Source organism: Thalassophryne amazonica, chromosome 2 (assembly GCF_902500255.1).
Source record: "Thalassophryne amazonica chromosome 2, fThaAma1.1, whole genome shotgun sequence".
Classification (NCBI taxonomy): domain Eukaryota; kingdom Metazoa; phylum Chordata; class Actinopteri; order Batrachoidiformes; family Batrachoididae; genus Thalassophryne; species Thalassophryne amazonica.
This window is the reverse complement of record NC_047104.1, coordinates 81,331,976-81,620,333: the sequence shown is the minus strand read 5'-3', so window position 1 is coordinate 81,620,333 and position 288,358 is coordinate 81,331,976. Positions and strand designations below refer to the sequence as shown.

The following is a 288,358-nucleotide window of genomic DNA, read 5'->3' as shown; positions in this document are numbered from 1 at the left end:
TCTACAAGTCACACTCTTCCAAATCTGATAAAGTTGTATAGCTTTCGCAGTAAAGCCGCGTTCACACCGGGCGCGACGCGAGCGACTGCAGCCACAGGTTGCCATGTAATCCCTATGTAAGGACGCATTTTTGTGCCAAACGGCGCAGCGCAACGCGAGTGAAACGATTTTGAGCATTTTGTGCGTTTGTGGCACGATATTGTGTCGCGTCACGTCGCGTTGCCCTCCTCCCCAAGTTGAAAAATCTGAACTTTGTCGTTTCGTCGCGCCGTGATGACCAATCAGGGACTGAATATGTAGTGACATGGAGATGTCTGGAGTTTGACTGAAGATGTGAACATGTCCTGTCTCTGGTAGCAGCCTGTGAGCAAGACTTATGTCTCTTTTGTCCTTTATTTCACAATCATGACAGAGTTTTTGGAGCGAGCAGCAGCCCCACAGCAGCGGGGAGCTGAGTTTCTTTCTCCTTTCATTTTACGTGCGCGTGCGAGTGAATCGTCTGTGGAGATTATTTTACTTATTAACTACACAGATGTATAATAAAACAAATGGTGACTGGTTTCTAAATACAATTATGACAGAGTTTTTTTGGGGGGTAGAGCCAGCAACACCAAGCAGCGGAGTTTCTTTTTTTTTTTTTTACGTCCGCGCGCGAGCGAATAGTCTGTGATTATTTTACTTATTAACTACACAGATGTATAATAAAACAAATGGTGACTGGTTTCTAAATACAATTATGACAGAGTTTTTTTGGGGAAGAGCGAGCTGCAGTCCACAGCAGGCAGCAGAGTTTCTTTTTTTTTTTAATTATTTACATGTGCACGTGTGAACGAGACAGGAGGTCCTCAAATGGGGTCCCGCAGAGGCGGAAAGACCGCTGAAAGGAGCCGTCATCCAGACGCAGCTCCTGCAGCAAATACTCCCTGTATTGGGAGCTTTCCACAACAACTCGCTCCATGTGATCAAGGTCCGTCATGTTAACTTGACTGAAAACCGGAGCCGGCGAGCGGAATGGAAGCTCCTCCTATATGATGACACACCGGGGCGAATTTTCACAGCAAAACCAGAGCGACACACCAGGTGAAGGAAGCGCATCCGTCACCTGGTGACCAACGTGAATTTGTAGCGTCTGATCGCGCCCGGTGTGAACGCGGCAGACTCACCAGTTTTCCACTGCAAGGAGCACCCCTTTCAGCTAGACATTTTTTCAGTTGTGGCACTGTCATTTTCCTGAAACTGCCAATAACAGTATTACAATTGTATGGTAAAATGCAGAAATGTCTCATGCAGAAAAGTGTAATTGCCAGATGCTGCGAAGTGAACACATTCATTGTATGAAAGTGATCGGACGATCATCTGATTGCAAAGTCCCAGACATTTGAAGGAATGCATATGGGTCGACTTTTACCGACATGCACTAGTAAGTCCCTTCGGCTGCTCCCTTCTTTTGCACTTGGGGTTGCCACAGCAAATCCAAGGTGGATCTGCATGTTGAATTGGCACAAGTTTTACGCTGGATGCCCTTCCTGACACAACTCCACATTAGATGGAGAAATGTGGCAGGGGTGGGATTTGAACCCGGAACCTTCTGAACTGAAACCAAGCGCATTAACCACTTGGCCACCACCCCTGCTCTTTGCCGACATGCACTATTGAGAATTATTTTTTTAATTGATGCTTCAAAAAAAACCCAGAACAACCATTTCACACAGTGGTTCATGCTTCTTCTCCTAATTACCGTATTCGCACATCTGAGGGCCCAGGGCTGAGCATGCGCCCACCCCCTTTTTTGAAGAAAGTTGGTTCAATGCCCACCCGAAATTAATAATTTTTTCATTTCAAGTTTATTAAACACTTACCTAGAATAAATTAATTCCAAAATAGCATATTGTAAAAATATGTTTTACATCATATTGTAAAAAGCAAAAAAAGAGGAGTTTTCACAATATTTTTCTCCTCTTCTGTCTCCGACTTGATGTCATTCGTGTATCCTGTGCTCTTATTGTGAAAGATTGTAGTGCAAGAAACGGGAAGTGTTCTTTGACAATGTGGCTGGCTTTGTACAATCCATAGTCACACAGTGAAGGAGCTACTATCATTTTTTCATTTTTGTCTGACAAAATTCCTTTTTCCATTCAACAAAATGAGTTACTTGTCAGCTCATGTCCGCAAAGTTTGTCAGAAAGGTTTGTGCACATTCAGAACTTTGAGGGGAGTTCAGGCGGAGGACATTCTTGCTGCCGTTTTGAGTGTGAGAGAATGGGACACAGAGACCAAACATGGAGAAAACTAACTTCAAGTGACAGCAACAGACTGGATGTTCCACTGTTTTCAGTGAGAGGCTGATGGGAAAATTCAGGATTTTTTCTTTTATCTTATAAAGAGCAGGAACCACGGACAGCAGCAACCTGATTATTTAACTGCAGTTGCCTGGATTTAAACATGTAGTTGTTTTTGTTTTAATCTTGCATGAGTGCCAAAGTTTCCATTTTAATATAATGCTGTGCAAAATGTCTCAGTGAAGTAAATTATTGTCTGCGTGGTTAATATTAAAAACTGACCGTGTGCCTCAATTTTTTTGTGACAAATGTCAGTTTCAGTTTGTACGGGGTTCAAAAGTTGCTCCACTTTTCGTAAGAAGTGATGCATTGGTTGAGTAAAGAGGGTTTTAAAAAGAAATAGTTTTCACAATTTGCCATGCTTAGTTATCATGCTACAGTGTAACATATGTCATAGAATCCAATGTACGTCGATATTATTTTTATTATAATAGACAAATGGCCTCGGTGTACATGTGCGTGTTTGGCTTTGACCACGGAGAAACGGGGGAGTGCTGACATGTGCCATTTAGTATGCTTATGTATTTTGGGTCAAGGAAGAATGCTGCAAAAACCAGAAAGTTGATAGACATAATATTTTTTGGAGGAATTAGCGGTATTAGCTAACAACAGTAAACAATGGACATTGTGCTGCAATGTACCATGGGAGTTTGGGGTTTTAAATGTTGTTATTGTGGTTCATGTTAGTTTAACAGTGTTGTTAGTGTTATTGATTTATTGTGTTTTTGTAGTGGTTTAGTCACTTTAATTAAGTATCATGTTGCTGTTACCATAAATGAAAATGAGTGTGCTTGATGTCTTCTGCCACTGTCTCCACTTGTAGGTGTGTAAAATTAAAAGCATCTACTTGCAGAAAAGACAAAAAGCTCTGCGTGCATGTGAATAACTTCGAACTTCGATTGTTTGCAACCTTTAACGGAGCCTGGGAAAATTCCGATGGTGCTTGTGAAAGCCAGGTCACCATCAAATAAAACTTTTGTATTGCAGGATTTTTATAACTCCTGTGGACTAGATTTCCTGTTGTTAACAGAGACCTGACTCAGCTCAGGTGAGTCTGTTCCATTAACTGAATGTACTCCCTCCGATTCCAGGTTTTTAAAAACATCTGGGATAAATGGCAGGGGAGGGTGTTTGGCTTCACTTTTTAGAGACTGTTTTTTAAATGTCAGCAGATTTTATCTGACTCACCTTCTAGTTTTGAATGATAGCTGTTCGAGTTAAATCATCTTTTTAAACTGCTGTGTGCTTTGATCTGTCGCCCACCAAAATACAATAAGAATTTCAGTCGCTCCAAAAATAACCTCTCAGGTCCTGTGTATCTGCCAGGTGCTGGGATAATGGGCTTTTAGCAGCCTCGTAAGCACCACGCACATGCCTCTAAGTAGCCATAGTAACTTGTACACAAATTGCCCCACGCTGTTGTTGCTAAATTTTGAATATCTTGAAATTAGCACCACGCACAAAGATGAGCTTCTTTAACAGAAGATAATGCCTCTAAGAGCCACTCAGAGCCACTATTCTCCCACGATAGTTGAATAAACCCTCTTGTAGCAGCAAAGAAAACATGCTATGTGGCTCATTATTCATCCTTCATTATTTGGTGGGACCAGGGCTTAAGCGGTTGGAGTGTGTGTGTGTGTAGTGCCACCTTCAAATGGACATTCAAGTTAGAGGTGGGCGGATGGATCCTAATATCGATACGATCGATACCAATGCTGGTATTGATCTTGAACAATCCTCGTAAGAGCAGCGCTGCGCTTTGGCACACAACACGGAGCAGCACACCCCCCCCCCCCCGGTCTTTTGTTGTTGCGCCATCATGTGTCTCAGTGGTGCCAGCCAACAGCCATGCAGGTAGGCTCAGCCTGGCCCGCCCACTCAGTGCTCTCCTCGAGTCAGCCCTCTGCCTCAGGAGATTTTGTTTTAAGTTGTGTTGGGTGATATTTTTTAAACAAAAATGTTGATTGTGATAATAAAGCATTTTGTTTTTGTTTGTTGTTTGGCGAAATTCTATCCTAGATCTTTTGGATCCTTTGGATCTATGAAGCTTAAATATGAAAAAAGTACCAGTATCAGTATCGATATCAGTGATACTGGGCCTGTATTTACTTGGTATAGGATCAATACCAAAATTCCCTGTATCGCCCACCTCTAATTCAAATAAGGGCAGGATTTGGCACTTCTACACTGGCTTCCTTTTTCAGCACCGGAGGTTGGAGCTGAAGGCCGTCACGCTGCTGGTTTCCTTGAAGGGAAGCAATTCTGAGTCAACAGAAAGGTAAAATAAATACATATGCAAATCAAGACCAGGAACTGATGCAGAGGCTGATTCTAAGTGAGAAATGTTCAGAGTAAACCGCTGTGAGTCATCTTGTTAGTCACACACGCCGCGTGAGATTTCATCTTTGACTTCGTTCTAAAATCACTAATTCTTATCTAACTTCCCTCTTTGTCTCTCTGGAGCCTCTCCGCCCCCGAACTCAACACCGGTGTTCCTCCTTCTCGCCTCCTTCATCGCTGCATCCCAGGGTGTCAAAATACAAGCCAATCCTATGTCAGGGGGCGTGGCTGCTGCCTGCTGACACAGACGGATGCCGGCGGCCCCCGTCCAATGAGCGCTCACAGAGTGGGCGGGGTTGTAGCTCAGCCCCGCCCTTTCAATCCCGCTGTCTCGCTCGTGCTTCCTGGCTTCACTCATATGCGCAGACAGACAGACAGACAGGGACGGAGACACGAAGACCTGCATCACAGAGATCTGACTATTTTGGGGCGGAGGATATTTTACACCACAGATTACAAGTTTAAAAGAGATTTGGAACACAGTTTGTGGATATTTTTTTTAAACTGTTGTATTTTGGATTTTCTTTTTCCTCCATCTGCCTGTTTGTGTGTTTGGGTGCACGTGTGTTAGGAGAGACACAGGAGCAGGATGATTGCAGCCCAGTTGTTAGCTTATTTCTTCACCGAACTCAAGGATGACCATCTTAAAAAGGTGAGTGATCTGTGCTTCGTTTTGACACATCCAAGTGTGTGAAGGACAGAGGTCAGGGGTCAGACAGCACGTGGGTGTTTCCTACTATTCTCCTTTTGGAAGCTTTGCTGAAAAACTATACACGCTGCAGTCGATACTGAAGAGTATTTTCAATGTGCCGAATATTTCAAATCATGGTGTCGAAGGGTATTTGGTGTAGAGTTATATGAAGGTCACTGAGCTCTGTTCTCACACTTGTGACTGAAAGGATCAGTGGAACGTGACAAACTGCACAGAAGTTTGTGTTGCCATGGTGTGTATTCGCCATGTGCATGAGGCAGTGTGTCTGTGTGGTGCTGTGATGTAAGTTTTGAGAGCTGTGGCAAAGAGGACAGCAGATGAAAGGATGGCAGAGCAGCAGGATTATAAAAGTCAACCCAGACATATTTTGCTGGTTGTTAAGTTTCTTTATTTCTGTGTTACACTGAGACATAAACTTTCAGTTCCTTTAGCAGAGGTCTAAAGAGAGGCCAAGGGACCTTGAATAACACACCTTATTTATTTGAAATCAACTCGGTTTGAGGCTTTCAGCACTTTGTAGAAGTCCCCTGTCATGAACATACTGACACCGGCATCATTACTGTGGTAAAACAGCAGTGTTTTTGGTCTGTTTAAAAAAAAAAAAAAAAGGTCTTCATGTTGTACTATCAGGTGCCAAACATTTAACACCAATTTCAGCAAGATGTTGTCATGTGATCATCAGATGTCTGATACATACAGGATATACAGATACACATTTGTGCTTTGAGACAATCCTGTCTCAGAGGTCTACAGACAATTCCTTTGAATTCATGCTTGGTTTATGCTCTGACATGCACTGTCAGCTGTGGGTCCTTACATGTAGACAGTTGTGTGCTTTTCCAAATCGTGTCCAATCAACTGAATTTACTCCAGGTGGACCCCAATTAAGCTGTAGAAACATCTCAAGTGGAAACAGGATTCACCTGAACTCAATTTTGAGCTTCATGGCAAAGGCTGTGAATACTTATGTACGCATGGTTTGTTAGTTTTTCTGTTATTTTTTTTTATTTTTATAAAATTTGCAAAAATCTCCAAAAAAATCAGAACTTTTTAACATCATCATTATGGGGTATTGTGTGTAGAATTTTGAAGAAAAATGAATTTTATCCATTTTGGAATAAGGCTGTAAATTAAAGAAATGTAGAATAAGTGAAGCGCTGTGAATACTTTCCGGATGTACTGTATATAGAGGATATGGCCATTGATGTGTTTTAGGTGATGACCTTTGATTTGACCTTAGACTACTGACCTTGATGCCACTTGTGAAAGGATGGCCCAGTGAGATTGTCCGCCAAGGTTGGTTGTTTGAAACTGCTCTTTGAATTTTAAAGACATCACCATGGACAGACATGAACTTTACAATAGCTGCTTTCTGCTTTACAGCCAGGATAATTAGTCTATGAGGTCAAACTTAGCAAGGTTAGCATGTGCTGTCACACTAACTGTAGTTAGCATAAGCGGTCACACCTAACCCGCTGAGCATGAGGTTATGTTAAACCCACCTATCATGTATGGTTACACTATGCCAGGTTAGCATAGGCGGCTTGATAGCATATGCTTCACGGAGATTGGTGTTGTTTTTTTTTTTTTTTGTCTGATGGTCAGGAATTATGCCATGTGCCTGGGATACATAATGCTTTTCCCCAAACTATGAAATCCAGTTATCTTATTTTCCTCTTACATTTGCTTCAGGTTTCATGTTAAATATCAGCCAAAATCCCATAGCTTTGTATATGTAGTTGGTTCCTTGCTTTCAGCAATATCTATAGGCTTTTTGAGACTTCAGCATGGGCTTTCTGAATGATTTTGAGGTAGAGGGGGCGAGACAAACAGCGGCATCTTTTCAGTTAAAGCAACAGGCACAGAAACTGGTTATTTATTAGACACCTGGGAATATTTTTCTTCCAAGAAGCATCACCTAGGATTCTTTGGGGTATTTTCAGCTAAAAATGTTAATGTTTGTTTTTTTTAAAAGACACTTCGTTGGTTATGTTAATTTGCGTAACATGTATAGTATGACCCCTTTAAGATGAAATACTCATAAAGGAGACAGACTGCTGTAGTTAAAGGTCACAGGCGGGGGACGTACGTGTCTGTCGTAACTTTTCAGCAGAGCAGCTCTTACAGTTAAAAATAACCTGTGCAGTTCACAGGTCAGTGTTTCTTTGTGACAAATGTTGTTTAACTATTTATGATGGGATTCCATAAAAAAAAAAACAAAAAAAACAATTACTGCAGAATGAAATAAATAAATAATAAAATTAAAATAAAAAAACAAGTCGACTTACACATTTCTGGTTTCTTAGCCCAGAATATTTGGCTCAGTTTCTATATCAAAATGACTCAAAAGCCATTTCTGAACATGTGGAGCAGGGCTCCTTTAAGGTCGCTCACTGATGATGTCACAGAGCATCACCATCTGCTGATTTTGCATCAGTCACTACGCTTTTTCCTTCCTTAACACACAACTCTCACACTCAACCTCATCCATCATCCTGCCTTTAACCCTCGTCCACTTAAAGCCGAGCAGTCTTCATTTGTGCGGGTTGAAACACAAGTCTGTCACTCTGAGGTGTGAACTAGTCACAACCTGTAACAGGTCAAACCTACTCATCAGCACCGGGAAGCTGATGTAATCCGCCACATCGCCCTCCCCCCTGTACTCCTGCTTTCTCCGTCCCCCGCCTCCTTAAAGTAGGGCAGCTTTGAACCATGTGACATAGGCATCAGTAGGAGAAAGCTCACACACACACACACACACACACACACACACACACACACACACACACACACACACACACACACACACACACACACACACACACACACACACCACAAAGCTATTGTGTGGCTTCTCAATGAACGGCAGCAGTTTGCTGAGATACTTGATTACGATAAAGTTGAGGATTTGAACGACTGTAACTTTGGATTTTGATGTAAACATCATCATAGTAGCTCAAACTCAAACTACTTCTCCGTTTTAGCTTTTCTTTGTCGTCACGCCATTGAGTGGTATTCAAAGTGTGCAGGAGAGGGCGATGTAGAGGATAGTACTTTTCCACATAGGGACGCTGTGTGTGTGTGCACATCACGCAGCACGTGTGCAGACACAGTGGAATCAGGTGTCAGTCCCCCCCCCCCCCACACACACACACACACACTGTGAGGGGAGGAGCCTAAAAGAGGAAGAATGCAAGTGAAAAGGAGGTGAGAGCTAAACACGACCTCAGATCCTCATACTGCATTGCAGAGGAGCTGCTCAGTATTTGTAGAAAATCTGGAAAATCTTGTTTTGGTTTTCTCAGTCCCAGTAGTAAACAAAGCTAATGAAGGTGAAGATGCATCAGCCTTTTCTGTATTTGTCTACGCAGCATGATGGAGGATGAAAGCTATGCCATTACTCTGTGTTGGCTCTCTTTGTATAAGATTTAAAAACCCCATGTATTTCATGGATTTTGTGAGGACATGGTCCTCGAGTCAGGAATAGGATAGTTGGATAGTCTAAATTTAGGATTTTAAGAACCTGCAATATTTCTCGTGTTCTAAAATCTTGGTAGGAAGGAAAGAGTTCAATTCAATGTATTTCATTTATATAGCGCCAAATCACAACAAAGCTGCCTCAAGGCACTTCACACAAGTAAGGTCGAACCTTACCAACCCTTAGAGCAAGCACACAGGTAATGATGATTTGAGGAAGAAACCTCAAGCAGACCAAACTCATAGGGGTGACCCTCTTCTTGGGACATGCTACTGAAACAATAGATAATACAAATATACCAGAAATTTTTGGGAGTCCACTCTGGTGTACAGGACAGGAGGCCTGCAGATGCAGACACCCACCCCCACCTCTGGGGGTGGGTGTGGGCATGACTGAGCATTTGGGATGATTACAATATCCTGTTCCAAAAGGGAAGTAGAGCTTGAGAATAGTTTCCTGATTCTTAAGTCTTGGTGATAATGGCAGTGCTACGTAGGTGTGACAGCCCACACTACTCTTATTTTTTTTTTTTTTTTTAGTATTGAGTCATCTGCTCTACACACTGTACACCTATGATTGTGTCAGCACCCACCCAGATAACAGCCATTAAATTCACTGATGACACCACCTTAGTGGGGCTCATCTCTGGAGGTGATGACACAGTCTACAGGGAGGGGGTCTAGAGGCTGGTGGAATGGTGCACAGACAACAACCTGGTCCTTAACACCTCAAAGTCAAAGGAGCTGATTATGGACTTCAGGAAGAGGAAGACCGATCTGCAGCCCATCTACATGGACGGGGAGCGTGTGGAAAGGGTGTCCAGCTTCATGTTCCTGGGCGTGCACATGGATGCAGAGTTCCAGTGGTGCTCCAACACCTCAGTGATTGTAAAGAGGGCCTAACATTGGGTCCACTTACTGGGGAACCTCAGGAGGATCAACTTGAAGAGGGGAACTGCTGACCATCTTCTACCACTGCTCCACTGATAGAGTGCTAACGTACTGCATCCCTGTTTGCTTCACTAGCTGTACCATGGCACACAAAAAGGCACTGCAGAGGATCATTAAGACAGCACAAAAAAAAAAAAAATCAGTGGCCACCCTCTCCCCTCCCAAGAGGACTTCTACAGCACCCGCTGTCTCAGGAGGGCAGGCAGCATTATGACAGACAGCACTCCGGACATTGAGTGTTTGAGCTGCTGCCCTCTGGCAGACGTTTCAGGATGCTAAGAGCCAGGACAAATAGACTGAGAGACAGTATTTACAACACGGCCAGTGCCATGATAAATGCAAACAGCTGACACAAGTGCAAATACACACGTGTACAACTTTTTTTTTTTTTTTTTTTTTTACCACATATGTATGTGCAATATTTTTTTAAATACAATACTCTTTAAAAAAAAAAAATATATATATATATATATATATGTATGTGTATATGTATGTATGTGTGTGTGTATTTTAAATACAATGAACATGTGCAATAATCGTTCGTTAACATCACAGATCTCTCTTTTAGCCCTTCAATTTGCCTTCTTTTTTTATTTATTACTTATCTGATTTTTGTCTTTTCTTTTGCATTGAGGAGGAGGACTGTGCCCCCATTTTATTGTGCTAATATACACTTTACAACTGTGCAATGACAATGACGAATCTTGAATCTACTCCGATGTCCTGCCATCATAAAATGCCCAGGCTTGGTCCCGTGCTGCTGTGCCATGAACATGTGATACTACCAACCTCTGCCAAGTGACAGAGGATGCTGGAGGTCACATCAACACCCAACTCTGCCTGCATGCCGGATGTATTCATGAGAAGGGGATTGATTTTTATGTGTTTATTTTTTGTTTGTTGATTTTTTTGGAGAGATGGTCCATGAGTCCAGTGTTGCCAATGTACAGAATGCCGACCAAATTAAATTTCAACATGGCCTCATACAGCTGAAAATACTATTCTGGAAGCATGTTTGTATTTGAATGCTTAATATTGTCACTGCTTACCTTGATGCCTGTAGCCCAATTTGGCCTGTCAATGTTTTCTCAAGTATGTCCTATTCATCATAGGCAAAGAACCAAACTGAGGATCCTCTGGTGTTAAGCTCTAACCATTAGACCATCACCTTCATCAGTAGTTTCACTAATATAAAAACTTTGTAGTCTTTGCACAATCATTTTCTGGTATATAAATTTTAGTTTTGATCTTAATATGCTCCAAAATTACCCTGAGCCACTTTTTTTTAGGCTTTCCTTTTGTTTTTAACATTCTTACCTTATGATGCCACAAAGCTTTAATTGATGAGGGTTTGGACTGCCCCCTCAGGGAGTTCACAGAGATAATGGCATTGTTACTCCAGCATAGGTGTGCTATCGGTTTGTACAACTCGAATTCCTTCCTGGTTATGCATTTGCATTTATTGTGGGGTCAGTTAACATTCATTGTCCTGTGAAAGAAAAGAGTGGGTGTTGCCTCTTTTAAATTCTCCTTCTTCTGTCTGAAATCTGGTCATTCAACTTACAACCCCGTAACACGTACACAATTTTGATCTGCGCACTTGCACGCACTCTGCTGTGCAGGAGAGTAAACTCGTCTGAAACTCGTTGTAAACTGGTGTGAACTGTGCGCAGCTTCGTGCACGTGTACAAAAGAACTTTGAAATGTTCAAAATCTCCATCATGCATTAATTATGTGAACTTCAAGTGAACAATGCGCAAACAATTCAACAACACTGCGTGTAAGTGCGAGTGATTGCGCTAGCGCACCGCATCAGAGTGCAGCTCATCTGAACGATTATAACGAGATGTTAAATCTATCATAAATGTAATTTTACAGCTACTCATAAGAAGGAAAGAATATGCAACTGTTTTACAGAGCTATTACAATATAAACATTACAAATAGTTACCTTTTTGGACGGCTCCAATGCATTCTCCGCCTCATTAAGCGTGCGCTTGCGAGAGAAAAGTGGCACTTGGAATAGTCCTCTGTGATTAGAGGCATTTTCAACAGCCAACTCAGAGACAAAATGATTTATCTGCTACAAAATAATTATTTTATATACACAGCATCCAGTGGAACAAAGCACAGCATCCAGCTGGGAACACAGCGGGTGGGATCATCACAACGAAGTGCGTGCAAGTGCGCGGATGAAAGTTGTGCAAGTGTCAGGGCACCTTTACTCAGCTAAGGAGGAGTCTCTTAAAAGGTGCTTCAACATACACTAACACAAGGGAGTCAAAACTTATTCTCATCCCAGCCCCCCTTATACTAATGCCTTGTCCACACGGGAACAGAACTTTCCCTCTTTGAACTTTTTAGCCTGGTTTCCACCGAGCGGTCCGGGTCAGTACTAGGGTTGGGTATCGAGAACCAGTTCTTTTCTAGAATAGCTAAGAAATGATTCGATCCACAGACATCAATAGCCTTTTTGCCTAACGATTCCCTTATCGGTCCTTCAGGGCAGCCGTTGTTTTTGAGGGTGTTTATTGGGAAAACAATAATTTCTTTATGTTGATTACAGACCCTGCAGTGGCTCTGTAATCAACCGCTTCTGCAGCGGATCTGCTTGAAGCAACGAAGCAGTGCCCCGACCCCCTGCTTCGTTGGTTCTCTGCTTCGCTGCTTTTCAGAAGCGGCAAGTCGCTTCTTAACCCCTCTCAAAGCCATTTAAAGATGTCAATCATGAGTCACTTTTGTGCGGATTAAAGTCACTAACTGGGACTCTTGTCTTGTTGCGAGCAAGAAATGAGAATAGTCCTCCATTCCGTTTGCACAGCTCCAAACGCTGCGCCGCTCTCTGCTGAGTCAAGTTAGAGTCCGGTCAGAATTAATAACTTCAAAGCGAATCACCATTTTAAATCAAATGACACATTTCCAAACGTTGTAACACAGACAACAAACTACAACAGACTAAAACATTTTTTTCTTTCCAAAATGAGACGTCCTGCATTCTTTATGAACTACATTGATGTTGACATGCAGCACTGCTGGCTGCAAGAGCTCAGCTCAGAGGTATGGAGTGAGATTCATTCCATTAATGTCTGAAAGGAAATGCTTTTGACAAAAAGTACAGATTTTGTTTATGTCCAGAGATCAATGATCCAGTGACCAATTTCATATTTATTTACTTTAAGACTCAAAATGTTGTGGACATAGAAAACCTGTAAAGCCTACTTTTAGTACACAGAAAATTCACGGGAGGTACTGATAAGGGAATTGATAAGGAATCGGATAGATAAGTGGAATCGATAATGGCATCTATAGATAAAATCTTATCAATATCCATCTCTAGTTGGTACGATATGCTATTCTGTGGATTTCCCCATCCAGATTTAGGAACTGGTGCCAAAATAACCGACCTGTACCTTACCATTTTTTCAGCACCCTTAGGCTGGGGTCCCAGAATAATGGACCTGTTTCCATAATATTAAACTATAATATTAATATTAAATATTAAATGAATCCTTTTTCCGCGTTTATGTACATGCACATTCAATTTGGTTTATATGTGTGTGTGTGCGTGCGCTCCCCCTCTGACCTGGGTCTGAGCAACTGCATAAAAACACCTTGTGTGGAACATTTTAATATATAAGTAGGTACATTAAGTTCATTATGGACTTTTTTCAATGAATTGTATAATCCAGATTTTGACTCACAGAGCGTCGTTCAAAAGAAGACAAAGTGAGTTTTCTGAAGAGGACAACAGTCATGTGACTTTTTTTCGGTCCCCGCAATGTTTTTTTTTTTTTTTTAAATCTGTTTTTATTTTTCATGGCTGTCTGTTGTTTTCCAGCCGTAGAAAGTCCGGTGAGAGGTGTTAATTGTCCAGTGATGTAACTTCTCTGCAGATTTAGCTGACGCCCATGAATGACGGAGTGGCGGAATGACGCACACATGACAAATCCAAACTGTCGAGCGTGAAATCTTAACCATTGAATATCAAAAAAAAAAAAAACTTGGAAAAATCAGCAAACCTGATTTTTGGTGTAGCTTTCCCAAAGTGTAATTTAAAGCACTCTAACAATGTGTTTAATGTACGAACATTCACATCAGAGACATTCACAGCTGATTTTCTCATTCAAAATCTGTCAAAGGTTATTCAAGGTGACTGCAGATATTTGTGATGTAGAGGTTCTTGCGTAACTCTGCTTTCATTGTCCCAGGCTGATATACTGTAGCTGAACTGAGTTCTGAGAACAAATACAATGATAAGAACAAGGCTTTTGTATTGTGTAGCTTTAGCACAACCACAGTTTGACATTTGTCATATGTGAATTTGGTAATACTGTTCATGCAGGATATTGCTTCCATTTCTTATTGTGTCCCTGGTGTGAAGGTTATTCTGGTTGAGTTTGACGTTTGTACCATTACATTTCAAGTACGTAATAAATGCGACCTTTGTGATACCTTAAACTAAAATTGGAGACCTTCAGCTGTTATGTGTGTGTGCTTGGCTTTGATCACTTATTTTTATGCCCTTATTTGCTGACTTTGTGATATAAAATGTCTGAAATTGATTATATCGAGGAAACTCTAGTGATGAAAGGCATTAGAAAGAGTGTGTGTGTGTGTATATATATATGTATGTATGTATGTGTAATATATATACAGTAGTGTTCAGAATAATAGTAGTGCTATGTGACTAAAAAGATTAATCCAGGTTTTGAGTATATTTGTTATTGTTACATGGGAAACAAGGTACCAGTAGATTCTCACAAATCCAACAAGACTAAGCATTCATGATATGCACACTCTTAAGGCTATGAAATTGGGCTATTAGTAAAAAAAAAAAGTAGAAAAGGGGGTGTTCACAATAATAATAGTGTGGCATTGTCACCTGTTGAACATGCTTTTCTCTTTGAAAGCCTGAGGAAAATGGGACGTTCAGACATTGTTCAGAAGAACAGCGTAGTTTGATTAAAAAGTTGATTGGAGAGGGGAAAACTTATACGCAGGTGCAAAAAATTATAGGCTGTTCATCTACAATGATCTCCAATGCTTTAAAATGGACAAAAAAAAAAAAGGATAGAAGAATAACCAGAATGGCAAAGGCTCACCCATTGATCAGCTCCAGGATGATCAAAGACAGTCTGGAGTTACCTGTAAATGCTGTGACAGTTAGAAGACGCCTGTGTGAAGCTAATTTATTTGCAAGAATCCCCCGCAAAGTCCCTCTGTTAAATAAAAGATGTGCAGAAGAGGTTACAATTTGTCAAAGAACACATCAACTGGCCTAAAGAGAAATGGAGGAATATTTTGTGGACTGATGAGAGTAAAATTGTTCTTTTTGGGTCCAGGGGCCGCAGACAGTTTGTGAGACGACCCCCAAACTCTGAATTCAAGCCACAGTTCACAGTGAAGACAGTGAAGCATGGTGGTGCAAGCATCATGATCAAATCAATTTTATTTATATAGCGCCAAATCACAAACAGTTGCCCCAAGGCGCTTTATATTGTAAGGCAAAGCCATACAATAATTACGGAAAAACACCAACGGTCAAAACGACCCCCTGTGAGCAAGCACTTGGTGACAGTGGGAAGGAAAAACTCCCTTTTAACAGGAAGAAACCCAGTTTTCTGCTGGGACTGGTTGGGGCTGAGGGGAGAGAATCAGGAATGATGATATGGGCATGTTTCTCCTACTATGGTGTTGGGCCTATATATCGCATACCAGGTATCATGGATCAGTTTGGATATAAATACTTGAAGAGGTCATGTTGCCTTATGCTGAAGAGGACACGCCCTTGAAATGGGTGTTTCAACAAGACAATGACCCCAAGCACACTAGTAAATTAGCAAAATCTTGGTTCCAAACTAACAAAATTAATGCCTCCCAGATGTGAAGAAATCATGAAAAACTGTGGTTATACAACTAAATACTAGTTTAGTGATTCACAGGATTGCTAAAAAAGCAGTTTGAACATAATAGTTTTGAGTTTGTAGTGTCAACAGCAGATGCTACTATTATTGTGAACACCCCCTTTTCTACTTTTTTTTACTAATAGCCCAATTTCATAGCCTTAAGAGTGTGCGTATCATGAATATTTGGTCTTGTTGGATTTGTGAGAATCTACTGGTACCTTGTTTCCCATGTAACAATAAGAAATATACGCAAAACCTGGATTAATCTTTTTAGTCACATAGCACTACTATTATTCTGAACACTATTGTGTGTGTGTGTGTGTGTGTGTGTGTGTGTGTATGTATGTATATATACGTATGTATATATAATATGCAGGGGTGCACATAACTGGTACTCATTGTACTTGTGTGTGCTAAACATTGATGCACAGCAGAGGGAAACACTTTTCCAACAATCTGGCATTGCTTTGTGTTTTCTGCTGTGCATCATTTGTCTTTAGCATGCACAAGCACCATGAGTACCAGTTATGTGCATGCCTGTATATGTATATCCTGCCCATGTACGTAATACTGTGCTGTAAGTGTATGATAGTTATTTCAAGATGCAGGTGGAGTGGTAGCAGTGAGACCAATAAGACAGGCATTGTTCATGTAACCCTATTTGTTACAGACATCCAGGAAATGTCCCCCCCCCCCCCCCCCCCCACACACACACACACACACATAGCTCTGGTTACCACTCAGTACCCAAGGCAGTTGTGTATTGTGGTGAATGCAGTGCCAGCACATAATCCCAGACCTGATCTCATATGATCTTCACACTGACCTTTCTTTGACTGGGCCAAATATTTGTCAGCAAATGAACATATCTGTGCATAATGTGGACCTTATCAACATGGACTTATTATCTAAATATACACACAGCTCTGACCAGGTATGTACAGCATCTACTGTTCAAGCAGAAATAATGCAGGAGGATGCAACCTCATCCATAAACATTTATTATTTCCTCGAATTAATAAGTACACAAATTAGTATAATTATGTCAAGTTAGGAACAGATGTGTAGCTTCATTGGTGACAAATCCTACAAAACACACATCTGTGAACTAAATGGCAGCTTTGGACCATCACCGTGTTTATCATACACACGGTAAAGGTTGAATTTCTTGAGCTCTGAGCTTCAGAACGTTGCCCTTTGCCGATATTAAGGAGGACAATTTCCAGCAAAACCTTTTAATGCGTAAGGAACATTTCTTTTCTTTCATCTTCATTATCATGTATCCCTCAGCCATAAAATGTGGTCAAACACAAATACCACACATGCACACACCCAAAGTGGTAACTTCCTGCACTGGGTACAGGACAAACTGTTAATGTGTCATACAGCAGGAAGAAACCACATTCCAGTCTGACGTCTTTTTTTTTTTTTTTTTTTTGTTAAACAATGACTAAAACTTGTAAATTTTTACGAGATAATAGTGCACGTCAGAGTGTGTACAAGCAGTGCCTGCGTCTCTGTGTGAATGAGTTTGACCCGGTGCGATGGGGTGGTCTATTGATATTCTGTGTTCTATCAAACAAGTAGAAGATAATTTTAAGTAAAGCCTCTTCATTTTACACAGTGTGATGTGTCATGTTCACTTGCTTGAATGAATCGGGTTGACGTAACAGCGTGACGCAACACTGGATTTCACCAGGATTGTTTAACATCCTGTTCCTTCAAGGCCACACAGTTAATGCTGTTGCACAGTTCTGGGAGTTTACACTGTGAGCTATTTCAACACGATAAAGGTCCTGAAGGTGTGCTGTTAATTCACACCCATTCAGATTATTAGTTGAACACTATTCTAATCACTCCGTTTGCTTGTCCTGACAAATATTTCAGGAACCACTTGGTCAATTTACTTCAATAATTGTGTGTCAATAATTGTGTCCAGCATCCATTTTATGTCAGGATTTTTTGTTTCACTTTATAAAAGCATTTTGTTTTGTTCTTGTTGCCAAATAACTTCAGACACTTTTTAAAAAATATTTTGATGAAACAAAATTGGTTTCTTTGAATTTATTTCTGATCATATATTAAAGTGTGTACATAAAATATAGAGGTACCGACAGTTTTGTCCACGTGTGTAGGTTCAGTAGTGCTGTGTGTTTATGTGTATGTCTGCAGTGGTGTATATCTGTTAATCCATACTTTTTCTTCTGATGCTGTTTAATTTCAGATTGATAAGTACCTGTACTCTATGCGTTTCTCTGATGAGACGTTGCTGGACATCATGCAGAGGTTTCAAATGGAGCTGGTCAGTGGACTGGGTCAGGACACAAACCCCACTGCTGCACTGAAGATGTTACCAACGTTTGTGCGCTCAATCCCTGATGGCTCTGGTTGGTATCAGTCACTGGAACTGGATTGACCACCTTCAATAAGTCACATAATTTTATTGCTTTATGACATCAAATCAAAATCCAAAGAAGTATTTTTTTTTTTTAAGTTTGTTATACCATAATTTAAAAATACTTGCTCTTTAATCTCGTGATCAGATCCAATTCCACATACACTTCCACCTGTGCAGTACCACCACTGATCTGTATATAACACCGGATAGCTGATTGGCCCACACACGCCGTACAAACCACTAACACAGACTGGCGGCCATCTGACCACTCACAGGTTATGCAGACTGCATATAGACGGCTTATTAGAACGTCAACAGTTTTGAGTAATAACCAAGCTGATTCTCTCATTTCCTTCTTTTTGTTCTGTGCTCTGCGCCTCCGTCCCGACGCGCGGATATCTCCGCACGTCTTTTCATGACAAAAAAACTCCTGTAACAGTGGAATGCGCCGTTCATTTCCAAAGTAAACGCTTTGTTGATCCAGGACATCGTCTGACTACCACAGAAATGGCAGAAGAGTTTGACATCAGCACTTCTTCGGCATGAAAAGACGTGCGGAGGGATTCGCGCATCGGGTCGGAGGCGCAGGACAGAGAACAAAAAGCAACACCGTGATGAAGCCCCACAGGACATGTTGTGGCATGTCCAGCTTGTCCACAATTTCTCAGATAGTCACACGACTGAAAAGCCACCGAAAGCCGTCTGAATTTTCCGAATGGTGCAAGAGCTGGGCATGTTAGAGCTTGTCCTGTGAGACCAACACGGAGGTGCTTTCGTCCCGCGCCATGAGCGGCTCCGTGGCGAATTTCTCCGCTCCTCTTTCCATTACAAAAACTCCTGTAATGGTGGAATGTGCCAAAAAAGTGCTATGTCCAGCTGTCTTGCCATTTCTCTGGTAGTCAGACGACGTCCCACATCAACAAAGCGATCACAAATGATCTGGTTGTTTGAGCCTGTCGATCGTCGCTCCGTGCGTGGCGCACCATCCGCCGCTGTTGGCCGTCTTTAATCCAGTTGTAATTGTCCTTAATCTGTGTGATCCCCATAAGATCTTCACCGAAAGCCGTCTGAATTTTCCAAATGATTTCCACATGGCTGTCTCTCACACTTTCTGAAAAAATTTTGATGAAGCAAAGCGGCAGTCGATCAGCCAATTTCCTGACAATGAAAATCCGACGAGGTGGCTGGACCACTCCTCCCACAAGGCGTGCTCACAGGCGAATGACGCAACCGACCTGCGCGAAAAAACTCACGCATGCGCACGAAGGTTCAAGCTTGGCTGATGCAGTCACACGATTAAAATCCATATAGTTTTTGCAAAAAATAAAAAGGTCCGTTACTTTTCTAACAGACCTCGTGTGTACATACGAGGTCTATTAGAAAAGTATCCGACCTTATTATTTTTTCAAAAAACATATGGATTTGAATCACGTGTGATTACATCAGACATGCTTGAACCCTTGTGGGCATGCAAGAGTTTTTTCACGCCTGTCGGTTACGTCATTCGCCTGTGGGCAGTCTTTGAGTGAGGAGTCGCCCACCCTCTCGTCGATTTTTTTTTTTTTTTTTTTTTTTTTCTCATTGTTTAGGAATGGCTCAGAGACTGCTGCTTTGTTTGATCAAAATTTTTTCAAAACTGTAAGGCACAACTGAGTGGACACCATTCGATAAATTCAGCTGGTTTTTGGCAAAAATTTTAACGGCTGAGAGATTTTGGTCTGGTAGTGTCACCGTAAGGACGGCCCAAGGCGCCTGACGGCGATCTGCGCTTGGAGGTGGCAGCGTCTCGCCGTTTCAAGTTGAAAACTTCCACATTTCAGGCTCTGTTGACCCAGGAAGTCGTCAGAGAACTTTCAGAAGAAGTCGGCATGAGGAGTTTATTCGGACATTCCATTGTTAACGGACATTTTGTAATGAAAGAACATGCGGGCAGAGTCGCATGTCGGGCCGGACCCGACCGCAGGGGGTCGCGACAGGAAAAACACCTCCGTTGGAAACCTTAACGGGCAAGTTGGAACATGCCCAAGCTGTTAAACAATTTCTCATTTACTCACTTGTTGAAAGCCATCAAAAGCCGCCTGAATTTTACAAATGGTTTTCAACACGGAGGTGTTTTTCCTGTCGCGGCGCACACAGATTTGCCGAGTCATCACGGAAATGACTTGGCGAATTTGCGCGCACATCTTTCATTAAAAAATGTCCTTAAACAGTGGAATGTCTGCATAAAGTCCTCATGCCGGCCTCTTCTGAATCTTCTCTGTTCTCTCACGACGTCCTGGGTGAATTAAGCCTTAAATTAGGATGTTTTCAGGTCGAAACAGGCCGACGACGGCGCCTGGAAGCGCTGCAGGACGTCCCGCTCTGTGGGAAGTCCTTACACCGACAGAAACACCCCATAATCTCTCATCAGCCGTTAAACTTTTCACCGAAAACCAGCTGAATTTCTCGAATAGTGTCCACTCGGATATTCCTCACAGGTCCAGAAAAATTTTGATAAAGCAACGAAACAAAGGAATTCAGCCGAGAGGGCGGGACCACATCTCACTCAAGGCCTGCCCACAGGGAAATGACGTCACCGACACGCGTGAAAAAACTCACGCATGCGCACGAGGGTTCAAGCATGATTGGTGTAATCGGACGTCATTCAAATCCATATAGTTAAAAAAAAATAATAAAAGGGTCGGTTTATTATCTAAGAGACCTCATATATGTATATGTGTGTGTGTGTATGTATATATATATATATATATATATATATATATATATATATATATATATATATATATATATATATATATATATATATATATATATATATAAAATGTGTGTGTGTGTATACCATATCGTGAACAAGAAAGGTTAACACATTAGCTGACTAGCTACAGTAGAGCTGGTTTCCCCTTGCAGTGATAGTATTTATTACACACAGCTCTATGAGCTTCAGCTTAATATTAGTAATAAAGCTCATAGCAACAACGTCTAAAGCACCAAAACGTATGCACAAGTAGACCTAATAAATGTCTTAAAATAGTTTGTCCAACACAAAACTCAACACGTGGCTACGTACAAGCCACGCCACCTATTATTATTATTATTATTATTATTATTATTATTAGAATAGAAACTTTCTTGTCATTGAACATATATACATACAATGAAACTTGTCCTCTGCATTTATTCCGTTCTAATTACAGTTAGACACAATTTAACCACCATGAGCAGTGGGCAACCACAGTCCAGCGCCCGGGGACCAACTCCAGATGTAGACTCTGCCTTGGTCAGGGGCAGGGAAAGGAGCAGATCCTAAATAAGCATGTTTTTGATTGATTGTCTGGAGGAGGAAACCCACGCAGACACGGGGAGAACATGCAAACACCACAAAGAAAGGCCAGGAATCGATCCCACAACCTTCTTGCTGTGAGGCAACCAGTGCTAATCACTAAGCCACCGTGCCACCCCACGGTATTATTATTATCTATGCCTATATGCTGGAATAAGGGATAAAACTCCTCCAATTATTGTTCATTACTTTCCAGTCATACTAACAGGTGAAATGGTCATCCACAGACTTTGACCTGGTGATTTGTGCAGTTTATAGCTGCACATGAAGGCATTTTTTGTCAAAATCACAAAGAATAAAATTGCGTGCGCCTGGTTAAAGATCAGTAGAAAAGACCGTTCAGGAGCGGAACATGCGAGTGGTAATATGGTGGCCGATTTGCTTCAAAAATATTGGCCAGTGAGTGATCCAGTGTTAAATAGAGATCAGTGATTACCACATGCTGATGAGGATAACACTTTAGCACTCCACCAGTCTTCACCCTCATACATTTAGAACTGGGTGAATGTTTTTACATTGACTGCTTCCAGCACCTGCTGAGAACCCTAATGTGCATTTTGCATTATCTTGTGGGGATAACAAGATAATGTCTCACATAATAGAACAACATCAGTGCCATAATTGCACCTCTCAGGTGGCAGAATACATATTCACCAACATACTGTTAGCGGCCAGGCCCAATGCACCAAGGCAAGCAAACCAATCAATTGCCTGTGGCCTCGGCCTGAGCTCCCGAAACAACAACTGGTTATGATTTTTATGCGGCGACAAACTGTGTGAGCACCCCTTTAAATTCTTTGAAAGTCAATGCAGGAAAGTGCAGCCACACTGTTATCGTAATCCCCCCCAAGGGGGCCCCTCCCACAGTAGCCACCCACGAGACGTAGCTCAACTTGACGGGTGAGGTGTCAAGTCGGGGTAGACAGATGTTCATGCGCAGGCTATTTGCGCGGTGGAGCTCATCTAGACAGGTACTAGTTCAAAATATAAAACTTAAGCAATTATGAAGCGGAGTTAGGGGCAGTGATGGTCTCGTGGTTAAGCTTTGGGCTTGAGACCAGAGGATCCTCAGTTCAAATCCCAGCCTGACCGGAAAACCACTAAGGGACCTTGGGCAAGGTTCTTAATCCCCTAGTTTCTCCCGGTGTGTAGTGAGTACCTTGTATGGCTGCACCTTGACATCGAGGTGAATGTGAGGCATTATTGTAAAGCGGTTTGAGTGACTGATGCAATAAATATTATATTAAATATTACTTTTGTTAATAACACTTTTAAAGTATGTTTGATTTAGTGACTGTGCACATTTTTTTTAAGTATTTAGAGTTTTGTAGTTACTACACAATTTGCACTTATATGTTGGTTATTATGGGATGGTGGTGGGGTTTTTGCAAATGTTCAAATGCACTGTCAAAAAAATATTTTATTGATATAAAGTGTGGGTCTATGCTGTGTTTCGTGTCGGCTTTGGGCAGACGGGGTGAGGTGGTGACGCGTAGGGGCGGGCTCCAAGTCCATTTTGCTTATGGCCCTCAAATGACTTGAAATGGTCCTGAATAGCAACACTTTAATAGGTACATGTTTCAGGCTTGTAAAGTGGCTGCTGAGTGTAATGACTTCTGACATTTCTTTGTTTTCTTTCTGTTTCTCTGTTTTTGTTCTACTTTTCCTACCTTGACAGAAAAGGGAGACTTCATTGCACTGGATTTGGGTGGCAGCCACTTTAGAATTCTCCGCGTGAAAGTGAGCCATCAGAAGAAACAGACTGTTGAGATGGAGAGTCACATATATGAAACCCCCGAGGATATAATACATGGCACTGGAGCAAGAGTAGGTTTCACACTCTCGTACACTAGTGCTGCCCCCAGTGGCTTACAGAAAGTGAGGAGCTGCAGTGATGGCATGCTTCAGAAAAGTCAGAATGTCTTTAGTGTGAATGTCTGTAAAAACAAATACAGATATATCACTATACAACTGGCTGTTTGTATTATACAGCAATGTGGATTTTTGACCATATCACCTACTACTAATGTCCACAAACTGTACATGCTATGTGAACGGTCTCTCTGACTTCATTAACACATAAGAAAATGTTTCTGTCTTAATCTCTGTGCAGCTTTTTGATCATGTGGCAGAGTGTTTGGGTGACTTCATGGAAAAACACAACATCAAAGACAAGAAACTACCAGTTGGATTTACGTTCTCCTTCCCCTGCCAGCAGTCTAAACTCAATGAGGTACAGCATAATTAAAGATTAGTTAATAACCCAGCCATTCTAAATAGTCACACAGTAGTGGCACACAGTTGTACTTTGCCTGCTGGTAATAAATAGTTTTTCTCATGGTTTGTATATAACTATGTTTATATGTTTACTTTATCCAATTTTGATCCAACTTGGTAGGTACAAATGGGCCTATAGGTCAGAAGACCCAACTGAATTTTAGATAGGATTAAATAGTGACAAGGTCAGAGATCAAGGACAAATTCCTGGCCCTCATGGTAATACATTGAAAAATGGCTAATTTTATGGAAATGTGTTCAGATATTTTATTGCTAGTGTACTTCACTATATTTAGAATCCCTTGTAACATTTTTGATACATCCCTGATATGTTAAAATGTGCTCTCTTTTGATCGAGTATGTAGTGGTCATTTATTGTCTTTTTTTTGTCAATTTTGGGAAGTTCAGTAATCCTGCTACCCTGCAGCCTATTTATTGTGTGGGTCGAAGTCTAATCTAATCATGTCTTGTTGTCATCAGGAGCAATAATTACACCAACCTTCCCCTTTTTCCATTTCCTTCTGTTGTCATTGTCTCTCTGCAGGGCTACCTGTTAACATGGACCAAACATTTTAAAGCTAGTGGAGTGGAGGGGATGGACGTTGTATCGCTGCTGAACAAAGCCATTAAGAAACGAGGAGTGAGTTGTATAATTTTTACATTAATTATGCGACGGCAACATTTCTGTAGCAGTTTATTAGTTGAAAAGAATTTTAATTGAGAGTTGGATGCAGAACCCTTCAGATGGCACCACGTTTTTGTGTGTGTGTTTGCACCTGCAGGACTACGAAGCTGATATTATGGCAGTTGTAAACGATACCGTGGGGACGATGATGACTTGTGGTTTTGATGACCAACGTTGTGAAGTCGGCATTATCATTGGTAGTGTAGCAGTACTTATGTGCATACTTATTGGATCAAAGTCAAGGTTATGTATATAACTATGATAAATAAATGATGTGCCAACATGGCATCAGGGGATGAATGCAGTCTGTAAGAGCGTCTCCTGAGGACATAATTGAAGGATGTGTGTATTTGTTGTTTTAGGTACAGGTACTAATGCGTGCTACATGGAAGAGCTGCGTCACATTGACCTGGTGGAAGGAGATGAGGGCAGGATGTGTGTGAACACTGAGTGGGGAGCCTTCGGCGATGATGGCAGACTGGAAGATATCAGGACAGAGTTTGACAGAGAGCTGGACCGTGGCTCTCTCAACTCCGGCAAACGACTGTATGTCCATGCAAAACGCTTTTACTTATCCCTGACTTGGTGAATGTGGACATGTTTAAACCCTGACAATGTACTAAATCCATAAAATCCGAGCAGATATTACATTTTCCCCCATTCCCACAGGTTACTAAATCCATAAAATCTGAGCAGATATTACATTTTCCCCCATTCCCACAGGTTTCTCTTTCAATCGGTGTAACTCAGAGTTTAAGGACAGATGATTTTGAATGTTAGTTGCTAAAATAGTCTGCAGATGAGTGCCAAGTCTGTGTTTATTTGAATACACAGAAGAGGATTTACTCAAAATGCTATGTGACTGTTTTATCTTGTGTTGTTTTGCTCCTCTGAAAATATATATTAAAAAAGACACAAGATTGAATCAGCAGATTAAAAATTTTTTCATTCATACCAAAATAACAAAAAACTTAAGGTAACTCTCATGTGACCAGTGCTAAAGGCAAATTTAACATCTTTAGCATAGGACTTTTGGAAGAATAATTGACTTTGGTTGGATGGCACAAATGATTTTCATCAGTACAGCAACCTGTAACTGCAATGAATGCCACGGAGTTGGAACAAATGGAAATAAAAGCCCTGTTAAACAAAATAAGAACAATTTATCCAAGTAGTGCTATCTAAAAAGTGAACAGCAAAGGTCTCGGGACACATCTCTATGGCGTCCCACAGTGAGCATTCCGAAGCAACAATGTTCTTTTTTTTCCCCCCTTTAACACTTTTCCTGTCAAAAATTTTCCAAAACACAAATTCAGAAAAGTGTTAGAACAAGAAAACAAACAAACAACCTTAATAACAAAACATTATAAACAAAAGACTGAATGCACAATCTACAGCTCTCTGAATGGGACACCAGTCCATCACAGGTTACATGAGTACAGTGGAGGATATTTATTACCACATTACGCGTGATCTCACCAAATGGCACTACGTAAAGGGATAAACTCCAAATGTCCAAGGACAGATCTCTGTTCCCCACAGATCACACCAGCCAGTTCAGAGATGGTGGTTTCTTCCTGAAAAAAACTGAACAATGAAGTAAAGATGAATAAAACCATGAGTATCTATGTTCCACATATATTCTGTGACTCAACAGGTTTGAGAAGATGATCAGTGGTATGTACTTGGGTGAGTTAGTTCGACTCATTCTTGTAAGGATGGCCAGAGAAGGCATGCTGTTTGAAGGGAGGCTCACCCCTGAACTGCTGACCACAGGGACGTTTGATACAAAACATGTCTCTGCTATAGAGAAGTAAGTGACGCTGCAGGACTGCACACATTTCATGCACCTGATGAACTGAGGTGTTGCGTAAAACATCCATTTGAAGCAAAATGACTTCAAGTCTCTCTTTCTCTCTCAACGTGTCTCTCCATTAGGAGTAAAGAGGGGTTGACCAGAGCCAAAGAGATCTTATCCAAACTTCACGTGGAGCCTTCTGCTGATGACTGCATCGCTGTGCAGCATGTGTGTATCTCTGCTTCAAAAATCAGCTCAATAATGTGAATTATATTCAAACATTAACATAATGGTATTGTTGTACATATTCCAGCATTTGTTGATACTATAAATTGTCAAGGAAAATATAAACATCTGTTATAGTTTAGTAACTAGTAAGTCTTCAATACTGCCACATGTTTTGACATGTAAACCTCACACAGCTGTTGTAGCTAATGTTTTATTTTATTCTGGATATGTTGCTTGACTAAAAAACATTTTTCTTCTCCTTTAGATTTGTTCTATTGTGTCCCACCGCTCCGCCAACCTAGTAGCTGCTGCTTTGGGTGGCATCCTTATGAGGCTAAAGGAGAATAAAGGCGTGGGTCGACTCCGGACCACTGTAGGCATTGACGGATCTCTCTACAAGATGCACCCACAGTGAGTGACGATGGCATACAGTACATATGGAGCAGCATTTGTTTTGTGTGTGTGTGTTTTTTTTTTTTTTTTCTTTTGTTGTTTTGTAAGGACTGTTGTGAAGTGTCTATTAGAAAAGTATCCGACCTTATTATTTTTTTCAAAAACCATATGGATTTGAATCACGTGTGATTACATCAGACATGCTTGAACCCTCGTGGGCATGTGAGAGTTTTTTCACGCCTGTCGGTTACGTCATTCGCCTGTGGGCAGTCTTTGAGTGAGGAGTCGCCCACCCTCTCGTCGATTTTTGTATTTTTTTTTCATTGTTTAGGAATGGCTCAGAGACTGCTGCTTTGTTTGATCAAAATTTTTTCAAAACTGTAAGGCACAACTGAGTGGACATCATTCGATAAATTCAGCTGGTTTTCGGTAAAAATTTTAACGGCTGATGAGAGATTTTGGTCTGGTAGTGTCGCTTTAAGGACGGCCCACGGCGCCTGACGGCGATCTGTGCTTCGAGGTGGCAGCGTCTCGCCGTTTCAAGTTGAAAACTTCCACATTTCAGGCTCTGTTGACCCAGGAAGTCGTCAGAGAACAGAGAACTTTCAGAAGAAGTCGGCATGAGGAGTTTATTCGGACATTCCATTGTTAACGGACATTTTGTAATGAAAGAACGTGCGGGCAGAGTCGCATGTCGGGCCGGACCCGACCGCGAGGGGTCGCAACAGGAAAAACACCTCCGTTGGAAACCTTAACGGGCAAGTTGGAACCTGCCCAAGCTGTTAAATAATTTCTCAGTTACTCACTTGTTGAAAGCCATCAAAAGCCACCTGAATTTTACAAATGGTTTTCAACACGGAGGTGTTTTTCCTGTCGCTGCGCACACAGATTCGCCGAGTCGTCACGGAAACGACTCGGGTGAATTTGCGCGCACGTCTTTCATTAAAAAATGTCCTTAAACAGTGGAATGTCCGCATAAAGTCCTCATGCTGGGCTCTTCTGAATTTTCTCTGTTCTCTCATGACATCCTGGGTGAATTAAGGCTTAAATTAGGATGTTTTCAGGTCGAAACAGGCCGACGACAGCGCCTGGAAGCTCTACACGACGTCCCGCTCCGTGGGAAGTCCTTACACCAATAGAAACACCCCATAATCGCTCATCAGCCGTTAAACGTTTCACCGAAAACCAGCTTAATTTCTCGAAGTGTCCACTCGGATATTCCTCACAGGTCCAGAAAAAAATTTGATAAAGCAACGCATGCCGTCTCGAGCAGCGTGTGAAACAAAGGAATTCAGCCGAGAAGGTGGGACCACATCTCACTCAAGGCCTGCCCACAGGGAAATGACGTCACCGACGCGTGAAGAAACTCACGCATGCGCATGAGGGTTCAAGCATGATTGGTGTAATCGCACGTCATTCAAATCCATATAGTTAAAAAAAATAAATAAAAGGGTCGGTTTATTATCTAATAGACCTCGTATTGCTTCTGTCAAATCAATTTATTTAATTTATATAGTGCCAAATCACAAAACAGCTGCCTCAAGGTGCTTTACACAAGTAACGTCTAACCTGAGCAAGCACACAGGCAACAGTGTGGCTCTCTCTTATTTCACAAAATTTATTGTTCAGAGGTTCAACGTTGATTTCTAAGCTATCTCACACAACCGGTCAAATTCAACTGTAGGACAAAGTGAAAGAAATTAATTAAAAAATGCCAAGAAAGGGAACTCGGAGAGTACAATGCCTGCATCTTGCATGTTGGAAACAAAAACATACAAATTAATTCTTTGTAATTCAGTGTTACCTTAATATTTGGTTCTGTGTGGCCTTGACATTTTATAAATTCTGTCCAAAACTGTAAAATTGGATCCCTTTATCCTTGTGAACAAACAGTCTTTCTGCCATATTTGACCAATATTTGCTCTTAAGTGTTTTCATACAGTAGTGTTCAGAATAATAGTAGTGCTATGTGACTAAAAAGATTAATCCAGGTTTTGAGTATATTTCTTATTGTCACATGGGAAACAAGGTACCAGTAGATTCAGTAGATTCTCACAAATCCAACAAGACCAAGCATTCATGATACGCACACTCTTAAGGTTATGAAATTGGGCTATTAGTAAAAAGAAGTAGAAAAGGGGGTGTTCACAATAATAGTAGTGTGGCATTCAGTCAGTGAGTTCGTCAGTTTTGTGGAACAGACAGGTGTGAATCAGGTGTCCCCTATTTAAGGATGAAGCCAGCACCTGTTGAACATGCTTTTCTCTTTGAAGGCCTGAGGAAAATGGGATGTTCAAGAGATTGTTCAGAAGAACAGCGTAGTTTGATTAAAAAGTTGATTGGAGAGGGGAAAACTTATACGCAGGTGCAAAAAATTATAGGCTGTTCATCTACAATGATCTCCAATCTCAAAACCAGAGACACGTGGAAGAAAACAGAAAACAACCATCAAAATGGATAGAAGAATAACCAGAATGGCAAAGGCTCACCCATTGATCAGCTCCAGGATGATCAAAGACAGTCTGGAGTTACCTGTAAGTGCTGTGGCAGTTAGAAGACGCCTGTGTGAAGCTAATTTATTTGCAAGAATCCCCCGCAAAGTCCCTCTGTTAAATAAAAGATGTGCAGAAGAGGTTACAATTTGTCAAAGAACACTGGCCTAAAGAGAAATGGAGGAATATTTTGTGGACTGATGAGAGTAAAATTGTTCTTTTTGGGTCCAAGGGCCGCAGACAGTTTGTGAGATGACCCCCAAACTCTGAATTCAAGCCACAGTTCACAGTGAAGACAGTGAAGCATGGTGGTGCAAGCATCATGATACGGGCATGTTTCGCCTACTATGGTGTTGGGCTTATACGAGGTCTGTCAATAAAGTATAGGTCCTTTTTATTTTTTTCAAAAACTATATGGATTTCATTCATATGTTTTTACGTCAGACATGCTTGAACCCTTGTGCGCATGCGTGAGTTTTTTCCACGCCTGTCGGTGACGTCATTCGCCTGTGAGCACTCCTTGTGGGAGGAGTCGTCCAGCCCCTTGTCGGAATTCCTTTGTCTGAGAAGTTGCTGAGAGACTGGCGCCTTGTTTGATCAAAATTTTTTCTAAACCTGTGAGACACATCGAAGTGGACACGGTTCAAAAAAATTAAGCTGGTTTTCAGTGAAAATTTTAACGGCTGATGAGAGATTTTGAGGTGATACTGTCGCTTTAAGGACTTCCCACGGTGCGAGACGTCGTGCAGCGGTCCCAGGCGCCGTCGTCGGCCTGTTTCGAGCTGAAAACCTCTACATTTCAGGCTCTATTTATCCAGGACGTCGTGAGAGAACAGAGAAGTTTCAGAAGAAGTCGGTTTCAGCATTTTATCTGGATATTCCACTGTTAAAGATTTTTTTAATGAAAGACGTGCGGACGGATTGCAGCGTCGGCTCGCAGCCGCCGCGACGCTCCGCCACAGGAAAAACACCTCCGTTGGAAGCCTTAAGGACAAGTTGGAACATGTCCAGCTGTTAAACAATTTCTCATATACTCACTCCACTGAAAGCCATCAAAAGCCGCCTGGATTTTACAAATGGTTATCAACACGGAGGTGTTTTTCCTGTGCTGCCGCACCGCGTCGGCTGCGTCCCGATGCGCGGACCCGTCCGCACGTCTTTCATTAAAAAAATCTCCTTTAACAGTGGAATATCCGGATAAAATGCTGAAACCGACTTCTTCTGAAACTTCTCTGTTCTCTCACGACGTCCTGGATCAATAGAGCCTGAAATCTGAATGAAATCCATATAGTTTTTGAAAAAAATAAAAAGGACCTATACTTTATGGACATCCCTCGTATATGTTTGTGTGTGTATGTATGTGTATGTGTGTATTGGTAACACATCATGAACAAAAGTGGATGGATTACAAAAGTCATGATGGATAATATAGAAATAGTGGCTTTTTTAAATAGTTGCACTAAAAGAATAAAACACCACTTAACTATCAACAGGACAGTTAGTTTTCCCTGCAAATTACACACAGCTTTGAGCTTTAGCCTAATATAAGTAATAAAGCTTGTAGCAATAACACCCAAAGCTCCAAAACTATGCACAAGTAGACCTAAAAAAAAGTCTTAAAATAGTTTGTCCAACACAAAACATAACATGTGGCTACACATGTTGAGTTAATAAGCCACTTATTATTATTATTATATTTGCCTATATGCTGGAATAAAGAATCAGCGGGACATCAGAGTGGTACTATGGCGGCTGGTTTGCTTCAAAAATATTGGCCAATGACCTATCCAGTAATATATAGAGATCAGTGGGATTGTGCCCGTATGTCCCGTTTTTCACGATCGTCAGTCATGGCTGCAGTGGGTCTGAAGGAGACCAAGCAGGTGTAGATTTGTGCAGTCTTCACCCTGTGGTTTATTGATTGCAACTGTTAACGGAGCCTGGGACAATTTGAATGGTGCTTTTGAACGCCAGGTCTCTAACAAATAAAACTTTTGTATTGTGGAATTTTTATAACTCCTGTGGACTAGATTTCCTGTTGTTAACAGGAAATCTAGTGACTCAGCTGATGTGAGTCTGTTCCATTAACTGAACGTACTCCCTCTGATTCAAGGCTTTTAAATACACCTATAATTACTGGCAGGGGAGGGTGTTTGGCTTCACTTTTTAGAGACAGTTTAAAATGTCAACAGATTTTATCTGACTCACCTTCTACTTGTGAAGGATAGCTTTTTGAGTTAAATTATCCTTTTAAAATGCTGTGTGCTTTGATCAGTCACACACCAAAATATAATAAAAAATTTTATTTCAGAATTTACTGACTTTTCAAGTACCTTTTTGTACCTTACTTTGGACGTTGTGTTATCACATGGTTTAAACATTTGAGTGAACGATGTCTGTTTTTACCACTGTTAGGTCATTCACTCGTTTTATTTGATTTAATTGTTCCTGGACTTTATTGCTCGTTGAACACAGAGAAGACAAAAGGCACCTTGACACTTGGATGAATTTGATTCCCGCACTGGCACTCAATCTTGCGTGTCAATGAGTAAACTTGTCGTAAACTGTGGGTGAAGTGTGCATGGCTGCATGCCAGTAAACTGTGGGTGAAGTGTGCACGGCTGTATGTTTGAAATTTCCGGCACACAAACTAGTCACGAACATTATGCAACCTATTTGAAAACACTACGTGTCAATGCGCATCATCACACGCATGGCATCTGAATCTGAAATTGGATTATGAAGAGATGTTACATCTATAATAAACACAACTTTATTTGTGAACAATATTTGAGAAAAATACAACTCCTGGCAAAAATTATGGAATCATGGGCCTCGGAGGATGTTCATTCAGTTGTTTAATTTTGTAGGAAAAAAGCAGATCACAGACATGACACAAAACTAAAGTCATTTCAAATGGCAACTTTCTGGCTTTAAGAAACACTATAAGAAATCAGGAAAAAAAATTGTGGCAGTCAGTAATGGTTACTTTTTTAGACCAAGCAGAGGGAAAAAAATATGGACTCACTCAATTCCGAGGAAAAAATTATGGAATCATCCTGTAAGTTTTCATCCCCAAAACTAACACCTGCATCAAATCAGATCTGCTCATTAGTCTGCATCTAAAAAGGAGTGATCACACCTTGGAGAGCTGTTGCACCAAGTGGACTGACATGAATCATGGCTCCAACACGAGAGATGTCAATTGAAACAAAGGAGAGGATTATCAAACTCTTAAAAGGGTAAATCATCACGCAATGTGGCAAAAGATGTTGGTTGTTCACAGTCAGCTGTGTCTAAACTCTGGACCAAATACAAACAACATGGGAAGGTTGTTAAAGGCAAACATACTGGTAGACCAAGGAAGACATCAAAGCGTCAAGACAGAAACCTTAAAGCAGTATGTCTCAAAAATCGAAAATGCACAACAAAACAAATGAGGAACGAATGGGAGGAAACTGGAGTCAACGTCTGTGACCGAACTGTAAGAAACCGCCTAAAGGAAATGGGATTTACATATAGAAAAGCTAAATGAAAGCCATCATTAACACCTAAACAGAAAAAAACAAGGTTACAATGGGCTAAGGAAAAGCAATCGTGGACTGTGGACGACTGGATGAAAGTCATATTCAGTGATGAATCGCGAATCTGCATTGGGCAAGGTGATGATGCTGGAACTTTTGTTTGGTGCCGTTCCAATGAGATTTATAAAGATGACTGCCTGAAGAGAACATGTAAATTTCCACAGTCATTGATGATATGGGGCTGTATGTCAGGTAAGGCACTGGGGAGATGGCTGTCATTACATCATCAATAAATGCACAAGTTTACGTTGATATTTTGGACACTTTTCTTATCCCATCAGTTGAAAGGATGTTTGGGGATGATGAAATCATTTTTCAAGATGATAATGCATCTTGCCATAGAGCAAAAACTATGAAAACATTCCTTGCAAAAAGACACATAGGGTCAATGTCATGGCCTGCTAATAGTCCGGATCTTAATCCAATTGAAAATCTTTGGTGGAAGTTGAAGAAAATGGTCCATGACAAGGCTCCAACCTGCAAAGCTGATCTGGCAACAGCAATCAGAGAAAGTTGGAGCCAGATTGATGAAGAGTACTGTTTGTCACTCATTAAGTCCATGCCTCAGACACTGCAAGCTGTTATAAAAGCCAGAGGTGGTGCAACAAAATACTAGTGATGTGTTGGAGCGTTCTTTTGTTTTTCATGATTCCATAATTTTTTCCTCACTCCTCCTGAGTGATTCCATATTTTTTTCCCCTCTGCTTGGTCTAAAAAAGTAACCGTTACTGACTGCCACAACTTTTTTCATGATTTCTTATAGTGTTTCTTAAAGCCAGAAAGTTGCCATTTGAAATGACTTTAGTTTTGTGTCATGTCTGTGATCTGCCTTTTTTTCTACAAAATTAAACAACTGAATCAACATCCTCCGAGGCCGGTGATTCCATAATTTTTGCCAGGGGTTGTAGATCTTTTGTGTATATAGAAAATGTTTTATATCTTTGAGTTCACCTCATGAAAAATGGGAGGAAAAACAAAAGTGTTGTGTTTATATTTTTGTTCAGTATATATTATCTAACTCATAAGAAGGAATGAAAATGCAGCTGTTTTATCAATCTGTTACAATATATTTTGTAAATAATTACCTTTTAAACAAGATTCCAAATGGGTTCTCCACCACAACAGACAACCTGTAGCTTTAGATAATTTCTCTGTGAGTTTGGGAACGATAAGACAATGGTTTCATCAGCCAGGTTCTGAGAGTAAATGCGTTATCAGCTATGAAACAATATGGCACAAGCTTTATTTTATATAGCGTGGCATCAAGCAGAACAAAGTGGGAGGCATTGGCACGATGAATTGCGCGGCAGTACGGGGATCAAATTCATGCAAGTGTCAAGGTGGCTAAAGTCTCTGACTTGGTGCATCAGTCCCTGTGCTGTAAGGGACTTTGGATCAAAGTTGCCAGGGGAGCTTGAGCTGGTGCAGAAGTAGGGTATCTCAGCAGATACTCTAGTCGATAAGCTCAACTTTGTTCTGCGCAACTTGTTGGACTTGGTTGTACCAGCCAAATTCCGAATGTGCTAACCGAGGGGGGAAAAGTCTCCATGTATTTACTGAAGATCTGCAAGTCCTCAGGAGAGACTTTAGGATGCTTGAATGCATATGCGATGTTGAATAATGGAGTTTTGACACATTTTGGGGCCTGTTTTCTTAAAGGACATGTCGCACATTTTTTATCATCCCAGTTAGCAAGGCAGCATAAGAGTGCTCATGATTGTCTCTTCACACACATGCGCTAATAATTAGTGATCGCTGATGTATTTTATTCCTCTCACTCTGAGCATTAGCAGGAGTATTTCTGTAAAACGGCTCACTCGGCAATTCTCAGCATTTTTCAGCATGTGACGTACATTTTAGAATAAGCAGAAACATCCCGATGACTGACAGAGTGAAACGTACCTGCTCCGTCCAAAAACAAAGGTTCTGAGCTTTCGTTCGAAAGTGATGGCTCTGATTTACAGACAGGAGACAACACACTTCACCCCGAAACTCTCAACTTTTTCAAAGTCTGTCGTATTTTGGAACCGAATTGTGGTGATGGGCTGTTTGTGTCACAGGATGCTGGTTTACTGCCACTGTGTACATGGATGTGGGCTGTCTCTGTGCCCTTCCCTAGATTTGTGCCTTGAGACAATCCTGTCTCAGAGGTCTACAGACAATTGTTTTGACTTCATGCTTGGTTTGTGCTCTGACATGCACTGTCAACTGTGGGACCTTATATGTAGACAGGTGTGTGCCTTTCCAAAACCCTCCATCTGTGATTTACCCTTTTGTGGCTTACTGAATAAAAATTAAAGTGTGTTCCAGTAGTTGACACGATGCTGTTTTGAGTTTCTGAGGGTTTATTACACACACACACACACACACACACTGGAAGCTTTGATCGTGTGACTTTCTCCGTCCTCCAGGCTTGGCTGTGAGTCAGGGATAGTCTACATCAAGATGCTCACTTTTGTTGAGAACTTGTATGACTTCATATTAATGTTTAATAGTAACAGTAGGGGTACAGTGGGTTAGTGGTTAGCACTGTTGCCTCACAATGAGAAGGTCATAGGATCAAGTTCCATCTGTGGCCTTTTTGTGTGGAGTTTGCATGTTCTCCCCATGTTTGTGTGGGTTCTCTCTGGCTGATTGTGTGCGGATTCCTCACACTTCCAATTACATGAAAGTTAGGTGAATTGGAAACTTCACATAGGTGCGCATGCGGGTGTGAATTTTTTTTTTTAGTTTGTCTAGGTGTGGCCCTACGACAGACTGACATCCTGTGTAGAGTGTACCTCGGCTCATGCCGTATGACTGCTGGCATAGGCTCCAGGCCCCTGTGACTTGATCTTAGATAAGCGGTTGAAGGTGTGCGTGAGTGTGAGAAACAGTAGGTATATATAGCAGCTATACACAAGCACTAGGCATTGTCTTTTAACTTATTTCTCCCCCCATCCCAATATCAAATCACTTCATCCTTTGACCCTTAATCATTCCATTGAGTTTGGTCCAAATCAAAGTGAAACGCTTGAGTTCAGGCATGGATAGACTTGCTGGAATGAAAACAATGCCTCCTCATGGTAAAGTATGGTAACAGGCAAACATGACAAAATTCATATGGAGAGGAGATTATGGACTTAAATTGCTTCTCTCCCAAATTTCTATTTGCTCCCATTAAACACTTTTCTGAAAATGATTACACATGTCCATGTTGACCCTTGACCCAATAGAAATGAGCCCACAGGGTTTCTTGGTAACTTCTGAGGCAAGCAGAGCTTTATCCTCATTCAGATACTCCAGAATTTTTCCCAAAGGTATAAATTCCTGTTTTGGCCTTTGATGTTGATGATATGTAGTAACTTTAACAGCTCTGCAAATCAGTACATTTATTTTTTTTATTTTTATGTTTTAAAGCTATGCCCGTCGTCTTCATAAGACAGTTCGTCGTTTGGTCCCAGACACTGATGTCCGATTCCTCCTCTCAGAGAGTGGCAGTGGAAAGGGTGCCGCCATGGTAACAGCTGTGGCCTACCGACTGGCTGAACAATCACAACAAATTCACCAGATACTGTCAGAGTTTGACCTATCAACTGAACAACTGCTGGAGGTGGGGAAAGAGAGACCTAGACACTGCGGCCTGACTGTGTGTTTTGATAACTGTGTTAACACATTCTGTATTTGTGCAGGTGAAGAAGAGAATGAGGATGGAGATCCAAAATGGGTTGTCGAAGAAAACTCACAACTCATCTTCTGTCAAAATGTTGCCAACCTTTGTCCGAAGTACTCCTGATGGCACAGGTGACTCACATGCACATGCATGAGTTATTCAGTGAGGTGAAGTGACTGTACATGTCATTATTCAGCAGCTAAATACATCTGGTTTATAACATCACACCTTACTGAATGACTTGGACCTCAACCACTCGCAGTTGATTTCTGGAACTTCTACTGTGATCATAGTCATTTGGAGACAGCTGATGTAGGACAGCAGTTTAAGAAACCGTTTAAAATATGACCACCAGAAACAACAGTATCACTAATTTATGGTACATCTGATAAATCAGAAGGAAAATGGTGGAAAAATCCAAAGCATCAACTGCTGTTCTAGATTTGACCTGTCTGCCATGTTGCTAAAAAGGGTTTTAAAAACCTAATACTTAAAGGATTCTGACAGAAACCCAATAAAAATTAAGCAGAGACTGGCAGTTATCACATGGAATCTGTGTGCCAGATTTCAAGTAATTGTAACATACATGAGAAAAATGGAAAAATTGAAACCTCTACATCCAAGAAGGAAAGGGTTTGAACCCCATTAATATTTTAGATCCTGGCAAGATTCCAGTGATGCTAATGAAAGCTTTATCATGGATGACACCAAGATAAAGCTGTATACAAGATTTCAAGGAGATAAATCATGCAACAGTAAAGTGGTAAACCTGTACTGTACCTGCGGTCTTTCATTTCCTCACTATGTTCCTCGCAGTGGAATCTGACAGCTGAAATCTCTGAGACAGCTTTTTGTATCCTTCCCCTAAACCGTGATGTTGAACAGTCTTTGTTTTCAGGTCATTTGAGAGTTGTTTAGAGGCTCCCATGTTGCTACTCATTAGAAGAGATGCAAAGAGGGGAAACATTTTCAAATGGCCAGCTTAAATACGCTTTCTCATGATTGGATTCACTTGTGTAAGGAGGTCAAGGGTCAGTGAGCTTACCAAACCAATTTTGTGTTCCAATAATTAGTGCTAAATGTATTAAAATCAATACAATGACAAGGGTGCCCATATTTATGCACCTGCCTAATTTTGTTTAAATAATTTTTGCACACTTTCTGTAAATACTAGAAACTTCATTTCACTTTTCAAATATCAGTGTGTTCATCTGCTATATGATATATTTAACTGAAATTTCTGATCCAGAAAACCAATGATTTATAAAGGAAAATCATGAAAATTATCAGGGGTGCCCAAACTTTTGCATACAACTGTATGTCTACGAGGTCTGTCAAAAAAGTATCAGACCTTTTTATTTTTTTCAAAAACCATATGGATTTGAATCATGTATGCTTGCATGAGCCAACCTTGAACCTTCATGCGCATGCGTGATTTTTTTCACGCCTGTCGGTTGCATCATTGATTGATTGATTCGCCTGTGAGCAGGCTTTGTGTGAGCACTGGTCCACCCCCCTCATTGGATTTTCATTGCGAGGTGGAACCATTTGGAGCTTTGTTGCATCAAATTCTCAGGAAACTGTGAGAAACAGCCAGGTGGAAACCATTCGGAAGATTCAGACGGCTTTCGGTGACGATAGTATGTCCTGATTGTGTTTGTATGAAAGTGTCCTTGTAAAACAATACTTTATGCTTGAAAGTACCTCAAAATGCATCTAAAACACATCTAATTTTTAAAAATTTCTCAGGCAAGGCCCTACTCCCTGTCTCCCCTCAGGTGCTCCACCTTTAGTAGGTGCTTCACCTCTGTGTTCATCCACCCCAAACCATCCACTCAAATGTTCAGTCAAAAAATTTTTCCACTGGCACATATGTAAATATGTCATTTACCACAGCTGTAAGGTGCTGAAGAAGCTTGAAAATGGACCTTGAAAGTGCTTGAATTTCAATCAATCAATCAATCAATTTTATTTATATAGCGCCAAATCACAACAAACAGTTGCCCCAAGGCGCTTTATATTGTAAGGCAAGGCCATAAAAACCCCAACGGTCAAAACGACCCCCTGTGAGCAAGCACTTGGCGACAGTGGGAAGGAAAAACTCCCTTTTAACAGGAAGAAACCTCCAGCAGAACCAGGCTCAGGGAGGGGCAGTCTTTTGCTGGGACTGGTTGGGGCTGAGGGAGAGAACCAGGAAAAAGACATGCTGTGGAGGGGAGCAGAGATCAATCACTAATGATTAAATGCAGAGTGGTGCATACAGAGCAAAAAGAGAAAGAAACACTCAGTGCATCATGGGAACCCCCAGCAGTCTAAGTCTATAGCAGCATAACTAAGGGATGGTTCAGGGTCACCTGATCCAGCCCTAACTATAAGCTTTAGCAAAAAGGAAAGTTTTAAGCCTAATCTTAAAAGTAGAGAGGGTGTCTGTCTCCCTGATCTGAATTGGGAGCCTCCCATTCTACTCTTACAAACCCTAGGAACTACAAGTAAGCCTGCAGTCTGAGAGCGAAGCGCTCTATTGGGGTGATATAGTACTATGAGGTCCCTAAGATAAGATGGGACCTGATTATTCAAAATCTTATAAGAAGAAGAATTTTAAATTCTATTCTAGAATTAACAGGAAGCCAATGAAAAGAGGCCAATATGGGTGAGATATTCTCTCTCCTTCTAGTCCCCGTTAGTACTCTAGCTGCAGCATTTTGAATTAACTGAAGGCTTTTCAGGGAACTTTTAGGACAACCTGATAATAATGAATTACAATAGTCCAGCCTAGAGGAAATAAATGCATGAATTAGTTTTTCAGCATCACTCTGAGACAAGACCTTTCTAATTTTAGAGATATTGCGTAAATGCAAAAAAGCAGTCCTACATATTTGTTTAATATGCGCATTGAATGACATATCCTGATCAAAAATGACTCCAAGATTTCTCACAGTATTACTAGAGGTCAGGGTAATGCCATCCAGAGTAAGGATCTGGTTAGACACCATGTTTCTAAGATTTGTGGGGCCAAGTACAATAACTTCAGTTTTATCTGAGTTTAAAAGCAGGAAATTAGAGGTCATCCATGTCTTTATGTCTGTAAGACAATCCTGCAGTTTAGCTAATTGGTGTGTGTCCTCTGGCTTCATGGATAGATAAAGCTGGGTATCATCTGCGTAACAATGAAAATTTAAGCAATGCCGTCTAATAATACTGCCTAAGAGAAGCATGTATAAAGTGAATAAAATTGGTCCTAGCACAGAACCTTGTGGAACTCCATAATTAACCTTAGTCTGTGAAGAAGATTCCCCATTTACATGAACAAATTGTAATCTATTAGATAAATATGATTCAAACCACTGCAGCGCAGTGCCTTTAATACCTATGGCATGCTCTAATCTCTGTAATAAAATTATATGGTCAACAGTATCAAAAGCTGCATTGAGGTCTAACAGGACGAGCACAGAGATGAGTCCACTGTCTGAGGCCATAAGAAGATCATTTGTAACCTTCACTAATGCTGTTTCTGTACTATGATGAATTCTAAAACCTGACTGAAACTCTTCAAATAGACCATTCCTCTGCAGATGATCAGTTAGCTGTTTTACAACTACCCTTTCAAGAATTTTTGAGAGAAAAGGAAGGTTGGAGATTGGCCTATAATTAGCTAAGATAGCTGGGTCAAGTGATGGCTTTTTAAGTAATGGATTAATTACTGCCACTTTAAAAGCCTGTGGTACATAGCCAACTAATAAAGATAGATTGATCATATTTAAGATGGAAACATTAAATAATAGTAGGGCTTCCTTGAGCAGCCTGGTAGGAATGGGGTCTAATAGACATGTTGATGGTTTGGATGAAGTAACTAATGAAAATAACTCAGACAGAACAATCGGAGAGAAAGAGTCTAACCAAATACCGGCATCACTGAAAGCAGCCAAAGATAACGATACGTCTTTGGGATGGTTATGAGTAATTTTTTCTCTAATAGTTAAAATTTTATTAGCAAAGAAAGTCATGAAGTCATTACTAGTTAAAGTTAAAGGAATACTCGGCTCAATAGAGCTCTGACTCTTTGTCAGCCTGGCTACAGTGCTGAAAAGAAACCTGGGGTTGTTCTTATTTTCTTCAATTAGTGATGAGTAGTAAGATGTCCTAGCTTTACGGAGGGCTTTTTTATAGAGCAACAGACTCTTTTTCCAGGCTAAGTGAAGATCTTCTAAATTAGTGAGACGCCATTTCCTCTCCAACGTACGGGTTATCTGCTTTAAGGTGCGAGTTTGTGAGTTATACCACAGAGTCAGGCACTTCTGATTTAAAGCTCTGTTTTTCAGAGGAGCTACAGCATCCAAAGTTGTCTTCAATGAGGATGTAAAACTATTGACGAGATACTCTATCTCACTTACAGAGTTTAGGTAGCTACTCTGCACTGTGTTGGTATATGGCATTAGAGAACATAAAGAAGGAATCATATCCTTAAACCTAGTTACAGCGCTTTCTGAAAGACTTCTAGTGTAATGAAACTTATTCCCCACTGCTGGGTAGTCCATCAGAGTAAATGTTATTAAGAAATGATCAGACAGAAGTGAGTTTTCAGGGAATACTGTTAAGTCTTCAATTTCCATACCATAAGTCAGAACAAGATCTAAGATATGATTAAAGTGGTGGGTGGACTCATTTACATTTTGAGCAAAGCCAATTGAGTCTAATAATAGATTAAATGCAGTGTTGAGGCTGTCATTCTCAGCATCTGTGTGGATGTTAAAATCGCCCACTATAATTATCTTATCTGAGCTAAGCACTAAGTCAGACAAAAGGTCTGAAAATTCACAGAGAAACTCACAGTAACGACCAGGTGGACGATAGATAATAACAAATAAAACTGGTTTTTGGGACTTCCAATTTGGATGGACAAGACTAAGAGTCAAGCTTTCAAATGAATTAAAGCTCTGTCTGGGTTTTTGATTAATTAATAAGCTGGAATGGAAGATTACTGCTAATCCTCCACCTCGGCCCGTGCTATGAGCATTCTGGCAGTTAGTGTGACTCGGGGGTGTTGACTCATTTAAACTAACATATTCATCCTGCTGTAACCAGGTTTCTGTAAGGCAGAATAAATCAATATGTTGATCAATTATTATATCATTTACTAACAGGGACTTAGAAGAGAGAGACCTAATGTTTAATAGACCACATTTAACTGTTTTAGTCTGTGGTGCAGTTGAAGGTGCTATATTATTTTTTCTTTTTGAATTTTTATGCTTAAATAGATTTTTGCTGGTTATTGGTGGTCTGGGAGCAGGCACCGTCTCTACGGGGATGGGGTAATGAGGGGATGGCAGGGGGAGAGAAGCTGCAGAGAGGTGTGTAAGACTACAACTCTGCTTCCTAGTCCCAACCCTGGATAGTCACGGTTTGGAGGATTTAAGAAAATTGGCCAGATTTCTAGAAATGAGAGCTGCTCCATCCAAAGTGGGATGGATGCCGTCTCTCCTAACAAGACCAGGTTTTCCCCAGAAGCTTTGCCAATTATTTATGAAGCCCACCTCATTTTTTGGACACCACTCAGACAGCCAGCAATTCAAGGAGAACATGCGGCTAAACATGTCACTCCCGGTCCGATTGGGGAGGGGCCCAGAGAAAACTACAGAGTCTGACATTGTTTTTGCAAAGTTACACACCGATTCAATGTTAATTTTAGTGACCTCCGATTGGCGTAACGGGGTGTCATTGCTGCCGACGTGAATTACAATCTTACCAAATTTACGCTTAGCCTTAGCCAGCAGTTTCAAATTTCCTTCAATGTCGCCTGCTCTGGCCCCCGGAAGACAATTGACTATGGTTGCTGGTGTCGCTAACTTCACATTTCTCAAAACAGAGTCGCCAATAACCAGAGTTTGATCCTCGGCGGGTGTGTCGTCGAGTGGGGAAAAATGGTTAGAAATGTGAACGGGTTGGCGGTGTACACGGGGCTTCTGTTTAGGACTACGCTTCCTCCTCACAGTCACCCAGTCGGCCTGCTTTCCCGGCTGCTCGGGATCTGCCAGAGGGAAACTAACGGCGGCTAATCTACCTTAGTCCGCACCGACTACAGGGGCCTGGCTAGCTGTAGAATTTTCCACGGTGCGGAGCCGAGTCTCCAATTTGCCCAGCCTGGCCTCCAAAGCTACGAATAAGCTACACTTATTACACGTACCATTACTGCTAAAGGAGGCCGAGGAATAACTAAACATTTCACACCCAGAGCAGAAAAGTGCAGGAGAGACAGGAGAAGCCGCCATGCTAAACCGGCTAAGAGCTAGTAGCTGCGCTAAGCTAGCGGATTCCTAAAAACACACAAAGTGAATAATGTGTAAATAATTTAGAGGTGATTCAGCAGAGGGAGTGCTTTAGTTAAGGTACGTGAAGATTACACTGTGAAACAAATCGTTATCTAGTTAACTAGATCAATCTAACTGCGCAGATTAAACAGCTAACAGATACAACAAAACACCGCTGTGCTCCGGAACAGGAAGTGATACAATACCGCAGTGAGAGCCAACCACCAATAACAGATGAATTTATCGTTTGAAAAGGTGCACGCACCCTGTTTTTGGCAAATTCTTACACATGCTTTTGGAACATTGTGCAACACATATTTCATATGAATGTATTTGACATTTATCTGTGTTTTCAGAACATGGAGACTTCCTGGCGCTGGATTTAGGAGGAACCAACTTCAGAGTTCTAATGGTGAAGATTCGTTCAGGAAAGAGGAGATCAGTGGAGATGCACAACAAAATCTACTCCATTCCTCTAGAAGTGATGCAGGGCACAGGAGAGGAGGTACAGACCTGTCACACTTTTGTTCCACTAATGTGCTTTGAGTGAACTGATGCAGGCAGAGGTCATGAGGTTTTATCTGATATGGTACTGTAAAGATTAGGGCAGTTAGGTAAGAACTTGTTTGGGGACAGCAGACAGCACTGAGTGAGTATTCTGTTTTAGAAAACACACCTGTGCACTGACTGAAGCTAATCCTGACTGACCTCCTCACTTTCACTTCCACACAGCCTCATGAGTTTCACAGGATAAAACGTTCATTGTTAAAATTACATTATCAAACTGTGCAGTGAGTGTAGTACCCACATTCACTTCTTTGCTTATTTTGCTTAACCAGTTAGTCTTTAATGTGCCTTGCCTTAAGCCATGGTCGCAAGGCACTAACGAAGGACTCCAAAGCCAAAACAAAACAAGAAATCTGGACTTACGTTGACTTTCGGAGACGGCGTTTAACCGTCGTAGGTTTGAAGACAAACTTGTTGTCAAGACAACCAGTTCTCACAGCTGCAGGTGCTGTGACGAGCGCAGGCGGGCGCTCATTCTGATACCCGCTGTCAAGTCACGTCATCTTGAACGTTTCATTTTGATTTTGTTTAAAGCATCAAGGTTGCCGTTTCGTTCTTTTATGCGCTCTAGACTCGCAGGCTTTTCGCTGATGGGAGAAGTGCCGGCTCATTCGTCCACTTTTTCTCGACAATTTATGACTTTGTGACTTCGTTCAGCGATCGCCGTGTGACCGGGCCCTTAGGAAAAAAACTTGAGAAAGCCTATCTTCTTCAGAACAAAGTGAGCCCAAGCATGTCATTTTATGACTCCCACAATACCAAAATAAATTTTAGAAATCACCAGATATTCTCCAAAGTAAAGCTTAGATTCATTGCTTTTTTAATACCTCATTGGTTCAAAGGCTTTAAAATTTAAAGTTCTTCTCTATAATTCAACAGAAAGGTACCAGAGGATATGATTGATGGGTTGGTGGCCCTAGCAACAGCTGCATTTTTTTCCATTATAAAAAGTGACTGACTGACCAAAATCTGACACCATTCTTGGCTGTTGTTAGACATGTGAGGTGTAGGTCATATATTACAGAAGTCTAAACTGAGCTGTGTCAAGCCTAATTCTGCTTTATAACAGTCACTAATAAATGCTCAGTCACAGAATTTTGGTAAGGTTAGTCCTTACTCGTGTGAAGCACCTTGAGGCAGCTTTATTGTGATTTGGTGCTATATAAATAAAATACACTGAATTAAACTGAATCATTAAATAGCTGCTGTTACACTGGGAAACACTTTTTGTCTCAGCACCCCTTCACTGTACAATGACTCATCATGCACATGACGCTGCACATGACAGAATTTCCTGTAAATGGGAATTCTGTCCTGATGAAGAGAGTTGCGCTCATGAACAGAAGACACAACAAAGAAGGCGGAGCTCATTCCATTACATAGATGGGCACCGCCTCCAGACCAACAGTGTTGTATAGTAATGAAGTAAAAATACTTCACTACTGTACTTAAGTACGTTTTGGGAGACTTTGTACTTTACTTGAGTTTTTTTAATTCAGCTTACTTTCACTTTTACTTCACTACATTTCCGACCTTAATTGCATACTTCTACTCCGATACATTTTCTTTGCGCCATGCCGTTACTCGTTACAAAAAAAAAAAAAACACACACACACACACACGAAAGAAGTCGTGTTTTCAGCCAGAGACACCACTGATTACTAGTGACTGCAACGAAGTCAGGCTGATTTGTCATGAGGCATGTCCGGTAGGATTTTTTGCAGTTGTGCACTTGGGGGGTGTTTGTCAGGAAAATGATTATTTCTCTGCATTGATTACAGACCTGCAGCGGGTCTGTAATCAACTTTTCTGCAGCGCGGCTTTGCTTTGAACCTTGAACTAATCGAAGCAGTGATTCGCAGGTCGAAGCAGTGCTTCGATCAACGATTTGTGGATTTTATTTCACTTTATCCTGATTTTTTTCCCGCTAAAACCCAGAAGAGCATATGTCTGAGTAATATTTAATATTTTTATGTTAAACCAACCTGTTATGGTCTTCTGAAACAGTTGATAGATGTATTTGATAACTTAAAAATGGGACCGATGTGTTAGCACGTCTATGGCGTTTTCAATGTTAAAGTTAGCATCAGCACGTTTGTGTTGATTTTTCTGTATAATTAATGGCTCAGCGTTCGTTGTCGTAAGAGTCAAATTGTCATTTTTTAAATTTATTTTTGTTGATATATTATAGCAATAACAATAATAGTCTACATAATAGACAGTAATAGTCAATAATAATACAATTTTAGAGAAAGAGACAAAAAGAACTTAATGAAACAAAACACAACAGAAAAGATAAAACCATGTAACAATGAAAATAAAGAAATACATATAGAAATAAATAACTGTTTCCTGTGAACACCTAGTGAGTAGCCTATATCTCATTTAGGTTTTGAAACCTTGTTTCTGAAGTGTTTTTGTGTGATGTGCACAATTTTCAGTATTTTGACTAATACTACCAGTCATTTACAAGCCTAGATAAACTTTTATTTAAAAAGTCAGTCTGTTTTTGATTATTAACATTTACTTGTACTTTTACTTTCTATACATGAGTACATTTAGTTGTACATTACTTGTCATACTTAAGTACAATAAATACTAGATACTTTAAGACTTTTACTTGAGTAGAATTTCAATCAGTGACTTGAACTTCTACCAAAGTCATTTTTTTTTAATGGGTATCTGTACTTTTACTTAAGTGTGATTTTCCGGTACTTTATACAACACTGCAGACCAAATACAAAAAAAAAAACAGTTTGAACTGCTCACAGAGTCACTTCACACTGTGTCATATAGCACTTTCCAAAATGAAAGTTGTGAGCTTTTAAAAATCAACACAAGTTCACATGCTTTATTTATAAAGTTCCTGCTAAATGCATATTATAGAATGTAATAATTTTGCAACAGGATGCATCAAATGTAGTCACAAGTATGATTTATTTATCAAGTGAAACAAAAAAGAGCAAAGGGTATGATTTAGTTCCTGATAGCTTTACCATTTTTGTCTCCACCCCAGCTATTTGACCATATTGTGCACTGTATCAGTGACTTCTTGGACTACATGGGGATGAAGAATGTTTGTCTTCCTCTGGGCTTCACCTTCTCCTTCCCCTGCAAACAGACTAACCTGGATGCTGTGAGTGCACGTTGTCCTGCTCTCTAAATGATGTCATCTTACAACAGTTTTATTTGCTATTCGTGCTGTGCAAGTAAAACTGAAACCGTGTGTGCAGGGTATCCTACTGACATGGACTAAAGGCTTCAAGGCAACGGACTGTGAAGGAGAAGATGTTGTGGGCTTGCTGAGGGAGGCTATAAAGAGGAGAGAGGTATTACATGAAAACTGGAAGCACGTTAGTCTGCTTATGTATGAATTTGTGGAAACATAATTTTATTCTATTTCTGTCTATTTGATTTCATCTTTAGGAGTTTGACTTGGATGTAGTTGCCATTGTGAATGATACTGTTGGAACCATGATGACCTGTGCCTATGAAGAACCCACCTGTGAGGTTGGACTAATCGCCGGTAAGCTAACATCACATTTCCTGCTTCTGTTTTCACTCCTGTTTTCGCTGTAAGTCTTCAGTGTGTCTGTTTTTAGGTACCGGCAGCAATGCGTGTTACATGGAGGAGATGAGGAACATTGAGGTGATCGACTGCGATGAGGGACGGATGTGTGTCAACATGGAGTGGGGAGCGTTTGGAGACAACGGGTGTCTTGACGATATGAGGACAGAGTATGACTGTGTTGTGGATGACCTCTCCCTCAATCCAGGAAAACAAAGGTTCTCTCTCTCTCTCTCTCTCTCTCTTCAAGTCAGAAACACCTGTCTGTAATTAGCAGGGTATGCATAGCATGAATGGAGGGAGTCAGTAAGTGGGCTGCAAAATTTTTGTCAGTAACTCCTTAAAAAAAAACTACTAAATATTCAACTCTAAAATTTTGAAATTCTGAAAGATATAGATGAAGACACGTGAATCTCTAATTTTGGGCCATGTCTAACATGCGGGTGGTGTGGTGATCAGTGCAGTTACTTCTAAAATGGAAGGTTCCTGGTTCAAGACCACCCAGGGGCATCCTGTATAAAATGTTTTTCTGAGGGGGCGTGTCCCCGGAGCCCCCTAGAGGACTTTGGGCCTTTGGTGCTCACATTGTTCCGCTTCGCCGCTCAATCTGTCCCATGCCAAAAAAAGTTTCAACCAAAAAAAGTTTTTTTTAACAGTACCCATGTGACCATAACATAAAATTATGAAATAAAGATATCCAGGTCTTGACTGACTGATTGCATGGTGATAAAATGCTGCCATCTAGTGGTGCGTCTGTAGCACTAGTCACTGGTTCTTGGTGGCTACAGGAGGCCAATGTTGCTTGTACATTACAAGAACAAGAAGTTCTGTCAGCTTCTCCCTTTTTCAGTTAGGTTCACCACATCAGATCTAATGTAACTCTGCATGTTGATTTGGTGCAGGTTTTATGCCAGATGCCCTTCCTGATGCAACTCCACATTACATGGAGAACGGACAGGGGTGGTCTTGAACCAGAAACCATCTGCTCTGGAAACAAGTGCACTAATCTCTTGCTTGTACTGTAATCCTTATATATCTGTAATATTTTCAGTGTGTGTGGTTGTTTACGTGTGTATCTGTCTTTGAACTTGTTTGTTACAGATACGAGAAAATGTGCAGTGGCATGTATCTTGGTGAAATTGTACGGAACATCCTGATTGATATGACCAAGAGAGGTTTCTTATTCAGAGGTCAGATTTCTGAAACGCTAAAGACCAGAGGCATCTTTGAAACAAAGTTCCTCTCACATATAGAAAGGTAAGGAATGAGTTACTCATACAGGGACACAGTTTACAAGTATCCTGCTCAGACATGGCTAACGGCTTCAGTGAATAAAAACCTACCACCACTTACCATGGGGAGGTGATGGTCTAGCATTGAGCTTCAGACCAGAGGCTCCTTGGTTCAAAACCCTTGTAGACCTACAGTCATTTTAGTTTCCCTTTGCATGTCTTGGAAGTGGGAGGAAGCCGGAGCATCCAAAGGGAACCCATACAAACATGGGAGAACATGCAAACTTCACACACAAAGGCCCCAGGTGGGAAGCGATCCCATGACCATCTTGTTTCGAGACAACAGCGCTAACCACTAAGCCACCATGCTGCACTTTTCTTATCTATTAGGCCTCTAATATCTGTACATTTATGCTCTTAATATTGCTTATACACAGTTTAATGAAATGCATTCATAAATTGTAGTGTGCGGTGTTGGTGTGTAACCCAGATTTTTACTACTTTATGCGTAGTGTAATAGGGCAGTGCAGTCTCATTTGAACCCTATGTGATATTGCGGGATTTGACCACTTATGGGGACAGCCCCTCCCGTTGCGCAATATATACACAGCATAACTTCACATGGAAAAATCAATCAATCAACTTTTTTTTTATATAGCGCCAGATCACAACAGACAGTTGCCCCAAGGCGCTCTATATTGTAAGGCAAGGCCACACAATAATTATGAAAAACCCCAACGGTCAAAATGACCCCCTGTGAGCAAGCACTTGGCTACAGTGGGAAGGAAAAACTCCCCTTTCACAGGAAGAAACCTCCAGCAGAACCAGGCTCAGGGAGGGGCAGTCTTCTGCTGAGACTGGTTGGGGCTGAGGGAGAGAACCAGGAAAAAGACATGCTGTAGAGGGGGGCAGAGATCGATCACTAATGATTAAATGCAGAGTGATGCATACAAAGCAAAAAGAGAAAGAAACAGTGCATCATGGGAACCCCCCCACAGTCTACGTCTAAAGCAGCATAACCAAGGGATGGTCCAGGGTCACCTGATCCAGCCCTAACTATAAGCCTTAGCAAAAAGGAAAGTTTTAAGCCTAATCTTAAAAGTAGAGAGGGTATCTGTCTCCCTGATCTGAATTGGGAGCTGGTTCCACAGGAGAGGAGCCTGAAAGCTGAAGGCTCTGCCTCCCATTCTACTCTTACAAACCCTAGGAACTACGAGTAAGCCTGCAGTCTGAGAGCGAAGCGCTCTAATGGGGTAATATGGTACTACGAGGTCCCTAAGATAAGATGGGACCTGATTATTCAAAACCTTATAAGTAAGAAGAAGAATTTTAAATTCTATTCTAGAATTAACAGGAAGCCAATGAAGAGAGGCCAACACGGGTGAGATATGCTCTCTCCTGCTAGTCCCCGTCAGTACTCTAGCTGCAGCATTTTGAATTAACTGAAGGCTTTTTAGGGAACTTTTAGGACAACCTGATAATAATGAATTACAATAGTCCAGCCTAGAGGAAATAAATGCATGAATTAGTTTTTCAGCATCACTCTGAGACAAGACCTTTCTGATTTTAGAGGTATTGCGTAAATGCAAAAAGGCAGTCCTACATATTTGTTTAATATGCGCCTTGAATGACATATCCTGATCAAAAATGACTCCAAGATTTCTCACAGTATTACTAGAGGTCAGGGTAATGCCATCCAGAGTAAGGATCTGGTTAGACACCATGTTTCTAAGATTTGTGGGGCCAAGTACAATAACTTCAGTTTTATCTGAGTTTAAAAGCAGGAAATTAGAGGTCATCCATGTCTTTATGTCTGTAAGACAATCCTGCAGTTTAGCTAATTGGTGTGTGTCCTCTGGCTTCATGGATAGATAAAGCTGGGTATCATCTGCGTAACAATGAAAACTTAAGCAATACCGTCTAATAATACTGCCTAAGGGAAGCATGTATAAAGTGAATAAAATTGGTCCTAGCACAGAACCTTGTGGAACTCCATAATTAACTTTAGTCTGTGAAGAAGATTCCCCATTTACATGAACAAACTGTAATCTATTAGACAAATATGATTCAAACCACCGCAGCGCAGTGCCTTTAATACCTATGACATGCTCTAATCTCTGTAATAAAATTTTATGGTCAACAGTATCAAAAGCAGCACTGAGGTCCAACAGAACAAGCACAGAGATGAGTCCACTGTCCGAGGCCATAAGAAGATCATTTGTAACCTTCACTAATGCTGTTCTGTACTATGATGAATTCTAAAACCTGACTGAAACTCTTCAAATAGACCATTCCTCTGCAGATGATCAGTTAGCTGTTTTACAACTACCCTTTCAAGAATCTTTGAGAGAAACGGAAGGTTGGAGATTGGCCTATAATTAGCTAAGATAGCTGGGTCAAGTGATGGCTTTTTAAGTAATGGTTTAATTACTGCCACCTTTAAAAGCCTGTGGTACATAGCCAACTAACAAAGATAGATTGATCATATTTAAGATTGAAGCATTAAATAATGGTAGGGCTTCCTTGAGCAGCCTGGCAGGAATGGGGTCTAATAAACATGTTGATGGTTTGGATGAAGTAACTAATGAAAATAACTCAGACAGAACAATCGGAGAGAAAGAGTCTAACCAAATACCGGCATCACTGAGAGCAGCCAAAGATAACGATACATCTTTGGGATGGTTATGAGTAATTTTTTCTCTAATAGTCAAAATTTTGTTAGCAAAGAAAGTCATGAAGTCATTACTAGTTAAAGATAATGGAATACTCAGCTCAATAGAGCTCTGACTCTTTGTCAGCCTGGCTACAGTGCTGAAAAGAAACCTGGGGTTGTTCTTATTTTCTTCAATTAGTGATGAGTAAAAAGATGTCCTAGCTTTACGGAGGGCTTTTTTATAGAGCAACAAACTCTTTTTCCAGGCTAAGTGAAGATCTTCTAAATTAGTGAGACGCCATTTCCTCTCCAACTTACGGGTTATCTGCTTTAAGCTACGAGTTTGTGAGTTATACCACGGAGTCAGACACTTCTGATTTAAAGCTCTCTTTTTCAGAGGAGCTACAGCATCCAAAGTTGTCTTCAATGAGGATGTAAAACTACTGACGAGATACTCTAACTCCCTTACAGAGTTTAGGTAGCTACTCTGCTCTGTGTTGGTATATGACATTAGCGAACATAAAGAAGGAATCATATCCTTAAACCTAGTTACAGCGCTTTCTGAAAGACTTCTAGTGTAATGAAACTTATTCCCCACTGCAGGGTAGTCCATCAGGGTAAATGTAAATGTTATTAAAAAATGATCAGACAGAAGGGAGTTTTCAGGGAATACTGTTAAGTCTTCTATTTCCATACCATAAGTCAGAACAAGATCTAAGATATGATTAAAGTGGTGGGTGGACTCATTTACTTTTTGAGCAAAGCCAATAGAGTCTAATAATAGATTAAATGCAGTGTTGAGGCTGTCATTCTCAGCATCTGTGTGGATGTTAAAATCGCCCACTATAATTATCTTATCTGAGCTAAGCACTAAGTCAGACAAAAGGTCTGAAAATTCACAGAGAAACTCACAGTAACGACCAGGCGGACGATAGATAATAACAAATAAAACTGGTTTTTGGGACTTCCAATTTGGATGGACAAGACTAAGAGACAAGCTTTCAAATGAATTAAAGCTCTGTCTAGGTTTTTGATTAATTAATAAGCTGGAATGGAAGATTGCTGCTAATCCTCCGCCCCGGCCCGTGCTACGAGCATTCTGACAGTTAGTGTGACTCGGGGGTGTTGACTCATTTAAACTAACATATTCATCCTGCTGTAACGAGGTTTCTGTTAGGCAGAATAAATCAATACGTTGATCAATTGTTATATCATTTACCAACAGGGACTTAGAAGAGAGAGACCTAATGTTTAATAGACCACATTTAACTGTTTTAGGCTGTGGTGCAATTGAAGGTGCTATATTATTTTTTCTTTTTGAATTTTTATGCTTAAATAGATTTTTGCTGGTTATTGGTGGTCTGGGAGCAGGCACCGTCTCTACGGGGATGGGGTAATGAGGGGATGGCAGGGGGAGAGAAGCTGCAGAGAGGTGTATAAGACCACAGCTGTTGGGTATTTTCTCCTCCAAACATTTTTAAAACCTTTAACAAGACAAACAGAGTCAAGAAACACCAGTGAGACAGAAAGTCAAATATTACGCGCGGAGTGCGGCCAGGCTGTACACCAAGGCTACACTAAAGTCTGGCCTGCTTTTCCGCTCTTTTTATTAAGAGACGCCCTCATCACATAAACAAGAAACTTGTCCTAAGGGTGGGGGTAATGACGCAAGACAAGTTTCTTCCCATAACATAAACGCATACGTCAATAAGTGCAGCTGTAAGGAAGAACACTTCAGGTCAGCACATCTCGTTCGTCTGTTGCAGGTATCAGCTGTTCTGCATCTGCCTGAAGTGTCCTGTCTTCCACACTCCTTCACACTAAACACCACATCACAAACGTCAAAACAAAATTGAATTCTCAGGATTGCATTAAGACAGGTGCAAAACAGCACATCTCCGTTCTCATGAGAAAGAAGACAAATGTACAAACGTTTAACAGTGATAACATATATACAAAATCTTTAACATTCCCCTCCTGTTTATCGCCTGTTAAAACATACAGTAGGCATCACTCAGCTTAGCACTTCTTTTTGAGATTTTCACTAAGAGGTTCATCATGGTATGTTTTCTCTAGGCTCACACCCCAGAGGTGATGTCATCATTGTCACCATCATCGGTGTCTGGGTCATCATACTTCCATTGGTCTGGGTACAGGTCAGGAGAGCCATCGTCCTCCTTGTCGTCATCTGTCCCCAGAAGTGGATATGATGCTGGACCCCCTCCTGGTCCTGGACTTATTGCTGTGGTTATCATTCTATTTACAAGGCCTCGGAGACATGGAATACAACAACATCCACACAATGTTAGAATTGCAGCAAATACTGCTATAGACACTAATAGTGAAGAAATCAAAGACCTCCATTTTCCCATCCCTTCCAGCCACCAATCCCAGCCTTCGGTGTTTACTCCACTGTGCTCTTTCATCTTCCTGTTCAACGTCCTCAGCCCGTCAATGGCTTGAGTGAGACTGCCGTCTGCAGCTGTGTTGTTGGGAATGAATGTGCAGCATTGTTCTCCGAACATGGCACAAACACCTCCTTTCTCTGCCAACAACATATCCAGAGCAATGCGATTCTGGAAGGCCATAAGGGACGTGGCTTCTAACTGTGAATGGACAGCCTTAAATCCTTCCTCAGTCCAATTTCCTAATTTCTGTACATTGTAGTGGATGTAGTTTATTCTGTCCACGTTTTTATTAATTGAGCACCACCAACAGATGGAAGATTCGAATCCAGCTGCTATTTGATTAACCAGTTTATACTCGTCAGGCACTCCCCTGGGGACTCCTATTGCGTCAATATATGTTGGATTTCCCACTCCTTTCCAATCTCTTTTCACTCTATGTCTGGCTACGCCTTTCTGCCAATCTTCAGGAATAAGAGAGGCTGCATATGTCGTAACGTCTTCAGGGGTCATGGGTATGGCTTCAACTGGTAACAATAATGATATTAATGCACAATAACCTGACACATTTCGTGGCAGTCTGTCAAAGATTCTGTTATCCCCACACCACCACCATACGTCACTCCTCCCGACAGGTTTGAATGTGGGAGTACTATGGACCACATTCTTACACCAGGCGGTGTGGTTTAAGCTACCCAAAGTCTTACTTGTCCCTGTCAAGTGTACACATGTATGGTTAGCATGCCCAACTTTGCTTGAGAATAAAGGTTTAATCTTAGTCAATTTGGTCACTGGATAGATCTTGTCCCACTTAGAACATTTGTTGTTTGCCGCAATGTATGTCTGTGTCATAGCAGTCAGTAGACAGTCTTTGGGTAATGCTGCCGGTATTACCTGTAATATAGGTCTGGGTCCCATACATACAACACAGTCCTTCTTTGCTGCTAGTCCTGCTTGTTCTGCCATTAAAAGCCAATTGTTATTTTGTCCACTAATTCCAGTAGTTACTAGGAACCAGTCATCTGCCTTCATGTCTTTTGTGCCTTGTACAGACACCCCCTTTGCTTGTATGGACACCCCCTTTGCTTGTATGGACACCCCCTTTGACGTACTTAATTCGGTCAATATTGGTTGCTGTACTCTATCTGTTTCACAGAGGAAGAAATGGAAATACGGATCTTTTCCTTGTTTGTATACCCAAAGGAGGAACAACCAACAGTCTCCCTCTATATCAGGTGGGAATATGGTTCCTTTTTCTGTGGTATTCACCACTATAGACAGCTTATCATCTGTTTGATACATTTTGAGACTTTGACTCTGGTACTTAGCCCACTCGGTTTGTGCCCATCTTGGTGTCCATCTACTCCATTCATCGGCTACCAACGTTTCCCATCTCCTATCTTGTTGATCGTTGGTCATATACCATGAGAAACTATTTCCGTAATTAGTCCCTCTGTCACCATCCGGCATTCCATGGGTAAGAGCACTATATGGTACAGAGATGATCACAGAAGTATTTCTAGGAATGCAGGCCTGTACACCAAATCGGTATGCATTATTCCCATCACAGCTATGTACTGTGGCATTAATTATCGGACTGGGGTCTTTGTTACTTCTTTTTGGTCTCTGCAATCTGCGGATGTGATCCTTATTATCATGTCCCGTGCTCATGGCTTTTAATAATACTCCCAATTCAAAAAAGAAAAGTAGCATAACAAGGACTGTCCGTGGGGTCCAGAAACCCCCGTTCTTTTTATTTTTTCTTTCGCCATATCTGCACACTACAGCACACCTATGTTCAGAACAGTGGCTTCTTAATGTCTTCTGCTAGCTTTCGTGTCTAACCTGGATCTCAACACCAAGCTCACACACTATTACTAGTCTTGTCCTACTGTTCTTACTGTTTGTCTGTGTCTGCAGAAATGACTTTCTTACAGTGAGTTAAATGAATCCATGTACTTCTTTCCCCAATTTTCAAAGCTGTGGGTGTTGTGAGTAGTACTTGATAGGGCCCTTCCCATTTAGGTGAATGCCAGTGTTTTCTCTTGATGCTTCTTATCAACACCCAGTCTCCAGGTACCACTTTAGGGTCCTCCTGTGGAGAAATGGGATCATCAGTGTTTGGAACTCTCCCTCGTTGTCCTTCTAACATTTTTCTCATGTAATCCGCCAAATTGGCTTCCTCAGGTACATCCCAAATTTGTCCATAATATGGCAATCGATATTTTCTGCCAAACAATGTTTCATACGGTGTCAACCCCATGGTACTAGTTATGTTTATATACATTTTTACCAAATCTACACAATGTGTCCATGGTCTGCCTGTTTCCTCCATTGTCTTTCTAAGTCTGTTTTTTACTGTTCCATTCATCCTTTCCACTAATCCGGCACTTTGTGGATGATAAGAACAATGATTTTTGAGATTAACCTGTAGTGCTTCTCCTACGTATTGCACTATTGCATTAACAAAATGCGCTCCATTATCTGAATAGACTGTTTCTGGTATTCCAAATCGTGGGATGATGTCTTTGCATAATGCTTTAGCCACTGTAAGTGAATCTGCATGTTTTGTAGGGAACAATTCTACCCATTTTGAGAAGGCATCAATTATGACTAAACAAAATTCCTTCCCTTCATGTTTACTCAGCTGTATATAATCCATATGAATCACTTGAAAGGGATATTGTGGTGTTGGAAATTTACCTCTTTGGGGTCTCAAATTGCCTTGTGAGTTGTGTTTTGCACATATCATGCATGCTCTACAATGCTGTTTTGCATATGCTTCGAACCCATAAAGACAAAAAATAGATTGCAATTGCGATATCATACCCCCTGATGAGAAATGCGTCACGCCATGGCTCATAATAGCTGCCCATTTAAACATATTTTTTGGCAATATGGGTTTCTTTTGTGGTCATACGCACAAGCCATTCGCATACGTAGCTCCTTTAGCTATCCACATTTGTTTCTCTCTGTCAGTTGCCTGCTGTTGCATGTCAGCAAGCAGTGTATGACCTAAATGCAACTCTGGGGTAGTTTCCTGTACAACAAAAATAGAAGGAGCTGCTGCTGCCTCTTTTGCTGCTCTGTCAGCAAAATCATTTCCTTTTGAAACACTGTCAGAGCCATTGGTGTGAGCCGCACATTTGCATATAGCAATTTGTTGAGGCAACTTCACAGCTTGCAGTAGGGCAGTTAGGAGAGTGGCATGAGTCACTGGCTTTCCAGACGACGTCACCATTCCACGCTCCTCCCACAGTTTTGCAAACACATGCACTGTGCTAAAAGCGTACTGGCTGTCTGTATAAATTGTTACAGCCGTACCTTCAAACAGATAGCAAGCTGCAGTTAAAGCAACTAATTCAGCTGCTTGTGCTGAAAATGACGATGGCAATGAAGCAGAATCTAATACTTCTGAATTTGTGACGACAGCATATCCAGATTGCGTTTGTCCATAAGCATTTTTGGTGGAAGAACCATCCACATACACGATTGTACTGTTTGGGATGGGTGTGTCCCGGAGGTCTGGGCGTGCTTTTGTACAAACTGTTGCTACATCAAGACAATTGTGCGGCTCACCATCCTCAGGTAAAGGTATCAATGTGGAGGGATTCAATGTTGTACATCGCTCTATCGTAAGGTGTGGCTGTGATAATAGCAAGGACATGCACGAAAGATGTCTTGCTGGGGACAAAAGGCTCATGTTTGTCTGCAACAAAAGTGCAGAGACTGCATGTGGAACTTTCAATGTCAACTGATGGAATAGAACAACATTACTGCTACTTTGAACAGCCATAGAGGCCGCAACAACAGCCTGTACGCATGGTGGTAAAGCACTTGCTACTGCATCCAATTTAGATGAGTAGTAGGCAACTGGCCTCAATTTTGAGCCATACACTTGAACCAAAACACTACCACCTTGTCTATTTTGCCATGGCTTTTTGGGGCGTTTGCACTGCTTCTGCTGTCTTAAGTTGCCCTGCTGGTACACTAACAGTTGGCTATCTGCCGGTGGAACGAAATTGGCTAAACATGCTGACATGACTTGAGAATAAATAGTTGGGCTCTCTGCGTAACCCTGCGGTAATCTGGTGAATGTATATCGTTGTCCTTTAAAGGTAAAAGCAAACCAGAATTGACTATCTGGATGCACTGGCACAGAGAAAAATGCATTACTTATGTCAATTACTGAGAAACTATTAGAATTTGGTCTCAGCGAATTTAACAAGGTATGTGGATCTGGGACACATGGTGCTCTTTTAATCACAGCAGCATTTACTGCCTGCAGATCTTGAATCATTCTCCACCCCACTGAGGGCGGAGCCTTTTTCACAGGAAATATGGGTGTGTTACATGGTGAATCTGGACATGGCACTATTACTCCTGCTGTTAATAAATCCTCTATTACTGGCCTGATTCCGTCAATTGCATCAGGTTTCAATGGATACTGTCTTACACATGGTCTGTATTCTGTTTTTGGCCTTATAACTACAGGTTGTGCATTTTTAATCAGTCCTACGTCTGAAGGACCTGTTGTCCACAATCCTGACGGTACTGAAGAGAGAAGAGCATCCTCTTCAGGACTCAACTGAAACACTCAGGATTGTGAAGTGGACGCATCAATGTGTGTTCCAGCTGTCAGCACCAATGAGACATTAACTGGCACTTTATACAACTTGGTTGATGGACTGAACTCCGTTCGTGGGCCAACTCTACTCCAATCAGAGGCTGACAAAGCTGTTATGACTGTCAGTCCCAATTCTTGCCATTCTGTCAAATATGGCTTACAAAGTGACATATGTAATGGCATACCTGTGAATTTCAATTTTGATACATCTTCAGTGGCGCCTGTTACTGTTATGACGGCTATTGAGTTGCCATCATGAATCAAATCGGTCATTGTCAGTTTCACAGGTGAAACATTTTTCAATTTAGTTTCATAGTCACCATCCGGACCTGGAGGATCTTTATGCCACATTGTGACATGCAGGTCAGGTGGTGACATCTGTTGTTCAGGATTTTTTAGTAGGGCTGTCGCTTGCAAGACGACATCTTTACCCCATCCTGCAGCATCTTCTTCTGAGATGTCAAATGTATAGTAATAGTGGAATGTAGGGTCAGCGCTTTCTTCTCTTACCATGTTAACGCCTCCTGTGCGTTCAACAACTAATTTCCCTTGTTCCACAATTATGGACAAGCCCAATGCAGTCAATCCGTCTCGTCCTAGGAGGTTAACTGGACATTGTGGCATGCTCAACACTGACATAGTACACGTCAGGCCAAATGGATCTGTCAACGTTATGGGTTTGGTGATAGGGACGTCTGATGTTTGTCCATTTGCAGAGCGAACCCTAAAGAGTTCGTTGCTTAATTGATGGACAGGTATGTTGTCATTACATGTGGTTCTACATGCTCCTGTATCACAAAGGAATGTCACTGGTCGTCCATTTACCAACAAAGTCACTTCTGGTTTTGGTACCGGATTTCCCAGCAAGGCACACAGATCCATACATACAGATTCAGACTGCCTATCTGATATGGAATCATGGATTATGGATTCTAGTCATTGTGGATACTGTGGCTGCGGAGGATTATTCCGTTGTGGAATTCTCCCTGCTGCTCCCTCAGTAGGTGGATTTGGACAATTTCTATACATATGTCCCTCTCTTCCACAGTTCCAACAAATCAGGGGACCACGTGGTGGCCCTCCCTGCTGTTGTGGTTGCCATGGTCCTTGACGTTGTGGCTGTCCACCTTGTCTATTTTGCCATGGCTTTTTGGGGCGTTTGCACTGCTTCTGCTGTCTTAAGTTGCGCTGCTGGTAATATATTTCATCATCTCCATGTGCTACATACACTCCTTTGTCGCTGTTTCTTGTCTTTTTCTGTTTTAAGACTTCTTCTGCATGACAGCAGTGTGTATGTGTGTCTTCCAATGTGCCTGTAGGCAATCCAATCCAATGTTTCTGTATCCAAGCTTTTATATCCTTATTGGAATGTTGGATCAGAGCGTTTTTCAATTGTTGTTCATACACAGGTGTTTCTGGCAATATGCCACTATGGACCCTAAACACATTCTCAAATCTGCACCTAAACTCTGTCCATGGCTCTCCTTCTTTCTGAGTTGTCCTGGTAATTTCAGTATAATTTATCTTTGGTCCTAACACTCCTTTTGCACGTGTAATCATAGCTTCCCTTCTTGTTTTCAAGACTAGATCATCATGTGTCAGTGGTACGCCTTGTTGATCTGCAGGATTCCAGTCTCCGCGTACCTGACTCCATTTAGGGCCACATGCTTTCATCCACACCTGTTGGACTTCAGGTCCATTAAGGTGGTAAGATGTTCTAATGTTTTCTATATCCTGCATAAATCCCTCAATATCGACATGTGGCGATGGTATCATGTCGACTGCTGCTTTGATATCATCAGCATTCCATGTCCGATAAACGAGCATGGTTGGTAGCTGTCCTGCTGTTCCTGCACGAGGATTTGGTACTTCTATCATAGGATAGGCACCTCCCTGATCACTATGTTCCACCATGGGAGGGGCTGTAGGCACTTTCGCTTGACTGCGTGTTTGTGGTTTTTCTGGTTTTTCTCTTTTTACCTTAGGTTTTACTGCCAAATCATACTGTGGTGGCGGTACATCGTCATCCTCTGGTAGAGGAGATAAAGGTCTCTTTGTCACCGACGATCCAGCCGGCGGTGATTGTTGAGGCTGTTCTGGCTCTCTGTGCTGAATTATCACATCTTCTTCTGCCTTACCTACAGCTTTCTTTTTCCTCGCTTTCTCTAATCGTCGCTTCTCTGCTCCTTTCTGTCTGTTCTCTGCTTCCTCCTCCCAAAATGCCACTAAATCTGCCCCTACTTTCTGCATCTTTTCCTCATCACCTTTATGTTCCCGTTCTAACTCCTTCTTCAGCTTTTGTATGCTGATCAGGTTCAGTCGTCCGTCAAAGTCATGTTTATTTATCCAGGTCTCCAATTTCTTTGTTGCTTTTGGATTTTTTGCCTCCATAAATTTCCAGTCGTCAGTTGATAAATTTTCCTTATTTTTAGACGTCTTACCCCCCATTTTTATTATATTTTTTTATCCCTTGTTATAATTTGGACTTCAGACGGGGGCACACCTAGGGTGTTCTAAATCTGAAGTTTTCACACTTTCTTTGGACGTGACAGTTAATTTGCCGTCGTGTGGTTGATTCCTTTCACCTCCCCGTAGGAAGCGGAATCACTTGCCTGCTGCTTCCACACGCACGGTTGTCACTAACGTTGTCCAAAGTATTACACTTTCACACAGTTATTTACACTTGCGCAAAACACTATTTACACATAGAAACACTCCTAATAATCGTACGCGTATTCTTATGTCAGGGGAGCTCGCCCTCCCGTGAAATTTAACTAATGTCCTGCCTTAGGGGACTCCGCCGTCCCTGCCAAATTTAACTGCCTTTTTACAGTGCACATATTTCTACCCGGGATTTCCTGTACGTATTAAAACAGAGGAGTCCGTATCCTCCTTCCGGAATTTAACTACTTGCGTCCCTCGCAACCGTAGAGGAGTCCGCACCCTCCTTACAGAGTTTAACTGCTTTGCATTAACAGGCGATTCTGTATCATCGCTTGCGGAATTTAACTGTTTATGTGATCTGATCACCACTCACAGTACTGTTTACAAAGAAATTTTACTCACTGACTCGACTTCCTGTCTGTCTTCTTCGGGAAAATCTCGTCAACCAGACGATGCCAACGGTGGTCGACAATTGCAGACACGATCAATCGATCGATCAGACCTTGGCCAAGGATTTACGTCTGGACTTGACGACCTCCGCCGGACACCTCCGGTGTTGTTGAGATCCCGGACGAGCCCCCAGTCAATGTTGGGTATTTTCTCCTCCAAACATTTTTAAAACCTTTAACAAGACAAACAGAGTCAAGAAACACCAGTGAGACAGAAAGTCAAATATTACGCGCGGAGTGCGGCCAGGCTGTACACCAAGGCTACACTAAAGTCTGGCCTGCTTTTCCGCTCTTTTTATTAAGAGACGCCCTCATCACATAAACAAGAAACTTGTCCTAAGGGTGGGGGTAATGACGCAAGACAAGTTTCTTCCCATAACATAAACGCATACGTCAATAAGTGCAGCTGTAAGGAAGAACACTTCAGGTCAGCACATCTCGTTCGTCTGTTGCAGGTATCAGCTGTTCTGCATCTGCCTGAAGTGTCCTGTCTTCCACACTCCTTCACACTAAACACCACATCACAAACGTCAAAACAAAATTGAATTCTCAGGATTGCATTAAGACAGGTGCAAAACAGCACATCTCCGTTCTCATGAGAAAGAAGACAAAGCTAAACAAGGTTGAATAACACGTACGTTCTTAGGGTGAAGTGCAAAACAGCACAACACCGTTCTCATGAGAAAGAAGACAAATGTACAAACGTTTAACAGTGATAACATATATACAAAATCTTTAACAACAGCTCTGCCTCCTGGTCCCAACGCTGGACAGTCACAGTTTGGAGGATCCAAGAAAATTGGCCAGATTTCTAGAGATGAGAGCTGCTCCATCCAAAGTGGGATGGATGCCGTCTCTCCTAACAAGACCAGGTTTTCCCCAGAAGCTTTGCCAATTATCTATGAAGCCCACCTCATTTTTTGGACACCACTCAGACAGCCAGCAATTCAAGGAGAACATGCGGCTAAACATGTCACTCCCGGTCTGATTGGGGAGGGGCCCAGAGACAACAACAGAGTCTGACATTGTTTTTGCAAAGTTACACACCGATTTAATGTTAATTTTAGTGACCTCTGATTGGCGTAACCGAGTGTCATTACTGCCGACGTGAATTACAATCTTACCAAATTTACGCTTAGCCTTAGCCAGCAATTTCAAATGTCCTTCGATGTCGCCTGCTCTGGCCCCCGGAAGACAATTGACAATGGTTGCTGGTGTCGCTAACTTCACATTTCTCAAAACAGAGTCGCCAATAACCAGAGTTTGATCCTCGGCGAGTGTATCGTCGAGTGGGGAAAAACGGTTAGAGATGTGAACGGGTTGGCGGTGTACACGGGGCTTCTGTTTAGGGCTACGCTTCCTCCTCACAGTCACTCAGTCAGCCTGCTTTCCCGACTGCCCGGGATCTGCCAGGGGGGAACTAACGGCGGCTAAGCTACCTTGGTCCGCACCGACTACAGGGGCCTGGCTAGCTGTAGAATTTTCCACGGTGCGGAGCCGAGTCTCCAATTCGCCCAGCCTGGCCTCCAAAGCTACGAATAAGCTGCACTTATTACAAGTACCGTTACTGCTAAAGGAGGCCGAGGAATAACTAAACATTTCACACCCAGAGCAGAAAAGTACGGGAGAGACAGGAGAAGCCGCCATGCTAAATCGGCTAAGAGCTAGTAGCTACGCAACCTAGCGGATTCCTAAAAACACACAAAGTGAATAATGTGTAAATAATTTAGAGGTAATTCAGCAGAAGGAGTGTCTTAATTAAGGCACCAGACAGGCCATGAAGCAGCACAGGTAACGCACGGCAACAGCGAACGCACGACAACGGTGCTAAAATAAAATAAAAATCGACTAAACACGCTGTGGAGCAGCACAGGTAACGCACGACAACAATGCCAAAAAAAAATAAAAACGAAAGCGTTAGCAAGCTAGTTAGCTTGCCAACGCTGATGAAAGTTAGCTGATAAAAGTGCTCCGTCGCGATGTTTCGACCGTTAGAGGTCTTCCTTAGGCGTTGGAGCACAGTGAAAAAGTAAAAAAAAGTAAAAAAGTCTTGAAAAAGACTTAGTTCAAAGTCCAAAGCAGCAGGTAGCAGTCTCTGTGTAAACAGTCCCAACAGAGAGCCAAAATTCTGATGCAACGTCTTCCTCCTTCCTCCGCCTAGGAGATCAATAATATTACAATTATATTATATTATTTCTTGTATTTCTTGCTCTTGTATACCTTGTAAATGTTAGAATGGCCTAAGCAGTGGGTCACCTCTTTGAGTCTGGTCTGTTTGAGGTTTTTTCCTCAATATCATCTGAGGGAAGTTTTGAAGTGCGAAATGTATTCAAATCAATAAAATGACAAGGGTGCCAAAATTTATGCATCTGCCTAATTTTGTTTAAATAATTATTGCACACTTTCTGTAAATACTAGAAACTTAATTTTCACTTCTCAAATATCACTGTGTTTGTCGGCTATATGATATATTTAAGTGAAATTTCTGATGCAGGCCACCAATGATTTATAAAGGAAAATCATGGAAATCATCAGGGGTGCCCAAACCTTTGCATACAACTGTATATATAAATTTGAGAAAAAAAAAAATCAAATTGTCATTATGGGGTGCTGTGAGTAGAATTTTGAGGGGGGAAAAAATATATTTCATCCATTTTGAAATAAAGCTGTAAGATAACAAAATGTGGAAAAAGTGAAGCACTGTGAATACTTTCCAGGTGTATGGTATTACCCGTTTATCTGGATTTTAATTAGTTTGTGGCTAAATGAACAAACATTTTGTGTTGTGACTATTTTTTTTTTTCTGTTTTGTGACTTTTGTGACTGTACTATTAAATGATTTTACATATGTCTTTACATATGCACTTTAAATAATTAATATTATGAGTAATATTTGTGTAATTGGTCAGTCTTATTTTCTGCTCTGCTGATGTTTTGTCTTTGGGTTTTTCTTCAGTGACAGATTGGCTTTGCTGCAGGTCAGATCCATCTTGCAACACTTAGGCCTGGACAGCACCTGTGATGACAGTATTATTGTCAAAGAGGTAATGTGGAACTACACATGCAATTCTTGTGCACGATAATTATTTTTAAGATACTAATTTCAATAGACTTAATGTAACTGTCAGAAACTAAAGTGCTACCATGGTAACTGACAAAATTCACCCCATAATCAGATCTCTACAGTCTGAGGCACAGGAACAGGTTTTAGGTTTGAATTACTCAGAGAGCCCAAGGCTCAGTTTGCACAAGTTAAATATCTTTCATGGAAATCTCCATAAATGCTGGTTTTCATCAATTAACACCAAAGAAATGGCCCTCGCTGCATGTGATCACTTAGATGAGACAGCTGAGCATTTTGTGCAGTTACGACACACAAACTCTTAACCCGTATTGCAGTTCAGCTTTTGTTTCAACAAAACAACCAGAGAATCGGTGGAGATTGTGTAAGATCTGGAGAACCACAGTATGTTTTTTTTTTTTTTGTCATGTTTCTCTGATGAAAACACCCAGATTGTGACATTAGATCAGTTCTGAGTGTTAAGTTGTATTTAGTTTCCAAGGTTGTGGAATTGTGGAGGTGATATACTATCTGTTTCTTCAAACTGTGGCTGGAACAGTCAGCAAGCTGTTGCATTCATAAGTGTTTGTGGTTGAGCAGGTCTGTGGGGTGGTGTCACGTCGTGCAGCTCAGCTGTGTGGAGCAGGAATGGCTGCTGTGGTTGATAAGATCAGAGAGAATCGTGGACTGGACCATCTGAATATCACCGTCGGGGTGGACGGGACACTGTACAAACTGCATCCACAGTGAGTTTAAGTCATCCATAATCTCTCAGTCAACATTAACTGTCCACTGAGCGCTTACGAAAGCTCAGTGATATCAGTGCTTCTTTGGTCAATTGATGACAACTTTTATCTTAATAGCAGAAAACGTCATCGGTTAGAATGTGTAATGCAAAAGAGAAATAAATAATAAAAGCAGTGATGATGATAGTCAGAATGAATTGCTGGAAAAAGACTAAATACTGGCCATGGGTGGTGGTGTTTTTTCCGGGAAAACACTGTAATTCTGCTAACGGTGTTGGCGTTTTTAGCAGCGTAGTTTGAAGATGTGCAGTTGAGTTAATCCATGATAACTGATTTAAGCGGGTCATAATTTTTAATGGCCACATTAAAACAAAACCATTATGAGAACCACCGCGCAGCCCCCAAAAGTAAGGTTTAATAAACACCTGAACTGAAGTAAGCTTGTTCTGGCTTAATTTTTCTCTGTCTCTCTCTCATTGGACAGGACACTTTATATAGGGAACATGGCTAGACACCTACGTCTTTTCACAGGAAATTAGTTTTGTATGGTCAAACTGAAAAAAGAAGTGTTATGTAGCTTGAGGAAATAACAAGTGACATCTGCGTTGTTCACCACTAAGAACAAATTTGATATTTAGTCACAGCCCAGTGACTTCATGATTGCAACCCAAAAACCTTGGTGTTTTCTCTTCTATATGACAGCTCTGGTTGAGTAGCATTAATCAGCCACAACACCTGAGACACAAGACTGAAGTGGAAGAAAAACACCACTGCAACTGATGTGCTAACAAAATCCGTTCTTGCTTCTGCTGGTTAACATTGTGTATACACTCTAAAAGTAATGTACCACCACTATACTAAGCCCATAATATAATATAATATATATATAATTGATAAACTCAAATTTCTTTGTTAATGTAGAACAAAAGTCAAGTTGTAATAAGTTAAAGAATCCAACTGCTGGATTTTTCAGATTGTAAATTGCATATTTTCTTGCACAAAATGCCCCTTGAAGAGGAAGTCGCACCGGACTACAAGTTGAGCTCTTTAATTAGGGATTTTTCTTGTATTGTTGTGTATTTTTTATTACTAGCATTTATACTTTTATTTTTGGGGTTTATTTTGTTTAGTGCTTTGATTCTTGGGAAAGTTTTATATAAATAGCCATTATAACTACTATTATTAAAAACAAACTTGTGAAAAGTCACAGGGCCTCACAAACTAGCAAAAAAAAAAAAAAGCGACTTATGCTCCAGAAAACACAGTATATAAATTTGGACAAACTACTTAAAATAAAATTCTTCATCCAATGGTATGAATGGTTTGTGAACTCTCAAGCTACTAAAGTCTTAATATTGAAATGACATCAAATTAAAAAAAAATTCTGTGGCTTCGATTGGAGAAATTGTGCAGAATGCTAGTTTTGTATTTTGCGTCAACACTCCCATACAGCAGGTAAAATAAGTGTTGAACATGTCACCATTTTTGCTAGTAAATATATTTCTAAAAGTGCTATAGGGAACCGCAGTCTCGTTTGAACCCCTGTGTGATATTGTAAGATTTGACCACTTCCAGGGACAGTCTACAACCAGAAACAGTTTTGTTTCCGGCTGCAATCACAGAAGCAGTCACAAAAAGGGCAGGTTTTTTTGGTTCCCAGTGGAGAAGGGAAGACGAGGCAAATCGGAGAGGTTTCGATAGGTTTTAGCCTACATACCTTGACAGAGTAGCTGGGGTCTCTCATCTGTACAACCGCCTCAACATTTTGAGCTCCGGGTCATAAACAAACCGCAACACATGTCCGCTTTCCTCCACATCATCGCATTGTCTTTACATTTTCACTTTGCTGTTTAATTTGCCCAAAAATGCCACGTTTCTGATAGGGACACCAGATGTCAGTAGCAACCAAAGTAATCCACACATAAAAAGAGATCAAATCATAGATGTACATAAGTTAAGTTCTGTGTAAATATGTGAAACGACATAGAGAAAAGTATTGAGCACCTGAAGAAAGGGAAGTGCAAAAACACATGGAAAACCAAGATAAGAGCAGAAATCTATAAGTAATGAGAAATTAATCCTGCCACTTTCCAGTGCAAATTAATATCAGCTGGTGCAGCTCCAGCTGATGGCCTATAAAAAGGTGTCTCATTACCAAGGTGTCACACACGAAACTTCTTGTGATGGGAAAAACAAAGGGCTCTCTCAAGATCTTCACAACCTTATTGTTGCAAAACATACTGATGGCATTGGTTACAGAAGTATTTCTAAACTTCCAAATGTTCCAGTGAGCATTGTGGGGCGATAACCAAACCATAACCAAACTACTCATTTCTGGGTGCTTCCGTGAATAACAATGTCACCTCTATAGGCTTATCTAAATGAAAGGAACTAACAAAGGAGTTGTTAATTGAAACAATGTAAATTATAAAGCTGACAAGAACACCAATTGTGGCAAAAGATGTTGCTTGTTCCCAGCTGTCTGACTTTTGTTTCAAGTGTAAACAACACAGAAAAGTCATAAAAGGAAAATATATGGGCAGTCAAGGACGGGATCAATGTGTCAAAAAAAAAAAAACAGGAGTGAATGGTTTGATGACACAGTTGGAAGAAATCAACAGAATGAAATGGGACTTACATATGAATGAATGAGTTTTATTCAGCACGCACATAAACAAAATACCAACATAAAAATCTCTTACTAACATAACAAATAAAAAAAAAAAGAAGAAAAAAGAAAATACAACAATAACTCAAACGATTTCCCAATTGAGTGCGGCCGAAAGAGCATGGGCTGAAGCAAAAGCTTATAAATGCCCACCCCGTACACTCAAAACAAGGTAACAATCACAAAATCACAAAAAGAGCTGAAGTAACATGTGAATTTCTCCTTTGTGAGATCAATAAAGTTTATCTTTATCTTTAAAATAACGTAACAGAACAGGACAATTGCACCACAGTGCTCACTGGAACATTTGGAAGTTTAGAAATACTTCTGTAACCAATGCCATCAGTATGTTTTGCAACATTGTTTTTATAAAGCCTTTTAACACCTACCAATGTACCACATAATTGAATACTATCAGAACAATTATTCCAAATTCTAACACCTCTTACAGACACACAATGACTTTTAACAGTAGTTCGAATCTTTCTTCTTTCAAATATCAGTGTCCCTCGCAAATGATAACTGGACTCCCTCATTTTAAACAACTCCTGAATGTGTAGAGGCAAAAGATTATTTTTAACTTTGTACATGATCTGTATGGTAAAATAATCCACCAAATCTTGAAATTTCAAAATACCCAGACAAGCAAACAATTGGATTGTTGGTTCGTAACATGGTTTTTTTGCTTATAACTCTTATAGCTTTCTTTTGTAACAGAAAAACTACATTTGTTTTTCTTTTATACGTGTTTCCCCAAACCTCAATACAATAGGTCATATATGAGACAAGTAATGAATGATACAACAAGACCAACAAATGTTGGGGGAGAAAATAATGTGCTTTGTACAAAATTGAAATAACTTTTGAAATTTTAGATTTGACATAATTTATGTGAGTTTTCCAACTTAATTTATCATCAATAAAAATGCCAAGACATTTAGTTTCAGATACAATTTCAGTTACAACATTGTCCAATGATAAGTTTCTATTTATCTATAGATAGTTATATTTATCAATAGACTTAGACTGCTGGGGGGTTCCCATGATGCACTGAGTGTTTCTTTCTCTTTTTGCTCTGTATGCACCACTCTGCATTTAATCATTAGTGATTGATCCCTGCTCCCCTCCACAGCATCTTTTTCCTGGTTCTCTCCCTCAGCCCCAACCAGTCCCAGCAGAAGACTGCCCCTCCCTGAGCCTGATTCTGCTGGAGGTTTCTTCCTGTTAAAAGGGAGTTTTTCCTTCCCACTGTCGCCAAGTGCTTGCTCACAGGGGGTCGTTTTGACCGTTGGGGTTTTACATAATTATTGTATGGCCTTGCCTTACAATATAAAGCGCCTTGGGGCAACTGTTTGTTGTGATTTGGCACTATATAAAAAAAATTGATTGATTGATTGATATGGAGTTATGGGATAAAAACAGCAAGAATGGTGACAAAGGTCAGTGTCGGTTTGTACAGGGGTCAAAAGTTAAAGTTGCTCCAATTTTAGTAAAAAGTGATGCAAATTACTAGTTGAGTTAGCACGGTTTTAAAAAGGAATAGTTTGGACCAGGTATCATCCTTACTTATCACGTTACGGGGTAACATATGTCACATGTCATAGAATCCAATAGACGTAGACTTTGTTTGACCTTTACTTTGGAGACCAAGCATTCAGCACTGTCAAAACGAAACTGTTTGTTGTGATTTGGCGCTATATAAATAAAATTGATTTGATTTAAATTCCTGGGCTTATTTCCAAATATAATACAGTTAGTCTTACCAAAATGAAGTGACAATTTATTAAAATCAAACCAATATTTAAAATTTTAATAATTCCTTCTCCATCCTTTCCAAACGTTGTCCCATATTGTCCCCACGACCGAACACAGTCGTGTCATCGGCAAACAAAATATAACGCACAGACTCTGATACCAAACTTATATCATTAACATACAACAAAAACGGCAACGGCCCAAGGTCTGACCCTTGGGGCACCCCACATGTGATCCTCAATAATTCTGAATATGTCCTCCAAAATGAACACAGTGATACCTATTTGATAAATAACTAGCTAACCAATCAAGAGCTAATCCTCTGATGCCGTACTTCTGTAATTTGTCCAATAATAAAAAATGATCAAATGCTTTCTGTAAATCAACCCCTACAGTGTATTGCTTCATCTCTATTGCATTTGTAACTTGTTCAACAAAATCAGTTATAGCCAGAGAAGTGGTGTGACTTTTTCTAAAACCATACTGCTGTTCACTAAGTATATGATGTTTGGATATAAAATCATTTCAGCCTCTTTACAAATATTTTTTCCAGAATTTTAGAAGGGAAGGGAATTTCGCAGTCATTAGTGACAAATTGCAAATATAAGTTAAAGGTTTAATAATACAATGAATAATATTTTTGATCAAAAACATACTAAAGTTATCACAGTCAGTTGATTTTTTTTTTCCCCCTTTAATTTATAAACAATGTTGATAATTTCATTTTCATCTACTTCTCTAATGTATATTGACTCCAAAACAGTATTAATTAATTTATTGTTGTCCATAGAATGTGTTTTACAAAATATAATTGAATTTCATAACTTTTTACCCAAATTAACAAAATAATTATTGAATTGACATATACAACCCCAATTCCAGTGAAGTTGGGACGTTGTGTAAAATGTAAATTAAAACAAAATACAATGATTTGCAAATCCTCTTCAACCTATATTCAACTGAATACACCGTAAAGACAAGATATTTAATGTTTAAACTGATAAACTTTATTGTTTTTGTGCAAATATTTGCTCATTTTGAAATGGATGCCTGCAACACGTTTCAAAAAAGTTGGGACAGTGGTATGTTTACCACTGTGTTACATCACCTTTCTTTCTAACAACACACAATAAGCATTTGGGAACTGAGGACACTAATTGTTGAAGCTTTGTAGGTGGCATTCTCCTTCATTCTTGCTTGATGTACGATTTCAGTTGTTCAACAGTCCAGGGTCTCCGTTGTCATATTTTGCGCTTCATAATACGCCACGCATTTTCAATGGGCATCAGGTCTGGACTGCAGACAGGCCAGTCTAGTACCTACACTCTTTTACTACAAAGCCACGCTGTTGTAACACGTGCAGAATGTGGCTTGGCATTGTCTTGCTGAAATAAGCAGGGATGTCCCTGAAAAAGACGTTGCTTGGCAGCATGTGTTGCTCCAAAACCTGGATGTACCTTTCAGCATTGATGGTGCCATCACAGATGTGTAAGTTGCCTATGCCATGGGCACTAACACACCCCCATACCATCACAGATGCTGGCTTTTGAACTTTGTGCTGGTAACAGTCTGGATGGTCTTTTTCCTCTTTTGTCTGGAGGACACGACATCCATGATTTCCAAAAACAATATGAAATGTGGACTCATCAGACCACAACACACTTTGCCACTTTGTGTCTGTCCATTTCAAATGAGGGCGGGCCCAGAGAAGGCGGCAGTGTTTCTGGATGTTGTTGGTGTATGGCTTTCGATTTGCATAGTAGAGTTTTAACTTGCACTTGTAGATGTAGCGATAAACTGTGTTAACTGACAATGGTTTTCTGAAGTGTTCCTGAGCCCATGCGGTAAGATCCTTTACACAATGATGTCGGTTTTTAATGCAGTGCCGCCTGAGGGATTGAAGGTCACGGGCATTTAGTGTTGGTTTTCAGCCTTGCTGCTTACATGTGGAAAGTTCTCCAGATTCTCTGAATCTTCTGATTATATTATGGACTGTAGATGATGGAATCCCTAAATTCCCTGCAATTGAAAGTTGAGAAATATTGTTCTTAAACTGTTGGACTATTTTTTTTTCCACGCAGTTGTTCACAAAGTGGTGATCCTTGCCCCATCTTTGCTTGTGAATGGCTGAGCCTTTTGGGGATGCTCCTTTTATACCCAATCATGACACTCACCTGTTTCCAATTCACCTGTTCACCTGTGGAATGTTCCAAGCAGGTGTTCTTTGAGCATTCATCAACTTTCCCAGTCTTTTGTTGCCTCGACCCAGCTTTTTTGAAATGTGTTAACAGGCATCCATTTCAAAATGAGCAGATATTTGCACAAAAACAATAGTCTATCGGAACATTAAATATCTTGTCTTTGTGATGTATTCAATTGAATATAGGTTGAAGAGGATTTGCAAATCATTGTATTCTGTTTTTATTTACATTTCATACAATGTCCCAACTTCATTGGAAGTGGGGTTGTAGAAAAGCCAACTGAAAACCAGAGAGGTTACAGTTAGGTACAGAGAAGCAGTCATGAGCTGTGAATGATTGGATGCAAGTAATATTTAGTGGTAAATCAAACACATATCTGCATTGGCCAAGGAGACAAAACTGAAAGTTGTCTACTATCATTCTAATATAAAATGTAGTAGTACTAGCAGTAGTCAGACATTTACATGCAGTAATCACGGACACGAATGAGTTAAAGAAAATTGTAATTATCATTTTACCCTGTAGGTGTACTTTTGACCCCATGCTGATGTCAGAAAACACATAAAAACACACATTTTCTTTAATTCCCTTGTGCGGAAAGCTTTAGCGTGTCTTGTAACTTGTCAAGGCTTCATAACTTATGATTAGTGACTGACTACAGCTGGTAGCTTTTCTATGCCAACATTTGACAGCATTGGATTGACCAACACACACAGTAGAAATGGGAAAGTCCATGGAACTCCATGCAGAGCTGAGAATGTGAATCAAAAATTTACCCAAACCAGCAATGTCTCTTTGAACCATTTCTGAACAGCTGTATATTCCAAATTCATCTGTCTAGACTTTTATATTCAAGTACAATTCATTGAGACGTGGAGCTATTTTTTCCCAGGTAGCCCAAAGGGACACACTTACTCAATTTTTCACATTTTGTGGTGCAGCCAGGAGACTGAAGAAAAAAAGAGGCGTCTCTGACTGCTCCCCTATACACCATCTACTGCTTGCTAGTGTAGGCTAACAAGTTTGAGAACCTTCATTTTTGTGAAATTGAGGATCAGACATTTCTTATCACAAAAAAGGGAAGGGATCCCTGTCACCAAAGAAGTGAAAATATGAAGTAAAATTGTATCGTACTGGTGATGGTTGTATGCAATCTGCAACCTCACCACTAGATGATGCCAAATCTTGCGCACTGTCACATTAAATGTAACTGCCCTACTTAACATGAAATCCTTTCTCTTTTTGTCTAGTTTCTCCCTGATCATGCACCAGACGGTCAAAGAGCTGGCGCCTAAGTGCACAGTCAACTTTCTGTTGTCAGAGGACGGCAGCGGGAAAGGAGCCGCTCTCATCACAGCTGTGGGCTGCCGACTGCGGCAGGAGCTGGAACAATAAATATTACTTATCTGTGGCCCTCTGTTAACTCTCCCCTCTCCCCCTCTTGTCTTCCACCCATTCTGCCCCATTGTCCTCTTTCATTGTGTAAATCTCAGCAGCCAATGTGTCCCGCACCACAAACTCATGTTCGTGACACAGATGGAGGAGATTGGTGTCATTGTTGATTTACGTAACGCAGTCAGGCCCTCTTTTGTAGCCAGAATGTGTTTCATTAATCACTTTAACAATAACCTTTCCCTTCGAAATGGATTATTTGTCATGATAAAACTGCTCTGACAATGTTGGGAAGCATAGAAAAGCTCACACGTGAACCCACGTGCTCATCCTGCGCTGCTGTGAGCTATTTACCTTCATCATTTGGAGGATCCCTCATATGCCTGTCATCTGTTACAGTACGCTTCAGCTGCAGAAAAAACAAACGAACTCTGAACTTTCCAGCGTTAGTTAGGTGCAGGGATGTAAAACATTATTTCAGACCAAAGTCACCAAAGTGTGGAAGTCTGCTGCTGACTGTGACTGTCACTAAGAGAAAACGGGATATGAGGTAATGTGAAACTGTCGTGAGATGAAAGGGAATATTTTTGTTCGAAATTCTTAAAATATCACCAAGAAAAAAAATACACTGTTAAACGATAAAATTTTGCTATTTATTTTACTTTTGTAAGGGAAATGGAAGCCATGTTCTTGTCAAATGTGTGGCCGTGGCTACGTTTATCACAGCAGTTCCTGTTCCACTCCGCTATAAAATATGTCCAAAGCATGCTTATAATTTACTGAGGAGAAATGGTGGTATTGGTACTGATCACTGTTGTAAACAAATCTTTTGCACATATTGTAAGATGGGCCATTGTCTGAAAGGGGTCATATTGTGGATTTTTTTTAAACCTATATCTGCATTTTACAGACAAATTTAGATGAAAGGTTTCATGTCATACATCCTGAAAGTGCCACTTTTTTGCTGCATGTTGAACCTTGAAGTAAAATTTCAGCTCTGAAAGGGTAATATTTATATTTTTCTGACACATTGCCCACATGTTTTGTGAGTGAGTTGGAATGTTCAGTAGTAGTGATGGCCAAATGAAGCCTCATGAAGCATTTCTCTTTATTTTTAGGGGGTTAGACTTGATGGTTGTATCTTTAATAAAAAAAAAAGAAAAAAAAAGCTCAAAACAAACTGAATTTCAGTGTAATTTGAACCCTCTTACTAAAGTAAAAAGTAAAAGTATTGGGTTCAGAAAAAAGAAGTGTCCTCATGACCATCACTAGTGTTCAGATATTCTGCTCTTTCTGTTTCCTCCACCTTTGTAGGGAGGACGTTACATCAACACTGTATATTTGGCTTCTGACGGGTTGAATTAACCATAGTTGGTGTTAGCATCTGCAGCCTAGTGTTAGCACATGCTATCATGCTGACCACGATTGACACTAACTTAACATATCTGGCCATTCCCTGCTTTAATGTTTCTCCCTGCGCTTCCCAGAATGCACTGTGGCGCCAGCAGAGTTCCAGCATTTCAAAGCCATGTAAACAATGACTAGCAAGGATGTGGATGCCGTCGATTCAGCGTGTTCATGAGCAATTATGATGACACCTTCTCCCAAGTTGAGAAGGTTAGCTAGAGGAGGTGTAGCACCTGTGATGAACTTCTGCTCTGCCCCCATGTTGTCCATACTTCACAAGGTGTGTTTACATTGTGCCCTAAACTGGAACTCTGCTGAAACTGACCTCTCGCATAAGTCACAGACTGTGAGGCGGCATGAGATTCACAACTGCGAAACAGTGAAAGCAAACTTTAGTTTGCAGTTATAGCATCAGTTGCAGTTAACATGAGTGCCAGTGCTGACACTAATCAGTAACTGTTGGCTCATTAGTCATGGCTGACTGTGGTTGGTCATCTTTGTTACGGCTCATCAGTACTTAAATGCACCAGTTGACAGCTTTTGGTGGTGTGCTCCACATTTTGGTCATTCCTGGAGAAGTTAACAAAGACAGGCATATAATGAGGTCATTTCTTGTCAAAAATATTTAGAACATATCTCGTTTTAAGACACGTGACTTGGTGAAAGAGCGCATAATATGACCCCTTTTAAGACGTGCTGGCTGCATCGGTGTTTTAAAGAAAATGTCAGCTGAAGTATTTGGAAACATCAACAAAATAAGGATGTGGTGCTAACATAGACACAAGTGGAACAACTTGATTCTGTGAGAACAAGAAAGCTTCTCTCTATACTCCCCCTGTGTACTCCAGATACTTCTTAAAGCTGCTGAAGAAATTCAGTCAAGTGAACTAATGTATTACTCATTCAAGAAGCACATTTGATGAAAAGTCACTTCTTTCCCATCTTTAATAAAATAAATTAACCATGTTTATGAAGACTTTTGTTTGAAAAACTGACGGATTTGTAGTGCGTTTCTTTAAAGCTTGGAGCACGTAAACCTCACCTAAATACCCCGATGCCTGAAGGCTTGTCACTTGACAGCCTTGAACTTGTATTTTTTTGTTGGCGCCACCTACATGTTACTTGAGCATGTCCTATTTATCGCCAGTGTTGCCGACCGAATGGTCCTCCCTAAAAATCGGTCCGCTTTTTGCGTCTGCGCATGCGTCATTAGCTGCGGTTCCCAGATTAAAACCTCGTTTCTGCTTAAAACTGCACTACAGTCATCTATCTCAGTGACAGATATCTGAAGCTTTTGTACAACAGTCATGTCCACATAAATTCAGCATTTTTTTCATCATAAAAGGCAGCGGAAGCGATCAGAGCGCTGTGGCTAGACGAGCTGCTAGCAGACGCGTTCACTGCACATCAGCCATTTCAAAGTGTCACGGAATTTTGCCAAGTTTCTGCTTAAAACGGCCTCTTTTTCTGCTTAAAATTGACTTTAGAATGATTTAAGAGGTTTTACCTTGTCATCTGATGGTTAATCCCATTAATCCATTTGATCGCTTTAAGTGAAGAGACCGATGTTTAGGGGTGGACCGTTTAGTCTGTGACACTGGGTTGTCATGGCTGTGATGTAAACAAAGGCAAATAATATACAAATAATGAATGTTTGAGTTCAGTGGTACGTACCATTGAAAGAACATTCATTATTTAGAAACAACAGAAAAGGGACTTAAATTTTGGTGTTCGTCACTGCTGCTTTGACATTAACAGTCCAACATGAACTTTAAAGTGGATATGACACTTAAAGACAACATAGTCTTATTACATGTAACAAAGGTTATATAATTCGGTCAACCTAAGCGTTTTGGGAAAATGGATGCGGTTCTCCCGTTATATACAACATTTGAACGTCCCGCCACTGAAAAATGTGCATGCCTGGTGACCAGCTTCCCGATGAGCACCAAGCCTGAAATACGTCACTGCCTATGCACCGTATCGGCTTGCGCGCCTGGCGGCCGTTGTTTACACTTTTTTTAGCGGCAGAAACTTTGATTAAACACAGCTCTCTGGGACTTGTTTGTCGATATGCCTGACCAGTGTGTCGCAGCATATTGCACAAACACAGGGCGAAAGGTTTTAGCTTTTTCAAGTCCAGGCAGATTGATCGAAAGCCGCGGTGTTGTGTGATGCACGAAATGTCCGGCTGCCGCTCCCTCCGCTCGCACACACGCATTTGCTCCCGCCAGCAGACACTTTCCTCTGCCATCTCCATGTTCTTGCACTGCTCACAGGAACACCTAAAATGTCAACCACAAATAATATGTTCACAATAATCTTGAAATGGTCAAGGAACTTGTAAAAATATCAGTGCAGTACATAGTAAACACGGCGGCGGCATGTTCACTGTTGTTTTTGGCGATCTTTTTCGAAACCTTCATTTATTTCATATTCTTTCGTGAAAATAAGAACTAAACACGGATGAATGCAATGCCTGGCACTCGAAAACGGCAAAAACCCGAAGGTAATGATGGTGGTCCGCAAGTAGTAGCTACACTATCGCTGCTCCGGAACAATAACAAAGGCAGTAAACAGACGCTAGATTCGAAAATGCTATAATTATAGTGTTAAAAACAGCAGCAACAAAAATCAAAACCTCCCTTACCATTCCATATTCTGCAGCCTTTCAAAATCCATCAGAATTGGCACGTCTCTTGCCTCTGCTTCGGCTCCGCCATAAACACTGTCGGCATTATTTTCGTTGCCAGAATGCTCTTGGTTTGAATGTTCGTCCGAAAGATACGGCTCCAATCTGTAGGGTCTAATCACTGCTGCGACATCCTCAGGATCCGAGTCAGAAATAATTCACACTTGAAGAGGAGTCAGAAAAGTTCTCGATCTCGTCACTGTCCATGCTGAGGCCTATCTGTTCTGTTAATTGAACAGACAAAGACGGGACTCTACACGTTGTGACGTCACAGCATCACGTGACCGCTGATGGAACGCTGCCAGCGCGTTTTCCAAGAAACACACTTTTGAGAAGCTGTACAAACTATTTCTTAGTGATAATGATTAAAACCACTTTCAACTTACTATACTGTATGTATATTTTGATATCAGTTTTGCCTAATGTTTTAGGTGTCATATCCACTTTAAATAGGAGTACAAAATTGTTCTCAGTCAACTTGGAAAAACAGTTAGATATTTCAAAAATAATTCTGACGATATAGTCCGTGATACTTCCAAAAAACAAAAAAAAAACTTTGTGTACTTCCTCAGTCCAGCAAAAAAAAAAAAAAAATCACATCAGAAAGTGTGCAATAATTCTTTAAACAAAATTAGGTAGGTGCATAAAATTGGGCACCCCAACAGAAAAAATACATAAATATTTAGTAGATCCTCCTTTTGCAGAAATAATAGCCTCTAAACACTTCCTATAGCTTCCAATGAGAGTCTGGATTCTGGTTGAAGGTATTTTGGACCATTCTTCTTTACAAAACATCTCAGGTTTGTTGGTTTCCGAGCATGGACAGCCCATTAAAATCACACCACAGATTTTCAATAATATTCAGGTCTGGGGACTGAGATGGCCATTCCAGAACATTGTACTTATTCCTCTGCATGAATGCCTTAGTAGATTTTGAGCAGTGTTTAGGGTCCAGGGCTGGATCCAGAGTGGAAATCTGACAGATGCATTTTTGCTCAATGATAAAATAAAAATCGTACGCGTCTTGTTATTCAATAATCTTCATTCTTTTATTCATGTGCAGCATACACTGTCACACTTCTTTTAATATATTTATTATACTTCATGGACCATAGTGAACACTTCTTATTTGTATAAATATGATGTCCTAAAAAACAACACTTTAACAAAAATTGACTGTAAACAGGATCAAATTTATTTCCAAAATCTTTCAATTATACCTGAATCTGTTTTTTTCCCCAATTGATAAAATCAATAAAAAATGACTGCATATATTCTTAATAATAATATACGGAGATACAGACAGTTCACAGAAGACATTTTCCATTGATACCAATCAAAATTTGAAACAGTCCAGAAGGTAACAATATTCATCATGTCCATGACTAAATATACTAAAACAAATACATCACAATTGTACACATATCACAATTGTGATATGTGTACAATTGTGATGTATTTGTTCTAGTATATTTAGATTTTGTTGTGATTTGGCACTTTATAAGCCGATTAAATTGAAATTGAACATTTTATTGAGTCTTATAGTAAATAAATATGAAATTGGTCACTGGATCCTTAAACTTTGGAATAATAAACTCTACATGGTGGAGCCTTGATCTCTGGACGTAAATAGAAATAAAATCTGTAGTTTTTGTCAAAAGCATTTCCTTTCAGACATTATTGGCATGAATGTCTTTCCATATATCTGAGCTGAGCTCTTGCAGCACGTTTCATTTTGGGAGGAAAAAAAACGTTTTAGTCTATTGTAGTTTCTTGTCTGTATTACAACGTTTGTAAGAGGTGTCATTTTATTTAAAGTGGCAATTCACTTTGAAGTTATTAATACCGACCTGACTCTCTCAGCAGAGAGCCGCACAGCGTTCGGAGCTGTGTCAACGGAACGGAGGACGATTCTTGTTTGACTACAACAAGAGTCCCAGTTAGTGACTTTAATCCACACAAAAGTGACTCATGGTATTTTAATGGCTTTGAGAGGGGTTAAGAAGCGGACTTGGCGTTTCTGAATAGCAGCGAATCAAAGAACCAACAAGCTAGTGGATCGAAGCATTGCTTCAATGGTTCACAGCTTCAAAGTGGAGTCGCGCTGCAGAAAGGTTGATTACAGAGCCGCTGCAGACCAAACCCTGAATATCCGACTTTATTTGTACGTCTGTATGACTCTGAAACTCAGAAAAATCCATATAATTTACGGCCTATAGGTTGACATGAAAACCACCGAAAAGCTGTGTTCATCGTGGGGACACGTTCGGCACTATTCGGGATTGTTCAAGTTTTTTTTTTTTTACAGATGACGAACAATGCATAAAAAAAATTGATGCAACTGCATCGGTCCAAACCGGTCTGCATCCGGGCCGGGGGTCATTGTCTTGTTGAAAGATCCAGCCCCCGTGCGACTTCAACTTTGTCACTGATTCATGAACATTGTTCTCAAGAATCTGCTGATATTGACTGGAATCCATGTGTCCCTCAACTTTAACAAGATTCCCAGGACCTGCACTGGCCACACATGATGGAACCACCTCCAGATTTTACTGTAGGTAACAAGTGTTTTTCTTGGAATACTGTGTTCTTTTTCAGCCATGCATACTGCCCCTTGTTATGTCCAAATAACTCAATTTTAGTTTTTAGGTTGACTATGACTGTTCTCACTATCCTTCACTTCAGCTTATCTGGGATCTGAGGCACTTTGAGCCTTAACTAGTACTGTGCCTGCCGTCTTGCATTTCCTCACTATGTTCCTCACAGTGGAACCTGACAGCTGAAATCTCTGAGATCGCTTTTTGTGTCCTTCTCTAAACTATGATGTTGAACAATCTTTGTTTTCAGGTCATTTGAGAGTTGTTTAGAGGCTCCCATGTTGCCAGATGCAAAGAGGGGAAACATTTGCAAATGGCTACCTTAAATACCCTTTCTCATGATTGGATTCACCTGTGTAAGGAGGTCAAGGGTCAATGAGCTTACCAAACCAATTCTGTGTTCCAATAATTAGTGCTAAATGTATTCAAATCAATAAAATCACAAGGATGCCCAAATTTATGCACCTGCCCAATTTTGTTTAAATAATTATTGCACACTTTCTGTTCATACTAGAAACTTCATTTCACTTCTCAGTATCACTGTGTTTGTCTGCTATGTGATATACATATTTAACTGAAATTTCTGATCCAGACAACCAATGATTTATAAAGGCAAATCATGAAAATTATCAAGGGTGCCCAGACTTTTGCATATAACTGTATATAAGCTTATTAATTCAGTTACATTGGCAGTTCAACAAAAAAATAGAACGATGCAACAAAGAGGCAACATAAGGCCAGTGCATCATTAAATAGGTGTCTGTCTTCTTTCGTAAGCTAGCCAAGATGTAAGTTTTCCTTTTTCACCAAAACTAACAATTAAAAAAAAAAAAACACAAGAAAACAAAGCCCTTTCCAGAACTTTACGTCTAGCAAGGACGTAATAAAATCATCGGAGTTTATTTACTTATTTGCCTTTCAGCAGGATTACATCAAAACTACTGCATGCATTTTCATGAAATTTTCACCACAGATACAGTGGCTTGCAAAACTATTCAGCCCTTCGTATTTCACATATTTTAATTTGTTTATGGCATTTCAAAAACAAATAGTAAACCAGCCTTCTCAGTATAAAAATTTTTAAAATTATCTTCCTTAAACTCAAACTGAAAGTAAATCTCTACAACTTGATATAACTTTATTAAAAATATAAAAGCCAAGATGATGGGCTGTATAAGTAATGCGCCCCTTTGGTATATAATACCTGTAAATAATCAGTTTTATTGACAGTTTTCTTATGAGTCAGTAGATGGATACATGAACATTTCCAAGTCACTGTATATATGTCTTGGACTTTATTTACATCAGTTATAAAAAAATACAAACAGTATGGCACTCTATGGTAAATCTGTGTGGCGCTTCATGATGAAGTGGAGCAGAGGAGGATTTTCTTAAAAATAAGATCTGAAAGTCCACCTACAATTTGCCAGAAGGTACATCTGAGATGTAAGCCTAGATTTGATGTTTTAGTGAAAGAAGACCCTCGTCTATACAACTTCATCATGAAGCTTTATAACTGGAGATACAAAACGCAGAATTTGCACTGTGCACAATTTCCCCAATCACAGCCACAGAAGCCTAAATCTTTTTCTGGGTTGTATGGGTGTCTTGGTGGCTCTCCTCACTCTTCTCCTTCTTGCACAGTCACTCAGTTTTTGAGAACTGTCTACTCCACACAGATTTAGCATAGAGTGCCATATTGTTTGTATTTCTTCATAACTGATGTAAATAAAGTTCAAGACATATTCAGTGACTTGGAAATGTTTATGTATCCATCCCCTGACTTGTCTGAAGAAAACTGGCGATTAAACTGATAGGTATTATACCAAAGGGGCTGATTACTTATGCAACCCATCATCTTGGCTTTTATATTTTTAATTAATTTATATCAATTTGTAGAGATTTATTTTCAGTTTGAGTCTAAGGAAGATAATTTTAGAAATTTTGATATTGAGAAGCCTGATTTACTTTTTGCATTTGAAATTCCAGAAACAAATTAAAATGTGTGAAATATCAAGGGGCTGAATACTTTTGCAAGCCACTTTAGGCCATGGAACACGCCATTAAATTTTGGAGGTGATCCGGATCCAGATTCTGGATAAAAATTTCACTTTATATAGGATTATGTCAAAATGACTTTACGGATTCTCACCAGATTTGCACGACAGATAGACATTAGCCCATCTAAGACTCCACTGAATTTTAGAGGTGACCCGGATCCAGATTGGCGGACATCAGAAATTTCAGATTGCTCTTGTTTTAAAATGTACTGTAAATACAGCACTTGCAGCCGTGAACGAAAACCTTTATTTGTCCTTTGAAGTCACTGCCACAAAAACAGGTTGTTTGAGATCTGAATATAGATGTTTCTGGTAAATTTTTAGCAACAGATTCTGACATTTACTTTTAAAACCCTTTGTGAAAGGGTGTACTGTATAATATGAGCCAGATGCAGTGGTGGGCACAGCTAACCAAAAAGTTAGCTTTGACAGATAATCAGCTAACTGAAAAGTTATCTTTTATAAAGCTAAACCGATAAACCACCCAAAAATTTATCAGAAGCTACAGCTAACCGATAGCGCCAGTACACTTGCAACTACTAACAAGCTGATTTTGAATTTTAACACCACAATCTCTTTTGATAGCATCAATCACAACCACAGACCCAAACAATGAATCAGCACTTCTGTCTTTGAGCGCCTACTCACTGTGGGAAGCTTCTGTTTACTATGTAACTTGCAACAGTAAATCAGTTGAGAGGTACCACAAAGCTCAACTCTCTACTCAATAGTGGTGAGGCGGAGGTCTTGGAAAATAAAGCAGTGCTGACTTATGGTTTTGATTTATAAATAAAATTAATACTGATAGAATAACTCCATTAATGTCAAGCCTGTCATTTGTACAAAGTTAAAATACAACATATATCTTTTAATTTTAAATAATGCACTAATTCTGAAGTTTTGTAACAAACACAGACAGATGTCAAAGGGATTATGGGTAAAATGTGCCTCTGCTAACACTGATTGGTTGACTCATTCATTCTATGTAAAAACCAACACATTAATGTGAGGTGTGTGTGATGGTGTTTACATATAAATGTGTTTTTGTAAAATATGCCTTTTTTTATGGGTAAAAAAAAAGACATTTGCAAAAAGCCAAAAATTCAAGTTGTGAACTGATTTGATATAACCTGATATAACCAAGGTCAAAATAAATAGAACACTGCCATCTACTGGCGTCCAGATGCTCATACTGCCATGAACACTACTGGCCAGTAGATGGCAGTCGAGACCGTGAAAATTTGCCAAAACAAAATTCCAGATAATCCGTGTCTGCTGCGTTTAAGATGCGTGGAATTTAATAAACGCAAACTGAATTTCAGACGTTATATATATTACTCTGGAACAAAGACGACAGACAGCGTTTGACATAAGCAGGACTCTAAATACCAAACAGAAATCGAATGCAGTGATTCCAATTGAAAATAATGGAGAAGCAACCTGGGCTTCTTGTGGCATTTTTACATAAAACAACCACAATAATAACGTCTGTAAACCCAGAGAATATATTCATGAGAGTTTTAGGCACAATATACAAAGAGTTTAATGCTGTTGTCCATGTGGAGCCTGATCAGAGTGTCTCAAATGCATTTCTTCTGTCGTGAATGTACTATTACCCATAATGCACCTGGACACAGCATGTCCACACTAAGACCTTCAAAATTAGAGTATTACTTTAAAACTAAAACATATATCTGATATTTTTGCTTTATAAAACTTCAGACATGACGTTAATTTAAATAACATGTCCGAAATTAGTTTGGTTAAAAGTTCAACCATACATTAAAGGTGATTAGGTGATATTGCCAGCATAACAGTAGGGGGTCAAAAAAAAAAAGAACTTTTTTCTTTTCTGTGATCAGTTCTTCTTTGTCTGCAAAGGATAGAGTGTTTTTTTTGGAACCAGCTCTCCTGTTTGTAGAAGATAGAATTGTACATTTACAGCAAACCATCCAACAGGTAGATACTCAATTGATTTTAGACTTAACAGATGTTTGTAGTTGTTAAGCTTTATTCACCACATGTGCAAAAATATATTAGCGCTTTAAAAATTATCAGACAAAAACTTTTTGGATGATAATTGGCCCGATGATGGTTTTCAAAGTTATCTGATAAGCTAATCTGATAATGAAAACATTAGCTTCGATAATAAGCGGTTAGCAGAACTGTGCCCACCAGATGTACGTAAGCAGTCGAAAAGCCAACTTATCTTCCTGAGTACCGTAACCTCTTCTCGTCTGTCTGCAAAATCCACACTGTATGTGTCCAACATTGTCACTCAGGCACAGAATAAAGTCATTGATTATTTAGGTCTTTGCACCACGTCCCAGATGGTGAAAAATGCTGTAGACTCTCACATGATGAGCAGCTGACCTTCGACAAGGCAATCTGAGGTCAATCTCCTGCGTCTGTTTGTCACACCTGACCTGCTGAAGTTTCCTTGCAAACTTCGATGTCCACCAAACCTGGTAGGTGGGTCCTGGAATTGACTGGGCAATACTGAATTTATCAATGATCAGTCATTTTGGTCAAGAGCACTGAGGTCAAAGATCATAATTTAAGGTTGTGATGCACATGCCCAACCAACTTGGCCTTGTTATATAAGTCGGTTCCAGAATTGTCAAGCAAGATCAGATTTGCTCAAGCTGCTGGTACCAGGGTCATGTCTGTCTCTTTGTTTGCCTTCTCCTCCCAGATTTGACCCCAAAATTACCCTTAAAGGTTAATTTTGGCAAAGATCAAGGACTTTGATTTTCAACCCATTTTGAAGGTGGATTCCAGAATTACTCATGCAACGTCAGCCACAGATGAAACGGTTGTAGGCCCACATCATTGGGTCAAATGTCAGATTGCTGTAGCCATTACTGTCTTCATGACCGCAGATACTACAACCTTGTATGAATATAAGAAAAACAAGTGTTGCATTTACTGTACATATACAGTCACATTTATTTTTAAACAACCTTTACAAGACACAAATAGCTTGTGTGTAGACACGATACATATTTCAATAAGACACTGTACTTTAAGACAAAAACAAGAAGACACTTTCACTGAACCTGATGCTTTGATTGTACTGTTGACAGTTATTTGACATACTGTATTTACATACTGTCATAACACATTTGACAATTTGCTTTTAGCATCAGATTTCACTAAACATCTTGACTCAATTTCACACTGACATTTGTTAGAATGAACAAGTGAAACCACAATATATGAACAACACGTTAATATACTTCCTGACCAATGTGACAGCAATTCCAGTGTACAGTACTGCATTAGTGTTAGCAGTAACACCAAAAGTCTTCTTCTATAGTGTACAACATCATCTTTAGTCAGAGGATAAGAAATCAGAGGATGGATACATAAACATTTCCAAGTCAATGAATATGTCTTGGACTTTATTGACATCAGTTATGAAGAAATACAAACAGTATGGCACTCTATGTTAAATCTGCATGGAGTAGACAATTTTCAAAAACTGAGTTATTGTGTACAAGAAGGAGAAGAGTGAGGAAAGCCACCAAGACAACCCAGAAGAAGTTATAGGCTTCTGTGGCTGTGATTGGAGAAATTGTGCACAGTGCATGTTTTGCATTTTGTGTCCCCAGTTATACAGCTTCATGATGAAGGGGTATAGAGGAGAATTTTCTTTCATCAAACATCAAATCTAGGCTTGCATCTCAGATGTACCTTCTGGTAACTTGTAGATGAACTTTCATGTCTTATTTTTTTTTTTTAAATAAAACCCTCCAGTCACAGGCACATAAGCCTGTAACTTCTTCTGGGTTGTCTGGGTGTCTTGGTGGCTTTCCTCACTCTTCTCCTTCTTGCACAGTCACTCAGTTTTTGAGAACTGTCTACTTGACACAGATTTACGATAGAGTGCCATAGTGTATTTCTTCGTAACTGATGTAAATAAAGTACAAGACATATTCAGTGACTTGGAAATGTTCATGTATCCATCTCCTGACTTGTCTGAAGAAAACTGGCAATTAAACTGATTATTTACAGGTATTATACCAAAGCGTTGCACTACCTATGTAACCCATCATTTTGGCTTTTATATTTTTAATTAATTTTTATCAAGTTGTAGAGATTTACTTTCAGTTTGAGTTTAAGGAAGATAATTTTAGAAATTTGTACTTGTATTTGAAATGGCATAAGCAAATTAAAATGTATGAAATACCAAGTGTTCCAATACTTTTGTAGGGCAATGTATATGAGGCAGCAAGTTCACATTTTGTCCTCAAAGTTGATTCATTGGAAAAAAAAAAATATGGGATGCTAAAGATTTGAGTTACTTGACAAGGGCCAAATTGTAACGGTATGACAATTGGGCCAGAGTACCTCCAAAATTGCAAGGGCCTCATGTACAAAGATTTGCGTTGACTTTCTTCTAAATGTTGGTGTACGCCAAAACCCTGAATCACAAAGCACAAATATATTCAGATGTATCAAAGTGTGTGTTGGCATGAATCCACGCACGTTTGGTTTGTACATCGCACTGAATGTGGAATCAAGCACGCGTGTACATGAACCACACTCCTCCCTGGCCACGCCGCCATCTGAATATACAGATGTGTTCAAATAGTCTGGTTGTGTCGTGCTGACGGCACCATAAGTGTAGAGTGTTGTGTGTTTGATGACACCCGCCATCATCTCTGTGTTGTTTAGAGTAAAAGTTAAGGAACTTTCAGAGATAATGTACAAAAACAATGAAAGCTGTGATGTAAAATGGAAATTAAAAACTTAAGTTTGTGTGTGTAAATGCTGAACTGAGCTACAGACACACTGAAGTAAAAAGATAGTAGGTGCATGGCAGCTGACAGTTTGTGACATTAACATGACACACGCTTTTATTGACAAATACTGAATACAGTCGGGGGCTTGTTAAGAAGCTCATCTCTAATTCCACCATCAAGAAAAAGAAAACATATTAATAATAAAAATATTAATTTGAATGAGCACATGCCCAAATGTGTCTGTGCTGTTTTTCGTTCAGAACAATTACATGGATAAATTATTTAACAACCAAGCAGCCCACCCCCCCACCCCATCACGCACTGGGCAGCTTCCAGATGCGCATTTGTGCTACACATTTTGAACACTGATGGGATGAAAATGTTTCCTATTAACAGAAACAAATTCATCATGTGACGACACCTTTATTGCATTTTCATTTCATTTTCATTTATTTATTTAAAAGGGACAAGACATTAATGAACACATAAAGTGTAAATATGTCAGATTATAGCCATGGGCTAATTTCCATTTGTAGTCCCTGACAGACTATAAGAATTAAACAATGTACAGTAAAAACACACAAACATCACAGGAGCTTACAATACAACAACAGACTACATTACATAGGGGTCAAGAACTACTACAACAAGACACCGACTAGACAAAAGACAAGAAACTAAAGGACACTGACATGATCTGAGCATAAAGGTTATCTTACACAAGTTCAGTCAAAGGAGGACACAGTTAAAAAAAAAAATACTACATGTACAATTCAATTAGAATAAGTTAATTAAAACTGCAAGTCTAATTTCATACATTTATATATTTTAAAAACCATAACTTTAAGAACAATAGTTTATAGAGTGCTGTAGTGCATTGCACATTCCCTACAGTTCTTCTTAGTTTCTACAATTGAGTTCATAATGCTCACATTTTTTATTTGATTTGAGCCACTCCTTTAAGTGACTTTTGAAGGCTTTAAAGCTTGGAGCCTCTCTCACTGTAGTTGGCAAAGCATTCCATTGGGCACTGCCTTTGTAGGACAGAACATTTTGTGCAAAAGCTGTTTTTCGCACAGACACAGTCCCCTCTACTCATAGCCCTGGTGACCCTCGGACCAACTGTTCTATATTTAATATTTTAATATAACAATATAATATAAATTTAATATAGCATTGTTATGGCAGTCTCAGTTGAATGGTAGGTACAAAAACCAAATTGCATGGGATGCAGAGTAGTTTGGCCACTTTGCAGATGTTGAATCAATTGCTTGGCAAACCACTTTTCAAGGACTTTAGAAAAGACTGACAGTATGCTAATTGGTCTGTAGTTATTAATATTATTTTTGTTACCCATCTTAAAAATTGGGGTAACTGTGGCTATCTTCCATATCTGTGGTACAATGGAATGCTCAACTGACAAATTTATTAAATGTGTAACTGGATGTGCTAGAGCCATTTTATGTGTTTTTAGGAATCCAACATCAAAGCCATGATGGTCTTTAGCTTTGGACTCCTTCATGGCATTTATAAACTTTAAAGTTTCAACCTCTGATATTGGTTCTATATTAAATGTTTGACTGTGTACTGGAATGTTGTACGTTATTTCAGGCGATTTGAAACTTGCTGCCATCTCTTCAACAGAACGTAGAAATGATAAATTCAGCTCTTTTGCTAAGATCGTAGGATTATTCACAAGCTGGTTATTAATTTTCAATTCCAAATCATTTGCATCTTTCTTTTTCTGCCTCACTAAAAGTTTAATATTCTGCCATATTTGTTTTCCATTTCCGTTTTGCATTATTGTGATTAAAAAAAATTTGCTTTTGCTTTTTTTTCTGATATTACTCTATTTTGCACTGAAGTATATTTCTGTCTGTCTGTTGTCAACCTGGATTTTATTGAGTTTTTCAATAACTGGTCTCTTTTTTTATTAAATTTATACAATTAGAATCGGCCCATGGGACAGAGTAAGATTTTTTTTTTCTCCCTATAATTCATGTTTTTTGTAAAAGAACTACATACATTTTGAATTTTGTTAAGAAATATATCAGAGCATATTTCAATATTGTCAATATTATATTATATTATATTATAGCAAAATGTGTGCAGTTAATAGGTTCCGATTACGTTCAGGAAACCGTCTCTTGCTGCAAAATGCGCTGTAATATTGGAATGTACCCGTATGAGATTCAGATGATTGTGTTCCACACAGCTGGTATGGCTCGGTGTAAGGTTGACTGGCACACGCCCAGCCGATCAGCCAGCTCACAATGCCAGGATGCCCAGCTTGGTTAACACCTGTGTGGGCACCGACAACACCTGGCTGATCGCCGTATTGCACTCTGGGCCGGACGCAGTTCTGTGCGCAACTCCAGTAACAGTGGCTTTGGTAATCAAAATCAGTTTATGAGACAATTAACGTCATTTGCAAGTAAATCCTTGTGTTCCCTGAATACACGCTCACATTGGATTGAATCATTTGCAAGGTACTTTAACAACACTAACACACCCACTGTTAGTGCCATTTTAAAATATAATTGCAAACACGTGCAAAAGTTGTGCAAGGAAAATTGGGCGCTTATTTCAGCAAGAAACGGTGAGTGGTTTATAAATAGTTTTCAGACAGTAGTGTGTAAAGCCATTCTATGATGACTGAAATTACATTTTTGGTGGTTGTCATGTCAACCTATAGGCCGTAAATTATATGGATTTTTTAGAGTTTCAGAGTCATATGGACGTACAAATAAAGGTGGATATTCAGGGTCTGCAGCGGCTCTGTAATCAACCGTTTCTGCAGCGCGACTCCACTTTGAAGCCGTGAACCATTGAAGCAATGCTTCGATCCACTAGCTTGTTGGTTCTTTGATTTGCTGCTCTTCAGAAACGGCAAGTCCGCTTCTTAACTCCTCTCAAAGCCATTGAAATACCTTGAGTCACTTTTGTGTGGATTAAAGTCACTAACTGGGACTCTTGTCTTGTTGCAGTCAAGAAACGAGAATTGTCCTCAGTTCCGTTGGCACAGCTCCAAACGCTGCGCGGCTCTCTGCTGAGACAGAGTCCGGTAGGTATTAATAACTTCAAAAGAATTGCCACTTTAAATAAAATGACACCTCTTACAAACATTGTAATACAGACAAGAAACTACAATCAACTAAAACGTTTTTTTCCTCCCAAAATAAAACGTGCTGTATTTTACAAATTACATCCTGAAGTGAAGCACAGCGGCTGCAAGAGCTCAGCTCAGATATATGGAAAGACATTCATGCCAATAATGTCTGAAAGGAAATGCTTTTGACAAAAACTACAGATTGTTTATTTCTATTTATGTCCAGAGATCAAGGATCTACCATGCAGCGTTTATTATGTCCAAAGTTTAAGGATCCAATGACCAATTTCATATTTATTTACTTTAAGACTCAATAAAATGTGCAATTTCAATTCAATTTCAATTTAATCGGCTTATAAAGTGCCAAATCACAACAAAATCTAAATATACTAAAACAAATACATCACAATTGTACACATATCACAGTTGTGATATGTGTACAATTGTGATGTATTTGTTTTAGTATATTTAGTCATGGACATGATGACTGGACTGTTTCTAATTTTGATTGGTATCAACGGAAAATGTCTTCTTTGAACTGTCTATATCTCAATATATTATTATTAAGAATATATGCAGTCATCTTTTTATTGATTTTATCAATTGAAAAAAAATCATATATAGATTCAAGTATAATTGAAAGATTTTGGCAATAAATTTGATCCTGTTTACAGTCAATTTTTGTTATAGTGTTGTTTTTTTAGGACATCATATTTATACAAATAAGAAGTGTTCACTATGGTCCATGAAGTATAATAAATATATTAAAAGAAGTGTGACAGTGTATGCTGCACACGAATAAAAGAATGAAGATTATTGAATAACAAGACGCGTACGATTTTTATTTTATCATTGAGCAAAAATGCATCTGTCAGATTTTCACTCTGGATCCAGCCCTGACCTGGGTCTGTTAAATGTTCATCAGTGTGTCTCTGATGTGCACATCACTCTGATGATTTCATGTTTTCACACTATTAATGGTTCCCTGCATCACTTTTACATGTCCACAGTGGAACAATAGCTGTAGAAATGTACATACGCCAGCCTGGATTTTTGCGTGATGCACCGCACATTTCCACGCTCACGTCACTTCAGATACATTTGCACGTGGATGTGGAGACGGCCGTACTCCATGTTTTTGTGTGTACACATGCTTTGTACATGAGGCCCCAGTTCTTGTTGGATGTTTCCAGTCTATGCAGGTCAGTAGCAACCAAAAGTAGACAGAGGAAAGAAACCTGGTGAACTGGCAACTGGGTGATTGGCAGCCAAGGCACACTGATGTGCATGAAGACTGAATAATGGCCATGTGGTCCTGCAAATTCCTGCAAATTGAGCTAATGTAGCTAATTTGTTTTGAATATCAGTGCCATGATGGGTCAGGGTTGTTTTGGTGGCAAAAGGGGGTCCTACACATTATTTAGCAGTTGGTCACAATGTTATGGGTGTGTGGTGTATAGCTTAACTGAGACTGCTGGCACACTTTAAATTTAATGCTCATATCTGAAAAGCCACTACAATCACCAGAAAGTAATTAACACTTTTTAAATGGGAGGTTGATACACACAAAAAAACCTTGGAACTATTTCTGAAGCCAGCTCTGTGTACAGATTAAAAAAAAACTACTAATGGTGCTAAAGGACTATTAATTATCTGCTGTTGCATTTGAGTCATCAAGGTTGATGAATCAAGAGTTTCTCTCTGATATGTTTTGTTACACTGACATCGAAAGGAATGATATAAAAGACGTTGTACAGTAATGGAAAGAACGGAAATAAAATTAATTTATACTGCATTCAAGATGACTGCAAAGCTCAAAAACCCAAGCCGGGAAATTCAGTGTTCCAAAAATTGTACATTTACTTGACAAACTCTGAAAACAATATGGATGTGTGCAGAATCACATTTGTACTCTGTTGTTGTCTTAACAAGGAACACATACAAAGGCTCGTATAGCTGCTTCCATGATGGAAAATGTGTCACATGAGCGTTTCAGTAAGCGAAGTGCGCAACACATCTGCGCATGCGTGGGTCAAACGGGGGCAAAAATTCCAACTACCAAACTCACACCACTCCACTGAATTTCGTATACAGTAGCATTAGCGGACTGTAAAAGTTGAGGCTTACAGGGATTGTTTCAAAGGCTTTAAGCCTTAAGCAACACATACAATAATGACAGGGGCGCATTGTGCTGTTTTCAAATGCTCGAACGGAATTCATAGGCTTGAAAGTTGGCTGAAAACACACGATTGCAAAGCTCCGCCGAGTCCACCCAAAGACGGAAAGAAGAAGAAATGTGGTTGTAAACCTCTGTTCATTCTACACAATTTCCCCACAGAAAAGAAAGATTCAGATGGATGTAAAAGACGGACTAAAATTGTAAGTTTCTTGCACACATTTATTTTGTCAATATCCTGAAACTGTGCCAAATTATAATGTGGCTAATGACGCCGTTTTTGTGCATCGGCTTATGACTGTAATGTCGCACCATGAATGACGTGGTGCGTAATATTGTAATATTGACATGTTCTATAAACGAACTGCATGCATGCACATATCATATGTCTGTCAACTTATCAAAACAAACGTGACACCAAAGAGGTTATATGTGAGACCCACCCTCCTTGTAGTCATTACGAAGCCAGCAGAGTAGCGATTTCTCATCCCTGCTTAGCAAATATTCTGCAATATCCACAGTTTCAGACTCTGGACTTCGTCTAACCATCCGTCAGTTGCCTTCAAGGGGTCAGAAATTTGTTTGTCTCCAACTATCAACAAGGACTGGTCATTTTCGAAAGCAGCGCTCTCTTCCTCCTTCGTCAGCACCAATGGTAGTTTCTGTAAAGATGTAGCATATGCAAGCGCAGCCAGCTCTTCTTTCTGTTTCTGTCCACTGCCGTACGTAGTCCTGGTTGTAACAGGCAATCCGCGGAGCTTACAAAAATGCTTTAAATCGTCAACTTTCCAGTGGTTGAAATGATCCAAATCGTAGCACTTCGTTGCTTTCCGCCATCATAGCATGTGGATTGGTAGCCGAAAAATTTAGCGTACCCGAGATGTGCACTTCGCTTATTATTGCACATGCCTTTTACAAAAACTAACACTAACAACTTCACTAACATATAAAGAATGCAAACATATCACATATAAAAGCAAAAGATGTGCTAAAAGTACCACGTTTCCTGGAGTATACGTCACTTTTCTTTTTTTTTTTTACTAATTTGGGACGCAACTTATACTCCGGTGTGACTTATACTCTGGAAAATATGGTAATAATATTTTTAATAGTACAGTACTGCTTTTACATTCATGACGGAGGACGCCATGACTAGTTCTTTTGATGTCAAGTCTGATAAATGTGAGTACTAAATTCTGCACAGGCTTTTGAGTGAAAGCTGCCACCTCACCAGGCAAATAAGTATTTGAGTCACTGCATTTTTCAAGTTTTCCCACCTACAAAGAATGGAGAGGTTTGTCATTTTTATCGTAGGTACACTTCAACTGTGAGACAGAATCTAAAAAGTAAATGTAATAAATCACATTGTATGATTTTTAAATAATTAGTTTGCATTTTATTGCATGAAATAAGTATTTGATTCAATAGAAAAACTTAATATTTGGTACAGAAACCTTTGTTTGCAGTTCCAGAGGTCAGATATTTCCTGTAGTTCTTGACCAAGTTTGCACACTGCAACGGGGATTTTGGTCCACTCCTCCATACAGATCTTCTCTAGATCTTTCAGGTTTGGAGTTTCAGCTCCCTCCAAAGATTTTTTATTGAGTTCAGGTTTGAAGACTGGCTAGGCCACTCCAGAACCTTGAAATGCTTCTTACTAAGTTCCTCCTTAGTTGCCCTGGCTGTGTTTGGGGTCATTGTCATGCTGGAAGACCCAGTCACGACCCATCTTCAATGCTCTTATTGAGGGAAGGAGGTTGTTTGCCCCCATCCATCCTCCCTTCAATGCAGTGCAGTCATCCTGTCCTGTTTGCAGAAAAGCACCCCCCAAAATGATATTTCCACCCCTCATGCTTTACGGTTAGGACGGTGTTCTTGGGGTTGTTGTCATCCTCCAAACACCGCGAGTGGAGTTGATACCAAAAAGCTCTATTTTCATCTCATCTGACCACACGACCTTCTCCCATGCCTCCTCTGGATCATCCAGATGGTAAATGGCAAACTTCAAACGCAAACTTCAAACCCTGGACATGTGCTGGCTTGAGCAGGGGGACCTTGTGTGCCCTGCAGGATTTTAAACCGTGATGGTGTCGTGTGTTACTAATGTAATCTTTGTAACTGTGGTCCCAGCTCTCTTCAGGTCATTGAGCAGGTCCTCCTGTGTAGTTCTGGGCTTTCTCAGAATCATCCTTACCCAATGAGGTGAGATCTTGCATGGAGCCCCAGCCTGAGGAAGATTGACAGTCATCTTGTGTTTCTTCCACTTTCTAATAAATAATCATAACAGTTGTTGTCTTCTACCAAGCTGCTTGCCTGTTGTCCTGTAGTCCATCCCAGCCTTGTGCAGGTCTACAGTTTTGTCCCTGGTGTCCTTAGACAGCTCTTTGGTCTTGGATATGCTAGACAGGTTGGAGTGTGATTGATTGAGTGTGTGAACAGGTGTCTTTTATACAGGCAACAAGTTCAAACAGGTGCAATTAATACAGGTAAAGACTGCAGAATAAGAGGGCTTCTTAAAGAAAAAATAACAGGTCTGTGTGAGCCAGAATTCTTGCTGGTTGGTAGGTGATCAAATTCTTATTTCATGCAATAAAATGAAAAATAATTATTTAAAAAGCATGCAATGTGATTTTCTGAATTTTATTTTTAAATTCTGTATCTCACAGTTGAAGTGTACTTACGATAAAAATTACAGACCTCTCCATTCTTTGTAGGTGGAGTAGATCAGTAGATCAAATACTTATTTGCCTCACTGTACATTCAGTGTTTTGTCCGAGATGGCGTTTGTAATGTTTGACTTTACAACATACCATGAACGAGTTATTAAGCAAAACATAAGTGCAGCTGTGTCTCCAGAGTTTTAATTTGTTGTGTGATTTGTATGTCCATCATGTCTCTTCTCAGATAGCTCTATTTAAAACCAGTTATTCACATCATCATATGACTTTCGGACAACATTCAAGTTGTAAGAGGGAAATAAACAAATCAGATGCAATGATATCGCTGGGTATTTAACAGCATTGCTTTAATGCAGTGATTTTCAACCTTTTTTGAGCCGCAGCACCCTTTTTATGTTTACAAAATCCTGTGGCACACCACCAACCAAAATAATAATATAATTCTATTACCTCTGGTTTTGCGCAAAGCCCAATTATCGCAACAGAAAACCGATACAGAAAACACCGCATTTCGAAAATCCTCAAACATTTTGCGCTCTGATCTCAAGTAGGGCTGTCACGATTAGGAATTTCTGGAGACAATTAATTGTCAGACAAATAATTGCGATTGACGAATATATTGTCTATTTTTTTTCCCTTCTTTATATTCTACTATTGTAGTATAATTACACAACTCTGGAAGAACGTTTGGCTTCTGTGAGTGGAGAAACGGAATGGTGCAACATTTTTATTTTTATCTTCATTTTACATACAGTCCCAACTTTTTCTGATTTGTGATTGTTTCTGTTGCATTTCTGAAATTGTTTCTCCTCATCAGTCACGTTTTGTGCTTAAACACTGCATTAAGCTCAAAATAAATACCTTTGGAAATAACAGCTGTTAAAGTTCAGAGTTCTCACCTGCTTTTTGTGATCTGTGCGTCTGAACATTGTTTTTTTTTTTTGTGGCTCAGTTCATTCATATATTCTCATTTTTTAAATATGTTTTTAAAGATATTTGACCGTTTATTTCATCTCATGATCTCATAAATTCAGCATACAACGCACACATGGTGTGAACAGGATGGTAACAGCAGAATCACACCTTTAGAGAAAGTTCAGAGAGAAGTAAAGGCAGCTTCATGTTTTCGTTTTGTTAACATGTTCACTCGGGTTAAAATCCTCTCTCTGCTCTGCGCTCGCTGCGCACTGAACGTGTAGCGCCTGCATTCAGGAATCTCCCTCACCCACCCCCTCCCTCGCAGTCTGCAGCCTGTTAACTCCGCGCGCGCACACACAGGCACAGACACACACACAGACAGCTCCGCATTTTAGACGGCTTTTGAAGAAGACGGCACTGTTTTAATCGGCCGTTAGCCTCCTTGTTATTGTCCCGCCTTAAGACGAGAGCGAGGCTGCAGCACAATGACGTCTGATTCTGAGTCGTTTTATGCTTTGTGGATAAAATAAATCATTCACGGTAATCGCGAATATGAAAAATAATCGCGATTGATGAATATTGTAATAATTGTGACAGCCCTACCCACGGCACCCCTGACGATCGATCACGGCACCCTAGGGTGCCGCGTCACCCCAGTTGAGAATCACTGCTTTAATGCACTCTGATTGGCTGCCAGCCCGTGCTGTCTTTACTGAAAGTTGCGTTTTTTTACGTTTTTTTTTTCTCCAGCTCCATGTTGGGTTGTGTCTTTCACTGTGTATGTTCAGTAACTTTTGCGTTATCCTGCATCTTCACCTCGTGTGTGCTAGATGTTTTTTCTGGCATGTGGCTCTTCAGCTGCGTGCAGGCTTCTCTATTTGTGATTAGTGTCGTGCTGACAGGTGCGTTAGTGTTGACTGTGTTGGTTTTGATGGATGTGTGTGTGTATGAACCATTGGTGCGGTTGTTGCGGGTCCGTGTCATGGTGACTCTGAAAGTGTGCGTGCGCTGCAGCTCCATCTTGTCCTCCTCCGACACTCTAATGAAGGGACACCATGCAAACGCATGTTGAAAACCAGCACGAAACCTGTTCAGAAACATCGAGACAGAAAACGAGATCTTACAGAAAAGGTTTTTCTCAGTTTATCATTTTGTCACACAGAACAATACCTGAGGTTCTGGATTCTCACAGATATGTAGCATTACATATAGAGTACCAAATAGTGCAGCAGCTAAGAGAATATTTAGAGCAAAATCATGCAAATGGTGATACAAGCACTAAAATTGGCACAAATACTCCTTAGATATTACTCTTGGGGAGGTGATGGTCTAGTGGTTAAGGTGTTGGGCTTGAGTCCAGAAGATCATGGGTTCAAATCCCCGCCTGACTGGAAAATCACTAAGGGCCCTTGGGCAAGGCCTTTAATCCCCTATTGCTCCCGGTGTGTAGTGAGCGCCTTGTATGGCAGCACCCTGACATCGGGGTGAATGTGAGGCATAATTGTAAAGCGCTTTGAGCGTCTGATGCAGATGGAGAAGCGCTATATAAATGCAGTCCATTTACTCTTTTGAACAAACCGACTGGCCACTTGAATTTTCAATAGGCGGCCAGGTAGGGGTCAGTTGAAGAATTACACAGGGGTCAAAATTATAAATGCTCAAATCATTTTGAAAACTACACCACATTATTTGTCTGATCGTAAAGATTCCAAAAAGGTAAAGTTTGGAATATCTATGACTAAATGTCTGGAGTTATGGGGTAAAAACAGCAAAAATGGTGACAATGGTCACTTTCAGTTTGTACAGGGGTCAAAAGTTAAAGTTGCTCCAATTTTGGTAAAACATGATGCAAATTATTAGTTGAGTTAACAGGGTTTTAAAAAGGAATAGTTTGGACCATGTATCATGCTTAGTTATCATATTACGGGGTAACATATGTCACATGTCAAAGAATCCAATGGACGTTGACCTTGTTTGACCTTTACTTTGGAGACCAAACATTCAACACAATCAAAACTATTCCATTTATTAATCCTATTAGCTCAACCAATAATTTGCATCACTTTTTACCAAAATTTAAGGAACTTTAACTTTTGACCCCTGTACAAACTGAAACTGACCTTTGTCACCATTTTTGCTGTTTTTACCCCATAACTCCTGATCATTCAGTCATAGATAGTCCAAACTATACCTTTTTGGAATCTTTACGATCAGACAAATAATGTGGTGTAGCTTTCAAAATGATTTGAGCATTTTTAATTTTGACCCCTGTGTAATTCTTCAATTGACCCCTACCTGGCTGCTTATTAAAAATTCAAGTGGCCAGTCGGTTTGTTCCAAAGAGTAATATCTAAGGAGTATTTGTACCAACTTTAGTGCTTGTATCACCATTTGCACGATTGTTTCAGTTATCTGCTGCACTAAAAGTGATGACATTCCCTTGTCAACCGCTTGGCTGGTTCTGTACAAACAGGTGTTGGGGTTAAAGTGAATGCCTTCACTTTCACCTATCTGAGGAGCCAAAAGCATTCCATCAAGGTGAAAATTACAACAAGCCTGATCATGTGGAAAGCTGTAATTACTTTCCAGGTGACTGTGAGGAATTTTGTAATCAAGCATGAAAGAAAGAGGTTAGAATGCTGTGGTTGGTGTTGCTCTACTGCCACTGTGGGTTGTGTTGAGTCCTCTGCTTTACATCTGTGCTACACACAGCTACTCTTAGTTTCACACTAAATGCTAAAAGCTACACACACAAGTCCATTAATGTTGCTGGTGTGCTTCTGGCTGTGGCACGTCATATCAGTTTTAACAGTGCTATTGTCATAAATAGTTCTCAATGTATATTTGTGATCTGTAATAAGTGAGTGGACAGTAGGGTGATAAAAGCAAACATTCCGCTATAAAACCAACATCCTTCCTGTGTGTAACACTGGTGTAAATTTTGTGATTAGAGGCGGTGTCTGCATGTGCTCCTCATACAAACTAACCTGTCACCAAAAGTATTTATACAATAATTGCATCATTCAGGATATCTCATAGCGATTAAAGTTCTCAATCACTATGATGAATTTTCATAAATTGCGCTGCCAAAATGCCATATCTGAGATCCGATGAGAATTTTACAAAAGGGGGGTGGAGATGGGGGGGTCTTATTAGACAGTTGATTATGATATGCAGCTTCACCAATCACAGACATGCAAGTTTTCTGCGGAAATGCAGATTTCTGCTTCTTTGCAATTTTCCCCAAAATTCAGATGTTCAACAATTTTTGCGAGCTGTCACGCAGTCCGTGGATTGCTCTGCAGGTCCACTGTGAATGACGGCGCCAGAGCATACGTAGCCTGGTGGGATTTCTTACGGCATGTCTCTGATCAGGTTTCTGAACCATTGATGTCATAGCCCCACCTCTCTCACACAATGGACCCCCCCCCCCCCCCCCCCCACAATAAGGAATTAAAGTATTTCCAGATGTCGTACAGTAAAACTTGCACATAATGGATTCAGGGGGACGAGCGAGTTGTTTCCGTTATAATCGAAATCTGTTATATGTATAGAAAGAATAAAATCTGTTATACATATAAAATAGACAAAACGGATTAGAGACAGCCAGAGGGCACCGAATGATCTACAGGGAGTCCTCAGCCCCAATTAGGCTTACGTATTTCCTTGATTAAACACCTAACCTTGAATCGGGGCCTTCCTCATTTAATGACCGGGTCACAACTTCATCTGAAAAAAATAAATGCCTGGGTACTGGGCATTATGTGCATTAAAAAGATTACATTTGGTCGAGTCACTCTTTTTTTCTAAGTCAGCTGCAGAGTGGTACCTTAAAATCCTAAAGCCTGATTTATGTTTCTGTAATTCTGTAACTCCGTGGCCATGCAATGACACTGATGTACGTGTTACCCTTTTAAAGATCTCTGTCGTGTCTTTATGCAGTTTACAGCAGGAACAGTGTTTTTTTCTGGATTAATTTGTCCCTCAATGAGCTCCACTTCTTTTTGCAATCATCAACCTCCAAACCAGCAATATGGTATGTACAATTTCCTCCATAAATTGCAGATCATTTGAGCGTATTTTTCCAACTTCATGTTGAGAAGTTGGTCATATTTGCGGACTTTTCTGCCAAACGTATTTGATCCATGATCGAAGTGTAATCGGCGGGCGCACTGCAAAAACTATTAAAATATGATGGGAGAGGAGTCAAAATGTAAAAGTGACAAATCACAGCCTTTTGCGATGTCCATCATTTAGCAGGTTCATGTCAGGCTCCGGAGAGCCCCACAGAGGGCTCTGATCTAAAGTGGTTTTGTTCGTCACATCCAGTATGTGTGAAACTTAACACCATATTACAGTGCAGGGAACAAGCAGCATTTTGTTAATAATCACTGGCCTTGAATTATGCCCTGCCTCATTTAGGTCCCATGTCTGAGCACTGTTTGAAAAAATAAACAGCCAGTCCTTTAATCAAGGAAATATGGTACCCACATTCCTCGAATTGGCAAGTGTCAGTGCTGAACTTCATTTCGTACTTCTGTTACTGGGCACATGCAGACTGCTCTGTCTGGTATATGGGAGTGGTTTTTATTCGAAATACATTACGATAAAGCGGGATGTTTTGTCCGATGTGAGTGAAAATCTGTTATCCATTATAAAATCCATTATATACAGTGTTTATTACATGGAAAGCCATACAATGTGACGCGCACGCAGCACGCTTTTCAAACACAAATTCATCAAGTCAGATTACCACCTGTGGTTACAATGTGTCTCCAGCTCTTTATGTTAACACCTGTCTCTCATGTGTATGTAAATTCTCTGCTTTATACACAGGGGCGTCGGACTGGGGGATAAAGGGTACTATGTACCCAGGGCCCAGAGCATGGGAGGGGGCCCACAAAAAACTGGCATTAAATACATTTTTGTGTTGCATGTTATTAATGTCCATACAATTCATGTTGTAAAAGAATATAATTAGAATGTATAAATTTTGCGAAACATAATTCTGCTCTAACAATAATATTGAAAGATCTCTGAGGGGCCCTTCCCACCCCTGCACAGTTGTACAATGGTTTAGTCCAGGCGCACAGGAGGTTCTGTTCTTTAATGTTTTGATTGTAGATTACTGTATTATGTATTTTTTTTTCTTCACAAAGAGAATTACACACTGTTAAGCGATGAATTACACTTACTTTTATTTAATTACTTATTTTGGAAAATTGTGTTAAATTAGATATTTTTCTGTGACTGTAGATTTTATATCCCAAACCCTAATTTGTAGTCAAGTTAACATTGGGGTATATCTGTTATGTGTCGACGCGGGTTGAGGAGCGGACCTGCGTCTGACGAAACCCAGCGCTAAAACAACCAGAAAGCGGTTCCAATAACAAAACAATTTATTTTCCCCCTTTGGTGCATAACAAAGTGTACAAACAAAAACTGCGTCGGTCTGGCGGAGTGAAGGACGGCACGCTCTCCAGCGCCCAAAAGGATCGAAGCCCGGCGCTTCTGGACCCACGTTCACCGCCAAACACCCCCCAGGTGGACACGACAAACCGACTCTGCGAAGGATAGAAAAGGTGAGGTAAGTCAGCAGCTACAACTAATATCCTTCAAAAGGCACACACTATCAGCAACACATTCAGGTCCGAATTCAAGCTTTATGTAAATGAGCAGCTTCTCACAACAGGTGGAGGATCATCAGTCCACATGCCACGGCAGTGAGAAGGGAGCTGCACAACTCTCATCAAAGTTCAAATATACTGCGTAACAAAATACCAAGTTACTGTTAACAATTATTCAGATAATCAATCACCTCTGATGTGTGCTGACAGCATGTGTCCCTCACCCTTCCTCCTTCACAGGCACGATGTGTCAAACCCAGGCGCGGTCCTCAGCGTCTCACAAATGAACATCACAAGGTCGAGTTCCCAGCAATTCTGCTTGAATCACACATGACTTAAATGCAGAACGCCATCTCATTATGTGCTTCAGATGAAAGTCTTTAAGGTTGCACGTGAGCACCATCCACAGGTGCTGCACATCATGTTGATGAGGGTGAAGGACTCTTCTGCCAGCACCTTCTCCACAGACAATAAATCAGTTTGCATACCACCTGGAGAGCAAAGAAAAGAAAAGAACACCAAAATGTCCAGCCACACCCCCCCAACACACAACAATATCTCTGTTAAAATGCATGGGGATGCACCAAATTGCACCATTTTTCTTGAAAATGCTGCAATTTGGTCCCCCAGACCCCCCCCAACTCAATATTGTTCCCCCAACTTTAAAAAGGGTTCTGACTCCCAGGTGTGATTAAGGTATACATGATTTAGACCTGGTTTGACTACGCATTAGAAATTTGGTGTTTCCGTTAATAAAAAAGAACATAACAGTGTGTGTTGTGGGGGGGGTCCTCAATATGGCTAGTACCTAGGGCCCAGAATTTGGTGCTACGCCCCTGTTTATACATGTTAATAAGCAGAAGATGCAGACACCACTTTCTTGGCAGGACTCCTGCAGGGTGATGTACGACTGATTGTTCTCAAAGCGCTGTCTGATGATCAATCAACCAATCAATCAACTTTTTTCTTATATAGCGCCAAATCACAACAAACAGTTGCCCCAAGGCGCTCTATATTGTAAGGCAAGGCCATACAATAATTATGAAAAACCCCAACGGTCAAAACGACCCCCTATGAGCAAGCACTTGGCTACAGTGGGAAGGAAAAACTCCCTTTTAACAGGAAGAAACCTCCAGCAGAACCAGGCTCAGGGAGGGGCAGTCTTCTGCTGAGACTGGTTGGGGCTGAGGGAAAGAACCAGGAAAAAGACATGCTGTGAAGGGGGGCAGAGATCGATCACTAATGATTAAATGCAGAGTGATGCATACGGAGCAAAAAGAGAAAGAAACAGTGCATCATGGGAACCCCCCCACAGTCTATGTCTAAAGCAGCATAACCAAGGGATGGTCCAGGGTCACCTAATCCAGCCCTAACTATAAGCCTTAGCGAAAAGGAAAGTTTTAAGCCTAATCTTAAAAGTAGAGAGGGTATCTGTCTCCCTGATCTGAATTGGGAGCTGGTTCCACAGGAGAGGAGCCTGAAAGCTGAAGGCTCTGCCTCCCATTCTACTCTTACAAACCCTAGGAACTACAAGTAAGCCTGCAGTCTGAGAGCGAAGCGCTCTAATGGGGTAATATGGTACTACAAGGTCCCTAAGATAAGATGGGACCTGATTATTCAAAACCTTATAAGTAAGAAGAAGAATTTTAAATTCTATTCTAGAATTAACAGGAAGCCAATGAAGAGAGGCCAACACGGGTGAGATATGCTCTCTCCTGCTAGTCCCCGTCAGTACTCTAGCTGCAGCATTCTGAACCAACTGAAGGCTTTTTAGGGAACTTTTAGGACAACCTGATAATAATGAATTACAATAGTCCAGCCTAGAGGAAATAAATGCATGAATTAATTTTTCAGCATCACTCTGAGACAAGACCTTTCTGATTTTAGAGATATTGCGTAAATGCAAAAAGGCAGTCCTACATATTTGTTTAATATGCGCTTTGAATGACATATCCTGATCAAAAATGACTCCAAGATTTCTCACAGTATTACTAGAGATCAGGGAAATGCCATCCAGAGTAACGATCTGGTTAGACACCATGCTTCTAAGATTTGTGGGGCCAAGTACAATAACTTCAGTTTTATCTGAGTTTAAAAGCAGGAAATTAGAGGTCATCCATGTCTTTATGTCTGTAAGACAATCCTGCAGTTTAGCTAATTGGTGTGTATCCTCTGGCTTCATGGATAGATAAAGCTGGGTATCATCTGCGTAACAATGAAAATTTAAGCAATACCGTCTAATAATACTGCCTAAGGGAAGCATGTATAAAGTGAATAAAATTGGTCCTAGCACAGAACCTTGTGGAACTCCATAATTAACTTTAGTCTGTGAAGAAGATTCCCCATTTACATGAACAAACTGTAATCTATTGGAGATTGGCCTATAATTAGCTAAGATAGCTGGGTCAAGTGATGGCTTTGTAAGTAATGGTTTAATTACTGCCACCTTAAAGGCCTGTGGTACATAACCAACTAACAAAGATAGATTGATCATATTTAAGATTGAAGCATTGAATAATGGTAGGACTTCCTTGAGCAGCCTGGCAGGAATGGGGTCTAATAAACATGTTGATGGTTTGGATGAAGTAACTAATGAAAATAACTCAGACAGAACAATCGGAGAGAAAGAGTCTAACCAAATACCGGCATCACTGAAAGCAGCCAAAGATAACGATACATCTTTGGGATGGTTATGAGTAATTTTTTCTCTAATGGTCAAAATTTTGTTAGCAAAGAAAGTCATGAAGTCATTACTAGTTAAAGTTAATGGAATACTCAGCTCAATAGAGCTCTGACTCTGTCAGCCTGGCTACAGTGCTGAAAAGAAACCTGGGGTTGTTCTTATTTTCTTCAATTAGTGATGAGTAGAAAGATGTCCTAGCTTTACGGAGGGCTTTTTTATAGAGCAACAAACTCTTTTTCCAGGCTAAGTGAAGATCTTCTAAATTAGTGAGACGCCATTTCCTCTCCAACTTACGGGTTATCTGCTTTAAGCTACGAGTTTGTGAGTTATACCACGGAGTCAGACACTTCTGATTTAAAGCTCTCTTTTTCAGAGGAGCTACAGCATCCAAGGTTGTCTTCAATGAGGATGTAAAACTATTGACGAGATACTCTAACTCCCTTACAGAGTTTAGGTAGCTACTCTGCTCTGTGTTGGTATATGACATTAGAGAACATAAAGAAGGAATCATATCCTTAAACCTAGTTACAGCGCTTTCTGAAAGACTTCTAGTGTAATGAAACTTATTCCCCACTGCAGGGTAGTCCATCAGGGTAAATGTAAATGTTATTAAAAAATGATCAGACAGAAGGGAGTTTTCAGGGAATACTGTTAAGTCTTCTATTTCCATACCATAAGTCAGAACAAGATCTAAGATATGATTAAAGTGGTGGGTGGACTCATTTACTTTTTGAGCAAAGCCAATAGAGTCTAATAATAGATTAAATGCAGTGTTGAGGCTGTCATTCTCAGCATCTGTGTGGATGTTAAAATCGCCCACTATAATTATCTTATCTGAGCTAAGCACTAAGTCAGACAAAAGGTCTGAAAATTCACAGAGAAACTCACAGTAACGACCAGGCGGACGATAGATAATAACAAATAAAACTGGTTTTTGAGACTTCCAATTTGGATGGACAAGACTAAGAGACAAGCTTTCAAATGAATTAAAGCTCTGTCTGGGTTTTTGATTAATTAATAAGCTGAAATGGAAGATTGCTGCTAATCCTCCGCCCCGGCCCGTGCTACGAGCATACTGACAGTTAGTGTGACTCGGGGGTGTTGACTCATTTAAACTAACATATTCATCCTGCTGTAACCAGGTTTCTGTTAGGCAGAATAAATCAATACGTTGATCAATTATTATATCATTTACCAACAGGGACTTAGAAGAGAGAGACCTAATGTTTAATAGACCACATTTAACTGTTTTAGTCTGTGGTGCAGTTGAAGGTGCTATATTATTTTTTCTTTTTGAATTTTTATGCTTAAATAGATTTTTGCTGGTTATTGGTGGTGTGGGAGCAGGCACCGTCTCTACGGGGATGGGGCAACGAGGGGACGGCAGGGGGAGAGAAGCTGCAGAGAGGTGTATAAGACCACAGCTCTGCCTCCTGGTCCCAACGCTGGACAGTCACAGTTTGGAGGATCTAAGAAAATTGGCCAGATTTCTAGAAATGAGAGCTGCTCCATCCAAAGTGGGATGGATGCCGTCTCTCCTAACAAGACCAGGTTTTCCCCAGAAGCTTTGCCAATTATCAATGAAGCCCACCTCATTTTTTGGACACCACTCAGACAGCCAGCAATTCAAGGAGAACATGCGGCTAAACATGTCACTCCCGGTCTGATTGGGGAGGGGCCCAGAGAAAACAACAGAGTCCGACATTGTTTTTGCAAAGTTACACACCGATTTAATGTTAATTTTAGTGACCTCCGATTGGCGTAACCGAGTGTCATTACTGCCGACGTGAATTACAATCTTACCAAATTTACGCTTAGCCTTAGCCAGCAATTTCAAATGTCCTTCGATGTCGCCTGCTCTGGCCCCCGGAAGACAATTGACAATGGTTGCTGGTGTCGCTAACTTCACATTTCTCAAAACAGAGTCACCAACAACCAGAGTTTGATCCTCGGCGAGTGTATCGTCGAGTGGGGAAAAACGGTTAGAGATGTGAACGGGTTGACGGTGTACACGGGGCTTCTGTTTAGGGCTACGCTTCCTCCTCACAGTCACCCAGTCAGCCTGCTTTCCCGACTGCCCGGGATCTGCCAGGGGGGAACTAACGGCGGCTAAGCTACCTTGGTCCGCACCGACTACAGGGGCCTGGCTAGCTGTAGAATTTTCCACGGTGCGGAGCCGAGTCTCCAATTCGCCCAGCCTGGCCTCCAAAGCTATGAATAAGCTGCACTTATTACAAGTACCGTTACTGCTAAAGGAGGCCGAGGAATAACTAAACATTTCACACCCAGAGCAGAAAAGTACGGGAGAGACAGGAGAAGCCACCATGCTAAATCGGCTAAGAGCTAGTAGCTACGCAACCTAGCGGATTCCTAAAAACACACAAAGTGAATAATGTGTAAATAATCCAGAGGTGATTCAGCAGAAGGAGTGCCTTAATTAAGGCACCAAACAGGCCATGAAGCAGCACAGGCAACGCACAACAACAGCGAACGCACGACAACGGTGCCAAAACAAAACAAAAATCGACCAAACACGCTGTGGAGCAGCACAGGTAACGCACGACAACAGTGCTAAAAAATAAAAAATAAATAAATAAATAAAATAAAAACGAAAGCGTTAGCAAGCTAGTTAGCTTGCCAACGCTGATGAAAGTTAGCTGATAAAAGTGCTCCGTCGCGATGTTTCGACCGTTAGAGGTCTTCCTTAGGCGTTGGAGCACAGTAAAAAAGTAAAAAAAAGTAAAAAGGTAAAAAAGTAAAAAAGTCTTGAAAAAGACTGTTAGTTCAAAGTCCAAAGCAGCAGGTAGCAGTCTCTGTGTAAACAGTCCCAACAGAGAGCCAAAATTCTCTGATAACAATAATGATAGTAATAATAGTGTGTATATAATAACAAGAACCTAAACCATTTATAAATACACTGTTGTGTTGTCCGTGGGGATCCATGGGCTCTAGATTGGGTAGTATTTTTCAAGGGTAGTAATAAATTAAGCAAAACATGTACAATGAGTTGGAATGGTGTGTGAGTCTAAAATGTTTTTAGAACGTTACACCTCCACAATTTTTAGAAGAGGAACTCAACCCTTTTATGTCCTGTTAATTATGTAATTTTTAATGTTAATTTGCTGTCTTAATGTATTTATAAATTGTTTAGGTTGTTGTTATCATATACACACTGTTATCAGGCCCGGATCCAGACCGGTTTGGACCGATGCAGTTTCATCGTTCAGATTTTTTTACGCATCATTCGTCATCGGGGAAAACAAAACAAAAAAAAAATCTCGAATAACCCAGAATAGTGCCGAACATGTCCCCGCGGTGAACACAGCTTTTGATTTGATCCCACAATGCACCACGCAGGTGTACAGAGGAAAATTCAAACCGGATCAAACAAACATAGCATCCGTCCAGTCGAGTTGATGATCATGGCATCCAGGGGCGCTTATTTCAGCAAGAAACGGTGAGTGGTTTATAAATAGTTTTCAGACAATAGTGTGTTTGAAAGGCATCCTATGATGACTGAAATTACATTTTCAGTGGTTTTCCGACCATACATGTCAACCTATACTGATTGTCCGTAAATGACGAGGTCTATTATAAAAGTATCCGACCTTATTATTTTTTTAAAAAACCATATGGATTTGAATCACGTGTGATTACATCAGCCAAGCTTGAACCCTCGTGGGCATGCGAGAGTTTTTCCACGCCTGTCAGTGATGTCATTCGGCTGTGAGCACGCCTTGTGGGAGGAGTGGTCCAGCCCCCTCGTCGGAATTCTGACGAGGGGGCTCCAAACACCTCCATTGGAAGCCTTAAGGACAAGCTGGAACATGCCCTGCTGGTAAACAATTTCTCAGATACTCACTCAACTGAAAGCCACCAAAAGCTGCCTGGATTTTACAAATGGTTATCAACACGGAGGTGTTTTTCCTGTGGCGGGCGCGCTGCGCTGGCTGCGAGCCGACGTGCCAATCCGTCCGCACGTCTTTCATTAAAAAAATCTCTTTTAACAGTGGAATGTCCGGATAAACTGCTGATTCCGACCTCTTCTGAAAGTTCTCTGTTCTCTCACGACGTCCTGGGTCAACAGAGGCTTAAATTTGGAGGTTTTCAGCTTGAAACAGGATGACGACGTCGCCTCGGAGTGCTGTGCGATGTCCCGCTCCGTGGGAAGTCCTTACAGCGATAAAAACAATCCAAAATCTCTCATCAGCCGTTAAAATTTTCACCGAAAACCAGCTTAATTTGTCAAATGGTATCCACTCGGATGTGCCTCACAGTTTTTGAAAAAATTTTGATGAAGCACAGCGCCAGTCTCTCAGCAACTTCTCAGACAATGAAAATCCGGCGAGGGGGCTGGACCACTCCTCCCACAAGGCGTGCTCACAGGCGAATGATGTCACCGACAGGCGTGGAAAAACTCACGCATGCGCACGAAGGTTCAAGTTTGGCTGATGTAAAAACATATGAATCAAATCCATATAGTTTTTTTAAAAATAAAAAGGTAGGATACTTTTCTAATAGACCTCGTATATGGATTTCTCCGAGTTTCAGAGTCATACGGACGTACAAATAAAGTTGGATATTCAGGGTTTGGTCTGCAGTGGGTCTGTAATCAATCGTTTCTGCAGCGTGACTCCACTTTGAAGCGTGAATCATTGAAGCAATGCTTCGATCCACTAGCTCGTTGGTTCTTTGATTTGCTGCTCTTCAGAAACGGCAAGTCCGCTTCTTAACCCCTTCTCAAAGCCATTAAAATACCGTGAGTCACTTTTCTGTGGATTAAAGTCACTAACTGGGACTCTTGTCTTGTTGCAGTCAGGAAACAAGAATCGTCCTCCGTTCAGTTTGCACAGCTCCAAACGCTGCGCGGCTCTCTGCTGAGACAGTCCGGTCGGAATTAATAACTTCAAAATGAATCGCCGCATTAAATAAAATGACACCGCTTACAAACGTTGCAGTACAGACAATAAACTACAATCCACTAAAACGTTTTTTTTTTCCTCCCAAAATAAGACGTGCTGTATTTCTTTACAAATTCCTGATGTGCAGCACAGTCAGCTAGAGCTCAGCTCAGATATATGGAAAGAATTCATGCCAATAATATCTGAAAGGAAATGCTTTTGACAAAAACTACACATTTGTTTATTCCTATTTATGTCCAGAGATCAAGGATCCACCATGTGGAGTTTATTATGTCCAAAGTTTAAGGATCCAGTGACCAATTTCATATTTATTTACTTTAAGACTCAATAAAATGTTGTTCAATTTCAATTGAATCAGCTTATAAAGTGCCAAATCACAACAAAATCCATCTCAAGGTGCCTCACATAGAACAAGTTCAACATAAAAAAAACTTTCCTTTTTGCTAAAGCTTATAGTTTGGGCTGGATCAGGTGACCCTGAACCATCCCTTAGTTATGCTGCTATAGACTTAGACTGCTGGGGGGTTCCCATGATGCACTGAGTGTTTCTTTCTCTTTTTGCTCTGTATGCACCACTCTGCATTTAATCATTAGTGATTGATCTCTGCTCTCTTCCACAGCATGTCTTTTTCCTGATTCTCTCCCCTCAGCTCCAACCAGTCCCAGCAGAAGACTGCCCCTCCCTGAGCCTGGTTCTGCTGGAGGTTTCTTCCTGTTAAAAGGGAGTTTTTCCTTCCCACTGTCGCCAAGTGCTTGCTCAAAGGGGGTCGTTTTGACCGTTGGGGTTTTTCTGTAATTATTGTATGGCTTTTGCCTTGCAATATAAAGCGCCTTGGGGCAACTGTTGTTGTGATTTGGCGCTATATAAATAAAATTGATTTGATTTTGATTTAAGCCGCTTAGTTGGACTATTTATTGAATATTTATTGTTGGTACACTTTCTTCAACTTTCTTCAACTGTGACAGACAGAATAAAAAATAAATAAATAAATAAAAAATCCAGAAAATCACAATGTATGATTTTTAAAAAATTAATTTGCATTTTATTGCATTTAATCACCTACCAACCACCAGGAATTCTGGCTCTCACAGACGTATTCATTTTTCTTTAAGAAGCCCTCTTATTCTGCACTCATTACCTGTATTAATTGCACCTGTTTGAACTTGTTACCTGTATAAAAAACATGTGTCCACACACTCAATCAATAACACGCCAACCTGACCACCATGGCCAAGACCAAAGAGCTGTCTAAGGACACCAGGGACAAAATTGTACAAAAATTTGTAAAAGGCTGGGATGGGCTACAGGACAACAGGTAAGCAGCTTGGTGAGAAGGCAACAACTGCTGGCACAATTATTAGAAAATGGAAGAGAAACACAAGATGACTTCCTCAGTCTGGGACTCCATGCAAGTGAAGCAGCAGGACCTTCGTGGCCGGGACGACGGTGGGGGATCGAACTCACGCGGCTCGCACCAAAAGACCGTTCCTCTACCAGGTCAGCCAAAGGGGAACTCCCCGTTAGCCAAGCTAGCTGTAACGTCTTTTCAATTGGGACCTGGGACTTTCATCCCGCTACACATCTCCCCACCATTTTTGACTTTGTCCCGAAGTCACAGGTGCATGTTAGCATACTCTGTGACCCACATCCTGTTCGTGACGCCAGATTGAAGCAGCAGGACCTTCGTGGCCAGGACGACGGTGGGGGATCGAACCCACGCGGCTCGCACCAAAAGACCGTTCCTCTACCAGGTCAGCCAAAGGGGAACTCCCCATTAGCCAAGCTAGTGGGAACGTCTTTTCAATTGGGACCCGGGACTTTCATCCCGCTACACAAGATCTCACCTCGTGGGGTAAGGATGATTCTGAGAAAGCACAAACTGCACATAGATCGCTGTCAGATGGGTGTCCCATCTCGACGGTGCCAAGAGGGTTTTGAACATGTGCAACACACTTGGGACAGCCTGTCCGTCTTCAGTCTGCACCTCGACACTTCCTGAGTGTGGCCGGATGTGTCAGTCTGACACCATTCGGCTTCAATAGGCCTATGTGTGACAGGGGTCTGGTGTTACCCAGTGACAACCCCAAAACTTGAAAGATCTGAAGAAGATCTGTCTGGAGGAGTGGACCAAAATCCCTGCTGCAGTGTGTGGAAACATGGTCAGGAACTACAGGAAATGTCTGATCTCTGTAACTGTAAACAAAGGTTTCTGTACCAAATATTAAGGTCTGTTTTTCTATGGATCAAATACTAAGTTCATGCAATAAAATGCAAACTAATTATTTAAAAATCATACATTGTGATTTTCTGGATTACGATAAAAATTACAGACCTCTGCGTTCTTTGTAGGTGGGAAAACTTGCAAAATCAGTGACAGTGGATCAAATACTTATTTGATATATCTATATTCAAACATACACACACACGCAGTCCTTTCTCTCCCACCAAGGTGTCATGGATGGCTCACACTTGGGAAATCACTGTCCTATGCTAACTATAACTGTCTTACCTTTTACCTTCTCATTATGGTGCACAATGTTTTATGGGAGGCCACTTGTGGCGAAACTGTCCATGTGAATGTATCCATGTGTGAAAACATGTCAAGATAATGTTTTGGTCATGTGTGTGCTGTTTAAGTCAACCTGTTTTCATCAGGTTCTTGGATCAAATTTGGTGAAATAACTCAAACATTTTTTAAATAGGCACAACAAGGTCAATACCAATGGTGGGCACAGTTCCACAAATCGCTAATTATCGAAGATAATGTTTTCATTATCGGATTAGCTTTTCAGATAACTGAAAACCACCATCGGACCAATTATCTTCTGATAAGTTTTGGTCCGATAATTTTTAGACCACTAATGTATGTGGTAAACAAAGCTGAAAAGCCACAAACATTTATAAAATTTAAAATCAGTAGAGCACTACCTGTTAAATGTTTTATAACAGATGTATAGTTCTACCCTCTGTAAACAGAAGAGAACTGGTTCCAGAAAAAAACACACTATCCTCTGCAGAGAAAGGAGAACCAATCACAAAAAACTCATTTCTTTTGACCCCATATTAATATACTGGCAATAGCACCCAAGTCATCCAGAGGCATACAGGTTTAACTTATGGTTAAAATTTTAACCAAACTAATTTCGGACAAGTTATTTAAATTAACGTCATGTCTGAGGTTTATAAAGTGAAAATATCAGATATATGTTTTAGTGTTAAAGTAATGCTCTAATTTTGAAGGTTTTAGTGTGGAGATGCTGTGCCCAGGTGCATTATGGGTATGGGTACATTCACGACAGAAGAAATGCATTTGAGATGCTCTGATCAGGCTCCACACGGACAACAGCATTAAAATCTTGTATACTGTGCCTAAAACTCTCGTGAATATATTCTCTGAGTTTATAGACGTTATTGCATTGTGTTTGCGTTTATTAAATTCCACGCATCTTAAACATAGCAAACACATTATCTGGAATTTTGTTTTGGCAAGATTTCACGATCTCTACTGCCATCTACTGGCCAGTAGTGTTCATGGCAATATTCGCCCTAAAGCTGGGCAGACACTGTACAATATTTTCAATCACTGTACTCGGCTACAGCTCAAACTGTGTGTAAAAGTTCAGAGCGCACGATTTATGTTCTCTCACACACTGTACATTCAAAAACCACGTCGGACTCGTGTTTCCAGTAGCAAAACGTAAACCGAAGCTTCTTTTTTTCAAACATTTTCTTTTTTACAAAAACTCTCAATGGGAGACATCAAAGTTTAAAAAAAAAAAAACATTACAAGACTTTACATGAGTTGAAGAAAGGGGGGGGGGGGGTAACAGAAGCTGCTCTCCCAAAGAGATGATCACTGTTTATGCTCTCTCTGGTGTTTGCACATGGACAGTGCGAGAGGTTGGACACTTGTAGCGCTTGAGCAGCAGGATACCCTCACGACAGCCGACCAGAATATCATACAGGTTTGATTTTCATCCGATCATACGATTGCTGATCAGGAGGTGGTCATGAGATGTTAAACGAAGCTCATAACTCCATGTATACTACACGAAGCAGGACGCGGGATTAACCTGAAACTCGGTGCGATCCAAAAAATTCTCGCACAAGTGAAAAATCGGCTGAAAAAGGGCCAACACTCGCACAGGGTAAGCCCATCTTAAGTATTGAATGTCTGGCACCAGTAGATCATGGCAGTGTTCTATTTATTTTGACACCGGTTCTATCAGACGGTTATCTAATTATAACTTGGCTTTTTTTTTTTTTGAAAATGCCTTTTTTTTTTTACAAATAAAAAATGGCATATTTTACAAACACACATTTATCTGTAAACACCAACACATGACACACCTCATATTAATGTGGTGGTGTTTACATAGAATGAATGAGTCAACCAATCAGTGTTAACGGAGGTACATTTTACCCATAATCATTTTCCATCTGTCTGTTTGTTATAAAACTTCAGAATTAGTGCATTATTCAACATTAAAAGATATGTTATATTTTAACTTTGTACAAATGACAGAATTGACATTAATGGAGTTATTCTAGCAGTATTAATTTTATTTATATACCAAACCACAAGTCAGCACTGCTTTATTTTCCAAGACCTCCGCCTGACGGCAACACTGTTGTTGAGTCAAGATTTGAGCTTTGCTGCTCCTCTCAGCTGCTTCTGTGCTGTAAGCCATGTAGTAAACAGGACCTTCCAGAAGTGGGCAGGGTGGTCAAAGACAGAAGTGCTGACTCATTGTTTGGGTCTGTGGTCGCCTTTGATGCTCCCAGAAGCGGTCGTGGTGTTAAAACTCAAAATCAGCTTGTTAGTAGTTGCAAATGTACTGGAGACAATACTGGAATTTATCGGTTATCTGTAGCTTCCGATAAATCTTTGGGTGGTTTATTGGTTTAGTTTGTAAAATATAACTTTTCAGTTCGCTGATTATCTGTTATCGAAGCTAATTTTTCAGTTATCTGTGCCCACCACTGTTCAAAAGTAACATTCAAGGAAAAATATAGTGGTTTGAAATGCTGATCTGTGAGTTGTAATGTCAAAATGAAGGTAATAAAAATCCACATATAGTAGTGTTCAGAATAATAGTAGTGCTATGTGACTAAAAAGATTAATCCATGTTTTGAGTATATTTCTTATTGTTACTTGGGAAACAAGGTACCAGTAGATTCAGTAGATTCTCACAAATCCAACAAGGCCAAGCATTCATGATATCAATCAATCAATCAATCAACTTTTTTCTTATATAGCGCCAAATCACAACAAACAGTTGCCCCAAGGCGCTCAATATGCACATGAATAAACCAGCTACTTTTTTTTTTTTTACGAATAGCCCAATTTCATAGCCTTAAGAGTGTGCATATCATGAATGCTTGGTCTTGTTGGATTTGTGAGAATCTACTGAATCTACTGGTACCTTGTTTCCCATGTCACAATAAGAAATATACTTGTACTCAAAACCTGGATTAATCTTTTTAGTCACATTGTTGGGAAGGTGTCGTAGCACGGACTCACAACAGGGGGCGCAAATGAACGGACAATGAGTAAGCCAAAAGGTAACAATTTAATGTTGTGATAATACACAACGAAACGTGCAGTAATCTTCACAGTCAATGTTTAGTTAGGAGGGAGCACCTCCACCTCCAATCACACACTCGTGCAGCTCCTGTTTCACCACTTATCTGGTTTGGGGTGTGAGGCGAAGCCGTCGCAGATCACACCAAACGCCAATCCCACAGATAAGGCAAACACCACAGGAAAACGGCTGCAAAAGAGTTCAGACTATTGTTCAATGTTTTGTTCAGCAGAGAAAATTACCTTGGTACTGGTAGTCAATTTCTCGGCGAGGAGGTGGAGTTGCAGTCCGGCTTTTATGGTGGTGATGATGATGAACGAGTGACAGCTGGTGCAGGGGATGAATGACAGCTGTCACTTCTTCTAGGTCTGGCGCCCTCTCGTGCTTGGAGCCCGCACTCCAAGCAGGGCGCCCTCTGGTGGTGGTGGGCCAGCAGTACCTCCTCTTCAGCGGCCCACACAACACACATAGCACTACTATTATTCTGAACACTACTGTAGGATATAATAGAAAATGATGAATATGCACATGCAATCACTGACAACAGCGTTAAGTTTCAGTAAAATTATTGTGAATTCTGGTGCTGATATTGAGGTTTGAGCAAGATGTTGCACTCTGTGTGCACCTTTTCCTTTACCTTTGGTTCAGACAGCAGTAAATAATGGGATTGTACATCGTCGAACTCATTGCCAACCAGAAAATAGCCAGATACACCTGACGAAAAAGGGAAACATGTCAATAACTGAATTGATCACTGAATTGATCACAGTGGAAAGACCTATAAATGCACACAAAGGCAGTTGCTAACCTGCTGAATGTAATTTTGTTTATAAATGTCTGCATTGAACGATCCCAGTATGAAATAGACGTGGTAGGGCAGCCAGCACAATGCAAAGGTCATCACCACAACAACCATCATCTTCACAACCTGTAGAATATCACAGGCAGAGGTGATGTCAGTCAAGGTAGTGTCCTATTTTGTTTAAATATTCCACATAATATTATTCTGAAAATAACTGGCATATCACATTCAAAGCGTGGCCACAGGAAAAGTGGGAGAACAAGCAGTTTATCACCTTTCTCTTGGCTGTTATCTGGTTGTGGTAATGGTTTGATGCCTCTCCAGGAATCTGTCCCCCCCACAGCGTTCGGCCAACCACACTGTAGGTCACCAGCATCACCAGCAGGGGGAGGAAGTATATCAACAATATCACTGCAAACTGGTAACTGCACAGAGTGGGAAACCAAACAAAAATCTTTTGATTGCACAGACAACCACTCAGCTTCACAGACAGTCAGCAAATCACCTTGAGGTGTTTGGCTGTGAGAGGAAAGAGGACCACAACCTTTCTGCCCAGACTGTGCAGAGGTGGTGATTAATGCTGATTGCATCCTGTCCACCTACTGTCTGCTTCCCAGTTTCAGTTTCATGCCTTTTATTGTTCCCAGTCATGAAAACAAACAGGTACAAGGAACAAGGCACAGATATGTTTTGTTTTAAAAGCTATCCTCCTCTTGCAGAACACAGGAACAGAGGCATCCAGCTGTCTGATAGGACCTGCTATTTTCCTGGGATTTAGAAAAGCCATGGCTTAACACTGTGTGACGATATATATGGTGACAGGTCTTGTGTTGTTCCCAGAGGTGGAAAACTCAGGCTTCTGAAAGTAAAAGCCCTCCCATGTATTGCTTCTACCTGTGCACCTAAAACAGGTGATCTCAATAATTAGCTCACCCACCTGCCTGCAGAGCTAGACTAATTGCAATCAGCTGGTTTATTAGGAAGACAGAACAAATATGTGTTTGGACTTTTGCTTTCTGAAGCCGGAGTTTTCCACCTTGGGTTGTTCCATATGTTCTCCCTCGGTTTTGCAACTACAGTTGACATTTTCTTCCATGTAGCTATGGCTGTTGAAGGTCTCATTTCTTGGAATGTTGTGGCAGCAGTGGAGCGTGCTTGAAGGGGGTAGTGGTGTGGCTAAATATCCTGTACATACAGTGAGGCAAATAAGTATTTGATCCACTGTCGATTTTGCAAGTTTTCCCACCTACAAAGAATGGGGATGTCTGTAATTTTTATCATAGGTACACTTCAACTGTGAGAGACAGAATCTAAAAAAAAAAAAAATCAGAAAATCACATTGTATGATCTTTAAATAATTAATTTGCATTTTATTGCATGAAATAAGTATTTGATCACCGACCAACCACCAAGAATTCTGTCTCACATAGACCTGTTAATTTTTCTTTAAGAAGCCCTCTTATTCTGCACTCTTTACCTGTATTAATCGCACCTGTTTGAACTTGTTACCTATATAAAAGACACCTGTTCACACACTCAATCAATCACACTCTACCTGTCCACCATGGCCAAGACCAAAGAGCTGTCTAAGGACACCAGGGACAAAATTGTAGACCTGCACAAGGGTGGGATGGACTACAGGACAATAGGTAAGCAGCTTGGTGTGAAGGTAACCTCTGCTGGGGAAAATATTAGGAAAAATGGAAGAAACTCAATATGACTGTCAATCTTCCTCAGTCTGGGGCTCCATGCAAGATCTCACCTCGTGGGGTAAGAATGATTCTGAGAAAGACCAGAACTACACGGGAGGACCTGGTCAATGACCTGAAGAGAGCTGGGACCACAGTTGCAAAGATTACATGAGTAACACACTACGGCGTCATTGTTTCAAATCCTGCAGGACACGCAAGGTCCCCCTGCTCAAGCCGGCACATGTCCAAGTCCAGGCCCATTTGGATGATCCAGAAGAGGCATGGGAGAAGGTCATGTGGTCAGATGAGACCAAAATAAAGCTTTTTGGTATCAACTTCACTCGCTGTATGTAGAAGATGAGAACAACCCCAAGAACACCGTCCCAACCATGAAGCATGGGGAGGAAAATAATTTTTGGGGGTGCTTTTCTGCAAAGGGGAAAGGACAACTGCACTGTATTGAAAGGAGGATGGATGGGGTCATATATCATGAGATTTTGGCAAACAACCTCCTTCCCTCAGTAAGAACATTGAAGATGGGTCGTGGCTGGGTCTTCCAGCATGACAATGACCCGAAACACACAGCCAGGGCAACTAAAGAGTAGCTCTGTAAGAAGCATTTCAAGGTCCTGGAGTGGCCTAGTCAGTTTGAAACCTGAACTCAATAGAAAATCTTTAGAGGGTGCTGAAACTTGAAACCTGAAAGATCTGGAGAAGATCTGTGTGGAGTAGTGGACCAAAATTCCTGCTGCAGTGTGTGCATACTTGGTCAAGAACTACAGGGGAGAAGATCATAGAACTTGCACTGCAAGGCACCTTCCTCATCAGCCGCCAACCGGGGATGATTGCACGGTTTCAGTGGCTACTGGCGGTACTGGCATCCCCGGCACCACCAGCAGCATAAAGCGACTGGAGGGTGTCTGTAGAATGTGTCAGCAAGTCTGCGGGGTTGTAGTGGTATAATTGCTGAGTTCAACAGGTAGGAATAAAGAGATAATTTAGTGATGTTCTGAGATTTAGACCAGATCCAGCTTGATGCACGTTCATCAGTGGACTGTAGATGTTTGGTTGTGACTCATGTTGTGGTTGATGAGGCCTAACTTAAATAGAAGAGAGATTGTGGACCACCCTATAAAACCGCGGAAGCTAATTTTGATTGGTAGGATGTGACATGCCCAGCCTTTGGCTTCACAGTCAGCCCATAGTGATTCATAACAGGCTTTTTTTCTGTTTGTATGCGTCCTCCATGTTCTCCTCCAATTGGATGGTGAGTTCTACGAGGTGCACTCGCTTGCTTGCATCTGACCACATTATGAGGTCAGGGCGCTCGTTGGTATTGACGATGTGGATTGTAAATTTTAGCGCTACGCTGAGGTCAGCGCACACCTTCCAGTCATGAGCACCACTAAGGAGTTTTGACTGCTTTGCAGAAGATGATTTTAGTGCAGCAGATAAGAGAATATTTAGAGCGGAATCCTGCAAATGGTGATAAAAGCATCAAATTCAGCAGAAATAGTCCTCAGACAATCCTCTTTTGAAAAACCGATTGGCCACTTGAATTTTCAGTTGGCGTTCAGGTAGAGGTCAATTGAAGAATTACACACGAGTCAAAATTAAAAGATGCTCCAATCATATTGAAACCTATGCCACATTATTTGCCTGATCATAAAGATTCCAAAAAGGTATGGTTTGGACGGTCTGTAACTGAATTCTATGGAGTTATGGGATAAAAACAGCAAGAATGGTGACAAAGGTCAGTGTCGGTTTGTACAGGGGTCAAAAGTTAAAGTTGCTCCAATTTTGGTAAAAAGTGATGCAAATTACTAGTTGAGTTAGCACGGTTTTAAAAAGGAATAGTTTGGACCAGGTATCATCCTTACTTATCACGTTACGGGGTAACATATGTCACATGTCATAGAATCCAATAGACGTAGACTTTGTTTGACCTTTACTTTGGAGACCAAGCATTCAACACTGTCAAAACTATTTCATTTATTAATCCTATTAGCTCAACCAATAATTTGCATCACTTTTTACCAAAATTGGAGCAACTTTAACTTTTGACCCTGTACAAAATGAAACTGAGCTTTGTCACATTGCTGTTTTTAATCCCATAACTCCATAGAATTCAGTCACATATAGTCCAAACTATACTTTTTTGGAATCTTTATGATCAGGCAAATAATGTGGAATATTTTTCAATATGATTGGAGCATCTTTTAACTTTGACCTCTGTGTAATTCTTCAATTGACCCCTACTTGACCACCGATTGAAAAGTCAAGTGGCCAATCATTTTTTTCAAAAGAGGAGTGTCTAAGGAGCATTGCTGTCGAATTTGATGCTTTTATCAACATTTGCATGATTGTTTCAGTTATCTGCTGCACTATTTGGAGTTTGGGGTCCTTGACTGGTTCCCTGTTGAAAGTGTCACATTGGGTCCTGATGATGTCTGCCACTTCCTCCAGGACTTGGTTGTGGCACCATGTGTACATCTGCAGGGAGTGGGTGCAAGTTGATAACACATGACGGAGTGTGCTGCATTCCTTGAGGTGACACAAATGTCGTAGTCAGTGTATCCCCAAATCTCCAGATTTGTTGCAGTCAGTAAAAGGTCATAGACCGAACAGAGTAGGAAGGAGATAGCTTGGGGTTCCATTTCCATTAGTGTCATCCATGTGAACTTCCTGGATTCTGCATTGTCCCAGGTTGTCCAGGTGCTGTTGTGGCTGGCCTTTTGGCTGCCTCTATCCCCTTCCCTTTTTAACCTCTTGTGTGTAGCTTGTCTGTTTTCCCTCAAGGTGGTGTGCTGCAGAGCCAAGGAACACCTGCTGCTCATCAGCTACTCGCACCTGAGGCTCACCTGAGGCTCACCTGAGGCTCATCTGCGGCTCATCAGGAGTGGGTTACTTAAACCCCGGCTTTGAGCTGAGTCACTGCTGGATTCTACACGTGTCTCTCTATGAGAAATCCATGACCTTGTATACGCTGATGCTGTCCACCTGTCCACTCTCTGCACTACGTCACTTTGGAACTCTCTGGCTCTCAGCTATAGAGCGCATAGCTCTGCCACACTTCAGTTATGTTCCTGCATGTCTGTGAGATCCCGTTCTCACACTGCTCCTGTTTGTGACTGAGCGTGACTAAAAACTGTTTCCTAGAACTGTTTTCCAAGAACTGTATGAATTCTGACAATGAAACAATAAGAACTTTCCAAGTCATTTCTGAAAGTCAACTCCTGCTTAATTGGAAGTGCGTCACAAGATGCACAGCACCTGACCTCTGACCTCTAAAGATATTCATGAACTATGAAGGATTCCTAAACAGCAAACCTCATTTCCAGAACTGTGAACATTCCTGTCTGTTGTTAAAGGCTTCAGTGTTACCAGTGCAGTCACTCACCTCTGCTCTCCTCCATTCTTCTAGTTCCTGCTCTCGGCTCTGACCCCGGCTCTAGTTCCATATACGTCAGGATTTCAGTTCTCTGACAAGACTGGCTCGGGAACCTGCAGCTCCCTAATTTCCACCCCTATGAGCGGGCTGACTTTCCACTCTGCAGGCACCCCCAGCACGGCATTATTATTTACTTATTTACTGTAAATAAATATCTTTTCGTTCACAACCAGTCATGTTCCTTGTTCCCAGCATTTGAGTTCATCGTCTGTAGCGGTCCAGTCCCGTCTAACCTCACGGACAGTTTGATCCAGTGAGTCCCTGAGCCTTATGTGAAAGCGGGCTTTCCCACTTTGAACTCTTCAACAATAGAAGAAATTGTTAGCTAGAGTTTGCTGGTGGAGTTATACAGGCCAGCTGTTGAAAAGCAGGGTGGTACTCCTAACTATAACTATTTCCGCAAGTACTTGCTGATGCATTGTTGGATAGCCACGACCCTCGATAGAGATCTCGTAGACCTATAGTGGCCAAAGTAGGTGTGGGAGTAGACCATGTTTGAAACACCACATTTTGAGCTTGCCAGGAAGGTTGCGCTTGTCAATTGCTCCATAGTTTGTTTTTGGACTTCCATGCCTCTGTGGTGAGTCATGAGTGGGATTGTGTACAGTTGCCCCAGGCTTTTGACTGGTTCTTCTTTGACTGTTGGCATTTTGTCACCTCCGATATGGAAGTGGATTGTCTTGACCTGACCATTAACGATGTTTGGCTTTCTATGTCGTTTGGATTTCTATACATGGCGCCCCCCAAGGCAGACGTGTTTGCTTGCTCCGCATCTGGATGCTGGGTTTTCTGTTTTTTTTCTCTTTTTTTTATGTGTTTTCTCTGGCTTTTAAGTGTTGTGCACTGCAGACTTACACCAGGCAGGCACTCTTGGACATTGCTTTGCACAATATTGTTTTTTCCGGATATATTCAGCCCGAACTGCAACTCATTGTTCGGCCCCACAGTCACCGCCGGCTTTCCCAGGAAGGCCTCGAAACACCGGCCTCGAGTGAGTACGCTGACCCAAGGAGAGGGTCGAGGAGATGGTGCCGTGAGCGAGGCAAGAGAGGTGGGCTCCATGCTAGGCTAAAGGCTCGCCCGAGCAGAGCACCACTCCCCAGCCTCTTGCCAGCTAACGTGTGGTCTCTGGAGAACAAACTGGACGAGCTACGAGCTAGGATAACATCACAGAGGGAGACCAGAGAGTGCTGTGCTCTTACTTTCTCCGAAACCTGGGTCTTGGAAAACGTTCCAGACTCTGCTGTTCACCTGGAGACCCACTCATTGTACCGGGGGGACCAGACTGCTGCCTCCGGTAAGACGACAGGGGGAGGTGTGTGTGTTTATGTCAACAACGCATGGTGTAGAGATGTACGGACTGTATACAAGGACTGCTCATCAGATCTGGAGCTTTTACTGCTACAGTGCCGTCTCTTTTACCTACCAAGGGAATTCACATGTGTGTTTTTGGCTGCTGTTTACATCCATCCACGCGTTAACTACACTGAGGCTCTCAGCAAGCTGCATGACGTCATCAGTGCGCTGGAGACGGCTCATCCTGACGCTGTTTTTATCATGGCTGGTGACTTCAACCAGTGCAATTTAGGGTTTGTACTCCCTAAATACTTTCAGCATGTGGACATTCCCATCAGGGGGAAAAACACCTTGGACCATGTTTACAGCAACATACGTGGTGCACTCTGGGCCACCCCCCCTTTGGTGACTCAGATCACATCTCTTTGTTTCTGTACCTGGCCTACAGACAAGAACTCAAGCAGTCGAACCCTGTCACCAGACAGATTAAACTATGGACACCAGAGGCTGAGAGCACTCTACAGGACTGTTTTGCCACAACTGAATGGGATGCTTTTAGAGCTGCAGCCACCCGAGAGGACTTCTCTGTCAGCGCAGAAGACTGTGCTGAGTATGTGACTGGGTATATCAGCACTTGTGTTGAGAACATCGTACCCACCATACAAGTGAGGAAGTTCCCCAACCAGAAGCCCTGGGTAAACAGAGAGGTGCTGCACTTGCTGCGTGCTCGCACTGCTGCTTTTAGATCTGGCAACGAAGCCGAGTACAAGGCTGCACAGTACAGACTGGAGAAGGCCATAAGAGTGGCCAAGAGACAGCACAGAGAGAGGACAGGGGACTTCTACTCTAACGCTGACCCCAGGAGAATGTGGCAATGTCTGGATCACATCACAGACTTCAGGACCAGCTCCAGAACCACCACCATCAGCTCATCGGACAACCTGCCAGATGTCCTCAACACCTTCTACACCCGCTTTGAGAGCCCCACCCCCACCACCTCTACAGAATACAGACACGCTGTGGCCACTCAGCCCCCCCCCGGCCAGTCATCACATCAGCCCAGGTACACAAAGCCTTGAGGAGGCTGCCAAGTCGGACAATATACCAGGACGCGCCCTCAGAGTATGTGCTAACAAGCTGGCTGATGTTCTCACCTCCATCTTCAACCTTTCCCTTAGGCAATGCATTGTCCCAAGATGCTACAAGACCACCACCATCATCCCCCTCCCCAAGAAGAACCCCCCATCCTGTCTGAATGACTTCCGGCCAGTAGCACTCACTTCAGTCATTATGAAGTGCTTCGAGAGAGTGATACTGTCTCACATTCATAACAGCATCCTGGACACCACCGACCCACTGCAGTACGCCTACAGGCACAACCAGTCTACGTCAGACGCCATCGCCGCCGCCCTTTACATCTCCCTCTCTCATCTGGAAAATAAAGACTCCTACATTAGGATGCTCTTTATTGACTACAGCTCTGCCTTCAACACGGTCATCCCCCACAAACTCACCCACAATCTGTTAGCCCTCGGACTTCACCCCTCCCTCTGTGACTGGCTTCTCAACTTCCTGACTGGCAGGCCACAGTCTGTCAGGATCGAGAGAAGAACATCAGCCACCATCACTACCATCATGGGGACCCCACAGGGCTGTGTCCTGAGCCCCATCCTCTACACCCTGTTCACCCATGACTGTGTCGCTTCCCACCTCAACAACACCATCATCAGGTTTGCCGATGACACCGCCGTGATAGGACACATCACGGGCGGAGACGAGGCGGCCTACAGGAGGGAGTTGGACAGTCTGGTGACATGGTGTGGAGACAACAACCTTACCCTCAACACAGACAAGACCAAGGAGATGATAGTGGACATGAGGAAGGGGAGGAGGCCTCACCAGCCACTGTTCATCCAAGGTCTTGAGGTGGAGAGGGTGAGGAACTTCAAGTACCTGGGGGTCCACATCAGCGATGACCTCACCTGGACATTCAACACCACACAGGTGGTGAAGAAGGCTCAGCAGCGGCTGTATTTCCTGAGGAAGTTGAAGAAATTTGGGATGGCACCCAAGATCCTCAGCAACTTCTACAGCTGCATCATTGAGTGAGTCCTGACCACCTGCATCACTGTGTGGTACGCCAGCTCTACTGTGTGGGACTGCAAATGCCTGCAGAGAGTGATAAGGACTGTGTCTAAGACCACCAGGACTCCATAACCCTCTCTGCAGAGCATCTAACACCGCAGAGTCCACAGGAGAGCTGTTTCCATCATCAAAGACCCCACTCACCCCCAACATGGACTATTCACACTCCTCCCCTCAGGCCACAGGTTCAGGACTGTGAGATGCAGAACCACCAGGTTCAAGAACTCCTTCTTTCCCACAGCCATTAGACTGTTAAACAACTGAACACCCCCCTCCCCCGCCTTAAGGACAGAGCCCCCCACCACTGGTCACTTTATCTTCTATTGGACACTTTACTATATTACAGACACTTTATTCTATTCCACTACAATACCTGTTAACTTGAATCCATTGGCTCAATTGCACAAAATTTATTTATTTATTTATTTTATTATTTTATGTTATTTCTTTTTTCCCCACTTATGTTTAGATATTTTATACTTAGTTATCTATATATATTTGGGCATCCAGTGTGGGCAGCAAAGTAAGAATTTCATTGCACAGGGAAACATGTTTCTTTACTGTGCATATAACAATAAAACCTTTGAATCTTGAATCTTGAATTCTTTCCCAAGAAACGAGGTTGTCGAGATGCTGGATCAGTTTCTCTGTACCGGGTACAATTTGGTATGGTAATGTTGTCAATGTACGCCTTCATTGGGGCTAAGACCAAGCCTTCTTGAATTTCCTCTCCATGCGAACTGTCCATGGAACCTCACAGAAGTTCCATCGTCACACACCCCATCATCATGCCTATCTCAAGCGCTCACCATACAGTGGTATAATTCTTGGTAGAGAAGCGTCTGAACAAGAAATGTGGTTTCTGTACGAAATATTAAGGTCTGTTTTTCTATTGTATTAAATACTTATTTCATGGAATAAAATGCTAATTTTCTTTAAAAATCATACAATGTGACTTTCTGATTTTTTTTTTTTTTTTTTTTTTTTACATTCTGTCTCTCACACCATTATTTGTATGTGGGAAAACTTGCAAAACTGACAGTGGATCAAATACTTATGTGGCCTCACTGTAATGGTAATGGTGCTTTGGAGTGAGCTCCTATAGCGGCATAACCGTTGTATAACTCTGCTGTAAAATTGGTATAACCCCAGTGTAAAACCAGGTTAAATCTTAAATGGTCTTACACTCTGCAGTGTTTGACCATTTCTCACCTGTCTCTCTTTCCTCACTTCACATTGTTAAATGTATGAGAGCCACCAGTTGCCCATTGGACATTGTTCCTGCAAAATTATTGAAAGACATGTTTGCCACTGTTGGGGCTTCTGTCTGTGTTATAATTAACACATCTCTTATGTCAGGATGTGTCTCTGATGCTTTGAAACATGCTGTAGTTAGACCCTTGCTTAAAAAAACTAACTCCTCCGTTTTATCTAACTTCAGACCTGTTTCAAATGTATCTTTTATTTCAAAAGTTCTTGAGAAAGTTGTTTTTACACAGCTACAAACGTTTTTAGATTGCAACTCTATTCTTGAAAAATTTCAGTCAGGGTTCAGATCAAGGCATAGCACAGAATCTGCACTGTTAAAAGTACACAATGATGTCGCTCTGTCTGTGGATGCTAAGCGCCCTGTTGTTTTAGTGCTTCTTGATTTAACAGCTGCATTTGATACTGTTGATCATTTTATTCTTCTGTCCCGCCTAAAACATCATGTTGGCATTTGTGGCATTGTACTTAGGTGGTTTAAATCCTATTTAACAAACAGAAGTTTCTCAGTCATGAACGGTGACCTGTCCTCCTCTGTTGCCTCGCTGTCATTTGGAGTGCCACAGGGCTCCATCTTGGGCTCTATTTTGTTCTCGCTATATATGCTGCCACTAGGGTCCATTTTTGCCAGACATACTGTAATCTAGCATTTCATTATTATGCACATGATCTGCAAATTTATCTGCCTGTGTCTTTAAACAGAGGGGATGCCACCAAATGTCTAATGGACTGCAATGATGATGTAAAACTGTGGTTACCACAGAATTTTCTCCATCTAAATGAGGATAAAACAGATTTTATTTTGTTTGGTGACTCAGTAACTTCTGATTTTGGCTTGTTGTCATCTCACTTTAACTCTGCTGTGAGAAACCTTGGAGTAATATTTGATGGCACTTTAAGATTTGATAAACAGCTAGTGTGGTTAGAGCAAGTTTTTATCAACTGCGTCTTTTAACCAAAGTGAAGCCTTTTTTAAAATTGCATAGACCTTGAGCAAACTATTCGTGCTTTTATAACCTCGAGAATAGACTATTGTAATGCACTTTATTTTGGGGTTTCCCAGCGCTGTCTTGGTTGTCTTCAACTGGTGCAAAATGCGGCAGCCTGTTTTTTTAACAAATACACAGCGACATCAGGACATCACACCAGTCCTTCATTCTTTGCATTGGCTTCCTGTTTCTTTTAGAGTTGATTTTAAAATTTCACTGTTTGTTTTTAAAGCCTTAAACGGCCTTGCCCCTCCTTATCTGTCCAAACTTCTGAATGTTCGCAACTCAGACTGAACCTTGAAGTCCACCAGTCAGTTGCTACTGGAAGTCCCCAGAACCAAGTGTAAGCACTGGGGGATTGGGTCTTCTCTGTTGCTGGGCCCAGACTCTGGAATAAACTGCCCTCTGATATGCGTTCTATAACTGATGTTGGCCTTTTTAAGTCGAGGCTCAAAACTTATTTATTCAGGCTGGCTTTTAACATTGAGTAGCACACTGTCTTTGCATCTCATCTAATGAGTAGCAACTTGGGAGCTTCTAAACAACTCTCAAATTCGGGCAGTTTGTTGTATTTCCACGTTCACTTACCAGCCTTCCACGAGTCTTGTTCGGGTTCGGGTAGTAGGTTGGATTTGGAGGGCTCTCTGTTGGGACTGTTTACACAGAGACTGCTACCTGCTGCTTTGGACTTGAACTAACAGTCTTTTTCAAGACTTTTTTACTTTTTAATTTTTTTTTAACTTTTTACTGTGCTCCAACGCCTAAGGAAGACCTCTAACGGTCGAAACATCGCGACGGAGCACTTTTATCAGCTAACTTTTATTAGCGTTGGCAGGCTAACTAGCTTGCTAACGCTTTCGTTTTTATTTTTTATTTTTTATTTTATTTTAGCACCGTTGTCGTGCGTTGCCTGTGCTGCTTCATGGCCTGTTTGGTGCCTTGATTGGGGCACTCCTTCTGCTGAATCACCTTTGGATTATTTGCACATTATTTACTTTGTGTGTGTTTTGGGAATCCGCTAGCTTAGCGTAGCTACTAGCTCTTAGCCGATTTAGCATGGCGGCTTCTCCTGTCTCTCCCGCACTTTTCTGCTCTGGGTGTGAAATGTTTAGTTATTCCTCGGCCTCCTTTAGCAGTAACGGTACTTGTAATAAGTGCAGCTTATTCGTAGCTTTGGAGGCCAGGCTGGGCGAAGTGGAGACTCGGCTCCGCACCGTGGAAAATTCTACAGCTAGCCAGGCCCCTGTAGTTGGTGCGGACCAAGGTAGCTTAGCCGCCGTTAGTTCCCCCCTGGCAGATCCCGTGCAGTCGGGAAAGCAGGCTGACTGGGTGACTGTGAGGAGGAAGCGTAGCCCTAAACAGAAGCCCCGTGTACACCGTCAACCCGTTCACATCTCTAACCGTTTTTCCCCACTCGACGATACACTCGCCGAGGATCAAACTCTGGTTATTGGCGACTCTGTTTTGAGAAATGTGAAGTTAGCGACACCAGCAACCATTGTCAATTGTCTTCCGGGGGCCAGAGCAGGCGACATCGAAGGACATTTGAAATTGCTGGCTAAGGCTAAGCGTAAATTTGGTAAGATTGTAATTCACATCGGCAGTAATGACACTCGGTTACGCCAATCGGAGGTCACTAAAATTAGCATTGAATCGGTGTGTAACTTTGCAAAAACAATGTCGGACTCTGTTGTTTTCTCTGGTCCCCTCCCCAATCAGACCGGGAGTGACATGTTTAGCCGCATGTTCTCCTTGAATTGCTGGCTGTCTGAGTGGTGTCCAAAAAATGAGGTGGGCTTCATTGATAATTGGCAAAGCTTCTGGGGAAAACCTGGTCTTGTTAGGAGAGACGGCATCCATGTTGTGAAAGTGTAGGTACACGGACCCACAACAGGGGGCGCAATGAACGGACAATGGAGAAAAGTAAGAACAAGTTTTACTGTTGTGAAAATAGCACAACTGATACAACAATTAGCAATTTGGAGGTGTAAGCCGAAATCTGCTGGTGTCTTGTGGGCAGGCCCGAAGGTAGGAGACGTCCGTCCTAGTTGAACCGGAACCACCCAGATCTGCTCTGCCACCGAAACCCAGAAGTACTGGAACCGCCAAGTCCCGAATCCCCAGGTGGCCACTGCCTCCGCTCGTCGGATCCGGTACTGCTGGCGGGAAAGAACACAAACACACAGGTTGGGATGCGACCGCACCCGGTAGATGAGAGGGGCAAAGCCGCCTCCACCTCTTGTCACACTGAAGCAGGAAAGGTGAGTACTTATCTGAGCACTTGGCCTTCCGCTGTCCTGAAAAGTTTATAAAGTGTCGTCACACAGATATATGTTGCAGAGGTGATTACCTTAAACTCAAGGTGATATCTCGGCACTGAGGTGGAGACGCTGTCCTGCTGATATACCTCCGTACTGAGTGAAGTCAGCTGTGTCCAGTAATGGGTGACAGCTGTCACCCTGGCTGCTCTCATCAGGCGGCGGCGCCCTCTGGTGCCTGGAGCCCGCACTCCAGGCAGGGCGCCCTCTGGTGGTGATGGGCCAGCAGTACCTCCTCTTCAGCGGCCCACACACAACAATCCATCCCACTTTAGAGGGAGTAGCTCTCATTTCTAGAAATCTGGCCAATTTTTTGGGATCCTCCAAACTGTGACTGTCTAGCGTTGGGACCAGGAGGCAGAGCTGTGGTCTTACACACCTCTCTGCAGCTTCTCTCCCCCTGCCATCCCCTTATTACCCCATCCCCGTAGAGACGGTGCCTGCTCCCAGACCACCAATAACTAGCAAAAATCTATTTAAGCATAAAAATTCAAAAAGAAAGTCCCTGTTGGTAAATGATATAATAATTGATCAACGTATTGATTTATTCTGCCTAACAGAAACTTGGTTACAGCAGGATGAATATGTTAGTTTAAATGAGTCAACACCCCCGAGTCACACTAACTGTCAGAATGCTCGTAGCACGGGCCGGGGCGGAGGATTAGCAGCAATCTTCCATTCCAGCTTATTAATTAATCAAAAACCTAGACAGAGCTTTAATTCAAAGCTTGTCTCTTAGTCTTGTCCATCCAAATTGGAAGTCCCAAAAACCAGTTTTATTTGTTATTATCTATCGTCCACCTGGTCGTTACTGTGAGTTTCTCTGTGAATTTTCAGACCTTTTGTCTGACTTAGTGCTTAGCTCAGATAAGATAATTATAGTGGGCGATTTTAACATCCACACAGATGCTGAGAATGACAGCCTCAACACTGCATTTAATCTATTATTAGACTCTATCGGCTTTGCTCAAAAAGTAAATGAGTCCACCCACCACTTTAATCATATTTTAGATCTTGTTCTGACTTATGGTATGGAAATAGAAGACTTAACAGTATTCCCTGAAAACTCCCTTTTGTCTGATCATTTTTTAATAACATTTACATTTACCCTGATGGACTACCCTGCAGTGGGGAATAAGTTTCATTACACTAGAAGTCTTTCAGAAAGCACTGTAACTAGGTTTAAGGATATGATTCCTTCTTTATGTTCTCTAATGTCATATACCAACACAGAGCAGAGTAGCTACCTAAACTCTGTAAGGGAGTTAGAGTATCTTGTCAATAGTTTTACATCCTCATTGAAGACAACTTTGGATGCTGTAGCTCCTCTGAAAAAGAGAGCTTTAAATCAGAAGTGTCTGACTCCGTGGTATAACCCACAAACTCGTAGCTTAAAGCAGATAACCCGTAAGTTGGAGAGGAAATGGCGTCTCACTAATTTAGAAGATCTTCACTTAGCCTGGAAAAAGAGTTTGTTGCTCTATAAGAAAGCCCTTCGTGAAGCTAGGACATCTTTCTACTCATCACTAATTGAAGAAAATAAGAACAACCCCAGGTTTCTTTTCAGCACTGTAGCCAGGCTGACAAAGAGTCAGAGCTCTATTGAGCTGAGTATTCCATTAACTTTAACTAGTAATGACTTCATGACTTTCTTTGCTAACAAAATTTTGACTATTAGAGAAAAAATTACTCATAACCATCCCAAAGATGTATCGTTATCTTTGGCTGCTTTCAGTGATGCCGGTATTTGGTTAGACTCTTTCTCTCCGATTGTTCTGTCTGAGTTATTTTCATTAGTTACTTCATCCAAACCATCAACATGCTTATTAGACCCCATTCCTGCCAGGCTGCTCAAGGAAGTCCTACCATTATTTAATGCTTCAATCTTAAATATGATCAATCTATCTTTGTTAGTTGGTTATGTACCACAGGCCTTTAAGGTGGCAGTAATTAAACCATTACTTAAAAAGCCATCACTTGACCCAGCTATCTTAGCTAATTATAGGCCAATCTCCAACCTTCCTTTTCTCTCAAAGATTCTTGAGAGGGTAGTTGTAAAACAGCTAACTGATCACCTGCAGAGGAATGGTCTATTTGAAGAGTTTCAGTCAGGTTTTAGAATTCATCATAGTACAGAAACAGCATTAGTGAAGGTTACAAATGATCTTCTTATGGCTTCGGACAGTGGACTTATCTCTGTGCTTGTTCTGTTGGACCTCAGTGCTGCTTTTGATACTGTTGACCATAAAATTTTATTACAGAGATTAGAGCATGTCATAGGTATTAAAGGCATTGCGCTGCAGTGGTTTGAATCATATTTGTCTAATAGATTACAGTTTGTTCATGTAAATGGGGAATCTTCTTCACAGACTAAAGTTAATTATGGAGTTCCACAAGGTTCTGTGCTAGGACCAATTTTATTCACTTTATACATGCTTCCCTTGGGCAGTATTATTAGACGGTATTGCTTAAATTTTCATTGTTACGCAGATGATACCCAGCTTTATCTATCCATGAAGCCAGAGGATACACACCAATTAGCTAAACTGCAGGATTGTCTTACAGACATAAAGACATGGATGACCTCTAATTTCCTGCTTTTAAACTCAGATAAAACTGAAGTTATTGTACTTGGCCCCACAAATCTTAGAAGCATGGTGTCTAACCAGATCGTTACTCTGGATGGCATTTCCCTGATCTCTAGTAATACTGTGAGAAATCTTGGAGTTATTTTTGATCAGGATATGTCATTCAAAGCGCATATTAAACAAATATGTAGGACTGCCTTTTTGCATTTATGCAATATTTCTAAAATCAGAAAGGTCTTGTCTCAGAGTGATGCTGAAAAACTAATTCATGCATTTATTTCCTCTAGGCTGGACTATTGTAATTCATTATTATCAGGTTGTCCTAAAAGTTCCCTAAAAAGCCTTCAGTTGGTTCAGAATGCTGCAGCTAGAGTACTGACGGGGACTAGCAGGAGAGAGCATATCTCACCCGTGTTGGCCTCTCTTCATTGGCTTCCTGTTAATTCTAGAATCGAATTTAAAATTCTTCTTCTTACTTATAAGGTTTTGAATAATCAGGTCCCATCTTATCTTAGGGACCTCGTAGTACCATATTACCCCATTAGAGCGCTTCGCTCTCAGACTGCGGGCTTACTTGTGGTTCCTAGGGTTTGTAAGAGTAGAATGGGAGGCAGAGCCTTCAGCTTTCAGGCTCCTCTCCTGTGGAACCAGCTCCCAATTCAGATCAGGGAGACAGATACCCTCTCTACTTTTAAGATTAGGCTTAAAACTTTCCTTTTCGCTAAGGCTTATAGTTAGGGCTGGATCGGGTGACCCTGGACCATCCCTTGGTTATGTTGCTTTAGACGTAGACTGTGGGGGGTTCCCATGATGCACTGTTTCTTTCTTTTTTTGCTCCGTATGCATCACTCTGCATTTAATCATTAGTGATCGATCTCTGCCCCCCTTCTCGGCATGTCTTTTTCCTGGTTCTTTCCCTCAGCCCCAACCAGTCTCAGCAGAAGACTGCCCCTCCCTGAGCCTGGTTCTGCTGGAGGTTTCTTCCTGTTAAAAGGGAGTTTTTCCTTCCCACTGTGGCCAAGTGCTTGCTCATAGGGGGTCGTTTTGACCGTTGGGGTTTTTCATGGTTATTGTATGGCCTTGCCTTGCAATATGGAGCGCCTTGGGGCAACTGTTTGTTGTGATTTGGCGCTATATAAGAAAAAAGTTGATTGATTGATTGATTGACTGTCACTTTACCTTCTATTGTGTTTTCTTGTCTTATTTTAATGTGTTTTAAAGTTTTTATTCAATATTGTTTTTATTTTACTGCAAAGCACTTTGGTCACCTTGAGTCTTGTAAAGGGCTCTATAAATAAACACTGATTGATTGATTGATTGAAACCTGGTGCAAGAAGGCTTGTGCATAGTGTAGCTTTTATTAGTGCTCCACGCATGAATTAAGGTTAAATTCTGTCACCAAATGGACAATTGAGCCATTAAATATTATACAAATTATTAATGTTTATGAGTGCAATTGTAAGACTATTTGCATGAGTTGAAAGAATGTTTCATTCAACGAGGCACCAGGTGAGATTAATGAAATGTTCCATCTTTCAGTGAATGAAAATATTCTTTCCATTGCACAAATGGAAAACATTCAATATTTGTTTTATATGACACCTAAATAGATCTGTGTCATTTGAAATTTGACTTGATATTAGAAAGGTGTTTATTGCAGGAACATCATGATGACACTCTGCTATGTTATGATGTAACTTCATTTATCTGGGCCTGTTTATCACTATTAGCATCCAGCAACTCATGATTAACGAGGTGGGCAAGGCATTGCATTCTCAGACTGCGATGATTCTTGAACTCAGACGCAAGTTGGATGACATCTTGGAGCAGATGCATGCCTTGCAGCTGAAGTTGAAGATTTCGGAGGCCGGGGAATTAATTCATAATTGGGTATATTCTTAATTCATAATTGGGATTTGGTTGTTCAAGTGAAACTGTAAAAAGTGTTTCTCACTGCTCAAACCACAACACGGCAGGCTTATCAAGCCTGAAGGATAAATTGCCTGACTGTTTTCCTCCAGAGGAATGTCTTCAGGCCTTGGTGATTATTTGGCTCCTTCTTATCTCAACCCACAAAGACAATAAACTGTTTTTCATAGGACTGAAGCATGCTCCACTCCACTCCCTCTCCCCACCCCCCATCACACCCCCCCCACTCCGGCTTCTGCTCACGTCACACCCCTTCCCTTCTACAGGGGCGGTGTGGTTTTAGCTGCTGTTGGTCCCCGTTCCCCCCCAAGCTGATGGTGGCACAACTCAGGGTTTCGGCGCGACCTTCACCACTTGCCTCAATTCGGATAACGGACTTCTTCAAATTTAGTGCACATAAACAATGTCAAATGTGTATGTGCTGTCTTTAATTCTGATGTGTGCCATTATTACAGTAAACAAGTAATAATTGTGGACTAATTGCTGTCTGAGGTAACTGGAGTGTAAACATAATTTCTCCACTGTGAGATCAATAAAGTATATCTCAGCTTGGGACTCCAGCAAGGGTGGTCACATTCCTCCCCTCTCCTCCTTTTCTGTTCTCTATTTCTGCTCTAACCTTCAAAGCCCCAGCTTCACTAGACTGTGAATTCTTCAAATTAAGATTTGGATTAACCATGGGATTAATCAGCTGGTCTCTCAACACTATTGACACAATTTTTTTCGACAAGGCAATCAGGGCTGGGGGACCCTGCGTGCCCTGATGGAACCTTCCCAGCGGGCTATGTTCTCGACACCTGGGAGAGATGGAGCATGGCGTGCTTGGCTCCACTCTCTGTGGAAGATGTTGAGGAGCTATTTCTATTCGCTTTTATGGTGGGAGGTTTGGCACTGATTGGTTTGTGTGCTGCCCTGACCTACAAGAATAATAGCAAGACAGCTGCTACCAAAATCTCTTCCCCTCATCTGTCCATCATGATTAATGAGTTGGGCAAGGCAGCATTCTCAGACTGCATTAACTCTTGAATTCAAATGCAAAATGGATACTATCTTGGAGCATATCACTGCATTGCAAAGGAATGTGCTGCTGAGAATATTCTTCACAAATTTTGACTGTATATGGTCAGAGGTACAGTAAATGGAATTCTGTATCTCTGCGCCTAACATCAACATGGCAGCCTTATCGGCTCCTGAAGGATTAAATGCCCTGTTCTTCCCCCAGAAGGATCTACGGCCTTGGTGAAGGAATTTGGCTCCCCCTTCTTATCTATCTACCCCCCCTCCAGCCTGCTGTTGCCTAGCAATGCCAGACTTTACGCACACATGGACAGAAAGTGACATAAACTTAACTCATCTGCACATGATGCATGTCTCCCTCCCTCCATCCCTATTACCCCCGTGTCTCTCCATTTCCCCTCACCCTGCCTTCCTCCATGCCACCCTGGAGGCAGCATGGTGACAGCTGCAATTGTGACAGTCATGGGACTTGTATCTAAATATTTCATTATTTCTATGGTGTGTGGTAAACATTGAACTTTAAGGATCATCTGGAGTAACTGATCCAATCAGTGGTTGTGTGCAGCATAATGGGATATCTAGTTGATAGACAGATGAATCTTCCCAAGAGTAAATTATGAAGGTGCATGTCAGCCAAGGGCATAAAGACAAACACATAAAAAAGTATGGTGAACTTTGATGCAGCAGATCAATTTAAAGAAGCAACTTTATTTGCCTGTGTTACATCCCAATGATGTGTCTGCTACCTGCTGGATTGATGATTGATTAGAATCAGGTGTGGTTGTTATACCTCTGTCACACTAGAGGCCGTTATGTGCAATGTCTGTGGCATGCCTACATCATGTGAACTAGATGTGAACAATGCACAATCAAACTGAAAGCACCGTGTGTCACTGCGAGTCAATGTGTCACAGAGGCATGGAGCAGTGTGCACATCTGAACGGGGTGTTATATGGTAAATGGACTGCATTTACATAATGCTTTTTCATCTGCATCAGAAACTCAAAGCACTTTACAATAATGCCTCACATTCACTCATTCACACAGACACACTGATTTCAGGGTGCTGCCATGCAAGGCACTCACTACACACTGGGAGCAACCTTGCCCTTGCCCAAGGGTCCTTAGTGATTTTCCAGTCTGGCTGGGTTTTGAACTGATGATCCTCTGGTCTGAAGCCCAATGCTTGACTATCACCTCCCCTATATCCATAAGAAAACTTATATCCCAGATACATTGTCATTCCCTCCCATGGGTTAGTATGTGAAATATTATGATCATCATAGCTGTAACACCACAAGCAGATGCGCCATGCCGCTGCCCCACGGCGAATCAATGTATTTCAGAGGTGCGGCGCGCCACAACGCAACTGATTGGAACGTCACAGGTGTAATACACATATTATGACACTGACACCATCTGTAGACAGGAAGCTATTACAATATATACGAGGTCTGTCCGAAAAGTAACGGACCTTTTTATTTTTTTCAAAAACTATATGGATTTGAATCACGTGTGATTGCATCAGCCAAGCTTGAACCTTCATGCGCATGCGTGAGTTTTTTCACGCCTGCCGGTTGCGTCATTCACCTGTGGGCAGGCTTTGAGTGAGCACTGGTCCACCCACCTCGTCGGATTTTTATTGTGAGGAAAATGGCCGAACGCTTGGAGCAGCGCTATTGCATCAAATTCTGCTACAAACTGGGCGACAGCCAGGTGGAAACGATTCGGAAAATCCAGACGGCTTTCGGAGATGAAGCTATGAGCATCACATGGATTAAGGAGTGGTATAACCGGTTTAAAGATGGCCGCGTAATGGTGGAGAGTGTGCCGCGCTCCGGTCGGCCTTCAACATGCTGAAATGAGAAGATCATTTCCAAAGTGAATGCTGTGGTTATGCGGGGCCGTCGTGTGACTGTCAGAGAAATTGCGGAAGAGGTGGACATTAGTAGGACTTCACATTCCATCGTGACAGAAGATTTGGGCATGAAACGAGTGGCAGCGGTAACAACCGGTAACAACCCAAGTCATCCACACATACAAAGAAATCAAACCATAGATGTCCATAAATTATGTGTAATAATGAGAAATGACACAGGGAAAAGTATTACCACTGAAAGAAAGGGAGGTGCAAACAGTCATGGAAAGCCAAGACACCAACTGAAATGTATCAGTAATTAGAAAGCAATCCTGCCCCTTGTCAGTGCAAATTAATATTTACCGGTTCAGTCCCAACTGATGGCTGATAAAAAGATGTCTCATAACCAAGGTGTCACAAGAAACATCTCATGATGGGTAAAAGCAAAGAGCTCTCTGTAGATCTTCGCAACCTTACTGTTGCAAAATAAACTAATGAATTTGGTTACAGAAGGATTTCTAAACTTCTGAATGTTCCACTTTGTCCTGTTGGGGGGGGCATAATTCAGAAGTGGAAAGAACATCATTTTACCATAAACCAGCCATGACCAGGTGCTCCTTGCAAGATTTCTGACAGAGAAGTGAAAAGAACTACCAGAAGAGTTGTCTAAGAGCCTAAGACTGCTTCAGAAAGGCCTGGAATTAGCAGACACAATTGTTTCAAAGCAAACAATAAGGGCCCCATCACACTAGAGCACGAATGCCGAGCAAATCACATGAATTAGCAAAACAAACAAAAGTTGAGCTGCATTCGTACGGGCCAGATAATTAAGGCAATCCAAACTGCACTTGTACATGGCTGTATGACTGCCGTGTGGCAACTCACATGGCTCTGAGATGCACTGATGCTAACGCAGTGTCTGCGATTGTAGTAGAATAACCGGATAGGACAAGTAATCACACATCCATTGACAGTCCACCTCATGTGTCAGAGGATTCATCTAAATTTCCATGTCACCATGGCTGTTAGACCTTGTGCACATGCCCACAGTGCGCATCAACGTGTCACAAAGACACACTGATGCACAGTGCCTGTGATCATCCAGATTGTGCATGTAATCACACATCCATCATCAGTCTACCTCGTGTCAGAGGATTGATCTGAATTTTCATGTCATCATGGCTGTTAGACCTTGTGCACATGGCTGCAGTGTGTGTCAACGTGTCACAGAGACGCACTGATGCACAGAACCTGTAATCGTGGTAAAACATCCAGTTTGTGCATGTAATAACGCATCCATCATCAGTCCACCTCATGTGTCAGAGGATTCATCTGAATTTTCCTATCATCATGGCTGTGAGACCCTGTGCACACGGCCGCAGTGCACATCAATGCCTGATGCACAGCGCCTGTTATTGTGGTAGAACGTCCGGATTAGACATGTCATCACACATCCATTGACAGTCCACCTCATGTGTCAGAAGATTCATCTGAAATTCCATGTCATCATGGCTGTTAGACCTTGTGCGCATGGCCGCAGTGTGCATCAACGTGTCACAAAGACACACTGATGCACAGTGCCTGTGATCATCCAGATTGTGCATGTAATCACACATCCATCATCAGTCTACCTCGTGTCAGAGGATTGATCTGAATTTTCATGTCATCATGGCTGTTAGACCTTGTGCACACGGCTGCAGTGTGCGTCAACGTGTCACAGAGATGCACTGATGCACAGAACCTGTAATGGTGGTAAAACATCCAGTTTGTGCATATAATAACACATCCATCATCAGTCCACCTCATGTGTCAGAGGATTCATCTGAATTTTCCTATCATCATGGCTGTGAGACCCTGTGCACACGGCCGCAGTGCACGTCAATGCCTGATGCACAGCGCCTATCATTGTGGTAGAATGTCCGGATTAGGCATGTCATCACACATCCATTGACAGTCCACCTCATGTGTCAGAAGATTCATCTGAAATTCCATGTGATCATGGCTGTTACACCCCAGCCACACAGTCGTAGTGTGTGTTAACACGTCATGGAGATGTGCTGGCTTGCTGTGACACATGAAAAAAAGAAAAAAGAGTAGCTATGACACAAGGTCTATTTGGTGTGACTGCGCAATGTACACATCTAGTGCACATGATTTTTGCGACTTTGCACATTACAATATTTCCTTTGTGCACCGAATGGGGAACGGGGGGTGCTGTTCTGGCTCATCAGGGGCACAATCAGGACATGCCAACATGATGAGACTGCTCTGAATGCTGGTGGATTGCCATTTCAGATGCCAGTTCATATGCCATTTCTCCTGCCATTCAGGCTAGCTGTCATACAGCAATACGACCACTGGAACTGGGGAATACGAATATTCCCCAGTTCCACTGCAGCACGACAGCAGTGTGCATGCTCTTTACATTCATGCTGCCCTGCCAATTTGTTATATTTTCGTAAGTGCCACATGAATGCTGTCAGAGGAAATCGAATGTAGCTTGTATGCAGCATGAATGTTGTTCGAATGTCAATTTGTACAGCATTTGTGCAATTCGTGCTGCAGGTTGAATGCAGTACGCCAGCAGGTTGACTTGTGCTACATTTAAGAAAAAAAATCAACTTTGCAAGCATCATCACCACCAACCACTGCAAAGCAACCAAACATGGCGCTTTCTGCACTCTTGTATCCAAAATGTGGCGTTGCTTTTACTCGGCACGTCTCCACAAAAATGTCAAAACTAAATCAATTGTTGTGAAAGTGTAGTGACACGGACCCACAACAGCGGGCGCAAATGAACGGACAATAGAAGGAGTCAAATTTGAACACTTTACTGTTGTGAATGCCACAACCATACACAGCAGATTATAGAATGATACAAAGTCAATGGATAAAGGTGTCGTGTGGGCAGGCTCGACGATAGGAGACGTCCGTCTAAAGAAGAACCGGAACCACACGATTTCCTCCGCCACCGAACCCGAAGGATACTGGAGCCGCCAGGTCCCGAGTCCCCCAGGTGGCCACCGTCTCCGCGTGTCGGATCTGGTACTGCTCGCGAAGAGCAAAGACAGTCAAGTGTGGGTGTGTGTACACCCAGTAACAACAACGGTGGGAATTCCACCTCCACCTCAAATCACACACTCGTGCAGCTCCTGTTTCAGCACTTATCTGGAAAGAGTGAGAGGCGAAGACGTCGGCACTCTCACGAACCACCAATCAGCGGACAAGGCTCCACAGGAAAGCGGCTGCAAAAAGAGTTCAGACTAAGATACAGTTTAGTTTATGGCTGAGAATATTACCTCCTTAGAAAAACAATATCTCGGCAACGTGGTGGAGGTGTCATCCTGCTTTTATCTGGGGTGAAGTGCAGATGATCGGTGACAGCTGTCATAGTTGATGAGTGACAGCTGTCACCTCGGCTGTTCCTGTGAGGCGGCAGCGCCCTCTCGTGCCTGAAGCCCGCACTTCAGGCAGGGCGCCCTCTGGTGGTGGACCAGCAGTACCTCCTCTTCTGGCGGCCCACACAACATCAATAAAAAGAAACAGCCATGCTGGCACGTTTTGTTGGTACTGACGTTTTCCCCTTAAGTGTGTGCTAATTTCCACTGTGCGCGCCACTCCAGCGGCAGCCATACATGCAGCCGTACATGCGTGTGTGTGTGTCAGCGAGTGCATGTTTGGAGCCAAGAGTGTAGACGGCCCCCACTTTTCACTCTCCACAGTCACCTCTTCTGGGTGCAGATTCAACCTGTTATCTTTTACTTTGTTGTCTTTTAAACTTGTTTTATGTCACAGTCAAATGCAGCACATGATGCTCAGCATCACAGCAACAGCTGACGCAGCGCCTGTCATCGTAGTATAATGTCCAGAATGAGCATATAATCACACATCCATTGTCAGTCCACTTCTTGTATCAGAGGATTCATCTGTATTATCATATTATCATGGCTATTAGACCCCATCCAGATGGTAGCAGTGTGCATCAGCGAGTCATGGAGATGTGCTGACTCACTGTGACACATGGTGTATTTGGTATTACTGCGTAATGTACATGTCTAGTGCACATGAGGATTGCGTGCCACAGAATTTGCACATTACAATGTTTCCTTTAAGCGCCCAAACAGAATGCGGGGGTGGGGGGATTACAGCACATTGGGGGCAGATCAGAGTACTCCGAATGCTGGGGGGTTGCCATTTCAGATGTCAGTTCGAATGTCAATCGAGCTAGCAGTCACAAAGCAGTACGACTGCTGTACAAAAATTCCCCAGTTCAAATGCAGTATGACAGTAGTGTGCCTGTTCTCTATGTTTGTGCTGGCCATGCCAATTTGGTGTATTTCCCGAAGTGCCACATGAATACTGTCCAAGGAATTTGAATGCAGCTCGAATGCAATTCGACTGCACTACGAATTGCATGACTGATGTTTGAATTTCCATTTCTATGGCAGTACGAATGTGGTACAACTGACTCCATCAGCATTCGAATGTTTTCCAACACAAGCGACACACCAATGTGCCAACTGCTGTAGGAATGCTGTACGATGCATTCGAGTGCGGTTCAAATGCAGCACGAATTGCATGAATGTCATTCGAATATCAATTTGTACAGCATTCATGCAATTTGTGGGGTATTAAAAATGCCAGAGGGAGTTTTCCTTAGGGCTCTTTCACACATAGTACGACTAAGTACAATTCAGGGCGCATCACGGCGGAACAGCTCGTATGAGCGAACCAAGAAAACATTGAGCCGACGGGCAAGCAGGCACAATGCCACTACGATGGTTTTGTGTATGCGGGAACACAGTGCATGCTGCTGCTGTGAAAAACATAAATAAAAAATTATAGATACATGCTGCGACAGTTTGATGCACATGGGAACACAGTGCCAGCAACTGCTGTGAAAAAAAAAAATTACATGCCACTCACGGGATTCGAACCTGCACTTTCCAAAAGCTCTGACTGCCAGCCAGAAACTTTATCACTGAGCAACTATCACTGTCCTGGAAAAGGTACAGGAAAATGCCCGATATCAAGAATGACATGGAGGTATTTAATAAAAAATAAAACCACACACCATATAAAAACACAGCATTTTATTGAATCCCTCATATCAAGCAGGCAATATAAGTATGATCCATCTGTTCCTCTGTAGATGACCCATGGTCACAGACGTACAGTCATGAAATGACATGAATGAGAAGCACTCTTATCATGTCCACATCTGCTGGTAGTGTGTCTAGCTGGCCCCGCACACATGTGTGGCCCAACACGCGTGTCTTGTGGAGGGCGCGCCACAGGACAGACGTTGCGTCATGTGGAACAGAGCTCACGTGGATGATGTGACATTCAGATCGCCCGCTGTGTGTTATGATCTGACGGTACATTTCACCTGGGGCAGCCTGTACATGTCCGTGCCATGCTCGCTGCAGCCCATTGCAACAGCGATATATGTTTTTATGTATGTCCATGTGAGGACAGTGAGCAGACATGCGTGTCACAGTGGACAGTTGTTAGTTCATGTCCATTCAAACACGGTACGTGTTCCCCAGCCGTGACTTCCAGAACCACAGATCTCCACAGCCGCTCCTGTGGGCGGACACACCCCCTGTCAGTTCAGTGCACACACCAATGTGTCACTGTGTCTGTTGTCTAAGTGCTACACTTGTGGGGCACTTAGACAAATTTTACATCCAGCTCGACAGTGATTGTCTGCTGACTGTTTTCGTGATGATAGTGCGAATGGCCACACATTTTCTAAGTACCAAACAAGCTGTATTAGATGTTTGTGTGTGTCAGCTGGAATTTGGCCGACACCTGCTGCGAGAGGGTTCGATGGGCTCTCACAGCACACACTCTGTCTTTCAGCCACTGGTGTGCACAAATAGTTGTCACAATAGGTGTATGAGGTGTTGGAGGCAGCTATGATTTTACATGTATTGCATGCGATTCCTGATTCATGCGCACTTCATGTGCAATTCAACCACATTCATACTATGTGTAAAGGGGCCCTAACCACTGTCACCTGTGAGCTTACTTAGGTGGTTGGTAAGGTTTGCCCTTATCCGTGTGAAGCACCTTCAGGCAGCATTGTTGTAATTTGGTGCTATAAGAATAAAAATATGACATGTCAAAATACCCTCGACCATATGAGCATTGTATTCTTTATAATTTGGAGTTGTTTAATAGATATCCCAGTGCAAACTACAGGTGAGCTCCATTCACTCGCGCACGCATAAGTCACGATTCAGCTGTACTTGCAGTCAAGTTGTGGACCCTGAATATTTAGACTACTGTACAAAATTCAATTTTGATTTGACCGTTTTGGGGAGGGATTGTCAATGCGTATTATTCTGGATGATGATTTCTTCTTCCTCCTCCAACTGCTGCAGGTCAGCAATGAGAGTATGCAATTCTGTGTGGACGATTCCTGACTCGAAGTTTTTGGATGTGCTGAAATTTATATGCGCGTCCCACTGACGAAGCCCTCACTGCTGACCTGCAGTAGCCAGAGGAGGAAGAAAAAGATCCTGAACCCACTCCAGATGAAGAAATCATCACCATTCATGAAGAAATCACACTTCAAATGGTCAAAACTATTGTAATATGGCAAGGTAAGCTGGTTTTTGAAGTTTTTTTTTTTGGTCAACTTCATTAACTTGTTGTGAAAGTGTAGGGACATGGACCCACAACAGGGGGCGCAAATGAACGGACAATGGAATAAGCCAAAATATAACAATTTAATGTTGTGAATGTGCACAACAGAGCAACAGACAACACAATTGGGATCAACAGTCAATAAGTTATGGTGACGTGTGGGCAGGCTCGAGGATAGAAGACGCCCGTCCAGGCAAGAGCCGGATCCCACACGCCTTCCACTGCCACCGGATCTGAAGCACCCCGGAGTCACCAAGCGCTGGGTCCCCAGGTGGCCACTGCCTCTGGCTGTCAGATCGGGTACTGCTGGCAGGAAGAACAGACAGATGATGGTGGGTGCGTGAACACCCAGCAAACAGTCAGAATGGGTGGGAAACACCTCCACCTCTCAATCACAGTCACACAGGAACAAAAACGTGCAGCGCTTGAAAGACTACTTATCCGAAGAGCGAAGACGTCGCCTCCTCCCAGCTTCCAGCTGCTGACCAGTCAAACAGGTATGTCTGCAAATGTTCAGAAAATTGTATGACACCAAAACCACGGCTGAGTGTTTACCTGATAGGTAGACGATTTCTTGGCAGTGAGGTGAAGATGCTGCCCGGCTTTTATGGAGATGTGGATAGTGGTGATGATGAGTGACAGCTGGTGCTTGTTGATGAGTGACAGCTGCCACTCCCAGTTGCTCCGGCGCCCTCGTGTGCCTGAAGCCCGCACTTCAGGCAGGGCGCCCTCTGGTAGTGGGCCAGCAGTACCTCCTCTTCAGCGGCCCACACAACAGGAATTCCCCCCAACGGGCGCCTCCTGGCGCTCGACCAGGCTTGTCCATGTGACGGGTGTAGAAGTCAGCCAGGAGGGCCGGGTCCAGGATGAAGCTCCTCTTCAACCAGGAGCACTCTTCGTGTCCATAACCCTCCCAGTCCACCAGATACTGGAACCCCCGGCCCTTTCGACAGACATCCAGGAGCCGGCGTACTGTCTATGCTGGCTCCCCGTCAATGATCCGGGCAGGAGGCGGCGCCGGTCCGGGGGTGCAGAGGGATGAGGTGTGGTGAGGCTTGATCCGGGAGACATGGAAGACAGGATGTATCCGCAGTGAAGCTGGCAGCCTTAGCTTCACCGCGGCAGGGCTGAGGACCTTGATGATGGAGAAGGGGCCGATGTACCGGTCTTTCAGTTTTTGTGATTCTACCTGTAATGGAATGTCCTTCGTTGATAGCCAAACCTCCTGCCCGGGCTGGTATGCAGGGACCGGGGATCGCCGGCGGTCTGCATGGGCCTTGGCCCTTGTCCGGGCTTTGAGCAGGGCAGAGTGGGCAGAGCGCCAAACCCGACGGCACCTTCTCAGATGGGCCTGGACCGAGGGCACCCCGACCTCTCCCTCCACAAGTGGAAACAATGGGGGCTGGTACCCCAAACGTACTTCAAACGGGGAGAGGCCGGTGGCAGATGAAACTTGGCTGTTGTGTGAGTACTCGATCCAGGCCAGATGGTTGATCCAGGCCGTCGGGTGCGCCGAGGTCACACAGCGAAGGGCCTGTTCCAATTCCTGGTTGGCCCACTCCACCTGTCCGTTAGTCTGGGGATGGTACCTGGACGAGAGGCTCGCAGTGGCCCCCAGTTCCCTACAGAAACTCCTCCAGACTTGCGAGGAGAACTGGGGACCACGGTCAGAGATGACGTCGGATGGGATCCCATGCAGACGTATGACGTGGTGGACCAGGAGGTCTGCAGTCTCCTGGGCCGTCGGGAGCTTCGGGAGGGCCACGAAGTGGGCCGCCTTGGAGAACCGGTCCACTATCGTGAGGATGGTGGTCATGCCCTGGGACGGCGGGAGGCCCGTGACGAAGTTCAGGCCGATGTGGGACCAGGGGCGGTGAGGCACAGGTAACAGCTGGAGGAGTCCCTGTGCCCGTTGGTGGTCAGCCTTTCCCCTGGTGCAGGTGGTGCAGGCCTGGATGTACTCCCGGACATCGGCTACCATAGACGCCCACCAGAAGCGCTGCCGGACCACTGCCACGGTTCTTCGCACCCCTGGATGACCGGAGAGCTTAGAACCATGGCAGAAGTCCAGGACTGCAGCTCTGGCCTCTGGTGGGATGTACAGTCTGTTCTTTGGGCTGGTCCCCGGGTCCGGGTTCCGTGCCAGGGCCTCCCAGACGGTCTTCTCCACGTCCCAGGTGAGGGTGGCCACAATAGTGGACTCGGGGATGATGGGTTCCGGTGGATCTGACAGCTCGACCTTGACTTCCTCTTCATGGACCCGGGACAGGGCGTCAGATCACTGGTTTTTGGTCCCGGGGCGGTAGGTGATCCGGAAGTCAAAACGCCCGAAGAACAGTGACCAGCGGGTTTGCCTGGGGTTCAGACGCTTGGCGGTCCGGATATATTCCAGGTTCCGATGGTTCGTGAAAACCGTAAAGGGCACCGTAGCTCCCTCCAACAGGTGTCTCCACTCCTCAAGAGCCTCTTTCACCGCTAGGAGTTCCCGATTGCCGACGTCGTAGTTCCGCTCTGCCGGGGTCAACCTACGGGAAAAATAGGCACAAGGATGGAGAACCTTATCGGACTCTCCGCTCTGGGACAGCACAGCTCCTATCCCTGAGTCAGAGGCATCCACTTTGACTACAAACTGGCGATTGGGATCGGGCTGCACCAGAACGGGTGCAGACGAGAACCGACGTTTCAACTCCTTAAACGCGGCTTCGCACCGATCCGACCAGGTGAAGGGGACTTTAGTGGAGGTCAGGGCCGTCAGGGGGCTAACTACCTGGCTATAGCCCTTAATAAACCTCCTGTAGAAATTTGCAAAGCCGAGGAACTGTTGCAGCTTCCTACGGCTTGTCGGTTGGGGCCAATCTCTCACCGCCGCTACCTTGGCCGGATCAGGTGCGACGGAGTTGGAGGAGATGATGAACCCCAGGAAGGACAAAGAAGTACGGTGGAACTTGCCCTTCTCGCCCTTCACAAACAGCCGGTTCTCCAACAACCGCTGCAGGACCTGACGTACATGCTGCACGAGTCTCAGGATCCGGGGAGAAGATGAGGATGTCATCCAGATATACGAAGACGAACCGGTGCAGGAAGTCCCACAAGACGTCATTAACCAATGCCTGGAACGTCGCGGGCGCATTGGTGATGCCGAACGGCATGACCAGGTACTCAAAGTGACCTAACGGGGTGTTAAATGCCGTCTTCCACTCGTCTCCCTTCCGGATCCAAACCAGGTGATACGCATTCCTAAGATCCAAGTTTGTGAAGATTTGGGCTCCATGCAGGGGCGTGAACACAGAATCCAGCAGAGGCAGCGGGTATCGATTGCGAACCGTGACTTCGTTCAGCCCTCTGTAATCTATGCATGGACGGAGTCCGCCGTCCTTTTTGCCCACGAAAAAGAAACCTGCACCCATTGGGGAGGTGGAGTTCCGGATCAACCCGGCAGCTAAGGAGTCCCGGATGTAGGTCTCCATTGATTCGCGTTCCGGACGTGAGAGGTTGTACAACCTGCTGGATGGATACTCCGCGCCCGGGATCAAATCAATGGCACAATCAAACGGACGGTGCGGGGGAAGAGTGACTGCCAGATCTTTGCTGAAGACGTCAGCGAGATCATGGTCCTCCTCTGGCACCGCCGACAGATTGGGGGGACTTTAACCTCCTCATTAGCTGTCACATCGGGTGGAACCGAGGATCCTAAACATTCCCGGTGGCAGATGTCGATCCACTGCGTCACTACCCCAGACGGCCAATCAATCTGGGGATTGTGCTTAATCATCCATGGAAATCCCAAAATCACTCGGGAGGTAGAAGGTGTCACATAGAACACAATCTCCTCCCTGTGATTCTCAGACACCACCAAAGTCACGGGTGGTGACTGGTGTGTGATTAATGGGAGAAGGGTGCCATCTAGTGCCCGTACCTTCAATGGTGATAGTAGAGCCACTAGAGGGAGCCCTACCTCCCTGGCCCATCTGCTGTCCAGCAGATCCCTTCAGACCCATGTCCACCAGTGCTGGAGCGTGAAGGGTAAGATCCCCACAAAGGATCGTCACTGGGATGCGTGCTGATCTACGGGCTTTCCCCGCGTGGATGTTATGGCCCACCCTTAACCCAGTCTCTAAGGGCGGGCGTTGAAATTTAACCGTTTGGGGCAGTTTCTTTGTATGTGCTCATTAGAGCCACAGAAAAAACATTCTCTGCGAGCCAGCCTCCGTTGTCTGTCATGTGATTTTACTTTAGCCCTGCTCGTGTCCATAGCTTTGTCAGCAGGGGGAGCTGTGGCTCCACGGAGCTCTCTGACTGTGGAGCGTGGGGACGGCGGCACCCTTTCGGACCTGGAAGGAAGAGGGACGGCTCGCGCCCGGCCACGCCCTTCGCCCCACTCCCGACGGTGTTCTTCTAACCGGTTGTCTAACCGTATAACCAGGTCAACAAGCCCGTCAAAATCCCGCAGCTCATCCTTAGCCAGCAGGTGCTCCTTCAGGACCGGAGACAGTCTGTTTACGAAGGCGGCGTGGAGTGCAACGTTATTCCAGCCGGACCTCGCAGCCGCGATGCGGAAGTCGACTGCATACTCGGCTGCACTCCGACGTCCCTGTCTCATTGACAGCAGCACGCTCGAAGCGGTCTCGCCTCTGTTGGGATGATCAAACACCTGTTTAAACTCCCTCACAAACCCAGTATATGTCGTTAGGAGCCGTGAATTTTGCTCCCAGAGCGTCGTAGCCCAGGCGCGTGCCTCTCCTCGAAGCAAATTAATAACATAAGCCACCCTGCTGGCATCTGACGTGTACATGACGGGACGTTGTGCAAACACGAGCGAACACTGCATTAAGAAGTCCGCGCACGTCTCGACACAACCTCCGTACGGCTCGGAGGGCTTATGTATGCTTACAGGATGGGGGGGGTTCGTTGAGTCACCGCTGGAATGTCTGTATTCAGTGCTTGGTCGGCTGGAGGAGGTGCTGCAGCAGCGCCCTGAGTGCGCGCTTCCACTGGGTGGTGAGGGCCTCCATCCTCCGACTGAGTATACGTTCTGCTCGGTTACCAAGTCCAACCGAGCAGTGAAGGCGGTTAAGATGTGCTGCAGTTCACCTAACACACCTCCTGCCGACGCCTGTGCACCCAGTGTTTCCACTGGCGTTTCAACGATGGTTGATACCCCTCGGGATCCATACGCTGGCCGAGAAATCCTGTTGTGAAGTGTATTGACACGGACCCACAACAGGGGGCGCAAATGAACGGACAATGGATAAGCCAAAAATATAACAATATAATGTTGTGAATGTGCACAACAGAGCAAAAGACAACACAATTGGGATCAACAGTCAATAAGTTATGGTGACGTGTGGGCAGGCTCGAGGATAGAAGACGCCCGTCCAGGAAAGAGCCGGATCCCACACGCCTTCCACTGCCACCGGATCTGAAGCACCTGGAGTCACCAAGTGCTGGGTCCCCAGGTGGCCACCCTGCCTCCGGCTGTCAGATCGGGTACTGCTGGCAGGAAGAGCGACAGGTGATGGTCGGGTGCAGTGACACACCAGCAAACAGTCAGAATGGGTGGGAAACACCTCCACCTCTCTATCACAGTCACACAGGAACAAAAACGTGCAGCGCCTGAAAGATTACTTATCTGAGGAGCGAAAACGTCGCCTCCTCCCAGCTTCAGTGCTGACCAATCAAACAGGTACGTCTGCAAATGTTCAGAGAAATTGGTATGACCACCAAAACACGGGCTGAGTGTTTTAACTGATAGGTAGACGATTTTCTCTCGGCAGTGAGGTGAAGATGCTGCCTGGCTTTTATGGAGCAACATAACTCGCGGTTTCAGATAACTTGTGGTTCAGTTTTGTGGACCCCAACTCATGTGAGTTAATGAGGCTCACCTGTGTGTGGTGTGTGTGTGTGTGTGTCGTGTGTGTGTGTGTGTGTGTGTGTGTGTACATATATATCTCTATATATACTATATATATATATACTATATATATATATATATATATTACTACAGTGCGGAAAATAAGTATTTGAACACCCTGCGATTTTGCAAGTTCTCCCATTTAGAAATCATGGACCAGCTTAAACCATCCAAGCTTTTAAGATCTCAAAAGAATGAACCAAAAAGGGTGATGCAAAATCAACCACCATAAATTACCAAAATTGTGTAACTTAACTAAAACTAAATATACACGCAAGCACACACAGAAACACCCCCCAATGCACCCCCCCACCCCTGTCTCAATCCAGCCAACAAACAACCACATTATTCCATGAAACTGTAGTGAGTAATGGCAGATGAGAGTTCAATCAGGCAACACGTGTAGTTCTGTAAAATAGGATATAAAAGGTTGCATTTGTGAAAAAGCTTCATAGTGGATCCTCTCAATGAGCATTTAATTTTCTCCAATTTCAGAAATACATGGTCTCCTTCAACCATTGAGAAATGGAGGGTCATGTAGCTGATTTCCAACATAACCAAAATCGTCTATCGCTATTAATGATACAAAAGTTAAAATATTTTTTTGTATGGAGGTTAATGGAGTTGAACTATCATCCCCAAAACAGCAATCAATGGGGATGTCTGTAGAGTTACTCCAAGAACGTTAGACATAATATCAAAGAAACTCAGCCATAAAGTATGTAGCTCAGACAAAGGAAGAACATATGACTTGAATGGCAAGGAGAGACATGCCATCTTTTACTTTTGTCTTCTACTTTAGGAACTATTTCAGAAAGTTCTTGATTTCAAAAGTTAACTCTGCAGAACTTTAATTGGATAAGTCCAACGTGTGCACAAGATGAATTGGATGTAACTCTCTCTACAGCTTTAGGCCTACAGTGTATCCTTCATGTGTGCCCAGTTCCTTTTCCCATGCATCTTAATTTTAACAATCAAGTCAGTTTAAGGATATGATGTAATCATAAAGGGCCCACATCACGCTCGGCTGTTTCCACAACTCGATAAAAGCTGATGCGATCGCCATCTTGGATTTGCATCTGTAGAACCACGGAAAAAGCTTTAAAAAACAGTTAGAACGGTATAATGCAGTCTCCCATCCACCAAGCTGAGATTAAGCTTTTTTCAGCTACTTCTCAAAGTGATTGCCGAGCGAGGGAGGACTCATGACTTGGTGGGGTATCAGTCGAACCTCGAAAGTGTGTAGAGCTGCACGGAGGAGCCCAGCGTTCAGGCCTAATCCCCCGGCAGAACAGGCAGCCGGGATGATGCAGCAGACTGACTTTAATTCGAAATTCCTCACCAGTTTGACCAACAGAGCTTAGTTCTACAGCTTACTCAGGGTGAAAATAATTTAAAAATAAAAGGTGATGCACTGCTGAAGTTTTAATGCTCTGGCTAATGTTAGCTTAGCCTTTTAGCACCAGTTGAGCTGAGTGAATGCTTTAAATAAAGCTACAGCTTTTTTGTTACTTCAGAGACCAAAAAGCTCAAGTTTAAATAACTTAGATTTTTTTCAAGTGTTTTTCCAGGTGTTTTTTTTTTGTTGTTGTTGTTGTTGTTGTAACCGTTTAGTTTTTCTTTATATAGCAAGGTGAAGTCTGGATTGAAAAGATGTTCAGCTAGCTGGAAATGGGGAATTCGCCTTTGGTGACCTGGTAGAGCTCTGGTCTTTAGTTTGAGCAGTCTGGGGTTTGATCCCACCGCTGTCCTGGCCACAAAGGTCCTCCAGTCAAATTTATATTTATTCTTTTTTTTTTTTTTTTTCCCAATCAGGAACATTTTCTGTGCAGACAACCTAAATTCAGACGCACTTCAAAAACTTCCACTGATGAGCTGAACACCATGAAGTCCAGTTGAAAGAAAAACATCTCTGCTCTTCAAAATGGGCAAACGTTGTCTTTAACAACTCCACCGGAGGTCAAAGCTGCAGAAGAGACCTTCATCTGGTTAAATGTCCCAAGAATCCAGCATAACATCACCTGCTTCTATGCTTCTAAATAAAACAGGCTCTTTAAACAGCAACTATTTTATTATTTTTTTAAAAAGCTGTTTTATTTTATATTTTAGCAATAAATGAATGGATCATTAAAATGTCCACAAATCAAAGTTCAGCCATAAGACATTTGCACAGGACTGGCCATGTAGTTACCACGGTGGTTACAACAACAAACTGGTGATGTGGTGAATAAGACCGGTGTCCAGACCGTACGGTCCCTCTAAAAATCGGTCCACCCTGCCTTCACTGTGCACAATTGTAAAACATTCACATTCACTAGTCAAAATTCATTTTTTTAGAAATTACTTTGTCCTGAACACAAACATTAAAGGCAAGTGTTGCTGTTCAGATACTACTAATTAAGGAAACACTCCTTTCCTTCTCAGATTTTAAAATCTCTTCTGAAACAAATTTGAGAATCGTTACAGCGAATCAATTTCTCCATACACAACTGTAATGGGTCTTTTTGTAACTAATTTTGTGTCTTTTGTTAACCTGATAATCCTATCACATCAGAAATTGAAAATGCTGTTGTCTTCCGCGACAAAGTCATGTGGGCCCATTGGCTCTGAAACACTCCAGCCACACTGATTCAGACAACTCAATCATGCAGGTACTATGCAACGAACCCTAGAGTTATTACCTGGATTTGCCCAATGCACCTTCAACCTACTAAGCAGAAGAAGGTGAGCGCAAGAAATATCTGAACTTTGACCAAAAACACTTGGAGAGACAAAAAACTCCAGTTCCTCTCCACAGGTACACCCAGAGACTTTTCCACCCTTCCCATCATGGAATACAGGCTCTTGTCCTCCAGAAAAACTCTGACAGGTATCGTGAGACTCTTGAGAGCTCACCTCATGATCCCCTTCACACACTCAGCATCTTTCCAGTTCTCACCGATCGAGAACTTGATAAGATCGCACGAAACATCTCGCTTTGAGCAAGTCCTGAGGCTCCCTGGATACTGATGCTTACTTGAATGACATCAAATATTTTCTCAGAAGATTTCCTCAAGCAACCAGTGACAACTTTATCTATCTTGTCAGAAGAACTTCTAGCGCGAGGTTAGCTGGTTCATTGAACGCCAACCTGAAGAGTTAGACAAGACATTCAGAAGCTTTGTATGGCACTGGAGAAAGAATTCTCCGATCACACAGCTCAGACAGGTTTAGCAGCCTTCCTGAAAATCAAACAGGGGAGAAAAGAATCTTCTCAACTGTATTACAACTAGGGATGGGTATTGATAAGATTTAATCAATATCGATGCCATTATCGATTCTGCTTATCGATTCGATTCCTTATCGATTCCCTTATCGATACCTCTTGTGAATTTTGTACTAAAAGTAGGCTTTACAGGTTTTCTATGTATTTCATTGAGTCTTAAAGTAAATAAATATGAAATTGGTCACTGTATCCTTGATCTCTGGACATAAATAAAAATAAACAAAACAGTGTTTCACTTTGAAGTTATTAATTCCAACTGGATTCTATCATTCTAACTTGACTCGGTAGAGAGCCGCACAGTGTTTGGAGCTGTGTGAACAGAACGGAGGACGATTCTCGTTTCTTTCTCGCAACAAGACAGGAGTCCCAGTTAGCAACTTTAATCTGCACAAAAGTGACTCACGATTTCACATATTCAGGGATGAAAGTGGTGAAAAACAAAAAAAGCTGAAACCCAAAATTAGCCCCCAACACCACCTGCATGAAAATGTTTGAATTCTAGAAGCTCTGAAATGCAATCTGGGACTATTCCAGATGATAAAACTGAGTGAGGAGCAGCATCCATTAGTGAGAGAGAGAAAAAAAACCCAACTTTCCTTATTCAAATTCATTCCAGTAGTATTCTGCTCTTACTAGGATGCAGCAGTTTTCTCACTTGGCAGATAGTTCTGGAGGAAATCACTGAAGAAATTAACACATTGAAAATATAGTTTGACCGAAACAAACTGTCATTAAACTTAAATAAGACAGGTATGAAATGGAGGTGTAAGAGTCACTAGGTGTTCACAGGAAACATTTATTTCTGTATGTATGTATTTATTTATGTATGTTACATTGTTAGTGGTTTTATATTTTCTGTTGTGTTTTTATTCAGGTTCTTTTTTCTCTTTCTCTAAAATTGTATATAATCATTAGATTAGTTATTCTATTATTGTTGTGCTTGCTATTATTATCTTATATAAACAAAAATAAATTTAAAAAATTACAATTTGTAATACATTTGACTCTTTTACAACAAACTCTTGACAGACGGCACTGCTTAAACGCTAACTTAACATTTGAAAAGCCATAGACATGCTAAAGTGTTAGCATCGGTCCCGTTTTTAAGTTATAAAATAATCTATCAACTGTTTCAGAAAACCATAAAAGGTCGGTTTAACATAAAAAAAAGGCAAATAATACTCACAGCCATATGCTCTTTAGAGTTTTTAGCGGGGGGAAAGCGAAAAGAAAAATTAATCAACAAAGCAATGAATCGAAGCACTGCTTCGATCTGCGAATCACTGCTTCGATCTGCGAATCACTGCTTCGATCTGCGAATCACTGCTTCGATCTGTGAATCACTGCTTCGATTGGTTCAAGGTTCAAGCAAAGCTGCACTGCAGAAAAGTTGATTACAGACCCGCTGCCTGCCCGACCTGCACCCCCCAAAAACAATGGCCACTCTGAAGGACCGATAAGGGAATCGTTAAGTAAAAAGGTTATTGATGTCGGTGGATCGAATAATTTCTTAACGATACCCGAAAGGAACGGTTCTCGATACCCATCCCTAATTACAACTGTCTGCTGCTGTGCATATTTTTGGTAATGGTAATGTGCTCAGCATGGATGAAGAGCTCATCTTCAAAACCCTTGTTTGTTTTAAAACATTCATCCTGCCACCAGTACCCTCTGGGAGTCCTTGGGGATCCCAAAGAAGCCAACATTCAATATTTGTGTGATCTTGCTTTGAACGGTTTCACAAGCAACAGAAAAGCGACTCTAAAGCCAATGAACATCATTCAGTTTTGAGTGTCAACACTCAAGTGTCAGCCCTTGAGCTCAAAGGCACCCCCTGTGGTCCCCTAAGCTCAACACAGCTCAAGCTCTCCCTAAACGGAAGCAGAAATCCACTCGAAACACACCAAGCATTAGAAAGGACCACGTCCACAACGGACCGTGGTCCCTCCAAAATGCTGACTACTGTGGATCAAAGACTGATCCACACTCAAAGACACAACATGGGCAGTTTGCACCCAGGCATTGGGAGAAACACAGAAAGTGGGAAAGACAAACTAATAATCAACACCAAAGCAGGACTTCCCCTGCAGACGAACACGAAAACTCTGCCTTGAGGCAGAAAAGTCTAAGCATCCTACGAGACATCATCTACGACCTGAAGGAAGAGAACCATCAACAAAGGGCTTATGTGCTATCCATCACCTGTATGGTTCCCCCTTCAAACGTAGCAACATCATTCCCTCAGTCTCACACAACTGAGGAAGGTTACAGACTGACTCAGACACAGATCCCGAGTCCTAGAATTGAAGCTCAAGACCAGACCTTGCAAAAAGGTCAACCATACTCCTTCAGCAACACTCTTGGAGACAAGGTCAACCTCAAGGAGAAAACATGTGCTAACCCTGACGGGGTCAGCATAAATGAACCAGGCCAACCCAAGTTTTTGTGCAACCTGTCAGAAAACAACCGAACACAAAAACTATACATGCCTGTAACACTTGAAAGTTCCTTCCAGCAGGAAGCCCTCATTGACACCGCTGCCAATGTCACACTTATGTCAGCCAAACTGTTTAACAAACTGCAGGCTACTAACAAGAATCTTACACACGCACCTTGCTCAGTTAAGATACAATCTTACACTGACCAAGACACAACAATGTCATCCATGGCCCACATCGACCTGACGGGGGCCCATGAGTTTTGTCCATCCAGTCTGTATATCACAAATGGATACTTTTCCACTTCTTCTCAGTAAAGACTTCTTTGACAGAATTGAACCTCTCATAGATTTCAAACAGTTGACACTTTGGGCTTAGGTGCAGCAGCCGCTTCCCCTGAAACCACTACAACCGACTGAGCACTTGAGGTGCTACGCACCTAGACCACCTGACCAAAACACCAGTAGACCGACATGGACGTTCCTTCCCCGTAGGGCCGGATCTCACCTGGTGTGTGACAAACTCTCCACTGACGTGGACCAATTTAAAATCAGCAGAGATCAAAGAGAAACTCTCTCCAAACTAACATACCGTGATAGAAGAAAATGCGACTAAATCATGTGGTACACTTCGGGTATGCCACAGTTGTTGACTAACTCAAACAAATTAAAAGAAATCTTGTCCCATCGAAGTGTGCTGCAAACATCTGCAATATTCGTTGCACCCACAAAGCTAATAGTACAGCGAAAACTACAGCAGACAAACTACATTTGTAAATCTCTAAACTTGCAGAGCATCACAGACGTTACACTCTGATGCAGTGCTCGTGTATATAAAAATGACAGTAAGAAACAGCTGACTTAAGAAAATTTCAGAAACACCTTCAATCACTTGTGTGTGAATATACCAAATTAAATGCTCAGAAATTTTATCAGTTAATCTGATCTTTTTACATTTCTTATTTGAATTTATTCCCTTTAAATAAATTAGCATGTTTAACCAATTATATTTCTTTAAGTATACTTAATTTGTGCAGTAAAATGTCCTTCAAAATAGTCGAAAGAGACTATGTTTATTATCTTTACTTAGATGCACCAAGATCATCCAATATCTAAATGATTTCACAGCTTTTAATTTAACTAATATTCTTAGGCGTAAAAATGTTTCTCCAAAACTGAGTAGGATGCATTAATAGTTTTACACTGATAATTGAGCCACCCCAGCCAATCCAATGGGTGTGAACACTATCTAATTTAAACTTTACTCAATTCTAATTTGATTACAACCAGGATAACATGACTGAGGTTGAGATCTTTTGTACCGGGTAGACCTGGACCAATTTAAAATTTCAAATTCAACTAACTTGCTGGTCCTTAATTGTGGGAGGAAGCCGTAACAACCAGACGGACCCACACAAACACTAGGAGAATCTACAAGCTCCAAATTCTACTAACTAATCTTAAAACTATCCAATGAACTTTTATGTTAAGAAATTTAAAGCATTCTTCAATTGCAACTGAAAAAAATAATAGGATAAATGATGCATACCTACAGGTTCTCCAAACTGCTGAAACAGGTCAAACCCTGAACAGCTTCCAAGAAAACACTCTTTGAAGCTTTCCAATCTAGAAACAAAATGCTTTGCTTTGTTTTGCTTATTTGAGCCACTTTGTGCCTCTGACATCAGCCTTTAAAGCAAACATCGCCTGGGAGGACCTCGTCCACCATCAGCCACCGATAACTGTTCTCGGCCAGCTTCTTCCTTGTGATGAAAGAACTGGACATCCTTCCACTTCTCCATCAAATGGGGGGAATGTAGCGCATGGCCTTGATTCACCCTAATTAAATAAATACATTAATGCTGTCTCAACAAAAACCTGAGTTTTGAACTGCAGACAGAGATGGTGTCTTCACTCCCAGTTGATAAATTCCCGTGCCATCTGAAGGTCTGGAAATAAGCCTGAGACCCCCCCCCCCCCCCCCCCCCCCCCCCCCCTCATGGGCCAACACTGGGCTTCACAGCAAAACAGGCCTGTAACTCAAAGTTCTTCAAAAGGAGCCCTTGCCTTTTTAATGGTTGAATTTTTGGTCACTATGAATTGAATGACATTATAATGGCTTCATGTCAGAGTTTGAGCTTCTCCAGGCTAGAAGAACCCACTTTTATGGCCTCACGCCAAGGCCAGACCCTCTCAAGACTGCAAGACGATATCCCTTCCATGATAAGAGTGGCCATAAACTCTGAGTCTTGACAATCAGCTTTTATCTTTAGGTCTAAGCAAAGGAAAATACCTTTTTGCTTAACATAAAAAATGCATCAGTATTATTTTATTCATATATAAAAACTTCTAATGTTGTTGGTATTGATTAATCAAATGAAATGCTTTGTATATAATCATTCTACACTCAACAAAAATATAAACGCAGCACTTTTGGTTTTGCTCCCATTTTGTATGAGATGAACTCAAAGATCTAAAACTTTTTCCACATACACAATATCACCATTTCCCTCAAATACTGTTCACAAACCAGTCTAAATCTGTGATAGTGAGCACTTCTCCTTTGCTGAGATAATCCATCCTACCTCACAGGTGTGCCATACCAAGATGCTGATTAGACACCATGATTAGTGCACAGGTGTGCCTTAGACTGTCCACAATAAAACGCCACTCTGAAAGGTGCAGTTTTGTTTTACTGGGGGGGGGATACCAGTCAGTATCTGGTGTGACCACCATTTGCCTCATGCAGTGCAACACATCTCCTTCGCATAGAGTTGAACAGGTTGTCAATTGTGGCCTGTGGAATGTTGGTCCACTCCTCTTCAATGGCTGTGCGAAGTTGCTGGATATTGGCAGGAACTGGTACACACTGTCGTATACGCCGGTCCAGAGCATCCCAAACATGCTCAATGGGTGACATGTCTGGTGAGTATGCCGGCCATGCAAGAACTGGGACATTTTCAGCTTCCAAGAATTGTGTACAGATACTTGCAACATGGGGCCGTGCATTATCCTGCTGCAACATGTGGTGATGTTCTTGGATGTATGGCACAACAATGGGCCTCAGGATCTCCTCACGGTATCTCTGTGAATTCAAAATGCCATCAATAAAATGCACCTGTGTTCTTCATCCATAACAGACGCCTGCCCATACCATAACCCCACCACCACCATGGGCCACTCGATCCACAACACTGACATCAGAAAACCGCTCACCCACACGACGCCATACACGCTGTCTGCCATCTGCCCTGGACAGTGTGAACCGGGATTCATCCGTGAAGAGAACACCTCTCCAACATGCCAAACGCCAGCGAATGTGAGCATTTGCCCACTCAAGTCAGTTACGACGACGAACTGGAGTCAGGTCGAGACCCCGATGAGGACGATGAGCATGCAGATGAGCTTCCCTGAGACGGTTTCTGACAGTTTGTGCAGAAATTCTTTGGTTATGCAAACTGATTGTTTCAGCAGCTGTCCGAGTGGCTGGTCTCAGACGATCTTGGAGGTGAACATGCTGGATGTGGAGGTCCTGGGCTGGTGTGCTTACACGTGGTCTGCGGTTGTGAGGCTGGTTGGATGTACTGCCAAATTCTCTGAAACGTCTTTGGAGACGGCTTATAGTAGAGAAATGAACATTCAATACATGAGCAACAGCTCTGGTTGACATTCCTGCTGTCAGCATGCCAATTGCACGCTCCCTCAAATCTTGCGACATCTGTGGCATTGTGCTGTGTGATAAAACTGCACCTTTCAGAGTGGCCTTTTATTGTGGGCAGTCTAATCATGCACTAATCATGGTGTCTAATCAGCATCTTGATATGGCACACCTGTGAGGTGGGATGGATTATCTCTGCAAAGGAGAAGTGCTCACTATCACAGATTTAGACTGGTTTGTGAACAATATTTGAGGGAAATGGTGATATTGTGTATGTGGAAAAAGTTTTAGATCTTTGAGTTCATCTCATACAAAATGGGAGCAAAACCAAAAGTGTTGCGTTTATATTTTTGTTGAATATATTTTATTGACAAGTGTCCTTGTAACTGATGTGTGTTTAAGTGTGATCTTTCTGCATTATCAATATGTTGATGGTGAAGTATTCTGTTTATCCAAAGGATGTGTTTAAGTAATGATTAATAATGTGTATCCACTGGAGTGTCAACAATTGGTATTGGTATAACAATATTATACTAAAATAGTGTGCATTTAAATAGTTGAATCATTTGGGTCTGCCCTGTGAACATGTAAAGTTTTCTGTGAGATTACACACCCTAAATGGGTGGAGTTTGGTGACGTCAGTCCCCCTTAAAAAGTAGAACAGAGTGCGGCTCTGCCCCTTTTTGGCTCCCTCTACCCTCTTCTGCCTCTCTTTGCTCCTCTGTTTTGTCTCTCTTGCTCGCTCTCTTACTTTCTTAAACGCTTAATTATTTTTGGGTCAACAAGGCCCCATGCTAAGCTAACCTAGCTGAAGCTACCACATGGCATTCATTCACTGTTTTTTTTCTTGTCTCAATTTTTGAGAATTTTTAACCTGAGCTTTATGGTGCGTCAAGTGTTTCGAAGTTTTAAAGACAACCTCCAATGTGAACTTTTCAAAATAATAGCGAATTTACAGAAAAGCAATTTTCCTTTTCTGTCAGCTAATTTTCCAAAGCTCTTAAAGTTTTATCTTTTTTCTAAATTCACAAAGACTTTTAATCTGGCTCCAACAAATTTTTAAAGCTACCGAATCCATTTTTCAACAAGCGCCTTCCACCTCTTGGTTCCAGCAAGCTGACGACCTGACTGCAAGCAGCCATCCTGTCAATAAAGCCAGCCAACACAAGCCTTTGGGATCACCAGGGGGGACCACTGAAGTTAACCCCTGACCCAAGTGAGCACGCTGCAGAACCTACATCAATGACGAACCACCTTTTCAATGGACCAGCTAAGTGACCCAGTTAAAGGTTCCAGAAAAAGGGTTTGTTGCAAAGGGACACAAAGTGGCTTCCCTTTATTATGCTTCTGCTTTTTAGCCATATTCATATGTTTGTTTAATAATTTTCGTAAAAACAATTGACTTCAAATTCCATCACTAAATTCTAATCAGATTTATTTACAGTGAACAGGGCGAGTGGTGACGTCAGTGGATCGTATCAGAGCTCAGCTCGCCTGAACAAGAAGTTAAATCTATATAAACATAGGAATAAATAACAGCTGCAGACAAGAAGGAAAAACACGCAACTGTTTTATCAAACCTTGACAATGTAAACAAGTCAATAATTACCTTTTTAGATGGCTCAAATGCTTTCTGCAGCTTGTTAGCTGTTCACGAGTGCACGTGCGCGGCGAACAGCCCAGCTGCAGGTTCCTCTGTGATTCGGGAGGTGATTAGAGCCATTTTTCAACAGCCAAATTGCAGAATAAATTTGCATCCGCCCGCAAATCAGATGCAAAGCAGACGTAATAAAAACACTTTATTCGTGGGCCAGTCTGTATGCAGTCGCTCCAACTTATTTTAGTTTGTGATGTGGACATGATGGGCACACAAAATATCCGTTTTACACACTGTCCCAGTCCGCTGCCAAGCCGCAAATCCCTGTCAGTTGCGGATATCAGCAGATGACGGCACATAGATTATGTTTGTGTATCTACTGAGTATGTATGGAGTATGTAAGGCGGATGTCATCCGCAGCCAAACTTTTGGGCAGGCAACGGAAAAACGTACCTCTGCGGATAATTACGGACGTGTGCGGATGTCGGCCGACTCATACAAGCATGTTTCACGCATATTGCGGATGTTAAGCGAATATGAACCAATTTTGTGCACAATCCATATGCAAATCCTCCTTAACGCCAGTGGGACCGGGCCCTAAATGATTATTCTTAATAGGTGCAGAAAAGAGGCAGCCCTACATTTAAAATGATGTCAGCTACATTTAAACTGACACCAAATCTTAAAGGTGTTCAGTACCACATGATTATCTGTAAATTGAGAGGTTTTGATGAGAAAGGATGAGTAAATTATAGCCAAAATCAAGGATGCCTTACTGTGAGATAACTCCAGTTTACACCAATAGTGGTGCATCTTAGTTCAAATGTCCATAACAATTGTTAATTTTTTCATAAAAGCACCAAATTTGGCACACATATTCTGAATTAACTAATGCTTATTTTCCGATGTCAAGGCATCCTGGAGCTGACCTCTAATGACCTACAGGGGTCAATGAAATATTATGCAGGGGTTAAAATTTAAAAATATTCCAATCATATTGGAAGGTATATCTTATTATTTGTCTGATCATAAAGAGTCCCAAAAGGTATAGTTTGGACTATTTATGACTGAATGTTATGGAGGTATGGGGTAAAAACAGCAAAAAGTATGACAAAGGTCAATTTCAGTTTGTGCAGGGGTCAAAAGTTAAAGTTACTCCAGTTTTGGTAAAAAGTGATGCAAATTTTATAGGTTGACTTAATAGGGTTTTAAAAGAAATACTCTGCACCATCTGTCATGCTTAGTTATCATATTACGGGGTAACGTGTCACATGCCATAGAATCTGCCCGGTCTCCCCCTCTGTTTTTGCTGTCTCTGTGTTCACTGTCTGTGTGCTGAGTTGGGGGTGGCTGACCTTGTTTCCACTCTGCCTCCACCTACTCAAGCTCACCTGCTCCTCAGCTACGCCAGTTGCCGCCACCTCAAGCTGCTGCATTTAAACCCGGTGTCGCAGACCAAATGGTCTGTCGCTAAAAATTGGTCCTCCCTGCCTCCACTGTGCATGCATCATTTCAGAGGTCTGAGACAGAGTCTCTTCACCCAAAGCAATCAAATGGATTAATGGGATTATTAACCATCTGATGATAAAGGTAAAACCTCTTAAATCATTCTAAAGTCAGTTTAAAGAAGAAACAAGGTCGTTTTAAGCAGAAAAGAGGCTTTAAACGGTGGCGCATTGAGATAGACGACGCAGAGTGAACGCATCAGCTAGCAGCTCGTGTAGCTGCAGTGCTCTGATCGTTTCTCCATCTTTTATGATGAAATAATGCTGAATTTATGTGGAAATGATTGTTGTACAAAAGCTTCAGATATCTGTCGCTGAGATAGGTGATGACTGGAGCGCAATTTGAAGCAGAAACAACGTGATAATCAGTGAACCGTGGCTAATGACACATGTGCAGTGAAGGCAGGGCGGACCGATTTTTTAGGGGGGACCATTCGGTCTGCAACACCGGTCTCACTCACCACATCACCATTTTGTTGTTGTAACCACCGTGGTAACTACTTGGCCAGTCTCAGCCTTTGTAGCTTGGATGTATTCTGTGTTTTTGTGCTCCTTTTTAACCCAAGTGGTTTTTTTTTGTCTTTTCTTCTAGCCTATCCAGGCTCACCAGTCCTCCCTGCCTTGCTCAGCCCAGTGTTTGTCCTTCCCTGCTCACCGTGTGGAATCCCTTTACTTTTTCTAATAAATTCCTTGTTGAACTTTCATTTTCTGTTGGTAAATCTGCTTCTTTTATCCGCTCCTCAAATATTGCTTTTTCCTCCTGCCCCACTTCTCATGCCTTGAGTAAGCGAAGCAGTAAAGATCTTTTTTTTCCTCCTCAATGGCCCAATTTACAGTGGCGTAGTTTCGCTGATTTCTTTTGGGCCTTTGACGCTTTTGCTGCTGAGTCCAGTATCAGAACTATGCTGATCTGGTGGATTATCCAGCTGAGTGCTGCCGCAGGAGAGATCATTCCCCGCAGTACTGGGAGACGTTGCACCATTGCTGTCCTTACAGACCCTAGTGCCTTGGTGTGATTTGGGGGCCTTTTTATCCTGGGAGACATACCGGCCATTGCAACTGACCATTTTTAGACTTTTTCATACTTGCTTTTTGGAGATTTATTCATTGAAATGTCCTCATACCGAGATCTCTCCCAGCAAACCCTTTTCACAGTGAGGCCGAGGACACTCAAGGCAAGTGTCCAGTAGGAACTTCTAACCCACCTAACATCAGTTTCATCTGTCTGGAGTCTGTTGTGTGGGTTATTTCTGTTTGTAGCCTGTGCTTGACAGAATCCAGTGGATGTCGACATTGTTTGACCTTTACTTTGGAGACCAAGCATCCAACACATTTAAAACTATTCCATTTATAATCCTTTTAATTTATAAACCAGAATCTGTGAAGTACTGTATCGGATGCCCTCCATCAGCCGCAGAAGCCGTCTGACATCACTGAATGCTGCACAAGGTACCTTCATAGTATGGTCAGAGAAAACAGAGATGGTCAAATCATTGACCTCATGTTGTTCTCTGGCATGACACAATCACCGTGATGAAAAAAAATCTGGCAACAATGGCTTGTGGTCATGCACCAGGCCTGGGTTAGCTTGATTGGTCTGGACCAGTTCTGTACTGGACTGGTCAAGAACTGGTTTCTTTTCCAGGCCGAGCATTGTTGTTTGTGTTTTGTTTATTTGTTTTAAGAAGCGCAGTGCCACAGCAACAGTGCTGCTGCTGTTGGGACGTTCTGAGGCCACATCACACTTAGCTTAAAAGAGCAGGAACCACACTGATTCAGCCTGAATGGTTAAAAAAAGAGACCAAATTCGAAACGCAGTTGGGAGGGACAGATATTCAGACAGCTGTGTATGAATGCCGTTGAAATTCCTAGAATGTGGGCTGAAGCAACCACAAATTATTCATGCACAGTCCATTTGTAAGCCTCTGAATGCAGTCTAAATGTAGTTGGAACACAGTTAGTGCAGCAGATAACTGAAACAATCCTTCAAATGGTGATAAAGCATAAAATTTTGTTGTGTGGGCCGCTGAAGAGGAGGTACTGCTGGCCCACCACCACCAGATGCGCCCTGCTTGGAGTGCGGGCTTCAAGCACAAGAGGGCGCCAGAGCCACTGGGAGTGACAGCTGTCACTCATCATCAGCACCAGCTGTCACTCATTCAACTCATCACCATCACCATAAAGGCCGGACTGCAACTCCACCTCCCTCGCCGAGAAATCAGCTACCTTGGAGGTAATATTCTCTGCTGTATTTAACGCTGACTGGGCCGTGTGGATCCGGCTCGGTTCTGGAAGGGCGTCTCCTATCCTCAAGCCTGCCCACATGTCACCCAACGTAATTGACTGTAGTTCCAAAATGGTTGTTGTCTGTATTCCGTTGTGCACAATTTACAACATTAAATTGTTACTGTTTGGCTTATCCATTGCCCGTTCTTTTACACCCCCTGTTGTGGGTCCGTGTTCCTACACTTTCACAACAAAATTTGGCACAAATACACCTTAGACATTACTCTTTTAAAAAATCCGACTGGCTACTTGAATTTTCAATAGGCGCCAGGTAGGGTTAAGGAATTACAAAAGGGTCAAAATTTAAAAATGCTCCAATCAAATTGAAAACTATACCACATTATTTGTCTGACCATAAAGATTCCAAAGAGGTATACTATAGGTATGGACTATCTGTGACTGAATGTTATAGGGTAAAAACAGCAAGAATGGTGACAAAGGTAAATTTCAGTTTGCACTGGGGTAAGAAGTGATGTAAATTATTGGTTGAGCTAATAGGATTAATAAATGGAATAGTTTTGACTGTGTTGAATGCTTGGTCTCCAAAGTAAAGGTCAAACAAGGTCAACGTCCATTGAATTCTATTACATGTGACATATATTACCCCGTAACATGATAACTAAGCATGACACATGGTCCAAACTACTAATCTAACCTATGTGTGGTGAAATGATCCGCATCCCCCACAGCCACCTGTGCGTGCTTACGACAGGTGATCGAACTGGCTGTTGCATGTGCATAAGCCAGGCTACGGCAGGGATGCATCAGTTTACATGCACTTCAGTAATCCGATAATCAGAAAACATGGTTTACATTCTTTCAATTCATGAAACTTCAAAATCCAGAGAACAGAAACAGCAGGTCCTGAAAAAAGAGCAGAGAGAGACAGCGCTCACTCTGCTCTTTTTTTTAGGACCGGAGACAGCTCTCACTCTCATTCTCTTTCTTTCTCACTCTCTCTTGCATGCTGAAACAAGAAACAGAATGTTTAAGTATGTTTGTAAGTTTAAATGGCAATATTTTCTACTTTTTTTTTGCGGGGGGCATACAACAGACTCTGAACTTCGCGATTTGATGTTACGAGCCCTGATGAGGCAGTAGCTTATCTCCCTCTGTAGATCTGGGAACATGAGTACTGTTTGCTTTTCATGTACCATTTTCAGAACGGAGCACATTTCCACAATGCCAAAAAAAAGTAGGCAGGAGTGGACTGTGAGAGGCAGAAAAATAGTGCCGAGGGCTACATACATGCAGTAAGCATACAGTAAGCAACCATATGCAACTGTAAGCAAAACTAGGAACACAACCATGCGCCATCACACACCATTGGTATTATCAGTCAAATTTTAAGTTAGCAGATAAGGAGTTATCAAAGCTAAGTTTTAGGTTACCTGTGCTCACCATTGCTGATGAATAATACTTTATTTTTTACAAACTAAAATCTTATTGATCTCAGTGCAAGTTATGTGTATTGTCATATGTGTGTGTGGTGAAAACAATATTATTTGAATACATTTCATTGCTACGTTAACATCATTCCTAATAAATCTCCATCTGCCACCTTAGTTGATGTTTTCCCCCGTAATCGTCTGGCCAGTCGACCATGCACACGGTCCTGGGGTAGTAAAATCTTGTCACACTGTAGTAGCACTGAGGGAAAGCCAGTGAGATTGCTGCAATCCATATCAGCCCAAATTACGACCTTTGTAGTAGGGGAGGACAGGCGGGGCTTCAGTGGGTGGATGATAGCCATGTACCTGAAAAAAGTTGAAAATACTTACTCATTTCCATAGTTACCTTTGTCCACAGTTCAAGTTTAATCTCACAACTCTGGGTAATACAAATAAACAAAAAAAAAATCTCTTCTTCTGTTTGTATGAGTCTTTGCCAGGAGATGAAAGGACAAGCTTTAATTATTCAGGTAAAAATCTGTTGGGGGGGGAGAATCATACATCATTCCAGAACTGAAAGCTGCGTTTTAATACTCAGAGAAATCTAATTAATACCTTTACAAACATCAGTTAGGTCATTGTGACCTCATTCAAAAAGAAAAAAGTCATCATTCTTATGTAATTATTTTTCACCTCTCATTTAAAAAAAAAAGTTTGTCTGAAGTGTACTGTTAATTAAAAAGACCCACACAAAGTCACATAACCTGATTATTCCACAGATTGGAAAGTAGTGAGAAGGAATTACCCTGAACAAAAATATAAATGCAACACTTTTGTTTTTGCTCCCATTTTTCATGAGCTGAACTCAAGGTGTGCCTGAGGCTGGCCACAATAAAAGGCCACAACAATGGTTTGCAAAACTAAAGAATTTCTGCAACAAACTGTCAGAAACCATCTCAGGAAGCTCATCTGCTTGCTTGTTGTCCTCATCGGAGTCTCGACCTGACTGCAGTTCATTATCATAACTGACGTGAGTGGGCAAATGCTCACATTCAATGGCATCTGGCTGCTGATCAGTTGTATGTGAAGGAGATGTCTGGCACTGCATAAGGCAAATGGTGGTCACACCACATACTGAATGGTTTTCTGACCCAAACCACACTCCCCAGGAACCCCCCAATAAGCAAATGTGCACATTTCAGAGTGGACCTTTTATTGTGGCCAGCCCAAGACACACCTGTGCAATAATCATGTTGTCTAATCAGCATCTTGATATGCCACACCTGTGAGGTGGGATGGATTATCTTGGCAAAGGAGTGCTCACTACACAGATTAGACAGATTTGTGAAAAATATTTGTGTATATACAACCCCAATTCCAATGAAGATGGGACGTTGTGTAAAATGTAAATAAAAACAGAAAACAATGATTTGCAAATCCTCTTCAACTATATTCAATTGAATACACCACAAAGACAAGATATTAATGTTCAAACTGATAAACTTTATTGTTTTGTGCAAATATGGAAAAAAAAATGTATGCCTGCAACACATTTCAAAAAAGCTGGGACAGTGGTATGTTTACCACTGTGTTACATCACCTTTAAGCATTTGGGAACTAAGGACACTAACTGTTGAAGCTTTGTAGGTGGAATTCAGTTGTTCAACAGTTCGGGGTCTCCGTTGTCGTATTTTGCGCTTCATATAATGCGCCACACATTTTAAATGGGTGACAGGTCTGGACTGCAGGCAGGCCAGTCTAGTACCCGCACTCTTTTACTCTACGAAGCCACGCTGTTGTAACACATGCAGAATGTGGCTTGGCACTGTCTTGCTGAATTAGCAGGGACGTCCCTGAAAAAGACGTTGCTTGGATGGCAACATGTGTTGCTCCAAAACCTGGATGTACCTTTCAGGCATGATGTTGCCATCACAGATGTGTAAGTTACCCATGCCATGGGCACTAACACACCCCCCATACCATCACAGATGCTGGCTATTGAACTTTGCGCTGGTAAGGAATCTGGATGGTCTTTCCTCTTTTGTCTAGAGGACACGACGTCCATGATTTCCAAAAAACAATTTGAACATGTGGACTCATCAGACCTCAGCACACTTTGCCACTTTGCGTCTGTCCATTTCAAATGAGCTCGGGCCCAGAGAAGGTGTGACATTTCTAAGATGTTGTTGATGTATGTCTTTTTGTGTTGGGAAGGTGTCGCGACACGGACCCACAACAGGGGGCGCTAAGGAACGGACAATGGATAAGCCAACAAGTAACAATTTAATGTTGTGGAAACACACAACGGAATACAGACAGAAATTTTGATTGCCAATATATACACCAGGTGACGTGTGGGCACGCTCGAAGATAGAAGACCTCTGGCGAGAGAAGAGCTGATTCCCACACAGCTTCCCACCACCAACGGGCCTGAAGAACACCGGAGCCACCAAGTCCCGAGTCCCCAGCTGGCCTCTGCCTTCGGCTGTCGACCCGGGTACTGCTGGGCAGAGATCAGAGAAAATCAGGTGAGTGTGAATCCGCACACTCAGTAGTCCACTCACACTCAATGTTCTGTAAGGAGGGAGCACCTCCACCTCCAATCACACAATCGTGCAGCTCCTGTGTAACCACTTATCTGCTATGGAGCGTGATGCGAAGTCGTCGCGGTCACGCCCTTACTCCAGCTCTGATAAGGACACCACAGGGCAAACGGCTGCAAAGAAGAGTTTAGGTAGCAGAGAAATTACCGCAGAGAGGTTACCTCTTGGTTGCTGATTTTCTCGGCGGGGAGGTGGAGTTGTAGTCCCGGGCTTTTATGGTGATGTGGAAAATGAGTGACAGCTGGTGCAGATGATGAATGACAGCTGTCACCTCTCCATTGCTCCGACGACCCCTCCTCGTGCTTGAAGCCCGCACTCCAAAGCAGGGTGCCTTCTGGTGGTGGTGGGCCAGCAGTACCTCCTCTTCAGCGGCCCACACAACATTTTGCTTTGCATGGTAGAGTTTTAACTTGCACTTGTAGATGTAGCGACAAACTGTGTTAACTGACAATGGTTTCTGAAGTGTTCCTGAGCCCATGTGGTAAGATCCTTTACACAATGGTGTCGGTTTTAATGCAGTGCCACCTGAGGGATCAAAGGTCATGGCCATTCAATGTTGGTTTTCAGCCTTTCCGCTTACACGTAGGCAGTTCTCTAGATTCTCTGAATTTTCTGATTATATTATGGACTGTAGATGATATAATCCTAAATCCTTGCAACTGAATGTTGAGAAACTTGTTCTTAACCCTCTGGGGTCCAGGGCATTTTTTGGACAGTTCACTCACCTGGCATAAATGTTTTATTATTGCTGTTAACAGCTCTCCCTGCATCCCACAATCAGGTTTTATGTCCCCTTTTTTCAGTTCAACCTGTGCTTTCATAATATATATGCTTTTGTTGTGTTGTATAAGTGTAATAAAGGTTTACAATCAAAAATAAGGAAGGAAAAAGTAAAGGGGAAAATAATTTTCCACACATATTTATTGAAAACACACAGCAAACTATAATAAAAACTGTTTTGACACTTTATAAAGGTAATTTGAGGTCTTGTGTGAAAGACTGTACAACAAAAAGGTTCAAACAATAAACACAAATACACATTTTGAACAATATATACAAAATGGTCTATGTGTTTTTTTTGTCTTCACGGTAAAAGCAACAGAGTTATCCAGTGACATTCACATGCAAACTACTGGAGCAATCCTGATAGTTACACACTCTTTGTTTGAGCACGTGAGATTTTCATCAGAGGCTCTTCGTCTGCTCTGTCTGCTTTCTTTGATCGCTGTGCACAATGGCGCAGGGCGCATTTGGAGCCAATACTATGTACTCATTGGAGCACCCAGGGGTCTCGTCAAATGGCCAACTAGTAAATATTCACTCCTGAAAACAATCTTTGGCTTTTTCACGTGAGTTGAATCTGCCCTACAATTGGATTTTGGAAAACCATGTGATGGTGAACCAATTCTGTTTGGACACTGACATTGCGCACGTCATCACACAGCTTCTATGAGGAGTAAAAAGATGGCTGATGGCTGGCTCGAACGTCCGCGGAGTTAACTAACTTTTCAGCAAAACAAAGTAAGTTTCTATCTCATATCATTAAAAAGTTATTTATAATTTAGTAAAGCTTGGTCTTAGCCATCTTATACGAGGGCGTCGGCCCCAGAGGGTTAAACTGTTGGATTATTTTTTCATGTAGTTGTTCACAAAGTGGTGATCCTCACCCCATCTTTGCTTGTGAATGACTGAGACTTTTGGGGATGCTCATTTATACCCAATCATGAGTGTCCTCAGTTCCCAAACACTTACTGAGTGTTGTTAGAATGAAAGGTGATATGACACTGTGGTAAACATACCACTGTTGTTGTGAAAGTGTAGTGACATGGACCCACAACAGGGGGCGCAATGAACGGTCAATAGATGAGCCAAAAAGTCACAATTTATGTTGTGAAGGTGCACAACGAATACACAGACAATCTCAGAATATGATTACAGTCAATCCACAAAGGTGACGTGTGGGCAAGCTCGAGGATAGAAGACGTCTGTCCTGAGAAGAGCCGAACAAACGATTTCCGCCGCCACCGAACCTGGTGAATACTGAAGCCGCCAAGTCCTGATTCCCAGTGATCACCGTCCCCGACTGTCGATCTGGTACTGCTGGCGAAGAACAAAGACAGTCAAGTGTGGGTGTGTGTACACCCCGTAACAACAATGGTGGGAATGCCACCTCCACCTCTAACACACACTTGTGCAGTGTCTGTTTAACCACTTATCTGACGGACGTAGGACGAAACAGTCGCGACCCACGCCGGTCCTCTGGTTGACAGCTGCAAAACAATAGCTCTTAGAATCAATTACTACAGGCAGAGAAAGTTACCTCCATTGAAGTACGATATCTCGGCAACGAGGTGGAGATGACGTCTGGTCTTTATGGAGTGAGATGCTGTAGAGTAGATGGGTGACAGCTGTCAAGAGATAATGAGTGACAGCTGTCACCCCCGGCTGTGTCCGTGGTGGCAGCGCCCTCTCGTGCCTGAAGCCCGCACTTCAGGCAGGGTGCCCACTGGTGGTGGGCCAGCAGTACCTCCTCTTCTGGCGGCCCACACAACAGGACCCCCCCCTCAACGGGCGCCTCCTGGCGCCCGACCAGGCTTGTTCGGGTGACGGTGGTAGAAGTCGGCCAGGAGGGCCGGATCCAGGATGAAGCTCCTCTTCACCCAGGAGCATTCTTCGGGTCCATACCCCTCCCAGTCCACCAAGTACTGGAACCCCCGGCTCATCCGACGGACGTCCAGAAGCCAGCGCACCGTCCAAGCCGGCTCCCCGTCGATGATCCGAGCAGGAGGCGGCGCCGGTCTGGGAGCACAGAGGGGTGAGTTGTGGTGAGGTTTGATCCTTGAAATGTGAAAATCCGGGTGGATCCGCAGTGAAGCCGGGAGTTGGAGCTTCACTGCGGCAGGACTGAGGACTTTGAGGATCTTGTATGGTCCGATATATCTGTCCTTACGTTTCGGGGAGTCCACCTGGAGGGGGATGTCCTTCGTGGATAGCCACACCTCCTGCCCGGGCTGGTAAGCAGGGGCCGGGGATCGCCGGCGGTCTGCATGGGTCTTCGCCCTCGTCCGGGCCTTCAACAAGGCAGAACGGGCGGAGCGCCACACCTGACGGCACTTCCGCAGGTGGGCCTGGACCAAGGGCACACCGACCTCTCCCTCCACCACGGGAAACAACGGGGGCTGATACCGCAAACACACCTCAAATGGGGAGAGGCCGGTGGCAGAGGACACCTGGCTGTTATGTGCATACTCGATCCAGGCCAGATGTTTACTCCAGGCCGTCGGGTGTGCGGACGTCACACAGCGCAGAGCTTGCTCCAATTCCTGATTGGCCCGTTCTGCCTGTCCATTGGTCTGCGGGTGATACCCAGACGAGAGGCTCACAGTAGCCCCCAGTTCCCGGCAGAAGCTCCTCCAGACGTGTGAGGAGAACTGGGGACCACGATCAGAGACGATGTCGGTGGGTATCCCATGCAGACGGACGACGTGGTGGACCAGGAGGTCTGCTGTCTCCTGGGCTGTTGGGAGCTTCAGGAGGGCCACGAAGTGGGCCGCCTTGGAGAATCGGTCCACTATCGTGAAGATGGTGGTGTTGCCCTGGGACGGCGGGAGGCCCGTGACGAAATCCAGGCCGATGTGGGACCAGGGGCGATGAGGCACAGGTAGCGGCTGGAGAAGTCCTTGGGACCTTTTATGGTCTGCCTTGCCCCTGGCACAGGTGGTGCAGGCCTGGATGTACTCCCGGATGTCAGCCTCCATAGACGCCCACCAGAAGCGCTGCCGGACAACTGCCACGGTCCTTCGCACCCCTGAATGACAGGAGAGCTTGGAACCGTGACAGAAGTCCAAGACTGCAGCTCTGGCCTCTGGTGGGACGTAGAAACGGTTTTCGGACCAGTTCCGGGATCCGGGCTCCGTGCCAGGGCCTCCCGGACGATCTTCTCCACGTCCCAGGTGAGGGTGGCCACGATAGTGGACTCAGGCAGGATGGGCTCCGGTGGATCCGACAGTGCAGTTTTGATCTCCTCTTTGTGTACCCGGGACAAGGCATCTGACCTCCGGTTCTTGGTCCCGGGGCGATAGGTGATCCGGAAGTCAAAACGCCCGAAGAACAGTGACCAGCGGGCTTGCCTGGGGTACAGCCGCTTGGCGGTCCTGATATACTCCAGGTTCCGATGGTCAGTGAAAACCGTGAATGGCACAGATGCTCCCTCCAACAGGTGTCCCCACTCCTCAAGAGCCTCTTTCACCACAAGGAGTTCTCGATTGCCGACGTCATAGTTCCGTTCAGCCGGGGTCAACCTGCGTGAAAAGTAGGCACACGGGTGAAGAACCTTATCAGTCTCTCCACTCTGGGATAGCACGGCTCCTATCCCTGAGTCAGAGGCGTCCACTTCAACCATGAACTGGCGGCTAGGGTCGGGCTGCACCAAAACTGGCGCAGTAGAGAACCGTCGTTTCAACTCCTTGAATGCGGCTTCGCACCGATCCGACCAGGTGAAGGAGACTTTTGGAGAGGTCAGGGCTGTCAGGGGGCTAACTACCTGACTGTAGCCCTTAATGAACCTCCTATAGAAATTAGCGAAGCCGAGGAACTGTTGCAGCTTCCTACGGCTTGTTGGTTGGCGCCAATCTCTCACCGCCACAACCTTGGCCGGATCAGGGGCGACGGAGTTAGAGGAGATGATAAACCCCAGGAAGGACAAAGACGTGCGGTGAAACTCGCACTTCTCGCCCTTCACAAACAGTCGGTTCTCTAACAACCGCTGCAGGACCTGACGTACATGCTGGACATGGGTCTCAGGATCCGGAGAAAAGATGAGAATATCGTCCAGATATACGAAGACGAATCGGTGCAGGAAGTCCCGCAAGACGTCGTTAACCAAGGCTTGGAACGTCGCGGGGGCGTTGGTGAGGCCGAACAGCATGACCAGGTACTCAAAGTGACCTAACAGGGTGTTAAATGCTGTCTTCCATTCGTCTCCCTTCCGGATCCGAACCAGGTGATACGCATTTCTAAGATCCAGCTTAGTAAAGATTTTGGCTCCATGCAGGGGGGTGAACACGGAATCCAACAATGGCAACGGGTATCGGCTGCGAACCGTAATCTCATTCAGCCCCCTGTAATCAATGCATGGACGGAGTCCGCCATCTTTCTTGCCCACAAAAAAGAAACCTGCCCCCATTGGGGAGGTGGAGTTCCGGATCAGCCCGGCAGCTAATGAGTCCCGGATGTAGGTCTCCATTGATTCGCGCTCAGGTCGTGAGAGGTTGTACAGCCTGCTGGACGGGAACTCAGCGCCTGGAACCAAATCAATGGCACAATCGTACGGACGGTGCGGGGGAAGGGTGAGTGCCAGATCCATGCTGAAGACGTCAGCAAGATCGTGGTACTCAACCGGCACTGCCGTCAGATTGGGAGGGACTTTGACCTCCTCCTTAGCCTGTAAACCAGGAGGAACCGAGGATCCTAAACACACCCGATGGCAGGTTTCGCTCCACTGAACCACCACCCCAGATGGCCAATCAATCTGGGGATTGTGCTTCAACATCCAAAATCACGCGGGAGGTAGAAGGAGTCACAAAAAACTCAATCCCCTCCCGATGGTTTCCAGACACCACCAGAGTTACTGGTTGTGTCTTGTGTGTGATTAAAGGGAAGCGGGTGCCATCTAGTGCCTGCACCTGCAATGGCGAAGGAAGCGCCACCAGAGGGAGCCCTACCTCCCTTGCCCATCTGCTGTCTAGCAAATTCCCTTCTGACCCCGTGTCCACCAGTGCTGGGGCTTGAAGGGTTAAATCCCCGCTCAGGATTGTAACTGGGAGTCCTGTGGCAATCTGTGTGTGTCCCACGTGAATGTTTTGACCCCCCCTTAGCCCAGTCTCTGAGGGCAGTTGTTGTTGTGGCCGTTTGGGGCAGTTTTTCTGTATGTGCTCCTTTGAGCTGCAGAGAAAACACTCCCCGCGGACCAGCCTCCTCATTTTGGCCCTGTGCGTTTCCCTAACAACGTCAGCAGGGGGAGCTGTTGCCCCACGGAGCGCTGCGGCTGTGGAGCGTGGGGAGGGCGGCCCCTTTTCGAACCCAGAAGGGAGAGGGACGGCGCGTATCCGGCCACGTCCTTCGCCTCGCTCCCGACGGCGTTCCCCCAATCGATTGTCTAACCGTATAACGAGATCGATAAGCCCATCTAAATCCCGCGGTTCCTCCTTAGCTACCAGATGCTCCTTCAGGACCGATGACCGTCCGTTTATGAAGGCGGCGCGGAGCACAACGTTATTCCAGCCGGACCTCGCAGCCGCGATGCGGAAGTCGACTGCATATTCGGCTGCGCACCGGCGCCCCTGTCGCATTGACAGCAGCATTGTTGAAGCAGTCTCTCCTCTGTTAGGGTGATCAAACACTGTTCTGAACTCCCCCACAAACCCAGTGTATGCTGATAATAACCGTGCGTTCTGTTCCCAGAGCGCCGTAGCCCAGGCGCGTGCCTTACCCCGAAGCAAATTAATAACATAAGCCACCTTGCTGGCGTCAGATGCGTACATCACGGGTCGTTGTGCAAAGACGAGCGAACACTGCATCAAAAGGCCGAGCACGTCTCCACACAACCCCCGTACGGCTCAGGGGGACTTATGTATGCTTCAGGGGATGGTGGGGGGGTTTGTTGAATGACCAGTGGAATGTTAATACCCAGCACCGGGTCGGCAGGAGGAGGAGCCGCAGCAGCGCTCTGATGGTGCGCTTCCACCTGTGCGGTGAGAGCCTCCATCCTGCGATTAAGGATGACGTTTTGCTCGGACATCAAATCCAGCCGAGCGGTAAAGGCGGTGAGGATTTGCTGCAACTCACCGAGCACGCCTCCTGCAGACGCCTGTGCACCCTGCTCTTCCATTGGCTGTCCAACAGATGGATGACGCCCCTCGGGATCCATGACGCTGCGATGGCCGAGATATCCTGTTGTGAAAGTGTAGTGACATGGACCCACAACAGGGGGCACAAATGAACGGTCAATAGATGAGCCAAAAAGTAACAATTTAATGTTGTGAAGGTGCACAACGAATACACAGACAATCTCAGAATATGATTACAGTCAATCCACAAAGGTGACGTGTGGGCAGGCTCGAGGATAGAAGACGTCTGTCCTGAGAAGAGCCGGAACCACACGATTTCCGCCACCACCGAACCTGGTGAATACTGGAGCCGCCAAGTCCCGAATTCCCAGGTGATCACCGTCCCCGACTGTCGGATCTGGTACTGCTGGCGAAGAACAAAGACAGTCAAGTGTGGGTGTGTGTACACCCCGTAACAACAACGGTGGGAATGCCACCTCCACCTCTAACACACACTCGTGCAGCATCTGTTTAACCACTTATCTGACGGATGTAGGACGAAACAGTCGCGAGCCACGCCGGTCCTCTGGTTGACAGCTGCAAAACAATAGCTCTTAGAATCAATTACTACAGGCAGAGAAAGTTACCTCCATTGAAGTACAATATCTCAGCAACGAGGTGGAGATGACGTCTGGTCTTTATGGAGTGAGATGCTGTAGAGTAGATGGGTGACAGCTGTCAAGAGATAATGAGTGACAGCTGTCACCCCCGGCTGTGTCCGTGGCGGCAGCGCCCTCTAGCGCCTGAAGCCCGCACTTCGGGCAGGGCGCCCACTGGTGGTGGGCCAGCAGTACCTCCTCTTCTGGCGGCCCACACAACAACTGTCCCAGCTTTTTTGAAAGGTGTTGCAGGCATCATTTGAAAATTTTCAAATGATGCCTGCAACACCTTTCAAAAAAAACTGCAAAAAAAGCCCAAATCATTCCGCCATTTCCTTGCAATGAAACAATGACGAGAGGGGTGGACCAGTGCTCACTCAAAGCCTGCCCACAGGTGAATGACGCAACCAACAGGTGTGGAAAAACTCACGCATGCGCACGAAGGTTCAAGCTTGGCTGACGTAAAAACATATGTATCAAATTGTAGAACTAGAGCACAATAGGTGCTAATTAGAGCTATTGTTTAGTCACTAGCCTATAGCAGTCGGCCTCTCGGTAGGAGGGGTCTGGTTAGGTTAAAAACTCCAGCTTTTGTTGGCTTCTGGTTTATTCTTCTCTACAAGAGTCAAGACAGAAGTCAGACTACCAGAGCAAGAATTTTAGCTGAGGAAGCTTCTGTGATTTGAAGCGAAACGTCCTCACGTCAAGCAACCCAGTCCAGTCAAAGATTCAAGCTTCTCTACTATGGAAACCACCTGGACAACTGAGAGCCTACACAGAAATATGAATCAAATCCATATATTTTTTGCATAAAATAAAAAGGTCGGATTCGTTTCTCACAGACCTCGTATTTGCACAAAAACAATAAAGTTTATCAGTTTGAACATTAAATATCTTGTCTTTGTGGTGTATTCAATTGAATATAGGTTTAAGAGGATTTGCAAGTCATTGTATTCTGTTTTTATTATTATTACGAGGTCTGTCAATAAAGTATTGTACCTTTTTATTTTTTTCAAAAACTATATGGATTTCATTCATACACTCAACAAAAATATAAACACAACACTTTTGCTTTTGCTCCCATTTTGTATGAGATGAACTCAAAGATCTAAAACTTTTTCCACATACACAATATCACCATTTCCCTCAAATATTGTTCACAAACCAGTCTAAATCTGTGATAGTGAGCACTTCTCCTTTGCTGAGATAATCCATCCCACCTCACAGGTGTGCCATATCAAGATGCTGATTAGACACCATGATTAGTGCACAGGTGTGCCTTAGACTGCCCACAATAAAAGTCCACTCTGAAAGGTGCAGTTTTGTTTTATTGGGGGGGGATACCAGTCAGTATCTGGTGTGACCACCATTTGCCTCATGCAGTGCAACACATCTCCTTCGCATAGAGTTGATCAGGTTGTCAATTGCGGCCTGTGGAATGTTGGTCCACTCCTCTTCAATGGCTGTGCGAAGTTGCTGGATATTGGCAGGAACTGGTACACGCTGTCGTATACGCCGGTCCAGAGCATCCCAAACATGCTCAATGGGTGACATGTCCGGTGAGTATGCCGGCCATGCAAGAATTGGGACATTTCAGCTTCCAAGATTGTGTACAGATCCTGCAACATGGGGCCGTGCATTATCCTGCTGCAACATGAGGTGATGTTCTTGGATGTATGGCACAACAATGGGCCTCAGGATTCCTCACGGTATCTCTGTGCATTCAAAAATGCCCATCAATAAACTGCACCTGTGTTCTTTCGTCCATAACGACGCCTGCCCATACCATAACCCCAACCGCCACCATGGGCCACGCGATCCCAATATTGACATCAGCAAACCGCTCACCCACACGACGCCACACACGCTGTCTGCCATCTGCCCTGGACAGTGTGAACCGGGATCATCCGTGAAGAGAACACCTCTCCAACGTGCCAAACGCCAGCGAATGTGAGCATTTGCCCACTCAAGTCGGTTACGACGACGAACTGGAGTCAGGTCGAGACCCCGATGAGGACGACGAGCATGCAGATGAGCTTCCCTGAGACGGTTTCTGACAGTTTGTGCAGAAATTCTTTGGTTATGCAACCAATGTTTCAGCAGCTGTCCGAGTGGCTGGTCTCAGACGATCTTGGAGGTGAACATGCTGGATGTGGAGGCCTGGGCTGGTGTGGTTACCGTGGTCTGGCGGTGTGAGGCTGGTTGGATGTACTGCCAAATTCTCTGAAACAGCCTTTGAAGACGGCTTATGTAGAGAAATGAACATTCATACATGAGCAACAGCTCTGGTTGACATTCCTGCTGTCAGCATGCCAATTGCACGCTCCATCAAATCTTGCGACATCTGTGGCAGTGTGCTGTGTGATAAAACTCACCTTTCAGAGTGGCCTTTTACTGTGGGCAGTCCTAAGGCAGACCTTGCACTAATCATGGTGTCTATCAGCATCTTGATATGGCACAACCTGTGAGGTGGGATGGATTATCTCAGCAAAGGAGAAGTGCTCACTATCACAGATTTAGACTGGTTTGTGAACAATATTTGAGGGAAATGGTGATATTGTGTATGTGGAAAAAGTTTTAGATCTTTGAGTTCATCTCATACAAAATGGGAGCAAAACCAAAAGTGTTGCGTTTATATTTTTGTTGAGTGAATGAATTTACGTCAGACAAGCTTGAAACCCTCGTGCGCAGCGTGAGTTTTTCCATGCCCTGTCGGTGATGTCATTCACCTGTGAGCACGCTTTGTGGAAGGAGTGTCCCGCCCCCTCGTCGGATTTTCATTGTCTGGAAATGGCTGAATGATTTGGACTTTTTTCCATCAGAATTTTTCAGAAGCTGTTAGAGACTGGCACCTGGAAACCATTTGAAAAATTTATCTGGCTTTCGGTGAAAATTTTACGGGCTTCACAGAGAATAAGGACTGTTACTACAGCTTAAGGACAGCTTTAAAGACGCTTTAAGGATGGCTTTAAGGACGCTCGGCGCGCCGCGCTCCGAACTGCGAGGACGAGGCAGAAAACGCCAGATCATTTCTAAGCTGATGGCTCTGTGGATACGAGACCGTCGTGTGCACTTTCTGTGGTTATCACAAGAGCTGGACATCAGCCATTTTCCGGGCAGATTTCACTTTTAACAAGAGATTTTGTCATGGAAAGCCGCGCGGAGGCTCATGCGTAACGACCGATTCGCTGTTTGAGCGAGACAAAGGAACACCTCCTTTCGGCGTGTCATGGGACAAGTTAGGACATGCTAGATCTCGCTTTCAATGCTTACCAGTCCAGTAAGTATCAGAGAAACTGTGTAGAGCTGGGCATGTCCAACTTGTCCCATGACACGCCGAAACGGAGGTGTCCTTTGTCTCGCTCAAACAGCAATCGGTCGTACGCATGAAGCCTCCGCGCAGCTTTTCATGACAAAATCTCTTGTTAAAAGTGAAATCTGCCGGAAAATGGCCTGATGTCCAGCTCTTGTGATGATCAGAGAAAGTGCACACGACGGTCTCGTATCCACAGAGCCATCAGCTTAGAAATGATCTGGCGTTTTCTGCCTCGTCGTCGCAGCTTGGAGCGCAGCGCACCATGCGCCATTGTGGGCCGTCCTTAAAGCTGTAGTAACAGTCCCTTAATCTCTGTGAAGCCCGGAAAATTTTCACCGAAAAACACCGAATCTTCGAAATGGTTTCCAGCTGGTTGTCTGGCAGAGCTCCTGAAAAAAATTTCAAGGAACAAAGCGGCAGTAGCTCAGCTGTTTGCTGAGAATGAAAATCCAACGAGGGGGGCGGGACCACTCCTTCCACAAGGTGTGCTCACAGGCAAATGACGTCACCGATAGGGGGGGGGGGGGGGGATGGCATGGAAAAACTCACGCATGCACACGAGGGTTCAAGCTTGTCTGACGTAAAAACATATGAATGAAATCCATATAGTTTTTGAAAAAAAATAAAAAGGTACGATACTTTATTGACAGACCTCGTATTTACATTTATGCAATGTCCCAACTTCATTTGAATTGGGGTTGTTGAAAAGTTTTAGATGTTTTAGTTCAGCTCATGAAAAATGGGAGCAAAAACAAAAGTGTTGCATTTATAGTTTTGTTCAGTGTATTTAACTAATTTAACTAGAGCACTGCACTCCTAGAGCGGAAACCTCCACCAACACTAGTTTCCAATTCCACAAATTTTTTACTTGGAAAAAAATTCAAGGTCAAGGTCCTTTTAAAAGTGACTTTTCATAATCTAAATTAGATGTGATCAAATGTCAGGAGCATGTATATAGTTCATGCATTTGTTTTTATGCACAAAGATTTTTTTTGTGGTGTTGTCAGGTTTTTTTTCCAACCTTTTTGGTCTCTGAATTCTTTTTCAGATCATTTTCCCAGAACATTGTTTATCTCTGATATGCACAATTTGTCATTGCTTTTTCACACTTTGTTTTGCAACTGATAACTGGAAGACAAACAGACAGGCATAAAACTGGACTCTCCATCCATTTTGGTGTTTTAGGAAAATCCATAACAGAAAAATGAGACTGAGATATAATGCAAAATGTTCACAAAATGGCTTTTCAATATAAAATTCAAATATGCACAAAATCCACAATCCGGCTCAGATCTGGATCAAACCTTGTCAGGCGATAGCGAGTGCCAGTCTGTACTTCAATAAAAGTGAAGTACAGACTGGCACTCATGAGAGTGATTGGGCCATGTTTGATTCAGATATAATGTAAGATACACATTAAAAGGAGTTTTCAATGTTAAATTTAAATGGCTAGAAAATCTGTAATCCGGATCACATCCAGATCAAATTTTGCTAGTCGATAAAGGATACCATCCTACATAATGCCCCAGTCACACGGCACAATAGCTGGACAAAGGATAAAAAGTCACAGTCACAAAACGTTGAGAAGAGGTGGACGAAAGTTCCTGCACCTTTCCCATCAGCGAAAAGCCTCCAAATCAAGCGAACAAAACAAAACTGAAACTAATGAAAGAAAAACAAAGTGAACCTCGACCTCTACACTTTGAACAAAATCAAAACGAAACATTCACGATGATGTGACTGAAACTGGTTATGAAACCGAGTGCAGCCAGCCTTGTCCTCATTTCCGCAGTACTTGCAGGTGAGAGATTTTGTTTGTCTTCACAACAACAATTTTTGTTTGTCTTTACATTCTGAGTTCTCGTGGCGTGTTTGTACCTTGTTGTGCTCTTTATCTGTGATAGTACTTATCCTTACGAGTACCTTTGATGAGTCCATGGCATCATCCACGGGGAACTCTGCGTGTCAGACGAAGGCTACTCGCGAAGACGCGCACACACAGGCCAGCCACAAACAGTTGAATATGCATAAATAGTGAAAGTAGTTTATGAAACGTTCTTCACACTATTGTTTCTGTATGAAAATGTTGCTTTTTTCTTCCCAAAAATGAAGAATTCATTAGTGATACAAGGATGTTTCGTTCAGCTTGTTGAAGATTTAGTTATTGATTTGTTCAGATATTGTTGCATTTGTGAACCTTTGTTCAATACGTCAGACTTGGTAGGTTGAATGAAGGTGGACGAAAGTCAAACAAAATGCTAACATTATGAAAACTAAGCAAATGACAAGAAACCATCGAGAACAAAAGCAAAATGAAATACGATTGAATTGAGGTTGTTGGCGGTGTTCTTTCAAAATTTTCAACATCCATCCATCCATCATCCATCCATTTTCTTCCACTTTATCTGGAGTCGGGTCGCGGGGGCAGCAGCTCAAGCAAAGCTGCCCAGACCTCCCGATCCACACACACACCTCCCCCAGCTCCTCCGGGGGAACCCCAAGGCGTTCCCAAGCCAGCCGAGAGATGTAGTCCCTCCAGCGTGTCCTGGGTCTTCCCCGGGGCCTCCTTCCAGTGGGACGTGCCCGGAACACCTCTCCAGCGAGGCGTCCAGGGGGCATCCGGAAAAGATGCCCGAGCCACCTCAACTGACTCCTTTCGACGTGGAGGAGCAGCGGCTCGACTCCGAGGTCCTCCCGAGTGACCGAGCTCCTCACCCTATCTCGTAGGGAGTGCCCCGCCACCCTGCGGAGGAAACTCATCTCAATTTTCAACAGTTTAAAAATAATAACAAAGCGCCAGCTGCAGGAACGAAGCTGAATAAAGGTTACGTGATGCCTCCGAAAGTCAACAAAAGTCCAGATTTCTTGTTTCGTTTGGGCTCTATTGTCTTTCTTTAGTGCCGTGTGACCAGGGCTTAACGCTCTCAAATCTTCTTCTTTTGGCTGCTCCCATTAGGGGTCGCCACGGCAGATCAATCGTTTACATAGTAGAGAAGCTTGAATCTTCGACTGGACTGAGTTGCTTGACGAGAGGATGTTTCGCTTCAAATTGCAGAAGTTTCCTCAGCTAAAATTCTTACTTTTAGCTGAGGAAGCTTCTGCGATTTGACGTGAAACGTCCTCTCGTCAAGCAACCCAGTCCAGTCAAAGATTCAAGCTTCTCCACTATGGAAACCACCTGGACAACTGAGAACCTTCACAGAATCAATCATCTCCATCTCACCCTGTCCTCTGTATCTTCTTCTGTCACACCAACCACCTCAATGTCCTCCCTCAGCACATCCATAAACCTCTTCTTTGGCCTCCCTCTTCTCCTCCTGCTTGGTGGCTCCATCCTCAGCATCCTTCTCCCTGTATACCCTGGGTCGCTCTCAAATATGAAAGAAATTCAACCTTTTTTGACATTTACAAATTTTTGAAAATTGGTTCAATGTTAAAGGATTGGGATTTTTCCTGTTTTGCAAGATTTTTCCTGACTTTGACCTTTGACCTATGACCTTTAAAATGTAATCAGTTCTTGCTTATCAGGATATGAATCTTCAGTAAAAATTTCACAACAATATGTGAAAAATTGTGGGTCACAGGCTGTTCACAATCAAACAAACTAGAGCACCATGCTTGTAGAGTGAAAACCTGATCAAATATTTTTGATCAGGTGCAGACTGGTACTCACTATCGCCTGACAAAGTTTGATCTGGATCTGATCCGGATTGTGAATTTTGTGGACATTTGAATTTAATACTGAAGAGCCTGTTTGGTGTACATTTTGCATTTTATCTCAATCAAAAGTGCCTCAATCACTCTCACTTTTTCGGTTATGGATTTACCTACACCACCAAAATTGGACAGAGCAAATTTATGCCTGTTTGTCTGTCTTCCAGTTATCAGTTGGAAACCAAGTGCCAAAAAGCAATGACAAATTGTGCATAACCAATGGTCTGTGAAAATTATCTGAAAAAGAATTTAGAAACTGAAAAAGATGAAAAAAAAAAAAAAAACGACCTGATAATACCACAAAAAACTTTGTTTTCAGCGCATGAACAAAATACGAGGTCTGTCCGTAAAGTATCGGACCATTGGCTGGGAAAAAAAAACTGGCTTACCTGGAGGGTTGGAAACCTAATCACCCTCGAAGTACTCTCCTTGGGACTCCACACACTTCTCCCAGCAGTGTCGCCACTGTTGGAAGCATTCCAAAAACGCCTTTTTCGGGATGGCGTGCAGCTTCGCTGTCGTCGCAGCCATAATGTCCTCTCTTGTCTCAAATCGGGTTCCTTTTAATGGTATTTTAAGTTTTGGGAAGAGCCAAAAGTCACAAGGGGCCATGTCAGGGGAGTAAGGCGCCTGTTGAACCACCAGAGTCTGTTTTTTGGTCAAATAAGTCTGAATTAAATGAGAGGAATGAGCTGGCACGTTGTCATGCTGGAGGCGCCAATTTCCTCCGGCCCACAACTCCGGTCTCTTGCGCCGCACACTATCACGTAGACGACGGTGGACATCCCTGTAATACTCCTTTGTTATTGTTTGACCCTGTGGTGCGTACTCATGGTGTACCACACCACGGGAGTCAAAAAAACAGTCAGCATTACCTTGATGTTGCTGCGCACTTGGCGCTCCTTCGTCGGTCTTCGCGACGTGGAATGCTTCCACTGTGACGACTGAAATTTGGTTTACGGGTCATACCCGTACACCCAGGACTCATCTCCGGTGATTATGGTGTCCATAAAGCTGGGATCAGTGTCAATGGAGTGCAGCATGTCCTGTGAGACTTCCACACGGAGGTGCTTTTGCTCCGCCGTCAGCAACCTCGGCACGAACTTCGCCGCCACTCCTTTCATGCCCAAATCGTCCGTTATGATGGAATGTGCCGAAGTCTTGCTAATGTCCACTTCCTCAGCAATTTCTCGGACAGTGCACTTTGGAAACAATCTCGTCATTTTGGCTCGTTGATGGCCGACCGGAGCGCGGCTCGCACTCCACCGTTACGCGCCCATCTTTAAACTGGTTGTAACACTCCTTAATCCGTGTGCTGCTCATGGCTTCATCTCCGAAAGCCGTTTGGATTTTTCGAATCGTTTCTGCGGCTGTCGCCAAGTTTCTGGCAGAATTTAATGCAGTAACGCTGCTCCAAGCGTTCGGCCATTTTCTCACAAGAAAAAATCCGACAAGGGGGGTGGAGCGCTCCTCCCACAAGCCGTGCCCACAGGCGAATGACGTCACCGACAGGCGTGGGGAAACTCACGCATGCGCATGAGGGTTCAGCCTTGACTGATGCAATCGTACGTGATTCAAATCCATTTAATTAAAAAAAAAAATAAAAAGGACCTATACTTTACGGACAGACCTCGTACATACTTGACATTTTATCACATCTAATTTAGCTTATGAAAAGCCACTTCTAACAGGACTTTGACCTTGAAAATGTTTCCAAGGTAAAAATTTGTGGAATTGGAAACTAGTGGGGCAGCATGGTGGGTTAGTGGTTAGCACTGTTGCCTCACAGCAAGAAGGTCATGGGATTAATTCCCACCTGTGGTCTTTCTGTGTGGAGGTTGCGTGTTCTCCCCATGTCTGCGTGGGTTCCCTCCGGGTGCACCGTCTTCCTCCCACATCCAAAGACATGCAGGTCAGGAGGATTGTAAACTTTAAATTGTCCATAAATGTGTGTGCGGATGTGAATGTGTTGTTTGTCTATATGTGGCCCTGTGATAGACTGGCGTCCTGTCCAGGGTGTACACCACCTCACGCCCTATGACTGCTGGAATAGACTCCAGCCCTCTGTGACCCTCAACTGGAGTAAGCGGTTGAAGATGAGTGAGTAAGTGGAAACTAGTGTTGGCTGAGGGTTGTGCTCTACAGTGTTCTAGTTTGTTTGAACAGCCTGGAGCCCACAATTTTTCATATATCGTTATGACATTCTTACTGAAGAGTCATATCATGATAGGCAAGAACTGATTCAATTTTCAAAGTCAAAGGTCAAAGTTGGAAAAATCTTGAAAAACTGGAAAAATCCCCATCTTTTAAATTAAAATAATTTTCAAAAATTCATAACTCCAATCAATCAATCAATCAATCAATTTTTTTTTTATATAGCGCCAAATCACAACAAACAGTTGCCCCAAGGCACTTTATATTGTAAGGCAAGGCCATACAATAATTACGTTTACATTTAACTGATTCCTCTATGTGATCAAAAAAGATCACATATTTTTTCATATTTGAAAGCGTTATGTTGGATGATATCCTTTATTGACTGACAACATTTGATCTGGATCTGATCCCGATTTCAGATTTTGTGGCCATTTAAATGTAGCATTGAAAGCCCTTTTAATGTATATTTTACATGATATCTTTATCAAACATGCCCCAATCACTCTCATATTTGAAAGTGAGGTGCAGACTGGCACTCACTGTTGCCTGGCAAAGTTTGATCTGGATCTGAAACCAGATTGTGGATTTTGTGGACATTTGAATTTAATGAAAAGCTCATTTGGTGTACATTTTGCATTATATCGCATTCAAAAATGCCTCAGTCACTCATTGTTCTGTTATGGATTTACCTACACCAGCAGGATTGGATGGAGGTTCCAATTTTCTGCCTGTTCATCAATCTTCGAGTTATCAGTTGGAAACCAAGTGCCAAAAAGAAATGACAAATTGTGCATAGCAGAGCTAAGGGCCCCTTCACACATAGTGCGAATATGGTTAATTTGCGCATGAAGTGCGCATGAAGCAGGAATCGTGTGCAAAACTTGTAAAATCGTAGCTGCCTTGTACACCTGTTGCTACATCTATTTGCCACACACACATCTATCTGACACAAACGAACAAACTGCTCACACGGCAATCAATCAATCAATCAATTTTATTTATATAGCACCAAATCACAACAAACAGTTGCCCCAAGGCACTTTATATTGTAAGGCAAGGCCATACAATAATTACGTAAAAACCCCAATGGTCAAAACGACCCCCTGTGAGCAAGCACTTGGCAACAGTGGGAAGGAAAAACTCCCTTTTAACAGGAAGAAACCTCCAGCAGAACCAGGCTCAGGGAGGGGCAGTCTTCTGCTGGGACTGGTTGGGGCTGAGGGGGGAGAACCAGGAAAAAGACATGCTGTGGAGGGGAGCAGAGATCAATCACTAATGATTAAATGCAGAGTGGTGCATACAGAGCAAAAAGAGAAAGAAACACTCAATGCATTATGGGAACCCCCCAGCAGTCTAAGTCTATAGCAGCATAACTAAGGGATGGTTCAGGGTCACCTGATCCAGCCCTAACTATAAGCTTTAGCAAAAAGGAACGTTTTAAGCCTACTCTTAAAAGTAGAGAGGGTGTCTGTCTCCCTGATCCGAATTGGGAGCTGGTTCCACAGGAGAGGAGCCTGAAAGCTGAAGGCTCTGCCTCCCATTCTACTCTTAAAAACCCTAGGAACTACAAGTAAGCCTGCAGTCTGAGAGCGGAGCGCTCTATTGGGGTGATATGGTACTATGAGGTCCCTAAGATAAGAAGGGACCTGATTATTCAAAACCTTATAAGTAAGAAGAATTTTAAATTCTATTCTAGAATTAACAGGAAGCCAATGAAGAGAGGCCAATATGGGTGAGATATGCTCTCTCCTTCTAGTCCCCGTCAGTACTCTAGCTGCAGCATTTTGAATTAACTGAAGGCTTTTCAGGGAACTTTTAGGACAACCTGATAATAATGAATTACAATAGTCCAGCCTAGAGGAAATAAATGCATGAATTAGTTTTTCAGCATCAATTCTGAGACAAGACCTTTCTAATTTTAGAGATATTGCGTAAATGCAAAAAAGCAGTCTTACATATTTGTTTAATATACGCTTTGAATGACATATCCTGATCAAAAATGACTCCAAGATTTCTCACAGTATTACTAGAGGTCAGGGTAATGCCATCCAGAGTAAGGATCTGGTTAGACACCATGTTTCTAAGATTTGTGGGGCCAAGTACAATAACTTCAGTTTTATCTGAGTTTAAAAGCAGGAAATTAGAGGTCATCCATGTCCTTATGTCTGTAAGACAATCCTGCAGTTTAGCTAATTGGTGTGTGTCCTCTGGCTTCATGGATAGATAAAGCTGGGTATCATCTGCGTACAATGAAAATTTAAGCAATGCCGTCTAATAATACTGCCTAAGGGAAGCATGTATAAAGTGAATAAAATTGGTCCTAGCACAGAACCTTGTGGAACTCCATAATTAACCTTAGTCTGTGAAGAAGATTCCCCATTTACATGAACAAATTGTAATCTATTAGATAAATATGATTCAAACCACCGCAGCGCAGTGCCTTTAATACCTATGGCATGCTCTAATCTCTGTAATAAAATTTTATGGTCAACAGTATCAAAAGCAGCACTGAGGTCTAACAGAACAAGCACAGAGATGAGTCCACTGTCTGAGGCCATAAGAAGATCATTTGTAACCTTCACTAATGCTGTTTCTGTACTATGATGAATTCTAAAACCTGACTGAAACTCTTCAAATAGACCATTCCTCTGCAGATGATCAGTTAGCTGTTTTACAACTACCCTTTCAAGAATTTTTGAGAGAAAAGGAAGGTTGGAGATTGGCCTATAATTAGCTAAGATAGCTGGGTCAAGTGATGGCTTTTTAAGTAATGGTTTAATTACTGCCACCTTAAAAGCCTGTGGTACATAGCCAACTAATAAAGATAGATTGATCATATTTAAGATCGAAGCATTAATAATGGTAGGGCTTCCTTGAGCAGCCTGGTAGGAATGGGGTCTAATAGACATGTTGATGGTTTGGATGAAGTAACTAATGAAAATAACTCAGACAGAACAATCTGAGAGAAAGAGTCTAACCAAATACCGGCATCACTGAAAGCAGCCAAAGATAACGATACGTCTTTGGGATGGTTATGAGTAATTTTTTCTCTAATAGTTAAAATTGTATTAGCAAAGAAAGTCATGAAGTCATTACTAGTTAAAGTTAAAGGAATACTCGGCTCAATAGAGCTCTGACTCTTTGTCAGCCTGGCTACAGTGCTGAAAAGAAACCTGGGGTTGTTCTTATTTTCTTCAATTAGTGATGAGTAGTAAGATGTCCTAGCTTTACGGAGGGCTTTTTTTATAGAGCAACAGACTCTTTTTCCAGGCTAAGTGAAGATGTTCTAAATTAGTGAGACGCCATTTCCTCTCCAACTTACGGGTTATCTGCTTTAAGCTGCGAGTTTGTGAGTTATACCACGGAGTCAGGCACTTCTGATTTAAAGCTCTCTTTTTCAGAGGAGCTACAGCAGCCAAAGTTGTCTTCAATGAGGATGTAAAACTATTGACAAGATACTCTATCTCACTTACAGAGTTTAGGTAGCTACTCTGCACTGTGTTGGTATATGGCATTAGGGAACATAAAGAAGGAAACATATCCTTAAACCTAGTTACAGCGCTTTCTGAAAGACCTCTAGTGTAATGAAACTTATTCCCCACTGCTGGGTAGTCCATCAGAGTAAATGTAAATGTTATTAAGAAATGATCAGACAGAAGGGAGTTTTCAGGGAATACTGTTAAGTCTTCAATTTCCATACCATAAGTCAGAACAAGATCTAAGATATGATTAAAGTGGTGGGTGGACTCATTTACATTTTGAGCAAAGCCAATTGAGTCTAATAATAGATTGAATGCAGTGTTGAGGCTGTCATTCTCAGCATCTGTGTGGATGTTAAAATCGCCCACTATAATTATCTTTAAATGTGTGGTCATTCGCACTATTACATGACAACAGTCGGCAGCCGTTAATATTTGGGTTAAGGTCAATATTCCGGTTTCTGAATCATTAGAAATAACCCATTTACATGCTTAAGCAGACAGAGTTACTCCTGTATACATGGTCATGGTATCATTGGAATATCCCCATCTAAAGAGCGATGCGCGTCTTCCACCGGTGCTTGATTTGGCGTTCGTGCAAATCCTGCTTCGTGTAAAACCCCTCACTACACACTTTATACACTTTTCTCTCCTGTGTAAACACTCTCTTTTTTCTTCTGGGTGAGAAGATTATAAATAGACACACGAAGAACACAGTGCGCGTGCTCACTGCCTCCGGGGGTACGGATGCGGGACCCGCAAAGAATCCAAGTCATGGCCATGGAGCTCTGCGGCTGCGGTATACCGAGACCCTGCAGCGCTGTTGATTTTTTTCCACCAGAAATCTATCAAAACAGCGAGCGTAGTCTCTGGACCTGTTGCCACAGTTGGCACAGCTTCGCACAGCAGAGAGGGGGACGATGTGAGTGGCCCGCTGCGGCGTTTACCAAGCCCTCAGACTTAGCAAGCGCATCGGAGGCAGAGCAATCGCGGTGACGGGTGCCACAACCGGCCCGCCTGATAAGGACACAGAACACAATGCGCTGTTTATCTCTGCTTCTGTGGTGTCCGGTGGGCTGCGTGCGCCGCATATAAGTAGTTGCCGTACTCAGAAAACCAAGATTCGATGAGCGTTTATACGATCTGATATTCGGGTTAGAAAAGGAGTAACCCAGGGGTCTTATTTGGGTTTTTAAAATCGGAATATGAGCATATTCGGGTTTTTACATATTCGGGTGTTTACATGGCCGTGAACAACCGGGTTATTGCTAATATTCTGGTTATGAAAGGGTTATTGGCTGCATGTAAACATAGTCACACATTGTCATACTCGCAGTGAAATTTGCCTAAGTGCCCCACGAGTGTGGCTTTGGTCTGTGCGCTGAACTGACGGGGGTGTGGCCGCCGACAGAAGCAGGTGTGGAGATCTGTCCTTCTGGACATCCCAGCTGGATAACACGTACTATGTTTGGACGGACATGGGCTAATAACTGCCCACTGTGACGCACGTGTCTGCTTTCTGTCATCACGTGGACATAAATAAAAACATATATCGCCTGGCGACGGGCTGCAGTGTGCGCACGCTGCAGCCCCCAGGTTGAAACAGACCGTCAAATCTGACTGTCACACCACCCATGTGAGCACTGTTCCACATGACGTGGTGTCTGTCCTGTGGTGTGGTGTCCACAAGATGCACGTGTTGGGCAGAATACGTGTGTGCGGCCGACTGTATGCACCAGACCAGTAGATACGGACATGAGAAGAGCGAACTGCTTCATCATTCATGTCATTTCTTTGATGTCTGTGACCATGGGTCATTTACAGAGAAACAAACAGATCATATTTGTATTGCCCACTTGATAAGAGGGATTCAATATAATGTGATATTTTTATATGGTGTGTGTTTCTTGTTTTTTTCTTTAAATACGTCCATGTCCTTCCTGATATGAGGCAGTTTCCCACATCATTTACAGGACAGCGATCATAGCTCACCGGTAAAGTTTCTGACTGGCAATCAGAGCTTTTGGCACAGGTTTGATTCCCGTAAGTGGCATGTAATTTTTATTTTTTAATTTTCACAGCAGCTGCACAATGTGTGACCACATTGGGTAGCTGCTGTGAAAAACTGCTGTGTTCTCATGTGCATGTAACCGTCACAGCATGTATTTTTAAAATTTTTTATTTATTTTTTCTTCATAGCAGCTGCGTGATGTGTAACCACATCGTGCAGCTGGTGGAACTGTGTTCCCATGTGCACGAACCATCGCACTGGTCAAGCAACATGCACGCCTGCCCGTCAGCATGATGTTTTGTGGTTCGCTCATACAAGCTGCCCCGACGGGTGTCACCCTAAGTTGTACATATTCTCACTAAGTGGGAAAAGGCCCTAACCAATGTTCTGTAAAAATTATCTGAAAAAGAATTCAGAAATGGATAAAGTTGAAAGAAAAAAAAAAAAAAACACCTGACAACACCACAAAAAACAAAACAAAACTTTGATTCAAGTGCATAAAATAAATACACACTCCTTACATTTGGTCACATCTAATTTAGCTTATGAAAAGCCAATTATAACAGGACTTTGAAAATTTTTTCCAAGGTAAAATTTTGTGGAATTAGAAACTAGTGTTGGCGGAGGTTTGTGCTCTATGAGTGTAGTTTTTGTTTTTTATTTTTAATAAATTTGCAAAAAAATAATAATAATTAAAAAAACCTTTTTCACATTGTCATTATGGGGTATTGTGTGTAGAATTCTGAGGAAAAAAAATTCATCCATTTTGGAATAAAGCTCTAACATAAAAAAAAATGTGGAAAAAGTGAAGTGCTGTGAATACTTTCTGGATGTGCTGTACAGCAATAAATTGAAAAAGGTACATGTATTTCACAATAACAGTAAAAGTGCAATGTGGAAATAATATGTTTAAAATGGTCCCAAAATGGTGTATACCTCCAAATCACAGCAAAGAGACTAGAAATATTATTAGCACCCATGTAACATTAATAGTTTGTTAAATTCACATTATAGGTCTTGTTTTTTTACTCCATACAAGCAAAATAAAGAGATGGTTCAATGAAACCTTTTCTGGAACAATGAACACTGCTATGTGCAGCTGCTGGGTTGTTCAGTATTTACAATTTAATGCAGTTCAGCAACCAAAGACCTTGTAAATGTATGTCACGTTACTTTACAATTTGTGTCAGAAAGATGTTGATTTAATGCCATAATTCATGTTTGACGGTGTGGTTTTGTACTGTATTTCATGACAGACTAGTGAGCTATGATAATGAGTGGATGTGTTCAATGTCTGTGTGGAGAATCTGTGGGTGGGCCTATTACATGCTTCATGAGATACCATCAGCTGTGAGACAAACACCATGGAGTGTGTTTTCCCAAGCATGATGAAGCATGCAGGCACCTCTTTGCTTACAAGCCCAGTGACCGGACAAGGCCAAATCCAAGGTGGGCTTATGGCTTATGCATCACCAGACTGTGGCAGATAGATGGATATTTTCAGGAGATGAGGTTGGACCATAGACCAGCTAGGTTGGTCATCACTGAGGACTCAAGCAGCTCCACAAGGCATAAGATTCAGGAATGCACACCATCATTTTCCTTAACCTGGTTTATTTCCATGGTGGAAATGTTTTCATTTGTTTGTCTGTTTGTTTGCTTTCTTGTGGAATATCTCAAAAACACACACCAATTTCAATAAAATTTGACAGCGAGATAGACCTTGAACCAAGGAAGAGCTGAATAAAGTTTGATGCAGCAAAATTTAACTAAATTACTTAAAGTACAAAAGTAATTACTGACTGTGACTTTGTGGGGTAACAGACTGGGTGCAAGACATAGAGTAAAAGGAACTAACTTAACAGTAACTTACAGTAAAGAAACTAACAGTGATGGGTTTACCTGAGACTAACACGTACTTGCACCATGACATCATAAAGTAAAACCTTACATTCTGGCCCTATGACCTCAGAATGGAAAACTTAATGGTCTTGTTCTCATGACATCAGAAAGAATAGTAAATGGACTGCATTTATATAGCGCTTTCCATCTGCATCAGAAGCTCAAAGTGCTTTACAATTAGGTCTCACATTCACCCATTCACACAGACACACTAACAAAACCGATGTCAGGCTGCTACTATGCAAGGCGCTCACAACACACCAGGAGCAACTGGGGGATTAAGGACCTTGCCCAAGGGCACTTAGTAATTTTCAAGTGTTGCTGGGTTTTGAACCGAAGATCCTGTGGGCTGCAGCCCAACACATAACCACTAGACCATCACCTCCATCATCACAAGAAAAATCTAATTCTATCCTGACGACATTGTAAAGTAAATTCAACATCATCAGGTCAAGGTTCATTTATTGTCTTTTCAAACGTAGTAAATGAAAGAAATGAAATTTCAGTACTCAAGGCCCGGTGAAGGCATGACAAGTAAAATAGTTAAAAGCAGTGGTGGGCACAGATAACCAAAAATTAACTTCGATAACAGATAATCAGATACTGAAAAGTTATCTTTGATAAAGATAAACCGATAAACCACCCAAAAATGTATCTGAAGTTACAGATAACTGATAACTAATAAATTCCAGTATTGTCTCTGGTATATTTGCAACTACTAATAAACTGAATTTGAGTTTTAACACCACAATCGCTTCTGGTAGCATCAAAAGCGACAACAGACCCAAAAAATGAGCCCACACGTCTGTCTTTGAACATCTTGCCCCTTGCTGGAAGCTCTTGTTTACTACATGGCTTCCAGCACAGGAGCAAGCTGAGAGCAGCCACAAAGCCCAGCCCTCTACCCAAATCACAACGCTCTGGTCAGGCAGAGGTCTTGGAAAATAAAGCAGTGCTGACTTATGGTTTGGATTTATAAATAACATTAATACCGATAGAATAACTCCATTAATGTCAATTCTGTCATTTGTACAAAGTTAAAATATAACATATATCTTTTAATGTTGAATAATGCACTAATTCTGAGGTTTTGTAACAAACACAAACAGATCGCAAATTATTTATTGCTGTGACGCCACTCTGAACTTCACACGGTTGTATATGCTTCTTTTATTTCTGTTTAGCACTCTTCTGGTTATTGATTGTATCTACTCTGAATGTTATTTAACAACAGTTCTGTTGTGAATCGCTAGCAGTTAGCATTCGCTAGCAGTTAGCATTCGCTAGCAGTTAGCATTCGCTAGCGGTTAGCTTTCGCTAGCTAGGTCAACACCTCCCCTCTCCGTTGTACTTTTTATAGCTGTTTCTTTCTACCCGTTTAATACTTCTGTTCATTTTTCAGTTGAACTGCTGTGAATTTTAAGTAATTTTTACTCCTGTGTAAATCTTAGGAGCGGCTAGCGTTTTCGCTAGCGGTTAGCCTGCGTCAGCTATTTCTGACCCTTATCATTTTTTCATTTCATTTTTTACACTCCTGTTAGTTAATTAACTGTTTAGTGTATTTTATAGCTGCTGCTTTTTTACCTGTTTAATACTTCTGTTAGTTTTTCAGTGTAACTGCTGTGAATTTTAATTCATTTATCTGCGTCTGTGTGAGCCTTAGGAGTGGGTTAGCTTATCCATTATTGGTTAGCTCGTGTTTGCTTGGCTACATTTTTGAATTTCTTAGTGCACAAAGTACAACTACTTATTATACTTTACACCCTCCGTAAATCCTGCGTGATGTTGGAAGATAGGGTGGCTCTCTTAGAGAGCCGTGTCCGTAAGTTAGAGCAGCTTCTTAGCGCAGTGGAGTTAGATGTTACGGGCACTCCAGATGAGGTTAGTGTTGGGCCGGCTAGCGAGCCCATTAGCATCAGCTTAGAAACGCCGGCTGTGGAGGACGGCTTTCGGACTGCGGCTAGGCGGAGGAAGCCCCATAGGGGTTGGTGCCCGGTTGTGGCACCCCGATCACACTCGCCAGTGCAAACTGTGAATCGGTTCTCCCCCTTGGATTTGCCAGATGTGAATCTCTGAGCCCACGAGTGACTTCCACTCCTGTCTCCAGGCCGAAACACCGGACTTTAGTGACAGGGGATTCCATCACCCACAAAATCAGGTTACAGACGCCGGCTGATGTTAAATGTATTCCTGGGGCCAGACCTCCCGACATTGCATCTCATCTTAGGGTGCTGACGCTGCAGAAGGGAAGACAAACAAAGGAACATGACATGAGATATAGTCACATAGTTATTCACGTTGGCACCAATGATATCAGGAAGAAGCACTCAGAGGTCACAAAAATGGACATAGAGAGGACTTGTGACCTTGCCAGAAAGATGTGTCAGCATCGATTAATAGTCTCTGGTCCCCTCCCCTCCCGAGGTACTGATGAGGTTTTAGCAGGCTGACATCATTAAATAGGTGGCTGGCGCAGTTTTGTGGACAGCAAGGCTTTAGCTTTATTGATAACTGGCCTTCGTTCTGGGGCCACCGTGGCTTGCTGATGCCAGATGGCCTCCACCCTACTGGGGAAGGCGCCCGCATCTTGTCTGAGAACATAGATAGAGCTCTACAGGGAGGGTAACATTAGGAATCTACAGCAGGCCACGGAGCAGGTGATTAGAGACCCTGGCAAAGCTTATGACAAATGTGGTTGTGGAATCCATTAGCTTAGTGGGAAACTTAGTGCAGAAAATCCACTATGGTGATAGTGCAGTTTATTGCCAGGGAGGGAATTTCAACAAGTTGAGACTGTGGCATGCTTCCATAGTCGTGTCCATAAAAATCATAGAGGGATATGCTTTCCAAACTTAATACCCATTACTATATTGGATGATGTTGAAATTGAGGATGGCCCAGTGGTTGTTCCAGCAATAGTAAAGATTTTGTGTCTGCTACCTACAACGCACGTGGAATGAATGATTGGGCTTTGTGAAACCTGGCTTAAACCTACAGCTGTCCTCCCCTTAAATGAGGCCTGCCCACCACCATATACATTTAGTCACGTCCCTCGTGATGCGAAGCAAGGCGGGGGGTGTTGCTTTTATTTATAAATCTAGGTTTACCTTATTAGCTGTTGGGGGTTACAATATCACTGATTTGAGCATCTGATTCTCCGCTCTGATCTGGACATTACACATTGCCAAGGTCAGAAGAATAAAAATCAGTCGTATTACTTACGTACTGAATATAGGCCTCCTGGCCCATATTCTGAATTGTAAGATGAATTTGGTGCGTTCATCTCTAACTTGTCAACTAGTGTAGATACATTCTGATCATTGGTGACTTTAACATTCATATAAATAAGCCTTCTGATCCCTCTGGCAAATCATTTATGGAAGTTGTGGATGCATTAGGATTTCGGCAATGCATTCGGGATTCAACGCACATTAGTGGAAATACCCTGGATCTGATCCCGCAAGTGGTATTGCTGTCACGAATATTGACATCATGCCTCTTACATCAGTGGTGTTTGATCACTCACTTATTAAGTTTACAGTTTTACTGCCGTGTTTAGTGGAACAACAACCTTATATATCTTTACGGTGATGCATCAACTCCTCAACTAAGACTGAACTCGAAGCCAGACTGCCTGATGTCTTAGCTTCACATTTGACAAATACCCAGTCAGTAGACAGACTTGTGGATAGTTTAAACTCAGTGCTCAAAACTACACTCGACATGATTGCACCACCTGTGTTAAAACCGCGCCCCCCTAAATCACAGTCACCTTGGTTCAATGATTATCTGCGTGACCTCAAGCATAAAGCAAGGGGTCTAGAACGGAAATGGCGTCGTTCAAAATTAGAAGTATTACACCTTGCATGGCATGATGCTATCTTAGACTATAAGCATGCATTATTGGCTACAAAGCAGACTTACTACTCTGATTTGATCAACAAAAACAAGCATAACTCAAAGTTCTTGTTCAACACGGTGGCAACACTTTTGCACGGACAACCACCTGTAGTCACTCTCTTTTACAGCACAAGATTTCCTGGATTACTTTGGGAAGAAAATAGAAGACATCAGCTTAAACATATCCCGGCTGCCTTAATCCAGCCACTACACCCTGCAATTGATGTGGGCGCCACTACTGAGGTATTACCTAGATTTACAGAATTTGACAGTATCTCACTAGGCATGCTGACAAAAGTCGTAATGTCAACAAAAGCACAACCTGTTTATTTGGTCCTATACCAACAAAACTGTTTAAGGACCTGGGCCCCACTCTTGGGCCGACTGTGCTAGAAATTATAATCTTTCTTTAACTTCTGGATCTGGTTCCTAAATGTTTCAAATCTGCAGTGATTAAACCATTACTTAAGAAACCTAATCTTGACCCTAGTGTATTGACAAACTATCAGCCAATATCAATCTATCATTTTTTCTCTAAAATCTGGAAAAAGTGGTGTCACAGCAGCTCGTAGACTGTCTTACTGAGAATAATCTCTTTGAGCCACTGCAGTCCTGCTTTTAGAAAATATCATTCTACAGAGACGGCTCTCACTAAAGTGGTGAATGATCTTCTGCTTACAATGGATTCGGACACCACTACGGTTCTGTTGCTGTTAGATCTCAGTGCTGCATTGATACAGTGGATCATCATATTCTACTTGATAGCTGGAAAATCATTTTGGGATTACTGGAGTGCCCTTTGCATGGCTGAAGTCATACTTGACCAGTCCGTTCTGCACTGTGTTTGTACAGTAACACTACCTCTAATCTTTGTGACATGAAATTTGGGATTCACAGGGGGTCTGTCTTAGGCCCCCTGGTTTTTCTCCCTTTATATAGCACCCCTTGGGCACATATTGGGGCGTTTTGGGATTACCTTTCACTGCTATGCAGATGATACTCATTATACAATGCCAATAACTGCTGGTAATCTCGTTCACATAAAATCCTTAGAAGATTGCCTTTGCAGCAGTGAGACGTTGGAGTCTAGAAACTTCCTACTTTTAAACTCTGATAAGACTGAATGATCGTTCTTGTCCAGTGAGACATCGGCATCAATTTGACCAGTTAACACTCAGCCTCGGCTCGTGTGTCATACATCACACTAATGAAGTGAGTAACTTGGGGTAATTTCTGATCCTTGCGTTGTCCTTTGGCCTCCACATTAGAAATTAGTACTAGGACTGCTTCTTCCACCTGCGAAATATAGCAAGATTCGTCCCGTCCTGTCTATGGCTGATGCTGAGACCCTGATCCAGGCATTTATCTCTTCTAGATTGGACTACTGCATGTATATTTTCTGGTTTACCACAGTCTAGCATTAGGGGTCTCCAATTGGTTCAAAATGCTGCAGCCAGACTTTGACACGAAGCAGAAAGTTCAACCACATTACACCCATTTTGGCATCCCTTCACTGGCTTCTTGTCCCAGTGAGATCAGATTTAAGGTTCTGCTACTAACCTATAAAATTATTCCTGGACTGGCACCGTCCTACCTAGCTGACCTAATTAAACCTTACTACCGGCCCCAGGCTTACGTTCTCAGGGTGCAGAACTACTTGTGTCCTAAAGTGAATAAGAAGTCTGCGGGTCACAGAGCTTTCTCTTATCGTGCCCCTGTTGTGTGGCAATGATCTCCCTGCGTCAATAAAACAGTTCAGATTCTGTGGAGACTTTCAAGTCCAGACTTAAGACGCACTGTTTTGCATATGGAGAGAATGTTCGCTCATTTTATTATATTGTGCGCATGTTTTATTATATTGTGCGCACGTTTTATGATATTGTGTGCACATTTTATAAATGTAGTGCGCACGTTTTATTATATTGTAAAACGTGCACTCAATTATTGTCTTGACACGTAAATGTTGGCTATTCGCCCTATTGACGTTTCAATCCCGCAAAACCTCAGAGAGGTCGCCGTGCTGCGAGATCTCAGTAACATTGAGAACTGCATTGAGACGCTCTGATCACGCGGCACTTTAACTGCTGCACACAGACCAACACCATTAACATCGCACATAAACTATTTTTATATTGTGCCTAAAACTCTCGTGAATATATTCTCTGGGTTTATAGACGTTGTTATTGTGTTTATTTTATGTAAACATGCGGAATCACAGGCTGTCCTCTCTCGTATTTTCAGTGGGAGCTGCTGTAGCTGCAATCGCTTCCATGATCATGTCGTTCTAGGGGAAAGTGAAGTTTGCTCTTTAACGTCTGGATTATTGTTCTTTACACACTGTTTGTCCTCTTTGTTCGAGACTAATATATGTCTGAAATTTGGTTTGCGTTTATTAAATTCCACGCAGATTAAATGTAACAGACATGCATTACTTGTTATAATTGTTTTAGCAAGTTTTCAGGGTATCATGCATGCGTCTCCTTATAACGTGACGAAATCATAAAAATACTTTTTTTGTCATAGAATCCGAGGTCTGTTAGAAACGTATCGGACATTTTTATTTTTTTTCAAAACCTGATGGATTTGAATCACGTGTGGCTTGCATGAGCAAACCTTCGTGCTCATGCGTGAACTTTCCACGCCTGTCGATTGCTCATTTTCTGGTAGCAGCCTTTGTGTGGAGGTGTTTGTCGTGCGCTCGGCGTTTTTTCATTCCACAGGAAAAAGGACGGAACGACGTGGAGCAGCGCCTCATAAATTTTGCCACTGGGCGACAGCCTGGTGTGAAACCATTGGGTTATTCAGACGGCTTTCCGGTGATAGATCCTATGGGCATCACACAGATTAAGGCAGCGGTACAACCGGTTTAAAGACGTCTGCACAACGGTGGAGAGCGAGCAACGCTCCGATCGGCCATCCACATGCTGAAATGACCGGATCATTTCCAAAGTGAACGCTGTGGTGATGTGGGACCGTCGTGTGACTATCTGAAAATTGCGGAAGAGGTGGACATCAGCACTTTTTTGGTACCTTCCACTGTGAAAGAAGATTTTGCCATGAAAAGAGTGGCAGCGAAATGCTTTCCTGAAGCTTCTGACGGCACAGAGCAGAAGAACAAAAACGGCAAGCATACTGCACACGTCCCACACAAAGGCTGCTTACCAGAAATGCAATTGACAGGCGTGGAAAAGTTCACGCATGCGCACGAAGGTTCAAGGTGGCTCATGCAAGCCACACGTGATTCAAGGTTGGCTCATGCAAGCACACGTGATTCAAATCCATCAGGTTTTTGAAAAAATAAAAAGGTCCGCTACTTTTCTAACAGACCTCTTATTAATTTACAACTGTCATTGCGTGATTCTCTATATGTTGTTTGATGGCAGCGACTCTCTGGCAGGCAAGGGATTATGGGATACGGTCAATAGGGCGAATGAACAACTACTGGTCTGTAGATGGCAGCAGAGACCTTGAAAACTTGCCAAAACAAAATTCCAGATAATCCGTGTCTGCTACATTTAAGATGCGTGGAATTTAATAAATGCAGACACAATAACAATGTCTATAAACCCAGAGAATATATTCACAAGCGTTTTAGGCACTCGAGTTTAATGCTGTTGTCCGTACAGCCTGATCGAGTGTTTCAAATGCATTTCTCATGTCGTGAACGTACTGAGATTACCCTATCCTACCCATAATGCACTGCTGGCACAGCATATATAAAACCTTAAAATTAGGCGCATTACTTTAAAACTAAAACATATGTCTGATATTTCACTTTATAAAACTTCAGACATGACATAAATTGAAATAACTTGTCCGACATTAGTTGGTTAAAAGTTGAACCATAAGTTAAAAATGTATGCTCTGGATGACTTGGGTGATATTGCCCGTGTATCAGTATGGGGTTAAAATTAGTTTTTTTGGGGGGGGGACCAGTTCTCCTTTGCTTGTCAGAGGATAGAGTGGTTTCTTCTTAAAGCAGCTCTTCTCTGTTTTGCAGAGGGTAGAACGACACGAGCTACGAAACATTTAACAGGTAGGTGCTCAACTGATTTTAAGTTTTATAAATATTGTAGCTGTTCAGCTTATTTACCACGTTAACAGGTCTAAAAATTATGGGACAAAAATTTATTGCAAGATAATTAGTCCGATAATGGTTTTTAAGTTATCTAAAAGAAATCCGATAATGAAAACATTATCTTCGATCATAAGCGTTATCAGATTATCGGAACTGTGTCCACCACTGGTTAAAAGATATGCAAAGATATACAGTGCATCCAGCAAATATATACAGCAATATTCACAGCACTTCACTTTTCCACATCTTTTTATGTTACAGCTTTATTCCAGAATAGATGAAATTCATTTTTTGCCTCAAAATTCTACACACAATACCCCATAATGACAATATGAAAAAAATGTTTTTTTTTTAGATTCTTGCAAATTCATTAAAAATAACTAAGAATTACGTGTACATAAGTATTCACAACCTTTATCATGAAGCTCAGAATTGAGGCGCAGGTGTATCCTGTTTCCACTGATCATCCTTGAGATGTTCCTACAGCTTAACTGGAGACCACCTGGGATAAATTCAGTTGATTGGACATGATTTGGAAAGTCACACACCTGTCTACATATAAGGTCCCACAGTTGATGTACGATTTATGCCAGATGACCTTCCTCACCACAATTCCACATTACATGGAGAAATGTGGCAGGGGTGGTGTTTGAAACGGGAACCTTCCACAATGAAATGAAGAGCACTAATCACTTGGGCACCACCCCTGCCCAACCCATCTTCTTTCATTCAATACATTCTCCATTTACTTAGACTACTTTGAGAAGAAAACTACGGAAGCGTATTGCATTCACTTGATAAATTTATTTTTGGTTTGTTTGGTTGGGTGGTTGGCTCTCCACTGCGGTATTGTATCACTTACTGTTCCGGAACACAGCGGTGTTTTGCTGTATCTGTTAGCTGTTTAATCTGTGTAGTTAGATTGATCTAGATAACTAGATAACGATTTATTTCATAGTGTAATCTTCACATGCCTTAACTAAAGCACCCTGTCTGTTGCATCACCTCTAAATTATTTTCACATTCTTTACTTTGTGTGTTTTTAGGAATCTGCTAGCTCAGCGCAACTATTAGCTCTTAGCCCTTTTAGCATGGTGGCTTCTCCTGTCTCTCCCGCACTTTTCTGCGCTGGGTGTGAAATGTTTAGTTATTCCTCTGCCTCCTTTAGCAGTAACGGTACTTGTAATAAGTGTAGCTTGTTCGTAGCTTTGGAGGCCAGGCTGGGCGAATTGGAGACTTCGGCTCCGCACCTTGGAAATCCTACAGCTAGCCAAGCCCCTGTAGTTGGTGCGGACCAAGGTAGCCTTAGCTGCTTGTTAGCTGTCCCCCAGCAGATCCCGAGCAGCTGGGAAAGCAGGCCGGCTGGGTGACTGTGAGGAAGAAGCATAGTTCTAAACAGAAGCCCCCTGTACACCACCAACCCGTTCATATCTCTAACCGTTTTTCCCCACTCGGCGACACACCCGCCGAGGATCAAACTCTGATTATTGGGACTATGTTTTGAGAAATGTGAAGTTAGCGACACCAGCAACCATAGTCAAATGTCTTCCGGGGGCCAGAGCAGGTGAATGAAGGAAATTTGAAACTGCTGGCTAGCTAAGCGTAAATTTGGTAAGATTGTAATTCACATCGGCAGTAATGACACCCGGTTACGCCAATCGGAGGTCACTAAAATTAATATTGAATTGGTGTGTAACTTTGCAAAAACAATGTTGGACTCTGTAGTTTTCTCTGGGCCCCTCCCCAATCGGACCGGGAGTGACATGTTTAGCCACATGTTCTCCTTGAATTGCTGGCTGTCTGAGTGGTGTCCAAAAAATGAGGTGGGCTTCATAGATAATTGGCAAAGCTTCTGGGGAAAACCTAGTCTTGTTAGGAGAGACTGCATCCATCCCACTTTGGATGGAGCAGCTCTCATCTCCAGAAATCTGGCCAATTTTATTAAACCCTGCAAATCGTGACTATCCAGGGTTGGGACCAGGAAGCAGAGTTGTAGTCTTACACACCTCTCTGCAGCTTCTCTCCCCTGCCATCCCCCCAATACCCCATCCCAGTAGAGACGGTGCCTGCTCCCAGACCACCAATAACCAGCAAAATATATTTAAGCATAAAATTCAAAAAGATTAATAATATAGCACCTTCAACTGCACCAGAGACTAAAACAGTTAAATGTGGTCTATTAAACTTTAGATCTCTCTCTTCTAAGTCCGTGTTAGTAAATGATATATAATTGATCAACATATGATTTATTCTGCCTTACAGAAACCTGGTTACAGCAGGATGAATATGTTAGTTTAAATGAGTCAAACCCCCGAGTCACACTAACTGTCAAAATGCTCGAAGCACGGGTGGAGGGAGGATTAGCAGCAATCTTCCACTCCAGCTTATTAATTAATCAAAGACCCAGACAGAATTTATTTGAAAGCTTGACTCTTAGTCTTGTCCATCCAAATTGGAAGTCTCAAAAACCAGTTTTATTTGTTATTATCTATCATCCACCTGGTCATTACTGTGAGTTTCTTTTTGATTTTCTGACCTTTTGTCTGACTTAGTGCTTAGCTCAGATAAAATAATTATAGTGGGTGATTTTAACACCCACATAGATGCTGAGAATGACAGCCTCAACACTGCTTAATCTATTATTAGACTCAGTTGGCTTCGCTCAAAATGTAATGAGCCCACCCAACACCTTAGCCACACTTTAGATCTTGTTCTGACATATGGCATAGAAATTGAAGACTTAACAGTATTTCCTGAAAACCCCTTTTTGTCTGATCATTTCTTAATAACATTTATATTTACTTTAATGGACTACCAGCAGTGGGGAATAAGTTTCATTACAGTAGAAGTCTTTCTGAAAGCGCTGTAACTAGGTTTAAGGATATGATTCCTTCTTTGTTATGTTCTTCAATGCCATATACCAACACAGTGCAGAGTAGCTACCTAAATTCTGAGAGTGAGATAGATTATCTCGTCAATAGCTTTACATCCTCACTGAGCACAAGTTTAGATGCTGGAGCTCCTCTGAAAAAGAGAGCCTTAAATCAGAAGTGCCTGACTCCGTGGTATAACCCAAAAACTTGCAGCTTAAAGCAGATAACCCGTAAGCTGGAAAGGAAATGGCGTCTCACTAATTTAGAAGATCTTCATTTATCCTGGAAAAAGAGTCTGTTGCTCTATAAAAAAGCCCTCCGTCAAGCTAGGACATCTTACTATTCATCACTAATTGAAGAAAATAAGAACAACCCCAGGTTTCTTTTCAGCACTGTAGCCAGGCTGACAAAGAGTCAGAGCTCTATTGAGCCGAGTATTCCTTTAACTTTAACTAGTAATGACTTCATGACTTTCTTTGCAAAAAAATTTTAACTACTAGAAAAAAATTATTCATAACCATCCCAAAGACATATCTTTATGTTCGACTGCTTTCAGTAATGCTGGTATTTGGTTAGACTCTTTCTCTCCGATTGTTCTGTCTGAGTTACTTTCATTAGTCACTTCTTCCAAACCATCAACATGTCTATTAGACCCCATTCCTACCAGGCTGCTCAAGGAAGCCGTACCATTAATTAATGCTTCAATCTTAAATGTGATCAATCTGTCTTTATTAGTTGGCTACCACAGGCTTTTAAGGTGGCAGTAATTAAACCATTACTTAAAAAGCCATCACTTGACCCAGCTATCTTAGCTAATTATAGGCCAATCTCCAACCTTCCTTTTCTCTCAAAAATTCTTGAAAGGGTAGTTGCAAAACAACTAACTGATCATCTGCAGAGGAATGGGCTATTTGAAGAGTTTCAGTCAGGTTTCAGCATTCATCATAGTACAGAAACAGCATTAATGAAGGTTACAAATGATCTTCTTATGGCCTCAGACAGTGGACTCATCTCTGTGCTTGTCCTGTTAGACCTCAGTGCAGCTTTTGATACTGTTGACCATAAAATTTTATTACAGAGATTAGAGCATGCCATAGGTATTAAAGGCACTGCGCTGCAGTGATTTGAATCATATTTATCTAATAGATTACAATTTGTTCATGTAAATGGGGAGTCTTCTTCACGGACTAAGGTTAATTATGGAGTTCCACAAGGTTCTGTGCTAGGACCAATTTTATTCACTTTATACATGTTTCCCTTAGGCAGTATTATTAGAAAGCATTGCTTAAATTTTCATTGTTACACAGATGATACCCAGCTTTATCTATCCATGAAGACAGAGGACACACACCAATTAGTTAAACTGCAGGAACGTCTTTCAGACATAAAGACATGGATGACCTCTAATTTCCTGCTTTTATATTCAGATAAAACTAAAGTTATTGTACTTGGCCCCACAAATCTTAGAAACATGGTGTCTAACCAGATCCTTACTCTGGATGGCATTACCCTGACCACTAGTAATACTGTGAGAAATCTTGGAGTCATTTTTGATCAGGATATGTCCTTCAATGCGCATATTAAGCAAATATGTAGGACTGCTTTTTTGCATTTGCGCAATATCTCTAAAATAATAAAGGTCTTGTCTCAGAGTGATGCTGAAAAGCTAATTCATGCATTTATTTCTTCTAGGCTCGACTATTGTAATTCATTATTATCAGGTTGTCCTAAAAGTTCCCTGAAGAGCCTTCAGTTAATTCAAAATGCTGCAGCTAGAGTACTGACAGGGACTAGAAGGAGAGAGCATATTTCACCCATATTGGCTTCTCTTCATTGGCTCCCTGTTAATTCCAGAATAGAATTTAAAATTCTTCTTCTTACTTATAAGGTTTTGAATAATCAGGTCCCATCTTATCTTAGGGACCTCATAGTACCATATCACCCCAATAGAGCGCTTCGCTCTCAGACTGCAGGCTTAGTTGTAGTTCCTAGGTTTTGTAAGAGTAGGATTGAGGCAGAGCCTTCAGCTTTCAGGCTCCTCTCCTGTGGAACCAGCTCCCAATTCGGATTAGGGAGACAGACACCCTCTCTACTTTTAAGATTAAGCTTAAAACCTTCCTTTTTGAAAAAGCTTATAGTTACGGTTGGATCAGGTGACCCTGAACCATCCTTTAGTTATGCTGCTATAGACTTAGACTGCTGGGGGTTTCCCATGATGCTCCGAGTGTTTCTTTTATTCACCTCTTTTGCTCTGTATGCACCACTCTGCTTTTAATCATTGGTGACTCTCTTCCACAGCATGTCTTTTTCCTGATTATCTCCCCTCAGCCCCAACCAGTCCCAGCAGAAGACTGCCCCTCCCTGAGCCTGGTTCTGCTGGAGGTTTCTTCCTGTTAAAAGGGAGTTTTCCTTCCCACTGTCGCCAAGTGCTTGCTCATAGGGGGTCGTTTTGACCGTTGGGGTTTTTCTGTAATTATTGTATGGCTTTTGCCTTACAATGTAAAGCGTCTTGGGGTGACTGTTTGTTGTGATTTGGCGCTATATAAATAAAATTGATTTTGATTTGATTTGTTTTTCGGAGTAATTATTTCTGTTTTTCTGAGTAATTTCTATTTGGAATAATTTTTTTGTTTTTTTGAGTTTTTCTGTTTTCAGAGTAATTTATTTTTATGGTTGGTAATTTTTTTTAGTAATTTTTTCCTGATTTTCAGATTTTTTTTTCCTTTTGTTTTTCAGACCAATTTTTTTCTGAGTTTAGAGAGCATTTGAAGACGCATTAATTCATTGAGAGCTTGATTTGGTAACAAACATGACATTTTTCAGTTTAATCAAGTTTTACTTCTGCTTGCAATGGATTCAGACACCACTATGGTTCTGGTGCTGTTAAATCTCAGTGCTGCATTTGATAGTGTGGATCATCATATTCTATTTGACAGCCTGGAGAATCATTTTAGGATTACTGGGAATGTCCTTGCATGGTTGAAATCATACCTACCCAGTCGTCCATGTGTTTTGTACAACACTACCTCCAGCCTTGGCGACATGAAATATGGGGTTCCACAGGAGTCCGTCTTAGGCCGCATGCTTTTCTCCCTTTATATTGGGCACATATTGTGGTATTTTGGGATTACCTTTCATTGCTATGCCGATGACACCCAGTTGTACATGCCGATAACTGCTGGTAATTTTCGTACACATAAAATCCTTAGAGCAGTGATTCTCAACCGGGGTGCCGCGGTACCCTAGGGTGCCGTGATCGATCGTCAGGGGTGCCGTGGGCAATTATCAGATATCACCATTATCGGGTGTATGTGCTGTAATAGTGTGGCAGATGGTGTAATGCTCTTTTATTCCAGTAGATGGCAGCAAAGCGCGCAGTAGCGCTGAGCTGTGTGCCGACAAGGAGGCGTGATCGCCATTTTAATTCCGGGCAAGTTAGTGATTTGTGTGCATAGAAGTTCACTTAGTCTCGTCAAGAAACAGGTGGAATATGCCGGAAAGCTGCGCATGTTGGCAAAGTCACAAACGGAGGAACAAGGGAGACAATATTTCCTTCCATAAGTAAGTAGTTTTGGTTATTGTTGTCACTTTGTCTGTGATATTTGGATGATAAACAGCTGTATGTCTCCTGCCGTACCTGTGTCACCCGATGACACGGATCATTATTTTCACTTATGTCTAGTTGATATTTTCCACTGCTAGACCAATGTCTAGTTAAAATTCTTGTCATTAGTGACTAAAAATTGCTGGACAAGACTGGGGAGTTTTTTTTTTTTTTTTTTGCACCTTAAAATAATGAGATTAATGACCCGTGTTGTGCTGCCACACACACAGAGATGTGCACACACACACCACTGACTTCATGAATGGGGCAACTGTTTGTTGTGATTTGGCGCTATATAAGAAAAAAGTTGATTGATTGATTGATGAATGAAACTTGGTCAATAAAGGATAATTGTGTAAAAATATAATATATATAAATGTATTGTAATGGTTTTAGGAGCCGCGCTGCGTTGAACACAGCAGCAGCAGCTCAGCCCAGCAGTGTAGCTTAACAGCACAGATCCGTGTAACTTTCAACACTAATATTTGAGAATGTGTGTGTGTCAGAGTAAGTTTAATACTTTCCTGACATAATTTAATGTAATTTAATTTACTGGCTCGATATCCAGGACAAAATGGCATTTTAACACGTATTTTGCGAGCATTTTTCTGAGTGTGTTCAGTCGCGAATCTCTATTGAAAATGCATTAACATCCGGGTACTTCGTCAATATTTTGCCCGGTTAGGAGGCATCATGTCGCTGTCCATGAAGGGACCTTTTCGTTTAGTGTGCAGCAATGGGACTGCGCTCTCTAGTTCTTATATACAGCTCCATGACTATAGTATACTATGTTACGTCATATCTGTACCGCACGTCTTGCTAACGTGCTAACGCACCGTGTAGAGACAGTCGAGTTAGTGGTGCGTGACACGTGACACATGACAGTGGTGTGCTGCAGGATTTTGTAAATATAAAAAGGGTGCCGCGGCTCAAAAAAGGTTGAAAATCACTGCCTTAGAGGATTGCCTTGCATCAGTGAACAGCTGGATGTCCAGGAATTTCTTATTATATTAGAAACATAACGAGTCTCGGTCTCAACTTATCTCATTTCTGGGTCTGTCAGTGAAGCTTAGGGCTAGCAGCCGGCGATCACCTTCGTATTTTTTCTGCTTTCCTGTCGATTACCTGCTGATGAATTATACCTTGGGTGTAGTTTTTCCAGCCGACTGATTCTGCTCTTTGTCTCTCTGTCCGAGGTAGGGATCACATTGCATAGGATTGCAGGACTGACGGCTGCAGACCACAATGTGCTGGACTGACTGCGAGATGCCCTGTCTGCAGCTGATGTAGCACACTGCAGTGTGTGTTTGGAATGGATGTTGCAGCGGGAACAGGCCCACTGACAGCATCAGGAATGCTGGATGACCCCTGCCTGTGGCATAAATGCCTGTGTGGTCTTCTCATCTAGTTCATCTTGTTTTTTATGTTGTTTTAATTTCCTTTTCTTTTTCTTCAGCTTTGTAAAACTTTGTAAAAACCTTGTAACTGTTAGAATGGCCTAAGGAGTGGGTCACCTCTCTGAATCTGGTCTGCTTGAGGTTTCTTCCTCAATATCATCACAGGGAGTTTTTCCTTACCACAGTCACCTGTGTGCTTGTTTTAAGGGTTGGTAAGGTTAGACTTTATTGGTATGAAGCACCTTCAGGGAGCTTTGTTGTGATTTGCTCCTATATAAAATTAAATTAATTGAAATTGATATTGAAATTTATATTACAGAGGACCATGGAGCCTTGGTGGAGTCCTGCACTCTCTGAGTGCCATACTAATTTTGTATTGCATTTAAAAACAAAATGTTATACCATCCATTCATCATTGCATTTAATATAGCCTAATGCAGTCTAAAATCTAAATTTAATTGGAATAAACAGTTCATCAAATGACCCTGTTAAGATTTTGCAGGTGCATATAATCATCATCTGTTAGGAACAGTTTCACAGTATGAACAGGCTCGAATGTCCACGCTCCATTATGCATTAATGCCATCTGTAACTTTGCTGACTGTTGACCTACATCTCCTTCACGCAGCATTTACTCTGTATTAGATAACTTCCTCATGATGAAGTCAACAGTATAAGTGACAGAGAATGAATATGAGTTGCAGCTTTAGTGGTAGCACAAAAATAATCCAATATCCTTTAAAGAGTGGCAAACCTCTGGGACAAACAAAACCAATTTCCCCTGTGCTGGCTATTTTATTGCAAACATCACCGTATATACCAGGGGTGGCCAAGTTCGGTCTTCGAGAGCCACCTTCCTGACACTCTTAGTTGTCTCCCTGCTCCAACACACCTGAATCCAATGAAAGACTCGTTAGCAGACTTTTAATGAGCCTTTCATTGGATTCAGGTGTGTTGGAGCAGGGAGACAACTAAGAGTGTCAGGAAGGTGGCTCTCGAGGACCGAACTTGGCCACCCCTGGTATATACTCCGTATTCCATTGATAGACCACACCACCATCACGAAAAAAGACAATAATTGTTGATTATTAAGAAATGTTTTAGCCAGCCCCAAACAGCACAAACACCACTACAAAAGTGATACCTTAAACAATGTTTAAAATAGGCCAGCTTAACACAAAAGGATTAACCATAGGCATAGACTCAAATGCCTTTTTAAACAAAATTAGTACATGTACCTTTCTAATTTGTGGATCTATATATATATATAAATATATTATATACATGGACTTTTTTTCCATCAGAATTTTTTCAGAAGCTGTTAGAGACTGGCACCTGGAAACCATTTGAAAAATTTATCTGGCTTTCGGTGAAAATTTTACGGGCTTCACAGAGAATAAGGACTGTTACTACAGCTTTAAGGACAGCTTTAAGGACGGCTTTAAGGATGGCTTTAAGGACGCTCGGCGCGCCGCGCTCCGAACTGCGAGGACGAGGCAGAAAACGCCAGATCATTTCTAAGCTGATGGCTCTGTGGATACGAGACCGTCGTGTGCACTTTCTGTGGTTATCACAAGAGCTGGACATCAGCCATTTTCCGGCAGATTTCACTTTTAACAAGAGATTTTGTCATGGAAAGCCGCGCGGAGGCTTCATGCGTAACGACCGATTCGCTGTTTGAGCGAGACAAAGGAACACCTCCATTTCGGCGTGTCATGGGACAAGTTAGGACATGCCTATCTCGGCTTTCAATGCTTACCAGTCCAGTAAGTATCAGAGAAACTGTGGAGAGCTGGGCATGTCCTAACTTGTCCCATGACACGCCGAAACGGAGGTGTTCCTTTGTCTCGCTCAAACAGCAAATCGGTCGTTACGCATGAAGCCTCCGCGCAGCTTTTCATGACAAAATCTCTTGTTAAAAGTGAAATCTGCCGGAAAATGGCTGATGTCCAGCTCTTGTGATGATCAGAGAAAGTGCACACGACGGTCTCGTATCCACAGAGCCATCAGCTTAGAAATGATCTGGCGTTTTCTGCCTCGTCGTCGCAGCTTGGAGCGCAGCGCACCATGCGCCATTGTGGGCCGTCCTTAAAGCTGTAGTAACAGTCCTTAATCTCTGTGAAGCCCGGAAAATTTTCACCGAAAAACAACCGAATCTTCGAAATGGTTTCCAGCTGGTTGTCTGGCAGAGCTCCTGAAAAAAATTTCAAGGAACAAAGCGGCAGTAGCTCAGCTGTTTGCTGAGAATGAAAATCCAACGAGGGGGCGGGACCACTCCTTCCACAAGGTGTGCTCACAGGCAAATGACGTCACCGAATAGGCATGGAAAAACTCACGCATGCACACGAGGGTTCAAGCTTGTCTGACGTAAAAACATATGAATGAAATCCATATAGTTTTTGAAAAAAATAAAAAGGTACGATACTTTATTGACAGACCTCGTATTTACATTTTATGCAATGTCCCAACTTCATTTGAATTGGGGTTGTTGAAAAAGTTTTAGATGTTTTAGTTCAGCTCATGAAAAATGGGAGCAAAAACAAAAGTGTTGCATTTATAGTTTTGTTCAGTGTATTTAACTAATTTAACTAGAGCACTGCACTCCTAGAGCGGAAACCTCCACCAACACTAGTTTCCAATTCCACAAATTTTTACCTTGGAAAAAAATTCAAGGTCAAGGTCCTTTTAAAAGTGACTTTTCATAATCTAAATTAGATGTGATCAAATGTCAGGAGCATGTATATAGTTCATGCATTTGTTTTTATGCACAAAGATTTTTTTTGTGGTGTTGTCAGGTTTTTTTTCCAACCTTTTGGTCTCTGAATTCTTTTTCAGATCATTTTCCCAGAACATTGTTTATCTCTGATATGCACAATTTGTCATTGCTTTTTCACACTTTGTTTTGCAACTGATAACTGGAAGACAAACAGACAGGCATAAAACTGGACTCTCCATCCATTTTGGTGTTTTAGGAAAATCCATAACAGAAAAATGAGACTGAGATATAATGCAAAATGTTCACAAAATGGCTTTTCAATAAAATTCAAATATGCACAAAATCCACAATCCGGCTCAGATCTGGATCAAACCTTGTCAGGCGATAGCGAGTGCCAGTCTGTACTTCAATAAAAGTGAAGTACAGACTGGCACTCATGAGAGTGATTGGGCCATGTTTGATTCAGATATAATGTAAGATACACATTAAAAGGAGTTTTCAATGTTAAATTTAAATGGCTAGAAAATCTGTAATCCGGATCACATCCAGATCAAATTTTGCTAGTCGATAAAGGATACCATCCTACATAATGCCCCAGTCACACGGCACAATAGCTGGACAAAGGATAAAAAGTCACAGTCACAAAACGTTGAGAAGAGGTGGACGAAAGTTCCTGCACCTTTCCCATCAGCGAAAAGCCTCCAAATCAAGCGAACAAAACAAAACTGAAACTAATGAAAGAAAAACAAAGTGAACCTCGACCTCTACACTTTGAACAAAATCAAAACGAAACATTCACGATGATGTGACTGAAACTGGTTATGAAACCGAGTGCAGCCAGCCTTGTCCTCATTTCCGCAGTACTTGCAGGTGAGAGATTTTGTTTGTCTTCACAACAACAATTTTTGTTTGTCTTTACATTCTGAGTTCTCGTGGCGTGTTTGTACCTTGTTGTGCTCTTTATCTGTGATAGTACTTATCCTTACGAGTACCTTTGATGAGTCCATGGCATCATCCACGGGGAACTCTGCGTGTCAGACGAAGGCTACTCGCGAAGACGCGCACACACAGGCCAGCCACAAACAGTTGAATATGCATAAATAGTGAAAGTAGTTTATGAAACGTTCTTCACACTATTGTTTCTGTATGAAAATGTTGCTTTTTTCTTCCCAAAAATGAAGAATTCATTAGTGATACAAGGATGTTTCGTTCAGCTTGTTGAAGATTTAGTTATTGATTTGTTCAGATATTGTTGCATTTGTGAACCTTTGTTCAATACGTCAGACTTGGTAGGTTGAATGAAGGTGGACGAAAGTCAAACAAAATGCTAACATTATGAAAACTAAGCAAATGACAAGAAACCATCGAGAACAAAAGCAAAAAAAATACGATTGAATTGAGGTTGTTGGCGGTGTTCTTTCAAAATTTTCAACATCCATCCATCCATCATCCATCCATTTTCTTCCACTTTATCTGGAGTCGGGTCGCGGGGGCAGCAGCTCAAGCAAAGCTGCCCAGACCTCCCGATCCACACACACCTCCCCCAGCTCCTGGGGGAACCCCAAGGCGTTCCCAAGCCAGCCGAGAGATGTAGTCCCTCCAGCGTGTCCTGGGTCTTCCCCGGGGCCTCCTTCCAGTGGGACGTGCCCGGAACACCTCTCCAGCGAGGCGTCCAGGGGGCATCCGGAAAAGATGCCCGAGCCACCTCAACTGACTCCTTTCGACGTGGAGGAGCAGCGGCTCGACTCCGAGGTCCTCCCGAGTGACCGAGCTCCTCACCCTATCGTAGGGAGTGCCCCGCCACCCTGCGGAGGAAACTCATCTCAATTTTCAACAGTTTAAAAATAATAACAAAGCGCCAGCTGCAGGAACGAAGCTGAATAAAGGTTACGTGATGCCTCCGAAAGTCAACAAAAGTCCAGATTTCTTGTTTCGTTTGGGCTCTATTGTCTTTCTTTAGTGCCGTGTGACCAGGGCTTAACGCTCTCAAATCTTCTTCTTTTGGCTGCTCCCATTAGGGGTCGCCACGGCAGATCAATCGTTTACATAGTAGAGAAGCTTGAATCTTCGACTGGACTGAGTTGCTTGACGAGAGGATGTTTCGCTTCAAATTGCAGAAGTTTCCTCAGCTAAAATTCTTACTTTTAGCTGAGGAAGCTTCTGCGATTTGACGTGAAACGTCCTCTCGTCAAGCAACCCAGTCCAGTCAAAGATTCAAGCTTCTCCACTATGGAAACCACCTGGACAACTGAGAACCTTCACAGAATCAATCATCTCCATCTCACCCTGTCCTCTGTATCTTCTTCTGTCACACCAACCACCTCAATGTCCTCCCTCAGCACATCCATAAACTCTTCTTTGGCCTCCCTCTTCTCCTCCTGCTTGGTGGCTCCATCCTCAGCATCCTTCTCCCTGTATACCCTGGGTCGCTCTCAAATATGAAAGAAATTCAACCTTTTTTGACATTTACAAATTTTTGAAAATTGGTTCAATGTTAAAGGATTGGGATTTTTCCTGTTTTGCAAGATTTTTCCTGACTTTGACCTTTGACCTATGACCTTTAAAATGTAATCAGTTCTTGCTTATCAGGATATGAATCTTCAGTAAAAATTTCACAACAATATGTGAAAAATTGTGGGTCACAGGCTGTTCACAATCAAACAAACTAGAGCACCATGCTTGTAGAGTGAAAACCTGATCAAATATTTTTGATCAGGTGCAGACTGGTACTCACTATCGCCTGACAAAGTTTGATCTGGATCTGATCCGGATTGTGAATTTTGTGGACATTTGAATTTAATACTGAAGAGCCTGTTTGGTGTACATTTTGCATTTTATCTCAATCAAAAGTGCCTCAATCACTCTCACTTTTTCGGTTATGGATTTACCTACACCACCAAAATTGGACAGAGCAAATTTATGCCTGTTTGTCTGTCTTCCAGTTATCAGTTGGAAACCAAGTGCCAAAAAGCAATGACAAATTGTGCATAACCAATGGTCTGTGAAAATTATCTGAAAAAGAATTTAGAAACTGAAAAAGATGAAAAAAAAAAAAAAACGACCTGATAATACCACAAAAAACTTTGTTTTCAGCGCATGAACAAAATACGAGGTCTGTCCGTAAAGTATCGGACCATTGGCTGGGAAAAAAAAACTGGCTTACCTGGAGGGTTGGAAACCTAATCACCCTCGAAGTACTCTCCTTGGGACTCCACACACTTCTCCCAGCAGTGTCGCCAGTTGGAAGCATTCCAAAAACGCCTTTTTCGGGATGGCGTGCAGCTTCGCTGTCGTCGCAGCCATAATGTCCTCTCTTGTCTCAAATCGGGTTCCTTTTAATGGTATTTTAAGTTTTGGGAAGAGCCAAAAGTCACAAGGGGCCATGTCAGGGGAGTAAGGCGCCTGTTGAACCACCAGAGTCTGTTTTTGGTCAAATAAGTCTGAATTAAATGAGAGGAATGAGCTGGCACGTTGTCATGCTGGAGGCGCCAATTTCCTCCGGCCCACAACTCCGGTCTCTTGCGCCGCACACTATCACGTAGACGACGGTGGACATCCCTGTAATACTCCTTTGTTATTGTTTGACCCTGTGGTGCGTACTCATGGTGTACCACACCACGGGAGTCAAAAAAACAGTCAGCATTACCTTGATGTTGCTGCGCACTTGGCGCTCCTTCGTCGGTCTTCGCGACGTGGAATGCTTCCACTGTGACGACTGAAATTTGGTTTACGGGTCATACCCGTACACCCAGGACTCATCTCCGGTGATTATGGTGTCCATAAAGCTGGGATCAGTGTCAATGGAGTGCAGCATGTCCTGTGAGACTTCCACACGGAGGTGCTTTTGCTCCGCCGTCAGCAACCTCGGCACGAACTTCGCCGCCACTCCTTTCATGCCCAAATCGTCCGTTATGATGGAATGTGCCGAAGTCTTGCTAATGTCCACTTCCTCAGCAATTTCTCGGACAGTGCACTTTGGAAACAATCTCGTCATTTTGGCTCGTTGATGGCCGACCGGAGCGCGGCTCGCACTCCACCGTTACGCGCCCATCTTTAAACTGGTTGTAACACTCCTTAATCCGTGTGCTGCTCATGGCTTCATCTCCGAAAGCCGTTTGGATTTTCGAATCGTTTCTGCGGCTGTCGCCAAGTTTCTGGCAGAATTTAATGCAGTAACGCTGCTCCAAGCGTTCGGCCATTTTCTCACAAGAAAAAATCCGACAAGGGGGGTGGAGCGCTCCTCCCACAAGCCGTGCCCACAGGCGAATGACGTCACCGACAGGCGTGGGGAAACTCACGCATGCGCATGAGGGTTCAGCCTTGACTGATGCAATCGTACGTGATTCAAATCCATTTAATTAAAAAAAAAATAAAAAGGACCTATACTTTACGGACAGACCTCGTACATACTTGACATTTTATCACATCTAATTTAGCTTATGAAAAGCCACTTCTAACAGGACTTTGACCTTGAAAATGTTTCCAAGGTAAAAATTTGTGGAATTGGAAACTAGTGGGGCAGCATGGTGGGTTAGTGGTTAGCACTGTTGCCTCACAGCAAGAAGGTCATGGGATTAATTCCCACCTGTGGTCTTTCTGTGTGGAGGTTGCGTGTTCTCCCCATGTCTGCGTGGGTTCCCTCCGGGTGCACCGTCTTCCTCACATCCAAAGACATGCAGGTCAGGAGGATTGTAAACTTTAAATTGTCCATAAATGTGTGTGCGGATGTGAATGTGTTGTTTGTCTATATGTGGCCCTGTGATAGACTGGCGTCCTGTCCAGGGTGTACACCACCTCACGCCCTATGACTGCTGGAATAGACTCCAGCCCTCTGTGACCCTCAACTGGAGTAAGCGGTTGAAGATGAGTGAGTAAGTGGAAACTAGTGTTGGCTGAGGGTTGTGCTCTACAGTGTTCTAGTTTGTTTGAACAGCCTGGAGCCCACAATTTTTCATATATCGTTATGACATTCTTACTGAAGAGTCATATCATGATAGGCAAGAACTGATTCAATTTTCAAAGTCAAAGGTCAAAGTTGGAAAAATCTTGAAAAACTGGAAAAATCCCCATCTTTTAAATTAAAATAATTTTCAAAAATTCATAACCAATCAATCAATCAATCAATCAATTTTTTTTTATATAGCGCCAAATCACAACAAACAGTTGCCCCAAGGCACTTTATATTGTAAGGCAAGGCCATACAATAATTACGTTTACATTTAACTGATTCCTCTATGTGATCAAAAAAGATCACATATTTTTTCATATTTGAAAGCGTTATGTTGGATGATATCCTTTATTGACTGACAACATTTGATCTGGATCTGATCCCGATTTCAGATTTTGTGGCCATTTAAATGTAGCATTGAAAGCCCTTTTAATGTATATTTACATGATATCTTTATCAAACATGCCCCAATCACTCTCATATTTGAAAGTGAGGTGCAGACTGGCACTCACTGTTGCCTGGCAAAGTTTGATCTGGATCTGAAACCAGATTGTGGATTTTGTGGACATTTGAATTTAATGAAAAGCTCATTTGGTGTACATTTTGCATTATATCGCATTCAAAAATGCCTCAGTCACTCATTGTTCTGTTATGGATTTACCTACACCAGCAGGATTGGATGGAGGTTCCAATTTTCTGCCTGTTCATCAATCTTCGAGTTATCAGTTGGAAACCAAGTGCCAAAAAGAAATGAAATTGTGCATAGCAGAGCTAAGGGCCCCTTCACACATAGTGCGAATATGGTTAATTTGCGCATGAAGTGCGCATGAAGCAGGAATCGTGTGCAAAACTTGTAAAATCGTAGCTGCCTTGTACACCTGTTGCTACATCTATTTGCCACACACACATCTATCTGACACAAACGAACAAACTGCTCACACGGCAATCAATCAATCAATTTTATTTTATAGCACCAAATCACAACAAACAGTTGCCCCAAGGCACTTTATATTGTAAGGCAAGGCCATACAATAATTACGTAAAAACCCCAATGGTCAAAACGACCCCCTGTGAGCAAGCACTTGGCAACAGTGGGAAGGAAAAACTCCCTTTTAACAGGAAGAAACCTCCAGCAGAACCAGGCTCAGGGAGGGGCAGTCTTCTGCTGGGACTGGTTGGGGCTGAGGGGGAGAACCAGGAAAAAGACATGTGGAGGGGAGCAGAGATCAATCACTAATGATTAAATGCAGAGTGGTGCATACAGAGCAAAAAGAGAAAGAAACACTCAATGCATTATGGGAACCCCCCAGCAGTCTAAGTCTATAGCAGCATAACTGGATGGTTCAGGGTCACCTGATCCAGCCCTAACTATAAGCTTAGCAAAAAGGAACGTTTTAAGCCTACTCTTAAAAGTAGAGAGGGTGTCTGTCTCCCTGATCCGAATTGGGAGCTGGTTCCACAGGAGAGGAGCCTGAAAGCTGAAGGCTCTGCCTCCCATTCTACTCTTAAAAACCCTAGGAACTACAAGTAAGCCTGCAGTCTGAGAGCGGAGCGCTCTATTGGGGTGATATGGTACTATGAGGTCCCTAAGATAAGAAGGGACCTGATTATTCAAAACCTTATAAGTAAGAAGAATTTTAAATTCTATTCTAGAATTAACAGGAAGCCAATGAAGAGAGGCCAATATGGGTGAGATATGCTCTCTCCTTCTAGTCCCCGTCAGTACTCTAGCTGCAGCATTTTGAATTAACTGAAGGCTTTTCAGGGAACTTTTAGGACAACCTGATAATAATGAATTACAATAGTCCAGCCTAGAGGAAATAAATGCATGAATTAGTTTTTCAGCATCAATTCTGAGACAAGACCTTTCTAATTTTAGAGATATTGCGTAAATGCAAAAAAGCAGTCTTACATATTTGTTTAATATACGCTTTGAATGACATATCCTGATCAAAAATGACTCCAAGATTTCTCACAGTATTACTAGAGGTCAGGGTAATGCCATCCAGAGTAAGGATCTGGTTAGACACCATGTTTCTAAGATTTGTGGGGCCAAGTACAATAACTTCAGTTTTATCTGAGTTTAAAAGCAGGAAATTAGAGGTCATCCATGTCCTTATGTCTGTAAGACAATCCTGCAGTTTAGCTAATTGGTGTGTGTCCTCTGGCTTCATGGATAGATAAAGCTGGGTATCATCTGCGTACAATGAAAATTTAAGCAATGCCGTCTAATAATACTGCCTAAGGGAAGCATGTATAAAGTGAATAAAATTGGTCCTAGCACAGAACCTTGTGGAACTCCATAATTAACCTTAGTCTGTGAAGAAGATTCCCCATTTACATGAACAAATTGTAATCTATTAGAAATATGATTCAAACCACCGCAGCGCAGTGCCTTTAATACCTATGGCATGCTCTAATCTCTGTAATAAAATTTTATGGTCAACAGTATCAAAAGCAGCACTGAGGTCTAACAGAACAAGCACAGAGATGAGTCCACTGTCTGAGGCCATAAGAAGATCATTTGTAACCTTCACTAATGCTGTTTCTGTACTATGATGAATTCTAAAACCTGACTGAAACTCTTCAAATAGACCATTCCTCTGCAGATGATCAGTTAGCTGTTTTACAACTACCCTTTCAAGAATTTTTGAGAGAAAAGGAAGGTTGGAGATTGGCCTATAATTAGCTAAGATAGCTGGGTCAAGTGATGGCTTTTTAAGTAATGGTTTAATTACTGCCACCTTAAAAGCCTGTGGTACATAGCCAACTAATAAAGATAGATTGATCATATTTAAGATCGAAGCATTAATAATGGTAGGGCTTCCTTGCAGCCTGGTAGGAATGGGGTCTAATAGACATGTTGATGGTTTGGATGAGAAGTAAAAAAAAACTCAGACAGAACAATCTGAGAGAAAGAGTCTAACCAAATACCGGCATCACTGAAAGCAGCCAAAGATAACGATACGTCTTTGGGATGGTTATGAGTAATTTTTTCTCTAATAGTTAAAATTGTATTAGCAAAGAAAGTCATGAAGTCATTACTAGTTAAAGTTAAAGGAATACTCGGCTCAATAGAGCTCTGACTCTTTGTCAGCCTGGCTACAGTGCTGAAAAGAAACCTGGGGTTGTTCTTATTTTCTTCAATTAGTGATGAGTAGTAAGATGTCCTAGCTTTACGGGGGCTTTTTTATAGAGCAACAGACTCTTTTTCCAGGCTAAGTGAAGATGTTCTAAATTAGTGAGACGCCATTTCCTCTCCAACTTACGGGTTATCTGCTTTAAGCTGCGAGTTTGTGAGTTATACCACGGAGTCAGGCACTTCTGATTTAAAGCTCTCTTTTTCAGAGGAGCTACAGCAGCCAAAGTTGTCTTCAATGAGGATGTAAAACTATTGACAAGATACTCTATCTCACTTACAGAGTTTAGGTAGCTACTCTGCACTGTGTTGGTATATGGCATTAGGGAACATAAAGAAGGAAACATATCCTTAAACCTAGTTACAGCGCTTTCTGAAAGACCTCTAGTGTAATGAAACTTATTCCCCACTGCTGGGTAGTCCATCAGAGTAAATGTAAATGTTATTAAGAAATGATCAGACAGAAGGGAGTTTTCAGGGAATACTGTTAAGTCTTCAATTTCCATACCATAAGTCAGAACAAGATCTAAGATATGATTAAAGTGGTGGGTGGACTCATTTACATTTTGAGCAAAGCCAATTGAGTCTAATAATAGATTGAATGCAGTGTTGAGGCTGTCATTCTCAGCATCTGTGTGGATGTTAAAATCGCCCACTATAATTATCTTTAAATGTGTGGTCATTCGCACTATTACATGACAACAGTCGGCAGCCGTTAATATTTGGGTTAAGGTCAATATTCCGGTTTCTGAATCATTAGAAATAACCCATTTACATGCTTAAGCAGACAGAGTTACTCCTGTATACATGGTCAATGGTATCATTTGGAATATCCCCATCTAAAGAGCGATGCGCGTTCCACCGGTGCTTGATTTGGCGTTCGTGCAAATCCTGCTTCGTGTAAAACCCTCACTACACACTTTATACACTTTTCTCTCCTGTGTAAACACTCTCTTTTTTCTTCTGGGTGAGAAGATTATAAATAGACACACGAAGAACACAGTGCGCGTGCTCACTGCCTCCGGGGGTACGGATGCGGGACCCGCAAAGAATCCAAGTCATGGCCATGGAGCTCTGCGGCTGCGGTATACCGAGACCCTGCAGCGCTGTTGATTTTTTCCACCAGAAATCTATCAAAACAGCGAGCGTAGTCTCTGGACCTGTTGCCACAGTTGGCACAGCTTCGCACAGCAGAGAGGGGACGATGTGAGTGGCCCGCTGCGGCGTTTACCAAGCCCTCAGACTTAGCAAGCGCATCGGAGGCAGAGCAATCGCGGTGACGGGTGCCACAACGGCCCGCCTGATAAGGACACAGAACACAATGCGCTGTTTATCTCTGCTTCTGTGGTGTCCGGTGGGCTGCGTGCGCCGCATATAAGTAGTTGCCGTACTCAGAAAACCAAGATTCGATGAGCGTTTATACGATCTGATATTCGGGTTAGAAAAGGAGTAACCCAGGGGTCTTATTTGGGTTTTTAAAAATCGGAATATGAGCATATTCGGGTTTTTACATAGGGTGTTTACATGGCCGTGAACAACCGGGTTATTGCTATATTCTGGTTATGAAAGGGTTATTGGCTGCATGTAAACATAGTCACACATTGTCATACTCGCAGTGAAATTTGCCTAAGTGCCCCACGAGTGTGGCTTTGGTCTGTGCGCTGAACTGACGGGGGTGTGGCCGCCGACAGAAGCAGGTGTGGAGATCTGTCCTTCTGGACATCCCAGCTGGATAACACGTACTATGTTTGGACGGACATGGGCTAATAACTGCCCACTGTGACGCACGTGTCTGCTTTCTGTCATCACGTGGACATAAATAAAAACTATATCGCCTGGCGACGGGCTGCAGTGTGCGCACGCTGCAGCCCCCAGGTTGAAACAGACCGTCAAATCTGACTGTCACACCACCCATGTGAGCACTGTTCCACATGACGTGGTGTCTGTCCTGTGGTGTGGTGTCCACAAGATGCACGTGTTGGGCAGAATACGTGTGTGCGGCCGACTGGATGCACCAGACCAGTAGATACGGACATGAGAAGAGCGAACTGCTTCATCATTCATGTCATTTCTTTGATGTCTGTGACCATGGGTCATTTACAGAGAAACAAACAGATCATATTTGTATTGCCCACTTGATAAGAGGGATTCAATATAATGTGATATTTTTATATGGTGTGTGTTTCTTGTTTTTTTCTTTAAATACGTCCATGTCCTTCCTGATATGAGGCAGTTTCCCACATCATTTACAGGACAGCGATCATAGCTCACCGGTAAAGTTTCTGACTGGCAATCAGAGCTTTTGGCACAGGTTTGATTCCCGTAAGTGGCATGTAATTTTTATTTTTTAATTTTCACAGCAGCTGCACAATGTGTGACCACATTGGGTAGCTGCTGTGAAAAACTGCTGTTTCTCATGTGCATGTAACCGTCACAGCATGTATTTTTAAAATTTTTTATTTATTTTTCTTCATAGCAGCTGCGTGATGTGTAACCACATCGTGCAGCTGGTGGAACTGTGTTCCCATGTGCACGAACCATCGCACTGGTCAAGCAACATGCACGCCTGCCCGTCAGCATGATGTTTTTGGTTCGCTCATACAAGCTGCCCCGACGGGTGTCACCCTAAGTTGTACATATTCTCACTAAGTGGGAAAAGGCCCTAACCAATGTTCTGTAAAAATTATCTGAAAAAGAATTCAGAAATGGATAAAGTTGAAAGAAAAAAAAAAAAAACACCTGACAACACCACAAAAACAAAACAAAACTTTGATTCAAGTGCATAAAATAAATACACACTCCTTACATTTGGTCACATCTAATTTAGCTTATGAAAAGCCAATTAACAGGACTTTGAAAATTTTTTCCAAGGTAAAATTTTGTGGAATTAGAAACTAGTGTTGGCGGAGGTTTGTGCTCTATGAGTGTAGTTTTTGTTTTTTTTTTAATAAATTTGCAAAAAAATAATAATATAAAAAAACCTTTTTCACATTGTCATTATGGGGTATTGTGTGTAGAATTCTGAGGAAAAAAAATTCATCCATTTTGGAATAAAGCTCTAACATAAAAAAAAATGTGGAAAAAGTGAAGTGCTGTGAATACTTTCTGGATGTGCTGTACAGCAATAAATTGAAAAAGGTACATGTATTTCACAATAACAGTAAAAGTGCAATGTGGAAATAATATGTTTAAAATGGTCCCAAAATGGTGTATACCTCCAAATCACAGCAAAGAGACTAGAAATATTATTAGCACCCATGTAACATTAATAGTTTGTTAAATTCACATTATAGGTCTTTTTACTCCATACAAGCAAAATAAAGAGATGGTTCAATGAAACCTTTTCTGGAACAATGAACACTGCTATGTGCAGCCTGGGGTTCAGTATTTACAATTTAATGCAGTTCAGCAACCAAAGACCTTGTAAATGTATGTCACGTTACTTTACAATTTGTGTCAGAAAGATGTTGATTTAATGCCATAATTCATGTTTGACGGTGTGGTTTTGTACTGTATTTCATGACAGACTAGTGAGCTATGATAATGAGTGGATGTGTTCAATGTCTGTGTGGAGAATCTGTGGGTGGGCCTATTACATGCTTCATGAGATACCATCAGCTGTGAGACAAACACCATGGAGTGTGTTTTCCCAAGCATGATGAAGCATGCAGGCACCTCTTTGCTTACAAGCCCAGTGACCGGACAAGGCCAAATCCAAGGTGGGCTTATGGCTTATGCATCACCAGACTGTGGCAGATAGATGGATATTTTCAGGAGATGAGGTTGGACCATAGACCAGCTAGGTTGGTCATCACTGAGGACTCAAAGCAGCTCCACAAGGCATAAGATTCAGGAATGCACACCATCATTTTCCTTAACCTGGTTTATTTCCATGGTGGAAATGTTTTCATTTGTTTGTCTGTTTGTTTGCTTTCTTGTGGAATATCTCAAAAACACACCAATTTCAATAAAATTTGACAGCGAGATAGACCTTGAACCAAGGAAGAGCTGAATAAAGTTTGATGCAGCAAAATTTAACTAAATTACTTAAAGTACAAAAGTAATTACTGACTGTGACTTTGTGGGGTAACAGACTGGGTGCAAGACATAGAGTAAAAGGAACTAACTTAACAGTAACTTACAGTAAAGAAACTAACAGTGATGGGTTTACCTGAGACTAACACGTACTTGCACCATGACATCATAAAGTAAAACCTTACATTCTGGCCCTATGACCTCAGAATGGAAAACTTAATGGTCTTGTTCTCATGACATCAGAAAGAATAGTAAATGGACTGCATTTATATAGCGCTTTCCATCTGCATCAGAAGCTCAAAGTGCTTTACAATTAGGTCTCACATTCACCCATTCACACAGACACACTAACAAAACCGATGTCAGGCTGCTACTATGCAAGGCGCTCACAACACACCAGGAGCAACTGGGGGATTAAGGACCTTGCCCAAGGGCACTTAGTAATTTTCAAGTGTTGCTGGGTTTTGAACCGAAGATCCTGTGGGCTGCAGCCCAACACATAACCACTAGACCATCACCTCCATCATCACAAGAAAAATCTAATTCTATCCTGACGACATTGTAAAGTAAATTCAACATCATCAAGGTCAAGGTTCATTTATTGTCTTTTCAAACGTAGTAAATGAAAGAAATGAAATTTCAGTACTCAAGGCCCGGTGAAGGCATGACAAGTAAAATAGTTAAAAGCAGTGGTGGGCACAGATAACCAAAAAATTAACTTCGATAACAGATAATCAGATAACTGAAAAGTTATCTTTGATAAAGATAAACCGATAAACCACCCAAAAATGTATCTGAAGTTACAGATAACTGATAACTAATAAATTCCAGTATTGTCTCTGGTATATTTGCAACTACTAATAAACTGAATTTGAGTTTTAACACCACAATCGCTTCTGGTAGCATCAAAAGCGACAACAGACCCAAACAATGAGCCCACACGTCTGTCTTTGAACATCTTGCCCCTTGCTGGAAGCTCTTGTTTACTACATGGCTTCCAGCACAGGAGCAAGCTGAGAGCAGCCACAAAGCCCAGCCCTCTACCCAATCACAACGCTCTGGTCAGGCAGAGGTCTTGGAAAATAAAGCAGTGCTGACTTATGGTTTGGATTTATAAATAACATTAATACCGATAGAATAACTCCATTAATGTCAATTCTGTCATTTGTACAAAGTTAAAATATAACATATATCTTTTAATGTTGAATAATGCACTAATTCTGAGGTTTTGTAACAAACACAAACAGATCGCAAATTATTTATTGCTGTGACGCCACTCTGAACTTCACACGGTTGTATATGCTTCTTTTATTTCTGTTTAGCACTCTTCTGGTTATTGATTGTATCTACTCTGAATGTTATTTAACAACAGTTCTGTTGTGAATCGCTAGCAGTTAGCATTCGCTAGCAGTTAGCATTCGCTAGCAGTTAGCATTCGCTAGCGGTTAGCTTTCGCTAGCTAGGTCAACACCTCCCCTCTCCGTTTACTTTTTATAGCTGTTTCTTTTCTACCCGTTTAATACTTCTGTTCATTTTTCAGTTGAACTGCTGTGAATTTTAAGTAATTTTTACTCCTGTGTAAAATCTTAGGAGCGGCTAGCGTTTTCGCTAGCGGTTAGCCTGCGTCAGCTATTTCTGACCCTTATCATTTTTTCATTTCATTTTTTACACTCCTGTTAGTTAATTAACTGTTTAGTGTATTTATAGCTGCTGCTTTTTACCTGTTTAATACTTCTGTTAGTTTTTCAGTGTAACTGCTGTGAATTTTAATTCATTTATCTGCGTCTGTGTGAGCCTTAGGAGTGGTTAGCTTATCCATTATTGGTTAGCTCGTGTTTGCTTGGCTACATTTTTGAATTTCTTAGTGCACAAAGTACACTACTTATTATACTTTACACCCTCCGTAAATCCTGCGTGATGTTGGAAGATAGGGTGGCTCTCTTAGAGAGCCGTGTCCGTAAGTTAGAGCAGCTTCTTAGCGCAGTGGAGTTAGATGTTACGGGCACTCCAGATGAGGTTAGTGTTGGGCCGGCTAGCGAGCCCATTAGCATCAGCTTAGAAACGCCGGCTGTGGAGGACGGCTTTCGGACTGCGGCTAGGCGGAGGAAGCCCCATAGGGGTTGGTGCCCGGTTGTGGCACCCCGATCACACTCGCCAGTGCAAACTGTGAATCGGTTCTCCCCCTTGGATTTGCCAGATGTGAATTCTCTGAGCCCACGAGTGACTTCCACTCCTGTCTCCAGGCCGAAACACCGGACTTTAGTGACAGGGGATTCCATCACCCACAAAATCAGGTTACAGACGCCGGCTGATGTTAAATGTATTCCTGGGGCCAGACCTCCCGACATTGCATCTCATCTTAGGGTGCTGACGCTGCAGAAGGGAAGACAAACAAAGGAACATGACATGAGATATAGTCACATAGTTATTCACGTTGGCACCAATGATATCAGGAAGAAGCACTCAGAGGTCACAAAAATGGACATAGAGAGGACTTGTGACCTTGCCAGAAAGATGTGTCAGCATCGATTAATAGTCTCTGGTCCCCTCCCCTCCCGAGGTACTGATGAGGTGTTTAGCAGGCTGACATCATTAAATAGGTGGCTGGCGCAGTTTTGTGGACAGCAAGGCTTTAGCTTTATTGATAACTGGCCTTCGTTCTGGGGCCACCGTGGCTTGCTGATGCCAGATGGCCTCCACCCTACTGGGGAAGGCGCCGCCATCTTGTCTGAGAACATAGATAGAGCTCTACAGGGAGGGTAACATTAGGAATCTACAGCAGGCCACGGAGCAGGTGATTAGAGACCCTGCAAAGCTTATGACAAATGTGGTTGTGGAATCCATTAGCTTAGTGGGAAACTTAGTGCAGAAAATCCACTATGGTGATAGTGCAGTTTATTTGCCAGGGAGGGAATTTCAACAAGTTGAGACTGTGGCATGCTTCCATAGTCGTGTCCATAAAAATCATAGAGGGATATGCTTTCCAAACTTAATACCCATTACTATATTGGATGATGTTGAAATTGAGGATGGCCCAGTGGTTGTTCCAGCAATAGTAAAGATTTTGTGTCTGCTACCTACAACGCACGTGGAATGAATGATTGGGCTTTGTGAAACCTGGCTTAAACCTACAGCTGTCCTCCCCTTAAATGAGGCCTGCCCACCACCATATACATTTAGTCACGTCCCTCGTGATGCGAAGCAAGGCGGGGGTGTTGCTTTTATTTATAAATCTAGGTTTACCTTATTAGCTGTTGGGGGTTACAAATATCACTGATTTGAGCATCTGATTCTCCGCTCTGATCTGGACATTACACATTGCCAAGGTCAGAAGAATAAAAATCAGTCGTATTACTTACGTACTGAATATAGGCCTCCTGGCCCATATTCTGAATTGTAAGATGAATTTGGTGCGTTCATCTCTAACTTGTCAACTAGTGTAGATAACATTCTGATCATTGGTGACTTTAACATTCATATAAATAAGCCTTCTGATCCCCTCTGCAAATCATTTATGGAAGTTGTGGATGCATTAGGATTTCGGCAATGCATTCGGGATTCAACGCACATTAGTGGAAATACCCTGGATCTGATCCCGCAAGTGGTATTGCTGTCACGAATATTGACATCATGCCTCTTACATCAGTGGTGTTTGATCACTCACTTATTAAGTTTACAGTTTTACTGCCGTGTTTAGTGGAAACAACCTTATATCTTTACGGTGATGCATCAACTCCTCAACTAAGACTGAACTCGAAGCCAGACTGCCTGATGTCTTAGCTTCACATTTGACAAATACCCAGTCAGTAGACAGACTTGTGGATAGTTTAAACTCAGTGCTCAAACTACACTCGACATGATTGCACCACCTGTGTTAAAACCGCGCCCCCCTAAATCACAGTCACCTTGGTTCAATGATTATCTGCGTGACCTCAAGCATAAAGCAAGGGGTCTAGAACGGAAATGGCGTCGTTCAAAATTAGAAGTATTACACCTTGCATGGCATGATGCTATCTTAGACTATAAGCATGCATTATTGGCTACAAAGCAGACTTACTACTCTGATTTGATCAACAAAAACAAGCATAACTCAAAGTTCTTGTTCAACACGGTGGCAACACTTTTGCACGGACAACCACCTGTAGTTCACTCTCCTTTACAGCACAAGATTTCCTGGATTTGGGAAGAAAATAGAAGACATCAGCTTAAACATATCCCGGCATGCCTTAATCCAGCCACTACACCCTGCAATTGATGGGGCGCCACTACTGAGGTATTACCTAGATTTACAGAATTTGACAGTATCTCACTAGGCATGCTGACAAAAGTCGTAATGTCAACAAAAGCACAACCTGTTTATTTGGTCCTATACCAACAAAACTGTTTAAGGACCTGTGGCCCACTCTTGGGCCGACTGTGCTAGAAATTATTAATCTTTCTTTAACTTCTGGATCTGTTCCTAAATGTTTCAAATCTGCAGTGATTAAACCATTACTTAAGAAACCTAATCTTGACCCTAGTGTATTGACAAACTATCAGCCAATATCAAATCTATCATTTTTCTCTAAAATTCTGGAAAAAGTGGTGTCACAGCAGCTCGTAGACTGTCTTACTGAGAATAATCTCTTTGAGCCACTGCAGTCTGCTTTTAGAAAATATCATTCTACAGAGACGGCTCTCACTAAAGTGGTGAATGATCTTCTGCTTACAATGGATTCGGACACCACTACGGTTCTGTTGCTGTTAGATCTCAGTGCTGCATTTGATACAGTGGATCATCATATTCTACTTGATAGGCTGGAAAATCATTTTGGGATTACTGGGAGTGCCCTTGCATGGCTGACGTCATACTTGACCGTCTCTCACTGTGTTTTGTACAGTAACACTACCTCTAATCTTTGTGACATGAAATTTGGGATTCCACAGGGGTCTGTCTTAGGCCCCCTGGTTTTCTCCCTTTATATAGCACCCCTTGGGCACATATTGTGGCGTTTTGGGATTACCTTTCACTGCTATGCAGATGATACTCAGTTATACATGCCAATAACTGCTGGTAATCTCGTTCACATAAAATCCTTAGAAGATTGCCTTTGCAGCAGTGAGAAGTTGGATGTCTAGAAACTTCCTACTTTTAAACTCTGATAAGACTGAATGATCGTTCTTGGTCCAGTGAGACATCGGCATCAATTTGACCAGTTAACACTCAGCCTCGGCTCGTGTGTCATACATCACACTAATGAAGTGAGGAACCTTGGGGTAATTTCTGATCCTTCGTTGTCCTTTGGCCTCCACATTAGAAATATTACTAGGACTGCTTTCTTCCACCTGCGAAATATAGCAAAGATTCGTCCCGTCCTGTCTATGGCTGATGCTGAGACCCTGATCCATGCATTTATCTCTTCTAGATTGGACTACTGCAATGTTATATTTTCTGGTTTACCACAGTCTAGCATTAGGGGTCTCCAATTGGTTCAAAATGCTGCAGCCAGACTTTTGACACGAAGCAGAAAGTTCAACCACATACACCCCATTTTGGCATCCCTTCACTGGCTTCTTGTCCCAGTGAGATCAGATTTTAAGGTTCTGCTACTAACCTATAAAATTATTCATGGACTGGCACCGTCCTACCTAGCTGACCTAATTAAACCTTACGTACCGGCCCAGGCTTTACGTTCTCAGGGTGCAGAACTACTTTGTGTCCCTAAAGTGAATAAGAAGTCTGCGGGTCACAGAGCTTTCTCTTATCGTGCCCCTGTTGTGTGGAATGATCTCCCTGCGTCAATAAAACAGTCAGATTCTGTGGAGACTTTCAAGTCCAGACTTAAGACGCACTGTTTTGCATATGGAGAGAATGTTCGCTCATTTTATTATATTGTGCGCATGTTTTATTATATTGTGCGCACGTTTTATGATATTGTGTGCACATTTTATAATGTAGTGCGCACGTTTTATTATATTGTAAAACGTGCACTCATTATTGTCTTGACACGTAAATGTTGGCTATTCGCCCTATTGACGTTTCAAATCCCGCAAAACCTCAGAGAGGTCGCCGTGCTGCGAGATCTCAGTAACATTGAGAACTGCATTGAGACGCTCTGATCACGCTGCACTTTAACTGCTGCACACAGACAACACCATTAACATCGCAACATAAACTATTTTTATATTGTGCCTAAAACTCTCGTGAATATATTCTCTGGGTTTATAGACGTTGTTATTGTGTTTATTTTATGTAAACATGCGAGAATCACAGGCTGTCTCTCCGTTATTTTCAGTGGGAGCTGCTGTGAGCTGCAATCGCTTCCTGATCATGTCGTTCTAGGGGAAAGTGAAGTTTGCTCTTTAACGTCTTGATTATTGTTCTTTACAACACTGTTTGTCCTCTTTGTTCGAGACTAATATATATGTCTGAAATTTGGTTTGCGTTTATTAAATTCCACGCAGATTAAATGTAACAGACATGCATTACTTGTTATAATTGTTTTAGCAAGTTTTCAGGGTATCATGCATGCGTCTCTTATTAACGTGACGAAAATCATAAAAAATACTTTTTTGTCATATAATACGAGGTCTGTTAGAAACGTATCGGACCTTTTTATTTTTTTCAAAACCTGATGGTTTGAATCACGTGTGCTTGCATGAGCAAACCTTCGTGCTCATGCGTGAACTTTTCCACGCCTGTCGATTGCATCATTTTCTGGTAAGCAGCCTTTGTGTGAGGTGTGTGTCGTGCGCTCGGCGTTTTTTCATTCCAAGGAAAAAGACGGAACGACTGGAGCAGCGCCTCATCAAATTTTGCCACTGGGCGACAGCCAGGTGGAAACCATTTGGGTTATTCAGACGGCTTTCGGTGATGATCCTATGGGCATCACACAGATTAAGGAGCGGTACAACCGGTTTAAAGACGTCTGCACAACGGTGGAGAGCGAGCAACGCTCCGATCGGCCATCCACATGCTGAAATGACCGGATCATTTCCAAAGTGAACGCTGTGGTGATGTGGGACCGTCGTGTGACTATCTGAAAATTGCGGAAGAGGTGGACATCAGCACTTTTTTGGTACATTCCACTGTGAAAGAAGATTTTGCCATGAAAGAGTGGCAGCGAAATTCTTTCCTGAAGCTTCTGACGGCAGAGCAGAAGAAAACGGCAAGCATACTGCACACGTCCCACACAAAGGCTGCTTACCAGAAAATGCAATTGACAGGCGTGGAAAGTTCACGCATGCGCACGAAGGTTCAAGGTTGGCTCATGCAAGCACACGTGATTCAAGGTTGGCTCATGCAAGCACACGTGATTCAAATCCATCAGGTTTTTGAAAAAATAAAAAGGTCCGATACTTTTCTAACAGACCTCTTATTAATTTACAACTGTCATTGCGTTGATTCTCTATGTTGTTTGATGGCAGCGACTCTCTGGCAGGCAAGGGATTATGGGATACGTCAATAGGGCGAATGAACACTACTGGTCTGTAGATGGCAGCAGAGACCTTGAAAACTTGCCAAAACAAATTCCAGATAATCCGTGTCTGCTACATTTAAGATGCGTGGAATTTAATAAATGCAGACACAATAACAATGTCTATAAACCCAGAGAATATTCACAAGCGTTTTAGGCACTCGAGTTTAATGCTGTTGTCCGTACAGCCTGATCAGAGTGTTTCAAATGCATTTCTCATGTCGTGAACGTACTGAGATTACCCTATCCTACCCATAATGCACTGCTGGGCACAGCATATATAAAACCTTAAAAATTAGCGCATTACTTTAAAACTAAACATATGTCTGATTTTCACTTTATAAAACTTCAGACATGACATAAATTGAAATAACTTGTCCGACATTAGTTTGGTTAAAAGTTGAACCATAAGTTAAAATGTATGCTTGGATGACTTGGGTGATATTGCCCGTGTATCAGTATGGGGTTAAAATTAGTTTTTTTGGGGGGGGACCAGTTCTCCTTTGCTTGCAGAGGATAGAGTGGTTTCTTCTTAAAGCAGCTCTTCTCTGTTTTGCAGAGGGTAGAACGACACGAGCTACGAAACATTTAACAGGTAGGTGCTCAACTGATTTTAAGTTTTATAAATATTGTAGCTGTTCAGCTTATTTACCACGTTAACAGGTCTAAAAATTATGGGACAAAAATTTATTGCAAGATAATTAGTCCGATAATGGTTTTTAAGTTATCTAAAAGAAATCCGATAATGAAAACATTATCTTCGATCATAAGCGTTATCAGATTATCGGAACTGTGTCCACCACTGGTTAAAAGATATGCAAAGATATACAGTGCATCCAGCAAATATATACAGCAATATTCACAGCACTTCACTTTTCCACATCTTTTTATGTTACAGCTTTATTCCAGAATAGATGAAATTCATTTTTTGCCTCAAAATTCTACACACAATACCCCATAATGACAATATGAAAAAAATGTTTTTTTTTTAGATTCTTGCAAATTCATTAAAAATAACTAAGAAATTACGTGTACATAAGTATTCACAACCTTTATCATGAAGCTCAGAATTGAGCGCAGGTGTATCCTGTTTCCACTGATCATCCTTGAGATGTTCCTACAGCTTAACTGGAGACCACCTGGGATAAATTCAGTTGATTGGACATGATTTGGAAAGTCACACACCTGTCTACATATAAGGTCCCACAGTTGATGTACGATTTATGCCAGATGACCTTCCTCACACAATTCCACATTACATGGAGAAATGTGGCAGGGGTGGTGTTTGAACGGGAACCTTCCACAATGAAATGAAGAGCACTAATCACTTGGGCACACCCCTGCCCACCCATCTTCTTTCATTCAATACATTCTCCATTTACTTAGACTACTTGAGAAGAAAACTACGGAAGCGTATTGCATTCACTTGATAAATTTATTTTTTGGTTTGTTTGGTTGGGTGGTTGGCTCTCACTGCGGTATTGTATCACTTACTGTTCCGGAACACAGCGGTGTTTTGCTGTATCTGTTAGCTGTTTAATCTGTGTAGTTAGATTGATCTAGATAACTAGATAACGATTTATTTCATAGTGTAATCTTCACATGCCTTAACTAAAGCACCCTGTCTGTTGCATCACCTCTAAATTATTTTCACATTCTTTACTTTGTGTGTTTTTAGGAATCTGCTAGCTCAGCGCAACTATTAGCTCTTAGCCCTTTTAGCATGGTGGCTTCTCCTGTTCTCCCGCACTTTTCTGCGCTGGGTGTGAAATGTTTAGTATTCCTCTGCCTCCTTTAGCAGTAACGGTACTTGTAATAAGTGTAGCTTCGTAGCTTGGAGGCCAGGCTGGGCGAATTGGAGACTCGGCTCCGCACCTTGGAAAATCCTACAGCTAGCCAAGCCCCTGTAGTTGGTGCGGACCAAGGTAGCTTAGCTGCTGTTAGCTGTCCCCCAGCAGATCCCGAGCAGCTGGGAAAGCAGGCCGGCTGGGTGACTGTGAGGAAGAAGCATAGTTCTAAACAGAAGCCCCCTGTACACCACCAACCCGTTCATATCTCTAACCGTTTTTCCCCACTCGGCGACACACCCGCCGAGGATCAAACTCTGATTATTGGTGACTATGTTTTGAGAAATGTGAAGTTAGCGACACCAGCAACCATAGTCAAATGTCTTCCGGGGGCCAGAGCAGGTGAATGAAGGAAATTTGAAACTGCTGGCTAGCTAAGCGTAAATTTGGTAAGATTGTAATTCACATCGGCAGTAATGACACCCGGTTACGCCAATCGGAGGTCACTAAAATTAATATTGAATTGGTGTGTAACTTTGCAAAAACAATGTTGGACTCTGTAGTTTTCTCTGGGCCCCTCCCCAATCGGACCGGGAGTGACATGTTTAGCCACATGTTCTCCTTGAATTGCTGGCTGTCTGAGTGGTGTCCAAAAAATGAGGTGGGCTTCATAGATAATTGGCAAAGCTTCTGGGGAAAACCTAGTCTTGTTAGGAGAGACTGCATCCATCCCACTTTGGATGGAGCAGCTCTCATCTCCAGAAATCTGGCCAATTTTATTAAACCCTGCAAATCGTGACTATCCAGGGTTGGGACCAGGAAGCAGAGTTGTAGTCTTACACACCTCTCTGCAGCTTCTCTCCCCTGCCATCCCCCCAATACCCCATCCCAGTAGAGACGGTGCCTGCTCCCAGACCACCAATAACCAGCAAAATATATTTAAGCATAAAATTCAAAAAGATTAATAATATAGCACCTTCAACTGCACCAGAGACTAAAACAGTTAAATGTGGTCTATTAAACTTTAGATCTCTCTCTTCTAAGTCCGTGTTAGTAAATGATATATAATTGATCAACATATGATTTATTCTGCCTTACAGAAACCTGGTTACAGCAGGATGAATATGTTAGTTTAAATGAGTCAAACCCCCGAGTCACACTAACTGTCAAAATGCTCGAAGCACGGGTGGAGGGAGGATTAGCAGCAATCTTCCACTCCAGCTTATTAATTAATCAAAGACCCAGACAGAATTTATTTGAAAGCTTGACTCTTAGTCTTGTCCATCCAAATTGGAAGTCTCAAAAACCAGTTTTATTTGTTATTATCTATCATCCACCTGGTCATTACTGTGAGTTTCTTTTTGATTTTCTGACCTTTTGTCTGACTTAGTGCTTAGCTCAGATAAAATAATTATAGTGGGTGATTTTAACATCCACATAGATGCTGAGAATGACAGCCTCAACACTGCTTAATCTATTATTAGACTCAGTTGGCTTCGCTCAAAATGTAAATGAGCCCCCCAACACCTTAGCCACACTTTAGATCTGTTCTGACATATGGCATAGAAAGTTGAAGACTTAACAGTATTTCCTGAAAACCCCTTTTGTCTGATCATTTCTTAATAAACATTTAATTTACTTTAAATGGACTACCAGCAGTGGGGATAGTTTCATTACAGTAGAAGTCTTTCTGAAAGCGCTGTAACTAGGTTTAAGGATATGATTCCTTCTTTGTTATGTTCTTCAATGCCATATACCAAACACAGTGCAGAGTAGCTACCTAAATTCTGAGAGTGAGTATAGATTATCTCGTCAATAGCTTTACATCCTCACTGAGCCCAGTTTAGATGCTGGAGCTACCTCTGAAAAAGAGAGCCTTAAATCAGAAGTGCCTGCGTCCGTGGTATAACCCAAAACTTGCAGCTTAAGCAGATAACCCGTAAGCTGAAAGGAAATGGCGTCTCACTAATTTAGAAGATCTTCCATTATCCTGGAAAAAGAGTCTGTTGCTCTATAAAAAGCCCTCCGTCAAGCTAGGACATCTTACTATTCATCCACTAATTGAAGAAAATAAGAACAACCCCAGGTTTCTTTTCAGCACTGTAGCCAGGCTGACAAAGAGTCAGAGCTCTATTGAGCCGAGTATTCCTTTAACTTTAACTAGTAATGACTTCATGACTTTCTTTGCAAATAAAATTTTAACTATTAGAGAAAAATTATTCATAACCATCCCAAAGACATATCTTTATGTTCGACTGCTTTCAGTAATGCTGGTATTTGGTTAGACTCTTTCTCTCCGATTGTTCTGTCTGAGTTACTTCATTAGTCACTTCTTCCAAACCATCAACATGTCTATTAGACCCCATTCCTACCAGGCTGCTCAAGGAAGCCGTACCATTATTAATGCTTCAAATCTTAAATGTGATCAATCTGTCTTATTAGTTGGCTACCACAGGGCTTTTAAGGTGCAGTAATTAAACCATTACTTAAAAAGCCATCACTTGACCCAGCTATCTTAGCTAATTATAGGGCCAATCTCCAACCTTCCTTTCTCTCAAAAAATTCTTGAAAGGGTAGTTCAAAACACTAACTGATCATCTGCAGAGGAATGGGCTATTTGAAGAGTTTCAGTCAGGTTTCAGCATTCATCATAGTAAGAAACAGCATTAATGAAAGGTTACAAATGATCTTCTTATGGCTCAGACAGTGACTCATCTCTGTGCTTGTCCTGTTAGACCTCAGTGCAGCTTTTGATCACTGTGACCATAAAATTTTATTACAGAGATTAGAGCATGCCATAGGTAGTAAAGGCACTGCGCTGCAGTGATTTGAATCATATTTATCTAATAGATTACAATTGGTTCATGTAAATGGGGAGTCTTCTTCAACGGACTAAGGTAATGTATGGAGTTCCACAAGGTTCTGTGGCTAGGACCAATTTTATTCACTTTATACATGTTCCCTTAGGCAGTATTATTAGGAAAGCATTGCTTAAAATTTTCATTGTTACACAGATGATACCCAGCTTTATCTATCCATGAAGACAGAGGACACACACCAATTAGTTAAACTGCAGGAACGGTCTTTCAGACATAAAGACATGGAGACCTCTAATTTCCTGCTTTTATATTCAGATAAAACTAAAGTTATTGTACTTGGCCCCACAAATCTTAGAAACATGGTGTCTAACCAGATCCTTACTCTGGATGGCATTACCCTGACCACTAGTAATACTGTGAGAAATCTTGGAGTCATTTTTGATCAGGATATGTCCTTCAATGCGCATATTAAGCAAATATGTAGGACATGCTTTTTTTGCATTTGCGCAATATCTCTAAAATAATAAAGGTCTGTCTCAGAGTGATGCTGAAAAGCTAATTCATGCATTTATTTCTTCTAGGCTCGACTATTGTATTCATTATTATCAGGTTGTCCTAAAAGTTCCCTGAAGAGCCTTCAGTTAATTCAAAATGCTGCAGCTAGAGTACTGACAGGGACTAGAAGGAGAGAGCATATTTCACCCCATATTGGCTTCTCTTCATTGGCTCCCTGTTAATTCCAGAATAGAATTTAAAATTCTTCTTCTTACTTATAAGGTTTTGAATAATCAGGTTCCCATCTTATCTTAGGGACCTCATAGTACTCATATCACCCCAATAGAGCGCTTCGCTCTCAGACTGCAGGCTTAGTTGTAGTTCCTAGGTTTTGTAAGAGTAGGATTGAGGCAGAGCCTTCAGCTTTCAGGCTCCTCTCCTGTGGAACCAGCTCCCAATTCGGATTAGGGAGACAGACACCCTCTCTACTTTTAAGATTAAGCTTAAAACATTCCTTTTTGAAAAGCTTTATAGTTACGGTTGGATCAGGTGACCCTGAACATCTTTAGTTATGCTGCTATAGACTTAGACTGTCGGGGGGGTTTCCCATGATGCTCCGAGTGTTTCTTTTATTCACCTCTTTGTCTCTGTATGCACACTCTGCTTTTAATCTATTGGTGACTCTCTTACACAGCATGTCTTTTCCTGATTATCTCCCCTCCAGCCCCCACCAGTCCCAGCAGAAGACTGCCCCTCCCTGAGCCTGGTTCTGCTGGAGGTTTCTTCCTGTTAAAAGGGAGTTTCCTTCCCACTGTCGCCAAGTGCTTGCTCATAGGGGGTCGTTTTGACCGTGGTGGTTTTTCTGTAATTATTGTATGGCTTTTGCCTTACAATGTAAAGCGTCTTGGGGGTGACTGTTTGTTGTGATTTGGCGCTATATAAATAAAATTGATTTTGATTGATTTGTTTTTTTCGGAGTAATTATTTCGGTTTTCTGAGTAATATTCTCTTATTTGGAATAATTTTTTTGTTTTTTTGAGTTTTCTGTTTTCAGAGTAATTTATTTTTATGGTTGGTAATTTTTTTTAGTAATTTTTTCCTGATTTCAGATTTTTGTTCCTGTTTGTTTTTCAGACCAATTTTTTTCTGAGTTTAGAGAGCATTTGAAGACGCATTAATTCATTGAGAGCTTGCTTTGGTAACAAACATGACATTTTTCAGTTTAATCAAGTTTTACTTCTGCTTGCAATGGATTCAGACACCACTATGGTTCTGGTGCTGTTAATCTCAGTGCTGCATTTGATAGTGTGGATCATCATATTCTATTTGACAGCCTGGAGAATCATTTTAGGATTACTGGGAATGTCCTTGCATGGTTGAAATCATACCTACCCGGTCGTCCATGTGTTTTGTACATACACTACCTCCAGCCTTGGCGACATGAAATATGGGGTTCCACAGGAGTCGTCTTAGGCCGCATGCTTTCTCCCTTTATATTGGGCACATATTGTGGTATTTTGGGATTACCTTTCATTGCTATGCCGATGACACCCAGTTGTACATGCGATAACTGCTGGTAATTTTTCGTACACATAAAATCCTTAGAGCAGTGATTCTCAACCGGGGTGCCGCGGTACCCTAGGGTGCCGTGATCGATCGTACAGGGGTGCCGTGGGCAATTATCAGATATCACCATTATCGGGTGTATGTGCCTTGTAATAGTGTGGCAGATGGTGTAATGCTCTTTTATTCCAGGAGATGGCAGCAAAGCGCGCAGTAGCGCTGAGCTGTGTGCCGACAAGGAGGCGTGATCGCCATTTTAATTCCGGGCAAGTTAGTGATTTGTGGCGATAGAAGTTCACTTAGTCTCGTCAAGAAAACAGGTGGAATATGCCGGAAAGCTGCGCATGTTGGCAAAGTCACAAACGGAGGAACAAGGGAGACAATATTTCCTTCCAGAAGTAAGTAGTTTTGGTTATTGTTGTCACTGTGTTCTGTGATATTTGGATGATAAACAGCTGTATGTCTCCTGCCGTACCTGTGTCACCCGATGACACGGATCATTATTTTCACTTATGTCTAGTTGATATTTTTCCACTGCTAGACCAATGTCTAGTTAAAATTCTTGTCATTAGTGACTAAAAATTGCTGGACAAGACTGGGGAGTTTTTTTTTTTTTTTTTTTGCACCTTAAAATAATGAGATTAATGACCCGTGTTGTGCTGCCACACACACAGAGAATGTGCACACACACACCACTAGACTTCATGAATGGGGGCAACTGTTTGTTGTGATTTGGCGCTATATAAGAAAAACAGTTGATTGATTGATTGATGAATGAAACTGGTCAATAAGGATAATTGTGTAAAAATATAATATATATAAATGTATTGTAATGGTTTTAGGAGCCGCGCTGCGTTGAACACAGCAGCAGCAGCTCAGCCCAGCAGTGTAGCTTACAGCACAGATCCGTGTAACTTTCAACACTAATATTTGAGAATGTGTGTGTGTCAGAGTAAGTTTAATACTTTCCTGACATAATTTAATGTAATTTAATTTTACTGGCTCTATCCAGGACAAAATGGCATTTTAACACGTATTTTGCGAGCATTTTTCTGAGTGTGTTCAGTCGCGAATCTCTATTGAAAATGCATTAACATCCGGGTACTTCGTCATATTTTGCCCGGTTAGGAGGCATCATGTCGCTGTCCATGAAGGGACCTTTTCGTTTAGTGTGCAGCAATGGGACTGCGCTCTCTAGTTCTTATATACAGCTCCATGACTATAGTATACTATGTTACGTCATATCTGTACCGCACGTCTTGCTAACGTGCTAACGCACCGTGTAGAGACAGTCGAGTTAGTGGTGCGTGACACGTGACACATGACAGTGGTGTGCTGCAGGATTTTGTAAATATAAAAAGGGTGCCGCGGCTCAAAAAAGGTTGAAAATCACTGCCTTAGAGGATTGCCTTGCATCAGTGAACAGCTGGATGTCCAGGAATTTCTTATTATATTAGAAACATAACGAGTCTCGGTCTCAACTTTATCTCATTTCTGGGTCTGTCAGTGAAGCTTAGGGCTAGCAGCCGGCGATCACCTTCGTATTTTTTCTGCTTTCCTGTCGATTACCTGCTGATGAATTATACCTTGGGTGTAGTTTTTCCAGCCGACTGATTCTGCTCTTTGTCTCTCTGTCCGAGGTAGGGATCACATTGCATAGGATTGCAGGACTGACGGCTGCAGACCACAATGTGCTGGACTGACTGCGAGATGCCCTGTCTGCAGCTGATGTAGCACACTGCGTGTGTGTTTGGAATGGATGTTGCAGCGGGAACAGGCCCACTGACAGCATCAGGAATGCTGGATGACCCCTGCCTGTGGCATAAATGCCTGTGTGGTCTTCTCATCTAGTTTCATCTTGTTTTTTATGTTGTTTTAAATTTCCTGTTTCTTTTTTCTTCAGCTTTGTAAAACTTTGTAAAAACCTTGTAACTGTTAGAATGGCCTAAGGAGGTGGGTCACCTCTCTGAATCTGGTCTGCTTGAGGTTTCTTCCTCAATATCATCACAGGGAGTTTTTCCTTACCACAGTCACCTGTGTGCTTGTTTTAAGGGTTGGTAAGGTTAGACTTTATTGTATGAAGCACCTTCAGGGAGCTTTGTTGTGATTTGCTCCTATATAAATTAAAATTAATTGAAATTGATATTGAAATTTATATTACAGAGGACCATGGAGCCTTGGTGGAGTCCTGCACTCTCTGAGTGCCATACTAATTTTGTATTGCATTTAAAAACAAATGTTATACCATCCATTCTCATGCATTTAATATAGCCTAATGCAGTCTAAAATCTAAATTTAATTGAATAACAGTTCATCAAATGACCCTGTTAAGATTTTGCAGGTGCATATAATCATCATCTGTTAGGAACAGTTTCACAGTATGAACAGGCTCGAATGTCCACGCTCCATTATGCATTAATGCCATCTGTAACTTTGCTGACTGTTGACCTACATCTCCTTCACGCAGCATTTACTCTGTATTAGATAACTTCCTCATGATGAAGTCAACAGTATAAGTGACAGAGAATGAATATGAGTTGCAGCTTTAGTGGTAGCACCAAAAATAATCCAATATCCTTTAAAGAGTGGCAAACCTCTGGGACAAACAAAACCAATTTCCCCTGTGCTGGCTATTTTATTGCAAACATCACCGTATATACCAGGGGTGGCCAAGTTCGGTCTTCGAGAGCCACCTTCCTGACACTCTTAGTTGTCTCCCTGCTCCAACACACCTGAATCCAATGAAAGACTCGTTAGCAGACTTTTAATGAGCCTTTCATTGGATTCAGGTGTGTTGGAGCAGGGAGACAACTAAGAGTGTCAGGAAGGTGGCTCTCGAGGACCGAACTTGGCCACCCCTGGTATATACTCCGTATTCCATGATAGACCACACCACCATCACGAAAAAAGACAATAATTGTTGATTATTAAGAAATGTTTTAGCCAGCCCCAAACAGCACAAACACCACTACAAAAGTGATACCTTAAACAATGTTTAAAATAGGCCAGCTTAACACAAAAGGATTAACCATAGGCATAGACTCAAATGCCTTTTTAAACAAAATTAGTACATGTACCTTTCTAATTTGTGGATCTATATATATATATATATATATATATACACAGTAGTGTTCAGAATAATAGTAGTGCTATGTAACTAAAAAGATTAATCCAGGTTTTGAGTATATTTCTTATTGTTACATGGGAAACATGGTACCAGTAGATTCAGTAGATTCTCACAAATCCAACAAGACCAAGCATTCATGTTAAGCACTCTTAAGGCTATGAAATTGGGCTATTAGTAAAAAAAAGTAGAAAAGGGGGTGTTCACAATAATAGTAGCATTTGCTGTTGACGCTACAAACTCAAAACTATTATGTTCAAACTGCTTTTTTTTTTAGCAATCCTGTGAATCACTAAACTAGTATTAGTTGTATAACCACAGCTTTTCATTATTTCTTCGCATCTGTGAGGCATTAATTTTGTTGGTTTGGAACCAAGATTTTGCTTGTTTACTAGTATGCTTGGGTCATTGTCTTGTTGAAACACCCATTTCAAGGGCATGTCCTCTTCAGCATAAGGCAACATGACCTCTTCAAGTACTTTGACATATCCAAACTGATCCATGATACCTGGTATGCGATATATAGGCCCAACACCATAGTAGGAGAAACATGCCCATATCATGATGCTTGCACCACCATGCTTCACTGTCTTCACTGTGAACTGTGGCTTGAATTCAGATTTTGGGGGTCCTCTCACAAACTGTCTGTGGCCCTTGGACCCAAAAAGAACAATTTTACTCTCATCAGTCCACAAAATATTCCTCCATTTCTCTTTAGGCCAGTTGATGTGTTCTTTGGCAAATTGTAACCTCTTCTGCACGTCTTTTATTAACAGAGGGACTTTGCTGGGGATTCTCGCAAATAAATTAGCTTCACAACAGGCATCTTCTAACTGTCACAGCACTTACAAGTAACTCCAGACTGTCTTTGATCATCCTGGAGCTCATCAATGGGTGAGCCTTTGCCATTCTGGTTATTCTTCTATTCATTTTGATGGTTGTTTCTGTTTTCTTCCACGCGTCTTTGTTTTTTTTTTTGTCCATTTTAAAGCATTGGAGATCATTGTAGATGAACAGCCTATAATATTTTTGCACCTGCGTATAAGTTTTCCCCTCTCCAATCAACTTTTTAATCAAACTACGCTGTTCTTCTGAACAATGTCTTGAACGTCCCATTTTCCTCAGGCTTTCAAAGAGAAAAGCATGTTCAACAGGTGCTGGCCTTCATCCTTAAATAGGGGACACCTGATTCACACCTGTTTGTTCCACAAAATTGACGAACTCACTGACTGAATGCCACACTACTATTATTGTGAACACCCCCTTTTCTACTTTTTTGTACTGATAGCCCAATTTCATAGCCTTAAAAGTGTGCATATCATGAATGCTTGGTCTTGTTGGATTTGTGAGAATCTACTGAATCTACTGGTACCTTGTTTCCCATGTAACAATAAGAAATATACTCAAAACCTGGATTAATCTTTTTAGTCACATGGCACTACTATTATTCTGAACACTACTGTATATATATATATATATATATATATATATATATATATATATATATATATATATATATATATATGATATATATATATATATATATATAGATATAAACAAAACAAAACGGAAAACAAAAGAAACCAAGAATCACATGGACATAAAGCCCCCGTCACACATAGCCAGAATGTGCAGGAAGCAGGCCGACACGGCAAAAATGGTCATATTCCAGATGCAGTTGGGAGGATAAGAGGCATGATCAGCCATGTCAGAATGCAAACAGACTGCCTTGTCCACACCTGTCAGATCGCATCCAAGGCATATGTAGACGACACAGACTGCTGTCAGACGGCCATAAAAGGCACTGAAGACTGTCCGATGTCCAAATGTCTGGATGGCAAACACGGGACTGGAGCTCTGTGTTCCTCCTTTTGCACAGGACCTGTACTGGACATCAAAGAACAACCATGGTATGGACCAGACTCACGCCACATATGTCCAAGCCTGCATCCGTGCAGTCACACACTCCCATTCAATCACTCCTTCACTTGTCCTCTGTTTCCCAGGCTCACTGACCTCATGTGCATGTGTGTGCATAGAAGTGCTGACATGAGGAAATGATCGCTCAGTGTGTGTGTTTTTCATAAGGTCGAGTAAGCCGCTACATGTGCGCGCATGTAGCACACATTATTATATGTGGCACCTGCAGGGCATACTGGCAGGCTTTGCCATGCCAGATCCATCTCGAGGTTCCCTCGCATGCGCTCAAATCATTTTGGTTCCTGTTTTTCCACCATCAGAGTATGTAAATTGCTGTCAGATGGTCCTCGACTGCACATGGACTGCCGTCGGATAGGTGTCCCATCTCGACGGCGCCCGGAGAGTTTTGAATCTGTGCATCACGCTCGGAGCCATCGGCCGATTTTGACCAACTGTGTGGACTCTAACAGATGGCTGTCAGAACGTTTTGGAACTGAAACCAGACAGTTTTCAGATGTGCGCCGATTTGTCATTCTGACGTCACTTGGCCTCATTCTGGATGTGTGAGGGGGGTATTATAATAATAATAATAATAATAATAATAAATAAATAAACAATAAGAAGAACAACAATATAATAAACAGTAATAAGAAGAACAATAAAGTATGAAATGCTTACCCAAGAATCAAAAATCCAAGAATAAAAGAAGCAGCAAACAATAAACGTACGTATACTCCAACCAATGCACAAAATCCAATAGTAATGAACTGATGAAATTGTTAAAATAAGGAATTAAAAGATGGATAAATAAATGTGCACTGGACAGCATCCTGGATGTTATTTGATGCAGTTATTAAATGTGGCATCTTTTCTAGTTTTCAAGATGTTTTCTGGAGTACCTTTAAACCATTGTGTCAACCCCATTAATATGTCAGATCCACCCATTAATTAATGGGCTATCCCTGAAATGTCAAACAGTGATGCTTTTCCCAAATTTCCTTTTATCAATAGTATAATACGGAAGGTACGGCCAATGTTAAAACTGAAAATAATCAAAAATTCTCAACACAATATAAAGGATATTAAGTACATATATAGGTACATTATTACTTCTGGATTTTCATACACAACCAATCGCACATTTGATGTTGACGCTAAAGTGTTCTGTGACATTGATTGTTATACTGAATACATATGGCAAAGGGTTCTGGTAAAGCATCACCATTTTATGCCTCTTAATAAGAATGTGATAGAATACAAAGTGCCCTTAGGTGTGTTAGCTTTTCAAGTAATACTTTAAGACTACACTTTTTGCATACTGTATGCACTTTGTTACTCCTGTATACGAGGTGTATTAGATAAGAAACCAACACTTTTATTTATTTTTTTAAATTATATGGATTTGAATGACGTGCGATTACACCAATCATGCTTGAACCCTCGTGCGCATGCGTGAGTTTTTTCATGCGTGTCGGTGATGTCATTTCCCTGTGGGCAGGCCTTGAGTGAGATGTGGTCCAGCCCTCTCGGCTGAATTCCTTTGTTTCACACGCTGCTCGAGACGGCGCGCGTTGCTTTATCAAAAATTTTTCTGGACCTGTGAGGAATATCCAAGTGGACACTATTCGAGAAATTAAGCTGGTTTTCGGTGAAAAGTTTAACGGCTGATGAGAGATTATGGGGTGTTTTTGTCGCTGTAAGGACTTCCCACGGAGCGGGACGTCGCGCAGCGCTTCCAGGCGCCGTCGTCGGCCTGTTTCGAGCTGAAAACATCCTAATTTAAGGCTTAATTCACCCAGGACGTCGTGAGAGAACAGAGAAGATTTAGAAGAGGCCGGCATGAGGACTTTATGCGGACATTCCACTGTTTAAGGACATTTGTAATGAAAGACGTGCGCGCAAATTCACCGAGTCGTTTCCGTGATGACTCTGCGAATCTGTGTGCGCCGCGACAGGAAAAACACCTCCGTGTTGAAACCATTTGTAAAATTCAAGCGGCTTTTGATGGCTTTCAACAAGTGAGAAACTGAGAAATTGTTTAACAGCTTGGGCATGTTCCAACTTGTCTGTTAAGGTTTCCAACGGAGGTGTTTTTCCTGTCGCGACCCCCCGCGGTTGGGTCCGGCCCGACATGCGACTCTGCCCGCACGTTCTTTCATTACAAAATGTCCGTTAACAATGGAATGTCCGAATAAACTCCTCATGCCGACTTCTTCTGAAAGTTCTCTGTTCTCTGATGACTTCCTGGGTCAACAGAGCCTGAAATGTGGAAGTTTTCAACTTGAAACAGCGAGACGCTGCCGCCTCGAAGCGCAGATCGCCGTCAGGCGCCGTGGGCCGTGCTTAAAGCGACACTACCAGACTAAAATCTCTCATCAGCCGTTAAAATTTTTTACCGAAAACCAGCTGAATTTATCGAATGGTTTCCACTCAGTTGTGCCTTACAGCTTTGAAAAAATTTTTATCAAACAAAGTAGCAGTCTCTGAGCCATTCCTAAACAATGAAAAATCGACGAGAGGGTGGGCGACTCCTCACTCAAAGACTGCCCACAGGCGAATGACGTAACCGACAGGCGTGAAAAAACTCTCGCATGCCCACGAGGGTTCAAGCATGTCTGATGTAATCACACGTGATTCAAATCCATATGGTTTTTGAAAAAAATAATAAGGTTGGATACTTTTCTAATAGACCTCGTATATCTTGGTTTCTTTACTGCTATGTGGATGATTTAAAAAGTTGTTTTTTCCACATCTTTCAAATCTACAACTTCTATCATAATGCACATCCTGAAAGTGTTTTAAAAAGCACAAGCATCAAATGTCCCATTAAGCACTAATTGCTAGAAACAGTTGTTGAAGTGCTGAACAGTTCATTTTCACAGCAGTGCTGAATTAGAGCCCCATTAATTTGTGTGTCTGCAAAGATATGTACTTTGAAACCTTGTACTTGTACATTGTGTGTAATACATTGTGTAGCATTTTCTATTTATTGTAATGAATACATTTGGATAGTCTCATGAAACTTGCCAACATACAGCACTTGTGTGAAACATTAAAAAGGAAAATAAAGAAGAGTCATCAGGAGATGAGATAGCCCCCCCACCGTCACAACAAATCAGTAATACAAAGTGTTGGAGGATCACCCAAGTACACCCTTATGCTAAATATGAATGAAATTGGTTAACTGGTTCTTGAGATATTGTGTTAACAATGGTGGCAATGACAATATCTTGAATATCTCGCTGTGACTGTGAAACTGACCCAAGGTCACCATAATCGACTGGTGTCGGGTGATCACCCAAGTAAACCCTTATCCTAAATATGAATGAAATTGGTTAACTGGTTCTTGAGATATTGTGCTAACAATGGTGGCAATGACAATATCTTGAATATCTCGCTGTGACTTTGAAACTGACCCCAAGGTCACCATAATCGACTGGTGTTAAGGTGATCACCCAAGTATACCCTTATCCTAAATATGAATGAAACTGGTCAACTGGTTCTTGAGATATTGTGCTAACAATGGTGGCAATGACAATATCTTGAATATCTCGCTGTGACTGTGAAACTGACCCCAAGGTCACCATAATCGAATGGTGTCGGGTAATCACCCAAGTACACCCTTTTCCTAAATATGAATGAAACTGGTTAACTGGTTCTTGAGATATTGTGCTAACAATGGTGGCAATGACAATATCTTGAATATCTTGCTGTGACCTTGAAACTGACTTACCATAATCAACCGGTGTTGGGGGATCATCCAAGTACATCCTTATGCTAAATATGAATGAAACTGGTCAACTGTTTTTTAAAATATCACGCTAACAACCAAAACCCGACGAACGGATATACAAACACCCTCCTGTATTTCATACCGGGGGCTTAAAAAGGGGTAATGTTTTCTTGCCTCACCCGTGTGTAGTGCCTGTCAGAGTTTGTCTCTTACCTGTCCACTGATATGGCAGCCATGGAATAAATGGATGAAACATGGCAGTGATGGGGAAGAAGTTCTGGAATCGGCAGTAGCCCAGACCAAAGTACCAGTCATTATGAAGCGCGTAGACAAAGTTGAACAGGGTGTTGAAGGTTGCCATGGAAACGTCAGAGAATGCCAGGTTGACGATGAAGTAGTTGGTCACAGTTCTCATACGCCTATGAGCCAGAATTATCCAGACAATGGTGATATTTCCAGTAATGGAAACCAGAATGATCAGGGAGTAAGCGACAGCCCATAGCGCCACCTAACAGAGAGCAACAGAAAACAAACAGCTTCTAGAAAACATATGAAAGACGATCATCTTTTCTCCTCAAAACACTTAATGTCTGATTGCAAGAAGAAAGCACTAACATGCTTCCATGTGTCGGTGTGTGACCGTTTACTTCTCTGACTGACTAAAAAACATCACACCACATTATGAAACTCGTGTAAAGTTAGCTGTGGATTAATTGAAGGTAGGTGTGGACGGTAAGAAGCCATGTGGCTTTAGGGGAGTGGGGCAGGGGCAGATCCAGGATTTTGTAAAGGCTTTGTGAACGAGTCTGCTGCAACCGAAAAGTCACCCTTCCGTAGGGGTCTTGGGGCATGCATCCCATCAAACTTTGATTTTTTTACGCGCTGTCTTCTGTATTTCAGTGCAGATTTCATCACAAAATACAACCACAGAGAAAAGATACATTATGACCTGTTTTTTATTCATTTGAACTTGTACTGTACAGTCTGATGCTATAATGACAAGTAACAGAGAACATTTGAAGTGTCTGTGGCTAAAAACCGAACAGCTCTGCTACAACTTCCTGAATCATGGTCTGGTATAAATATATCGAGCTGAATCACTTATTGCTGAAGAGAGGATTCAGAAACAGCATTCAGTGTTTCATTTATTTATTTATTTGTCTGCTTGTTAGCAGGATTACGCTACAGATACATATTAGGCAATGGAAGACTCCATTAAACTTTGGAGGTGATCCGGATCTGGATCTGGATCAAGATCTTTTGATCGATTTTTCTTTATATAAGCTTTGAAGGACTATGTCAAAACTACTTTACAGATTCTCACCAAATTTGCACCACAGATAGATATTAGGGCATGGAAAACTCCACTGAATTTTGGAGGTGATCCGGATCCGGATTGACGGACGGCAGAAATAATGTGGGTTTTTTTTCCCCCTTTGGTTTTACTTCCTGTCACTTGGACTCCATGCACTGTTGTTTCCTCATTCATGGCTACTTATACGTTATAACCAGTCACTGCTCATCGTAACCTCCCCACAGTGTCTCACACTGATGCCTGCTCGCTCATGTTCCTTTGTGTGTGATGTACTTTTGCTGAATCCTGCTGTCCTTACATATCTTCTGAATATACTGTAGCCTGCCATTTCTTGATCAGTCTGTGTGGGTGCTTTGTTGTTTAGTGACCCTCAACCTGTTTACCTGGCTCACTCTATTTCTGTTTCCCTCACAGACTTTGGTTGCTGTCAAACTAATTTTCTGTGTAACAAGCCATCAATTCTTAAATCGACTATCCACATAATTTGCTCCCACACAGATGACTTCATTGTGCAGAGTAGAGAAGCTTGAATCTTCGACTGGACTGGGTTGGTTGCCAGTCGAAGATTCAAGCTTCTCTACTATGGAAACCACCTGGACAACTGAGAGCCTACACAGATTCATTGTGCAGACTGTATTTTCTGCATTCCACAGAGCCGTATATGAGTACTAGAGACCACAGTCGTAATGCTGCCTACTTAACACAAATGGTCCGTCTTGCAGAGCGACATGCCCTTTTCACATTGGGCAAAATATTGACGAAGTGCTCGGATGTGAAATGTTTTAGAGTGCTTTTTCAATGCAGACATAACACACGGGGGAAAAGAGCTTGAAAAATACATGTTAAAATATCGTACTTACCTAGATATTGAGTCAGTAAGATTAATTTACATTAAATTATGTGAGGAAAGTACAACCCCAATTCCAATGAATTTGGGACGTTGTGTAAAATGTAAATAAAAACAGAATACGATTTGCAAATCCTCTTCAACCTATATTCAATTGAATACACCACAAAGACAAGATATTTAATGTTCAAACTGATAAACTTTATTGTTTTTGTACAAATATTTGGTCATTTTGAAATGGATGCCTGTAACACATTTCAAAAAAGCTGGGACAGTGGTATGTTTACCACTGTGTTACATCACCTTTCCTTCTAACAACACTCAATAAGCGTTTGGGAACTGAGGACACTAATTGTTGAAGCTTTGTAGGTGGAATTCTTTGCCATTCTTGCTTGATGTACGACTTCAGTTGTTCAACAGTCCGGGGTCTCCGTTGTTGTATTTTGTGCTTCATATGCGCCACACATTTTCAGTGGGTGACAGGTCTAGAATGCAGGCAGGCCAAGTCTAGTACCCGTACTCTTTTACTATGAAGCCACAGTGTTGTAACGTGCAGAATGTGGCTTGGCATTGTCTTGCTGAAATAAGCAGGGATTTCCCTGAAAAAGACGTTGCTTGGATGGCAGCATGTGTTGCTCCATGTGTTGCTCCATGTGTAAGTTGCCCATGCCATGGGCACTAACACACCCCCATACTATCACAGATGCTGGCTTTTGAACTTTGCGCTGGTAACAGTCTGGATGATCTTTTTTCTCTTTTGTCCAGAGGACACAACGTCCATGATTTCTAAAAACGTGGACTCATCATACCACAGCACACTTTCCCACTTTGCGTCTGTCCATTTCAAATGAGCTCGTGCCCAGAGAAGGTGACTGCATTTCTGGATGTTGATGATGTTTGGCTTTCGCTTCGCATGGTAGAGTTTTAACTTGCACTTGTAGATGTAGCGATGAACTGTGTTAACTGACAATGTTTTTCTAAAGTGTTTCTGAATCCACACGGTAAGATCCTTTACACAATGATGCCAATTTTTAATGCAGTGCCGCCTGAGGGATCGAAGGTCACGGTGATTCAGTGTTGGTTTTTGGCCTTGCTGCTTATGTGTAGAAAGTTCTCCAGAGTCTCTGAATCTTGTGATTATATTATGGACTGTAGATTATAGAATCCCTAAATTCCTTGCAATTGAACATTGAGAAACACTGTTCTCAAACTGTTGGACTATTTTTTCACGCAGTTGTGATCCTCTCCCCATGTTTGCTTGTGAACAGCTGAGCCTTTTTGGGAATGCTCCATTTATACCCAATCACGACACTCACAATTAGTGTCCTCAGTTCCCAAACACTTATTGAGTGTTGTTAGAAGGAAAGGTGATGTGACATAGTGGCGAAAATACCACTGTCCCAGGTTTTTTGAAACTTGTTACAGGCATCCATTTCAAAATGAACAAATATTTGCACAAAAACAATAACGTTTATCAGTTTGAACATTAAATATCTTGTCTTTGTGGTGTATTCAATTGAATATAGTTTGAAGAGGATTTGCAAATCATTGTATTCTGTTTTTATTTACATTTCACATAATGTCCCAACTTCATTGGAATTGGGGTTGTATTAAACTTACCCCGACATGTACACATTCCGAAATATTAGTGTTGAAAGTTTATACGGACCGGTCTGTTCCAGTTTCAGTCAACAGCTTTTTGGATGATCATTCATGAGTCACATTTTATTTCAAAGACTACCAGGCAATATCAAGGTACAGAATAACTTGAAGTTTAACATGTCATAATCCAAACAAACTAGAGTTCAAAGTTTACACAGATCCGATTTGTTCCAGCTTCCAAATGCTACAAATATAATAAGGCACAGTATTGGGACACAAACAATCCAGATTAGGCACACAGGCCACATTAATTCCGCATGGTAAATCCATTTTTGTTTCAAACTAAATGAATTCAGGTTTGAGTAAAATTCCATTCCAGGTGGTTTCTAAATCCATCGTATATACAGTGGTCCCTCGCTATAACGCCATTCACCTTTCGTGGCCTCGCAGTTTCGCGGATTTTTTTTTGTGCAATTTTGCATGCTTTTTTTAACAGCACATTGTGTTCTGCGTCCTTATCAGGCGGGCCGGTCGCAGCACCGGTCGGCATCACCGTGATTGCTCTCACTGTCTCCGATGCGCTTACTGAGTCTGCGGGCTCGGTAAACGCAGCAGCGGGCCACTCACACCGCCCTCCTGTCTGCTGTGCAGCGCTGCGCCAAATCTGGCAACAGGTCCAGAGACTACGCTCGCTGTTTTGATGTGGATGTTGACCGCAGCCGCAGAGCTCCGTGGCCACCGAGAGAGGACTTGGATTCTTTGCGTCCCGCATCCGGATCTCTGGAGGCAGTGAGCGAAGGGAGAGTTCTGCATCTGTCTGTTTATAATCTTCTCGCTCAGAAGAAAAAAGAGAGTGTTTACACAGGAGAGAAAAGTGAGAAAATGTTAATGCCTGTTTGAGAAAAGTGTATAAAGTGTGTAGTGAGGGGTTTTACAGCCTTAAAACATCTATAATAATTGCAAAAAATAGCGCTGACTACTTCGTGGATTTCGCTTAACTCCCGCGATAAACGAGGGACCACTGTACATGGTATACAACTTAAGCCTGATCCTGTCAGATCTCAGAAGCTAAGCACTGCGGGGCCTGGTTAGCACTTGGATGGGAGACCTCTTTGGACCACCAGCAGCTGTGTGTGTTTCTCCAGGTTACACTGGAGTTGCATCAGGAAGGGCATCCGGCGTAAAGCTTGTGCCAAATACCAATGCGGATCTGGCTGTATCCGCTGTGGCGACCCCCACCCGCCCCCCCCAAAAAACGAGAGCAGCCAAATGAACAACAACAACACCAACATACATGGTATACAACTTCACATTCATGCATTGCACAGGCATGATGACCAGTTTATCGCCCACATTCATGGAAAAGTAACAGGAATAACCAAAACTACTTACTTATATGAGGTATCTTATAAAACTAACCGGCAGTTTTATATATAAAAAAAAAACTATATGGATTTGATTGACATGCGATTACACCAATCATGCTTGAACCCTCGTGCGCATGCGTGAGTTTTTCACGCGTGTCGGTGACGTCATTTCCCTGTGGGCAGGCCTTGAGTGAGATGTGGTCCTGCCCTCTCGGCTGAATTCCTTTGTTTCACACGCTGCTCGAGACGGCGCGCGTTGCTTTATCAAACTTTTTTCTGGACCTGTGAGGAATATCCGAGTGGACACTATTCGAGAAATTCAGCTGGTTTTCGGTGAAAAGTTTAACGGCTGATGAGAGATTATGGGGTGTTTCTGTCACTGTAAGGACTTCCCACGGAGCGGGACGTCCTGCAGCGCTTCCAGGCGCCGTCGTCGGCCTGTTTAAAGCTGAAATCATCCTAATTTAAGACTCTGTTGACCCAGGACGTCGTGAGAGAACAAAGAAGATTCAGAAGAGGCCAGCATGAGGACTTTATGCGGACATTCCACTGTTTAAGGACATTTTTTAATGAAAGACGTGCGCGCAAATTCTCCGAGTCGTTTCCGTGACGACTCAGCGAATCTGTGTGCACCGCGACAGGCAAAACACCTCCGTGTTGAAAACCATTTGTAAAATTCAGGCGGCTTTTGATGGCTTTCAACAAGTGAGTAACTGAGAAATTGTTTAACAGCTTGGGCATGTTCCAACTGGTCCGTTAAGGTTTCCAACAAAGGTGTTTTTCTTGTCGCGACCCCCCGCGGTCGGGTCCGGCCCGACATGCAATTCTGCCCGCACGTTCTTTCATTACAAAATGTCCATTAACAATGGAATGTCCGAATAAACTCCTCATGCTGACTTCTTCTGAAAGTTCTCTGTTCTCTGACGACTTACTGGGTCAACAGAGCCTGAAATGTGGACGTTTTCAACTTGAAACGGCGAGACGCTGCCGCCTCGAAGCGCAGATCACCGTCAGGCGCCGTGGGCTGTCCTTACGGCGACACTACCAGACCAAAATCTCTCATCAGCTGTTAAAATTTTTACCGAAAACCAGCTGAATTTATCGAATGGTGTCCACTCAGTTGTGCCTTACAGTTTTGAAAAAATTTTGATCAAACAAAGCAGCAGTCTCTGAACCATTCCTATACAATGAAAAAATCGACGAGAGGGTTGGCCACTCCTCACTCAAAGACTGCCCACAGGCGAATGACGTAACCGACAGCCGTGAAAAAACTCTCGCATGCCCACGAGGGTTCAAGCATGTCTGATGTAATCACACGTGATTCAAATCCATATTATTTTTGAAAAAAAATAATAAGGTCGGATACTTTTCTAACAGACCTCGTAAATGGAAGGCCACTGATTTGCCCAGTTAGAAAATGGCAACCATGCCTCCTTGCCAGGACACGTCTCAGTGTGACTGCGGACTCTAGTATTCATATATGGTTCTGTGGCATATTCACAGTTCCTGATCTGTCTGTGGTGAATAAAAATCACATTTTATTACAAAATGCAGGTGTTCTCTGCTCAGGGATCCTCAGTTGTGTCCTTACAGCTAGAATTTTACTCCAATTAGCGTCACATCTTTGGTTTCATGTTCATATGAGGTTAGATTTTAAAGGTTCTGCTGTTTACATATAAATTCTTGAATGCTCAAGCCCCCTCTTATCTTGCGGATCTTGCAAAGTGATACTATGTATCTTACTGCAACCTGAGTTCTCAGAATACAGGCTTATTTTGGGAAATACTGACCTGAATACTCTTACCATGCCAAACTAGAACTGAACATTAAACACACACAGTCATCTTCAACTGCTTATCCAAGATCGGGTCAAAGAAACCTGAAGCCTATCCCAGCAGGCATAGGGCAGGGTACTCCCTGGACAGGACACCAATCTGTCTCAGGGTCACATACAGACAAACAAACACATTCACACCTGTGCACACCACTATGGACAATTTAAAGTTTCCAATTCATCTAACCTGCATATCTTTGGATGTGGGAGAAAGCTGGAATACCTGGAGGGAACCCACGCAAACATGATGAGAACATGCAAACTACACACAGAAAGGCCACAGGTTGGAATCAATCCCATGGCCTTCTTACTGTCAAGCAACAGTGCTAACCACTAATCCACTGTGCTGCCCTGAACATTAAACAGCACAATATATTTAATCCATCCATATGTTGTGCTGTTTAATGTTCAGTTCCGTTTTGGCAAAGGAGGAGTATTTGTGTTTTTAAGTTATTTCAACTTAAGTCTTGAGACGTTTGGCATTAACTCGGTTGAATGTCGAAATAATTGAGTTGAAATAACTTTAAAAAAAATCTATGCAAATTGTTCCATTAATTTTTCTTGCTGAGATAGCAGTTCATTTTTTTGAATGCACCAGTGTGGAAAGATTCAGTCTCATCAAAGTCTTTAGAGAGGATGAGGTGACTATAGGACTCTGCAAGGTACACTCCAAGGACAAGTGCCACTTTGATTTGTTTGGACTACAATACATCGATGAATAATGAAGGTAGTACTGTAAGCCCAAACATTTGCTGTCGTCCTCGTAACCAGCCCTGCCAGTGTTGGTGGTCACACTGACATAATCCATAGCGAGTAGTGTGTCACCTCTGGGGCAGTCATCAATCACAGAGTGAAGTTGCATAAAAAGTCTCCCTCACTGAGATATTACTCACTGTGTTGGAATGTAGACCAAGATAACCAGTGCTGCCACAGTTACTTTGAAATGGTAATCCAATTACTGATGACTGATTACTCCTTGAAAAAGTAACTTTACTGATTACTCAGATTTAAAAGTAATTCAGATTACTAGTTACTTTATTATTTACTTTCAGCAGCTGCCAACAACATCCCCCCGCCACCTCAACATGAAACTTTATAGTCACCCTTTCTTGACTTCAATGAACATAAATACTTGTTTTATAAAAAAATAAAATAAAGACATCTTTCTTGACCTCATACTGTTGACAGCACTGTAATGGTAAAACTTACCATTTCCAATCTACATTGTTTGTAAATGGTAGATGGACTGCATTTATACAGCGCTTTTCCATCTGCATCAGATGCTCAAAGTGCTTTACAATAATGCCTCATATTCACCCCGATGTGAGGGTGCTGCCATACAAGGCGCTCACTACACACCGGGAGTAACTAGGGGATTAAGGACCTTGCTCAAGGGCCCTTAGTGATTTTCCAGTCAGGCTGGGATTTGAACTGAGGATCCTCTGGTCTCAAGCCCAACGCTTTAACCACTAGACCATCAACTCCCCTAAATGTAACCTAAATGTAACCATTAAATTCTTTCTAACATTTTTCTCACATTTAAATTCTTTCTAAACATTTTAGTTGTTGAAATTATTATTATTATAAGTAGTAATAGTATGAAAATGTCTTCAAAAGTGAACCTTTAAAGCCCCAGTCACACGGCACTAACAAAGGACACTGAAGCCAAAATGAAACAAGAAATTTGGACTTACGTTGACTTTGGAGACATCGTTGAACCGTCGTCTAGCTTTGTTTCTGTAGCTGGCGCTTCGTCAGAATTTTCAAACTGTTGAAAAATGTGAACGAATCCTGATGACAACCTCGATTCGCCTGTATTCCATTTTGCTTTCTGTCTTGATGGTTCCTCATCGTCTGCGTAGTTCCCGTACCGTTGGCGTTCCGTTTAATTGTTGTCAAACCTCCAGCCACTCTCTCTCTCTCTCTCTCTCTCTATCGCGCCAGCCTCTCAACGTCTCTGGCTGACGTGCATGTGCACGCACACGTTGTCAAGACAACACAGCTGCAGGGGGCTGTGACCAGCACAGACTCGCTGCAGAAATAATCACACGCTGCTGCTTTGTTTTGATTTTGTTTAAAGCTTCAAGGTCACAGTTCGCTTTGTTTATCTTTTATTAGTTTCTGTTTCGTTTCGGTCTTTTATGCAGTCTGCACTCACAGGCTTTTCGGTGATGGGAGAAGTCCAGGCTAATTTGTCCACTTTTTCTCAATGATTTGTGACTTTGTGACTTTTTTGCTTCATTCAGCTAACGCTGTGTGCCGTGTGACTGGGAGGACCACACCCACGCTCCCTTTCTGCGTGGATTCGCCCCTGACTTGTCTGATCAGATGAACAGATAATGTTTATTTATGCAGAAAACACAACCAGATTGACAGGTGATAAAGTTTTATCAGCTTTTTTTTTACGTCATGTTGTCCTCAGAAACAGACATTAGACGCATATGGGTGGAACAAAAAAGTATTTGTTGATAATGCGTTGTGGATCAGCTGTTTTTAGCGAGGAGACACATAGTGGCACAGAGTTTTAAATAAAGTTGGAAAAAAGCTTTACAATATCTTTGCAAAGCCAGAGCTCTGAGCACTTTCAACTCGGAAAACAACAGAGAAAAAGCTTGCAGCTCACTGAAAGTGGATAGTTCAGCCGAATGCATGCTCCTGACACCGGTGTGAGGTGCTGCTCTGCTCAGCACTCCCCCTTCTGAGCACGGTTTTAATTCTGCAATCAACCCACAATACAAAAATAATAGTTACGCACAGTGACTTGGAGGAATAACTTTAATCTGATTACTGATTTGGAAAGATTAACACATTAGATTACTCGGTACTGAACAAAGTGCTCAGATTAGAGTAACGCAGTACCGGCATCACTGAAGATAACAGACAAGACATCCAGAAAACACATAGCTTGAGTGCAGCCCCGGCCCGATGGTGGCTGGCCACTGCTTGAGTTGCTGTTAGCTTTGCGTTAGCTCACTGCTCCAATTTATTCAGCGATGCCGAAACACAAGTAACCACAAACTGACAAATAACCGATACCGTCACAAAAGCACTCCTGTGTCCCACCATAAGATTTGACATCATCAGAAGGAGCTGGACTGCCACAGAAGTTGTACCACTCCCTCCATAACCTACCACACCGTAACCTTGATAACAGAGAATCTCCACAGATATCCCACTTCCAAGTCATTGCATCTCAGATGGTTATCCTTGTGAAGAGAAAGATGTTCCAGGTTTCAACCTGTGTGGACGATCCCTCAGAACTGCACCAGTTGTCACCTTCCAAAGACAAGACCCTCAGTGCTGTCCTGTGGTTTTAACTTTTCTAGAGTTGAGGCTTCACGGTGCTTCTTGTCTCACTCTATGGTTGTGAGACTTGGATGCTAACCAGTGACCAAAGGTGACCACTAGAAATTTTTTGTTACTGGATCTTTTTGGATGATCTTTCAGTATCTTTGGAATGACTTTGTGTCAAATGAAATTTGAGGAGTATTACTTGCCTGGTGAGGGATCATCACCTATGACATTTTGCTCATGTGGTGAGGTTTTCTGGGCATGATCAAGCATACATTGTTCAAAGAAGGCCAAGGGGAGCAACTGTAATGTTCCTCCTGAATATTTATCATCCAGGACCCAAGGCGACACCAGTGCATGCCCCAGACTTAACTCGACCTGATAGGATTTCATGCATGCTTCAATTTTGTCATCAACAGGTATCATGCCTCTGTTATTTAAGTTAATTAATTTAGTGTGTGTTTATTTCTAAGATAATTCAGTTGGTTCTGTTCAGTGAGCTGTTTCTTTAAGAAAGTCTGAGTAGGTCATGTGATGAGACTCAGAAAGAAAGCCAACTAGTGAACGCTGCTTCTCAAGCAAAGGATAGTGAAACCACGCCTTCATTGCAGAAGATATCATAGTTAAACGCTGGACACACACAATGGATGTAAAGGAGCAGTCACTTAAGTCTGGATTCTACTCATCATGTTCCTCAAAATCATCTGCTGAGAGGGCTGCTGCTTTAGCCCGTGCCAAAGCAGACGCAGCAAAGGCAAGATATGATCCTGAAAATGGAAAAGGCATAATTAGAGTCACGAATGGCAAAGTTGTCTCTGGAGAGGGATGCAGCTGCAGTTGAGGCAGAGGCAGAGGTCCTAGAAGCAGCTGTCAGCATCTGACATGGGAGCAAGCGAAGTAAAAGAAAGCTCCAACTTGATGAGACACCCTTAACCCTCTAGAGCGGACTATGTCGCTGAACAGTCAAAAGAGCATTCGACTGCAGCACCAGAAGAGCATGCTCAGGATGAGACTGGTCAGTCGTTCACAGAGTCCATAGCACCGCACCTGCTCACTCAGGATGAGACTGGTTAGTTCTTCACACAGTCAGCCCATGTACAACATTCACATTCATTGCAGGCGAGCTCTCCAGACAAGGCAAATTGGCTGCATGCAGAGTACACATCAACACCTCATCTTCCCCTTCAAGATGAAACCAGACACCTACGTGTAGACCCAGTACTTGGAAACTGTACCCAAGCTCCAACACCCAAAGCAGTGGATAATCCAGCTAGTGCCAACCTCACCCACACAGCAGTGAGCAGAGTAACTACACATCAACCACAACCCACTATGACCACGCCCCTAACCTCCAGAAATACCCATGGTTATCAAAGCACGTATGGAGTAAGGCTCAGTAACCAGAGTTCACTGCATCACCCCATGTCCAGCCACATGCTTCAAAATGCTCATCATGACCAATCAAATATGAATGATGTCATCAGATATCTTGCCCAACGCGAGCTGGTTACTACAGGTATGACCCAATTTAACGACCAGTCAGAGAGCTACAGAGCCTGGCAACAGTCTTTTCAGAACGCAGTGAGTGGACTTAATCTGACATTCAGTGAGGAGATGGATTTATTGGTGAAGTGGCTTGGCAAAGAGTCGGGAGAGCATGCAAAATGTATCAGGGCTGTCAATGCTAATCATCCCCAAAGAGGACTCTGTATGATATGGGACAGACTGGACGCATGCTATGTGGCCCCTGAAGTAATCGAAGAGGCTCTCTTTCAACGCATCAGCAACTTTCCCAAAATTGGCTACAAAGATTATACAAAACTTCACGAGCTCAGTGACCTCCTGATGGAGCTGCAGGCAGCCAAGGCAGACGGAACCCGTCCAGGCCTTCACTACCTTGATACAGCCAGAGGAATCAGCCCTCTGGTCCAGAAGCTTCCCCCTAGCCTGCAAGAGAAATGGCTGTCTCTTGGGTCTGACTATAAAGAACGCAATCGGGTCTCATTTCCTCCGTTTGAAGTTTTCGTGGACTTCATCTTCCATCAGGCTAAAATTAGGAACGACCCTAGCTTCAGCTTCACTGGCCAAGCCGACACCTCAAAATCAGACAAGATCTTTAAAACACTCAGACGTCTCTTCTACAGAACACAGTGCTGGAGCTGAGAACCCAGATCGTCACTGCCCCATTCACAAAAGGCCCCACCTACTGCAGAAATATCAGGCTTTCCGAGAGAAACCCATAGAGGAGAGGAAAGAATTTCTTAAAGAGCACAAGATCTGCTTTAAATGCTGCACATCTACAAAACACGTGGCTAGGGACTGCAAGTATATAGCCACATGCACTGAATGTGGGAGTGAGAAACACAACTCCGCCCTTCACCCTGGACCAGCTCCACAGGCCGAGGAGCCTCTCCCCTCTACAAAGCATGGCGGGGAGCCAGCTTCTTCAGAAGTTGCAAGCAGCTGCATTACAGTCTGTGGTGGTGATCAGAGTGACAGATCATGCTCTAAAATCTTTCTGGTTAAAGTCTACCCCGTTAATCATCGTGAGAAAGCAACAAAGGTCTACGCGATCATTGACGAACACAGCAACAGATCCTTGGCTCGGTCTGAGTTCTTCGATATATTCAGTATTCAAAGCTCTCCTGCTCCTTACTCTCTCCGTACCTGTTCAGGAGTGACAGAGACCATGGGAAGGAGAGCTTCAGGTTATCAGATCGAATCTATGGATGGGAAAGTCAGTCTTCTTCTACCAAGTCTGGTTGAATGCAATGACATCCCTAATAATAGGTCAGAGATCCCTACTCCCAATGCTGCATCCAACCACCCTCACCTGAAGTCAATTGTCATCTCATCCCAGAGCTTGAACAAAGCGCACCCATTATGCTTCTCCTAGGGCGAGACATCATCGCAGCCCACAAGGTTTGCAAGCAGTTGAATGGCCCTCGAGATGCCCCCTATGCACAGAAACTCGACCTGGGGTGGGTGATAGTTGGTACCGTCTGCTTGGGAGGTGTCCACAAGCCTGAGACCGTGAACACCCTTTATACCAGAATGACAGAGCAGAAACGTCCCTCCATCTTTGAACCCTGCCCCAACGTCCTGCAGGTGAAAGAGAGGTACAGTCAGTTTCAAAGCACCGCCCATCCTAAGCTACAGACAACAAGGAAATTTCTCTACAGTGGAGAAGCAGAGCAGTTAGGCTCTACAGTGTTTCAGCAAACAAGGGATGATAACAAGGTGGCTTCATCCATTGACAACATCTCATTCCTGAAAATCATGAAAGACAACTTAAAAAGAGACAAGGACAACAGCTGGGTAGCTCTGCTGCCATTCAAGTCACCAAGGCGTCGCCTCCCTGACAACAAGTTCAGGCCTTAAATCGACTTTCATCACTCAGAGGGAGCCTCGAAAGGAAACCAGTATTGAAACAGCATTTCCTCACATTCATGGAAAAGGTGTTTCAGAACAATCATGCAGAAGTGGCACCTCCTCTGAAGGAAGTTGAAGAGCGCTGGTACATGACAACCTTTGGTGTGTATCACCCGAGGAAGCCTGGAAGCATCCGTGTGGTGTTTGACTCAAGCACTCAGTACGGAGGTGTCTCACTAAACAATGTCTTGCTGACCAGGCCCGACCTCAACAACAGCCTGCTTGGGGTACTCCTCAGGTTCCGGAAGGAAGCTGTGGCAGTAACAGCGGACATCGAACAGATGTTCTACTGCTTCCTCGTCAGGGAAGAGGACCGCGACTTCCTGAGGTTCCTGTGGTTCCAGGACAATGACCCATCCAAAGACATCATCAAGTACCATAGGAGGATCCATGTCTTTGGCAATAGCCCCTCCTCCGCAGTGGCCATCTACTGCCTTCGACAGAGTACAGACGTCGGAGACCCTGACGTCAAACAGTTTGTCATGGACGATGGCTTGAAGTCCTTCCCTACAGTTGAAGCAGCAGTTGACCTGCTCAAGAGAACCCAAGACACCCTCTCTGGATCAAACTTGCGGCTACATAAAATCGCCTCAAACAAGAGAGAAATAATGAAGGCCTTCCCATCCCAAGATTATGCTAATGACTTTAAAGATCTAGATCTTGGTTCTGACGCTCTGGGACCTGGGACCTAATGTCCGACACCTTCATCTTTAAGTTAGGGGATGAAAAGAAACCCTTCACCCGCCGAGGCGTCCTGTCGACTGTAAACAGCATCTACGATCCTCTAGGGTTCATCGCCCCAGTCACCATTCAAGGAAAAGCTATCCTACGAGAGCTAACAAAAGTCCACAGTGACTGGGACTCTCCCCTTCCACCAGAAATGGAAGAGACATGGGTCACATGGCGATCCTCTTTGGATGACCTTAGCAGTCTCCAGATACCTCGGACCTACGCAGACACCTCTCTCTCAGAAATGTCACGGCGAGAGTTATGTGTCTTTTGTGATGCCTCGACTAAGGCAATAGGTGCTGTAGTATATCTCAGGCTAACAGATGCAGAGGGCACCATCCATGTGGGCTTTGTCATGGGAAAGGCTTAGCTAGCCCCCCTTCCTGAGCACACAGTGCCAAGACTTGATCTCTGTGCAGCAGTTCTTGTGGTGGAACTTGCTGAACTCATCTCCTCAGAGATGGACGTGCAACTGGACGAGACTATCCTTTACAGCGACAGTAAAGTAGTATTAGGATACATTAAGAATGAGAGCAGACGCTTCTACGTGTATGTCAGCAACAGAGTTCTACGGATAAGGAGGTCATCTCGCCCCGATCAGTGGCAACATGTGCCTACAGAATTGAATCCGGCAGATATCGCCACAAGGTTTGTCACTGCTGCACGTCTGTCAGATACCAGCTGGCTGGGTGGACCTCCATTCCTGAAAGAGCCCCTTAAAATCAATCTTGGACAAGACACCTTCGAGCTGGTGAACCCTTCATCAGATCCAGACATCCGTCCCTTGGTGTCTGCGATGAGCACAATAATGTCAAACAAATGACTTGGGTCACAGCGCATCTCCAAGTTTTCAAGCTGGAAGACCTTGACCCAAGCAGTTGCTTGCCTCACCCATGTTGCTCGTGTGTTCCAGAAGAATCCTGCAACCAAAGCCAGCGGCTGCAAAGGCTGGCATTACTGTCACACAATGATCTCCATAGATGAACTCTCACAATCTGGAAGAATGATCATTCACGCTGTTCAAGAGGAGACCTATGCAAAACAGTACGCCTGTCTGCAGAAGAAGGAGAATCTTCTTAAAGACAGCCCTCTCAAAGCCCTAGATCCCTTCATTGATGCTGATGGCCTTCTGAGAGTTGGAGGCCGGATCAGAGAAGCACAACTCTCGCATGAGGAGAAAACCCCTCTCATTATCCCTGGCAAGCACTACATAGTAACCCTCTTGATCCGACATCACCATGACAGAACTCAACATCAGGGATGACTGTTGACCGAGGGTGCTGTACGCGCTGCTGGTTTCTGGATAGTCGGTGGCAAAAGGCGAGTGAGCAGTGTGATTCATGGGCGCGTCATATGCCGCAAACTACGTGGCACCCCTCAGACTCAAAAGATGGCCGATCTCCCAACAGACCGCCTCTCTACTGAACTTCCATTCACGAACGTTGGCATAGATGTGTTTGGTCCATGGGCTGTGTCTTCACGCCGCACGAGGGGCGGCTATGCTCAGAGTAAACGGTGGGCAGTGTTATTTACCTGCATGAGTGTGCGATCTGTCCACATCAAAGTCATTGAGTCCCTAGACACCTCAAGCTTCATCAATGCCCTTAGGCGTTTCCTCGCTGTTAGAGGCCCTGTGAAGCTCATCCGTTCAGATCGAGGAACTAACTTCATCAGCGCATATAAGGAGCTAAAGATCCCCTCAAACAATGATAAAGCTTCAGTTGGAAAATTTCTCTTGGACCAAGGATGTGCTTGGAAGTTCAATGTTCCACACGCCTCCCATATGGGTGGCTCATGGGAGAGGATGATTGGAGTAGCACGAAGGATCCTGGATTCCATGTTCCTCCGGCTTGGAACTTCAAGACTCACCCCCGAAGCCCTCACTACACTAATGGCAGAGGTCGCTGCCATCATCATGCCAATTGTACACAAGGTGACGTGCGGGCAGGCTCGAAGATAGGAGACCTCTGGCGATTGGAGAGCCGGGACCCACACAGCTTCCACCACCAACGGCCTGAAGAACACCGGAGCCGCCAAGTCCTGAGTCCCCAGGTGGTCACCGTCTTCTGTTGCAGACCCTGGTACTGCTGGCAGAAGATGACAAAACAGTTATGGTGAGTGTGTATCCACACACCCAGTAATCCTTCTTCTACAGGTCTTCGCGGAGGGAAAACCTCCACCTCCGATACAGAATCACCCGTGCAGCTCCTGACAGTTGCTCCTTGGATGGAGTGAGAGGCGAAGACGTCACAGACTCTCACTGCACGCCAATCCAATTACAGACTTCAGGAATACGGCTGCACACAGAACAATAATTAGTCTTCAGAAAGTATGAAATGCAGAGAATTACCTTCGACGGTAGTTGATTTCTCGGCGAGGAGGTGGAGTAATGATCTGGCTTTTGTAGAGATGGTGGTGATTGGTGACAGCTGGTGTAAACGAGTGACAGCTGTCACTCTCTATCTCGGTGCCCTCTCATGCTTGAAGCCCGCACTCCAAGCAGGGCGCCGACTGGTGGTGGTGGGCCAGCAGTACCTCCTCTTCAGCGGCCCACACAACAAGTGTGTGTTTATTTCTAAGATAATTCAGTTGGTTCTGTTCAGTGAGCTGTTTCTTTAAGAAAGTCTGAGTAGGTCATGTGATGAGACTCAGAAAGAAAGCCAACTAGTGAACGCTGCTTCGTTCACTCCTCCTGTGTTCCTAAACTACTACTTACATCTTGTGCAGTTCGTGGCATCGTGGGTATGTAGCTTTCTTTTATGTTTAATAATGTCATGGTGGTTTATTTTGTGATAAAAAGTTATGGTTTACAGTGTAAAAGATTTATGTTTGGCTGCATGCAGGTTAGCATTGAGTCATGCTTTTCATTTGTGGTCTTATGCTGCCATGTTGTGGCCATTTTGAGTAATTTGTTTTGCTGTGCTGATTACAACGGCACTTCAGGTGGAAGGCTGTTCTTTGAACAATAATTATATAGAGTTGTGACAGAGTGAAGCAGACTGTCAGAGTTACTTGATTATTATGTTTAATAAGTAGATCTATCTCTGTGTATCTAAATTTAAAGGATCATTTAATTCATGTAATTTCTTTCTTGTATTTTTTTGTATTCCTTCAGTTTCACCCTTTCAGTGGTCATTAAACCTGGGTATGAGAAGTCATCCTAGTGTCCAGAGTCGTGATGAGCGGAAGGTGTTGAGCTTACTGTCTTCGTGTACAGTGCGCATAAGGAAGGCAGGATAACAGGACTCATATATTCCAAGCTATCACCTTATCTGTCCCAAATCTAATCTGTAACATTTCCTGCACCTGCCAGTAGGGCTGTTGGAACTGATTCCCAGCTGTGTCGTTTCCGTCCTCCAGCCAGTCAGCGGTCACTGTCAGCGGCATTGAAGTGCTCTGCTCCATGTCTCTGCTCACTTAGCTGTTCAGCCTCTCCTGTTCACCTGCTGAGAAAAAAACTCTGCCTAAAAACTGCAAAACAATGCACAATCACACATTTCTCTCCAAACATACCTGGTGCCACAGCACTGTTTCGTGCATCTTACAGTATTGTTTTTTTAATCTTTGAAACTTGTCTTTAAATGCAAGTATTTAAGTGTGTAAATCCCTTTGGCAGCACAAGGATCACAAGAGTTAAGAATATTCATTCCAGTATTATGGTAAGTAATATGGTAAGTATCACAGTGTGGTGACAGCACAGTTACAGTCTACTTGTGATTTCACAGATATTTGACTTTGAGTGTGAAAAATAACAGTGAAAGCAATTCACATTCATGAAACCAGCAAGCAGACTTCAGGGCATGTCTGGCTCCACAGCAACAAAATAAACGGCACACAAAAGATGGATCTACAGAATGACTCGCATGAACACTGAGGAAAGATGTGAAATACGCAATTTATCTTTTTTCCTGTTGGATTACCTGAACATTGGAGCTGTTCATCAATCAGTTTGTCCAGTCCACTGCAGATAATATCCAAAAATAACACTCATTCTGAGTCACAGAGAGCAACAAAAAGACCATTCTGTGATCCGTCAAGACATATCTCTCTCTCTCTCTCTCTCTCTCTCTCTCTCTCTCTCTCTCTCTCTCTCTCTCTCTCTCTCTCTCTCTCTCTCTCTCTCTCTCTCTCTCTCTCACTCACACACACACACGGACGGCCAAGTGGATGTGTGCCTGAAGCTGTGCAACGTACAGAGAGACAGAGAGAGGAAGAGAACCCAGACGTCACCAAAGAAATTGCAAACACAGACATCATTGTCCTACAGGAGACATGGCACAGAGGAGATGGTCCATCCAGCTTCCCTGTAAACTATAGAGAACTTGAAGTACCATCCACCAAGCTAACAGCAATCAAAGAAGGAAGAGACTGGGGAGCAGTGTTGCCACAGTAATTCTGAAAAGTTACTTTGTTACGTAATACAGTTACTTCATTAGCAGCTGCGGACAACTTGTCAGCAGCTGTTGAATGTAACTAATAAAGTAACTGGTAATCCAATAACTACTGTGGAGTCTGTGTCAACAGCAACCTCTGGAAAATCTTCTGCATGATGATCAACCACAGACTCCTACACGTCCTTATGGAAAACAATATCCTGAGCAAATCCCAAATTGTTTCTTTTTTTACCAAATTACCATACAACAGACCCCTGATTGACAAACAAATAAACAGAAATAAAGGCAAACTATTGTCCTGTTTTGTAGATTTCAAAAAAGCATTTGATTCAATTTGGCACAAACTGTTGGAATGTGAGGTTGGAGGAAAAACATATGATAGCATAAAGTCAATGTACACAAACAACAAGTGTGCCATAAAGACTGACAAAAACACAGACTTCTTTTCCCAAAGCAGGGGGTTAGACAGGGATGCAGTTTGAGCCCAACCCTCTTCAAGATATACATTAATGAATTGGCCAAATCATTAGAACAGTCTGCAGCACCTGGCATCACTCTAGTGGACACAGATATCAAATGCCTGTTTTTCACTGATGACCTGGTACTGCTGTCTCCAACCAAAGAAGAGCTACAACAACAACTTGAACGTCTACACAATTTCTTCCAAACCTGGGCCTTGGCAGTGAATCTAACCAAGATGAAAATTATGATATTCCAAAAAGGACCCAGCCTCCAGTCACACAAATATAATTTCTTCCTGGATAACACGGAACTAGAACACAAAAAACCCACAACTATCTCGGAATAAACATCAGCACCACAGGCAATTTCAACAAAGCCATAAATGACCTGAGAGACAAGGCAAGAAGGGATTTTTATGCCATCAAAAAGAACAAAGTAGAAATCCCAATTCAAATCTGGCTCAAAATATTGGATTCCATCATGGAACCCATTTCTCTTTATGGTTGCAAGGTCTGGGACCCGCTCGGCAACCAAGATTTTGCAAAATGGGACAAACACCAAACTGGGACTCTGCATGCAGAATTTTTAAAATCCATCCTCTGCATCCAATGGAAAACACCAAACAATGCATGCAGAGGAGAATTAGGACGATACTACAACCACTAATTATTAAAGTTCAAAAGAGAGCAGTTCAATTTTATGACTACCTTAAAAATAGCGACCCCAATATGCTCCATAACAAAGCCTTGATCCACAGAGAGACTGTAGAGAGATGTCCCCTCAGGTAGCTGGTTCTGGGACTCTTTACACAAACACAAGCACAGCCACCAAACACAAACCCTATTAGACTAAACCAAATTCTAAGAAAACAAAAAGAAAACTGTATGAAGCATTTAAAAAAAAAAAATCAACCTAAAACCCAGAGTAAATTGTAATGCTATTTGTCCCTAAACAGACAGTACTCCGTGGCAGAATATCTGAGCACTGTACGAGGTCTGTTAGAAAAGTATCCAACCTTTTTATTTTTTCCAAAACCATATGGATTTGAATCACGTGTGATTGCATCAGCCAAGCTTGAACCTTCGTGCGCATGCGTGAGTTTTTTCACGCCTGTCGGTTGCGAGCACAAAGCCTGTGAGCAGGCTTTGTGTGAGCACTGTTCCACCCCTCTCGTCATTTTTTTATTGCGAATAAATGTCTGAACGATTTGGAGCTTTGCTGCATCAATTTTTTCCAGAAACTGTGAGAGACCTCCAGGTGGACACCGTTCGGAAAATTAATATGGCTTTCAGGGACGATTTTATAGGGATTATACAGATTAAGGAGTGTTACTGCCACTTTAAGGACGGCCCACAACTGCTGAGAGCGCGGCGCGCTCCCAGCACCGATCGACTCCTCCGCACGTCTGTCTTAATGTGCTGATGTCCATGTCTTTTCACAATTCCTGTGCTAGTCAGAAGACATACCGGATCAAGACAGCTTCCAGTTTAGAAATGAATGGCACATTCCACTGTTACAGGAGTTTTTGTCATAGAAAGAGGAGCGGAATTCCGCGCGTCGTGGTGGAGCCGCATGGCGCAAAGCAACGCCGTGATGAAGCCTTCCAGGACATGTTGGGGCATGTCCAGCTCATGCACAATCACAATCGGATAATCACACGACTGAAAAGCAACCGAAATCTATCTGAAATCCACCTGAAAGCCGTCCTGTGAGACCAACACGGAGGTGGTTTTGTGCCGCGTAATGAACGGCTCCGTGGCGCGTCCCTCCACTTTTCTTTCCATAAAAAAAACTCCTGTAACAGTGGAATGTGCCGAAAAAGTGCTGATGTCCACGACTTCTGCCTTTTTGTGAAAGTCAGACGAGGTCCCAGATCAACAAAGCCTTCACGCTGAAAATGATCTGGTTGTTTCAGCGAGGTCTGAGCATGTCGATCGGCGCTGGGAGCGCGCCGCGCTCTCAGCAGTTGTGGGCCATCCTTAAAGTGGCAGTAACACTCCTTAATCTGTATAATCCCCATAAAATCATCCTTGAAAGCCATATTAATTTTCCGAACGGTGTCCACCTGGAGGTCTCTCACAGTTTCTGGAAAAAAATTGATGCAGCAAAGCTCCAAATCGTTCAGACATTTATTCGCAATAAAAAAACGACGAGAGGGTGGACCAGTGCTCACACAAAGCCTGCTCACAGGCGAATGACGCAACCGACAGGCGTGAAAAAACTCACGCATGCGCATGAAGGTTCAAGCTTGTCTGATGCAATCACACGTGATTCAAATCCATATGGTTTTTGAAAAAAATAAAAAGGTCGGATACTTTTCTAACAGACCTCGTATGTCAACCCAAAGCTCAGGAAATCCTTGACCATTTACAGACTCAGTGAGCACAGTCTTGCCGAGAAAACAGACTGTGCACCCACTGCTCACAACAGGGGGTGGAGACCAAGCTACACTTCCTAACCATCTGCCAGCTATACCAAGACATCAGAGACACATACTTCTCCCAGATCACAAACACCCAAAAAGACTTTGAGAGCATGACCAACATTAACACACTTCTGTATCTGTTGGGTGAAGTACAATAATGTGCAAACACAGCAGCAAGGCTTGTGAGCTGCTGCGACAAGAAAAGAAGGAGCAATGGCCATAAACCACCCTAAACCCAAAACAGGAGATTAAATTACTATATCACTTTATCTACGTATAATATAATACATTTTATAGGATAGTATATTTTCCCTCAGAAAGCACAATTTTTACTATTATTTCAATCCCACATCTCCTGTTTACACAGTTATTTACTGTAGAATATTGAATAATCTATCTATCTATCTATCTATCTATCTATCTATCTATCTATCTATCTATCTATCTATCTATCTATCTATCTATCTATCTAGTTTTAGCATTTCCATGACACATTGATACCACCAACTTATGTTTGTTTAAAACTGATTTGCAAAAGAAACCTTTTGAAATCGACTCTAATCATCATTATACGACTTTTTGATTAAATCGCACAGCCCTAATCTGAAAAGTCTAAAAAAAATTGTGCTCAGAGAAAATCAAATATGAGATTGTTTCACTGAAGAAACGAATCAAGTCATAAATCTCATTAGGGGTCGAAGCCTTGTGGAGCTGGGAGCTGCACACGTACAGCTGCACTGTTCCCAGAACCAGCAGGGCTGGGACCCGGACTGGTTTTGTTCAGGTTATCTTTTCCATGACTAAATGTGATACTCCAGCTTTGATGGTACAGCCTGTTGTGGTGACATTTTCAGTACAGGTACAAAACTGTGTGTACCTGAGACACAAAAAATTCTAAGAAATCCTTGTGGAGGCAGAGCTATAGCAGCAAAACTGAATTTTGGCCTGTAACATCCAAACTGTACATCTCACATTCAAACATTTTATTTTGACATGTTCACTGTATTTAACTGAATCTCATTTCATCCAAAATCGTAAAATATGCAAAACCTACTTTGGATTAGAGGTTAGCACTGTTGCCCCACAGCAAGGGCATGGGTTCAATTCCCACCTTTGGCCTTTCTGTGTGGCATTTGAATGTTCTCCCCGTGTTTGCGTGGGTTTCCTCCGGGTGCTCCGATTTCCTCCCACATTTAAAGACATGCAGGTTATGTGAATTGGAAACATTATACAGTTGTATGCAAAAGTTTGGACACCCCTGATCATTTTCATGATTTTCCTTTATAAATCATTAGTTGTCTGGATCAGAAATTTCAGTTAAATATATCATATAGCAGAAGAACATACTGATATTTGAGAAGTGAAATGAAGTTTCTAGTATTTACAGAAAGTGTGCAATAATTATTTAAACAAAATTAGGCAGGTGCATAAATTTGGGCACCCTTGTCATTTTATTGATTTGAATACATTTAGCACTAATTATTGGAACACAAAATTGGTTTGGTAAGCTCATTGACCCTTGACCTCCTTACACAGGTGTATCCAATCATGAGAAAGGGTATTTAAGGTGGCCATCTGCAAATGTTTCCCCTCTTTGAATCTCTTCTAATGAGTGGCAACATGGGAGCCTCTAAACACCTCTCAAATGACCTGAAAACAAAGACTGTTCAAGGAAACAAAAAGGTATCTCAGAGATGTCAGCTGTCAGTTTTTACTGTGAGGTACATAGTGAGGAAATGGAAGACCGCAGGCACAGTACTAGTTAAGGTCCGAAGTGGCAGGCCAAGAAAAATCTCGGATAAGCTGAAGAGAAGGATGGTGAGAACAGTCATAGTAAACACACAGACCTGCTCCAAAGACCTACAACATGATCTTGCTGCAGATAGTGTCTCTGTGCATCGTTCAACTATACAGCGCACTTCGTACAAAGAGATGCTGTAATGCACAGGAAGCCTTTTTTGCATACACACCACAAACACAGTCGCTTGAGGTATGCTAAAGCACATTTGGACAAGCCACCTTAATTTTGGAATAAGGTGCTGTGGACTGATGAAACTAAAACTGAGTTATTTGGACATAACAAGGGGCAGTATGCATGGCTGAAAAAGAACACAGCATTCCAAGAAAAAAACTTGCTACCTACAGTAAAATTTGGAGGTGGTTCCATCATGCTGTGTGGCTGTGTGGCCAGTGCAGGTCCTGGGAATCTTGTTAAAGTTGAGGGTCACATGGATTCCAGTCAATATCAGCAGATTCTTGAGAACAATGTTCATGAATCATTGAAAAAGTTGAAGTTACGCCGGGGCTGGATCTTTCAACAAGACAACGACCCTAAACACTGCTCAAAATCTACTAAGGCATTTATGCAGAGGAACAAGTACAACATTCTGGAATGGCCATCTCAGTCCCCAGGCCTGAATATTATTGAAAATCTGTGGTGTGATTTTTTTAGCGGGCTGTCCATGCTCGGAAACCAACAAACCTGAGATGTTTTGTAAAGAAGAATGGTCCAAAATACCTTCAACCAGAATCAAGACTCTCATTGGAAGATATAGGAAACATTTAGAGGCTGTAACTTCTGCACAAGGGGGATCTACTAAATACTGATGTACAACTCCAATTCCAATGAAGTTGGGACGTTGTGTAAAATGTAAATAAAAACACAGTGGTAAACATATCACTGTCCTAGCTTTTTTGAAATGTGTTGCAGGCATCCATTTCAAAATGAGCAAATATTTGCACATAAACAATAAGGTTTATCAGTTTGAACATTAAATATGTTGTCTTTGTGGTGTATTCAATTCAGTATTGGTTGAACAGGATTTGCAAATCACTGTATTCCATTTGTATTTACATTTTACACAACGTCCAAACTTCATTATAATTGGGGTTGTATTTTTTCTGTTGGGGTGCCCAAATTTATGCACATGCCTAATTTTGTTTAAAGAATTATTGCACTCTTTCTGTAAAATCCTATAAACTTCATTTCACTTCTCAAATATCACTGTTTGTCTGCCATATGATATATTTAATTGAAATTGCTGATCCAAACAACCAATGATTTATAAAGGAAAATCATGGAAATCATCAATAGTGCCCAAATTTTTATATACAACTGTAATTGTCCAGGTCTCCCTTGCAAAAGAGATATCGATCTCAGTGGGACTAACCTGGTTAAATAAAGGATAAATAAATAAATTGTCTCCTTGACTGTACCTCTGAGCAACACTGTCAAGGATTTTATATAGTTCATGCTCTTATTATCATTTATTTTCTTTAGTTTATGCTTATTGTTTTTCCTCTTTGTGAGAAGAGGAGGTTTTAGAAAGAAAGACTTGTTGTCTGCATTCTTCATGATTGAGCAAACTATTTTTCATTTTGCATAAGTGCCTTATCCTGCTTTGACGAGCCACAAGGCTCATGTTGCAGGAATGGAAGGTTTCAGCCGTTACCTTGCTTTGCTATCACCCTCTTGCAGACATGAATCATGTGTAACCTCTCCCGACTGTCCTTGTTTGTTTTTTCTCATGTTGATGAACTAAATAAAAGGCTGGGCCAGAGGAGGGGATTTTAGGAGAGCTTTGCTTGTTCTCCTCCTCTGCGCAGAGCAAAAAATATATATATATATTTGTCTCTCTCTGACTGGTTTCTTTTCAGTGTTTGTGCCTCTCATTTCTTTAAAAACAGGGTGCAAACCCAACAGTTTTTTCTTGGCGCCCAACGTGGGGCGTCGACAGATCTTCTTGAGCGAACGGAGGAAGACACGCCACAGACTGTGCACAGCCGATTCCACTAGAGGGATCGAAGAAAAGTCCTGAGGAGTGAATTCTCCGTCGGGCCGGTGACTATAGACGTCCACCTCCGCTCGCCGCAGTAGACTGACGACGCCTCTGAACCAAATGAGGGGCGCAACAAATTAACGTAAGTAATTACTGCCTGCCTGTGAGGAAAATATGTTGAGGAGGGGTTCGAGTCCCCATCCAGAATAAAGTGCGGGGGAGGGAGTTAGAGTCTCCGGTCCTGCCGGCACATTTGGCGGAGGGGTTCGAGTCCCCATCCGGAATAAAGTGTGGGGGAGGGAGTTAGAGTCTCCGGTCCTGCCGGCACAGGTGGCGGAGGGGTTCGAGTCCCCATCCGGCTGAGAAATACAGGAGGAGTAAGAATAAATTTCAGGAGAAGCAGTTAGAGAGACGCGAATTAATTGATTATTGCAAAAGTGAAACTAAGTGTGTTTGTGGTATGAATGAGAGAAAATTCTGTTTTTGTTGTTTTGTTGTAAGGATTTTGTTGTGTTATTTATGTCTTGATATAAAATGATTTATTATTATTATTTTTTTTTTTTTTAAGATGAGGGCTTGTCTGTAATTGCAATCATTGATGAAATCTGTAATTTATTTTGTATATGTGTGAGAGTTGGAGCGGTTGTGGGAGTGTGTGTGTGTGTGTGACAGTGTCGGACTGTATGTGTGGTATTGTTTGACTGAGTATTCCTTAGTAATAATAAAAGAATGAGACTGTGAGTGACTGAAGCACGGACAGCTTGATATCCCATTTTATCAGGGGATAAAAGTGGAGCCGTTGTCTGCAAAGTAGGTCATTTTAAGTCCATACGCACCACACTCACATATTCCCGACAAGTCTGCAAAGAGGGGGATTCCAAGGAAGGTCCGCCCCATGGGGTAGAAGCTTGACCTGAACTTTGCAGAGTGAAGGGGAATAGGTGAACAATATGGGAAACACATGAACAGAAAATAAGCCCCTATTTCAGGGCGACGAAAAATACATGCACAAACGCAATCCAAAATCCATCTGAAGTACATAACTAAATGGAAAAAGAAATATGGCTTTTCAGGTAAATTGGTTATGCCAGATTGTGAAGGTTTGGTGTTAAAACTTACAGCAGCAGCAGCAAATAAAAAGGGTAACAGGAAAGCAAGAAAAGAAGGAGAAAATGGGGAAAAAGTCAAGAGTGACTGGACGTAACAACAAACACACCAATAAGTGACAACATTGATGAGTTACCAGAAAAAACAGATAACAATCACAGGGGATATTCATGGAGCATGGTCATTACCACTTCTGAAAGAAAGACCTGTGGTGACTCTAAGGTAAATGGACAGGACATGGATTTTCTCTGTGACACAGGAGCATGTAGGACAGTGATAACAGACAGACGTCCCGGAACTAAATTTGCAAAAGAAGTCGTTTGGGTAAAATCTGCAAATGGACAGGTGAATTCAGAGAAAATATTGAAGTTTGTCAATTTTGAAGATCCTGAAACGAACCAAACTGCTTGTGTCTCTGTGGTTTATTCACCCCATTGTCCAGTAAATTTACTGAGACGAGATTTGATGACTGCCTTATCTATAGGAGTCACGCCAACAGTAGGTGGTATGAGAGCTGTGAGGCAGCCCACTACTGTATATACAAATTTGGCCCAGGCCTGGCAGTACTCTTTGGATCTGTCGGAGTTGAGACAAACTGAACAATTATTAGAGGAAGGTCTGACGACCTTTGAAAACAGAGAACACGTAGTAATGATGTCACCAAAAGATCTACACATAACTATGCTATTCACTCCACGAAAGGATGAAAGGTATGGAGCAGGATTTCTGAAAATTCCATCAGAATTACAGACAGTAGCACACCTATACACAGACAGAAAAACCACCTCTGTGTGTAGTGTAGTGCTGACCCAAAGTGCAGACAAATGGTACAGAGGAAAACCTGAGGCTGTGCCGCATATTTCACTGACAAGGGCAGACACTCAGTCCTGGAAGGACCTTGGAGGAATTGCTAAAATAGCTGAGGAAGCAACTGATTGGCACGAAGCAGATGCAGTGTCGGTGTGGGATTTCAGTCCATCTGCAGGCTTGTATCGGAAATACATGTTTGTAAGTGCTTGGACGACACCGGTGATACATGAAGTAGATCTGGACGATTGAAATTTAACAACATCTGTGTTGTTGACACAGGAAGATGAGACTTTATTGGCCAAACTGCCTCCTCATCTCTGGGTGAATGCACCCACAGATGTAGGACTGTTGAAAAATATTCCGCCAGTCAAAATTAAGCCACGATCTGATTGGAGACCACGGATCAAACAATATCCATTAAAACCTGAAGCAGAAAAAGGAATTGAACCGGTTATTGCAGAATTACTGGAAGCAGGAGTCATCAGGGAATGTTTAGATGCATCCTGTAACACTCCAATATATCCTGTGAAAAAAGCGGACAATCAGAATTGGCGAATGGTACAAGACCTACGTGCAGTAAATGCTGCAGTAAAAACTAGTGCCCCTCTGGTACCATACCCACATACGCTGCTAAATAGATTAAGTCCTTAAGTCCTTCATGTACTTCTCTGTCATAGACATCAGTAATGCATTTTCTCAGTACCTGTTCATCCAGACTCTCAATTTTGGTTTGCTTTTACATTTAAAGGGAAAAGATATACATATACAAGACTCCCTCAAGGTTTTGCTGACAGTCCGACCATTTTTACACAAGCAGTAAATTGTTGCTTATCTTCATTTACTCCACCAGAAGATTCACAAATCTTAGTGTATGTAGATGACATTTTGGTGGCAGGAAAGACAAAAGACAGCTGTACAAAATGTACTATGATGCTTTTGCAACATTTGGCAGAAACAGGAAGTAAAATTAAAAAGGAAAAGTTGCAGTTTGTGCAACCACAAGTGACTTATTTAGGCCACGTCCTATCAGCTGAGGGGAAACGAATACAAGACGATCGAAAGCACGCTATTCTCAAAGCGCCTAAACCGTCAACAAAAAAGGAAATGATGACTTTCTTAGGTATCTGTAATTATTGCAGAGCCTGGATTCCATGTTATGCAGAGAAGGTGCAGAAATTGCAGGATTTAATACATTCTATACCAATGGCTATGAGTGACAAAATACAGTGGAATAAAGAAGCTGAAGAACAGTTTACAGCTCTTAAACAAGAACTTGTGAGTTCCACAGTATTATCTCTGCCCAATTATGCCAAGCCATTCACTCTCATGGTGGACACAAAACAGGGATTCATGTGTGCAGTCTTGCTACAACAACATGGTAATAAAAATAAACCAGTTGGCTATTATTCCAAACGTTTGGATACATTCTTATCGCCTGCTAGACAGATAGCTTATACAGCAATGCTATTGTCTCAGCCACACATTACCATTGAAAGATGCAACACCTTGAATCCCGCCACGCTCCTACCTACTGAGACAGACGGTGAACCGCATGATTGTTTGGCAGACACACAGAAACAACAATTACCTCGACCAGACTTAACAGACGAACCATTACAGATGGACTACATTACTTTGTGGATGGCTCATGTTTCAAAGATCAGAAAGGACAGACATTAACAGGCTATACTGTTGTTCAATTACCAAATACTGTTATTGAAGCAAAACAGATTGATCATTTTAAATCAGCCCAAGCTGCAGAACTCATTGCATTAACCAGAGCTTGTATCTTGGCTAAAGGACAGAAACTGACAGTCTATACAGATAGTCAATATGCATTTTCAACAATTTGGTTCTTTGCAAAACAATGGCAACAAAGAGGTATGATAACCTCTACAGGGAAACCAGTGACACATGCAGGCTTACTCACAAATTTGCTAGAAGCAGTGACATTACCATCACACCTGGCATTATGTAAATGCGCAGCCCACACCAGAGGTACAGATTTTGTCTCCAGAGGAAACTGCCTGGCAGACAAAATAGCAAAAGAAGCAGCAGCTGGTCGATATGGTACTTCTTCTATTTACACAGTTCAGATAGACAATGAACCATTAATAGATTCTGACCTTTTATTGGATATGCAAAAACAGGCACCAGCGCAGGAACGACATTTGTGGTTGAAAAATGGGGCAACCCCAAACCCCAAAGGACTTTATTGTGTACATAACAAACCCATCCTACCCAAAAGCTTATTCAAAGCAGCTGCAATTGCGACGCATGGGTTAACGCATGTGTCGACAGGGGGGATGGTATATATGGTAGACCAATACTTTACTACCTATGGATTTAATTTATACTCAAAAAAATTTTGTATTTTGTTACCTGATTGAAACACAACCCACAGGGAAATATAAGACCCCGGAGAGGGCAATTCCCAAAACCACAGTATCCTTTTCAAATTGTTCATATGGACTTTATTGAACTAAATCGATGTGGACCTTATCAGTACTGTCTAGTATTAATTGATGCCTTTTCAAAATGGGTAGAAATTGTTCCATCACAAAAAGCAGATGCTTTAACAGTAGCAAAAGCATTGTGTAAGACAATTATTCCATATTATGGAATACCAGAGACATTGTACAGTGATAATGGAACACATTTTGTAAATGAAGTTGTACAAAGAGTAGCAGAACACATGAAAATTAAGTTAAAACATCATTGTGCTTACCACCCACAAAGTGCAGGATTAGTGGAAAGGACAAATGGCACAATAAAAATAAGACTAAGGAAATGTATGGAAGAGACAAAACGAACCTGGATTGAATGTTTGGACCTAGTAAAATTGTATATGAGAATAACACCAACACCATCAGGTTTAACACAATTTGAGATACTTTATGGACGACCATATCGTCTACCAATTTTTGACATGGATACTAAAACAGCAGATGAGGAACAAACATTAGCAGATTTTATGAAAAAGACATTAACACAGAAAGAGATAACTCAAACACATTTACTGCCGAATAATTTTGATCTCCCACAGGACGGCCTTCCAGTAGTCCAGCCAGGAGACTGGGTGTTCATCAGAGTGATTAAGAGGAAGAACTGGTCCAGTCCTCGTTGGGAAGGTCCATACCAAGTGCTGTTAACAACACCAACTGCAGTAAAGATAGCGGAGAGATCAACATGGATACATCTAAGTCACTGTAAGATACAGCGGGTGTTGGCTGCCTCCACAGTGTAAGGGGAAGTCTGGCTACAAAGGGATTCTATTTAATTAGCAATAGATTGTCTCAACGCCAGTGAAGCAGGGAGATCCTTGCACTATTAGGTGAGGTTGGTTAACACCACTGTATCCTAGCAATCATGACTGAACTACAGCAGACCCCGGAGCGGCGTGCTCAGCGCCGCCGCTGCCGGACTGTTGGTAGGGCAGCTGGTTGCGTTGTGATCTTAGTGTGTTTCGTGCTCCTTGGATTCCTGGCCTGGTGGTTGACCCAAGAATTGCAGCTCACTGTGGACCGAGCCAGAGAACAACGGAAGCAACGTCAGAAGAGGTTTATTCATAATGTGAATGAGACAGATGGACACCCTCATATATACCATACTAATATGTGGTACAGATATGTTCATTTATTGGCTATGGAATTACGTTACTAATTGTTATGTTTGTTCGCAAATGCCTATATCCTCAACACACCCAGCTCTGACGTACCCTGCTAGGGTGACAGAATGTCTTATCATACGGATGCATAATCAAACTGTATTTCGGGGGCAATAGTTCTCAGCAAATCTGACAAGACGTAATACCACTTGCCTCAGTGCAACCACTTATATGATAGGGATTTCAACAGAAGACGTACAAGCGTGCCCAAGTGCTGCGCCATTGATTAGACTGAAGGGAAATGCAAAAATATCATCACGTTAAATTGTCATCACAACGGCCATTCCCGATTTGCTTTTACGGGACAGGGAATAAAACTGTAGGTAAAATTAAGAAACGTCTGTGTACCCAAACGTATGTTTTATCAAATAATTTAAGCCTAACCAAAACATATTATGTGGATGGTACTTATCTTCATCACATTGGACGGGGATGTAATTATACAGGCTCCTGTCCATGGGGAACGGATGAATCATGTGCTTATGTTAGTAAGTTTTTGCTACCACCTGTAAATGGTACTCCGGTGTATGATGACATCTATTGGCTTTGTGGTTCCAGACTGTACATGAGTCTCCCACCAAATTTGGGTGGTGTGTGTGCACCTACCCAGGTGACTGACCATACATATGTGGTAGTGCCAAGGACCTCCACAGAGAAGAATGGCAGCACCAGACGGAGGAGATCGATATACCCAGATGTGTTGCCACATGATCACATGTGGGGCTCGGATGTACCAAAGGACCAAAAATTGTGGTCTGTAGGAGATAAAATAGCACATTCATTGTTCCCCTGGATAGGAGTGGTAAAAAATTCATTAATGATTGAAACTCTGAATTATCGATTGGGTCTGTTCATGAATGTAACTGAGAAAATAGTAGCAGCTCAAAATACTGAAATAGATGCTTTACGTACCATGGTGATGCAAGATCGCATGGTTTTAGACTTGCTTACTGGTTCACAGGGAGGAGTTTGTGTTCTGCTGAACACAATATGCTGTACTTTCATCCCAGACTCCATTCATTCAGTGGATGTGCAGGACGCATTGGAAGAGCTGAATAAACTTTGTGATACAATGCATAAAGACACCCTAGCCGTGAACCGGTGGAATCCCTGGTCCTGGTTGACTTCAGGGCCATGGTGGCAGTTACTATTGAAAATGGTGACACCAGTTATTATAGTCCTAATTCTGATTGGACTTTGCATGTGTTGTGTGATCCCTTGTATCAAAACAATGGTTGGCAAAATGGTGTCAAATACATTTGTACAGTGTAATCTGGCTTTCCAACAAACTATGCCAAAATATCAAGCATTGAAACAGTCAGACCTTAGTGGAGAAAACTATAATGACTGTGTTGAGAATTATGATGATATTGAAAAGCTCACAACTCCAGTTCAAGCTTGAACTGTTGACGTGATGAGTTAACACACTCTTAGCCTATGAAGCTTTAGCTGAAAATGTAATAAGACAAGTGGTTAAAGTGGACAAAAGTGTGTTTTGGACATGACAAACTTATGTAAATAAACAATAAACAGGGAGGATTATGTCAGGGATTTTATATAGTTCATGCTCTTATTATCATTTATTTTCTTTAGTTTATGCTTATATTATTATTATTTATTTTCTTATAGTTTATGCTTATTATTTTTCCTCTTTGTGAGAAGAGGAGGTTTTAGAAAGAAAGACTTGTTGTCTGCATTCTTCATGATTGAGCAAACTATTTTTCATTTTGCATAAGTGCCTTATCCTGCTTTGACGAGCCGCAAGGCTCATGTTGCAGGAATGGAAGGTTTCAGCCGTTACCTTGCTTTGCTATCACCCTCTTGCAGAAATGACTCATGTGTAACCTCTCCCGACTGTCCTTGTTTGTTTTTTCTCATGTTGATGAACTAAATAAAAGGCTGGGCCAGAGGAGGGGATTTTAGGAGAGCTTTGCTTGTTCTCCTCCTCCGCGCAGAGCAAAATATATATATATATATTTGTGTCTCTCTGACTGGTTTCTTTTCAGTGTTTGTGCCTCTCATTTCTTTAAAAACAGGGTGCAAACCCAACAAACACCAAACTTTAAACTATAAATCCTCAAGGCAACAGCTGTAAAAATGAGTTTCATATTCCTAAATCTACCCAAAGTATAAAGAAAGAACTTCCCATTCAAATTTCCCAGGCTCTGGAAAAATGCTGTGGTTGTTCCTGTTCCAAAATCTAGCTGCCCTATATCCCTCAGTGATTTTAGACCAGTGGAATTAATGTAGATTCTTATGAAGATTTTTGAAACATTTGTGTGGTCAGAGATTCTGAGTAACACCGAGTATGTAATGGATTCTCTGCACTTTGCTTACAGGCCTCACAGAGGAGTGGACGATGCCACACACACTCTTTTCAACCTACTTTTTAAACACTTGGAGGGAAACGGATGTCATGCTTGACTTTTATTAAATGATTTTTCTTCTGCTTTTAATACAGATCAATTTAATTTAAGTAATAATCTTGCTGGCTGGATTATCTACTTTTTACGTGGACACAGCTTTAATCACAGATTTAATGGCATCTTATCCTCTACACAAATATGTGTCAGAACATGCATGAGAAGAGAACAGTTTTAAAATATGCAGATGACTCTGTAATTGTTAATTTATTGCAAGATAAGGAAACCAGCCATGGACCTGTTGTTGATCACTTTATCAGGTGAAGAGTCCCACCTTCAGCTGAACATTTTAAAGACTAAAGATATGATTGTGGATTTCAAAAAAAAAAAAAAAAACTGCACGTGAGGCCACAGTCACCAAGGGTCAGAGGGTAGAACTTGTGCAGTCGTATAACTGCCTGAGGACTACGACAGATTAAAAACTTAACTTCGAGACCAATTGTGAAGCTGTATGCAAAAAAGGGCATCAGTGGTTGTTTTGTTTAAGAAAGCTCTCATCTTTTAACACTGACAAAACCATCGTGACATTGTTTTATTGATCTTTATTGAATCTGTTCTATCTCATTTTTTGGTGTCATGGTATGGTGCTTTGTCGGTGAAGGAGAGTAATGAACTGATGCAGATTGTGAAATGGTCAAGGAAGCTGATTGGTGAACCACACGGCTTGCCCTAAGTCTCTGTACTAATATCGATAATATCGATACCAACACTGGTATTGATATTGAATGATCCTTGTGTAAAGAGATCAATACTCAAGCTTTTTTTCTCTCCCGCACGCACTGACTGCTGCACACGCAGATTCATCAAAGTCTACTCTCTGTAAGAGCAGCACTGCGCTGTGTCACACAACACGGAGCAGCGCACCCTTGTATTGTGGTTTGCCAGCCCTCTACCTCAGAAGATTTTGTTTTAAGTTGCGTTGAGTGATATTTTTTAAACAAAAGTGTCACGTACAATGTTTGGCAAAATTCTATCCTAGGTCTTTTGGATCCTTTGGATCTATGAAGGTTAAATATGAAAAAATATCGGCATCAGTATCGATATCGGCGATACTGGGCCTGTATTTACTTGGTATCGGATCAATAACAAAATTCCTGGTATTGCCTACCTCTACTCTGTACACCAGGCAGCTACAGAGGATCACTAAGTCTATTATAAACGACCATTCACACCCTCTAGACAGATTTGTGCACCATAGATTTGAACAGTTTCTATGTTAAAATTAGCTGAAGAGAACTGCACAACATTTGACATATATTATCTTGGGAGTGCCCCAGGTGGGACGTGAACCCATGACCTTCTAAGCAACAACATGACCAAAAAAAAAAAAAAAAGACAAAATAGATGTTTGTTCCATATTGTTGGGTTAAAGGTTTAGTGCATTAAAGACAATGACAAATGCATTCTTGTTTGTAGTGCTTAGAGAACATTTGTAACAAACAATTGACACTATGGGGTAAAGATTCTGAAACAAAAATTGAAGTTTTAGTTGGGTCTTCCCTATTTTTGCCCACTGAGATGGAATCAGGAATCATTCTGCTGTCAAACACGCTGTCAGGCCGAGTGGGCTAAATACTACATGCGTCTTGCTGCAATTTTCAGCTTATATACACAGTAAAATGTACTTAATATGGTATCAGGGTTGATGTGAATGTTTTTAACCAAAATCATCCAAAAATATCATGAATTTAAGAAATTGGGGAACCCAGATACAGACATGCTTAAACAAATTTGCCAACAGTGAACAAATAGACAAAATGTTTTCAATCTTAAGAGTCTTGTTCACAGTAAAATCACCAGTGTAAAACAAACACTGACAGTGTTAAATTAACACTGGCAGTGGACATGGTCCATCTCTGTTCAGAATGGGACCATATGTTCACCACCAGTGTTAATTTAACACTGGCGATTTTACTGTGTTGTGTCTCCTCTACTGTAAAAATATCTAAAATGAAATATTTACATACAGGCAATCATGGTCAAAAGTAATTTTAAATATGGTTAATAATTCCATTTAATTTCATTTAATTTTAGGTTTTTCTCCATTGCAATGCAGCCTGCAAAATACACAACTGATTGGCTAGTGGCTATGAATAGAATAAAATCATTACTTTTTTCAGACAATGGACCGGACTGCCCAGTGAGTGAACATCTCAAGAGGGTTTGTGGCAATGTAAAACACCCTCTCTCAACATGAGCATCGCGTCCTGTCTGTGTCTGGAAGCACAACAATCACTGTCATCAAAAAATTTGTGACACATTTTCTTTCTCATCACAGAGTTGTCACAGGCATCTCAAACCCTTCTGAATTTAGCTTCTGTGAAGGCCTGGTAATGCGGCACATGACAACAGCTGAACAAAGGAAAAAACTCACAAAGTCACAAATCATCAAGAAAACGTGGATGAATGATCCTGCACTTTGCCTATCACCGAAAAGCCTGTGAATCAAGACCAAAAATAGGAACGAAATAAAACAGAAATTAACGAAAGAAAACCGAAGCGAATGTTGACCTCGACTCTTTAAATGAAATCAAAACAAAACATTCATGATGATGTGTTTCTGTGTAGGCTCTCAGTTGTCCAGGTGGTTTCCATAGTAGAGAAGCTTGAATCTTCGATTGGACTGGGTTGCTTGACGCGAGGACGTTTCGCTTCAAATCGCAGAAGCTTCCTCAACTAGCTGAGGAAGCTTCTGTGATTTGAAGGGAAACGTCCTCGCGTCAAGCAACCCAGTCCAATCGAAGATTTAAGCTTCTCTACCATGATGATGTGACTGACAGTAGGTATGAGACCGAGTGCAGCCAGCCGCTTCCTCATGTCTGCAGTGCTTGCAGGTGTGGGATTCGGTTGTCTTGACAACAGGTGAGAGATGTTGTTTGTCTTCACAACAACGTGTGCACACACAGGCCAGCCACAAACAGCTGGAATGGACATAAATACACTCAACAAAAATATAAACGCAACACTGTTCGTTTTGCTCCCATTTTGTATGAGATGAACTCAAAGATCTAAAACTTTTTCCACATACACAATATCACCATTTCCCTCAAATATTGTTCACAAACCAGTCTAAATCTGTGATAGTGTAGAAGAATTTTTAGGTCCATATTTGAACTGTGATGAACTATCAAGTGTCCTGATCCGAACTGTATGTCCTCTGGTTGAACTAGCAGGTGTTCAACCCCCCAAAAAAAGGGCTCTATTAGTCATTCAGTCTGTCAGGGGCTTTCCAAGGCCTTTTAGGTGCTTTCCCGCAGGCCACGTGCAGGGGCCTCAGGCCAGCTGCACGTGTGACTGAGGCCACGTGCGGGGGGGGGCCTCAGGCCAGCTGCACCTGTGGCTGAAGGTCTTTTAAAAAAATCAGTTGTAAATCCTTCACGTTTTAATGGGAGCGTTTGTCACATTGAAATAATGGCCTAACACCTGCTTAGGGTTCACTAGAGGACGCTTCCAATAGAAAACCATGTCTTGGGAATGAAATAAATAAAAAAGTTGAAGGAGGAGCGATGCCCGCGGGTCTCCAATAAATAGACGAGCGCGGTTGTCATATTCAGTCTCTCTAGAGGACTCAGTTTGTCTAAGCTCTGTGTCGAAGGCTTAAATAAACTTAAAAACTCTGTGCATTTTATCTTGCTTAACGCTGAATTATTCTAAAGTGTTGTGTCCTTTTCTAGCATATCACTTGCAATTAGTTTGTGTTATCTAAAAGACGACATCCCGAGAAGACTAAAGACGAGCCACGACAGAACTTGGCGAGCCAGCTTCAGGAGGGTCCAGGGGCATTCCGGCAGCCTGGGACGGTCCAGCTCATCCCTCCAGACCGTAAATAACAGTGATCACGACTAAAAGGTAAGCAGAAACCTTTTATAACTTCTGCACGATCTGGAGGAGTGAGTCGGGATTTCCGCCCAAGTTGACAGGTGATATTTTTTAATTGCCTCTTACCCAAAAGAACCTGGACTAAGAAAATTGATAAGAAACTAAAAAAAAGATAAGATTGAAAATTATCAGGCCTTGTAGATAAAATGCTCAGAAGGTGTGTGTGTTCCCGGGAAAAAGAATGTCTGTGTGAGTGAAAGGTCAGGAATGTTCATGAACTCTGGTGCGGAAAAGAGTGCATGGAGAATTAACCTGGATGCTTGGAGAATAATTGGTGTTGAAATTCGTTACTAACGTGCCGGCTGATAGCATGCGCTGTAGGGGTTAATTTAGGGGAGTATACTGACAAATAGATACAAGGTAATACAAGGTTATTTAAAGAGTTTAACAGAGACTGAAGTGAAATAAGTGAGAAAAAGAGTTTAACAGAGAATACGTGCAGAGGAAGCACAAGATAAGCGCCTGAGGGGGCGCAGTAGAAATACCGTACGTGATAAAGAGATTTAAAGAGAAAAGTGCAAAGTAGCACAGCTGACAGTAAGTAAAAGAGCTCAATAAAGGACGTCATTTTTTAAGAAAAGAGAAAAACTATAAAAAATAAAAAAATGAATGAAGAGTTAGTGCAGAATACATGAGAATTAATGAAGCAGAAAATAGTGCAGTAAGGCACCAAATACACGCTTGTGGGGCGTGGGAGAAGAATAAGTAATTAAGTACACAGTAATATGAGTTTTTTATAAGAAAAGAAAAAGAATATTTTCAGTGCAAAGGCACATTAAGCTCACAAGGAGCTCAGTAAGTGAAAAAAAAGTAGAAGAAAGTGCAGAAAGGCACAGGATACGCACGCGAGGCGCGGTAAGGCGTAGAAATAAATGAAATATTGTATGCTCAGAAAGGAGCTTGTGAAAATAATATAGTAAGCACAGGATACGCACGCGAGGCGCGGTAAGGCGTAGAAGTAAATGAAATATTGTACGCTCAAAGAGTAGCTTGTTAAGAAAAAAAAAATAATATATGAGTTGCTGGCAGCGCCGGAGAAGCTGTCTAACGTGAAGAAGAGATACATGCTTAAACAGAACACATTGGTGTTAAGTGAATAAAAAGGTTGTTTAAAGCCGCGGAGTGAAAAGTGGCAGAAGTCTAGATAGAGATATATAGAAAGTTGTTTTTAATAATTTTTGTGTATAAAGCTTTTGAAGATTGGTGTGTGGGAGAGTGGAGAGTAATCTGTGTAAAGCTGTGAGGGCTTGCAGGCTGGCTGACATACAAGATTAATGTGAAAGAGTACGAGGAGGAGGTGTTTAGACCCAACAGAAGGACTTGGGAGGAGCATGACAGGCAGAGAGGAAAGTGTGAAACAGAGACAGTGAAGAAAAAGACAGGATAAGAGACTGCTATACAGAGAAGGTAGATATTATTTCAAAGAAAGAAAACTAATAAACAAACATAGCAGAAAAAGACGAGAAGCAGAAAGTTAAAAAATTAGAAGGAAAATAGAAAGTCGGGAGCAAAGACATTAGGAAGTGTTAGGGTTGTAAGAGGATAAAATAAATAAAGTTGGTTATAAATCAAAACAGTTAAAGCTTAGATTATAGTGAAAAAGCTGACAGACTGATCAATGCTTGGGACAGTCTTTGATGGGAGACTTAAGTGATAATGAAACAATACTCCCAGAACATTACTTGACTGACGGAGACCCAGGGAATCAGGACACATTTTTGGCTGGAAAGGACCTATTTTGACAGTGTAGGAGCAGAACATTGGCAGGACGAACAAGAGATCAATCAGAAATTATGGCAGATTACTAAGGTAATCAATCTGAAGCAAAAGAAAGAACAATTCCCTCTAATTAATTGGGAGCTGCTGATAAGACGTCTGTGGCATCAGGGTTTAACCCCGTGGCTGGAGCTGCTTTGTGCTGATCCTAATAAAGAAATTAGCATACCATTAAATCATTTAGTAACACTGCCAACCGATCCAGGTGAAGAACTGTTTCCTAGGTTGGCTCTGACTGTGGTCCCAAGGAAGGTTCGGTGGGAAACAGGTAAATTTTCATATTTAGTTAAAGAAAAAGAAGACGGGCATAACAGTTGGAAATTTAATCCTTTTAAGGGTTTAAAATACAAAACAGGTGTTACAGCCGGCAAGTTATTGGTCTGGATCAGGACAGCCCCTGAGGGACTACCAGAACACCATAGAAACACCTCACATAGCGTTTGTCAGGGTTACATGGGTAACTCTCAAGGTCAAGGTCGGGAAAGTACCCCGCTAGACTTAGTACTAAGAAAATATCCAGGAAAACGCACTAAGGCCAACCAATGTATGAGAAAGTGGCACAAAAGGTCACATGGGGGCAGGCAATGGCCTTTGGAGGGATCATTTGATCCGGTGATGTGTGAAGCAGTTGCGGTAGAAATACAAAAAAAAGAAATTAAAGATCAGCAGAAGAACGTAAATAACAACAAAAAACACACTGAAGAAAAAGAAGTTTTGGCCTTGTTCAAGCAGGAAGCACAGAGGCTACAGCAGAAAAGAGAAAAAATGACAGAGGAAAGATCCAAAGAGACTAAAGCCAGTGCACCGAGCTGGGAAGCAGAGCCACCCCCATATAAACGTCATGATATGGGAAAGACAGCTGGACAATTTGTATTAGGAACTCGTGAAGAGGACCAAGGTGGTAGCCAAATTCTTGTGCCGAGATGTCTTTCCAAGATTTGGCATTCCAGATACTATCTCATCTGACAACGGTAGGGCTTTTGTAGCCAAGGTTACACAAGAAACATTCAAACAATTGGGTATCAAACAGAAATTTGGGTGTGTTTATCACCCCCAATCAAATGGGGCGGTGGAACGGGCTAATGGCATTTTAAAGAACAAACTAGCAAAAATCATAGCAGACAGCAATGGCAAACTAACCTGGCTGGATGCGTTGCCGCTTGCTTTATTGTCAATGCGCTCACAAACTAACCGACTAACCCATTTGACACCATTTGAAGCTCTTACAGGTCGGCCGATGCCTATTCCATACCTGAGAGGACCCTACGAAGGACCATCGCTGGAGCAGCTACAAGACGAATGGCATAATTATCTGAGACAGTTAACCCAAATACACAAAACTATCTTTTTGCAGGTCAAAGGTGCTACAGAAGACAGAGAAGCAAAGATTCCACTCGAAAATCAGAGCATCCAGCCTGGTGATCTGGTTTACGTCAAGGTGTTCAAAAAGAAGTGGGACAGGCCCCGCCGAGAAGGTCCTTTTAAAGTTATTCTTGCCTCACGTACAGCAGTCAAAGTAGACGGTAAGGACACTTGGTTTCATTTAAACCACTGCTGTAGGGTTGGTGGCCCAGCGCCCCTGCGGCCTCGGCAAGCTCGTCTTGGCAGAGCCGCCGGGCCAAGGGGGGAAGCAAGAGAAGCCAGAGACCCTACAGCAGCACCGAGGGACGGCCACGCCTCCCTGCAGCCAGAAGAAGCACTGAGGGAAGGCCACGCCTCCCTGCAGCCAGGCGAACACCGGCCAAGGCGCTCACAGAGACTGATTGAACAAAGACGACGCACAGCTTCAGAGAGTAGTGGATCCCTGCCAGATAGAGCAGCGACAGACTCAGATGCAGACTCAGAACCAACTGGAGACGCAGGCCAACAGACAGACAGAAATACAGACCGACAGATAGACAGGCCACAGGAGACATCAGACTCGGACAGCAACTCAGTAGATTTACCGACAGAAGAACCGCAGGAAGTACAACCCAGACAAAGCACAGATACACCACACATCCCTAGTGACAGCTCATCTAGTGACGGCTCACTCAGTAGCACATCTAGTAGCACATCTCAACAGTCATCAGAGCAATGATTAAGGAATTATTCAAGGGATTGACAATACTACTGGTGGTCAGTATGGGAGAAAATAGACATCCAAAACATACAACGGACTGTGCCGTGGCCATGGCCGCAATAGCAACTAAACAAGGCATTCTAAATACAGGAAAAACATATAATTTGGTATACATTAAATCAAAAGCCTACAAGAACATAGGAATACAGGGAAAGCTGGGGGATTACATATTAGGCGAAGCCATTAGCATCAAATGTGAAGAGGAGGGAACACTCAACATAGAGGTAATTTGTGATAAAAGAGGATGCAGGGAAACCAAGCAAGACGTAACTGTTACAGTACATGAAGCCACAAAATGGGTAAAAATCAAACCAAGGAAAAGAGGACAATTAGAAGCCTAGAAACAAGCAGTCACTTAGGGAGATGGGATCCCAGTACAGACCTAGCCCGTACACAAGGGTTGAAGACAAATCTATTTTACCAATGGTTGAAATTTTCGGCTAGGCAGATCAGTGAAAAGCCTTGCATAGCCTGTCACCGGAAAGGTGTGATACCTCAGGCTAAACCCCTACCTGATATCAACAACTGTTATAGGAGTCCCCAACATAACTCAGACCAAGCAGAATGCTATACACAATGTGTTATGAAAATGGCAGTAGGTGATGAAAAATATGCTGCCGACAGTAAACTTTGTCCAGTGCCTCTAAGTACAGAAGGAACCGTTCCACCTATGATTAAAATAGAGAAAGGGATGATACACCCATTCTGTATAGCTAAAGGCTTAGTAGCACAATACATAAGCGATTGGCAGGTAGGGACGACCCAGCCAAAACACCACATACAGTGTATGCAAAAGCAGCAAGAATACAAACCGGCCAAAACAGCATGGAACATTACCGTCTGTCACACCCTGCCAGCAGCAGGCATACAGTGTGAACAAATAGTACCGGCCACAGGGGGGTCTGTAATTGGACTGAATCTCACCCATGCTTCATGGGTATCTACTCCAAATTTAGCTAAGGGAACGGTACCCTTAGCTGACATCTTTTGGATATGCGGACAAAGAAGGAAACTCCTGTCATCGCTGTCCCCTAATTGGAAAGGCCTTTGTGCTCCTGTGATGCTCACAGGAGCTATAACAGTAATTGAAATGCCAAATTCAATACAACCCATGCCACAGAAACTTCGTAAGAAAAGAGGAATAATGACGTTTAAAACAGACTACAACGTCACAGTAAGAAACGGGATACCAGAAGGGATACCCCGACAATTAGAAGCCATAGACAGTAGCAGAGTTAAAGCAGATGAAGACGCGGATAAATGGGGATGGGCATTGGCTCTGTTCGGGGTTACTCCAAAAATCCGTTCTAGGTTCCAGGAGGTGCAGTGGATTAATTACTTGTGGTATAATCAGCAAAGATACCTGAACTGGACATTGGCAGCAGTAGGAGCCTTAACCGAACAGCTGCACGCCACCTCGCTAATGACAATGCAAAATAGATTAGCTATCGAGATGATGATGGCTGATGAACAAGGAGTTTGTATTATGATCAAAGCCACCGAATGTTGCACAGCTATTCCCATGCGTACAGGGGAAGACGGAAATTTGACAGAGCTCTTAATCACACTTGAAGAGATGCAACAGGAACTGTTAAGTAACTCCATAGGAGGGAGAAATGAAACTGATGATTCTGGATACATTGTAGGGAATGGAATGAATTTTGGCCCACTATTTTCACTGTTTGGGACTCTAAGGAGAGGGTGGATATCATGGAAAGACTGGTTATACCAGATAGGTGTAGTCTTGGCACTAACAGGGGTGGCGGTCTTGCTGGGAATATGTTGTGGTATTCCCTTGATAAAATTTCTGGTCAATAAATTGATTTCATCCACAGTAGGACAGCTCCCACTGTTAGCCATCCGAGCCCTGGAAGAAAGCACAAACGAAACAGACAGAGAACCAGAATATATGGAAATGGATGAAATACCAATTATCCTCCCCGACAGCCCCCAGTTCCCTAATATTGTGGCGTACACCCCAGATAGGGAGGATTGGGATGGACCGTGCTTGGTGATATTGTAGACAAGGAAGAAGACATGCACGCACATTTACATTCACACACATGCACCCACAAAAATGAGGGATAGGATAGACAATATCTGAAAGAATGACATGGAGCTGTAATAATGAACGTATATGTATATTACTAGGACACAGGAGTATGGCTGAGAGACCAGACTCCCCTGATCAGGGACCTATGCCTGATCTGCCTCTATCAAGTCTGATTGGACTCTCAGAACTGTTTGGAGAAGAGGATATACAGGAGGGATGGTCAAGACATGATTGGTCGCCACAGCCGCCTTCCATCCAGCAGCTAAACCAGTTGGCAACAGAAGGATCTTCATCGTTCCAGCACCTGGCGATGACGGCTTCACAGAATCTGCCTGCAGCAAGAGTCGGCCCGAGGACTCCACCATCACCTGAAGGACCCTTTGGACTCAGGAACACACCCCTTCCGCAGATGCCATGGAGACAGTCACATGTGCCAGTGGCAATGATACCCTCCAGGGGAGGCAGCCAAGGTCGGCCATATGCAGCAACTGCCTGAGTGCATCCTAGACCCAATTCACTGCTAGGACCTGTCCCCAGCTTTCCACCCCCAAGGCAGGAGAGATATTCTGATCAGCCCAGTGCTTCTGGAGGAGGATCAGCAGGGGTGGACCTTAGCCGAACTCACCCACCAGGACAGAGGGGAGCTTTGTACAGGCTGCTAAATGCC

General features: G+C 42.2%; 2 protein-coding genes across 3 annotated transcripts; one reads left to right on the top strand and one right to left on the bottom strand.

Annotated features, from left to right (window-relative positions):
• Window positions 1-3,963: 3,963 nt before the first annotated feature.
• Window positions 3,964-75,236, top strand: LOC117526402 (hexokinase-1-like). 2 transcript variants are annotated; one of them, XM_034188466.1, is made up of 22 exons: window positions 3,964-3,986; window positions 5,222-5,331; window positions 17,949-18,111; window positions 23,141-23,289; window positions 23,576-23,695; window positions 24,284-24,379; window positions 24,522-24,621; window positions 24,787-24,970; window positions 26,082-26,237; window positions 26,363-26,450; window positions 26,716-26,861; window positions 36,319-36,511; window positions 36,591-36,702; window positions 43,233-43,381; window positions 46,460-46,579; window positions 46,677-46,772; window positions 46,870-46,969; window positions 47,046-47,229; window positions 48,113-48,268; window positions 63,998-64,085; window positions 64,703-64,848; window positions 72,723-72,867. In XM_034188466.1, the coding sequence occupies exons 2-22, from the start codon at window positions 5,269-5,271 to the stop codon at window positions 72,865-72,867; spliced, it is 2,754 nt and encodes a 917-aa protein (XP_034044357.1). In that variant the 5' UTR covers window positions 3,964-3,986; window positions 5,222-5,268. The 2 variants fall into 2 exon arrangements, with proteins under 2 accessions (XP_034044357.1, XP_034044366.1); XM_034188475.1 differs by lacking the exon at window positions 3,964-3,986 and having other exon boundaries at window positions 5,050-5,331; window positions 72,723-75,236.
• Window positions 75,237-96,003: 20,767 nt separating this feature from the next.
• Window positions 96,004-262,910, bottom strand: tacr2 (tachykinin receptor 2). The gene is given in 10 exon segments (XM_034188456.1): window positions 96,004-96,336; window positions 114,705-114,781; window positions 114,876-114,995; window positions 115,144-115,294; window positions 164,292-164,422; window positions 164,424-164,487; window positions 244,591-244,627; window positions 244,630-244,885; window positions 262,101-262,237; window positions 262,728-262,910. Coding segments are annotated over 9 exon segments (1,251 nt in total). The 5' UTR covers window positions 262,200-262,237; window positions 262,728-262,910; the 3' UTR covers window positions 96,004-96,020.
• Between the last annotated feature and the right edge of the window lie 25,448 nt (window positions 262,911-288,358).

Coding starts and splice junctions, on each gene's coding strand:
- LOC117526402 (XM_034188475.1), top strand. CDS start 5,269: ATGATTGCAGCCCAGTTGTTAGCTTATTTCTTCACCGAACTCAAGGAT. Junction 26,238..26,362: donor CATGTCTCTGCTATAGAGAA/GTAAGTGACGCT, acceptor TCTCTCCATTAG/GAGTAAAGAGGGGTTGACCA. Junction 36,512..36,590: donor CAACTGAACAACTGCTGGAG/GTGGGGAAAGAG, acceptor GTATTTGTGCAG/GTGAAGAAGAGAATGAGGAT.